The sequence below is a fragment of the Protopterus annectens genome, chromosome 3.part1, assembly GCF_019279795.1.
Source record: "Protopterus annectens isolate FY-2018-M chromosome 3.part1, PAN1.0, whole genome shotgun sequence".
Lineage (NCBI taxonomy): Eukaryota > Metazoa > Chordata > Ceratodontiformes > Protopteridae > Protopterus > Protopterus annectens.
The window spans coordinates 1,836,941,784-1,837,175,940 of NC_056732.1; the positions used below are offsets into that span (position 1 = coordinate 1,836,941,784).

General features: G+C 39.2%; 1 protein-coding gene across 1 annotated transcript; it reads right to left on the reverse strand.

The window, feature by feature from the left end:
* Nucleotides 1-62,270: 62,270 nt before the first annotated feature.
* On the reverse strand, nucleotides 62,271-205,959 carry LOC122797901 (zinc finger protein 595-like). The gene is made up of 6 exons (XM_044066419.1): nucleotides 205,840-205,959; nucleotides 194,947-195,057; nucleotides 194,237-194,350; nucleotides 177,625-177,751; nucleotides 151,240-151,359; nucleotides 62,271-64,990 (listed from the first exon to the last, which is right to left on the reverse strand). The coding sequence occupies exons 1-6, from the start codon at nucleotides 205,957-205,959 to the stop codon at nucleotides 62,772-62,774; spliced, it is 2,811 nt and encodes a 936-aa protein (XP_043922354.1). The 3' UTR covers nucleotides 62,271-62,771.
* Nucleotides 205,960-234,157: the final 28,198 nt, after the last annotated feature.

Consider the following 234,157-nt stretch of genomic DNA (forward strand, 5'->3'; position numbering starts at 1 on the left):
CATATATTACGTATTAATGTTTATAGATATATATATATATATATATATATATATATATATATATATATATATATATATATGCATCTCCATACGCATATACATTTATATCTATGTACAACACATGTCTAATGTTAACAAACTTTTCCCTACTGTTGAATGACTGTGCTGCATGATATGTTTGAAAAAACACCAGACATATCTACTACTCAGATGGCTTAGTGGTAAATTACTGGTGCTATGGTGTGCAGGGTCCTGGGTTCAAGACTTGCAAGGGCTGATTATTTTGTTGCTGGGCAGAACAAGGGCTGTTGGATACATATTTATTAAGGCACTTTTAAGCATTCGTAAGCAGGTTTGGGTGGTGGTAAGCAATGCTAACTTCCGGTTAACTATGCTGACAGACAGCCTTAAAAGTGCTTAATCTGTGTAGGCATCACTTAGCACTGCGCAAACTGGTTTAGTCACACTTACTGCTGCTTACCCTCGTGCTAATTTCTTTAAAAAAAAAGAAAAAAGAGGTGATAAGAAAGTGGTGGAAAAGGGGGCATGAAGAGGGTAAAACAATACAAAAGGGAGCAAGGGATGTGTAGGATGGGTGTAGGAAAGGTCCATAGCTTTCCATTTCTTCTACAGCAATAGCTGTGCATATATACTGAATTCAGAGGTAAATTTGGACATTCAAACCCCTAAGAGAGAGGGGTGAGGACAACAATGTGTTGTGAAGCCAATTAGACAGGATTACATGTGTCCAGTTGAGACATGTGCAAAATGGACAGCTATGTATGGGGTGACTTTTTTGGGAACAGATTGCCCTTTTTTAAGGTGAGAGTGGGAAGTTGGGAAAAGATAGTAGGTATATTTGGGGAGGTAGGTTGGGTAGGAAGACAGACAAGACATCATACAGGGGTGGTATATGACACGTGGGGGATATACACCTTGGACGGGGAGGGGTGTTTGGTAATCGGAAGCCTATGAGCCCCCAAATGGATACAGTGGGACCAATGTCCCCACCCATGGGTAGCCACCACTGCACCTTCACAGCCCAAAAGGTGGCTGTGCTGGGGTCTGAGCAGGAGGGGCAGGCTGGCCCTCTAATTGTGCTATGCGGCATGTAGAACACAGCTGGGGATATTGTCAGGCCCCATAGAAGCTGTATTTTTGGCCTTGGACAGTGGTGTTTTAACCTGTGCAGCAGTAATACTGGGTGCCTGGCAGTGTACTGGTATTGTGATCGGTCCTTTGAGGGGGGAGAGAGGGATAAAGTTTGCACTCGATATGTCAGCCAGTATATTGGCAATATTTGTTGGCTCAGTCTAGGAGGTACCATTGTCTAGTAGCTCAGAACAAATCTTGGAATTGCCATGGAGATTCTTTGCATAACTGTATGAGGCCTTGTGGTTGTCTTTACGATGTGCTCCAATTCTGTTTTCACAGTTAAGTTTGTAGTATTTGATGAGGGATGTCAACTTTTAATTAAGGCTGATAAGGGTTTTTATCCAGTCTTGGGACTTCATTTTATTCCATATTGGTCCCCTCCTTCTGTTGTACAATTTGTTTATGGCTGGGACCATCAAATTGGCTTCCTTTTCTCAGAGGTGAGGGTCCTGGTTCTATTGGGTATGGTGGTATCCATGCATTTGTGTACATGTTCATAGTGCATTGTTGTTTGATTCAGCAGTCATGCAACTAGTCTCCATTTGCATAGCTGCCATGTGGTTAGCCACCTCTGTTGTTATGAGGCCATAGTTAGCTTTGGACAGGCTTTTCATGGTGCCTACCTGTGGATGGGGTGGGGAGGGCTGTGGATTTCCAAAGGTGATTAATTTGTGTTAAGATATGACAAGGGAGGAGTTGACTATTGGTGTAGAGCAACAGTCGACCATGTAAGCAAGGATCAGGTTGATGTAATGGGCATGTGCACTGGTACATGAGTAGCTTTCCCAGGTAATGGTGGGGTAGTTGGAGTCAACCAATATGGGAGTGTTAGGTTGGACACTAATATTCTCCAGGATGTTTAGGGACATGGAGTGTGAGTCTTGGGACATGTTTGCAGACCTATAGCAGGCTACAACCTGAACCAAAGTTTTACCCAATGTTAGCTACACCTGCAGGATTTGTAATGCATAATGTTGTTCTACCACTCTGGAGGTGTGTGCATCCTTAATGAATCTGGAAATACCACCACCATTGACACTTCTGTCCATGTTCTGCAGCCAACAGTTGTGGAATGAGTTATAGGCTGGTGTACATATATATATATATATATATATATATATATATATATATATATATATATATATATATATATATATATAGATGTACACACACATACATATATATATGTGTGTGTGTGTGTGTGTGTATGTATATATATATATATATATATATATATATATATATATACACACACACACACACACATATCATCATCATCATCATCCCCTTTTTCCCATTTACATGGGGTCGGGGTATCGTATTAACGGTCGCCAACTCTCTCGATTCAGTGCCACTCTCCTGCCTTCTTCAACACTCATGCCTGACTGTCGCAGATCTTCTTTCACACAATCCATCCACCTCTTTGCTAGACGCCCTCACTTCCTCTTACCTTCTTCCTGTCTGTCCCAAATCTCCCTCACCAGATTGTCTTTTGCTTTTCTACACATGTGCCCATACCATCGTAATCTGTTTTCTTTGATCTTTTCTGCAATTGGAGCTACTTTGGCTTCTGCTCTTATGTCCTCATTTCTTCGCCTGTCCCGCAGTGTGCATCCTACTACCTTTCTCAGGCACTTCATTTCCATCACCTCTAGCTTCTTCAACTGTTCTGCCTTTACTGCCCAGGTTTCTGTACCATACAGTAGTACTGGTCGCACCACTGTCTTGTACACCTTACTTTTCAGCTTCTTTGGCATTCTTCTGTCATATACTACACCTGATACTCTATGCCAGTTGGCTGCAGCCCCTCTGATTCTAGCTTTGACCTCTTCATTTAGACTATCCTTCTCCTCAACCACCCCTCCCAGATACTTGAAGCTGTTTACCTGTTCCACTATCTTCCCATCTATCTCTATTCTCAGCTTCTTCTGATTTCCCAATCTGCTGCCATTACCACTGTCTTATCTGTGCTTAGTTTCATCCCATGTGCCTTCAGATTTGCATTCCATTCTCCTATCCTTTGCTGAACTTCTATATCAGAGTCTGCCTGTACTGCCACATCGTCTGCATACAGCAGCTTTGTTGCTCTGACCCCTCCAACCTGTTTGCTGATGTAGTCCATTATCATTATGAACAGCAGTGGGCTCAGAGCTGAACCCTGGTGTACACCCACTCCCACTGGGAACCCCTCAGTGAGGCCAGACACTGTTCGTACTTGAGTCACTGGGTCCTTGTACATAGCCTGTACTAATTCTACCAATGTTTCTGGGACTTCAAACTACTGCAGTACTGCCCAGATCAGCTTTCTTGGGACCTTGTCATATGCTTTCTCCAAGTCTAGGAAAGCCCAGTTTGACTCTCTCCTCTTCTCTAGTTTCTTCTCAAGTATCTGTCTCAATGCAAACATCAGGTCAAATGTGCTGCATCCTGATCTGAATCCGAACTGTTCATCTCCCATCTTACATTCTACTATTCTGCGTATCCATTTATCAATCACCCTCTCCAGAACTTTCATGCAATGTGGTAGGAGTTTGATGCCTCTGTACTGTCCACAGTTGTGGATGTCCCCTTTGTTCTTGAACACTGGGACGAGTATGCTTATTCTCCAGTCATCTGGAATATGCCTTTCTCTCCACATTGCAATTAGTACCCTCAGGAGCCATTTCTCCCCTAGCTCACCCAGCATCTTTATCATATCTGCTGTGACCTCATCTGAGCCTGCTGCTTTCCCTGACTTCATTTTACTTAGTGCTGCTCTTACTTCTTCTAAGCTGGGCTCCTCTACTACTCTCATTGTAGGCTGTTTCTGGGGCAGTACCGCTTCTGTGGGGTTTTCTTCATTCAGAAGCTGCTGGAAATACTCCTTCCATCTGCCTTTGATGCCCTGTGGACTGGTGAGCAGGTTGTTGCTGGAATCCCTTATGAAGGGTGTCTGACTATCTTCTTTATCTTTCTGTCTTTACCTTGCAACCTGGTATAGTTTCTTTGTTCCCCTTACTGAGTCACTTTCCAGAAGCTGATAGAGTGCCTCTGATGCCCTATTCTTTGCTATTGCAACTTCTTTCTTAGTTTCTTTGTTAGCCAACCAGTAGTCCTTCCTAGCTTGGTCAGTCTTTTCAATCTCCCATTTCTTCCTGCACTACTTACTTCTTTTGATTACTTCCTGCACTTCTGCATTCCACCACCAGCTTTCCTTATGTACCTTATTTCCATACCTGGCTCGGCCACATATCTTTTCTGTAGTCCTAACACATGCTGTTTTTAGGCGCTACCACTCTTCTTCAACTCCACCTATTTCTTCCTCTTCTTGGGGTGCTAGAGTCCTGAATAATTCTTTGAACTGCTGTACTTTCGCTCCAGTCAACTTCCAGGTCTTCAGCCTGGTCTCTGTTGACCTTAGAGCATTCTCTGACCACTGCTTGCAGCTGATTGTGGCAACTACTGGTTTATGCTGTGAACCAACTGTTTCACTGGGGATGACTTTGCAATCATGGATTCTACCCCAGTGCCTTTTCCTTACTAGGAGGAAGTCTACCTGAGTTGCATGTTGGCTACTCTTGTATGTGATCTTGTGACTGTCTCTCTTTCTGAACCATGTGTTGGCTACTATCAAGCCATTTGAAAGACAGAAGTCTAGAATGGCTTCTCCTTCTTTATTCCTATTGCTCCACCCAGGTGGACCCAGGCAGTCCTCATATCCTGTTCTGTCTGTCCCGATATGTGCATTTAAGTCACCCATTATCAACACCAATTCATGTTGTCCTCCTTTATCTAGTAGGTCCTGCAACTGCTGTCTGAATGCACTCTTTTCCTCACTATCACAACCCTGCTGTGGGGCATAGGCTGAGATTATGAATACTGTCCATTCATTACACCGGAGTCTGACTGCCATGAGTCTGTCATTAATTCTGATGATATCCCTCACTGACTTCTGAAGCCTCTATCTCACCACAATTCCTACACCATTTCTAGCCTGTCCACCACCTGAGTAGTAGAGTCTGGATCCCAAGCCAAGTGGCTTTGTTGCACTGCCCTTCCATCTCGTCTCTTGGATACATAGGATGTCTAGCCTCCCACACACACACACACACATATATATATATATATATATATATATATATATATATATATATATATACACACACACACACACACACACAAACATATATATATATATATATATGTATATATATATTCAGATATATGTGTATATGTATATGTATATATATATATATATATATATATATATATGTATATATATATCTATATATGCACAAATGAAAGAACAAGAAGGTGCACCATGTACTGCAAAACATAAGCAAAAACTCTCTCCTTCAAGTAGTAAAAACCACGTTTATTGTATAACAATAAAAGGATCGACTGCAGTGTTAGCGCTTTCGCGTTATAGCAAACGCTTCATCAGACATAGAAATAATCAAAGTGCCTCCCCTTAAATACATACCTTGATGTCACTTCCCAATTAAAAACAGCAAATCAGAATGCTAGTATTCAACATGTGTACATATACAAATAAAAATACAAAAAATAGTAATAAACATAAAAACACAATAGAAGAAACTGACAATATTAGCTAAGAGTACATAAACTAGTGTCGAAGTGGTCTATTAGCTAAAAATGGCTTCAAAGTCACTCTATCATTTAGCCCAAACTTGTGTGCTTGCAGTTTGAGTATCCATTTGGCTTCCCTTTCTTCTGTAATATTCCTTACATTACCCAATCGGCTAGTAGTGGATACCAGTTCTAAAACTTGGAATTTGAAGCTGTGGGAGCATCCTTCATCTAAAACATGCTTAGCTAGGGCGTTGGTAGTATTGCCCTTGCTGATGGCATATATATGCTCCCTCATCCGTTCCCGCAATGATCTTGTTGTCATGCCAACGTAGAAACCATTACAGGTCTGACAAACAGCAATGTAGACTAAATTTGTAGATCTACAATCCGCATATTGTCTAAAATTGTAAGAGCGTCGTGTTATGGGATGTATAAACTTATCAGAGCAAGAAATATATTTACAATGATTACAAGAATTACAGCTAAATGTACCTGTTCTTCGTGAGGTCCTAGTATTCTGGTGAGCCTTGTCATAGCAAAGTAGTCTATTGAGAGACAACATATTTCTATAAGCTACTCGAGGTCTCTCATCAACCAAGCTCTTAATACGTTCATCAACCATCAGCAATCTCCAATTCCTATTAAGAACATCCAATACATGATGATTCCTGTTGGTGAAAGGGATAACTATCCTATTCATGGTAGCTGGATTGCTGGTTGTCTTAATAAAGCCATGAGGATATGGTCTATTGATCAGAGGTGCCCCTATGCCCTCCCTACAACGACCACCTCTGGCAATGTCTGCATGCACCTGTGTCTGGTTGTGGCCTCTAGATACGAAATTCCTAGCTAGTATTGATTTATGGTGGTCAAAAACACTGTCTTGAGATGTCAGCTTGGATACCCTTATTGTTTGATTTCTCACTAGGTTCTGGTGTACATGCCTAGGATGCATACTGGCTCGGTGTAACAAATTGTTCCTCCAACAGGGTTTCCTAAAAAGCTCCGTATCAAAGCCAATGGATCCCTTTATTACCTTAACATCCAAAAACTCAATAGCATCAATAGAATAGCAACATTCAAAGCATAAAAAATCAGTTGTTTCATTCAAGTAACTCACAAAAGCTAACAGTTGATCAATAGTGCCATTCCAAAGTAAAAAAACATCGTCCACAAACCTATTGTAATATCTAAGATGTTTCATGTGATCAGAACCTGTGTTTAAAACATATAGATCTTCCCAGTGTGCCAACACCAAGTTGGCATATGCATTGGCACACGGGGTGCCCATCGCAACTCCTTTCGTTTGTAAATAGTACTTGTCATCATAACAAAGAACATTGTTCTCAAGAACAATCTCAAGAAGTGACATACACTTACTAATAGTACTATTTGATATTTTTTTCCTAGTTAATAATGTCAGGATATATTCCATGCCAACGTCATTGGGTATTGATGTAAACAACGACTTCACGTCAAGTGTAACTAACACATTACGGATGTTAAAAAGGGAGGACTTACTATAAGTGGCTAAATTCTCTAAGAAGTGGGGCGTATCTCTTAAAACATATTCCACTTCTGAAACAACAGGTTTGAGCAGCTTGTCTAGATAAATAGATAAGGGTTCTGTTAGCCATCCATGACTAGACACAATGGGTCTTAAAGAAGGGTTCTTCACATCTTTGTGGATCTTGGGGAGGCCCCTGAAAGAGGGAACTAGGGGCTTATCAACCAGTAAATATAAATATAGGTCATTGTCAATGACCATGGTTAACAATAGATCATATAAACTAGCATGTACTTTTCTGATTAAATCATTCAAAATACAATTAGAGATGGGGAGATAAGTCTCCCTGTCAGCTAACATGAAATACATTTTGTCAGAGTAATCAGATTTGTCAAGGATAACTATGGCTCCACCTTTATCCGCTTGTCTGATTACTATTTGATCGTTACACTTCAAATCAGCTAGGGCTGCTTTCTCACCAAAAGTCATGTTGTAAAAATCCGGCTTAGCATGTTTATCATTATAAAGTTCAAATAAATCAGACTCACAGGCCTGTTCAAATACCTCTAGTAAAGGGTGCTGTGGAGGCATAAAATTGGATGGTTTCCTAAAGGGTCTATAAGCAGCATTGCTAACACTAGCATCTTGGCCAAACATTAACTTAAGACCCAAGTTCCTGGTAAAAAGCTTAATATCAACAATGATATCAGTTAGATCATTGCATCCAGAGGGTATAAAACCCAACCCTTTATTTAAAACTGAAAGCTCATTGCTGTTCAAAATATGTTTGGAAAGATTCACAACTAAGTTTTGGATCTCGGTACCTTTTTCATGTTCTGAAAAATCTCCTCTGTATTCTTCCTTTTCGCCGCTCTCCCTTGGGGCGACCAAGTCCTCCTTTCGTGTGGTTTGTAAGGGAGTGGAAAAGAAGGCAGGCCATCGCCCAAGCCGAAGACTTCATCCTCTGTTGATATGATGAAAGGATCCATCGATAATTGTTTCCTCCGGACGTCATTGATCTTATGGCCAGCGGTAGTATCCAAGGTAGATGGTAAATCCACGATGGCATCATTATCGGCATGTATTTCAGCTTGAACAACTACTCGGCGTTGCAATGGGATATCCGTGGTAACATGCAAGGCTCCAGATGCATTCTGTGAGGACGAAACCGGTGGACGGGCTTCTGTTGATGAGGTCATCAAGAAGGAAGAACTCTGTGTTGTTTCGGTCGTAGAAATCACCGGATTTAAAGGTATAGACACAGGTTTACGCACTGGTTGATGTGCTGGTGGATGAGGAAAACCACTTTTGGAAGGAAACTTATCACGGGGCCAAGAAAAGACCTGGCCATTGTGAAAATCTAAGAAATCCCTCTCTAACTTTCTCTTTTTATCCAATAAGGATCTGGAATCAAGAGATGACAGAGTGCGCTTGAGATCATCAGAAAATAAAAGTAATTCATCATTGCCCAATAACTTGGCTAATTCGTTGTTAGCAGCTTTAATTTCGCCCATTAACTGTTCTATTAAAGTTCCATAGTGCTCAATTAGAATCCTAATATACGAAAAGCCCGTTTCGAGATTGAGCTTCTGCCATTTCGAAAGAAGCTCCGGATTAGAATTCCCAAACGTGGGCATTTTTAGTACCCTTAGCCCTCTTGGAATCAGTTTGAACTTAAGGCAGGCTTCCATGTGCAAGCTCTGCCATTGAACAGTACGTAGTTTATGGAGTTTAGTTTCAAGTTTCCGGGTTGTGAGTATAATGTCCATATTGTTTCTGAAATTGTTACTTGTATTGTCCGGCTTATTCAAGTCAGTAGCTGTCAGTTTTAATAACGGATTGACGTCCATTCGGACATATTCCTCCAAAATAAAAGGTGAATCTATTCCAGTAACGCAATTGGGCTGTTCGGAAGTAGCAGCCATGTTCCAGCAGGAAGAAAAACAGCAAAAATCACAAATAACGAATAATTCCTGCTAGATGAAGCACCTTCAATGAAATACATGCCGATAATGATGCCATCGTGGATTTACCATCTACCTTGGATACTACTGCTGGCCATAAGATCAATGACGTCCGGAGGAAACAGTTATCGATGGATCCTTTCATCATATCGACAGAGGATGAAGTCTTCGGTTTGGGCGATGGCCTGCCTTCTTTTCCACTCCCTTACAAACCACACGAAAGGAGGACTTGGTCGCCCCAAGGGAGAGCGGCGAAAAGGAAGAATACAGAGGAGATTTTTCAGAACATGAAAAAGGTACCGAGATCCAAAACTTAGTTGTGAATCTTTCCAAACATATTTTGAACAGCAATGAGCTTTCAGTTTTAAATAAAGGGTTGGGTTTTATACCCTCTGGATGCAATGATCTAACTGATATCATTGTTGATATTAAGCTTTTTACCAGGAACTTGGGTCTTAAGTTAATGTTTGGCCAAGATGCTAGTGTTAGCAATGCTGCTTATAGACCCTTTAGGAAACCATCCACTTTTAAGCCTCCACAGCACCCTTTACTAGAGGCATTTGAACAGGCCTGTGAGTCTGATTTATTTGAACTTTATAATGATAAACATGCTAAGCCGGATTTCTACAACATGACTTTTGGTGAGAAAGCAGCTCTAGCTGAATTGAAGTGCAACGATCTAATAGTAATCAGACAAGCGGATAAAGGTGGAGCTATAGTTATCCTTGACAAATCTGATTACTCTGATAAAATGTATTTCATGTTAGCTGACAGGGAGACATATCTCCCCATTTCTAATAGTGTTTTGAATGATTTAATCAGAAAAGTACATGCCAGTCTATATGATCTATTGTTAACTATGGTCATTGACAATGACCTATATTTATATTTACTGGTAGACAAGCCCCTAGTTCCCTCCTTTAGGGGCCTCCCCAAAATCCACAAAGATGTGACAAACCCTTCTTTAAGACCTATTGTGTCTAGTCGTGGATGGCTAACAGAACCCCTATCTATTTACCTAGACAAGTTGCTCAAACCTATTGTTTCAGAAGTGGAATATGTTTTAAGAGATACACCCCCCTTTTCGTAGAGAATTTAGCCACTTATAGTAAGTCCTCCCTTTTTAACATCCATAATGTGTTAGTTACACTTGACGTGAAGTCGTTGTTTACATCAATACCCAATGACGTTGGCATGGAATATATCCTGACATTATTAACTAGGAAAAAAGTACCAAATAGTACCATTAGTAAGTGCATGTCACTCCTTGAGATTGTCCTTGAGAACAATGTTCTTTGTTATGATGACAAGTACTATTTACAAATGAAAGGGGTTGCGATGGGCACCCCGTGTGCCAACGCATATGCCAACTTGGTGTTGGCACAATGGGAAAATCTATATGTTTTAAACACAGGTCTTGACCACATGAAACATCTTAGATATTACAATAGGTTTGTGGACGATGTTTTTTTTACTTTGGGATGGCACTATTGATCAACTGTTAGCTTTTGTGAGTTACTTGAATGAGACAACTGATTTTTTATGTTTTGAATGTTGTTATTCTATTGATGCTATTGAGTTTTTGGATGTTAAGGTAATAAAGGGATCCATTGGCTTTGATACGGAGCTTTTTAGGAAACCCTGTTGGAGGAACAATTTGTTGCACCGGGCCAGTATGCATCCTAGGCATGTGCACCAGAACTTAGTGAGAAATCAAACAATAAGGGTATCCAAGTTGACATCTCAAGATAGTGTTTTTGATCACCATAAATCAGTATTAGCCAGGAATTTTATATCTAGAGGCCATAATCAGACACAGGTGCATGCAGACATTGCCAGAGGTGATCGCTGTAGGGAGAATATAGGGGCACCTCTGATCAATAGATCGTATCCCCATGATTTTATTAAAACAACCAGCAATCCAGCCACTATGAACAGGATAGTTATCCCTTTCACCAACAGGAATCACCATGTATTGGATGTTCTTAATAAAAATTGGAGATTGTTGATGGTTGATGAACGGATTAAGAGCTTGGTTGATGAGAGACCCCGAGTAGCCTACAGAAATATGCTGTCTCTCAACAGACTACTTTGCTATGACAGGGCTTACCAGAACAGTAGAACCCCACGAAGAACAGGCACATTTAGTTGTAATTCCTGTAATCAATGTAAATATGTATCCTGCTCTGATAATTTTATACATCCCATAACACGACGTTCTTGCAATTTTAGACAATATGCGGATTGTAGATCCACCAACTTAGTTTATATTGCTGTTTGTCAGACCTGTAACATTTTTTACGTTGGCATGACAACAAGATCCCTACGGGAACGAATGAGGGAGCATCTATATGCTATTAGTAAGGGCAACACTACCAATGCCCTAGCTAAGCATGTTTTAGATGAAGGATGCTCCCATAGCTTTAAATTCCAAGTTTTAGAACTGGTGTCTACTACTAGCCGATTGGGTAATGTAAGGAACACTACAGAAGAAAGGGAAGCTAAATGGATACTTAAATTGCAAGCACACAAGTTTGGGCTAAATGATAGAGTGACTTTGAAGCCATTTTTAGCTAACAGACCACTTCGACACTAGTTTATGTACTCTTAGCTAATATTGTCAGTTTCTTCTATTATGTTTTTATGTTTATTACTATTTTTTGTATTTTTATTTGTATATGTATACATGTTGAATACTAGCATTCTGATTTGTTGTTTTTAAGTGGGAAGTGACATCATGACATGTATTTAAGGGGAGATACTTTGATTATTTTTATGTCTGATGAAGCGTTTGCCATAACGCGAAAGCGCTAACACTGCAGTTGATCCTTTTATTGTTACACAATAAACGTGGTTTTACTACTTGAAGGAGAGAATTTTTGCCTACGTTTTGCAGTACATGGTGCACCTTCTTGTTCTTTCATTTGTGTAGCTATTTTTTCATTGAAGGTGCTTCATCCAGCAGGAATTATTCGTTATTTGTGATATATCTATATATATTCATATATATGTATATATATATATACATATATTTATACATAAACATATATATATATATATATATATATATATATATATACACACACACATATATATAGATATATGAGTCTACTTCATTTGATCGACAGACCATTTGATCGAAATCCATTTGACCGAAATTTCATTTGGTCGAAAACCAGTATTCAAGGCATAAAACTGGGATTTGTCCCCCTCCCCAATGTCGTGCGATCCTGGAGCTGGTATATATAGTTAGGCGGATGTGGGGGGTGAAGCCCCCCCACCTAGTTTCCTTTAAAAGCAGAAAATAAAACAAAAAGTACACATTTTAAACACCCACCCTAACTATATATACCAAATCCAGGGGTCGCACAACATTGGGAAGGGGGGACAAATCCCAGTTTTATGCCTTGAATACTGATTTTCAACCAAATGAAATTTCGGTCAAATGGATTTCGATCAAATGGTTGTTGCTGGGCAGAACAAGGGCTGTCGGATACATATTAATTAAGGCACTTTTAAGCATTTGTAAGCAGGTTTGGGTGGTGGTAAGCAATGCCAACTTCCGGTTAACTATGCTGACAGACAGCCTTAAAATTGCTTAATCTGTGTAGGCATCGCTTAGCACTGCGCAAACAGGTTTAGTCACACTTACTACTGCTTACTCTCACTTACCCTTGTGCTAATTTTTTTAGAAGAAAAGAAAAAAGGGGTGATAAGAAAGTGGTGGAAAAGGGGGTATGAAGAGGGTAAAACAATACGAAAGGGAGCTAGGGATGTGTAGGATGGGTGTAGGAAAGGTCTATAGCTGTCCATTTGTTCTACAACAACAGCTGTGCATATATACTGAATTCAGAGGTAAATTTGAACATTCAAACCCTGAATCAAAAGAAATGTCACTACCAAATCCAACAACGAAAACCACGACTCGGCCAATAAGTGTACAACTCCACTTAGACTCTTTAAAAATGGAACATATTTATTACGATGAATAAAACAAAATAAAATACGAAGTTAATGTACAACTGGATGTTAAGCGCTTTCACACATTACGTAGAGCTTCTTCAGAACATCCTTTCACTAACAGATGCATTGTTTAAATGCAAAAATTGGCGCCAAACTGTTGCTCCTTTCTTATAGAAATACTACTTCATAATTCTTATTACTTTTGAATTGATATTATACCTTTAGGTAAATAAATAAATAAATAAATATACATTAAAATGAAAATAAATGTTAATACGTATTACTATGCCAAAAATATACACAATGCATCTATATAAACCTTAAACATCTGCGTAGTGTAAAATGTTTGGATACATTTGTAAACATTTAAAAAAAGTTAAAAACAATTAAAAACAATTAAATACATTCGAAAGTACTTGTTGGGCTGCTGAGATGAAAATTAAAAATTGAAATTTGTAGCGTGAAACAGTTGAATGACTCTACATACAAAATAAATGAACATGAAAAAATAATAAAAATATATTTGATACTACACTATGTGTACGTAAACAACCCTTAGTGTGTATGAGTGGGTGTAAATATTATATGGAATGCATATGTATATATGCACATAAATAAAATTTGATAAATTAAACTTATAATGAATTATTGTATATAATATAATAAAATAAAATAAAATACAATGAAAATTGTATTATGCACTAAAAATAATTGTAATTTAATGTGAACATTTGTCATCTATCTAGAATCCACTTCAAGAATAGGTTTGCATGAAATGGATTCATTTAAACCTGGCAAAATTGCGGCATTGAGATAAAGTTGCCACCAAACTTCCTTAAAACTTAATAATTTTTTCAAATCTCTTCCTTTGGCGTTGTTGTGAATGATATCCAAAATACCAAATTTGAACTCGTGTCCTGCCCCCATTTTTTCCACGTGTGTTGATAGGACATTAGTGCTGTCTTTTCTAGATATACTATAATTGTGATCGTAAATTCTCTTCTTAAAATTTCTTTCCGTTTTTCCAATATAGTAGCTGGGGCATGCTCCACATTTGGCAATATAAATCACCATTCTAGTGTTGCAATTTCCCTTTTTCAACTTTATAACTGTTTGGTAATTGTTGAAAATCTTTAGTTTATGTGTTTCCAAAATGTAGCTACACTGATTGCATGTACCACACTTCCTTGTTCCTCCAAATTTAGAATTTCTATTTTCTTGATTGCTATTTGACTGGTGTTCAAGTAATTTCTTAATATTATCTCCCATTTTGTATACCACACCTGGTTTCTTGCCTACTATTTTCTCCAAGTTAGGTTCAGAGTCTAATAAAAACCAAAACTTGTTAATAATTTCTACGATTTTGTCAGATTTAGGACAATATGTCAAAATAAAAGATTTCTGATGTATCATTCTCTCGTTATCACTCCTGTTTTTCCCAAAAACTGTTTCATTATTGGTGATATCTCCCATTCCTAGAAGGGGTTTATATCTCAAACACCATTCATTTGTCACATAAGTCCCTATGTTGTACAACATTAAGGGAGAATAACCTCTATCCCTGAACATTTCAGTAATAAAATTGATCTCTTCCTTCATAGTTGACTGATCCGAAGTCATGCGAGCAGCACGGATACATTGTCCTTTGAATATATTTTGTTTTAATTTGGTAGGATGAAAACTATTGTATGCTAGGTAATCATTGGAAAATTTTTTTTTTTCTATATATCCTGGATCTTAAAACATCATTGTGTGCATAAATGTAAGTGTCCAAATAAGCTATTCCCACTTTGCTCTTGTTGTGTGTGAATTTCAAAAAATTGCTACTATTGTTTATATATTCAATGAACACATTCAATTCATTGTCAGTGCCACTCCATAATATATACATATCATCCAGAAATCTCGAGTAGTGGAGAATCTTACTAAAGTGGTTGCTGGGGAACAGGTGTGTTTCTTCCCAGTCCACCATGACTAAATTGGCAAAGATGGGAGCACATGCCGCTCCCATCGCTACACCTCGTATCTACTTAAAGTATTCACCTTCGAAGTGTATAAAGTTGTTGTCCAAAACCATAGTCATGAGTTCCATAATTAAACAAATCTCATCCCATGTCATACTTGTATACTTTCTTATACTATTACAAAATGCTTCCAGTCCTTCATTCTTAGGAATACTGGAAAATAAATCAACAACATCAATGGTGACAAAATGATATTCCTTTTTCCAATTATTAACAGGGTATTTACTTAAAAATTCCCAAGAATCTTTCACCATATAAGGTATGTTGTCGTATACTGTCTTAAGTTTAGCATCAATATATTTCCCTATAAGATATGTTTTTGAAACTTTGCCGGATACAATAGGCCTGAATGGGGGGTCTGTGGTACTTTTCTGTATTTTTGGTATTCCTACAAAACTGGCCAAAGTAGGAAACTTGACCTTTAAATAATCATACACTACATTAGTTATTCTTCCATCTATCAACAATTCTTCTAAATAAGAATCAATTCTCTGATGAGAAATGTTGACTTCATTCATAGAGATTGATTCATAGTTACCTGAATCATAGAGTATATCATACAGTTTCATAGTATATTGAATCTTATCATATATGACCACCCCTCCCCCTTTATCAGGTTTCATGACTCTGATCTGAGAATTTGTCATTAAAGTTCTTAATGTTTCTCTTTCCTGGTTAGTTAAATTATTACCTTCTTCCAACATAGTTGTGTCATGATGTACAGTATATATTTCCTTAGCTACAATTTTCTCGAAAACCTCAACTCTAGGATGTTACGGAGGAATAAATGTACTTTTACTTTTCAATTCAATGTCATTGACCTGCTTATCACACTCCTCTCTGTGAATAAACCCCTTGGAGACAGGTTTATTATTGAAAAATATACTTAGATTCATTTTCCTTGTGAATTTTTTGAGTTCACATAAACAATCAACTAATTTGAAACTAGGTGTAGGTACAAATTTCATACCTTTAGCTAGCACTTGGAAATGACTACTGTTGATTTCAAGATTAGTAAAATTGTATATTTTAAAGTTGTCGTAGGTGTATATATTGTTTTCCACTACAATACCCTTATTGTCATTATTGTTCTTCACTTCAACTGGATTGGGGCTTGGCAATATTACTAGTTTTGACGACTTCGATACCAATTCCTTTTCCCCTTCCAGTTTCCCTTGTACTTTCCCCCGTAACTTCCCTGCTGTTTCCTTACTGTATTCTGGTATGGTTGACCCTGTATATTCTGTTCTACGTGAAAATGGGATCCTTCTGAACCATGTGTCCTGTAATGTGCACTGTTGGTTTCATAGTATTTGTCCCTTTCCTGTATCCCTTCTTTATCACGTCCCAACCAAATATATGCTTCTCCCTTCTTATATTGCTGTATATCTCTAGTCAATTTTTTCCTTTTTTTTTTTTTTCTCCTTAATATTGGTTATCCATTTCTCAGCTAATGTAAATTGTTTTAAATATAACTGCTCCCACTCATTAAACAACAAATCATTTGTAATATTCATATCCAATGCCTCAGCTTCCTGAATCAATTTACTCAATTTCGCGTCATTAAATTCCATAAGAATATTCATATATTTAAACCCACATTCATCAAAAAATGTATTGAATCTAGTACTAGAATTTTCATCAATAATAATACCCATAGGTTTTTTAAAAAACCTTAAACCTTGTGGGACAATTTCCATTTCAATACATTTTTGCAAATATACATTATCCATTTTAAGTGCATTAATTTGTTTTAATATTTTCCCTAAAGCATAAATCATTTCTTTCAAACTTCCCAACTGTTTAATGGACGAAACGTTCTTGGAATTAATAACATTGTCCGTATCCATATTAAAACATGTATTCAAAAATTTGTTTATGCAAAGTCCCTGATTGTTTGTGGTTTCACCACTCCTGTCCTTCTTATTGAATTCAATTCCTTTGTTCTGTACAGGATCAACCGTCACAGATGAATATGTTTTTACTGGAGGCACCCGTTTGGGTTTGGTCCCAGTACGGAAAGCCTCTTCATCAATGTCATAAATAGAAAAGTCGAAAGTTAAGTCAGGTAAATGAATTTTACTGTAGTTATAAGATTCCAAAATGTTTAAGTCTTTACCCTTTTCATTGCTGTTACCTCGCAGCCCAAAACCTTGTCCATTGGGGATGTTAAAACGTTCTTCATATAAAACATGTCCCTTAGAGTCATGTAATTTATTTACTTCCTCATTATTACCACTTAAAAAAACTAGAATTGCTGTTACACAAACCTGTAACTACTCCTTGTATGTCCTTAGTCAGTTTAGTTTTGTCGACTATAAATGCCATTTCACTAGCTGTTGGACTGTTGAACGCTTGGCGCTCTTGATGTATAATAACATTCGATTTAGGTTCCGCAGCCTGTAGCCCATTGTAAATCCCATCTTTGCTTTTGCAAGCCAACGTAGAAGTACTTCGGAAGGAGTCTTTGAATAAGGCAAACAGTTCACGGATTTCTTCCTTTAAAGTAGCTATTTCACCTCTTAGTTCTGCCAGTTCCGTTTTCCCATCTGGGCTGTTAGATGGTGGAATAACACCGGTCTCGTCCATGGTTGTCCGACAACAACTGAATCAAAAGAAAAGACACTACCAAATCCAACAATGAAAACCACAACTCGGCCAATAAGTGTACAACTCCACTTAGACTCTTTAAAAACGGAACATATTTATTGCGATAAATAAAACAAAATGAAATACGAAGTTAATGTACAACTGGATGTTAAGCGCTTTCACTCATTACGTAGAGCTTCTTCAGAACATCCTTTCTCTAACAGATACATTGTTTAAATGCAAAAATTGGCACCAAACGGTTGCTCCTTCCTTAAAGAAATACTACTTCATAATTCTTATTACTTTTGAATTGATATTATACCTATCTGTATCTGTTAGTGAAAGGATGTTCTGAAGAAGCCCTACGTAATGAGTGAAAGCGCTTAACATCCAGTTGTACATTAACTTCGTATTTTATTTTGTTTTATTCATCGTAATAAATATGTTCCGTTTTTAAAGAGTCTAAGTGGAGTTGTACACTTATTGGCCAAGTCGTGGTTTTCGTTGTAACATTCAAACCCCTAAGAGAGAGAGGGGTGAGGACAACAATAATGTGTTGTGAAGCCAGTTAGACAGGATTACATGTGTCCAGTTGACACATGTGCAAAATGGACAGCTACGTATGGGGTGACATTTTTTTTTGTGACCAGATTGTCCCTTTTCTTTAAAGTGAGAGTGGGATGTTGGTGAAGGATAGTAGGTATATTTGGGGAGGTAGGTTGGATAGGAAGACAGACAAGACAGCATACAGGGGTGGTATGTGACACATGTGGGGGGTATACACCTTGGACAGGAAGGGGTGCTTGGTAATCGGAAGCCTATGAGCTCCCAAATGGATACACTGGGACCGAGGTCCCTCCCCCATGGGCAGCCACCACTGCACCTTCACAGCCCCAAAGGTGGCTGTGCTGGGGTCTGAGCAGGAGGGGCAGGCTGACCCTCTAATTGTGCTATGCGACCCTCAAGCTGGTGTAGCAGATCTCCCAATTCCTTGCAGAGCTTGCTACGCACCAGTCCCCGGACTTGGCTTTGGGTGACAGGATCCTGTCTGTGCCCACACCCGGGGGTGATGATCTCCATCCCCTGAGGTGGTTCCACTCAAAGGTTGTGCAGAACCAGTGGACGAGGAAGTCCCAGGGTGGGTCCCAGATGTACTGGGGCCCAGTGCCACAGCCAGATGAGGAGGGAGAGGTGGTTCCGCTGGGATCGGCCTTCACAGAAGTGCTATGGTGTTGCAGTTTTAGAACATATGTTGGTTAGTAATGGTAAACACATTCCAGGAGTAGTTATAACAGCATGCGTGAGTATTCCCATTGACCCAAAACAACAGATTTGGAACATTTGCAAAGCAAACAGAACACATGCATATATGGAACCACAGTGGGCATTACACCGGCATGCAGGTTACATTGATAGCAACAGGCCACCAATGATAATATTTGAACAGGGAACATTAATTGGAATACATTACAACATTTGTAGAACAACAGGACACATGTTCCAATAGTAGGTTTGGTGGAAAACAAATCCATTAGTTTATGTGTTTAGATTATTGGTGAAGATAAGTTGGGGAAAGAGAGAGATGTCAGTTAACAGATGTAGATTCTTGCAGTGGTCACAGCTTTAATGATCATTGCTCTACTCATTACTCTACAGGTGTTATTATAATAACTATGTCCTTGGGTTGGGCAGTGGTATGTTTGTACACAGTATAATTACAGCCATCTTATAGCTACGTTGAACTTTCTGTTACCTGGTAGACCTGCGGAGGGAATGTTTGTTAATACAACATGACTGTTTCTACCCATATTCCCATAGTTAGGGTTACATATGTGCACTCATACTGTATGTGTGTATGTGTGTGTGTGTACTCATACTGTGAGTGTGTGTGTGTGTGTGTGTGTGTGCTACTGACATACTCTGCCTTGATTTCTATCTGTCACCCTGGTTGTTAGTAGCAGGGACCAGTAACTGTGACAGCATGACACTTTTGAACATTTCTTGGGGGAGACCACTTGGTGTATGTACTTATCTTGCTGTCATCTGCAGCCTTGGGTTTGGACTGTGGAAGCTGGACACAGAATTACTACAGGCCTCTTATAGCTACTTTATACCTTCTTTCACCTGGAAGATCTGCGGAGGGAATTTATGTTGACACTACCTGATTGTTTCTACACATATTCACAAAATCCTACTTAAAATTATGCAAACAGGTTACTAGCACTCCCAGATTCGTACAGTGGCTGTTTCTGCTAAAAATGCAACAAGTTTGTGTTTCATCAGAATGGGCTGTTGAGAAACTGCTGTCACTTCCTTGAATGTTTTCTTTCTAATTCTCCCTTGGTTATACAATCTGCCCTTGTGATTACAACATTCTTATATATATATATATATATATATATACGTATTCCCTTTTAACATAGCAGAGTGTGGAAAACAGTGGTTAACACAACATTACTATTCTGATATCTGATCTTGATGCATGAAACATTTCAAGTCATACAGTACTAGAGTAAACACAACCAGTCTGGGGATTTCACTTTTATTGACAAGTACTTACACTTTTATTAATATCTAACCTGTATTTCACTATTACTTTCCTACTGCCCATGTTTAAATACTGCAGGGTGACATTCTACTACTTTTTATTTATTTGCCCTACATAATACCAGCTGGATTGTTACTCACCAGCCTCATGATGCAGCCTTTGCAGCCTGCTGGCGTGGGCTTCCAAGTTCATAGCCCTCTCATCTGCAGCTGTACAAGATCTAAGAGAAAACATATATGCATATCTATCCATCCCATACACAGGGTGGAATTTGGAGAACACTTATTTTGACTAATACTTACACACGGCTGGAGCATTCCCCGCTCGGGAATTTTGGACCCACTGGTCCTAAAGGTCCCTCTTTCTCTGCTTCAAGTTAGAAAAATGGTGCCAGACCTGCTCATCAGTCCGAGGGATGTCAGTCGCAGTGGTGAGATCTTGGCAAGTTGGTCCCAGGCCTCCGCTTTGTATTGGGAGCCCTGGTACTGGTCCTCCAGCAGTCACCCTTCATGGTCTTTAATGAGGAGTCCGACCATGACCCTGGACTCCTGAATGCCCCAGCACTGTGCCCAAAAGCGCACACCTTCACTTACACCAGCAATAGTGCCTACAGTGGGGAGCTACAACTGGATATGAGCTGTATTCCCAGCTGTGTGGTTTAAATAGGGCTAATTTCCTGCCCTTTACCGTGATTGGACAGTTTTAAAACTGCTGAGCTAAGCTAAGCACTGGGCAAACCTGCTTAGCTAAGATAACTATTGCTTAAAGGGGTAGTTGCTTAGCCATGCTTACCAGTGTGCAAATCCACTTAGTTTTGCTAAATCTTGCTTAAAATTTAAATTTCAATGACACCTCACATTTGGGGCTGCTACACTACCCTGGTTAGCATAAACATAATATTCACTACCTATTTATGAAAAATACATTTTAGTTGTGTTTTACATATGAAAATGTATAGACTGCTGTGGGGCTTGAACTGTGACTGACTGCATGCTAGGTGAATACTCTAACCACTACGCTCATCCACTTTTGCTATTAGTAGTGTATATATTTCTATTTAGCTTCTTTTGATGTTTAAACTCTGCTAGGCGTATCTGCGTGATGGGCACACCCGCTCAGCTACATTTAAACTTTATTGCATACAGGAAACAAAAAAATTAAGGAATGTATTTTAAATATTGCTACTAGACACTTAGAATATTGATAGAATGACTGGCTTTGCATTAGCATGTATTTTGCAAGGGGTATGCAGTGTGTCACAGTGCAGTTTTAATGGATTGCACTCCTTTTCTGGTGCATGGTGCTCACATATATATGTGTGTTTTTCTGAGGTAGACTGTCTGTTATTTTCTCCACAGACACTAAACTGTCCGTGGAGACTTTCAATCATTTTGAATTGCCGAACGGCAATTCTTGAGTGCAGGGGGTGTGAGAGCACTGGTCTCAGACATGTGTCCTGCACTCACATACAGAAGCGTGTCCATTTTAGAGCATGGCAGCGTGCCTTCATACATACGCATAGTGTACTGCTGTGCTGCATGGGAACTGTACCTTCTTGGCAGGAATAAGCTATTCCTGCACGGAAGTTTGCTGAATCCTGTGGGAGTGTGCTGTAACAGTGGGTATATTGTGCTGAATGGGGTAAATCATTTGGTGATTTGGGGAATATTTTTTTAATCAAGAGTTTTCTATGGGCATTCAGATTTTTTTGGATCATGGAGTTGTGAAGTTTTAATATCTCTAAAGTAGGTTGCTATAGCCTCACTGCAAGGTGTTATAGTGGAACATATAAGGGTATGGCAATTCTGATATATGTCTGAATTGCTGAATTGATTTTTGACTCAGTGTAGTTCTTATTTCATTTTCTAAGTTCTGCCCTTACATTAGCAAAAAACATGATAAATGATTTCCTTTAATCATCCATTTGGTTGAGTGAAACAGCCTTCCTTAGATAGCTATTAAAATATTGTAAAAGTTAGATAAGGCATAAATAGGGCTGATACAATTGCAAAACTCAGACCAGTTACTAAGATGAAACTCTTGAAGGAACAGGAATTCAACATTTAGGGAGTGAGTGGCATAATACGGGTTTAAGCAGAAGATAAATTGTTTAAAAAAGGTACTATAAGATAGGGGAGAGGTCTCATTGAGTAAAATAAACAGGGTTTTATATTTTCCTGGAATATTAGTTATGATTACATCAATGACCAAAGAGTTTGATTTAGGATATGGATAGGTACCTTCATTTAGAAGTTGCACCAAACTAAACGAGTGCATTAATATAGGCAGATTGCTTTATAAAGAAGAGGCAGCTTCAAGGAGTGCAACCTAATATTTGAGATCAACGGGTTAAATACAACAAATAATAAAAAAAAAATAAATAAATAAAAAACTCAATCTCAACACCAGAAATAAAAAAAGTCAAGAAATAGTAATAGTAATGTTTTATATACACTGAAGAAAGGATTATTCCTGAATGCTCTGCTATTTGTATTTGGATTAAAATAAGTGAGTTTTTTATTTCTGGTGTTGAGATCCAGTTTTTATTGTTTTTATAAAGAAGAGTTCCACTTAAGGTTTAACTCATCAGAAATGATTAACTTGTTATGGTAAGATTATTTTGTAAAACATTTAATAGGATGTGAAAAGTGGCAGAGGAGGAATGTAAAATGTGGCAATAAAAATCAATTTTGTAAGACTTTAATTTTGAGCAAAAGTTATGGCAATGGGTTAGACATTTTTTATTCAGTAAAGTTTAAAGTGCAACCCCTTGCTAGTAACTTGAGATATTATTAGTGAAAATTGCATAACTGGAAGTAAAATAAGTTTCAATGTATGAATTTGGGTTTCAACCATGGTACTAGGTTATTGGCCCTAGGGCCTATACAAGCCTAGCCAAAACAATTCCCTGGCTATTTCTTCCCACACTATTTACTTCCCTGATGATTCAGTGATTGCTCTAATTTTATAGTTATAATGGCTTGCCCATTCTTTTAATTGGGCGTATCTTCTCATTTCTACAACCTGGATTAAGATGTGAGATAGACAGTAATTTAAGATTATTTATAAGAGGGAATGGTGTGGGGTTTACATCAATGTCTCCTGACAGCAGGATTAAAGATAAAGTGGGAAATGCTGTGAGCATTTGTGTTTTTGTATAATTTTAACAGGATTGTTTTTTTTTACAAAGCATGTTATGTTAATGTAATGTTTTCTTGTAATAGTGAATGGTATATGTTTACAATCAAAAAGTAATCATGAGATTCAGCTGTTGAGGTTTGCCACTGTTTGACTTTAAATGTGAGATTGTAGTTGCCTTTCTCCTTGTTTATCTATCAGGAAAAGGTTTTGCTCAACAGATATGTTCAGTAGCTATAGTTAGGTCTAAAAGCGGGGACTAAAGTATATGATCAATGAAGGTACGTTTCTTTAATTGAGCAAAAGTTATGCAGAAAAGGTGGAGAACAAGAGGATATGCAGGTGGCTGGGAACTGGGTTGGGAAGAAAGTGAATTGGGCTAGATCTACCTATCAGTGAGAGACAATCAGCCTGTCTGTGCATGTGCAATGCTGCAATCAACAATGCAGTCACCAAACAAGTGGGTGTTCCAGTTACTATGTAAAGTAAAACAGAGAAACAAGCAATGACTAATAAATCGGATGGAAAATACAAAATAACCAGGGCTAGTCAAACACTGTCTAGGTACAGACTATTTTAAGAATTACCCTCATTGTAGTACACGAACAAAGAAATTAAAAATGGGGCATCCCTTCAGAATGCCAGCTTGCAAACAATACCAATTCTGATCAACTGTTCAAGTCCTTGAAAAGCAGGCCAGCACATCATGCCATATGTAACACACAAACAGTAAGGAAAAAGGGAAAAAACATATTGTATATGGCTACATATGAGCAGGTCTTCAGTAACTGTAAATAGGCACACATAATAACAAAATTAACTAAAACCCTGATGCAATAATACAATCCAATAAATTTTAAAAATCTAAAAAATAAGGCCTGTGGTACTTTCAGTGGTAAAATAGGTCTTTATTCATTTTCAATGACATCAAAAGGCTTTCATTTTTTTTTTATTTTTTGAAAAAAAGGATGCTTAATAAATAATAGCCCTCATTGCTTACAGCAACTGCATCTTCAATTATCACCAAATCACGTACTGACAAATAAAATAATCTTTCAATGCTAGAAGTCTAAATCTCAAAATGCACTCGCTCAAAGCACTCCTTAAAATGGAGAACATCAATATTTGTGTTTTAACAGAGACCTATTTCAAGGCAGCAGAAAGCACCCCTGCACTACCAGGCTAAAACTCATTCCACACCTTTCAGCCCCAGAACTTGGACTGAAGCTCCAAAGGTGGTGGTGTTTCCATGTTTATAAAGCATGTGCACACCTCCAGACTGGTAGCCCAACATAACGCATCAGACTACAGATCCCCAACCATCTCCAAAGACTCACACCCAACATTCCTAAGCACCCTGGAGAATATTAGAGTCCAACCTAACACTCTCATACTGGGATACTTCAACTACCCCTCCATTAACTGGGAAAACTACTCATGTACCAATACACTTCCCCAGTGTTTCCTGGAATTCATTAATTCCAATGCCCTGGACCTGAGCGTTCTTATCCTCACTAGAGGTAGCAACATTCTTGACCTGGTCATTACTAACATGGGTGACCATTGCTCCACACCAATAGTCAACTCCTTCTTGGTTAGATCCGACCACAAACTAATCACTTTGCAAATCCACATCCCTCCCATCCGCCCCGCAAAGGTAACCATGATTAAAAACTTTGGGCTCCTAAAAACAGAGGGGGGCTAACTTTTTGGTACCCATGCAAATGGAGAATAGTTGCATGACCGCTGAATCATGCATCAATGCACTGTATGAACACGTACACAAATGCATGGATCTCACCATACCCAATAGAACCAAGATGCTCTCCTCCAAAAAAAGGAAGCTAATCTGGTGGTCCCCTGCCATAAACAAACTCTACAACAGATGGAGGAAACTGATGCAGAATAATGTGAAGTCCCAAGACTGGGAAAACTCCCTTATCAGCCTCAACAAAAAGTTGAGATCCCTCATCAAATCCTCTAAAGCTAGCTATGAAAACAGAATTGTAGCAGATAGTAAAGACAGCCACAAGGCCTTCTATAGTTATGTAAAGAATCTCCATGGCAATACCCAGATTTGCTCTGAGCTACTGCACAATGGTACCTCCTATACTGAGCCAACAGATATTGCCAATATACTGGCTGACAGATTCATTGCCAACTTTACCACTCTCTCCCCGACCAAAGGACCAATCACAATACCAGTAGATTGCCAGGCACCCAGCATTATTGCTACACAGGTTAAAGAAGCACTGTCCAAGGCCAAGGATACAGTTTCTATAGGACCTGACAATATCCTTGGCTGTATTCTACATGAATTACAGAGTGAACTAGCACCTCACCTGTATGTCCTGTTCAAGCACAGCCTCACCTCAGGCTTTGTCCCTTCTGAATGGTGCACTGCTAGAGTCATCCCTCTCCACAAAGGAGGAGTGACTACAGACCCTGGGAACTATCACCCCATTAGCTTGAAGAGTCTGATATGCAAAGCTTAGAATGCATCACCTAATAAACAAGGATATAAGGGATTTCCAAACTCTAGATCCCACACAGTTTGGTTTTATGAAGGGTAGATCATGCCTGCTCAACTTGGTTGACTTCTTTGAGTCAGTCACCAGAGCTGTGGATGAGACAAGGTGGTTCATACAGCCTACCTTGATCTGGCCAAGGCCTTTGATACCATTCCCCACTCAAGAATCATAGAAAAACTCACTAAGCTAGGCATCAACCCCTATATCACTAGGTGGGTTGCAAACTGGCTCACAGATAGAACCCACAGTGTGAAAGTAACTGACTCCAAGTCAGACTGCTGACCAGTCACAAGTGCAGTCCCACAGGGTTCAGTCCTGGATCCTCTCCTGTTTGGTATCTACGTCTCTGAAGTCCAAGCCAACATGAAGGGACTCTGGCTGACAAAGTTTGCAAACAATTGCAAGTTGGGAGCTATTATTAACTCCCCAAGTGATGTTTACATCCTACAGAAAGGCCTCACTGAGACCAACGACTGGTGGCAGAACCATGGCCTTAAGCTCAATGCCAAAAAAATGTGTTATTATCCCTTTGGGAAAAACCCAGTTCCCATGAATTACCACATCAATGGCAGTCTACTGAACACAGAAGGCATTATAAGGGATTTGGGAACATGGGTTGACAGCAACCTCTCATTTGACCACCACATTACCACTGTTGTCAGAAAGTCATTCTATGTGGCATATCTCATTACTAACGGTTTTGCATCCAGGAAGAAAGAGGTCATTATCTCTCACTACTCTTTCCTCATTAGGCCAGTCATTGAGTACAATGCCCCATTTGACATGTACCTCACTAGACACCTGCAACAACTGGAGAGGCTGCAAAAGTACCTCACAAAGAGGATCCTAGGGCTTGAACACTTGTCCTATATGAACAGACTCAAAAAACTCCATCTATTCACTGTGTCATATCTCCTACCTAGAGGTGAACTCTGCTTGACTTACAAATCCATGTCTGACCCAGCTCTGTTAGAAATGCTACATCTAATGAAATCCTAATCTTGCCACATCACACGCTCCAGAGACGTCAACCTCATTACCACAATCAACAGAATGTGCTGGAGGGACAGGTTTATAACCCAGAGACCGCCCATGCTATGGAATAGATTTCCTATACATGTCAAACAGAGCACCTCACTGGCCCTCTTCAAGAGAAATCTTGATGAGTGGATGGGAAATAGAAAATTCACCCCAGGGATCACTCCAGTGGCTCTACTTGACAGAGCCACTGGGAACTAAGGTCGGGTGGCACGATTCCAGGGTAATCCTATGAGCGAGGCTTGTAAAGGCTCCAGGGCCATTAGCCTAGTGCACACCTATGAACCTATGAACACGTGAATGAATCCCCTTCATTACTGTTGATAATATCTGCCATTTTGTTTTTCATGTTTGTGTGCTTATCTACGTGATGCTGCTTTCTTCTACAAAAATGAAACATATCTTCCATTACATCATTCAAACTGTCAGTCATTTCTGGAATGAATTTTACTCTCAAAAAGAAAGTTGCTCCAAATCAGATTAATTCACAATAATTAAATTATTTAAGAGTCCTGTTGATCTTTTGACACTGTTAGCATTTGCATTATTTTGGGCTAATTGTTTAGTAGGAAGGTCAACACTTAAAACAGATGAAGCATTTCTACCATCTTCAAAATATCCTTCATCAGAGGATGGTATGACTATCAACATGATGCTTGCCTTCCACAGCTGATAATGAAAAGGTTCTAGCACTTCTGGTCTGCTGTTTCATCCCTAGCTGATGTTGTCTTCCTTCTCAAGATTTGGGGATTTGACACAAGATTAATAACCTCTTCTTAGAGTTGCATTTGTAACTCATGTTTATTTATTTTTTTATTTAACCACTTCTTTTCCACATCTATCAATCATTTCATACACCCTACTCATAATTTCAAAATATCTGCCTTTACTTTCTGGCTAATGTTTGTTTGCAATGTATTAATTTGTTTCATATATGCAGCATGTTTTCTGGCATTTCATTCTACAAGTAACTACAGCCAGTCATGTGTGCAACTCAGATGAACCTTTTTCCATTTCTAAAGCAAATCTATTCATCATCTAAGTTTATTCTGTGACACAGAAAGCCACGTATAGGCTGGTTTACAGAATATACAAAATAGTAGAAAAAATGTAGGTTCTGTAATGCAAAACTACAAACAATGATGTATCTTGCTGCTGGTTGTGATATACTGATGGCTGATGTTCTGTACACTGAAAGACACGCCAATGAAGCCTAGACATTTACACTGGTGATTATGTAAACACAGGGAACATGAACAACAAAGAATTGTTGAAATGAAGTTCTGATTGCATAGGGCCACTCAATATCAATAGTCAAGAAAGTGGAAGCAAGAAAACCAGATATTGGAACTGAAGAAAAATAAAATTAATTATTGAAATAGCTACACCTAGAAATGATAGTATTCTGCGTACTGAATGATTTGTTTGTGTCTTTTGGCTTTTCCCGGTTAGGGGTCGCCACAGCGGAACTCCGGTCCGCTGATGATTGGCAGTAGATTTTTACGTGCTGGCTTGCCGGGCCTAATGCACAACCTTCAACGAAGGAATGCCCATTCATGCATGTCGACACACAGAAGACTCTCTAACTGAGAATCGAATGGGCGATGTCTAACTGTGAGGTAAACTATCAAGACATGCAATCTAAAACTAGAGCAATATGGAATAAAGATACTCAGATAAGTTCAATAATAGTGCTAGCAGCAGGGGGGTCTAGGAGTCTAGGATACAGAAATATTTTCCTGCACTTGTATAAACTGCTGCAGCAGAAGGGGCAGGTTACACAAACATGGAAAATTTGATTTAGAAACATGTTTAGCCATATTAAGTAAATACTTCATTATTAATTAATTTGCAGGCCTCTGAACGGTATTATGTTGTTACTAGCACTAATCAGTATCTTCTTGTGGTACGCACCACTGGTGGCAGGTCCCTGAATGTTGTTACTAGCACTAATCAGCACCTTTTTGTGGTATGCACCACTGGTGGCAGGTCTCTGAATGGTATCATGTTGTTACTAGCACTAATCATCACCTTTTTGTGGTACACACCACTGGTGGCAGGTCCCTGAATGGTATCATGTTGTTACTAGCACTAATAAGCACCTTTTTGTAGTATGCACCACTGGGAGCAGGTCTCTGAATGGTATCATGTTGCTACTAAAACTAATCAGCACCTTTTTGTGGTACACACCACTGCTGGCAGGTCTCTGAATGGTATCATGTTGTTACTAGCACTAATCAGCACCTTTTTGTAGTATGCACCACTGGGAGCATATGCATCATATTGGCACAGGTATGTTTGCTCTCCCTCGCACATACACACATTCAAACTCGTGCACACAGATATCCCCATACTCTAACACACACCCCTCCTGCGCTTGAGGGAACTCATGATCACATGCAGCCATTCACCCACACACATACACTCTTACACACACACACATACATCCACCCACCCACCCACCCAGCCCTGCTATAACGATTCCCTTACTTAGCCCCCTACTATAACCACCTACATTCACATACAGAGTCACCAGAGCCCACCCAAACCCCTGTAAACACATATTCCCACACGCAAACACACACACAGAGACACTCACACATCCTCACTACTAAACTTACCTGTAAAAGAGTCTCTCACATTGGGAGCAATGGAACATTTTTTAGCAAGAATCACTTTTATTAAGAATACAGCCATAAAAGCTCCAAAATTTGATATCACCAGTTAACAGAGTGTGATTTTCATATAACAAATGAAGTAAATAACTTAAGAAAAAATTAGCTCTTGAAGCATTCTAGTAACCAACAATGAGAATTGTATCATGTTTGCAAGAAAAATAATATAAAGTAATTAAATCTTTTTTTTGTATTCTCTTCTTTACAAGAAAAATAAAACAGATACATATATAGGACATTTTAAGGTCTCAGTAATTGCAAACACCAGTGCAGTTATTAATTCAATGATGTTCCTTAATGCAGTGAAATAAAGCAATAGTCAATTGACAAACTATAGTTTATACAACAGAAATACACCAGTGTTCATTCCATTTATCCATATTCAGATGATTGCCTGACTATATATTCAGATTATAACTTAATCAGAGCAGGCTTTTTATCCAGTCATTTGGAAGAGTTTTCCAATGTTGAAGGAAAAAGAGGGCCTCTAATAGTCCGAATCCATGAGCCCTTTCTTTTATCCAGTGACTGAACCCTGGAAGAAATACTAAACACCGATATTTCCAGTAGATATCATTTGGGAGGGAAGCTCTTAAAGCCCATTTCAGTGCCCTAATGGTAAAGTTTCACCAAATTTGAGCTCTTAAGCCACTCCAAATCAAGTGAATATAATTACCACAACCTCTCGGCAATGTCAGCATTTAGCCTTCTTTGTGCATCCCTTCTCTGCAGCTGAAACAGGTAACTTGCCATCTATACAAGACTTTAGCCACAAAAATAAGACAGCAGCAATCTATATTTGCATTTTAATTGCCTAAAATGGTAAGACCACTCCTCCCATGAAAGAGGATCCTTTAAATATCTCATTCCAACTACTCACAACTCCTCTAGTTGAAAACTGGAGTCCCTAACAAATCAAGAATACAGTATTCCTTAGTTTCAACTTATTTAACGTATTATCTGTTAATTGTCTATATTTATTTAAAGCCATCACTTCAGCATGGTTTTCCAGTATCTTTTTGATTAGAGATCTATGCCAGACAAACCTTAATTGTAAATATTACTACTAATGGGATTTTCAATCAGGAGATGAATACTTAATGTTTTCAAATGGCAGCACTTGAAAGTTGACTCTATCTCATATATCCTTAATGTACAAGATACCGTCAGTTATCCAATTTTTCTAAAAGGATGATTACCATCGACCATCACAGGAGGATGTTTCCTTAGGAAAGTTATTGGGGAGAGCTTTGTATTCTAAACACTGTTCTTTCCAAGTTCCCACTCAAACCAAAAGTCTATTCCACTTGGATGCCAAACCTTCAATGAAGGAATGAACTTGTGCACCTGCTTCCTCATGATCCAGAGAAGTCTCCAATTCAAGCCATATAGGTTTGTTCTTGTCTTGCCCTGGTATGGACCCAACCCATTGTAGCCATTCCATAACTGTGTAGGCCCAGGACCACCAAACCCTCTACTTTTGCTTCCATAAGTCATTTCCTTCTACTGATATGAGACAGTTTACTATTCCAAAGGAATGTAAAACACATTTTTGTAATTTATGAAGTGAGGGTGAAAACCTGATCTGAAGAAGATTTCTTAAGAACAATACACCTCTAGCAGAATGTACATTTTAACAAACGGTTATGTAAGGGAGTGTAAGCTTTTTTCATTTCCATATGTTGCCACTTACAGTTTCATGGAGTGGCATCAGATTCTCATTAAAAAGTTTTCCGTCAAATCATGCAAAGTTATTCTCAAATTTCTAACCCAGGGATTTATCTGGCAGGGAAAGTCCTTATTACGAGTCAAAAATTCTAATCCCTCTGCAGATAAAGAGTAGTGGTTTATTTTGTCTTACTCTTAGCCTTGTATATTCTGATAAATAGTCTAAAACTTTACATGGGTGAGACCTGCCATAATGCATCAGTGAGTCATACTATGCAGATATCTACAAACTATGTGGTCAGTTGTAGGAAATGGATGCTGATTTCTATCCTAAACTCTTGCCACTTTTCAATTACAGACTCTGATAATACAAATAGCTAGATTTGCAGTCAATCAGTCATACGATTCCCACCACTGCTCCACACTCAGATATTTAAACTGGCTTGAGTTATCTCACTACCTCAAGTTCACCTAACTCCTCCTTGCTCATAAAATGGTAATAAATCCTCAAACCAGCACCATTCTTAACCATCACCTCCCTAATCACCCTCTTTGCTTATCTGAGAAACACCTCCTTGAAATCCATAAACCAAAAAAACTATCAGTCACTTGACTAGGTTCCTACTCAGTAGCCAAGGTCTGGAACAGTATTTCTGCAGATATTAGAGTGATGCCATGTAGTCACATATTCAAATAATCTCTGAAGAGACTTCTCCTTAACCCTTGGCTCTGTACATGTCATACACCAGGCTGACACTATCCATTATTCCTTTCTCTCCCCTTTCTTCCTTTATTCTTCTCTTTCTCTTGCTCTTCTTTCCCCCTTTTTTTTCCTCCCTTCTCTTACTATAACCAAAGTACCTGTTGCTTCTCATATAGCTCCCTATTTTAACTCCATTTCCTAATCTCCCCCCAACTGCAAAATCTCTTTCCTTTTCTCTTAGTCTTTTGTCCATATTGAAAATGCTTAACATCTGTACCATTTGTTATCACTATTGATTGTACTTTACTAGGTGATCAATATCCTACGACTGTTGTTCATTATTCACTGTATGATGTTTGATCTGACCTTCATTTATCCTGTATGTCAATTTTACTATTTGTTATTGCACATCATGTGATAATATTATGTAGTTTATTAATTGAGCTATGTACGTTGGAGATTTTCTCCCCAGGCCTCCACTAAAATGGGATTCATGCCCAGTCGGACTCTCCCGGTAAACAAATAAATAAATAATTAAAAATAACGCAGACTTACTTTCTTTTCAAGAACAGTTTTTTTTTTACATTAAGCTGTTAAAAATGTGGAAAGGTTAAGAGGAAAGTGGGATTAACATAAAAAAGATAAATACTTACAAAATTAAAGTCGCAGTTTACTGAGCTGATTATACTTTGTAAGGGCTTAATGAAAATAATAAGAAACATCTGCTTTTCTGACTTCAGTTGATCAGTTGCTTTAGGGTAAATGTCATCACACCAATATCACCTATCTGTTTTGAATAATTCTTTGTAGTTCATGTGTCCCAAGTCCTATTTGTACATTCTACAGGGAATCAGGCTTACTATATTATTGTAGCTTTCACTGTATAAACCTTGCAGTAGTACATTATAAACAACCACAAGATACACAACATTATCTAACTCTATGTTACAGAATATGCATTTCTCTGCCTTGCCTACTTAAAGAAAAAAGTGAGACATTTTGTACACACCTCACTACCTTCAGCTGCCGTGACCAGCTTTTCATCTTTTCCATATTTCGTGTTCCAGGTCTTGATCAGAATGGCTATGAAAATAATTTCCTAGGCATTTCCCACCCTAGACGGATGCTTTCATTTGGCTCTTTTCTTCTGATCTTGATGCTTATGTTTTCTGCTTTATTTTGCTTCCTGTTTCTTATCCAGTTCTCACTTAATTTCCATGTCTCCTTTCTTCCAAAATGCTTTTGCTGAGCTATGAGTGCACACCATCTTACTTCTAGCTTCTTCAAGATTTCTAAAGTTCACTGTGTTTGGAAAAGGGAATGTTGAACAATGCATATGCAGCCGCTTCTATGTTCAGCCATCGAATGCAACTTGCATCAAATGGCTAATCCCTTAACGTTACTTATACGTAGCAGGTATATCTCTGAAAATAAAATCACTGAATGGTTACAGTTTGCCAACATAACAGAAACAAAATGTACTACTTACTTACCAGTAACTAAACTCTAAGAAAACCTGCCCAATTTTGTGCAACCTCAGAGTTGGTATATATAATTAGCCGAGGGTGTGGAGGTGCAGCCCCCCCCACATTAGGAGGATTCATTGAACAGCAGACACTACTTATGTGGGGGGGGTAACATCCCCACACCCCCAGCTAATTATATATACCAATTCTGAGGTCACACTAAATTGGGGAAAAGGCAGGTTTTCTTATAGTTAAGTTACTGATAAGTAAGTAGTACATTTCAGTTCCGTTAAGTTTGCTAACTATGGTCATTGGATGATTTTATTTTCAGAGATATGCCTGTATAGCAAAAGTAACATTTGATATTTAATGTTCAGGAATAGGCATTCAAGACTAAATTTTTTAAATGTTTTGGATTTGGTGAAGTCAACAAATATGCACTCAGTTCCACAACTGCTGATTACGTATAGTTAATTTCAAGGATGCCTGTAGATCAGAGTGTAAAGAGTATGTGCTTGTATCTTTAAGAAGCATGTGAGGCTGTATGTGCATGCATATAACTGCATATGTGCCCAACCTTAGTGCCATTTTGTAGAAGCAGTTAAGGAGTAAACATGCATGATCATAGTCATTAATTGTATATGTTACTTAAGTTACATTCAATAGTCAACAGTAGTAATGTGTTTGTATGTAATAAAGCTGCTTAAACAGAACACACAAAGATTTGTTAATTTGTGTACCAACACGAAAGCGACATGGTGTCAGAACCAGGATGGAAGAGAGAAGAATATTCCAAGCCATGAGATGTAAAGATGACAGTGAAGGTAAAACTGAGAGACAAGTGCACAAACATAGCCATAAGGAAACAAAAGTAATGAGAAATAACATGAACTGTTTACTTGATGCAAAAGAAAATAAAGGGACATTACAAGGGCACAGACCACATTGTCAGGCAAGCAGAAAGCAAGAAAAGTTTGTTAACTAAAGAAAATGTTTAAGATAAAAGTATTTAATGAAACAATTAACTATAAAGCAAAATGAGCATATGTAAAGCAGAAAATGAGTGTGTTTAAGGCAAAACGAGTGTGTATGAGTCAAAGTGAGGCATGTTTAGAGTAAAACGAGCAAAGACAAGTGTACTGAGTGTAAAAAGGGCTTAAACAAGGAAAACAATTACAATAAGGCTAACAAAGGGCACATTAAGTGAAATAAAGCAGGGCGACTGCACGTGTTTTAGCAAAGTGCTATATTTGAGCATAACTACGACTACCAAAGGCATAACTAAAGTTATTCAAAGTATCTCAGAGTGTGTAAAAGTGCTTACAGTGTGTGCTTACTACTATGCATGTATTTCAAAGAGTTTGGTGTGCAAAGTGCAACCGTTTCATGTAATTCAGTCAAAGTACAGTTATTTCAAAAAGTTTACTGTGCTGGGTGTGTCCATTTGCAAAAAATGCCATTGCAGAGTGCTTCTTGCACTGTAGGGAGTTGCCTAGTAAGGTACCGCCATTTTGGGGACATTTCAGTGTGCTGTATGCAATTGTTCACATTGTGCAGTTACTTGGCATGTTTCTTACACAGATGAGAGGTGTTTTCTTACAAAAGATGACATTACAAATGTATAACAGTGCTCATAAATTACTGAGACACATTGTAAAGTTCTTGAATGTTTCTTAAAGTGACGACTTTAACAAGTGAAGGTGAATGACTGTAGCATGCCTGCCTTCATTGATAAAGTTCCAAGAAGTACAGCAGATGATGGTTAATTACTTTGTCATTTTTGCCTTTACAGATAAATTCTGAAAGTATCAAAAAGCCAGAGAAGTTTATTTCACAAAGTCCAGTTATTCAAAAGTACTACGAGATTGTCTATTCGCATGATTCCGAAAAGTTTATTGAAAAGTACAATTTCAGAGTACAAAGGCATTGAACAGTTATTGGCATTGATTCTGGCATATGTGCATGTGTGTATATTTATACTTATTTACAACTCCCTTCATTGGCATGTGTTAATATGGCAGACGCATTTCAAAAACCCCTACCACTTATGTTTGATCAGAATATTGCAGAGAACTGGAGAATATTTCAGCAAGAGTATGATATTTTCATACAAGCAGCTAATGCAGATAGAGATGTATGCACAAGGACATTAATTTTGGTAAACTTGGCTGGGTCAGAAGCCATTGAAAGGGAGCGTTCATTTGTGTATGAACCAGCAGTATATGAAGGAGAAGGTGCAGACCATATTGTTGTACAAGTTGAATCAAGAGAAGACCTCGAGTTTTTGAAGTGCAAGTTCAGAGAAATGTATAACCCCCAGATGAATTTTACATTAGAGAGGCATTTGTTTTACACAAGAGATCAGAAGCCAAGGGAGACATTTGCAGCTTACATAACTGACTTGAGAAACAGAGCTAAAATGTGTCAGTTTGGTGATCTAAAAGATGAGCTGATAAAGGGCACGCTTGTATGTGGTATTACCAGTGTTGCTATGAGAAAGATTTTGCTGAATGACAGTGATTTAACATTGAGTAGAGCCATAGAGATTTGTCAGCTCCATTAGGTGACAGAAAAACGCACGTGTGCTTGCAAGTGATAAGAGCATGGTTTCAGTTGGTTCCAGAGTGCATGTAGATAGTATGCAACATGTGGCAAACAAGAACAAGCCTAAGTACATGGCAGCTACAGGATTTCCAAAGAAATGTGCAGCTTTCCAGAAAGTTCTAAGAAAGGTGACAGCTCCAGTGCCAGCTGAGTGCAACAGAGGCAAGTTTCAGTAAAATCCAAATTGAGCTTTACTGTCAACTATCGCAATTGTGGTGCAAATCATGAGTCTAAAAGAGAGAAGTGCTTAGCATATGGTCAGCAGTGTCACAAGTTTAAAAAATGGAATAATTTCCAGAAGTTTTGCAGATCAAGCAAACCTCACACAGTTGTAAAGAAAGGTCAAACAAAAAAGCAAGTTGATCAAGTAGAGTCAAAACAGCCAGAGTTCTATGTGGATGGTGTATCAGTGCTTGGTGAAAGAGCTGATGTACTGAACTTGTTAAAGAGTGAAGTATTTTGTACTGTCCGGATTAATGGAAAATCCACACAACTCAAGTTAGACACTAGCTCAAAGTGTAAGGTTATATCAGCCGACGACACATTTGCAAGAGTGAGAACTAAAGAGCAACTCAATGTAACCAGTAGTGCAAGACTTGCTTACGGAAGTGAAGAAAATCAAACTGAAGGTTCAGTGATACTTTCATGTTATTTGGCTGAGAGCTGTTACAATTTGTTATTCTATGTAGTCTGAAGACTGGTGCAATCTTTATTGGGTTTCAAATATAGTTTAAGAATGAATCTACTTTCTTTTGCCAAAGAGGTTCATCATGTGAGTGCAGTTCCGAGTTCCAGTTTTTCAGAAGCCATTTTTTCAGAGTATGCTGATGTTTTCAATGACAAATTAAGAAAATTTCCAGTTGTGTATTCCAAGAAGTTAGACCTAGAGGTCACTCTAGTAGTCAGACTAACAAGAAGTGTTCCAATATCGATGCAAGATAAAGTTAAAGCTCAGCTGGATAAACTGGTACAGCAAGGTGTGGTTTGTCCAGTCACAGAATCAACAGAATGGGAGATGTTCATGGTAGCCACTCACAAAAAAGGTCAGATGAAATCAGAATATGCATTGACTCGAGAGATCTGAACAAAGCATTAAAAAGACCATTTCTTCTTATGTGCACAGTCGAAGAGTTTGCACGTCTAATACCGAATGCCACTGTATTTTATGTTTTGGATGCAAAGAGTTCATTTTGGCAAGTGATGCTGGATCGCACATCCTCATTTCTAACTACTTTTGGTACTCTGTTTGGCAGACACAGATTCCAAAGCATGCCATTTGGAATAAATTCTGCAAGTGAAGTTTTTCAGCATGCAATGGAGCAATTGTTTTCAGGTTATCCATGTGCCATCATAGTAGATCTGTTGCTTGGAGGCAATAGTGAAGCACAACATCAAAGAAGCCTAAAAAAAAGTTCTAGACAAAGCATGTGAAGTCAACTTAAAGCTCAATCCTCTGAAGTGCAAATTCAGACTTCCAGAAGTTACATACATAGGTCATTTGTGAGAGCTCACACAAAGATGTTGCACGGTTATGGTTAGAACATCATCAGAAGGCATTTGAAGACCTTAAGCAGAAAACTGCCACCCCCCATGTTAAGATATTATGATGTGAACAAACCAGTTATTTTTTCTCATGATGCTTCAAAATTTGGTTTAGGTGCAGTTATACTTCAAGAGGGCAGACCAGTAGCCTATGCATCTAGGACACTAATGCAAACTGAGATGCAGTATGCTCAAACTGAGAAAAACTATTGGCTATAGTATTTGCATGTTCCAGGTTTCATGATTATATTTACGGTTGAGCTATTCAAATAGAAACTGATCATCAACCTTTAGTTATTATTCTAAAGAAGCCTATGCATTCTGCTCCAGCGAGATTAGCAAGACTGATGCTCAAATTGCGAAAGTACAATTTCAAATTGGTCTGCACTAAAGGTAAATTGCTTTATTTGGCTGATGGAGATCTCCAAGACTTACAACAGAACAGCTTGATGCAGAAACTTTTGACTTTGATGTGCTGTCAGTGTGTAATTTTTCCACCACTAGACTTGGTGAGTTAAGAGATCACACTCAGACTGATCCAATTTCACATAAGCTCAATCATTATATTAATGTTGGATAGCTGTCAAAGCAACCTAGTGTATCACCTGAAGTGCAAGCGTATTTTCCCTACAGAGATGAATTGTTGATGGAAGAGGTCATTATTTTCAAAGGTCCTAAAATTGTTGTTCCTGTTTCCTTACAACAAGAATACATCCAGATTTTACACTGTGGTCATCCAGGAACTACATCTACTAACAGAAGGGCATGGGAATTAGTATTCTGGGCTTCATTATCAAAAGAGATTGATAGAATTATTTCTAATTGTTCAGTATGCAATAGTACCAGATTACATTTGCAAAGAGAACTGCTTCAGCTAAGTCCAATTCCTGAACTACCTTGGTCTATTGTAGCAACTATCTTAGGGTGGCACAATCAACACTACTTAGTTTTGGGAGAATCATACTCAAATTGGTTCAAAACTGATCTACTACCAAACCGAACCTCAACAGCTGTTATGACTAAGTTGTAATGTCATTTCTCAGTTCATGGTAGTCCACACAAACATTTTTCTAACAATAGTACTCATAGCCAGTTGTTTCAGAAATTTGCAAGAGAGTGGGACTTTGTGCATGTCACTAGTAGTCCTGAATATCCTCAATCCAATGGTCTAGCTGAAAGAGCAGTACAAAGAGCAAAGCAATTACTTGAAAGGTTAAAGCATGACAATACAGATATATTCTTCAATTTGCTTAATCTCAGAAATATACCTTGTGATGATATTCTTGATTCACCTGCTCAAAGGTTACTTTCAAGACAAACTAGAACTACGCTACCTATTTCTCCCAGTCTGTTGCAGCCTAAGTTGAAGAACACTAAAACTATCAAGGCTCAATTGTTTAAAAAGCATAATATCCGGAAATCTAGTTATGGCCAATTAAGCGAACTATTTCATCCATTGAGGGAAGGAGAGATGGTACAAATTCAGATAACAAAAGGTTTTGATCAAATAGGACATATTAGAGGCATTTGTGCTGAGCTGAGATCTTACTTGTTAAATTCTGAAGCAATGGAATATAGGAGTCATCGCATACATCTTCTTCCTATACCAGAACCATCACCATCATTACAGTCACAACATTGTATCTGTGATGCAAATTCTCAAAGACCGAGTCAGACACTGTTTCCATACCAGAATGTGTTCAACAGTCTGATTCTGTTCAAGAAAGTGATTTAAACATTCCACAGGTCAACCATTTTTGCATAAACTATCCCTGTTGCTAAATCAAATTCTCAATTTTATGTCAGACGATATGGATGGATATCTAAACCAAGTGTGAAATATGCAGCAATGTGGACTTGATTGTGCATACCAAAATGTTTAGTATTGTATAATGCATGTCTATGGATTACCTGTGATTTCTGCATGCTAAAACAGTCTCATAACAATTGTATGGTTTATTTCTCAGAGGGAGGCTGCAGATCAGAGTGGAGAGAGTGTGTGCTTGCATCTTTAAGAAGCATACGAGGCTGTATGTGCATGTATACAACTGCACACATCCACAACCTTAGTGCCATTTTGTAGAAGCAGTTAAGGAGTAAGCATGCATGATCATAGTCATTAATTGTATATAAGTTACTCAAGTTACAGTCAATAGTCAACATTAGTAATGTGTTTGTATGTAATAAAGCTGCTTAAACAGAACTCATGAAGATTCGTTTATTCGTGTACCAACACAAAAGTGACAATGCCCATGCCTCTTTCAGATCGAGGGATATATAATCCTGCCAGAAACTGGTTTCTCCATCATTTGTCAGGCATGATGCAATTTTCTTAAGTTCTTACCCAACTGATCCAACACTTTTGGATCCCAGTAAATTTTGTCAAAGCTGTCAGTTACACCAGGGACAACAAGTTGAGTTATAGCTTGAACTTTATTCCTAGATGTTAAATCAGTGTTCTGTATTAGTATTCATCTGTTAAAGTATTTCTTCATATGCATCTTTCTCATTTGAACATGCTGTATTGATTTCCCATCATCTCTTCATAAATATTTTCACTCCCTCTTGTTCCACTTCTTTTGTACATCATTCATCTACTAGATTGATAACTTCCTTCAGTTTTCCTGCTATAATGTTAGTCTTGCACATTTGTGGAGCCCAACTGTTACTGTTCATAGGTTCATAGATTAGTACTAAGCTAGTTGCCCTTGTAGGCCACTTTAAGCCTAGCCAATTACACCATACGAGAATCAAATACTGCCCCTTGTGTCTGTAAGGTAAACACCTTAACCATTATGCCAACCACACATATTGTCATAATGTTAACTAATTTTAGTTGTACTTTTAATGGTCTGGTAGATGAGCTACACAGTTTTATATTTCCAATAAAAAGGAGGTAAGATGTCATTCAGCTAGATGTTTTTCTTATAGTCAAACTATTACTAATATAGTCTGTTAAATAAACAGCTTAATGAACTGATGGAAAAATAAAACAGGAAGGATGCCACAGAATCATTCTTGAATATTCCTCTCTGGTTTCTTAAACTTAGGATAGTAATTTGCTGCTTATTTGTGGCTCAGCTGTAAGGTGGTTTATGAAGTTTACATAACTGCAATATGATTTATCAGTGTGTAGCAAATCTTACACATCCATAAGCATTCTACAATCCAGGAGTGAGATCTACAATCCAGGAGTGAGAAATGTCAAATTCCTTCTTGTAACCTATCGCCACCATGCTGAGGTATGGCCCTTTTTACAGGTTTTGACTATTTGCCACTATACTTATGGCTTTTCCAGTGCTCATTCATCTAATCAATTTCCTTATATTCATTCTTTTGTTTTTGGCACATTCAGTTGCTGTCTGATTTCTGTCTACTTTGGTATGATTTCCTTTCCCATTTAATACTGAAATGTTTCTGCTAATCTAAGCAAACTATATTATCTTAGACTTCTCATATTTTAAACCTGTCATTATTTTGGATCTGATGAGATCAGCAGATACAAATACAATCTAATGACTGCAGATCTATACATGCAATCAATTCTGAGAAGGTTTTCTTGGAGTCAACCAGTAACCATACCATAATCTGGTAAGAAAAAAGCTTAATGGGTTAAGGACAAGGAGAAAACAGTGATGACAAAAAAGAAAATACCATGGAAAATCCTCCCTTTAAATTTTTATCCCTGGGATAATAATCTTTCCTTTGACAGAACTCAACTGCAAAGTAGTTTGCCACTGTTTCCTCATCAATGTAATATAATTGATCAATGCACAGTATATCATATACCTTTCAAAAATCTTAGGTTTTTTTCTTTTCTTTTTTTTGCACTTCCTCTGTTGCTTAGTTTCCTCAGGCAGCCTACAATTTCTTTATCTAAAATGCCTTTCATAATATGTTGTATTAATATGTTGTATTGGATTAATTTGACAGTTGTTCATGTGCATGCGTTCATGTGCATGTGTTTTTATTTCCACTTTCTATATACCCTTTGTTTGAAAATTCTTTCTTATCCTCAACAGTCCACCTTGTCATCCCTATGCCTCTTTTTTGACTTGTCAGTTTTTGTGCTTTTTGTGGACTACTTCCTTTTTCTGCAGGTGGCTATCCTCCTACTGAGCCTGGCCTAACAGTGTGTTAGGAATTTCTCATTAACTCATGATTATACACGGCTTTTTTCCAGTCTTGGTATCAGTGTGAACATCAAGAGTGAACTCTTTTTTTTTATCCAGGACTTGTGCACCCTGTCTTTTTTATTTTTTTAAAATACCTTTCTCCATGATATATTTCATATAAAATACAGTTAATATACTGCGCCATCATGGTGACAGTTTGTAATCAAATTTAGCATCAAGTTAGTCTTACATGTAGACTCTTTGTCAAATGAAGTGCATGCATGTTTCTTCTCTAGGTATGTCTCCAAGTATTTTGAGTTTCAAATACCATGATTGGAATGGACTCAATTTCTTATTTAAGGTACAACTGAGTTTTTGAAATTTGTAGTTTTCAGTCTTTGATGTTAGCTAAGAGTGTTCCTCTCAGCACCCATAATATGCCCAGAAATGCCCACCTTTGTAATTCATAAAGGATTACATTTATATAAGTATTTAGCTTTATTCAATTTTTTTCATGTTGTATTGCTAATTCTTTATCTATTCCCAAAAATTATACTCTATATAACATACCTGTCCCAGTAGATATTTTCTTAGTGCTGCAACTTTCCCACTTTAAATGTTACTTTTGCACATTTATCAAGATATATACCATCTAAGAAAGTTTTAACTGTTTGTACTTGTACTTGTACTTTCAACTCCTCATCTGATGGACTGTTTTAAGTCATCCACAAAAAGCAGATGAGAATCCTCCAACAAGGTTGATTTCTGAGAGCTAAATTTGAGTTAAACAGCTTAATGGGCTAAGGGCAAGACAAAACAAAAACAGTGACAAAGAATCACCTTGGGATATCCCCATTTTAATTTTTATCCCTGGAATAATAATGTTCCCTTTGTCATAACTCAACTGCAAAATGGTCTCCCTCTGTTTCATGATCACTGTAATGAAATGATGACTATAAAGTATAGCTTATACATCTGTAAGCATTCCTATATCCATGGATGTGGGATGCTGTCAAATTCTTTTTTGTAATCTCTTCATGCCATACGTAAATTCTTCTCCTTTTCACAATTGTGAACAGTCTCATGTGCTTCCATATTAGTCTTATGTGTAAAACACTTCTCACATGTGGTACACTTAGTGTGGATAACCTCATGTTGTAACAAATAGTTCTTCCAGGCAAAACCCTTGCTGCATGTTGGACAATTCTCCAAGTCTTTTGGGTTTCTAATACCATCACAGGAATGAACCCCATTCTTAAATCAGGGTATGATTAGAGTTCATGAAGTTAGTACAGTTTCAGTCATTGATGTTCGCCAACATACTCTTCTCAGCACCTGCAATGTGTCCAGAATTCCCTCCTGTTCTAATTGACATGAGATTTCATGTTTTTTTAGCATATCTAAGTACAACTGTATTTTTTATAGATTTCTTGCTCCTATTACTGTTGGAACTGTTAGGATATCTTTCTTCCACACTGCTCTCATTTCTGCATTCATATCCTGATATTTTATGACATTGTGTTTCTCTATACATAAGACACTTTAATCACTGGGTGTAGCAATTTCAATGATCAATGCTACTTTTGTCTTTTTCTATGGACTACTATTGATAGGATTACATAAAGTAAAACTGGTTTCCCTCATAGTAATAACAAGTATTTGATAGAAAATAAAAAAATATATATAATTTGGAAGAACTGTTTTTCTTTCACAGTAACAGAGGTTTGGCAAAACTGCTTTCTATCACAGTAACAGTGTGATAGTTTTCGAAACAGTGTGTAACACAGCAAATACAGAAAAGAAATATGCAGTAAACAAGTATGATTAGCATGATTAGCTTAACAGAATGTGCTTGTGTGGACAAAAAAGTATTACACTTCTGAATGTTTTTGTAGAAAATAGCATTGGCATTAGAGGCTTGTTGAAATATCATAAACAGTTGACTGTATATGGATATTCAAGTGAATAAACCTGCTAAAGGGAAAAGGCTAACACAGCAGAAAAAGTTACAGACTAACCTATCAATGAAAGAACATTTTGGCCTACTGAGGAACTGGTTTTCTTTGGATGAGTTAAGGATGCAGACAAAGAATGCTTCAATACAAGAAAATAACATTTTATCAAAGATGAAGTTTGAAACTAGATAAAAGTGACTGTAAAGAACTGTCTGGTAGACATTTTGTAATTTGAGTCATCTAAGGAAATGCAGTATATCTGACAGAATTCTGTGTTATAAAGAAAATGTAAAAATCTTGGACAGCTTGTTTCAATAAACATTTCAGTAAATACAAATACACAGTTGTACAGTATCTTAGTCTCTGTAACCTGTTGTTAATTCAATTTAACAGTGGCATGCCAGACTTAATTTGGACCCTTTTAAATATTCATAAAATTTCTACAACAAGCATTAGTTAATATTTTGTTGGAGCCAACCACCAGTCAGTCGGTGTTGAATAGCCCAGCAGTATCAGGTTCTTCGAAGTGGTTGAAACCAAGATTTTGTCTTTGCATCTTCTCAGAGATGTTCACCAGCATTTTCAACAGAGAGGAGTTTCCAGTTTGCAGTTTTGGTCTACAGCCTGATCACCTGTTAGCCATTTCTGAAAACAGTATGCCTATTTCTGAAATAACATGGATAACATCAAGAACACAAGTGCTAGATGCACACATTCTGTGGTGATAGACAAACTAGACTCCTGATAAAGTTTGGACATTATTACATCAGTGGTATGAGCAAGCTAGTAATGATGTTAAATGTAATAAAGCAGTGAGAAAGTTTATGTGTGTAAATGGATTCATTGTTCTGATCAGTATGTACAAAAGTCAAGTTGAATGCCTTAACTGTGGAGACAGACATCCTTGTTTTTGTTTAACATATCATAAAACAGTGTTACAGAAATTGTCAGTAAAGACTATGCAGGAAAAGCCAAAATTGTCAGATGAAGTCAAAAGTCATTTTATAATGCCAGTTTCTACATTTTATAGAGAATTCCAGTCATTTTTAGATCATGCTAAAAGCTTATAGGTTGTAGAGTGGCATGCTTTTAACAAAGACAAGGAATTATCAGACAAATAGCTGGATGATAAGTTGACAGAGCTTAATGAAAAACACATGCAAATGTTAAAGAAACATGACATAGATGTTAAAAAGTATATACAAAATTTTTTACACATTTTGAATAGGGATGATGTTGCTATACATACTGTTATGGATTCACAGGATAATATGCATGGGGACCTTTACACATGAGTTACAGGATGCACCACAGAAACTTTGTCATGATAAAAGAAGCAGAATTACACATTAAGATGGGGGAATTACAGAAACAACTACAGGAATATACAGTTGCAAATGTAGATTTACAGAGACACGTGTCAGAACATGTTAGTTCAGATAACATTAATGCTCCAAATGTGCAGGTAGTGACAGCTTCTCCAGCTGATCTCTACCAACAGTCTCATTTGTTACAAATCATTCCTCACTGGAATGACAAGAAAGGTATTTTTTACAATATGTTGACATTTGAAAATTGGCTTTCAAATACAGTTGGCAAAGCATGGAATGATTCACTGCAAAGATATTGTTTGGTATTTATTCTGAACTGTTATAAGACTTTCATTGTTTCTAATGAATGAAGGCTTGATTCTAAGTTACACAGAATGAGAGCTATACTCTTGGCATATTCCCAGGGTCAAACTTTGACTATGAAGTTGTTTTGACTATGAAGTTGTTAGAGTATTTTAAAATTACAGTTTCTGACAGAATGCTAGAACAGGCAGAGCATTTTCAATTGGCTTTTCAAATCTTTTGCAGAATAGATGACAGGGAAATGACTGACCCAGAAATGCAAAATATGCTAATACGTACATTATTGGAATTAATACATGCATTTTGGAACAAATAAAAGGAGCACCAGGTGACATTAAGTATATTTATGAGGAAACTGCTGACACATTAGAGCAATGTGTTCATAAGCTAATGAGAGGGAGAGTAATGAGTGACAACAGAGATATTTTTCAGAATAACATTTTTTTCTCTTGGTACTGATGAACATGGGTTTGAAATAATAGGTGCAGTAGGATGAGGTCGAGGTAGAGAAAGGTGGGAGGATGAGAATAGGGACATACTGAGAGCGGCATTAGCCCCTCTGGCTACAGGAAGCCCCGATGATAGAAAAATTGCATGTTTTTTTTTTTTTTTTTTTTTTTGAAGAAAACTGGGACATATCAAACAGAACTGTGTATACTACAGAAAATGGAAAAAAAAAGGTAGCTATAGAAAGGGTATTTGCAAGGGACTCGGAAGAAAAAGAAGTCATGAAGGAGAACCAAAAGCAAAAGTTGCAGGTTGATAATATAGAGGGCAAAATGTTTCATAATATGGCAACAGGGAATACTAAATTGCTGCAACATGACGGTGAAGGCAATGTATATCAAATAGGAGCTAGGGAAGATCCATCCTGTAGCTCAGAATGTAAAAGGTAGCAGTCTGTATTTCAGGAATTGCTTCATCCTGCATACACAATAGATGAGGATGATGATTCCCAGGAGCAAGAACACAATATTTGTGTTGTCAGAGAAGTTTCCAGGCATCTGGATAATGATAGTGATTCACAATAGGGGTGTGCCCCCTACTCAGTTCAGTTAGCATTTTTTAAATGAGGAAATGACTTTGACATCTGGGTGGAGGGGTTGCTATGGAAAAATGTCTTAATAGACACAGGAGCAGCAGTTTCTGTTGCAAACAGAAAGCGTAAGACAGTTCCAAGAAAGAAAACTTTGATATCAGGTTTTAATGGTAGTGCATGTGTCACAGTGGGCAGTGAGCCTGTAGAAATTAAGTTTACTCAGGATGAAACTCTGGTAATGGGAACACTTTTGATGCATCCTAGTTGTGGAATGACCATAATAGGAATTGATATTTTAAACAGACTAGGGATAGTAATTGATTTTTCCAACTGTATTTTGTGGAAAACAAGAGATGAAAGTGAACTGAGTGTTAACCAAAGGTGCATGACAATATGAGTTAGCTTAATAGAGAGCAATGGAAACAGGGCAGTGCCCCTGACAGGTGTACAAAGAGATATTTGGAATACCACAGAGAAAGAATTTCAGACTTTATGGAGAGAAACAAAAACAGAATGTGGGAAGTTAGAAGTTCTGATTACCATGGGAGGTGCAAGGGATTACATTCATCCTTTCCAAAAACAGCATCCAATTCCATCTGAGGCAGCAGATGACATGAGGAAATGCATTTTAGACTGGGAACAGGCAGGCATAATTCAGAATGGACATAGTCCAACAAACTCACCTATTTGGCCAGTTATAAAGAAGGATGGGAGTTATCATTTCATAATAGACCCCCATAAGGTTAATAAGTACACACAGCCGAGACCACATTTGATAACAGGAATTCCAGAAATAGCAGCTCGCATAAAACCACAAATTAATTGGTTTACAGTGATAGATTTAGCAAATGGATTTTTTGCAGTACCACTTCAGAAAAAGGAATGGCAACGGTTTGCTCTTACCTTTGAAAATCAACAGTATGTCATGACTAGATTACCTCAGGGTTTTCAGAACAGTCCTGTCATTTTTCATCAAATAGTTGGGACACTCTTACAGAATATGAGTAAAGATGACAAGGTTATTCATTATATCAATGACATTCTGATACAGTCAGAGACTGCGGAAGAACACATATCACAACTGAGAAAAGTAATGAGGCAGTTGCAAGAGGCAGGGTTAAAGTAAAACAAAGACAAAATGCTATGTGGTTTACCTTTGAATGCTTGAAACTGCAATGGTCGAAAGTACATTGCTTGGAAGTAAGCTTTCAAGATTACGGATGACTGAATAGAAATGCAATGAATGTGCAATGAGCGAATGCACAATGAAATTCGCTATTTGCAGATTTGGCATTTTGGGTGCGGAGTGCACTATAGTAGGGATCGGGAAGTGGACCCTTTCCCCACTGTAGTGCAACCACAGAGTCACAATAATATAGTAGGGGGTGTGTTGGGGTGCAGGGGGGCTTGCCCCTTTGCATTATGCTATGTATTTAAAATTGTAGTTCAAAAAATCAGCAAATCTGGTTTTCGATTTGCTGATTTTTCAAACTTCGGTGCATATCGGAATGATGATATTCGTCATTCCGGTTCACACATAGGGCCATTCGGTAGGTTAATTTTCAACCTTTCAAAGGTAAACCATGCTATGTAGAAGGATTTCCTGACTACAGTGGCGATGTAATTTCAAAGAAGAGACTACTGTCCACCTGTGTCCCATGGTCTTTTATCATACTTTCGGTGTTTAGTAGGCTACCACCTATGTGGTAGTTCATGGGTACAGAGTTTTTCCCAAAGGGAATGACAATGTAATTCTTGGCATTGATCTTGAGGACAAGACTTTGACACCAAGCATCTTTCTCAGTGAGTCCCCTTTGTAGAATGTCCAAATCATTAGGCAATTCTATTATGGCTCCTAGTTTGCAGTGGTCTGTCAAGTTCATTAGCCAAGGACCTCCTGTGTTAGCCTGAGCTTCAGAGAAGTAGATGCCAAACAGGAGAGGACTCAGGAGTGAACCCTGTGGTACTCCACTTGTCACTGGTCTGAAGTTGGATTTGGAATCGGCTACTTTCACTGTGTGGGTTCTGTCATTGAGCCAGTTGGCAACTCATCTTGTGATATAGGGATTTATGCCCAGTTTAGTGAGTTTATCTATAATTCCAGAGTGGAGGATGATGTCAAAAGCCTTAGTGAGGTGTGGGTAGGCTGTGTTAACCATCTTACCCTCGTCCACAACTCTGGTGACTGCTTCAAAGAAGTCAGTCAGATTTAGGCGGCATGACCTACTTTTTATAAATCCAAACTGAGTGGGGTCCAGAGTTTGGAGGTTACCTATGTCTTTGTTTATAAGCTCCACAAAAGGATAAAATGGTGCTAAAATAAACTTATAACCAAGTAGAAAGCACCACAGTCGAGCTGGATATAGGCAACAGTTTATTCAGTTCCAAACACCGAACACAAAGTGAAAAGACCCACACTTAACGCTGTAAAAGTACAAGTAACGTTTTCGTCATCAACTTCATCAGATAAATTTCACAATCCCATAATTCCCTTTATATAGACACCCTAATTACAATTAAACCAAATAAATCAATCAATTAATGTAAACAACAGGATGTCATTAAAAACTGTCCTTATATGGTCATGTCAGTGTTATTTTAAAATCCATTTTACTTTAAGTTGATAAAATTCACTTTCATATATTAAAAAGCACATCATATTCTTAAAATTAATTTTGAAAACATTTTTTTAAATTGTCATAAATAACTTACATTTAAATAAAATTTATTTAAACTATAAAATTCATTTAAAAATACAAAAGGTATATACAGAATAAATTTATGTTGTTGTCTTTGGCTCCCTCATGTGGCCCAAATCAGACATAACATCACAAGTCAAATAAAACTTTTTATAATTTATGTTCTTAATGATAGCAGTTTTTTCTATAAATTTAAAGCTTGGCTGATCTCAATTTTAAAACTGGAGCTAAAGATATCATGTCATTAAGACCCGGAGGTCTATTGGCTTCTAGTGATAGCTGCCAGTATAGTTCCCTATATTCTACTAGTGTCTCCCACATACCTCCCCTGGGATCCACATGAACTACTTCCAGCACAAAACATTGAAATACTGCTGTTTTACATACCATGCTATGTTTGTAAAGTGCATTATTTTCACTTTTATTTCTGATATCATACATATGTTCATATATTCTTTGTTTTAATTTTCTTTCACTTTTACCCACATAGAATGCATTCTTTGCACATAGCTAGGTATATTATGCCTTTTGTATTACAGTTAACATAAATATCCAAACTTAATTTCCTTTTCCTTGCTTGTAAAAAAATGGAATCTCCAGTTTTTAAATATGAACAATAGTTACAACAACCACATTTATATAGACCTTTTCTAGTTCTTATTGTTTTGTCATAGTTAATATTATGGGTGCCTTTATCCAGCATGTTCTTGATAGTGTTCCCTCGACGATATATGTACGTTAATGGTTGTTCAAAAATACGTTTTAAATCTGATATCTTAGAAAAATGATTCCATTCTCTATCCATAACCTTTCTTACTACACTTGACTGTCCGTCATAATTCATAACAAATCCCATATTATAATCCTTATTAGAATTATATACTGCTCCTATTATAGGAAAAACATCTCCTTTTATGGAAACAGGTGACACTCCAGTAGATAATTCTAATAAGGATTATAATATGGGATTTGTTATGAATTATGACGGACAGTCAAGTGTAGTAAGAAAGGTTATGGATAGAGAATGGAATAATTTTTCTAAGATATCAGATTTAAAACGTATTTTTGAACAACCATTAACATACATATATCGTAGAGGGAACACTATCAAGAACATGCTGGATAAAGGCACCCATAATATTAACTATGACAAAACAATAAGAACTAGAAAAGGTCTATATAAATGTTGTTGTAACTATTGTTCATATTTAAAACTGGAGATTCCATTTTACAAGCAAGGAAAAGGAAATTAAGTTTGATATGTTAACTGTAATACAAAAGGCATAATATACCTATATGCAAAGAATGCTATCTGGTAAAAGTGAAAGAAAAAAAAATATATGAACATATGTATGATATCAGAAATAAATGTGAAAATAATGCACTTTACAAACATAGCATGTATGTAAAACATCAGTATTTCAATTTTTGTGTTGAAGTAGTTCATGTGGGAGACAGTGAATATAGGGAACTATACTGGCAGCTATCACAGACCGGTCTTAATGACATGATATCTTTAGCTCCAGTTTTAAAATTGAGATCAGCCAAGCAAATTTATAGAAAAACTGCTATCATTAAGAACATAAATTATAAAAGTTTTATTTGACTTGTGATGTTATGTCTGATTAGCCAAAGACAACAACATAAATTTATTCTGTATATACCTTTGTATTTTTAATGAATTTTATAGTTTAAATAAATTTTATTTAAATGTAAGTTATTTATGACAATTTAAAAATGTTTTAAATCAATTTTAAGAATATGATGTGTTTTAATATATGAAAGTGATTTTGTCAACTTAAAGTAAAATGGATTTTAAAATAACACTGACATGACCATATAGACAGTTTTAATGACATCCTGTTGTTTACATTAATTGATTAATTGATTTATTTGGTTTAATTGTAATTAGTGTGTCTATATAAAGGAATTATGGGATGAAATTATCTGATGAAGTTGATGATGAACGTTACTTTTACAGCGTTAAGTGGGTCTTTCACTTTGTGTTCGGTGTTTGGAACTGAATAAACTGTTGCCTATATCCAGCTCGACTGTGGTGCTTTCTACTTGGTTATTTGTTTATAAGCTCCAAGATGATGTATTCCATGGCCTTGCAGACCAGGATCGTCAGGCTAATGGGGCGGTAGTTCCTGGGGTCCATGGTGGCAACCCCTTTGTGGAGTGGGATAAGCATCACTGTGTGCCAATCAGTAAGCACAAAGCCTGAAGTGAGGTTGTGATTGAACATGGTACTTAGGTGGGATGCCAGTTCGTTCTATAGTTGGTGCAGAAAGCATCCTGGAATGCTGTCTGGTCCCATGGATGCTGTGTTCTTGGCTTTGGAGAGTGCAGTCTTTACTTGTTCATCTGTGATTACAGGGGCTTTGCATTCTTCAGATGTTGAGATGGGCCCTTTGGGGGATGAGAGGGGGGTAAAGTTAGCACTAAACCTATCTGCCAGGATGTTGGCAATATCAGTTGGTTCTGCATATATAGTGCCATTTGTGCTGTAGCTCAGAGCAGATCTGAGTGTTGCCATTGAGATTTTTGACATAACTGTAGAATGCCTTGTGGTTGTCTTTATAATCAGTGCTGATTTTATTTTCATAACTAGCTTTGGAGGATTTTATGAGGGATCTCAGCTTCTTACTGAGGCTGACAAGGGAGTTCCTCCAATCATGGCATTTTACTCTTTTCTGCAACAGCTTCTTCCTTCTGTTGTAGAGTTTGTTTATGGCAGGGGACCACCAGATTGGCTTCTTTTTTTGGAGGATAGCATCTTAGTTCTGTTGGGGGATGGCATGATCCATGCACTTGTGTATGTGCTTATACAGTGCATTTGTATAACATTCCGCAGTCATACCTCTACTTTCCGTCTGCATGGGTACCGTGATGTTTGCCATTTCTGTCTTAAGTAGCATGAAGTTGGCTTTGGAGAAGTTTTTTATGGTGGTTTCCTTGATGGGGGGGGGGGGGTGGGGGGCAGGATATGGATGTCTAGGGTGATTAGCTTGTGGTTGGATTTGACCAGCGAGGAGTTTACCACTGGCATGGAACACCAGTTTCCCATATTGGTAATAACCAGGTCCAGGATGTTGCTGCCCCTGGTGGGGGTATGGACAAGCTGATCCAAGGCACTGGAATTTATGAATTCCAGAAAACATTGAGCAAATGAGTTTGTACATTAGTAGTTTTCCCAGTTGATGGTGGGGCAGTTGAAATTGCCCATTATTAGGGTATTGGGTTTTACCTTAATATTTTCCAGTGTATCAAGAAACGAGGAGTGGGAATCCTGGGGCATGGTGGGGGATCTGTAACAAGCTACAACCAAGACTGCAGTCTTGTCCAGTGTTAGTTACACTTGGATAATTTCAGATGCATTATGTTGAGCAACTAGCCTGGAGGTGTGGATATCCTTAATGAATATGGACATGCATCCTCCTTTAGTGTTATGGTCCATGTTAGGTGGCCAAAAGGTGTGGTATGAATTATTATAGCCTGGTAATGCAGGGGTGCTTTCTGGACCCTTGAACCAGGTCTCAGTCACTGCACAGATGTCAATGTTCTCCATTTTAAGGAGTGCCTTGAGTGAGTGCATTTTGAGGTTTAGACTTCTAGCATTGAGTAGCATTACCCACAGATTTTGCTTGCTTGTACCTGTTACAGCGGTGAATTTGTCATATGAACCTTGACTAAAAAAGGCACTATAGGGGTGGCAAGAGCCTTAGCCAGTATCCGGAATCTCAGGGGCAACAGGTGCAGGCCATCTCTGGCAAAGCATCATGGTCTGTCAATCATGTCGTCCCAGGCAGACAGATACTGGTTCCCCTTAGAATGACACCAGAAGTTTAGCCAATTGTTGAAGTCAATCATTTTTTCCTTGTACTGTGGTATGGGTGGGCATTCAAAAGACATGCGTAAATGGGCATACCTTCACTGAAGGTTGAACGTCGAGCTGGCACCTCGGCGTTCATGAAAATCTACTGCCAATCATTAGCGGACCGGAATTCCGCTGTTGTGACCCCTAACTGGGAAAAGCTGAAAGACAAACAACAACATTAACAACTGTAGCATCATTCTGGGTGATGGCAGGATGCTACTTAGGGCTAGGGTCATACCTGCCTGGGCTACAAGATCCGAGAGCTCCTCCATGGCTCTTTTCCTGTAGTCCAGGGAGGTACATCTCAGGTCATTCACACCAACATGGACAATGACAAAGTCATATTTGTACTTGTTTTGGAGTGACCTGAGTGTGTGCATTATGTGGCGGATCCTGGCACCCGACAGGCAGCTGACAGTAACTTTCTCCTTGTTTAGCCTGGTGAGTGAGACATCAGTGTTCCCAACTACAGCATCTCCTATGACTAGTGTGTTGGTAAGCTGTTTTGCCTTATAGGCTGAGGTTGAGTGGCTCGCTGATTTTGAGGGCTATGTTTCATTTAGGTAGTGTTGGGGGATGGTGGTTGCTTGCGTTTCAGCTTTGGAGGTCTCTGTTGCTTGAGCAGATTTTTATTGAGAGCATCCACGAATGTAGGTGTGTGTTTTGTGTTTCTATGTGTGGGTTTTGAAGGACTATGTGTTGAGTGTGGTATGGTGCAGGTGTTTACCTTCTCCTCTTGTCTGTCAAGTCCAGTCTTGGCTGGAGAGAGCTTGGCTTCCAGTTTGGCTATATAAGTGCATCTCTTGCAGGTTGTAGTGTTGCATGGTAGGAGGAAAGGGTTGTCAGTGTACATGAGGCAATTGCTACATTGCCTCAAGATGCCCAGATTCATCAGGTGGACAGGAGAAAACACTGGGAGCTGGCCCTCAGATATGCCTGGATAGGAGCTTATTAACTTGAGTAATAAAAACTGTTTTCCTCTTGACAAGTGTGGAAAGTTGAGTGCTGTAGTAATTTGTAGGTTATTTAGTGCGTATAATGAGTTCTGAAAAGTGCTGCACACAAAGACACAGTTTTGAGTGCTGAAACTAGAAAAGTGGCTAGTACTAAGGGAAAATTTGAACAGCAGACTTACTGGCACCAGGAATAGTTTAACCCTAGCTAGGCGGCACTGTGCAATGTGTAAACCCATGCAAAAACGGGTTTTTACGCCAGAAAGTTGACAGGGATAGAAAGCAGCCCCAAACGGCCAATGAGTTACAATTCCTGAGCTGGAAACGACTCCTCTAGTAACAGATAGGCAGCTCAATGCTTACCACTCCCACTGATAAGCAGAAAGACTTCCCTCTACCACAGCAAGGTCTGGACAACTCAGAAACACAAAACTAAAGTCCTGAGACCAGCAAATCTGGGATCCGGACTATTCTAGTATAGAAAAAAGGTGGGAAATGAGCAAACAGAATTTTTTTGTTTTTTTGGTTAAATTCAGCAGAAAAATGTAATTAAACAGTAAATAAGCACAGAAAAGGATATCACACGAGTGTGAAGCCTACAACAGTAAATGCAGTTTAAACTTTGAATTTAAGCAGAACTCAAGTGCACAACAGTAAAATGAGTTAAAATGCAGTAGAAATAGTAGCAAAAATGGCTTAGAGAAGTGTGGTTAACAAAAACAGTCAAAAAAAGCCAAAAGGGTACTTTTAATCAGCAAAAAGTCTCTCTTCCTCAATTTTGGTGCTGTAGTAGTCTTCAGAACACCTAAACAGGATGTGCCTAGCTAAAACAAGCCCAAACCCATGTAAACACGTTTAAATAAATACCTAGAAAAGGAGTTAGAAGACAGGGCAGAAGTGAGAACGTTTTTAGAGTAACAAAAATTGGGAAAGGCAATGGAAATAATGAATTCGATATTCAATTGGACAGACTGGAGGAAAGGTCCCTCAGAAAATATCAGGAAAGATGTAGCATAATTTGTACATTACAGAATTTTGGAGGATACAAATGATAAGGGCATACACAAGCAGTGTTAATTCAAGACTACACAAGGGCCCAATAGGTACATTATGTGAGGGTGAATACTACATTTGCAGTAAAAAAAAAACATATAAATGACTTCCTATGGAATTGGAAGGAACCTGTTATGTAGGGTGTGTGATACCACCAATGAGATTAATTAAAGAATTACCTGAAGGTAAAATAAGGGAAGTCAGGAGAAAGAGAAAATTAGAAAACAATATTGGTACATTTGATCAATCAGGATCTACAGTCATGGTATAAATGGAGCAGAAGTAAAAGGGTTAAAGAGTATGGATTTAGAAAATAGAGTAATAGCTGGAGCAGGAATTTTTCCAGCAGATGGAGCTGTAAAGAGTATATGAGAACTGAAAAAGCTAATTATTAGAAGTATTGATTAATGCTATATTTGGAGCAATTGCAGGCATAATAGTGGAAATGGCAGCCATTAGGACAATGGTACTACAGAATAGGATGGGGGTATGTTCTCTGATCCATAAAGCAACAGTTAAGTAGAATGCAGCTATTAACTGAAAAAGCTACAAAGACATGGAACAGAGATGGGAGTGATTGTTTAAATGGGTCATTTTTGGAATGGTGGGAAATCATTATCAAAATTTTAATTGCTATAGTATCCATTTGTTTGTCAATCATAATAATATTCATGTGTGTTAAACTTTGTATTAAAAAGACTGTCAATCAGGTATCTACTGTAACTAATCTAATGTAGGTAGTAAAGAAAGTAACATAACCAATGGAGACATGATTTTTCTGTAAAATTCAAAGCTGGATTTAAATTTCAATTGAATTTTTTTTGGTTTTCAAAATAAAAAGGGGGAAGTGATAGAATTATATAAAGTAAAACTGGTTTCCCTCAGTAATAACATGCATTTGATAGAAAAAATATATATAATTTGGTAGAACTGTTTTTCTTTCACAGTAACAGAGGTTTGGTAAAACTGCTTTCTATAACAGTAATGGTGTGATATTTTTAGAAATAGCATGTAACACAGCATTTGGAAGTACAGGAAAAAATATGCAGTAAACAAGCATGGTTAGCTTAACAGAATGTGCCTGTGTGGAAAAAAAAGCATTAAACTTCTGAATGTTTTTGTAAAAAATGGCATTAACACTACAGGCTTGTTGAAATATAATAAACAGGTTAATGTATACAGACATTCAAGTGAATAAACCTGTTAAGGGGAAATAGTTAACACAGCAGAAAAAGTTAAAGACTATTCTATCAATGAAAGAAAGAACATTTTCGTCTGCTGAGAAACCAGTTTTCTCTGGATGGATGAGATAAGGATGTAGACAAAGAATGCTTCAATACAGGAAAAGAATGTTTCATCAAGGACAAAGTTTGAAACTAGATAAAAGTGACTGTAAAGGAACTATCTGGTGGACATTTTGTAATCTGAGTCATCTGAGGAAGTGCAGTGTATCTGTGTTATAAAGAAAATGTAAAAATCTTGATGGTATTGCTTGGGTGGCTTGTTTCAATAAACCTTTCAGTAAATATGAATATACAGTTGTACAGTATCTTAGTTTGTATAATCTGTTGTTAATTCAGTTTAACAACTATATCTGGTTTTCTCACATGTATTTATTAAACTGCTGGAACAAGTGATGCCATGTGATATAAAATCCATCCTCTATAATGATTTGTGGTTCATTTTATCTGTGCTTCTCAACTGCTTTTATATTGTAGTGTTCGCAAAATCCCCAGTGCAATATTCTTGCCAAATTATTGGGCCTTTCAGTACACAGGCACTCTGCAATGGGTATACTACACTTAGCAACGAGGAGTGTAATTGCTGCAAGTTCTGTTTTACAGAACCTGCATTTGTCTGTTTCTCCCACCTTTTCAATGGGCTTTGTAAAGCGATGTTTATGCAGTCTACTGTACTCGGCCACCGTTATTAGCCTTTCATCTTTTGGCTTTGATTCACCTCTCACTATTTCTGCATCATTGTTCCAGGAAATCGATGTAATTGCCACTATATTTGGGAATTTCCAACTTTCTTTCCTTTTAATATGCCCTTTTTCCATATTTTATTTGGTGTATTCAGTTGCTATACGACTCTTATCTGCTACTTGTTTGGTTATCATTCCTGCTCGATACTGAAATGCTTCTGTTAAACAAAGCAAAATCATCTTAGCCATTTTCTCCTCATGTTTTAAAACTTTCACTCTGGATTTGATAAGGTCGTCAGAAATATATGCTGTCCTATGTTTGCAGATCCAAACATGTGATTAATTTTGAGGAAGACCATACCTCCTTAAGAGTTTGGAATATATAATCTTGGCATACACTGTTTTTATATATAATTTGATAAGTATGAAACATATCTCTTGTTTTCTTGTCCAACTGATCCAAAACCTTTTGGGGACAGTCAATCCCCCCCAAAACTCTATGTTAGAACATGAAGAATATATGGATTTACAGCTGGGACTTTATGTCAAATTAGTTTTCAGTATCAGTATTAGTCTTCTGAAGCTTTCCTTACTGAGCTATATTCTCATCTCTTCATGTTTTATTTCTAATCCTTCTTCTATTCCCATAAATGTATACACTCCTTCTAGTTCTTTTCTATCACATTTCTATCCTAGACTGATACTTTCTTGGTGCTGCAGCTTTCCTGTTTTAAATGTTTCTTTTGCACATTTATCAGTGTAAGAAACTTCTTTGTGTGGAAGATTTTCGATCCATATATCTCTAGTTAATCACTGTATATTAATCAGATCAGACAACAGTAGTAGAAGTAGTGAACTTAAACTTGTCTTAAGTAAAGAAATAATGATAATAATAATAATAATAATATATATAATTGTATAGCATTACTAAGTATTCAAAAGTAATCCAAGCAAGGCAGGCAGGCAGTCTGTTTCCAGTCGAAAATCCTTTATTAAGTACACAGACAAGTGATCCAATTAAAACAAAAATAGAGTAATAATTTCCACACAAGCTTTCTAAATATATATATACTTTTTATTGGGCATGGGAGTGGTTTATTGTGCTGTACTACTATTTTCTGATCTGATTAATATACAGTGATTAACTAGAGATATATGGACTGAAAATCTTCCACACAGAGAAGTTTCTTACACTGTTTTGTTTTTGGACCCATTACACTTGTTTAGTGGGTTGTTGTGAGACTTCGGGGATACCACGGAGATTACTTGTTTTTTGCACATTTATCAAGACCAAATGTCATTCTTAAATCATTTGAGAACATTTTAACCATTTGTAGTTGTGCTTTCAACTTCTCATCTAATAAACTACCCATTTTAAGTAATCTACAAAAAGTGGATAGAAAGTCTTTAACGAAGGATGTTTTTAGGAGTCAAATTATAACTAAAGCCTGTTCTGTTAACTAAACAGCTTAATGAGTTCAGGGCAAGACAAAATAGCAGAGATCATACAAAAATCATGCTGCAATATCCATATTTGAATTATTATCCCTGGGATAATAATTTGCTCTTTCTCATGGCTCTGTTTCAAAGTTTTTTGACACTGTCTGATATTCACTGTAATACAAATGATCAATGAAAAGTGTATCTTATACAACTGTAGACATTCCTTTATCCATAAATGTGTAAGTGCTTTTTTGTATAATCAATCCATGCCATGCGCTTTATTTTTATAATTGTCTGTTATGGCTTTATTTAGCAGCAAATATTCCTTGGTTCCACGTGACTTTCTTTTGTTACCTTGTTGTTCAAGTGCCACAAATTATTTTTTTGTATAACTATAAACCATCTGTATCAATCCCAGTACATAATTTGTACATTGTCAGAAGATTAGTTATTGGTCTATACATTTTAGGATGGCTTGCCAGTTCACTCTTAAGGAGTAATATAATTTTTCCTGTTGTTAACCAGGTTAGTGTCTGATCAAGATGTGTATACAAGTAATTCTATCTCAGGACTAACTCTGTTTAAAGATAATAACTTTATCCAGAAGTTAGATAATGCAATCTGGGCCTCAGATTTTATAGTTAGGAGCTTCTCTTAATTTTGTCCCAGTTTCTCTGGCTGTGACTTTATCCCATCACATTAGAACTCCTTATTCTCTGCTGTATGAACAATTCAATAAAGTAGCATACTGTGCTTCTTTACAACCCCCCTGTCACATGTCGTACTTTTATATACCTTCTGTTGATTTAATTTCTCCAAGTCTTTTGGGTTTTTAATACCATGATGGGAACGGATCCCAATCCTATGAGGGCTAACTGTTTGTGTAAGTAAGTCAAATTATAATTAAAGTTCATGAAATTAGTATAATTTCAATCTTTGTTAGCTAAAAGTGCTCTTCTTAGCACCGGCAATGTGCCCAGGTTTGACTCCTTCTGAAATTCATACGGAGTTACATGTATCGGTAGCATATCTAAATAAGACAGTACATTCTTTTTCACGAGACTGACTGCTTCTACTACTATTAGAACTGTCGGAGTATCCTTCTTCCACAATGCACTCATTTATGTCTCCAAATCCTAGTATTTTATGACTATCTGTCTCTCTGTACATAAGACACTGTAATCACTGTGTGTAGCAATTTCAATGATCAATGCTACTCATCTTCTTTTCATGGACTACTATATATGTTTTTCTCATGTCTGTTTTCTGAATTGTTGGTAACAGATGATCCCATGTGATATAAACTTCATCATTCTCTGTTATGCTTGGTGACTATTTTTTTTCAATGCTACTCAGCTACTTTAATAGTATAATGTTTGCACAATCCCAGGTGCAACAGTTTTGCCACATTATTATACCTTTCAGTACACAGTCCCTCTACCATTCATGCATCACACCCAACAACAAGATGTTGGCTGTTTCCAGTTCTGTTTTACAGAACCCGCATTTGTCTGTTTCTCTCACATGTTCAATGGACTTTGTAAACCAAAGTGTATGTAGTCCACTACCCTGGGCCATAAATATTAACCTTTTGTCTTTTGGGATTGAATTCACCAATTCTTAATCATTCCTGCATCAAATGTTGATCAACAAGAGGTTCCAGGAATTTTCTATATTTACCACAATATTTATGCCTTTCCACATCTCCTGCTTTCTCATCTGGTCCTTCTCCTTATATTCTTTCTTTTGTTTTTTGGCACATTCATTTGCTGTCTGATTTTTGACCACTTCTAGTTCGATTTCCATTCCTACTTGACACAGATATGCTTCTGCTAAAGTAAGCAGGGAAGTCATCTTGGACATGTTCTCCTCATCTTTTAAAACTTTCACTGTTTGGCTCTTGTGTGGTCAGCAGATATGTATACAGCCTCATGAATGCAGAGCTATATATGTAATCCATTTTGAGGAAGCCCATATCACCATCAGAATGAGGAATATATAATGTTGGTATACATTGATTTTTATATATCATTTGATAAGCATGAAGCATTTTTCTTATTTTCCTGTCCAACTGTTCAAATACCTTCTGGGGCCAAACAATCACCCTAAAGAACAGAAAGGGCAAACTGGTTTATAGCTTGGACTTTGTTCCCAGATGTCAGTACTGTTTTCAATACTAGTTTTAATCTTCTAAAATACTCCTTATTGAGTTTTGTTTGCATTTGTTCATGTTTTATTGTTGATCATTCAATTCACAAACCTTTATACACTACCTCCTGCTCAAGTTCCGTTATATCACATTCATGTCCCAGACCAATATTTTCTTAGTGCTGCAGCTTTCCTGCATTATATGTTGCTTTTGCACATTTATCAAGACCAAATGACATACTTGTATCATCTAAGAAAGCTTTAACCACTTGCAGATGTGTTTTCAGCTCCTTATCTCATGAACTATATATGGTTTCTGGGAGCCAAACTGTAACCATAACCTAATCTGTTAAGTAGACAGTTTAATGGGTAAAGGACAAGACAAAACAGCAGCAGTGAACAAAGAGTCACCCTGAAATATCCCCTTAGAATTTTTATGCCTGAGATAATAATTTGTCCTTTATCATGGCTTAGCTGCAAAGTGGTTTGCCACTGTTTCATGGTCACTGTAATGTAACTGATCGACATAAGGTGTACCTTATACATCTGTAAGCACTCCTTTACCCATGGATGTGGGATGCTATCAAATGTTTTTGGTAATCTATCCATGCCATACTTAGAGTCTTCCCCTTTTTAAAGTTCTCCATTATTATTTAACTACAAATGATCCCTTGTTCCATATGACTTTCTTTTGTTACCCTTCTGTTCTACTGCCATGATTTTCTTCTAAATGACTATAAATTCTGTTGGCATCAATTCCAGTATATAGTTTATACGTTGTCTGAAGGCAAATTATTGCTCTATAGTTTTTAGGATAGTTTTCAGGTTTACTCTTTAGGAGGATTATTGTTTTTTTTGTTAACCAGGTTTGTGTCTATTCGGGATGTGCTTATAAGAAGTTCTTACTCATGGCTAAACCTTCATGTAAAGAAGTTAATACTTTAAGCCAGACATCAGGTACTGCAGCCGGGCCTGGAGTTTTCCAATTAGGAGCTTTTCTTAATTTTGTTTCAAATTTTCTGGCCGTTAACTTCATCCCATTTCATATCCTGTACATTTGAAGTTCTTACTGCTTATTTTACTTTTCTCTGCTTTCAGCATCTTTATGTTCCGCAGGATCTTCATAGATATTTCTCCAAAAATGTGTCTATTTCTTCTTTTTGGTGGTGTTTCTATTCCATTTGCTTTGTTTCCCAGTTTTCTATAAAACATTTTTGGGTCATGAATGAGTTGCTTATTTTGTAGTTTTCCCTTATATTTATCTGCATATGTGTTAAGTGTTTCTATCTGTGCTGACATCATTAGTTTATTATTTGGAATAGTGTAAGACAGATCCTGGTCTGTTCTAACACCGCATGCTGCTTTTATCGTCTCTACTTTTCTAAGTATTTTTGTTGATCTATTCCCTACTCTATACTCTTCCAACAAAGATACCTCATCTTAATTTCATTATAGTTTTCTCTGTTCAATACTTCCATGATGGTAGTTGATTTCTTCCCTTCATTTCCCATATTGCCCTGTGTTTTTATGTTAAGACTGTATGTCATTAATTTAGCTACACAGTGACATATACTATTTAATTCTGTTATATCATATGAACTTCTGTTAATAGTCTTAACTACTATGTTCATTTTTTATCAGACTTCTAACATTTTAGGTCTTACTGACTTTCTGAAATCTATTTCTTTCATTGATCTTAATATGTCTAACCATCTCTATTAAATCAAGTAACTCCTCCCTTTCCTTCTGAACTGAGGCACATTCTTTGTTCTCAGTTTCCTGTAAGCATTCTACAAAATGTTCCAGAACATCTTCTTGTGACATAGTCTCTTCACCTGCATCCTGAGTCATCCATTGCTCCTTCATATGGGAACTTTCTGGCCTATCACCCTACAGCATTGATTATGTCAGAGTTGCCACTGTTTCCCGTTCCTTCACTTGCTATGCAACTTCAGCTGAATGTTTGTACTGGTTTCCTACTGAAGCCTCCAATGTATCCTCATGTGGCAGGTGATGAGATGCTTCCCATTACACCTTTTTCTCCTTAATTTGTGGACTCATTGTTCCATCATGCTGTGATGTTACCGGACATGGATTTTCTACACTAAATCCTTCACTTGGCAGGTAATCCATGACTTCAATGTACAAAATGCAGTTTGTATATCAGTGTTGTCTTTTGTTGAAATTTTGTGACAACAGGGTCCACCATGTGAAGGTGCTCACCAAGACATGAGGATGAATTTAGTTCCAGCAAGAATATTTTCCTTTTCTTGCTGATTTTTTCCTCTCTCCATTCAGGCCATTCTGTCCAGTGTGGACACTCTCATGCACTTCCATACTAGTCTTGTACCTAAATCTCTTGCCACATGTGATACATTTATATGGGCTTCTGTCCACTATGGATATTCTCATGCGCTTCCAGTCTACTCTTTCGTGTAAAACCCTTGTTACATGGGTACATTTATATGGCTTCTGCTTGGTGTGAGTATTTTGATGTTCTGTTAAGCTACTCTTATATGTAAATCCCTTGTCACATGTACTACATTTATATGGCTTCAGTCCAGTGTGGACCCTCTCATGCGCTTCCAATCTGCTCTTGCATATAAAATCCTTGTCACATGTGGTACATTTATAACGCATCTGCTTAACATGAGCATTCTGATGATATCTCAAGCCACTCTTACATGAAAATCCTTTGTCACATATGGTACATTTATATGGCTTCTGCTTCATATGAGTATTTTGATGCTGAGTCAGTCTACTCTTATATGTAAATCCTTTGTTACATGTAGAACACTTGTATGGTCTGTCACCAGTGTGGACACTCTCATGAGCTTCCATACTTCTCTTATCTCTTAAACCTTTGTCACACGTGGTACATTTATATAACTCCTGGTTAATATGAGTCTTTTGATGCTGTCTCAAGTACCTCCTATGTGGAAATCCTTTGTCACACATAGTACACTTATATGGTTTCTGACCAGTGTGGACACTCTCGTGCACTTCCAAGCTGCTCTTATATCTAAATTCCTTGTCACATTTGGTACATTTATATGGATTGTATCCAGTGTGGACACTTTCATGCACTTCCAGACTTCTCTTGCGTGTAAATCCCTTGTTGCATGTAGCACATTTGTATGGCTTCTGACCAGTGTGGACACTCTCGTGAGCTTCCATACTACTCTTATATCTAAATTCCTTGTCACACGTGGTACATTTATATGGCTTCTGTTCCATGTGGACACCTTCATGTGCTGCCAAGCTTCTCTTATTTCTAAACCCTTTGTCACATTTTGTACATTTATACAGCTCCTGCTTTATATGAGTATTTTTATGCTGCCTCAAATTACTCTTGTATGTAAATCCCTTGCCACACATGGTGCATTTATATGGCTTTTGTCCAGTGTGGACACTCTCATGCACTTCCATGCTAGTCTTGCATCTAAATCTCTTGTCACATGTGATACATTTATATGGCTTCTGTCCAGTGTGGATATTCTCATGCATTTCCAATCTACTCTTACATATAAAACCCTTGCCACATGTGGTACATGTATATGGCTTCTGCTTAATATGAATATGTTGATGTTGTTTCAGGCTACTCTTATATGTAAATCCTTTGTTGCATGTAGAGCATTTGTACGGCTTCAATCCAGTGTGGACCCTCTCATGTGCTTCCAATCTACTCTTACATATAAAACCCTTTTCACATGTAGTACATTTATAACGCATGTGCTTAATATGAGAATTTTGATGATATGTCAAGCCACTCTTACACGAAAATCCCTTGCCACATGTGGTACATATATATGGTTTCTGCTTAATATGAGTATTTTGATGCTCTGTCAAGCAACTCTTACGTGTAAATCCCTTGCCACATGTAGTACATTTGTATGGCCTGTGGCCAGTATGGACACTCTGGTGCACTACTAAATTACTCCTGGATTTAAACCTTTTGTTACATGTGGCACACTGAAAGGGTTTTAGATTAGTGTGTACTAGCTGTTGCATTAATATGCTACACTTCTGTGTGTATTTCTGTCCAGCATGAGTAATCTGATGATCTGTTAAACTGTTTTGTTTAATAGAACCACTGCCTTGTACAGCAGACTCAAAACTGGATATCTGGTCATGCTTTGTAAACGCATTCTTTAGTGTTTTCTTTTTGTAAATTAAATGATCAGTTGAGCTCTTGTTATAAAATATAAATCCATTGCTGCAGTTAAACCAACTGCTGGGTCCATCCCCTTCATGAATTCCCAGAGGAACGTCTGATTCAGTCTTTGTGTCACAACCATTGTTAAACTCTGTATGATTAAACTGCTTGCTTTCAGTCTCTGGCAGGTCATATCCTGTGAGTGGTATCTCATCTGGCAAAGCCTTGTTACATTCAGAATTAAGGTATTGCCCACGTGATGATTGCGGACTCTGAATCTCACTTAAAGCGGCATTCCTTCGGACTTAAAAGAAAAATAAAGGTGTTAGAATATAATGATCCATAATGAGCATTCATTTTCTTACCTAGATGAGACCGACTTTACCTTATTATATCCCTCTACATGCCTTTTTAATCTGTGCATTCAAGAAGTAATGAACTGCTGTTGCACAAAATTTCAATAAAAATGCGTCACCAAATAATTTTCTTTCTTCCTAGTGTGTCTTAATGCTGCCTCTGTAATCACATTCATCAAATTTAATTGGTAAACTGTTTAAATTTTTCAATTATTGTAGGTATTCCAATACTTTTTAGTACATTTACTGTTTCCATGGTACTTACAAAATGTAAATTTTTCATATTCCACTAGCCCTCTTTTCACTTAACACAACTCACATTGGTTTCAGGAATTTAAAATTAACTCTCATAGTTCACTTACATGGAGCATTCATTACATTAAAATTAAAGGTCTTAGTATGAATTTCAAATGAAACCATTCTTCCCTGCATTGTGATTTCTGCAGAACTGGTTATATACATATAAATACATTCAACATCGTAGAGACAAAATGCACCTTTCTCTGTAAAGATGTGGTTATATGACTCAAAATTAAAAACGTTCAACTATTAAATATTTTTAAAAGCTGGACTGTATACTTTAAATTAACGGACATTATGTGGTAGTCCCTTGACCATCGATGTAGTAGTGTGGTGTGTCACAGCATTATATTTAACCAAGCAAAATAACAAAAGGTTAATGGCAAGGTTCCTAAAAGGTTTGGGAAATGCATCCAGTTATAAAGTATAGAATTCTCAAATGATAATGACAGCTGTGAACACTGAAATTAACAAAAAGAAACATGCGGGAAATGTTTTGAAATGCACCTAGATGTAAGAAAGTAAATATATTACAGTAACTATCTGCAATAAAATTTACATGTGCCCCTAAGCTTCGTCATAGCACAATAACATGTGTTTTCTTTCAGTAGATCGTGATATGTTTTGCTACATCCTGGATTCTGTTTGCCACAGATACTGCTCCACACCACATAAAATCAGCATCACAGATCACCCAATTCATTTTTTCATGAAATAAAATAATTTGCTGTGGTTTAAACCCCCTCACTGCCCTTCAGGATTTTAGCTCCAGATTTCAGTATATAAAACTTTGTCTCAGTTTCTAGTGACCTTGCTGTGTGATCTACACCCCCCGATCACCCTACTGCCTTTGTCATGTGAAGAAGAAGTAATTTGTGGTTATACTTAAACTATACATAACCCATCTCTCCTAATCATGTCACTGCCTGTTACGTAAAATGGTAATAACCCCTATCACTGACTGTTATTCCAACTTTGTAATCACTTGCACTGTGCAAATAGGCTGTTTAGTGGGAAAATAGCAGACCAAATGCCATTTACATCTAGTTTTTAAACTGAAATTTCCAATTACTCCAATTTCTTGTGAGATATTCCAAAAGAGGGTGCTGTGTATTTCTTTTTTTAGATGACAATTTGTACACATGTATTATTACTTTAAACCATATCCATCTTTCTTTTTTATTGTTTTAATGCAATGCTACTTCAAATATATTTTCCTAGAGTTTAAAAAGGCTTTAGGATGGAAAGCAATCAATCCACATACTTCTTTCTGTGAGGCCAAAGACATCATCTGCATCTCAACTGTTGAAAGAATTTGGGAACTACCACATTTACAGAAGGTAAGAAAAATTAATCATTTTCTTGTCAAATCTGCCAGAAAAGACTTTAGGTGTCTTGATCTTTAGTTTGCACAATTACATTACATTTTTTGTTGCACTTTACTGCAACATTATTTTAATCCAATTATCTTTTTCCTGAAATTTTAAAAGTCTAGGTAAGGACAGAAAGCAAACATTTTGTTTATTTATGTGAGGCTAAAGGGATTGAACTGTGGGACTAACTGAAAAAAAAATATTTAAGGTTAAAGGTCAATGTTTTCTTGTGAGAGTTTCCAGAAAAATGTGTTTTAGGTGTTTTGCTCTACAATGTGTACATTTAAAGATTTCTTCTGTTTGCTGTCGTTTTATTGTAGCATTACTTCAATATAAATATTGTTGTTACAGGTTTAAAATGTTTAGATTAGATTCAGAAAACAAACCTTGTGTTTCTTTCTATGAAGCTAAATGTATTAATTACTTCTGAATGTGGAAGGAGTTGGAAAAATTAGACTATTTTTACAGAAAAGAAAATTTACTAAGGTTTTCTTGTAAGATGTATCAGAAAAGACTGATATTTGAATTTTACTTTTTTAATGTTTTATATATTTACACTGTTTTTGTTACTTTTTATTGCAGTGCTGTGTTAATTTCAAAGTTTACATTAAAGCAGAAACCAAACCTTGCATTTCTTTCTGTGAGGCCAAAAGGATAACTGCTTATGATCTGGGTCAGCAGTAACAACAGCATTTTTTATTTATGAAAAGGGAAAAGTTCAATTTTTCTTGGAATCTGTCAGAAAAGGTGGCTGCGTACTTCACATGTTTTAGTTTATAGCTTGCATACTTCCACTGTTTTCTTCTTTTTTACTATTTTACTGCAGTGCTATTTTAGTTTGCAATTTTGTCTTCTAAGAGTTTTGTGAGGATCGGGGAAATAACATTGTTATTTAAGGTAAAGAAAACAAGTATATTTTTCCATAAGAGCTGTCAGAAAAGAATGCTGCCCACGTCTTTATACCTAGACCATTTTCTTCTTTTATGCTTATTTTTGCTGTGCTGATGCTTAACCGTAAAGATTAATTCTTACAGTGGTAAAAGTAATACACCATGTAGAAAGTAAACACTGTTGTTTCTAGCTGTGAAGACCAAAAAATGGTAGAATTAGAGGACAGAGCATGTCAAGAAAATGTAAGATTTTCTGCTATACCAGAGAAACTAGTAGTATTACTTTTATGAAGGCACAAATAAATAACTGGACTGGTATTCCATAGCAGGTTCTGTTTATTGAAAATGGCACATGATGTGTATGCCCCAAACTTGGCCATACGAAAGCAGCCAATACCTGTATTAGAAAAAAGGCAATCCTACCAGTAGAAAGAGTTGATACTGACAAAACTGTGGTAAAAGGGCAAAGTATTAAAGGTTGGAGATAGCTGAGTGTTTGTGGAAAATGATTATTGACTGCACACCAAGCAGAAGAGAAACAAATGTATTACTGCAGTCAGAAAATGTCGAGAGGCAGGTGTGAGATTCAAGCTGCTGTTTCCAGCTGTCTTCAGAATATTTTTCCTTAAGGAACAACATCAGTTTTTGATGCAGGACAGGCTAAGGAGGGATTACAAAAGTTTGTCCGACAAAAAGTGAGCCATCAAGCAGAAGGGGGCTCTGCTTCTCATTTTTCTGATAACAAAGCCCATGGAGAGATGTTTCCAGTGAATCCTTTTCCAACGTTCTAAAAGAAAATGCTTAAGAGACTAACAAAAGCCCAGGAATATGACTAGTAGAATAGGGAATACCTTAGAACTGAACCAGAGTCTGGAGTTGGGAGATGGAGATGAACAGGAAGAATAACAGCAACACAGTAATTAGTGAATAAATGTATGATTACAAACCATCAATCACATTTGTGAAACATGGCTGTACAAAAGTGGAAAGAATGGACTTATGTTAACTTTGTTAAACTTGTGGGGAACTGAAAAGCATTGACCTCACTTCATGTCATTAATGTCTGAAAGGACATTAAAGGGAATGGAAGAAGAAAAAGGGTAACTGTAAATAAAATAATTTTTTCTTAACAATATTTTACTTTTCATGACATAAATTGCATGTTTTATAGTAAAACATTTTTGGTTATTGTTACACATGATACAGACACTAAAGTAAACATATGCCTTTCTTTTTTTTTAGTATTATGTAATGTAGGCATTACTATGCAAAAAGAGAAAAATGTTGGACAAAAGCATGTTTAAGTAAGTAGGCTGTAATCTTATGCTGCTGATGTGGGGGATGGGGTGTAAAATTACACAGGTCATAATATATGTAGAGCTGATATGTGTTTTCTTACTTTTGTATAGATGACTGTCTGGAATAAGACCCTCAGATTAATCTAATAAAAACTTTTATGTGGAAAGAAGTAAATAAGGGAACAGTGAATATAGTGAAAAGTTTTCCTTTAGCAATAAATGTTTCAGATTGTTTTAGAAGCCTGCAGCTGAGGGCTATATTTCTTTTTCCTTACATTTCTAAGTAGATAAGCTGATTATAGGGCAATAAAAAAAGCTAAAAGTACTGGTTTCTTCAAGGCTAACTGTTAACATTTTCAGAGAGCATGCAAGATATTTTTCACATCTGGGAGGGGGGATAAAGATAAAAGGACCATTTACTGTAAGTAGGAACACAGGCGGTAGCATACATCTTAGCATGGATAACCTCAACTTTAAATTAGTCAAAGCCTGTGTTTGCAGCAGTCTATTTGGGACAACTGTTCCTCTTAGGAGGGTTAAACGTCATTATATGAAGATGTATGTAGTTTTGTGTGTTTGTCTTATGCTAACACATTATGGAGGTGCTCTGGGGTGTGTTTTTTGAGGGTTTTCATTGAAACAAAAAGTCTTGTAAAATGTGACATAGGTTCAAATGGAGATGATAAGAAAAAGACATATAAAGGATCAACTCGCCAAATGTTAGTGGGGGAATGTATCACAAAAGCTGGAAATAGATATTCAAAAAAGCTGCCATATATAATAGGTGGAATAATGACAGAAGGGAATTAATACTTAATTATGTCAAGAATTGTAGAGTGCAAATAGCAATGCTACAGGAGACACAATTGGAAAGAAGTGAGCATGTAAATTTGATAAAGAAAGGACTTCAGAGTGGATATTCAGCAGAATATCAAGGACAAAGGAAAAGAAGAATATTTATATTAATTGCTAGAGGAGCTCTACTAATGACAGAAGAGGGGAAAAAGATAATAATGGTAGATTTGTGGTAGTAAGGTGCTACTGGCAAGGAATGAAAATTATGCTGGCATATATTTGTATTCCACCTAAAACTGCTGTTATTGAACTTAAGAAAAATTATGGAGAAATAATCAGCTTTCAGCAGGGAATATTACTTATAGGTTGAGACTAGAATTTGAATTGCAACAATGAGTATGTATCTGGGAGGCATAGAAGAGAAAATTTTACATATGAGCTTTGATTTCTGAAAAAATGTATGAAAATATTTGGTATGAAAGAGATGAATTCAGTATTAGGAACTCAGAGAAAATTTACATATTATTCCCCAAAGTACAATAGCTCAGTTAGATTAGACAATAATAATAATATTTCTCAGGAACATGTGGATCTAACAGTGAGCATTGGCACACCTCCAATACCTGTTTCAGAAAATGTGTCAATAATAACTAAAATAACAATGTAGGGTAATGAAGTAAAAATGAGACATTAGTGCTTCCCCACCTACCTGTTAAAAAGTGAAGAACTTAAGGAATGAGCAGTGTAAATTATTTGGGAGTTATAAAAGAAAATAGGAAGTACTCCAGACGTTATAGGTAATGAGTGGGATAAAATGAACGTGGAGCTTATAAATAGGGTAGAAATAAAAGAAAACGAGATATGGTTAAAAAGTAATGAAGTATTTGGAAGGGCTGACAAAGGTTAAAGTATTACAGAATAAGGGAAATCTCAAAATGAGAAGAGACACCATTGCAGAGTGTTAAAGAGAAAATAAGGGAGTACATGGATAATATGCATGAGTTTAGAGAGATTGCTGTTAAGCACCTATTTTTGGATAATGATGCAGAGCACAAAAGCTTTTAGCATAGCAAAGTAGCCAACAGAAAGTAAAGAGGGTTGTTGTAAAACTTAGGGAGCCTATAACAAGAAAAATAACCAGAGATCCTGTAGAGATATTAGAGATATTTTGAAAATGTTATACAATTTATATAAAGCAGAGAAACGGGGAAATCAAGAAAAAGCACAAATGGAATTATTTATGAAAGACTTAAATATACCATGGTTAGATATAGATGAGACTCAAAAATTAACAGTCAAAACAGGAGGAAAAGAGATAAAATGGTTATGTATAACCAATCGGCAGGAAAGTCTCCAGGAATAGATGGTTTTCAGGTGGAAGTTTAGAAGGTAGGAGGGAAGAAAGTGATACAGATCTAGAAGGTTTTGTTTAACAGTATTTTAAAAAGAGGGGAAGAACCAACATTCTGGGAAAAAGCTGTGGTGGCTGTAATATCAAAAGACAATAAACACCTATCTGCTCCAGCTTCATATAGGCCCATTTCAATTTTAAACCATAATTATAAAGTTTTTATATCTATAATGAGTGAAAGAATGTGAAAAGAGTTGCCAAAACTGATAGATACAGACCAATGTGGTTTTGTAGATAGGGGGGCATTTGACCACATTAATAGAGCAATGATGATCCAGAGAGAAGCAGAATGTAAGAAAATACCGCTGTTTTTGGTGGGACTTAATGTAAAGAAAGCATTCAACAGAGTTAAATGGGATTATATGAGTAAGACAATTGAAGCATATGCAATTCCTGATGCAATAAAAAGGTTAATTAGGAGTATATATGAGGGCTCAGAGACAAAAATCAAAGTAGTAGAGCCCCTCTCTGATAAGTTGGGTCTGAACACAGGAACCAGACAGGGGTATCCTCTTTCCCTTTTTGTTATTTACATTATATTTAGAAACACTGGCAAATAATATAAGGGACTCAGAAATTTAAGGATATAACTGGTATGGCAATCAAGAAAAGTTGGCTTTACTTGTAGATGATATTATTTTGTACCTGATAAAACCAAAAAAGACATCTCAGTGTTGTGGAACATTCTGAGGCAGTTCCATTTTTTTCAGGATATAAAATTAATGAATATAAAACAAAGGCTATAGTTGCAAACTATGTACCCACACATGAATCGGTTCAGCAATACCCGTATTTATGGGGAGTTGATAAAAAGAAGTAGAAGTATGGTTTAAAAAAATTATGTTATGTCAGCTAAGGCTATATGGGAAGAGACTAAACAAAAGATAATACAAAAACTGAGACACTAGAAATTCTTGCCTATGGATATGGATAGCAAGATACAAGCAGTAAAAATTTGAAGGGATACTTAAGAGCACAATTATGGCTCTTATACATAACATAAGCAAAGTGCTACAATTCAAAGTGGAAAGGGGTGATGATGAAACAGGGAGAAACTTCAAAAAATAAGGAGAGAGTGTGATTTTTGATGTGGATCCTTAAAAAGAAAACCAGTCACAGAGAATATCATATTCATTAAGTAGCAGAAGTATACTAAGATCTAAGCCAACACAGGAATGGAGAAAGGAGAGTTTGCTAATAGGGATGACTTCAATTAGGGATTCAGAGAATAGGCAAAGGAACAAAGGCACTGGGAAAGAACAGTTGTGCAAAATCTTACCATAATCATAGATGTTTTTCTCTTCCATTTTGCAGTATTCCAACCCCTTGGGTTATCCTCTGCTATGCTACTCAAACTTCCGGCCAGAATACAAAACCTTGTAGTCACTGCCATGTATGTGGGACATCTGACGTGGGCCTAGGGAGCTTGGGCTGCATTCTATTATTCCCTACACCTAAATACAAATGGTTGTTTAGAGATATTTAATATAAGCAAAATTATAGAATTTAAAGAAACAAATTTAATATTCTGGCATCAAATTTTAAATGGGAATAAAGTATGTACTACAGATCTTGTTCTTGTGAAATATTGCTTAGACAAAAATACTTGGTGAAATATTCAGTGTTGCAAAACATTTCTAAGTGATAAAATTAAAATCTCCATGGATTATCGGGAAAAACATATTCATAAAATTCTGGAATTTCCTTTCAGCATTAATAGTAATTCTTATAGAAATAAATTGTACTCATCAATAATATAAAATCTTAAGTGTAGAGTTCACAACTTTAGGTTCATCCTTTTGGAATTATCCTTTACAAATAAATGGGACTGAATTCTCTATTAGTGACAAAACTTTAATTCTAAAATCTAGTTGAAAGACTACATCTTCCCCTTACTGGAAAATGTATCCTTGGAAATTTCTTCATAGAGATTTTTTAACCCCTAATAAATTTCAAGTAATTTATAAAGCTGGAAAAATTAATTGCGGGAGATGTAGTAATGATTCTGTCGCAGACTGGATTCATATGACACTGGAATACAAAATAATTTTATAATTCTGGACTGAGTTTAGAGATTTTTCTCAAGCATCATGGACTGATAAATATACTACAAATAACTCATTAATTTTGTTTAATGCTCCAATTCAAGATTCTATTCTTAAATCACAAGTACCTCTCCTTTGGTCCATCTTAGCCATAGCAAGGAAAGTAGCTACAAAAAACTGGAAATGCAAAAAGTACAGTTTTGTACCTACCATAAATGTAGATGTTCAAGTGTTCACCCTGCTGCAGTCATCATACTTGGGTTATCCTGCCATCAGGCGGTCCTGCAGTCGGCCTGAGTTCCATAGTGGTTGCTGTCACTTCTTCCATCCGCCATTTTCTTCAGTTTTTCTTGTCCCAGATGTCAGGTGCCCCAATAGGTATATATATATATATATATATATATATATATATATATATATATATATATATATAGCTATATAAAAAAAACAATACCTTCAGGCACAAGCAAATACACACAGAGGTTGTATAGGATAGAGTGGTATAGATGAGTTCAGCTAGTTCAGAGTGGACTACATTTATGGTAGGTACAAAACTGTACTATGTTCATCGTGTTACCCTGCTGCAGTCATCACACTTGGGTTGAATCCCAAAGCCAAGGATGGGTGGTGGAGTTAAACAGGGTTAGAAGAAGCTAGTAGGCCCTGCAAAACTGCAGTGGCAAATCCAGCTCTAGTCTTAGAATATAGAGGTAAGTGATAGTGTGTGCACTGAACTCCAAGTTGCAGCTTCAGAAAATCCTTGGTTGGCACTCCCTGAGAAAGGCTGCTGATGTAGCTGTAGCCCTGGTGGAGTGGGACCTAATGTTAGCAGGTACGGTTTCCCATGATCGTTTTGAGAGAGCTTTTCCTTGTGATCCTGCAGCATAGGCTACAAAGAGCTGTTCAGATTTTCTGAAAGCCTTTGTTTTATCCAAGTAGTAACGTAATCGCCTGTGAATGTCCAAAGAGTGCAGGAGTCTTTGGGAAAAAGGTGGGCAAATGAATGGTTTGGTTTAGGGCCACACTGGATACCACCTTTGGCATAAAGGAAGGGTTAAGAGAGACTCTGTCTTGATGAAAAATGAGGAAAGGCTCCACTGCCATTAGTGCCTGTAGCTCTGAGACTCTTCTAGCTGAGGTTATTGCTAGTAGCAGGGCAATTTTCCATGAAAGGAATTTTAAATCCGCTGAAAAGCTGGGAGTTTTTCATCTTATGTTCTTAGTCCCTCTGAGGTACTGTCTTAGGAGTGGATCTGAGAATAAAGGAGGATCCGTGTTGTAATGAGCTGAAATTGCTGAGTGGATCTTAATAGATGATCCTTTGTGCAACATCTCAGTTAATATATTGTAGAATCTAAGGAATGTTTGGATCAAGGATTTTGGCCTTTAGCCTGGTTCCATTTTCCATTTGTCTGAATAGGTTTTCCTGGTGCTGGGCCTCTTGGCCTCCAGAATGACATCCATAACAGCTTTGGATAGAGGTGTTGGCTGGTTGTTTAGGTAATTTTCCATGCAGCCAGGTTTAAAGTCTTGAGCTGGCTGTGTAGAATCTGATTGTCTCGCTGGGTGAGCAGGTGAGGAATTTGTGGTAAAATCCATGGGGACATGTTCCTTAGAATTGGATACCAATGCTGGTGTGGCCAGTCTGGTGCAATGAGTATCACCTCCCTCTCTTCTGGCCAACTTTCAGCAGTACCTTTGCTAGAGGCAGTGGAGGAAAGGCATACACTACACTGTTTTTTCCAACTGAATGATGAGGCGTCTACTTTCCAAGCTTGTGGATGGAATGTCCTTGTGCAAAATTTTTGAAGTGGTAGTTTTGGGGGCTGGCAAACAGATCTATCTCTAAGCGTCCCCATTTTGAGCTATCATTGCAAATACTTGTGGATCTCCCTTTCGTGTGATCCATGATGTTTATCATGCAAATACTTTGTGGATCTAGTTTCACTCGTGTGGATCCATGATGTTTCTGCTTAGGTCGTCTGCCAATGTCTTTTTCTTTCCTGGCAGGAATTGTGCTTGTATAATTGAACCTGGTAAGACAGTGTTGTGTTCCACAAGGTCATTGCTTGCCTGCATAGTGGGTAGGAATGTGTGCTTTATGTACCACATTACTGTGGTATTGTCCATCTTTATTATTAGTTGTCCTGGGTGTAAGAGTCCTTGAAAGCTGTTAGGGCATTCTGTACTGCTAGCATTTCTTTTTGATTGATATGCAGATGCCTTTGTTGATCTGTAGTCCATTTGCCCTGAATGCACTCCTGCCCCGTGTGCCCCAGGCATAGTCATCTGTCCTGTTGTCATAGTTTGCCTGGCTGTGGGTAAGGTGAAAGGCTGTTCCTTGTTGATTTGACATGCCTGCCTGTGCCTGTGTCACCATGTGAAACTCCTGTTGAAGGGAGGTAGTGGAGTAGTATCATTGTAGCTGTGGCTGTGTGCTGAGTCCATATGCTTGCTTTTCAGGTACCAATAATTTCCTATATGCAGTTTTTGCAAATGGTATTTAGTAGTGCAAGATGCCATGAATCCCCAAGGCCTGCAGAATTTTTCTTGCAGATTATTTTGAAATATTGAGTCAGCTGTTGTTGCTTGTCGTGGCGTGATAATAGCCATCTGCTGTTGTATTCAAACTGGCACCCAGGAATATTATGTTTTGTGAGGGCACTAGTTTTGATTTCTTTTCATTTACTGGATACCTAGGCAACTTAGAAGGTGTTTGACAAATGCCAGATGTTTTGTCCTTGCTTTTTGCTTGAATAGGCAGTCGTCCAGGTATATGGGTATATTTGAATTCCTCTTTGTCTGCAGTATGCAATTACTGGTGCCAGGCATTTTATCTTCTGCAATTTTGTCTGATAGGGACATGCAGGTATGCCTCCTTGAGGTCCGAAGCTGCTGTAGTGTTAGCATCTTGAATTTTGGGACTAGAAAGAGTCTTGAGTAAAAAGTAACTACTGCTTCCAATGAATCAAAAATCCACATTGTAGTATGTTTGCCCTACTCAACCAGCTGCATGCAACAGTTCCTGCATTCCTTGAATTCCAGACTGTTCCAGTATTGTGTTCATTTTGTTTTAATTGAGACATTAGGAATTGCTGATATTTCAGCATGTGAAACTGACAGTTGCTGGTGTATATTCATCTATCTGGGGCTGGGGGTGGGAGAGTCCTTCACAGGATTTGGGATTTCTAGCCATGAAGCTTTAGCCCCCCCTGGGGAAATGTTTTCTTGTCAGTTCTCAGCCAGGGGGCTTAAAGGGAGGGCTTATGTGTGAGGTACTCTGTAGTATGGTAGTATGGTTTGGGTTGAGCAGGAGGTAGAGAGTCTGGATTTAGACTAGACTAGAAGTAATAAATATCATTCACATATATCTAACTGGGAGGATAGCAAGTGGTCTGTGCTGGGGTAGTAAATCAAGTAGTCCTGGCCTTCCCCAGTGGAAATGTTCCCTCATGGTATGTAAAGTTTCCCCAAAGGAGTAGTCTTCAAGGGAGATGGAGGGAATAAGTCTTCAACATAGAGTCTTCCATCTGGAGGATGGGAACCCCTGGTACATGTAATCTTTAGCCATCTTATTGTAAGCATTTCTTATCTAGTTTAGGGGCCTTGGTAGACAGACTTACAGACTTTTTGGTTTAGTTTTAGCGAGTAAGATTTAGCATAGATTTAATGGTGAAGTGTGAGTGTCTGAAGACACCTTCTACAGCGAAAGTTGTTTTCACTGCACTCCTTCCTCTTCTGTATGGAAGGGGCCTAATGAAGATGGCTAGCTGCATCAGCCTAGTACCTGAAAAGACCAGCAGCAGGCCCAGCAGAGGCCTCGGGTCACAGCTTGTTCCTAGAGCTGCCACTGTCCTTATCCTTCGTTTTTTTATGCATGCGGTCCGCTTTACCTTTTACTGATTTCATCTATTTGGCTAAAGATGTTTGTGAGAAGGAACTGTTAACATTAAAAATGAAAACATCTAATTTCAGCATTCCTGTGTGTCTTTATTGAACTTAAAAAAATGAAAATTTAAAACAGTGAAACGGCATATAACTGATTTCTTTCCCTGTGAAAGAAATCACTTGGCCCAATAAAAAAACAATCACTACAAACAAAACAAAGTGGGGGGCTTCACAGGGAAAGAAATCGCTTATATGCCCTTTCGCTGTTTTAAATTTTCATTCTTTTAAATTTGATAAAGACACATTCCAAAGTTTGTGTCTTTGAAGATATAAAAGTGCACTTTGGTAAATAGTTTTCTTTTGTTAATTTTATGGTTATTTGAATTTGTACACTTTTGAATTTTAAAATTTAATAAAACTTTACTAAAAAAGAATTTGAGATGATCTGTAAGCATAATTTGCTTTTCCTTCCTTAGTTTCACTTGTTGGTCCTAAGAGAGCACTACTGCCACCACTTAGTTTGGAGAGCACACAAACTGACACTAGGAGCCTTTTTGGAGTATTAACTACAATATTAAATTTTTCTGTCCTACTTAGTTTCTTTCCTTCATTTCTTTGAATTCCTAAGCACTATTCATGTGACCTTTTATCTATTTTGACAGTCCCACAAATGCTCAATGATCAGTGTCTACTAATGCATAAGTATCTTTTATACTGTTTATCTTTATTTCATATGCATGTAATCTCATTTGTAAATGAATGTGTAACTGTTAATGTATATTACTTAATGTCTATCCATATATACTACTGAATGTCTGTTTAAAAATGTTTTTTAATAGGAGCTTCACCAAAAAGGGGGTTTTGATAAACCCAGTCGGACAAACCCAGAAAACAAAAGTAAAACAAATAAAATAAATAACCAAATTTTCCACATAACTACCACCATATTACACTTATTGTCTAGCTTTTTATTTCCTTTGTCACTCCAAAGGCTATGTTGTTTTATGTCATTGTATGCAGAAGGCTGATCTTTAATTTTACTTCCATAAATATCCAAAACTGTCCACTCCTTTGAAAAATGAAAATACATGATTTTATGTCTCTTCATTACTGCTAAACCCTTTCACCAAGCACATTCGTTGCACTTTAACCATTTAGTTCCTTGTCAGGTAATCTTTATAGCCTGAGCGCCATCCACTATTTACTGTCTTTATTTGTGTCTTCTCTGTTTAATAGCTCTCTGCATTTTTAAGTCAGAAGCTCTACCATCCAAATCCTAAGCAGAAAGCCTCTATGATTTCTTTGTGCCACTCCTTTGTATTACCTTTTCTAAACTCTGACACACTGTTTCTAATCCTAAATATATTTAACTTTTCATGTTTCCTATTTATCCCATAATCCACTGCACTTTTCACCCCCCCCCCCTTCCCATTAACCATTTGTTCTCATTTGGGACTTCTTTTTCCCCAAGACTCTTCTTTAGTAACTAAAATAAAATGAGTAACTCACATCTGACCATCTCTCAATTTTATTTTTCTATATTACTTCCTTTTGTGAGGTCTAGTCGGAAATATCATATTACTGAAATAAAACATATTTTTGTAGAGTAAATGTAGTCACAGCAAGGGACTAAGGTTTTGAGTTGTTAAAGTGCTGCTTCCTCTAGTCTGAGGGTTTGATTATTTCAGCCTGTATTTGCCTACTGTGTGACTGTGATCAATTACCAAATAGTGCTCTGGGGCAATTAGGAAAATTGGGCTAGGCTTCTCAGTGGTCTCCTCGACTGTATGCCACTAGTAGGTAAGTATGAAACTATTTATTACCAATTCTTCTGGTATAAAATATGCTTCTTTTATACATGTACCTACCTCTATCAACACAAATGTAATCAGATGCATTTTCTTTTTCTTAGGGATAATATGTCTCTCCCAAAAGTTTGCTACATGTTTCATCTTCTTTAACACTTTGCCCCAACTTTGATCCTGCACCATTGAATTCCATATTCCATCCTAACATCACTAACTTAATTTCACTGAATCCCATTGACTCTGTTTTACTCTGCATTTCAAACCTCTCAGTGAACTCCTTAACCATACTTAATCCAAATACCACCAAACACTATTGCAAAGCCTTTATAACTCAAATTATTTTCTGCTTCCATTTCATCATTATCACTTCTATGTCTTGTGCGTACCAGGTTTTCAGGGAAACTAACTTCCTCAACCACTCTTAACCGAGAGCTCATTTACAGCCCTAGTCCATTCCATTTGGCTTTAGCTGAGACCATCCTGTTAAATGTTAGGGAATAATTGACCTTTCCACAGCTCAGTGGCATATAGACAAAGTCCAGATTATGACCCAGACGACCTGAGCTCAGATGGTGGCTCAAGGTCTGGAAGAGCAGGCTAAGGGGAATGGGAGTGAGTTGCTTACATAAACATCTTGGTCAACCAACCTATCTCCACTAGAGGAATCTTGCAGGCGGCTGGTGACCATAGAACGCATGGATGTGCATTTGGTGATCCTAAGCCAAAACAGTAGCCCACATGGATTTTGTGTGTGTGTGTGTGTGTGTGTGTGTGTGTGTGTGTGTGTGTGTGTGTGTGTGTGTCTGTGTGTCTGTGTGTCTTGGAATATCATGGGGAGGGCAAAGGACAATCCCATAGTCATGCAAGTGCCTATGCCAGTCACCGAAGCAGGTTTAGGGCAAAACAATCCCCCCAATGGCTGCCTATATGATGGCCACACCATGATTATTCTTGGCTTGCTGATGGAGAATGAATGGGCAGTGATAACACAATGGATGGCAGGCACAGCATCTAGGAAAAGGGCACAAAAGAAAAAAATGGGTTCAAAGGGATGTTTAGCCTTTTCCTTATAATTCCACCAGAAAGTAAAGTTGAGAACATTAAGTTTCCTCAAAAAGCAACGTTCAGAATTTGCAGTCATGTAAGAACATACCATAACAGTAGATATTCTACTGATCACTGTTGCAGTATTCTAAATTGTTGGATTATCTTGTGAAATGAAGGAGATGTTCAGCTCAAGTACCAAAGCAGAAACCTCCCACAAAGCCCTACATCTGATGTATGACCTAAGCTTATGGACGTAAAGGTACACAAGTGGATGTATGAATCCTCAGACTATCTCTACTCTAGTAAGCCAGCAGATACCTGAGACAAAAAATAAGGTTGTCAACTAAGAATGCAGAGGCAAAAAAGGGTAAATGTCCTCCTTAGTTCATAAGGAAAGTGAAGGAAGAAAATAAGAAGGGGGAAGGTAGGGTAAGAAGGTCTACTGTTAACAGTGGCCAGTATGACATCTAATGTTACAGTCAATTTTTTAAACAACTGTATTATGTCCTTCCTTAGATCACTGTTGCAGTATTCCAAACCTTTGGGTGATTCCCAAAGCTTTTGAAGAGTAAAGCCGGTTAGGATAAGATATTGGGAAGATGTCCAGTAGGCCACAGAGGACTGATCTGATGAAAGCAGCCTTGGATTTAGAGAAGACATCCATTCTTTAGTGTTTGGTAAAGGTGTGTACTGAAGACCAAGTACCTGTTTCTAAAATAGTTCTAGAGTTACTCCACTTGCAGGAGGCATCAGATGAGGCTCCTGCTTTAGCAGATTGTGCCTTTGCTTGAAATGGTAAGGATTTGCCATGTTGAGTGCAGCAAAAGGTAATGGATTTGGAAATCCTGTTAGCAAAGGCTTGTTTAGAAACTGGGATGCCTAGTTTTGAATCCTGGAAGGAACTAAACAGTTGGTCTGACTTGCAGATATCTTTACTCTTAATGGGTAACATTTGAGTTGCACATCAATGGAGCAGAGAGTTCTTTCTCCCCTCTTTTATCAGCTAGGGAAGAAGGCGGGCAGGTTTACAGCCTCACTGAGAAACAGTTCATTTACCATGCTGGGCATGAACAACAGATTGGCTCTCAATGATACTCTATCCTTGTGTAAATAAGAAGACAAGAGTAGCCACAAGGGCTTGTGGTTTGGAAACTCCTCTAGCAAAAGTGACAGCTATCAAAAGGATAATTTTCCAAGTACAGAATTTGAGAGGTGCCAAAGCTGTTGGCTTGAAAGGCAGAAGTGTGAGTTTTATCATTATAAAGTTAAGGTCCCAAGGTGGAGGGATAGCTTTCCTTTGAGGTTTCAGGTGTTAAGAACTTTTACCTTTGGTCTTACCAAAAGAAGGGGATGTGAAGGTAAACAAGCAGATACTGCTGAAGTGTGTGCCTTACCTGATGAGTATGCTAAGCCACATTTCAACAGTTCACATACATAAAAGAGGACCACTGGGGTGTTCACCTTAACTGAGTCCTCTTCTCTAGAGAGACAACATATTGAAAATCATTTCCATTCTGCTCTGTATGATTTACTGTTAAGAGGCTTTCTTGCCTCCTGGAGAACCTTAACCACACCCTCTGAGAATTGGTATCAGATACGGATCAGAATCCTTTCATTCAAAATGTTAGGTTGAGGGATGACAGATTGGGATGAAGAAGCAAGCCTTCCTATTGTGTGAGCAAGTCCACTCTGGAAGGTTTCTGGTGAAGGCCATTGGCTAGATGGAAGACAAAGGGGAGCCAATGCTGCCTTGGCCAAAAGGGGGGTCACCAGCAGGATCTTTGGATGCTCCCTTTCTACCTTTATTAAGACCTTGGGGAGAAGAAGTGGAGAGAAGGCATACAGGAACCTCCCTTTAAAAGGGAAGGACACTGTCCAATTTCCAACCTTGAGGACAGGAAATCCTGGTGCAAAATCATGGAAGTTATTTGCTGTCAGTGGAGACAAACAGACTTCTCTGAGGCAGCCCCAAATTTGTAAACTATGTATAGGAATATTTCCCTGCTTGGTATCCATTTCTGGGGGCCGTCCTTGATCTGCTTAGGACATCTGCCAGGGCATTAGTCTGAGAAAGAATGCAGACTGATTGAAGAGAGAGCTTTAACTTTATGGCCAGTTCCCAGGCCAGAGGAGTCAGTCAGCACAGTACTACATGACAGTGTTCTCTATGACCACTTTAAAAGGACCTGGTTTCCAGAAATGGTTGAATATTCATAGGCCCTATATTAGTGCCCTCATCACCTTCAGACTGATGTGCTCTGATCTCAGATTTGTTGGCTAGTCCATACCACTCAACCTCTTAGAGCCATACATTATGTGGGGACAAAGGCCCAAAATAGGGATACTTTTTAAATACTGCTCTTACAAACTTAGAAAGCTGATAGAATAACAGGTTTTGCATTAGCATGAATTTTCTGAAGGGTATGAAATCTGAAACTCAAATGTCTGTCATTATTTTCTGAAATCAGCCCTCAATGATTTGCCAGAAAACCACAATGTTATGAGAAACAGACCAAAAATATGAAGCACAAATCTGGACATTCTGTAAAAATCTGTACAGTTAAGAGTATGTTGGCCACTGCCCCAGGGCTTTCAGGTTGCCCATCCAGGCACCCCTTGCATTGTCTGATGTGTCTGTGTGCAGCTCTTGCCCTGGAGTTTGCAGTTGGAAAGGTAAACTCAGGTTGAGCTTTACTTGCAATACGTGTGTTAGCCTTTTCTGTGTTTATTTACTGTATTATTGCATTGTTTAGCCTGTTTTAACCAAAAAAAAAAAAAAAAACAAAAAATACTATCTTGTTTGCTTGTTTCCCACCTTTCCTAGCTAGTATAGTCCAGATCCCAAACTTTCCTGGCTTCAGAACTTTATTTTCTATGTTCCGAGCTATCCAGACCTTGCTGTGGTAGAGGGAAGTCCTACCAGTGGGAGTGGTGAGCATTGTACTGCCTATCTAACACTAGAGGAGTGGTTTCCAGCTCTGAAATTGTAATTTTATTAGCCATTTTGGGCTGATTTCTATCCCTTTCAACTTTCTGGCTTAAAAATGTGTGTGTTCGTGCATTTGTCGCATCGTGCAGCACCGCTGGGCTACGGTTAAACTATTCCAGGTACCAGAAAGTCTGCTCTTCAAAATTTTCCTTAGAACTAGCTGGTTTCTCAGTAGTAGCATTAGAATCTGAACCCCTGTGACTAGCACTTGCTCTAGAACCTGCTGGAAAGCACTAGGGAGCCTTAAACTGATACAAGCACTCAAATCTCCTTGTTAATAAGGAGAAATTAATCGTAGGCACTAAACAGCCTATAATTGCAAAGTACCTTGCAAAGGTAAGGGAAAACAGCTCTTGTACTTTACAAAAGAAGCACCTAAACAGGCACGTCCAGGGGTCAGCTTCCGGTGATTTTTCTGTCCACCTGGTGAATCTGGGCATACTGGGGCAATGCAGCAACTGCCTCAAGTACACAGACAACCCTCTCCTCCTACCACCCAACACTACAACCTGTGAGAGATGCACTTACATGGCCAAACTGGAAGCAAAGCTCTCTCCGGCCAAGATTCTGCTAAACAGTCAAGAGGAGAAGGTTAACACCTGCAGTACATCTCAAGCACACATAGCCCTCCAAAACCCACACCATCAACACTAAACCCACATATGGGGAGGCCCTTAACATTAATCTGCCCAAGCAACAAGGACCTCCGAAGCTGAAACACAAATAAACATCAGTCACAACCAAAGTGACACATAGCTCAAAACACCAGTGTGCCACCCAACAACAGCCCCTAAGGCAAGACAACGTACCTAACACTTTAGTCATAGGTGACTCTATAGTCAGGCACACTGATGTCCCACTCACTAAGCTGAGCAAGGAGAAAATTACAGTCAGGAGCCTGTCGGATGCCAGGATCCACCATGTAACGCATGCACTCAAGTCACTCCATAACAAGTACAAATACGACTCTGTCATTGTCCAAGTTGGAGTGAATGACTTGAGACGTACCTCCCTGGACTACATGAAAAGAGACATGGAAGAGCTCTCAGATCATGTGGCCCAGGCAGGTATGTCCCTAGCCCTGAGTAGCATCCTGCCTTTGCCCAGAATGATACCACAGTATAAGGACAAAATGATTGACTTCAACAACTGGCTAAGCTTCTGGTGTCATTCAAAGGGGATCCAGTATCTGTCTGCCTGGGATGACATGATCGACAAACCACGATGCTTTGCCAGAGATGGTCTGCACCTTTCACCCCATGGGATTCAGGTTACTGGCTAAAGCTCTTGCCACCCCTATAGTGCCTGTTTTAGGCAAGGTTCAAAGGACAAAACCACCACCGTAACAGATACAAGCATGGAAAATCTGAAGGTAATGCTACTCAATTCTAGAAGTCTAAACCTCAAAATGCACTCTCTCGAGTCACTCCTAAAAATGGAGAACATCGATATCTGTGCATTAACTTACACCTGGTTCAAGACGCCACAGAGCAGCCCTGCAATACCAGGCTACAACTCTTACCACACTTTTCGGCCACCAAACCAAGACCGAAACACAAAAGATGGAGGAGTGTCCATATTCACCAAGGATATTCACACCTCCAGGCTAGTTCCAACACAATGCAACTGAAATTCTCCAGGTGCAACTAACACTAGGTAAGACTGCAATCCAAATTGTAGCTTGCTACAGATCCCCCACCATGCCCCAAGATTCTCACTACACCTTTCTAAACATACTGGAAAATATTAAGATACAACCAAACACCATAATACTGGGTGATTTCAACTACCCTGCCATTAACTGGGAAAACTACTCGGGTACCAACACCTTTCCTCAACGGCTCTTGGAATTCATAAATTCCAACGCCCTGGATCAACTAATCCATTGTCCCACCAGGGCTCCAATCTCCTAGACCTGGTCATTACCAACATGGGAGATAGATGCTCCACACCAGTGGTCAACCCCTCATTGGTCAGGTCTGACCATAAGCAAATCACCCTTGATATCCACATCTCACCCCTACCCCCCAGTAAGGAAACCTCCGTAAAAAACTTCTCCAAAGCCAACTTCATGCTACTCAAGTCAGAAGGGACAAACTTCATGCACCCATGCAGAAGGGAGCTGAAAGTCTGACTGCTGAATCCTACACTAAGGCACTGTATGAGCACATCCACTCGTGCATGAATTGTGCCATCCCAAATAGAACCAAGATGCTCTCCTTCAAAAAAAGGAAGCTAATCTGGTGGTCCCTTGCCATAAACAAACCATACAACAGAAGGAAGAAACTGTTGCAGAAAAGTGGAAAATCCCAGGATGCAAAAAACTTCCTTACCAGCCTCAGTAAGAAGCTGAGATCCCTCATAAAATCCTCCAAAACTAGTTACAAAAATAAAATTGCCAAAGATTCCAAAGACAACCACAAGGCATTCTATAGTTATGTCAAGAATGTAAATGGCAATGCTCAGATCTGCTCTGAGCTACAACAGAATGGCATTAAATATACTGATCTCAAGGATATTGCCAATATCCTGGCAGATCGATTTAGTGCCAACTTCACCCCCCTCTCACCCCCAAAAGGGCCCATCTCAATACCAAAAGATTGCCAAATTCCGGTAATCATGGCCACACAGGTAAAAACCGCACTCTCCAAAGTAAATACAGCATCCATAGGACCAGATGACATCCTGGGCTGTGTACTACATGAACTACAAAATGAACTGGCACCTCACCTAAGTGTCATGTTTAATCATAGCCTCACCTCAGTCTTCATGGCCACTGAGTGGTGCACAGCTACAGTTATCCCACTCCACAAGGGGGGATCCACCTTGGATCCCGGGAACTACCATCCCATCAGTCTGACGAGCTTGATCTGCAAGGGCATGGAATGCATTCTCATGGAACTTATAAACAAAGACATTGGCAACCTTCAAACACTGGACCCCATCCAGTTTGGGTTCGTAAAGGTCCGGTTTTGCCTCCTGAACCTGATTGAATTCTTTGAATCAGTCTCCAGAGCTGTGGACGAGGGTAAGGCAGTCCACACAGCCTATCTGGACTGCGCCAAGGCCTTCAACACCATCCTTACTCTGGAATCATAGATAAACTTACTAAGCTGGGTATAAATCCTTACATCACTCGATGGGTTGCCAACTGGCTTACTGACAGAACCCAGACTGTAAAAGTAGCTGACTCCAAATCCAGCTCCAGACAAGTGACAAGTGGAGTATCTCAGGGTTCCGTCCTGGGACCGCTCTTGTTTGGCATCTACTTCTCTGAAGTACAAGTCAACACTAAGGGACTCTGGCTAACAAAGTTCTCAGATGACTGCAAACTGGGAGCCATTATTGAATCCCCAAATGATGTGGATATTCTACAAAAGGGCCTTACAGAAACAGATGCTTGGTGCCAGAGTCATGGGCTCAAGCTTAATGCCAAGAAATGTGCCGTTATCCCCTTTGGGAAAAAACATGTACCCATGAATTACCACATAGGTGGCAGTACACTAAACCCTGAAAGTGTGATGAGAAACTTAGGGACACACGTGGACAGTGGTCTCACCTTCAATAACCACATTGCCACAACAGTCTGGAAATCCTTCTATGCAGCACACCTCATCACTAAGGGCTTTTCATCCAGAAAATAGGAAGGCATTGTTCCACTGTATTCATCCCACATTAGACCCATTATACAGTACAATGCCCCATTTGGTATGTACCTCACAAGATATCTGCAACAGCTGGAAAGGCCACAGAAATACCTCACTACAAGAATCACAGGCCTAAAGCAGATGCCCTATGCTGACCATCTAAAAAAACTCTAGATATACTTTGTGGCATATCTTCTACTCAGAGGTGATCTCTGCTCAACATACAAGGCCATGTCAAACCCTGAGCTGTTGGACATGCTCCACTTAAAGAAATCCCAATCCCTCAGAGCCACACACTCCAGGGATCTAAACCTTGTCATCACAATGAACAAAACATGCTGGAGAGATAGGTTCCTGACCCAGAGACTCCCCATACTCTAGAATAGACTGCCCATACTTGTCAAGCAGAGCGCCTCCTAGGCCGTCTTCAAAAGGAACCTTGATGACTGGTGTAACTGATGGGGAACCACAGGCCCTGAGGAATAGACCAGTTATAGCAGAGATGTGAAATGAACACCTGCTGAGAAGGAGCATATATTAACAGGGCAAATAAATAAGGGAATATTTGGATTTCCTGAGTCCTGCAGAAGGCTTTGATGGGAGCTAGATATTTTGTGAAGAGTCTGGGGGCTGCAGAAACTCCACAGGACAAAATAGAGAATGAAAAATGTGATGAGTCAGCAGAAAACCTCAGAAATTTCCTGTAAGCTGGTGGATAGGGATGTGAAGATAAGCATCTTGTAGGTCCAGATACACCATGAAGTCTTACGCAGAATGAGAGGCAACAGAGTCTGTAGTGACAACATTTTGAAAGCTGGACCTGGAGGAAAGTGTTGAGACTGGAGAGATTCAGAATCTGTCTCCAGTCTCTCTTTTTTCTTGGTATAAGGAACAGTATGGAGTAGAAGCCATTTCTTACACATTGTGAGGGTACTGACTCTACTGTGCCCCTTCTGAGCAGAGTTTGTAAGATGGGAAAAAACAACTCTATCCGATTATGAGTAGGAGGAGGCGAGATGCCATTGAAGGGAGGAACTTCTTTCCATGTTGTTCTGTACCCATTCTGAATGATACAGTTGTTTGTGGTGATAATCCAGTTTGCTAGGGAAAAGATAGCCTTTTGGAAAGGGGTAGGGATGTACAGAGGGGTGTGGAGGGCAAAGGGTAGTCATGCAGACTTGTCTTTGTAGGGAGGCCTCCCAGATCTATAATCCCTTCAGGTTTGTCCTGGAATCATATCCTAAGCATTTTCTTGGCTTTATGAAAAGGCCTAGTGTTTCTACAAGCAAGGGAAGTGGGCTTGGCAGGATAATTTCTCTGATATCTTGGCAATGAAGTAAAATTATGAAGGACTATAGACAATTTTTTATTATCTTGTTTCTGTAGATGTTTGACAAGGCTAGCAGTAAATGCCTGTTTAAAGGGGAATCAAACAATGTTGCCTTAATATAGGTTCATAGAAGATTACTAGGCTAATGGCTTAAGGATCTTACAAGCCTAGCAGATGTAACCCAATTTTACTCATTATGTGGCCTTTAGGGGCAACTGGATTGCATGGATTTTTGCCTGTGCATTGAGTATGTGCATTCAGTATCTTAGAGACTGCCTCCTGTCCATAAGGGACATAGGCATTACTCCAGGTGTGAATTTGCGATTCCCCATCCATTGATCCACACTGTTTCAAAAGGGCCGGGGAAGGGCTGTGCTAAATGTGAATAGAAACCTTATTCCAAAGAAGCTGCAATCTCTGAGACACATATCTGTTTCTCTAGCATGTCCTGTTTCAGTCACTAAGTTCAGATCCTTAGACTGTCTGACCCTCCCGCTGTTTGACTTGCGGATGTGTAGCAGCTCCATCAGGGCTGGATTTGTGAGTGACCTGTAGGTCAGGCATAGGTCACCTCCTTAATATTTAGTAGAAGATGAGAGTAAAGGTATAGGGCTTTTAGTTTATCCACATAGTTCATGTTGTTTACTATCTGTATTTTCTTTGTGAGGAACCTCTAAGGTCACTCTAGTTGCTGTAACTTCCTAGTCAAGCACATGCCAAATGGCGTATTGTACCTGATTATTGGACTAATGAGGGCTGAGTACAGCGGGTCTACAATTTACTTGGATCCGGATGCCATACCTTTACTTATAAGTTCTGTCACATTTCACATTTAAGTGCTAATTGGAGGAAGAATTTAATTATATGTATATTAAGAAAAATTAGTTAGCTAAACTTTTGTGAGTTATATTACAATAACATCTCTCATGACTTAATAACATATTAATGAAAAGAAAAGTAAATAATAGCATTTTGCTGTTAATCACAATATCAAATTTCAAAGTATGCTATTGTGTTAGAGTAAAATTACAATATGTCAAGGAGACAAGGAAGAGGAAAGGAGAAATGGTAAAAGGGAAGAATGAGCAAAAAAGGCAAGGAAAAAGTAAAAATTGGAAATTTGAATAGGTGTCGAAAAAAAGGCAAGGAAAAAGTAAAAATTGGAAATTTGAATAGGCGGAGAGAAAAAATGTACACTGAAAGAATGGCAAGTTGATTATTTATATATTTATTTATTTATTTGACATTTGTTAACCGGGATGGTCCAACTGGGCAAAACCCTTTTTCAGTAGAGGCCCCGGGGAGAAAATCTCCACACACAAAAAAAAATAACAGTAAGTATACAATGAGAAATGCAAATATTTGTAAATTCAGCAATACAATATCAGTAGTAATAATAATATATAATCAGCAGTAATAACAGTACAATATTACTATAAGTAAGGAGTAAAAAGATAGAGAAATAATAGAGAATAAAAAGAAAGGCAGCAGGAAGGAAGCAGAGTTAAGAGTATGGGAGGAGTTCAAGTTGGATGATTACAGAGACAAGACCAGGTACTGTTAAGATGCAGTTTCAGTGTTTTCTTAAATTCATGAACATTGGAGATACCTCTCAAGGGTAGAGGAAGTTTGTTCCAATGAGAGGCCAGAGAAGAGCTGAAGAGATACTGTCCAATAGATTTATTAGGTTTGTAAATTTGAAGTAGATGTTGATTAGAACTTCTGAGAGATCGAGGGGGGAGGTGTAAAGAGAGATAAGTGCGGAGAGACTAGGGCAATTGTGGGGTCTATTTAGAATGGAATGAATAACTTGAAGTTGAGAAAACAAGAGTTGGTTAGGAAACTCTAACCAGTTAAGTAATTTCATAGCCAGGCAATGAAGAGATTTGAAAGGCAGACTGGCAGCAAATCTGGCTACTTTATTATAGGTCGATTCTAATTTGGAAAGAAGAGAAGACTGTAGCTTAGTTAGGATCTGTGAGCCATAAAATAGGTTAGGTAGAAGGAAGGCATTGGCAAGTGAGATTCCAGCGTCAAGGGTGAGAAACCTTTTATTTCTATACAATAAGCCAAGCTTTTGGTGAATTTTCTTAATACAGTGATGCACATGTAAGTCAAATTTGAGCTGATCATCTATGGTCACACCAATGAGCTTAGTATGGGTATCAGGGGAAAGGAAAGTATTATTTAATGAGGAGATGGTAAAAGATGATTTCAGATGGTAGAGGGATTTTCGGAGGAAGAGGAGGAGTTTTGTTTTTTTAGGGTTAAGAATGAGTTGATTGTTAGATAGCCAGGAGTCAGTAAGGTTAAATGATTTTTGTGTGATAGTAGATCAGTAGGGTTCTCTGAAACAGAGACAATAGTGGAGTCATCAGCAAACTGAATGAGGGAGGACAAGGGACAAGATATAGAAAAGAGAAAGAATAACACAGAAGGAAAGGGGATTGAAAATGAAAAATGGAGAGAAAAAAATGAATGATGGGGAGGTATAGAAACAAGATAATGGAGCGAATGGAAAACAAGTGAAGGAAAAAAAAATATATATATTTAAAGGAGAAAAGAAGGGACATGGAAAATGGGAAGGAACAAAAAGGGAGGAAGTAATAAAACATGAAAAGAAAATAACAAGGAAATACAGAGAGGAATAAGAGGAAACAGTAAAGATAACACAGCAGAAAGAATTTTGACTAAGAAGTAAAAAGAACTTATGTACTCACCATAGCATTCCATCTATGTTGTCTATTTTCATTCTTCCTCAACAATTGGGTTCAGATCTTACCCTCAGATCAGACTTGGATGCTTTTTACAGCTCGTGGATACTGGAAACTCTTGAGATCCTCTCTTACCCACAATGCTCTAGTCCCCTACCATACCTCAGATCTTGTTTGCTGGCCTTATAGCTTTATAGAAAAATAGCAACAACATTAAGACGAGAAACAATACCTAGAGCTCAAAGTCAGGAACATTAATTCCTTTATTATCTTCTCATTCTTCCAGAAGTCACAAACCAAATGGTAGGTGGTTGGAAAGAGGGCTGTTGAGGAAGAAGGAAAACTGACAAATCATGTGGAATGTTATGATGAGTACAAAACTTCTTTATCTGATGTCAATTTTCATTCATTCTTCTGCACTTTTTTCAAATAATACAGCATTTAAATTGATTTATTTGTGTTGCGTTGAATACTATCTAGCTGGAAGTTGTGGCTCTGTTTTTTCAGTTAGTTCCCCACCCACCCTCCCTGCTTTTGTTTTGGTGTTAATCTTGGTGGCATATTTGAACTGTTTCTTACAGAAATTGGTGCGCCTTGTTTGCTGTAGCGTAGACAAGATCCAGGCCTGCTGAATCTAGCTTTGTTTGCATAACTTGAGCACTAATCCAGGCCTTCTTAAAAGTATTCAATTGTATTTATTACTGCTTGGTAGTAACCTGATTAAAGTGTAGCTATCATTCTAAGCCTTTTGGTATAAGCACTTGGGCTTCAGACCAGTTGTTTTACATTAAGAAGGTTTGTGGTCTGCACTGTTGTGGCAGGATAGGTAGCTTACATCCTTCTAAGTTGGGAACTGCTGATTGAGGGCTCAGTGTCTGTTATTCTAAAAGTGTATTAATTCTGGTTTAAGCACTTGGGCTTCAGGACAGTTATTTTACATTAAGAAGGTTTGTGGTCTGCACTCTTGTGGCAGGACAGGTAGCTTACATCCTTCTAAGTTGGGAACTGCTGATTGCGGGCTCAGTGTGTTATTCTAAAAGTGTATTAATTCTGGTTTAAGCACTTGGGCTTCAGGCCAGTTATTTTACATTAAGAAGGTTCGTGGTCTGCACTCTTGTGGGAGGAGAGGCTGGACTCTGCCCTTTTGAGCTGGGAATTTCTGGTTAAAGGCTTATAGTGCCTGCATATTTAAACTGTTTCTTACTGAAATTGGTGCACCTTGTTTGCTGTAGCATAGACTAGATCCAGACCTGCTGAATCTAGCTTTGTTTGTATAACTTGAGCACTAATCCAGGCCTTCTTTTTTGGAGAAGGTTCCCCTGCACCCCAGTGGCAGGAGTGTGCAGTTAGAACTTGCCTGATTGAAGACTACAGGAACAGGGATCAGTTTTGACATTTTTTATTGGTTAATTGGGTAATTTGTTTAAAAGCCTTTTCTGATTGCTTGTAGTCATCTAAAGCTGTTTAAAATGTATTTTTTACTGTTTGCAGTAATTTAAAACTGTTTTAAGTGTATTTTTTACTGTTTTTGCCTTATCTTTTAAAAAAAATGTTTTCCTTGTTTCCCACCTTTCTAAGCTAGTATAGTCCAGTTTTCAGGCTAGTGCTGAATTCAGGGCTGTGTTACAATTTTCTGAGTTGCCCATACCTTACTTGGATAGAGGGAGGTTTCTCTGTTCACCTGTGAGAGAGGGAGCTTTGAGCAGCCATCTGTCCCTGGATGAGTGTTTCCAGCCCAGAAGTTAGTAGTTTATAGGCCATTTGGGCTAATTTCTACCTCTTTCATTTCCCTGCTGTAAAAACCGCTTTTGCACAGTTTTTCATGTCCGGGCAGCGCCGGTTAGCTAGGGCTAAATTTATCCCGGCTCCACCAAGTCTCCTCTTCAGTTTTTCACTTGAAAGTAGTCTAACTCTCAACCTAAGCACTTAAAAAACATCCTACAGTCCAGCACTTGCTCAGACCTAATAGCAAGCACTAATATACCCCAACACTTGATTGCCCAGCAGGGCAAGGCTCATTATTCACCCCTCACCAACCAAGTGACTAAGCAGCTCACCCTACTATTCAGGCATGACCAAAGGGCAATTTCAGGTATACTCTCCAGTCTAGCTGGTGAACCTGGGTATCCTGAAGCAATGTTACAACTGCCTCATGTACACAGACAACCCTCTCCTCCTACCACAAAACATAAACATATGCGAGGGATGCAATTATATAGCTAAATTGGAGGCTAAGCTCTCTCCACCCAAGACTGGAACAGGCAGCCATGAGGAGAAGGTTAACACTTGCACCACACCTCCAGCCTCACACAGACATACTAAACCAGCACTGGCAAAAAATACACATGAATACATGAAATCATACTCATAGGCTCTAAACAAAAACCTGCAAAAGCAAAACAGACCTCCAAAGCAGACACCCAGAAAACCTGCACCTCCCGTCACAAACCAGAGAACACATAAAACACAAAATCAGTGTGCCGCACAATCACAGCCCTTAAGGCAAAATAACATACATAACACACTAGTAATAGGTGACTCTATAGTCAGGCACACTGACGTCCCACTCACTAGGCTAGACAAGGAGAAGGTTACTGTTAGCTGCCGGTCAGGAGCCAGAATCTGCCACATAACACAAGCACTAAGGTCACTCCAGAACAAGTACAAATATGACTCTGTCATTGTTCATGTTGGTGTGAATGACCTGAGATGTACCTCCCTGGACTACATGAAAAGAGACATGGAAGAGCACTCTGATCATGTAGCCCAGGCGGGTATGACCCTGACCCTGAGTAGCATCCTGCCCTCACCAAGAATGATACCACAGTATAAAGAAAAAATGATCAATTTCAACAATTGGCTAAGCTTCTGGTGTCATTCAAAGGGGATCCAGTGTCTGCCAGCCTGGGACGACATGCTCGACAGGCCTCGTTGCTTTGCAAGAGACAGCTTGCACCTGTCACCCCTAGGCTTTCGAATACTAGCCAAGGCTCTTGCTGCCCCCATAGTGCCTTTTTTTAGGTAAGGCTCAAAAGTCAAACCCACCTCCGTAAACAGCACAAATAAAAAAATGAGGGTTATGCTACTCAACGCCAGGAGTTTAAATCTCAAAATGCACTAGCTCGAAGCACTCCTCAATATGGAGAACGTCGACATCTGTGCAGTAACTGAAACCTAGTTCAAGGCTCCACACAGCACCCCAGCACTACCGGGCTACAACTCATACCACACATTTTGGCCACAGAACATGGACCGAAACACAAAAGGAGGTGGTGTATCCATATTCATCAAGGATACCTACACCTCCAGGTTATTGGCACAGCATGATACCTCCAAGATCATCCATGTGCAACTAACATCAGGCAAATCTGCAATGCAAATTGTGGCCTGCTACAGATCACCCTTCATGACCCAGGACCACCACTCTGTCTTTCTGGAGACACTGGAAAACATGAAGGTCCTACCGAACACCCTGATATTGGGTGATTTCAATTACCCTACCGTTAACTGGGAAAACTCCTCAAGTACAAACTCCCAGGTCCAGCGCTTCCTAGAATTTATCAGCTCAAATGCCCTGGATCAGCTGGTAAACTCCCCTACCAGAGGTGAAAACATATTGGACCTGGTCATCACCAACATGGGCGACAGGTGTTCCACACCAGAGGTCAACCCGTCACTGGCTAGATCAGACCATAAACTAATCACTCTGGATGTCCACATCACACCACCATCTCCAACCAAGGAAACTACAGTGAAAAACTTTTCTATAGCAAAGTTCACCTTGCTTAAAACAGAGGTGGTAAGTTTCACAGCCCCCACGCTAAAGGATAACAGTGTCCAAGATGCAGGAACCTTTACAAATGCACTCTATGAGCACCTACAAGGATGCATGGATCGTGCCATCCCTAGCAAAACCAAGACTCACTCCCCTAAGAGAAGGAAACCAGTCTGGTGGACACCTGCCATAAACAGGCTATACAATAGAAGGAGGAAACTAGTTCAGAAAAAAAGCAAATCCCAAGAAAGAAAGACATCTCTGATCAGTATCAGTAAGAGACTAAGGTCCCTCATAAAATCCTTCAAGGTTAACTAAGAAAAAAATAGCCTAGGATTCGAAAGACAACCACAAAGACTTCTTTAGCTATGTCAAGAATCTAAGTGACAACTCGCAGATATGCTCTGAGCTAGTGCAAAATAGCACAAAATATACTGAACCCACTGATATTGCCAACATCCTGGCAGATAGACTCAGTGCAAACTTCACCCCCCTCTCACCCCCAAAAGGGCCCACAACAATACTGGAAAAGTGTAGTGTTCTGGAGATCACAGACGCACAGGTGAAAACAGCCCTTTCAAAAGCCAAAAGCACAGCATCAGTGGGGCCAGATGGTGCCCCAGGCTGCGTCTTGCATGAACTACAGAATGAACTAACTCCCCCACCTAAACACACTGTTCAACCTTGGCCTCTCCACAGGCTACGTGCCCATAGAATGAGGCACAGCAACGGTTATTCCGCTTCGCAAAGGCCACAAATGACCCTGGTAACTATCGCCCCATAAGCCTGACTAGCCTGGTCTGCAAGGCTATGGAGCGCATCATCATGGAACTCATTAACAAAGACATTGGGAACCTCCAAACGACCCGACCCAGTTCAGCTTTGTTAAGGGCAGATCATGCCTACTAAACCTGGTTGACTTCTTCGAGACAGTCACCAAGGCTATAGATGAGGGGAAGATAGTTCACACAGCCTACCTTGACCTCGCCAAGGCTTTTGACACCATTCCCCACTCGGAAGTTATAGAAAAACTCACCAGCCTGAACATAAACCCCTACGTCACAAGATGGGTTGCCAACTGGCTTACAGACAGAACTCACACGGTAAGAATAGTGGGCTCCAGGTCCGACTCTAAACCAGTCACAAGTGGTGTCCCACAAGGCTCTGTCCTGGGACCCCTACTGTTCAGCATATACTTCTCAGAAGTACAGGCAAACACAGGAGGACTATGGCTAACCAAGTTCGCCAATGACTGCAAACTGGGAGCCATAATTGACTCTCCAGCTGACACGGACATTCTCCAAAAGGGCCTTACTGAGACAGATACCTGGTGTCAAAGTCATGGTCTCAAGCTAAATGCCAAAAAATGCATAATCATCCCATTTGGGAAAAACAAAACACCCATGAATTACCACATAGGTGGCAGCCCCCTTAATACAGAAGAGGTAATAAGAGATCTGGGGACCCAGGTAGATAGTAATCTCTCCTTTGACAATCATATTGCCAAAGTAGTTTGGAAATCCTTCTATGTAGCCCATCTAATTACTAAAGGGTTCACATCTAGAAATAAAGAGGTTATAGTGCCCCTCTACTCATCACTCATCAGACCCATCATAGAGTACAATGCCCTGTTTGGGATGTACCTCACAAGACACTTCCAACAGCTGGAAAGACCACAAAAGTACCTCACCAAGAGGATTACTGGTCTCAAACATATGTCCTATGCAGCCCAACTGGAAAAACTCCAGCTGTACTCAGTGGCATATCGTTTACTCAGAGGTGATCTCTGCCTGACTTACAAAGCCATGTCCGACTCAGAATTGATGGACATGCTCCACCTAAAGAAATCCAAGGCACTGCGAGCCACTCACTCTAGTGAGCTAAACCTCGCCACAACAATAAATAGAACATGCTGGAGGGATAGATTCTGGTCACAATTCCTAACTACATTAGGAAGAGCCCCTCACTAACACTCTTCAAGAGAAACCTTGACGAGTGGATGGGTAACAGAAAATACACCCCTGGGATCACTTCATTGGCTCTTCTTGACAGAGGTTTGGTTAATTAATCAATGAGGCATCAAAAGCTGACACACTCTGGCTAGGCTTATAAATGCCCTCGGGCAGATAGCCTAGTACCTACCTATGAACCTATGAACAATTGGGAGACAGTCCCCAGCTACCTGAATCCCAGAAAGACTCTAAGGAATGATATTCCTGAGCACTTTTCCTCGAGACCAGATCCAATTTGTAATGCATAATAAAGGTATGAGGATTAGCCCAAGTTGCAGCCACACAGATATCATCTATTGAAGACCTGGATAAAAATACTGACAATGATGAAGTTGTCGTGGACCTGGTTGAATTGGCTCACAAAGGTTTAGGCAAAGACAAACCCAATTTGTTATAGACAAAGGAAATGCAATCAGTTAACCATTTGACTAAGGTTGCTTTTGTAACTGGCTTGCCCAATTTCGAGTCCGCAAAAGAAACAAATATTGATCTGTTTCTGAACTTCTTTGTTCCATGCAAATAGAAATGTAACTGTCTGTCAACATCCAACAAATGTAACATGTATTTTCCTTTGTTTGTGAAATTTGGAAAGAAAAATCGAAGATTAATAGATTGACTGATGTTGGATTCTGAAACCACCTTAGGAAGAAAGGAGGGGTTGTTTCGTAATGCTACCCTATCTGCATGGAAAATTAAATAAGGAGACTTAGAAGGCAAGGCTTGAAGTTCAGAGACTTTCTGAGCAGAGGTTATAGCTACCAAAAAGAGTTTTCCAGGTTAAAAATTTTAGTTCACACTTTGCTGATGCTTCAAGTAGAGACCGAGTCAAAGCTTGTAAAACTAAATTCAAATCCCATGGCAGAGTTGGACCTTTAAAAGGAGGTCTCAGAAGAAAAGTACCTCGTATAAAGGCCTTACAAAGTTTTGAAGAAGCTAAGGTAGAATTGTTAACTCTTATATATGAAAATTAGAAATGGCAGCTAGTTTTACTATAACAGTCGAGGAGCTAGCTCCTTCATTAAAAATTGTAGTCAAAAACTCGAGAACTTTATGTACTGATGATGAGAAAGGCTCAATATCTTTCTGTTACACTCAAAAAATATCTTTTCCATTTACTTATGTAAATCTTTAAACTGGAAGCTTTATGGCAGACAAAAGAATGTGACAGACAGGAAAGGAAAGCCTGGGTTGTCTAGCTATTAATGGAAATGGAGAAACCATGTGACCAGCTTTAGGCCTAAAATGTCTGGGTGAATCATGTCTGCTGGGTGAGACAGGAGGTCTGGAATTGGATCCAGAATCCATGGAGGTTAAACTAGATGAGTCTAAAGGAAGAGGAACCAAATCTGACAAGGCCAAAAAGGGGCAATGAGGATGACTTTGCTCTTCAATCAAGATGTTTTCTGGAGAAACTTGGAGATTAGAGGGGCTGGGGGGTAATCATAAAAGAGACCGGGGGGCCAATTGTGAAGGACAGCGTCTCTCAGTGATTCACCTGGTGGAATATCAGGGCAAAAAACCTGCTGCACTTGTTGACGGGTGATGCAAAGAGGTTGCAGCACGGTTGACCCCATTGACAGAATATCTTTTCCACAAATGCCTTCTTGAGAGACCACTTGTGAGGCAATAAAATGGACCTGCTTAACTTTTCTGCTACCATGTTGGATTTCCCCAGAATGTGTGATGCTATCAGAAATTGAATGGATGAGATTGCCCATTTCCACACTCTAAGAACTTCTCAACACAAGGGGTGAGATATGGTTCCTCCTTGTTTGCTGATGTACCATACTTCTGACATAATGCTCATCTGCATTCCAATATTCCTGGAAGGGAGAGATTCTTGAAAAGCCTGCAATGCTAGGCTAGGAGTACTGTCTCATTTCCAGGACATTGATATCAGTGTTGGCTTCTTCAGGAGACCATGTGCCTTGGACCATCTTTCCCAAGAAGTGCCCCCCACACCCAATTGGTCACTATGGGTTTGGGCTGAGGAAGAATGAAGGGACATATTTGTAATATCTGATCTGAATAAATCCACCACAACAGGTACTTTTTGCATGCTTGAGTTATTCTGATCTGCATGGAAATAGGTTGGTGTAACATGGACCACTAAGTTAGTAGGGTCCATTGAAGAATTCTGATATGGTATCTTGTTAATAGAACCAGAACTATTGCAGCAGACATTGACTCCAAGGCTTGTAAAATGAATTCAGCTGATAGTGATGAATTCTGAATTATCTTTTTGTCTTGGTAAGGGAAGACAGGCTGTCACTGATACTGTATTGAACAAGGACCCTATAAACGCTAATGTCTGAGATGGATCTAGCTGAGATTTGTTAGGATTGATGGTAATTTCAAGATGACAGCAAAGCTGGAGTACATACTCTCATGCCTTTATCAGAAGATGCCTGGTCAGAGCAGTTATGAGCCATCTAAGTATGGAAGTATCATGTGAGCTGCTACTACTGACATGTATTTGACGAACACTCTGGGTTTGAATTCATAATAACTGGATCTCAGCCAGAAGCATAGGTATTTCCTGGATTGTCTGTTCATTCTTATGTGATAGTATGCATCCTGAAGATTTATTAAGCACACTCAGTTGTCCTTGTGCAGGAAAGGCAAATGGACTGAACTGTAATCATTTGGAACTTTGTATACTGAGCTGCTTTGTTCAGATTGCTGAGATCCAAAATTGGTCTCCAGTCCCCTGTTTTCTTTGACATTAAAAAGAATCTTGAGTAGGTTCTGGACTCTTTCTGGTGTGTGTGGGGGTACCTTTTTGATGACTCTTTTTTCTAGCAGCTTTTTTATTTCTAGAGCTGTTGCTATCCTCTGACTGGGTGGAACATCAAGAATTTTGTTTACTGTTAAGGGGGTAAAGAAAAGGGAATTATATAACCCCTGGAAATAATCCTCTGCACCCATATATCTTTTGTAATGTTTAGCCAGGCTCTCTGGTGCAGGGAAAGACTACCCCAGACTGCCTCCAGAGGTGGACAATCGGGCCTTCTTTCAAGAGCACTGATAGGGTCGGTCAGAGAAGATATCTCTGGATCCCCTGGTTCTGTGGGTCTCCTCTGCCACACAGGCAGTGTCTTCCATTAGAGATCCCCCCGCTGCCTCTGGGGAACTATCTCCATGTGGATCATGGAAAGGGCCCTAGGAGTTTCTGAGCAACATTTTTCAACCTATATACTGATTCCTACAGATGGTTCTTTGAGGAGTCAAAAAACGTATGCCCACTGCAGACAGGGTCTTGCCATCTTGCTCACACCTGGAGAGTGCGTCTTTCACTTTAGGACCAAACAAAGAAATTCCTTCAAAAGGAACACTGATGAATGAGGACTTGAAAGGCTCTGCAAATCACACAAGTGCATCCAGACATGTCTTCTAATGGAAATGCCTGAACCCTCCTCCCTTGAGGTACCTTCAGCTGCATGTCAAATGAGCCTCAAAGACAAAATCTGATAGTCAACTGTAAGGCAACAGAGCTTTGTGCCTCAGAAGTAATAGTCCCAGAGAAGAATTTGGAAGGTTCTTGTAAATTGTGCCAAATAATTCAGTGACATGAGTGCAAAGATCACTAAAGTATACACATACTTTCCAAATCTTTCCAGTGTCATGGACTTCCTGCTAAGGGGATGGACAGATGAACTCTGTTCCGCAAGTTCCTTCTTTGTGACTGCCGCTATGACCATGGCATCTATTGGTACTCCTTTGCTCCACAATTCTCTTCCTTTTGGTGGTGCCAGGATCCTGTAGAGTCTCTTGGGGACTGGCTGAACAGTGTCAGGTTCCTTCCACAACTGCCTAGAGATTAAATCAATGAGTTCATCAGTGGGCAGACTCATTCAAGAAGTAGACGGGCCAGACAAAAAGACTTCCAGGGATACAGATTTCTGTCAGGAAGGATTATTGGTAGACCGACCACCCCTTTGCTTGAGGATCTCCAGGATATCTCCAAAGGAGACATCATCAGGTGGTGATCTTGAGGACCCTTCCCTATCATCAAAATTGGTATCTTCTGCAACCGACTCTTGAGAAGAGTCTAAGTGCCTCCTCTTGCACTTTCTCTTTCTAGGGACTTCTTCAGTGGGATGTTCCGGAGAAGTATCAGAAGATACAAGTATACCCTGCTGGGTAACCTGGAGACTTTGGGTTGGCTGTCCCTGTGGAGTAGAGTACTGAGGCACAAGGCACAAAGACATGTGGGATTCAGAAGGAAGATCCAAGTGGGGGGTGTAATTGTTTGTCTTCTAGAAGTGGAAATCACTCACTCCACCATGTCAAATGCAGAATGCTCCGGGGAGAAGGAGGCCAACAGAGCCAAGAAAACATGCTTCTTGGACCATCCATTCCATCTTTCCCAAAGGCAGACCATCCAATCCAGAGGTCGGAGCTCAGATGTCCAATGCGGATACTCCAAGGGGTGGCGATGACTATGACAACTTCAGAGTCAACTCTAGCACCTTGAATCTAACAATGATCCTAAGGCTCCAATAGTCATCCTGAACTGACACACTCAGAGGTGGTGCACTCAGACAATGTATTGGAGCTGAAGATGCAGCAATCTTCAGATCCAGTACAGATGGTCCCAGAAGACTCGGATTCAAGGGCTTCAAAGCAAAGGGTCAGATCAGAGAAGAAGCCAAGATGGGTGGAGTACCACTGGTGAAGGTCTTCAGACCCAAAGGGGTAGGACCCAGGAGAACTCCCATTGGAATCTGTGCCAAGAGAAACTTCCCCAGCATTCTATCCATATCTGCTTCTGTCAGGCTCCTGGAAGAACGTAAAGAACCCACTGAAGGAGACCTAGAATGGTGGAGTCTCTCTAAAAAAGGTGATGGCAGCCTGGAGGGAACAGTGATGCATACTGGGTCTGAGGGAGTGGCTTCAGGTCCAAAGGTATTGATCTGAGGAAACAGATTGGCCATCTGAGGCAGATGAATCCAAAGATGTAATATTCAGATCTGACCATTTTGATACTTTATAGGCTGGCTCAGTTGTAAGATCAGAAGATGGAATGGAGGATCCAGAAGGGTCTGGCAGCCCTTTCCTGGGCTCCTTTTTGTCTAATTTGGAAGTTTGAGCTCTAGATAATGATTCCAAGAAGGTCATAGGCAGAAGACCTTTTGGAATAAGTTTCTTCTTACAGTCTGCTAAGACCTGTGAATTAAAAGCTTTACAAATGTCACATGATACCTTTAAATAAGCTGGGCCTAAACAGTATAGACACAAATTGTGTGCATCAGAAAGAGGAATCTTATGCCCACAATCCTTACACTTTTTGAAACCTGAAGGTTTTTCAGCCATCCTGAGACTATATAGCACCACAAATAACAAAAACAAACATTTTCTTTTGAAAAATCACAAGAAAGGGAAGAAAAAATGACCAATGATGGTAATTAGAGATGTTACCACAAGGGTATCTTAAAAGGAAAAAGAAATTACCAACAATGGTAAGCTAAACTTACATTGAAAAAGTGTAGGATAAGGAAAGAATATATAAGGTATACTGAAAAAAAGGCAAGGAGAGACATATAAAGATAATTAGTTTAGTTAACTGACAAGAAACCACACTAAAGCTCAACAGCTAGCAACGACCACATCCATACGCAAAGGTGGCAAATGAGATCTGAGGTATGGCAGGGGACTATAGCATTATGGGTAAGGGAGGAGCTTCCAGTATCCACAAGCAGTAAAAAGCAACCGAGTCGGATCTAAAGCCAACTGGTGAGGATTAAATGAAAACTGACAACATCAGATCAAAATTTTCAATTATTCTTACATGTAAATATCGATAAGTTAGAATAGTTAAATTAGGTATCTACAGGGTAAGATAAATAAGTATTTTTGCTCAATACTAGGGCTCAGAATTTTATTGATTCTGAAGAGCATAATAATTTCTTGGATTCATAAGTAAGTAGAGGATAGTTTAATTGTAAATTCCTAAGGGAATTAGGAATAAATTTATTCCAGAATGTTATAAAGATATGTTTATAGATCTCACCAAACACAGAAGCATATTCAATTTATACAAGCTCATCATATCTGATTTAAAGATTGAAATGTACAAAATCTACTTAAGCTTAAAAATGTTAAACATATCAAAGAGGTGACCACAGGAAAATTTATAAATAAAATGTAAGGTGATTTAAAATATTACATAAAATACTATTAAATGTATTAATGGACTCAAATAGAAATTTAAAAATATAAATTATGCATTACTACAGATTAACGTAGTAGGAGATAAATGGGTCAATAGACAAAGAATTTGAGAACATATACAAAAATGATACCTGAAACACTAAATAAAACAAAGAAATTCCCATAATTTTGGAATATTTTATGAAAGTTCATCTAATAATAAAACAAAAATATCTATATGGATTCACTACATAATCTCGAAATCTTGAAATACTGACTATATAGCCGAAACTGGAAAACGAGAAAAGCCCTGCAAGTAGGATCCAAGTGCAAGGCAAAACAAACTATCAGTAACTGAAAAAATGCCAGCACAAAACTCAGTATATATCAGCAACAAAACTATAGCAACACTAAGGTAAAACATAAGTGTTTTAATACATATCGAACAATTCAATAATCCAGACCGGTTTCAGCCTAACATGGCTTTCCTCAGTGGAGCAAGAAATGTACAAACAGGAAATTATGCACAAATGCAGGTTTAAATAAGGTCCATAGACCAATGAGGTGCTTCCAAAGGATTTTAGGCATGCCCATAATACTGCCTGAAAGAAAAACTGGAAGGAAAAATACAAACTAGAAAATAAAAAATAACAAGTAAAAAATAGATGATCCAAATAGCAAATATGGTAATAAAAAATAAGTATAATAATACATTCAATATTGGATATATTAATTGGTTATAAATGATGATTTAAACCAGGAGAAAATAGTGCCCTTAGCTTGATAATCTAGTATTTCTCTTTTTGGTTGAGAATGGAATGCCATCCCTATTTGTTGGATCTGTCACCCAAAATTCTATCTACAATACAAAATTGAAATCTAGCAGTATAATGTTGTGTGTGGTGCCTGAACAGAGCGTTGGTTTCTCTTTTGGTTCGAATGTCACTACGATGTTCCGACATGCGTAATCTCAACGCCCGTGATGTCTGACCCACATAAAATGAACCACATGTGCAAGTCGCAAGATATACCACCCAATCACTATTACAGTTGCCAAAAAATTTCATGTTAAAAATCCTCTCAGTGTTTTTACTGGAAAATTGTTTAGATGTGAATATAAATGGACATGATGAACAATGGCCGCATTGATAAGTGCCCCAAAGTTTGTCACCAGTCATCGTAAGTTGTTGATGTATAATGCCACCTGAACCCATCCTCTTATAATGTGAAAAAAATGAACTTAGTGTTCTCCCTCTACGGTAACCATATTTACAAGTGTTACCGACTAAGGAGGCAATATCCTCATTGACAGTGAGGATGTTCCAATGTTTATTACTACCTATGGGCGTAACATCAATTTGATTAGAAATACCATGATGCTTCGTACAATAATAGGGTCAACTTCCTCATTTACATTCAAGTGAGGGAATAATTTGAAGAATCTTCTTGAAACTAATAATATTAGATCTGTAAGAAACCCAGGTATGGCTAAATGCGAATCTTGTAACTATTGTAAATTTGTGGACATTGGGTATATGTTTCATATAAGAGATCAACGCTACACTACGATCTCTGGTAGATTTAATTGTAACTCTACCTATGTGGTCTACTTTGCTAAATGCCAACTTTGTCCTGTTTTTTACATCGGGAAAACTGACCAAAAGTTACATGAGCGGGTAAATGAGCATTTATATTAGATCAAAAAGGAGAAAAATGAAAATGCATTAGCTAACCACATAAAGTGGAATCCTACACATAGTTTCAGATTTAGAATCATTTATCACATTCCAAAAGATTTAAGGGGTGGAACAAGATCTTTACTATTAGAGAGAATGGAATTAATGTGGCAAATCCGGTTGAATGCTTGCCACTATCCGGGTATTAATGATACTTGTTCTATACAGTGCCTTTTGAGACTTATGAATTTGAATAGATAATTTTGAGGAAGTATATTATTTGTCCTGGTTCTGTAATGTTGTAGTAATGATTACTACCAGTAAAGTCATGTAGGTAGTTTATTTTAACTAGGTAATCAATACTGGGGGATGTTAGTAGATTCTAGAAGACTGAATATATATCTAATTGTGTATAGTATTTTGGTTAATTATTATTAACCATCTTAAATGACGTGCATGGTTATATGTGTATATATTTTTTCATTTTTTATTAGTCATTTTTAATTTTATCATTATTATTTTTTATTTACTTCAACTTTTAAGAGTAATTTGAAAAGTGAAAGGTTATATAATGAAATAATTAATATTTAGCACTCATTATCCAATTAAGTCAGAAGGAGGGAGGGGGACATGTATTTAAGAAGAACCTGAGTTAACCATATGAAGAAGTCTAGTTATTATACTAGATGAAAAGTGCTTTATCTGATTTGTCATCAGTGCTCTTTGGTTTGATATTCTGTTCATATCTAATAAAAAGCTGGGGAGCTGTCTGTTCCTGCTTTGGTTTTTGTTCAGTATTACAGTTTGTCGTGCCATTTAGTATTATTAACAGAGACTAGACTGAAGACATGGAAGATAACTGGAGTGAAAGCACAAGAGATGCAAGACATACTCATTTCAATCACCTTATGAAGAAGAGGAAATAGGTGGAGTTGAATTAAATGGCAGCTTCTCAAAATAACATGTGTGGGGACTATAGATGAGATTCACGGCTGAGCCATGCATGGAAATAAAGCATGGAAAGAAGGCTGGTAGTGGAATGTAGAAGTCCAAGGAGCTATCAAAATAAAGAAGAAATGCAGGATAAAGTGGGAAATAGGACAGATGGATCAGTCTAAGTACAAATACTGGCTGGCTAACAAAGACCAAGACAGCAGTTACAACAGTAAAGAACAAGGCATCATTCCAACTTATGGAATGTGATTTAGGAGGTGCAGAAAGAAAATCTATCAGGTGACAAGACAAAAAGATAAAGAATGCAGTCATCTGATACCATTCATAAGTGATGTGAGCAGAAAATAATGTAGTCATCTGATACCATTCATAAGTGATGTGAGCAGAAAATAATGTAGTCATCAGATACCATTCATAAGTGATGTGAGCAAAAATAATGCAGTCATCTGATACCATTCATAAGTGATGCGAGCAGAAAATAATGTAGTCATCTGATACCATTAATAAGTGATGTGAGCAGAAAATAATGTAGTCATCAGATACCATTCATAAGTGATGTGAGCAAAAATAACGTAGTCATCTGATACCATTCATAAGTGATGCGAGCAAAAATAATGTAGTCATCTGATACCATTCATAAGTGATGTGAGCAAAAATAATGTAGTCATCTGATACCATTCATAAGTGATGCGAGCAAAAATAATGTAGTCATCTGATACCATTCATAAGTGATGTGAGCAAAAATAACGTAGTCATCTGATACCATTCATAAGTGATGCGAGCAAAAATAATGTAGTCATCTGATACCATTCATAAGTGATGTGAGGAAAAATAACATAGTCATCTGATACCATTCATAAGTGATCCGAGCAAAAATAATGTAGTCATCTGATACCATTCATAAGTGATGCGAGCAGAAAATAACGTAGTCATCTGATGCCATTCAAAAGTGATGTGAGCAGAAATAATGTAGTCATCTGATACCATTCATAAGTGATGCGAGCAAAAATAATGTAGTCATCTGATACCATTCATAAGTGATGCGAGCAAGAATAATGTAGTTATCTGATACCATTCATAAGTGATGTGAGCAAAAATAATGTAGTCATCTGATACCATTCATAAGTGATGCGAGCAAAAATAATGTAGTCATCTGATACCATTCATAAGTGATGCGAGCAAAAATAATGTAGTCATCTGATACCATTCATAAGTGATGCGAGCAAAAATAACGTAGTCATCTTATACCATTCATAAGTGATGTGAGCAAAAATAACACAGTCATCTGATACCATTCATAAGTGATGCGAGCAGAAAATAACGTAGTCATCTGATACCATTCATAAGTGATGTGAGCAAAAATAATGTAGTCATCTGATACCATTCATAAGTGATGTGAGCAAAAATAATGTAGTCATCTGATACCATTCATAAGTGATATGAGCAAAAATAACGTAGTCATCTGATACCATTCATAAGTGATGCGAGCAGAAAATAACGTAGTCATCTGATACCATTCATAAGTGATATGAGCAAAAATAACGTAGTCATCTGATACCATTCATAAGTGATGTGAGCAAAAATAACGTAGTCATCTGATACCATTCATAAGTGATGCGAGCAGAAAATAACGTAGTCATCTGATACCATTCATAAGTGATGGGAGCAGAAAATAATGTAGTCATCTGATACCATTCATAAGTGATGCGAGCAAAAATAACGTAGTCATCTGATACCATTCATAAGTGATGTGAGCAAAAATAACGTAGTCATCTGATACCATTCATAAGTGATGTGAGCAAAAATAATGTAGTCATCTGATACCATTCATAAGTGATGTGAGCAAAAATAATGTAGTCATCTGATACCATTCATAAGTGATGTGAGCAAAAATAACGTAGTCATCTGATACCATTCATAAGTGATGCGAGCAGAAAATAATGTAGTCATCTGATACCATTCATAAGTGATGTGAGCAAAAATAACGTAGTCATCTGATACCATTCATAAGTGATGTGAGCAAAAATAATGTAGTCATCTGATACCATTCATAAGTGATATGAGCAAAAATAACGTAGTCATCTGATACCATTCATAAGTGATGTGAGCAAAAATAACGTAGTCATCTGATACCATTCATAAGTGATATGAGCAAAAATAACATAGTCATCTGATACCATTCATAAGTGATGCGAGCAGAAAATAATGTAGTCATCTGATACCATTCATAAGTGATGTGAGCAAAAATAACGTAGTCATCTGATACCATTCATAAGTGATGTGAGCAAAAATAACGTAGTCATCTGATACCATTCATAAGTGATGTCAGCAGAAAATAATGTAGTCATCTTATACCATTCATAAGTGATGTGAGCAAAAATAACGTAGTCATCTGATACCATTCATAAGTGATGTGAGCAAAAATAATGTAGTCATCTGATACCATTCATAAGTGATGTGAGCAAAAATAATGTAGTCATCTGATACCATTCATAAGTGATGTGAGCAAAAATAACGTAGTCATCTGATACCATTCATAAGTGATGCGAGCAAAAATAATGTAGTCATCTGATACCATTCATAAGTGATGTGAACAAAAATAACGTAGTCATCTGATACCATTCATAAGTGATGTGAGCAAAAATAACGTAGTCATCTGATACCATTCATAAGTGATGTGAGCAAAAATAATGTAGTCATCTGATACCATTCATAAGTGATGTGAGCAAAAATAACGTAGTCATCTGATACCATTCATAAGTGATGTGAGCAAAAATAACGTAGTCATCTGATACCATTCATAAGTGATGTGAGCAAAAATAACGCAGTCATCTGATACCATTCATAAGTGATGTGAGCAAAAATAACGTAGTCATCTGATACCATTCATAAGTGATGTGAGCAAAAATAATGTAGTCATCTGATACGATACATAAGTGATGTGAGCAAAAATAATGTAGTCATCTGATACCATTCATAAGTGATGTGAGCAAAAATAATGTAGTCATCTGATACCATTCATAAGTGATGTGAGCAAAAATAACGTAGTCATCTGATACCATTCATAAGTGATGTGAGCAAAAATAACGTAGTCATCTGATACCATTCATAAGTGATGCGAGCAGAAAATAACGTAGTCATCTGATACCATTCATAAGTGATGTGAGCAAAAATAATGTAGTCATCTGATACCATTCATAAGTGATGCGAGCAAAAATAATGTAGTTATCTGATACCATTCATAAGTGATGTGAGCAAAAATAATGTAGTCATCTGATACCATTCATAAGTGATGCGAGCAAAAATAATGTAGTCATCTGATACTATTCATAAGTGATGCGAGCAAAAATAATGTAGTCATCTGATACCATTCATAAGTGATGTGAGGAAAAATAATGTAGTCATCTGATACCATTCATAAGTGATGTGAGCAAAAATAATGTAGTCATCTGATACCATTCATAAGTGATGTGAGCAAAAATAATGTAGTCATCTGATACCATTCATAAGTGATGTGAGCAAAAATAACGTAGTCATCTGATACCATTCATAAGTGATGTGAGCAAAAATAATGTAGTCATCTGATACCATTCATAAGTGATGCAAGCAAAAATAACGTAGTCATCTGATACCATTCATAAGTGATGCGAGCAAAAATAATGTAGTCATCTGATACCATTCATAAGTGATGTGAGCAAAAATAATGTAGTCATCTGATACCATTCATAAGTGATGTGAGCAAAAATAATGTAGTCATCTGATACCATTCATAAGTGATGTGAGCAAAAATAACGTAGTCATCTGATACCATTCATAAGTGATGTGAGCAAAAATAATGTAGTCATCTGATACCATTCATAAGTGATGCGAGCAAAAATAACGTAGTCATCTGATACCATTCGTAAGTGAGTGCGAGTAGAAAACTGTTACAAGTCTACAGAACATCAAAGGCAATGGAAAGAGAATTTCCATCAGATTATAAATGTAATAACACCCACAGAAGCTGACTGCCCTGAAAGAGGAAGACGAGCCCATCCCAGAAGAAATACAAACAGCAAAGGGAAAATAAAGTCAGAAATAGAATGGTGAGATCAGACCGTAAATTAATCTCACTGGAAATCTACATCCCACCCCCACCCCCCTGCACAGAAGACCACAGTGAAGAATTTCTCAAAAGTCGACTTCACACTTCTTAAGACTGAAGTGGTATCTTTCAAGGCCCCTGGGCTAGTGGAAACCACAACCCACACCGCTGAATCCTTTATAAATGCCTTCTATGGACACCTTCAAGAATGCATGGATCATGCAATCCCTAATAAAACCAAGACCCATTCCCACAAAAGCAGGCATCCTGTCTGGTGGACCCCAGCCATTAACAAACTTTACAACAGAAGGAGGAAGCTACTACATGACAGAGCAAAATTCCCAAAAGGGAAGGCATCTCTGATCAGTACTAGCAAAAAACTTCGATCACTCATAAAATCATCCAAGGCCAACTTTGAGAGAAAAATCGCAAAAGACAATCACAAGGCCTTTTTTAGCTATGTTAGAAACCTGGGTGGAAACTCCCAGATATGCTCAGAATTAGTCCAAAATGACACAAAATACACTGAACCCACAGATATTGCCAACATTCTGGCAGACAGGTTCAGGGCAAATTTCTCCGTCCCCTCCCCCCCAAAAGGAGAAATATCTATCCTAGCAGAGTGTAGCCTCCCTAACATCTCAGATGCCTAGGTGAGAACCGCCCTCTCCAAAGCTAAAAACACAGCATCAATGGGACCGGACGGTGTCCTGGGCTGCATGCTACATGAACTCCAAGAGGAACTAAACCCACACATAAGGCTGCTGTTTAATCTTAGCCTTACTACAGGATACGTACCCAAAGAGTGGCGTACAGCAACAGTGGTCCCCCTCCACAAAGGAGGTGCTTCTATGGACCCTGGAAATTACCGCCCCATAAGCTTGACGAGCCTGGTCTGCAAAGCTATGGAAAGGATCATTATGGAACTCATAAACAAAGACATTGGGGACCTACAGACATTGGATCCTACCCAATCCGGCTTTGTCAAAGGCAGATCCTGCCTTTTGAACCTAGTCGACTTTTTTGAAACAGTCACTAAGGCCATTGATGAGGGTAAGGCAGTTCACACAGCCTACCTTGACCTTGCAAAAGCCTTTGACACAATACCCCACTTGGGCATCATTGACAAACTCACCAGCTTAAATGTAAACCCATATGTCACAAGATGGGTTGCAAACTTGCTCAAGGACAGAACCCACAAGGTCAGAATTGCTGGAGCCATGTCAGACTCTAAGCCAGTCACAACCGGTGTCCCACAGGGCTCAGTCCTGGGACCCCTCTTGTTCGGCATTTATTTTTCCGAGGTGCAAGCAAACATAGGAGGATTGTGGCTGACAAAGTTCGCAGATGACTGCAAACTGGGCACCATAATTGATACTCCAGCAGACACAAGCATCCTTCAGAAAGGCCTCATAGAAATGGATAATTGGTGCCAGAGCCATGGCCTTAAACTGAACGCCAAAAAATGTATAGTCATACCCTTTGGGAAAAACAAGGTACCCACAAATTACCACATAGGTGGTAATCCATTAAGTACGGAAGAGGTAATCAGGGACCTAGGGACCCAAGTCGACAGTAACCTCTCATTTGACACTCACATTGCCAAGGTGGTTAGGAAGATCTTCTATATTGCCCACCTTATCATGAAGGGATTCACATCTAGATCAAGAGAGGTCATTGTGCCCCTGTACTCTTCTCTTATCAGGCCCATGATTGAGTACAATGCCCCATTTGGGATGCATCTTACCCGACACCTGCAGCAGTTAGAAAGACCCCAAAAGTTCCTCACCAAGAGGATAAAGGGTCTCAAACATATGTCATATGCTGCCCGGCTGAAGAAACTCCAGCTCTATTCAGTCGCATACCGCCTACTCAGAGGTGATCTATGCCTGACGTACAAGGCCATGTCCAATCCGGAATTAATGGACATGCTCCACCTCAGAAAATCCAAATCCATCAGAGCCACGAGAGCAAGAGATTTGAACCTCAACACAGAAATAAATAGGACGTGCTAGAGGGACAGATTCATAACCCAGAGGCTCCCTACACTCTGGAACAGAATCCCAGTCCATGTTAGGCAGAGCCCCTCACTAACTCTCTTCAAGAGAAATCTAGACGAGTGGATGGGAGATCATAGGTTTACCCCGGGGGTCATCTCTGTGTCACTACTAGACAGAGACACAGTAAACTAAAGCCTAAATGGGCGTAGTATTCTCATCCCAAGGGGTTGCGAAAGCCACACAGACTCTGGCTAGGCTTATAAATGCCCTAGGGCAGATAGCTTAGTATGAACCTATGAACCTATAAGAAGCAGGAGCAGATTAGGTCACAGCAAATGTAATCATGATGTCTGGTGAATTAGAGGAGAAATGGCTGCAAAGGATACTCGTAGCAGCATGACAAAAGGTGTATCCCAGATAACTGGAGAAACAGCATTTTAGAAACTGCGTACAAGATAAAAAAGGAGTACAGGGGTATCAAGCTATAAGATAAAAAAGGAGTGCAGGGGTATCCAGCTTCTCTCATACTGCATGAAAGTACTGCAGAGGGTGACCAATAAATGAATATGCACAACAGTAAAAAGTAAAATGGGAGATGAGCAGTTTGGATGCAGACCAGGATGCTGCTGAACTGATGTTTGAAATTTGACAGACAACTGAAAAAAAAACTAAAGATGAGGAAGGGGTACAGCTGGGCATTCCTACACTTGGAGAAAGTATATGACAATCTCCCAAGAAAGACCTTTTTTTTTTGCGGGCAGTCCTGCAATAGTTTGGCATTCCAGAAACAATGGTAGAAGTAGTACTGGTTATGAAGAAGGACCCAATGAATTAGGTACATACAGTGTTTAGAATCTCAGAGGAGTTTCTTTTGGGAGTAGGTGTACCTCACAGTTCGGCTCTGGGACCACTGCTGCTCATACTGGTGATGGACTACATTAACAAACAAGTTGGAGAAGACAGATCAAGAAAGCTGCTGTATGCAGATCACATGGCATTACAGGCAGACTCTGAACAAGAACTTCCACAAATTATTGGGGACTGGAATGCATAACTGAAGGCACATATGATAAAACTCACTACAGGCAAGACAGTTATCATGTCAGTAAATGGGGTAATCAGAAGATGCTGAAAATTAAGATAGAATGGAAACAGTGGAAGAGGTGAACAGTTTCATGCGTTTGGGTGGGGTGGTTGAGGAGAATGGAAGTCTGAATGAGGAGGTCAAAGCTAGAATCAGTGGGGCTGCAGCCAATTGCACAGAGTGACAGAAAAATGTCAACAAAAAAAGTAAGGTGTGCAAAACAGTGGTGCGACCAGTACTATTTTATGGTACAGAAATCTGGGCAGTAATGACAGAGCAATCGAGGAAGCCTGAGGTGATGGAGATGAAGTGTCTGAAATAGGTGGTAGGATGCACACTGTGGGACACACAAAGAAATGAGGATATCAGAGCAGAAGTCAAAGTAGCACCAGTTGCAAAGTAGGTCAAAGAGAACAGATACCGTGGTTCAGGCTCATGTGCAGGAAAGCAGATGACAGTCTGGTGAAGAGGGAGAGACAGGAAGAGGGCAAGAGGAAACAAGTGCATCCAACAAAGAGATGGAGTGTGTGAGAAAAGAGCTGTGACAGTCAGGCATGATCATCAAAGATGGTGGTGAGTTTCCTTGAATCAAGAAAGATGACAACAGCTGACGTACATCCAGACCACACAGAAAGGGGGAGAAAGGGGGGTGATGATGATATGATAATGATGAGTTAATGATTGTTATTGGAGGTATATTTTTCAGAAAGTGGATTATAACATATCTGAGAAGGATAAAAACTATTTTGAATCCATAAATACAACTACATAGGCTCCCATTTGGAAAACATTTTAGTGGAAATGTATCCATCGAGTGTTTCTCATATCAGGCAGAATTTCTGAGACAAAACTAAAAAAATTATTGTTGGAGATGTGATGTAGAAATAAAAAGCAGATTGGAATCACAACGTGCAAATGTAAAGCTTTGAAGATTTACTGGGAAAAATGTCAACCGTTTTGGCCAAGCTCTATGGTCATATAAATTTGAAATGTATAAGGAATTAGTATATTACTTATTTATTTATTGACATTTGTTTATTGGGAAAGTCCAGGTGGGTAATAAATATCCAATTTCTGTGGAGGTCCATGGAGAAAAGTTCCAGAGAGTAAAACAACATCAAATAAAGCACTAGTACAAATGTAATTAAAAAAGCATAAAGCAACAGGAGATACCAGTGATATAATAATAAAAATAAATAAAAAATGACAAAATATATCAATCAGAATATACAAAACTATTAGAAGTATAGTCTACTATGCTAGGAAATAAAAACAAAAAGAAGTTTACCCTAAGACTGGGGAGAGGGCTCATGTTGAAAGGTATAGATAGCATGCTGAGAGGTTAGAATAGTAACAATGTAATGTATTTGTTAATATAGATCATACAGGTGAGGTGCCTGGGCATAGCCATGAGTTAGTGAGAGGTTAGTAACAATGTAACATATTTGTTAATATAGATCATACAGGTGAGGTGCCTGGGCATAGCCATGAGTTAGTGAGAGGTTAGTAATAATATAACATATTTGTTAATATAGATCATACAGTTGAGGTGCCTGGGCATAGCCATGAGTTAGTGAGAGGTTAGTAACAATGTAATGTATTTGTTAATATAGATCATACAGGTGAGGTGCCTGGGCATAGCCATGAATTAGTGAGAGGTTAGTAATAATATAACATATTTGTTAATATAGATCATACAGTTGAGGTGCCTGGGCATAGCCAGGAGTTAGTGAGAGGTTAGTAACAATGTAACATATTTGTTAATGTAGATCATTCATGTGAGATGCATGGACATAGCCATGAGTTAGTGAGAGGTTAGTAACAATGTAACATATTTGTTAATACAGATCAGACAGTTGAGGTGCCTGGGCATAGCCAGGAGTTAGTGAGATATTAGTAACAATGTAAGATATTTGTTAATATAGATCATACAGGTGAGGTGCCCGGGCATAGCCATGAGTTAGTGAGAGGTTAGTAACAATGTAATGCATTTGTTAATATTGATCATACAGGTAAGGTTGCGTGGCACAGCCATGAGTTATTGAGAGGTTAGTAACAATGTAACGTATTTGTTAATATAGATCATACAGGTGAGGTGCCTGGGCATAGCCATGAGTTAGTGAAAGGTTAGTAACAATGTAATGTATTTGTTAATATAGATCATACAGTTGAGGTGCCTGGGCATAGCCATGAGTTAGTGAGAGGTTAGTAACAATGTAACGTATTTGTTAATATAGATCATAGAGGTGAAGTGCCTGGGCAAAGACATGAGTTAGTGAGAGGTTAGTAACAATGTAACGTATTCATTAATATAGCTCATACAAGTGAGGTGCCTGGCTATAGCATTGAGTTAGTGAGAGGCTAGTAACACTGCGATGTATTTGTTAATATACCTAACACAGGTGAGGTGCATGGGCATAGCCATTAACTAGTGAGAAATTCTTGGAGAGAGGATTAAAATACATGGAGGCTAGACATAGTTCTGACTGAATTTGGGATAAAGTTCCATAGTTTTATGCAGTGTGAGTACAAACGTTGTCCCATACTTTTTTTTTTTTGGTGTATGGATTTTAAGCAGGTGTTTATAATAAGAGTGCAGAGTATGATTTGGGATATGGTGATGAAGTACTGAGGAGAGGGAAGTGCAGGTAGAGGGGTTGTATATTATTTTATGGGTTAGAAGAAGTTGCATATAAGCTAGTTGTTGAGTGAGCTTTAACCAGTTGTGATCATGTAATACAGAGCAATGATGAACTTTGTGTGACAGGTTTGCTGCAAATCTAGCTGTATCATTACACCACTGCTCTAGTTGTGATTTAAGAGAGATCTGGCTGCTAGTTGTAACAGGTGAGCCTTATAAAAGAGAGGGTAAACAATAACTGTTAGCTAGGGTGATTCTACTAAAAGGAGTAATGAACTGTTTTGCTCTATATAGTAGACTCAGCTTTTGATGAGTTATTTTTATACAGTTTTGTATGTGAAGAGCAAACTTTAAGTTGTCATCTATGGTGACTCCAAGTAATTTGGTATGGGTAACTACTTCAATAGCTGTATTGTTTAATGAGGTAATGTGGAAGTTACTTTTATCCTTGGCATGTGACTTTGGAAAAAAAAGTAGCAGTTTAGTCTTTTGGGGATTAAGTAAAAGTTGGGTTTAATGTGGGCACAGTTGAACTAAGCTGAAGGCATTTTCTGTCATGGATTGTAGCTGTAGTTGGCTATCAGGTGAGCAGATGAGAGGTGAATCACCTGCATAATGAATAAGGCAAGCTTGCTGAGACAAGGTATATAGGTTGTTGTTGACAATGTTAAAGAGCAGTGGACCAAGGGACACCTGTTTTAACTAGGAGAAAAAATAGAGCAAGAAGGGAGTCATTCAGCAGACTGGTATCTTTCAGACAGTTATAGAATCATAGAAGAGTTGGTTTGGAAAGGCCCGGAGAGAACAATTGAGTCAAAACTTTGTCATATAACACTGTGTTAAATGCCTCTGACAGATCTAGAAATAGAAAAGAAATAAACTTCCCTTGGTCTTTAGCCTGATTAATGGTGTCAGAAAAGTTGAGGAGAGCTATAGTGGTAGTATGGCCTGGTCAGAATCCATGTCGTGTTGGGTTTAGATCATTTTGAGGTTGAGTATGATTGAGGAGAGCTGGAGGTAAGAGGCTATGATGTCAAAGAAGAAAGAGTTAAATTGGTAGTTGTTTCTGAAGGGATAATTCCAGATAGGGATTTAGTGAGGAAGGAAAGCTAGGCTGATTTTTTAAACTGAGCTCCAAAATTTCTTTGGATTTTTTTATGAGTATATGGTGGGTCACAGTAATATTTGTTTGTCTAGGTGAATTTGCTTCTTGTTGAGGTTGTGCAACTCCTTGTACAGGTGTAAGGTGTGAGGGTTTTTTTTTTCTTTGTGTTTTTGCATGAGATTTCTTGTAGAATGAGAAAAAAAACCCTCACACCTTACACCTGAGCTAGGGAGGTTGATTACTTAAGCAATAACCCACGTTTGGGTGTGGATAATGCTGGATTTACCCACAGTTGATGTCCATTATTGCTTTTATACAATGGCATTATTTAAGAAAAAATACTTACTTTTCTTAAATAATGTCTTTGTTCAATGCCTCTGTGCTGCCCTTCTGTGTTTTTCGGTATTTTGGGGCTTTTTCTGATGTACTGCGCATGCGTATTGGACTTGCATTCCAACGCTTACCCTGTACATCAGTGCTTTGTAAAGGAAGCAACAGAGAAAAGAAGATCTCCGTTGCTCCTTTTTTCTTGTTTTTTTAATTAAAAAGGTTTCCAGCAGTTCAGGAATAGGAGAGAGGCAGAATGGAGAAAATACAAAGAAAATCGGGTACGTGTCTTTAGTTACCTGATTTTCGAACTATTTTCTCCATGCTGCCTTTCTCGTACGTCCGCAGTCATGATTACAGATTTTTTAAAAATTTTTGTTAAAATAAATAAATAAATAAATAAAACATTCAGAATATAACGATGGAAAAAAGTCTGGGCAACCGGATCTTTTTCTGTTGGTGTATTCTCGGATTTATAACGGCACGCTGGTTGGGCTGGCCAATCAGAGTGCTCATTTTAGAATATTAATGGCCAGTCATTGTACAATTTTCACTGTTTTAGTTTTAGCAGGGGCTATGGTATTTAAAATATTCATGAATCTATTGTTGAATTTGTTAGCATCTTCATCTGGGGGTAAGGTTTTTAGTGGAGATCAGTTGACGGAGTTTAGTAGATTATTGATGTATCAGGATGAAAGTTAAACAGATTTCAGACAGTTCTGTGTTGATACTTTTAGCTGGTGGATGATTTCTCTATTGGCAAATATAGGATGATGGTCACTAAGGGAATCATATAGTACTGAGATAGCAGGGTTCCTATCAAGTAGTCGAACTTTAACAAGTTCGAACCACATATGGTCGAGACCATATGTTCGAATTTGTAAAAGTTCGAGCGTGTGAATGGAAATTTTCATAAGCAAAGGTTTCCATTCACTTCAATGTAGAGCGATCTCGGAGTTGGTATATTTAAGTAGCGGGGGATGCAGGGGGACTTGCCCCCCCCCTGCATACAACAATTTTTTTTTTGTTTGTTGCATTTTTATTTTTTTATCGGTAGTCAAAGTTCTGTAACTTCAAATGTAATGGTTTGACCATTAGGTGTTCGGAGTTACAGAACTTTGACTATATGATATAGACCCAAGATTGCATACTTGCTGGGATCAGAGGCAAGTATCCAGTCAAGGATAGAATTTTTATGACTCGCTTTGTTGAGTTGAGTAGTAGCAGTAGATCAGCTTGAACCAATACAAGTTAAGGCCAGTAGCTGGAGTGTTAAAGGTCACAGATAACCAGTCAGTGTTAACATCATCTAAGATGATGGTTTCAAAAGAAATATTTGTAGTCATACAGCAAATGATTTCTTCTAATTTAATCTAGGTTGATAGCAACTTGACTTTTGATAACCATGTTGCCTCCATTGTATTTCATCCAGGAACAAGGAGGTCATAACATCCCTGTACTCCTCCCTTTGAAAGTGTTTAATATTATTCTGAACGTTAATTTTTAGTCTATGATTACACTGAAAATTAATATAGATTGCTAATTTGAAAATTTAAAATAAATAAAGATGATAAAAATCATAAAAAATAAATAATATTTAAATACATTTCAACAACTGAGATAATGTTCCTTTATGTCTCAAGTTGTTCCTTTTGCCTCAACTTTTTCTGGTTCATCCAGTATTCTTGGGACTCAAGATCTTAATTTTTACGGCTAAAGCAAATGTTTGGTGAAATGTACAGTGGATGGGAAAACATACAGCTGTTAATGTTAATACTGTATAAAAGAAATACTGTTGATGCTGGACATGTATTAATTTCATCACCAATGGTAAACATAACTTCCCCATCTCCCTAACCTGCTTCTGTTAACTGGTGTGGTCTCAGCATGGGACAGTGGTGGACAGACTGTCCTAGTCACCACCTGCTTCTTCACATTTATTCCAATACCAAAGTGAAAGCCAGCATCTTTAGAAATTCTTTTGGATGACTAACCAATGAATTTTGTTGGAGCATTGTCCCATTACTTATGCTTGTATTCTTAAGGTGTGTATGGAATGATTGTCATCTGCCGACCACTACCAGCATTAAAGAAAGTACAGTTGTGTAAAATCATACCATAACAGCAGATGTCCTTCTCTTCACTGTTGCAGTATTCCTTGTGTACGTGATCTCCTGCCAAGGATAGCCCAATGTCTAGCTAGTATACCAAAGCCTTTAGTAGTTATAGGGGTCATACATCATAAATAAAGATTCTATATGGATGGAAACACCTCAGGACTAAAAATTCCTTGGAGGAATACTAGGAATATGTTCATCCAGAAGGAGAAAAATGAGAAGAACCCTGGCCAGGACGTCAAGGAGAATGGGTTAGAGCAGAGGGAGTAGGAGGGAGGGCGCGAATGCTGCAGCAGTTAAGAAAAGGACATCTACTATTATGGTACAGTTTTACACAAATGTACTATGTCCTTCCAGATCACTGTTGCAGTATTCCTCATGTAAAGGAGAGTATAAGAGCTCAAGAGGTAACCTGGGAGGAGAATGGCACTGAGAAGCCCCTAAGAAACCCATGTAGGATATCCCTGGCAAAGCCATCTCTAGCCCTAGAAACAACAACAACTGGAAAGGCCGCAGAAATACCTCACTAAAAGAATCACAGATGCCCTATGCTGACCGCCTTAAAAAACTCCAGCTATACTCTGTTGCATATCGTCTACTCAGAGGCAATCTCTGCTTAACATACAAGGCCATGTCAAACCCAGAGCTGCTGGACATGCTACACTTAAAGAAATCCCAATCCCTCAGAGCCACACGCTCCAGGGATCTAAACTTTGTTATCACAATAAACAAAACATGCTGGAGGGATAGGTTCCTGACCCAGAGACTCCCCAGACTCTGGAATAGACTGCCCATACATGTCAAGCAGAGCACCTCCTTGGCCCTCTTTAAAAGGAACCTTGACGATTGGATGGGAGAAAGGAAATTCACTCCAGAGATCACATCAGTCACCCTGCTAGACAGGGGTCCAGGGAAGTAAATAGTGTGGGAAGAAATAGCCAGGGAATTGTTATGGCCAGGCTTGTACAGACCCTAGGGCCAATAGCCTAGTACCAACCTATGAACCTATGAAAATCTAACTTATAATGCTTAGTGAATGTACGGATAGAAGACAAAGTAGCAGCCTCAGAGATGAAACGGATATCCAGCCCTTTAAAAGAAAGCAGCAGAGGAAGCAATGGCTGTAGTAGAATGAGTCTTTACAGAAGAGGAAAGACATTTCCCATGAAAGGAATAATAAAATGAAATGGCTTTAGAAATCCAGGAAGAAATGGTCTGCTTAGAAACGGATAAACCCAAAGACATGGGATGAAAAGAAACAAAAAGGTGCTCACATTTGCAAATAACTTTAGTTTTATCCAAATAGTATCTGAGCTGTCTATGCAAGTCCAAGGTGTGAAGAACCTTCTCAATGGCAGACTGAAGAGAAGAAAAAAGGAAGGCAAATGAATAGACTGTTTAAGAGACAACTCATTGACCACCTTGGGCATAAAAGGATTAGTACAAAGATGCCGTGTCCCTGTGGAAAACTAACAAAGCTGGGACAGCCATGAGAGTCTGAAGTTCAGAAACCTTGTTGGTCAAAATGAGAGCCAAAAGAAGAATAGTCTCCCAAGGACAATGTTGCAAGGAAGTTGAAGCAGCAGGCTCAAAAGGACCTGAGTCAATTTTTGAAGAACAAAATTAATGTCCCAGGAAGGCGTGATATGAAGGATGCCTTTAAGAAACTGTTTGTCCTCAAATCTAGAGGACAGAAGAAGATTCAATGGAGACAAGCTGAAATTGGTGAGTTTAACTGAATAGACAGAGGTAGTTTATAAATGAATGGCCCTCGATGTCATAGTTGAGTACAGGACATCATTATTCTTTTCGAAAACTTGGCTAGATTTAGAAAGGACCCCTGGGTCACTAGCCGAGTAAAAATCTATGAATCTATGAGAAGGAAGGGGGAGCCAATGCTGTTGGGCCAAAAGGTAGTCCCCAACAAGATTTTCAGGGAGTGCTGCCTGATCTTGTGCAAGACTTTCAGAAGCAGGGGAAGGGGAGGAAAGGCATACAGAAACATCCCCATTCCAAGGAAAAGACAGGGTGTTTATTTATTTATTTTCAATTTGATTACCGGGGAAGTCCACTAGGCCGAATTGAGGCCCGGGGAGAAAATCTCCAAGATGCATTATACAATTTAGATACAAATTATAATTAATATTAAAGATCTTATGTAGAATAGTTACTCATAAATGCATTCAATATCATGCATAGTTAACAAATTCATTAAGCTTGAAGGTAGGGATCACACAGTTTCATTTAAGGAAAACAGAAATGGCTTTCCAAGCCAGAGGACTTTGGACCTAGAACAGAAAAAAGGAAGTTGTCTGTGCAGAGGGAAGGCAAAAAAGATCTACTTGAGGAGTACCCCACTGATGGACAATGTCCAGGAACACATTTCTGTGAAGCATTCATTCATGGTATAGCTAGGCTTGTAAAGGCCCTAGGGCCGATAGCCTAGTGCCAACCTACGAACCTATAAGTTTATGTGCTGGACCTGCTCAAAGAGTCTGCCACTTGATTGTGCTCTGAGGGAATGCAGACAACCTGAACATTCACTTGATACTGAACAGCCAGATCCCAGACCTGAAGAGCTAGCCTGCAAAGGAGGTGGGACCTTTGTTGACATACCACATCATGGTGGAATTGTCTGTAAAAAACTTTGAGGGGCCTGGGATGAAAGTGGGTATGAAAAGCCTGAAGAATGAGAAGAAGAGCCCTCATCTCATTGATGTTGATGTAGTCCAACCTCTGAGGAAGAGGTCAGAGACCCTGAACCTTGAGACAGCTGAAGGAAGCTATGCAACCCCTGTCTGAGGCATCTGTGAAGAGCTCTTGAATTGGGACTGGAGACCGTAAAGGAAGTCTTGGGTTAAGAGAAAGGTGGAAGAATCCACCACTAATGCTCAAGCTTAAGATAAGGAAGGTAGGGAACTATGTAGTCCAGTGGGTGACAATGTTGGAGCCACACTGACTTGAGATATTACTGAAGCCTTCTTATATGTAGCCTTGCCTGAGGCCATAAACCCAAAGACCCTGAGAAAGTTCCTGGCCATGACTGAATCCAGACGAAAAAAGAAACTGGAAACACAATTCAAAGACAGGCCCTTTGGAGCAGGCAGAGATGTCAGCATGGGGATGGTCTGGAATCTGCAACCAAAGAAGACATGATCCTAAGAAGGAGTCAAGACAGATTTTTGAATGTTTATGGTGAACCCCAGACTCTGCATCAGAGAAATATTAAACTGGAGATCCTGAAGCAGAGCCTTGCAGGATGATACCTGAATGAATGGATCATCCAAACAAGGAAAGATCTGAACTCCTCTCATCCTGCAGAAAGCAATGATAGGATTGAGGCATTTGATGACTACCCTTGAGGTAGCAGAAAGGCCAAAGGACAAAGCAGACGACTGAAAATGCAAAGAAGAAACAGAGATGCACAATATCCTGAAAAGTGGATGGAAGGGGATATGAAGGTAGGCATCCTTGAGATCCAGAGGGACCAGAAAGGCCTGGGGAAAAAGAAGAAGAAATAAAGTTTGAAGAGACAACATCCAAAAGGAGGGGACCTTGAGAAAGTTGATGATCTGAGAAAGGTCCAGAACTTTTCTACAGGTGCCCTCCTTCCTGGGAACCAGAAATATTCTAGAATAACCCCCCCCTCCCTGCCTGGGCTGGGGGCACTGCCTGAATGGTGCTCTGGATCAAAAGAGAACAAAGCATCATAGAAGAAAGGAAGCTGTTCTTGAAGAGGTTGAAGGATGCTCAGAAAAGGAGGAAGAGATGTCCAAACCATGAAATATCCCTGGCAGATAATAGAAAGAACTCAACAGTCTGTTGTGATTCTTTACCAATTTGGAAGGGACAAGGGAACCTGTCTGAGGGAAAAAGGAAGCAAATTGTCAAATGGAACCTAGCTTGTTCTGAAAAGGAGGTTTCTGAAAAATAGGGGTATGTGTAGATTTGGCAGGAGGTACATGTCTAGAGCTCTTTTTGTCTGCAAACAAAAGCAGATTTAGAAGGATAATTCCTCTGAAACTTTGAAATAGGAGAAACAAAAATATGTTTCATCTTCTGCAATGCTTTGCCATTATCCCAGAGAGATTCAAAAAGTCCAGCAGCAGCAGCACCAAAAAGATTTTTATTATCTAAAAGAGCATCCAATAATTTGTCTTAATGTCATCAGGTAAAGCCTGAAGACAAAACCAAGAGTAACACCTCATAACAAAACCAAATGCAGAAACCCTGGAAAAGGCATCAGCTGCATCATAATAGCACGTAATACAGTGGCGGGCAACATGAGATGTTGAACTCAACAAGGAAAGGGCTGAAGCCTTCCCCTCAGTATCAGGAAGGTCAGAAATCACCTGAGACACCTGAGAAAGGATGGCTACAACATACCTGGTCATATGAGTCTGGTAATTAATAGCTCTAAAAGACAGGGTGGCAGCAGTATAAACCTTTTGGCCCAGCCTCTCCATGGCCCTAGTATCCTTGCCTGAAGGAAACTGTATGTTAGATGGCAGCAGCTTAGAAGGTTTGTCAGAAGATACGGAGACACTACAGAAGGATTAGTACAAGGACATGTCTACAGAAATTTACAATCATCTGGCACCTTATAAAATATGCCAGGTTTCTTAGGGGCTGGAGGCTGAGAATCAAGGGCTACAGAAGCTGGTGAAAATGTATCCAGGAGGGAAGCCAGAACTGAAGGGACAGCAGAGTTGCTTAGGAAACTCCATCGGAAGGAGTTCACAATACCTCTTCTGGATATCAGAAACCTGAGAACAATCCCACGTAAAGAATTCCATCATACAGGAAATAGTCTGCCCAAAGGAGTGTTCCTGTAAAGGGGAATCTGGACTTAGAAAATCCTTTCCTCTGAACAATAGTCCATGGGGAAGAAATCTGAGACAAGTAGACTAACAGCTCTTCCCCCAAATCCTGATCCTCATCAGAGGAATCTTGCTCCCTAGGTCTTTTAACAGGAGTGGAAGACCAGGGAGGGGCAGGCACAGACACCCCTTGAGGAGGCTTTAAGGCGATTAAAGCATTAAACAACTCCTTAGTAAAATCCTGTCATTCTCATTGGGGATCCTTAACTGCAGGGGGAAATATGCTTGGTTTCTTTTTCTGTGGGATGTCTGCACAAAAAATATGGAAGGGTTGGTATCCTGTCAACACTCAATAAGTGTGGTAGTTATCTCCTCCTTCACTAAGATCTGCAGAATCCCTTCTGGTCCCTCGGATATAATCAGCCAAGGTTCCCCCATAATATCTGGAGAAGACGTTTGGAAAGCCTCCATGGACGTGTGAGACGTTGGATCCAGCCAGCCTCCAATTGGGTTGTAGCAGAGGAATCCTAGGCAATGACTGTATGGTCCTCTGGGTTTCACTAGCATCAAGAGAGATGTCTGGAGGAGGTTGGAGAGCAGCTATATCAGACCTGAATTTTCTGCCTTTTTCTTGGCTAATGGCTAACTCTCAGGATGGGAAGACTCTGCCAGAGCACCCTGAGCCAACAGTTTAAGAAGTTGTTCTTAGAGTTAAATAGACAAGGAGGACAGACAACTCACAAATGCTTCACAGACAGAACATTGCATATGGCCGTAGGAAGCACACAGACAGAAGCAACACTGGTCATAATGATCTTTAAAGAGAGTCTGCCTCCCACACTGACATTATCCATTTTTGGATGATAAGAAACCAACAACACTTAAAATAAAATTGAAAGATAAAGAAAAACCCCAATGGCACACTTACCTGAAAAACATCTTGATGACCAACACAGAAGAAAGGCATTCAGACTGATGTTCGATGATGGTGTTCAGAGTGGTAGCAAAGAAGTTCTGAGGTGCATGCATCCTTATGTCACCTTTATGACTTACGCCTTGTGCAGGGAGCACATGTGTGATGTTTGGCACCTGTAACTACGAAAGGCTTCAGTATACTGGTCAGACAATGGGCTATTCTTGACAGGAGATCCCTTATGTGAGGAATTCTGCAACAATAATATGGAGGGACATCATCCATTATGTTAGATGTTTCAGAAGGATAACTGTTGCAGTAGTTACAGCTGAGGACTTCTGCTGCACAAGGCATTATGTCAAGCCTGATATCTAACCTCTGCTTTGCATCCTTCCCACTCCCATTCAGGCAGACGTCAGCTTTCCCATGATGTGAGCAGCTTCCATTATAAAGTCCCTGCCAGTGATGGGTGTCATAAGAACTAGTGACAGACTTTTGGCAATCAGACTCCAGTATAAAGTTAGGCTGAGATTATGAATACTGCTCTATGTCCCACAGCAGGGCTGTAATTGTTAGGAAAATAGTGCATTCATACAGCAGTTGCAGGACGTACTAGATAAAGCAGGGCAACATGAGTTAGTGTTGGTAATGGTCAACCTGAATGCTCATATTGGGAGAGACAGAACAGGATATGAGGACTGTCTGGTCCTCATCGATGGGACAACAGGAATAAAGAAGGAGAGGACAGTCTACACTTCTCACTGGTAAATGGCTTTATGGTGGCCAGCACATGGTTCAGCAAGAATGACAGTCACAACATCACACACAAGAGTGACAATGTACAACTCAGGTAGACTTCCTCATAATAAAGAAAGGGTACTGGGGTAGTGTCAGAGATTGCAAAGTCATCCTCAGTGAAACAGTGGACCACAGCATAAACCACATTCACCTGCAAACAGTGGCCAGAGAAGACTCTAAAGCCAACAGAGGTAGTGTCAATTGCATTGCAAAAGACCTGGAAGTTGGCTGGTGTAAAAGCACAAGAGTTCAATGAATTACTCAGAACTCTAGCACCTCAAGAAAAGGAGATAGGTGGAACTGAAGAACAATGGCAGTGTCTCAAAACGTGTGAGGAAAACAGAACAGATATGTCTGTGCCAGGTATGGAAATAAGGTACGTAATGAAAGCTGGTGGTGGAATGCAGACGTCTAGGAAGTTATTAAGGCAAAGAAAGAGTAAAAAAAAGTGTGAGGTAGAAAAGATGGCCCATGCTAAGAAGGAAGACTGGCTGGCTAACAAACAGGCTAACACAGCAGGGTCAATTGCATTGCAAAGAACAAGACATCAGTAGCACTCTTACCAGTTTCTGGAAAAATGACTTAGCACATAGTACAAAAAAATCTATCAAGTTTCAAAGGAAAGACAGAAAGATAAAGAAGACAGTTATCAGACACTCTTCATAAAGGATGCCAGCAACGACCTGCTCAACAGTCCAAAAGACATCAAAAGCAGACGGAAGGGGATCCTGGCCAAGATGGTGAACAGCTTGCAACATAAAGTTTTTGCTCTGCTTCCTTTTAGTTTTCTGACAGGATTTTATTATTCAAACTTAACTTATCTACAACTATATTTTGAGTCTTCTAAACAACTTTGAACAGTTTTTGAAAGAAAAATCAACTTTGTTTGATTTTTCTTTAACTTTTTCCTGTCAGATGTTTATTGGTTGTTTTGATAAAATGAATTTCAAGACAATACAATGAAGAAGGAGTTACAATCTATTTTGAGTAGTATCCAGGATCTTTCAGTTAAAATAAACTTGAGATTAAAACAGACAATATAAAAAAAAAGAATGCAAAAAAATGGATATGTTAAATGAAGTTATAAAGCAACAATCTGCACAGATGTCAACAACAGAGGAAGCAGTAAAAAACGTACCTGGTAGAATGGCAGAAAATGAAAACCATACAGAATTTGTTTTAAAACAGAATATGTTGCTTTTGGGGAAAATAGATCTAGCGAGTAGATATAGAAGAAATAATATTGGGATATATGGAATTCCAGAGATGGAGGAATGTGATAATCTGATACAATTTTTAAATAACTGGTTACCTAAAGCTTTCAACTTGCTGGAAAGCTCTCTGTTTTTGTATTGAGAGGGCTCATAGATTTCTTTTGACTTCTTCACTGAAAAATAACCCTCCTGTTTCCAGGTGAATTATTGTTAAATTCCACTCCAGCCAAGATAAAGATTTGGTGCTGAAGTCTGCTAGGGCAAATTCTCCAATAAAAATAAAAAAAACATTGTCGGGTTTGATATTGATTATACTTTTCCTGTTATGACCAAAAGGAAAGGATGTATCCCATTTATAAAAAGTTTAAAGAAACTGAACATTAAATCTCAAATAATCTTTCCAGCCAGAATTAAGATTTTCTTGCTTGATGGTCAAAAGTATAAAATAAAATAAATAAAATAAAAATAAAAAAAACTTTTAACATGCCTGAAGACAGCTTGAAGTTTTCTCAAAGGAAGAAATTATTAGACAAAACTGAAGAAATAGACTGAGCTCTTACTAGTTTAAAGAGACAGGCAACAAGAAATGGTTAGACATCTAAAGATAAAAATAGTAAAAAACGTAAAGAAAAGTGATGTTACTGTCAATTTTGTTATTGTGTTGAAATGGTTTACCCTTGTGTGCATAATTTTGCCATCTTTAAAGGTTCATCAAGTTTAAGTAAAGCCTTTTTCTTCTATTAAAATATTTATTTTCCTGTTATTAGTAATGTATTATTACTCAAGTGTTTTTTTTATTTATTTTTCTAACACTGAGGGTAACGTTTTAATAGAATAGTGAGATAGGTCATAGTAGATATTTGCTTTAGTTCTAGTCCTTAATATCTTTATCATTTTATAGAAATTGAAATTTTGGATAGCTTGTATTAAGTAACAGCTGTTCTTTTAAATGCTATCTTTTAGCTAACAATATTGAAGTATTTTATTTATCTGTCTTCTGCTGGGCTTATGTTGGGGAATCTGGCGATGCTTTTGTTTCATCTGTAGGATACAAAAGGAGATTGTAAAATCCATTTATTACAAAAACTAAGCTTGTTTACTTTAGAAACGGCTTAATGGTCCTTCTACTTAATTTGCGACTTGCCAAGCACAATCACAAGCATTTTTTAAATACAACAACTTTTTTATTACCTTTTCCCACTCAGAACAAGTCTTTTAACAAAGCAGTTTTTAACAGCTTAAGCTTGTCTTGACTTTTTGCTTGGACTTTTTTTTTTGTTAGTAATTTTTTTCCTGCAGAAAGAAGTGCATCCTGAACTTTGACTCATCTTTCAACATGAAGTGATTGATTAGAATGTTTGGATGAGAAGCAAAAGAGAGTAAACAAGAAAAATGATGCCCTGCAAGTGTGAAGTAGTCGACAAGGTAGAGGCAATGCTCAAACATGTTCATGGGAGTTTTGGAGCCCAACAAGCTTATGGTAAAAGGTCTGATGATCTTTCCTGATTTTATAACAGTACAATTATAGCCAATAATGTGTTTTCTACAGCCTACACTATCAGCAATTGTTTAACTGGTGATGGAAGCAACCCATTTTTAGATTTGGAAGTTAATGAATCATTTGTAGAAAAGGTACATTGCTAGGCTTCCTGATTTCAAGACTGTTTTAAATGATTTAGAGAAAAAGGTTCTCAAGTTTAAGTCCTTGGAACTTGAGAAACATTACTTGAACAGGTGTACTGAACTTACTATTGTACAGTTTGGACTTAGAGTTTACACATTTTCAAACTGAATTAATTATTCAGACAAAATATATTCGGACGTATGTGCAGTTTTTAATAAAGCTGGTCTTGATGTTTTAACTCTTTTGATACAATGGAATAAAGAGAAAATTGCTTATCTTACAGATGATATTAAGAACTTGGATATTCAAATTCTAAAAACATCTTTCATTTAGACTATTTCAGTTTCATTATGATGAATGTCAACTAAAATAGAGAGACATGTTAAAACTATAGTTCACAGGAAAAAGAAAAAAAAAATTATTAGAGACATTTCCATATATAAGAATAGGCAAGCCTTTTTATTACATAAAGGCAAAGTGAAAGATAGTGCTTATTCAGTCAGCCTATTTTGGGCACTCTACAGCATGGGGGCCAACTTGATCAACTGGATTCTTTTTCTGATGATGGAGGCCCTGGAACAACTTCTAGTGGGACCTGCGCCACTATGGATGGAAGACTAATAGAGCAGAATGGAATAATTCTTCTGTTAACTCTCAGGTTATTCCCAGTGTCTCTAGTGAGTTTAGCCATTCTAGTGGTTCACCAGCTGGTCCTCTTTTTTTTCTCCACAGAGATTAATGGGAGTGAATCCTTCATCGACCAAGGGGGATTTACCAGTGGTCAAGAAGAAAGCAGGGTGGAGTAAGGGGCCGTTGATTTCAGAATGGCCTGCATTCAACCTCACTAAGACAGTTTATTTGGAACATGAACTTAAAATATTAGCTAGGGGGCTTTCCTTTATTCCTTCTGGGACAGCTGGAATCACTGAAACTATTTTTGATTTCAAATTATTTGTTAGAAAGTTTAATTTAAGATATATTTTTGACAAAGTAGGGGATTCTGGCAAAGAAGTGAGACACAAAAATTCTAGTAATGTTAACCCTCCATTAGTCAATACTCTTAATGTCTTTTCCACTATATGTGAGACAGAATTGTATAAGGCATTAAGGGAATGTACTAATAATTGTAGATTTAATAGGAACAAATTTAATTTGAGTAAAGAAGAGTTTCAAGCATTAACACAGTTAACAGGATATCATGATCTTAGATTTATGAAAGCTGATAAAGGCAATGGGTTAGTGATAATGGAGGTTACTGAGTATAATAAAACTATGAATCTTTTGCTCCCAGATAATTTGAGTTATTGTAAAGTAACAAAAGATGTAATAAGGAACAGTTATCAGGATATTGATTTGGCACTTTTAGCATTATTATATCAAGGGTATTTTTCATTACATCTTTTTGAATTTTTAACGATTGATCAGCCACAATTAGGCACTTTGCTTGGTATACCAAAAATTTACAAGGATCCTGTGAAACCTCCATTTAGGCCGGTAGTCTCTAATCCACACAGTAAAACTGTTAACATTTCTAATTTTTTAGACACCATTCTTAATCTACTTGTTTAAGCAAGTAATTTTTATTTGAAAGATTAATGGATATTTTTAGATCATTTGAAAAATTATACATTCACTAATGAGGAGACTGTAATGTGCACCACTGACATATGTTCATTATACACTAATATAGAACAAGAAGAAGGTGTGGAATTTGTTAGACAGTATATAAATAAATGTGTTCAAATTTTGGTTTTGATTTAGACACTGTTTGTTTGTTACTGAATCTGGTTCTTAGTAACAATTTTTTCACTTTTGTTAGCATCACATATCAACAAGTTAATGGGGTAGCAATGGAAGCTGAAGTTACACCCGCTTTTGCTAATTTTGTATTTTGCTGGTGGGAGGAGGAATACCTTATAAAATTATCATATTTTAATTGTTAGTTTTTGATGACCTCTTTTTTATTTGAACTGGGGACCTGCACTCTTTTAAAGAATTTTTGTTGGAGATGAACAACATAGTACAATGGTTGAAATTCATTGAATGCAATAAAAGCATCACAGTCAATTTTTTTAGATCTTCAGATCACAATGGTCAAGGAACTTAAACATTAAACAATATTTACAGGAAAGAGACTTTCACAAATTATTTACATTTTCATAGTTAACATCCTATTTTCGTGAAATCGAATGTCTTTAGGGGGCAGGTCAGCAGACTAAGTCGTCTTCTTAGTGATAGATGCATTTTTTAGAGGAAATAGAAAAATTAAAGAACTATTTCAAACTGAGAAGTTATCTTAGTGACAAATTAAGAAGTCATTTTAGTAATACCATTCATGTCAGGGGTATTAAGTTTCCTCCAATTTGGAAAGCAGGTTTCAGTTCGAACCAATTAGTTGAAGGTAACTCACAGAAAGTTTCTTGTGAACATAGCTGTTCCTTTCCCATTCTGATGAGTGTTGATGGTCCTGTAATCTGTAGCATCATTTCTGAAAAGTGGAAGATCATTTTACATAACCCAGAATTAACACAAATCATGGGTAATTCTCCGAATTTTATTTTTAGGAAAACCAGGAATTTAAAACAAATGTTAGAGAAAACTACAGAGCAAAATATTACAGAAGGTGTTAAATCTAGAAGTACTTTTGCCTATCACAACTTGTAGATTAGTTTACAGTGTGGGAGTTTTCATTTTAAACACATTATTACATTTTAACAGCAAGGAACAGATATAACTGTAACAGTGATGGGTTAGTGTAAATGGCGTACTGTTCCAACTGTGACAGTTTTTATACTCGTCAAACCGTACATAGGTTAGTCAACACAATTAGAGAACATGTTTTAGCAATTAAAAAGAAAGATACTAGAAATGTGTTAGCTAGACATTCTTTGGACAGCAATGATTTTAGAAAGTTTATGTTTTTAGTGGTTGAACAGGTAGACAAAACAAAATTCCTGGGACAGTTTAATGTTTTTCTCAAATATTTAGAGTTAAAGTGGTAAGTTTTTTGTGGGCAGACATGCCGCCAAGGCTCAGTGATCATATTTCTGTAGAAAATTTGTTGAAATACAAATGTATTTAACTATGGAGTGAATATCATATTCAATGTGTATAACAGCACTTTAAGAAGTCTTTGTTTTGCTTGTTATTTAATTAGTATGGGTATTTCATTGGTTGCATTTTTATGACATCAGATAAGATCTGTTTTTAAATGAGATTTGCCCTATGTCTTTTTTATTCTGATGAAGTCCTTTATAGTAAAAGGAATGAAAGTGCTTAAAAAATAATTTTGTGTCACTGTTTATTTTGGTTGGTTCATGGTTGAGTACGTTTTTGAGAATGTTTTTGTTATTACATGCTTGTTACTTTATGCCTTACTGTCTATTCTTTTTTTGACTCTGTACATTTCATATAAATTATATGAAGTAATATCCAAAAATCAGCTTGTGAGTTACAGTCATATTACCTATTAGGCATTAGTACAGTCTATATATTATATGTACTTAATCTTAAAAGAACATTAACGTTCCAGTTTCCTTAACATAACAACAAACATATGTACATGTTTTGCAATTTTTTTAACTTAAAAATGAAAAAGTGCCAATTTGGTTGTACTTTTAAACCTTTATTAACTCCTGATTGCTTTTGTTTTACAACCTTATATGCATTTCAGGCAATTTTATCTATTCTTTAGTGTGCTGATGCTTTTCTTTCTCTGATTGCTTATCTAGATCAAAAACACCAAAATATCAGGAGAAAAACAGGTCTTTTAGCGTAAAATGATTTAATTCGCTATTTGTCAAAGGCGACAATCAGAAATACAATTCACTACTACAAAAGCACACATAAAATACTGTCAGCAAGTGAACAATTAATTATATAGCAAGCTGCTCAGCTCATAAAACAATTATTCAATTAAAGTGAACCATCAATTAACTTAGTCCCACAGACTAATGTTTGCAGTAAAAAATGCATCTAAGTAAAAACTTTATTTTCTAATATTAACTTTTCTGTTTTTAAAACACATTTTATATTGACTGTGTCATTCAGCTCAAGATGTATGTAAGAAACCAATCTCAGTTGCCATACTGCTTCATTCTGTTCTACTTTGTTCCTATAATCACCTCCCCTAATGTCCTTGTTCACTGACTCAAGAACCAAGAAGATGAACTTTTTCCAATTGATGCACGTAGTGGAATGTTTGTACAAGGCGGTGTTGACATTTTTTGTTCTTATAGCATACAAATGTTCAAGAATAACGTGTCCTCAAACTTCTAATGGACATTCCCACATAGAACGCCGGACATCCACTACACATAGCCAAATAGGCAATACCTTCACTACCACAATCTAGTCTACCTGGAATGGTGATGTTGAAATCAAGGTGTTGCAAAAAATATAAAAATTACTGTGGATGTACCTACATACATTTCATCCCATACACTTATGCATACCTCTGTTGTTTACTCTTAAACAACGGAAAGCATGTCCCCTCTCCAAAATATCCTTGATGTTACAATTTTTCTTATACACAACACCAGGCACCTCACCCAATACATTTACCATGTCACCATTACCTAAAATTAGTTTTCAGTTCTCATTAATAATTTTACGAATCTGGTTGTTATCCAAACTCATGTCCAAGCCAAACCTAGGTTTGCTCGGACCTACACCATCTGTGTACATTCTTTTTGTGAAACCGTTTACCAAAATGGGAGGAAAATCATTCTCCCTTCTAGATATAATTGCATTGGCAGCTTTGTCCAGTAAATCTCCAGGATAGCCCCTATCCAAAAATAACCTTTTAATGAACTGAATCTCCTCAAAAAAGGTGGTGTCATCCATGAAGCTTGGATGAACTAGCTACGGGGAATGTTCTTTTTAGTAAAGGTGAGGTGATTACTTTTATAATGTACATAGTTGTTACAAAAAGTATTTTTTGATGAATACTACTGTAAACCTCATTCATAGTAGCTTCCCACCCAATAACCACATCCAGGAATGAAACTTCACAACCAAAACCACTTAAGGTGAATGTTAAAAATTCAGTAGTATCACTTAAGGCATACACAAAACCATATACACTAAAACCTTCCTTTTTAACAATTAAAAAAGGTCACCTACAAACTTTTTGTAAAAGACGACTTTGTCATATAAATCCACACTAGGCAAAATTTCTATCTCTCACCACCCAAGAACTAAACTTGCATAAGTGGGACCCACAGTGGCACCCATCGATACTCCTGAAAATTGTTTATAGAAATTACCATTGAACATAAAATAACTATGCTCCAAAAGTAACTCTAACAACAAGGTGTAAGTGATCACACTGTGGTTACTTAAATTGGTGACTTAACCAAAGCCACCTAATAAAATCAACACCTGCTTCCTGGGGAATACAAGTGAACAGTGAAGTCACGTCAACTTTGAGCATCAAAATCTATTCACTATCATTAATCAAACTGGAAAAAACATTCTTAAATTTTCCAAGAAGTCCCAGGAATCGGCAATGTATGATGGTAACTGCTTCACATATGACTTCAAAACGTAATCGAAGTATAAAGAGATGCAATATGTACAACTTCTTGAGGCAGAAATGATAGGCCTGAAAGGGGGATTTGTAATGCTCTTATGGAACTTAGGTATTCCAAAAACCTATTTTGGTATCCTCTTAATGTAGATAAATTGTTTATTTCTATTTTTGCAACAAGATTAAATCTTATTATGCCAAGATTAATAAATATTGACCAGACTGGTTTTATTTTACATGGAAAGGTTCAGGATAATATAATTAGACTTAATACTTTAATTGATATACTTAATAAAAACAAAAAAGAATTACTGATAAGTTTATATTTAGATAAAGTTTTTAATTCTGTTAGTTGGCTTTATCTGTTTAAAGGGATCTAAGTCACTAGATCGAGTTTTTAGAAACTTGAAATTCATATCAATGAGACAATATGACTGAATTTCTAAAAACTGGAACACCCCCCCACACTCCCTGAAAATTAAATATACCAACTCTGAGATTGCACTACAGTGAGGAAAACTGCAAATTTCCTGATCCTCACTGTACTGTGATCTCCATTCAAAAGCTTTGAGTTTTCAGAAATTTGATCATATTGTCTCATCTATATGAATTTTGAGTTTCTGAAAACTGGATCAACCTATAGAGATCTGTTTAAAGTACTTGAAAAAACATAAATTTTCCACAGAATTTATTAGTCTTATAACAAATCTTTATAGTATCTCATTCTCTTTTGTTAAAATAGTCTCTTTTCTATCTAGCTCCTTTAAAATGTTAAAAGGAACAAAACAGGGATGCCCATTGTTCCCTCTGTTATTTACGTTAGCTATAGAACTTTTTTCTAATTACATAAGATCTAATGATAAAATTAACAGATTTTTAATTGATAAAAATTATAGTTGTAAAATTCAGTTATTTGCAGATGATATCTTGATAACTAGTGGTGATACTGAATCTTTTCTGGGTCATATAACTAACTCCATAGGTTATTTTGTAAAAGTTTCAGTTTTGATGTTCAATCATTGCAAAACAAAAACGTTGCTTATAAATAAGATTAATAACTATTAAAATAACTATACGATTTTTAATTGGGATAATTCACAAATTAATTACCTTAGTGTCACTATTAAGTCTACTGTTAAAGATTTGGTATTAACAAACTACAATAACTTAATAGATATAGTTACCAAGTTAATTACAAACTGGAATAAGTCTATTTTTACAATGGAAGACTGACTCACTTTGATAAAAATGGTAATTCTGCCAAAAATCTTATTTTCTACGCAGTCATTAATTATTGTTCCCTCTAAAAAATTTTAAGAACCTAAACTCTATTCTTAATTTTCTATGGTTCCCTAATAAACCAAGCATATCTTTTAATTGGCATATAAAAAGTTGGCAGGAATTTGGTATAGGTTACTCATTTAGTGAATTATATGTCAAATCTACAATTCTTAACATAATAATATCATTACGGTTGAATTCTTCATATCAATCAAATTGGAAAATATAATTTACTAATAATAGATGTGTTATGGATTCTCATTCACAATTTGGAATTAATATATTTTATTGGATTTTAAAAGATTTGTGCATGAATGATACTTACTTTTAAAAGATTTATGGATTCTAATTATATAGTTAAGAAATTACTATTCTCTATACCTAATAGTACTGAATGTTTAGAGACATGTAATATAAGTAAAATGTCAGATCTTAAAGATACTGATTTATCCTTTTGGTATCACTTCCTAAACAGTAATAAAATACATGCTATGGAAGATCTTCATGCAAGACACTGTTTCAAGAAGAAGAATTTGTTGACTGCACTTCTTCTTTCGGCTTTTCCCAGTTAGGGGTCGCCACAGTGGATCACCTGTCCGCTTATGATTGGCAGTAGAGTCTTTACGGTGTTGAGTTGCCAGCCCGGCACCCAACCTTCCAAAGAAGGCACACACACACACACACACACACACACACACACGCATGCACGCACACGCACGCACACACACACACACACACACACACACACACACTCATATTTAGGGCCAATTTAGAATGTCCAATCAACCTACAGCATGTCTTTGGGATATGGGAGGAAATCGGAGCAGCCGGAGAAAACCCACGTGACCACAGGGATGACATGCAGACTCCAATTTGTTGACTACACAAAATCTGTAAATAAATTGTTAGTGATAAAATTAACATTTCCGTGTATTTTCAAACATATTCCAAAGATTCTAGTTTTTTTTCTTTAAAATCAATAGTAATTTAAGTAATAATAAATCATATTTATCTGTAATATATAGAATTATAAGAATAGAGTTCACTTCCTCACATTCATAATTTTGGAATTGCTCATTAAAAAGTAATAATGATTTTTTTTTCAGATAAAGATATCTGCAGAAAAATCTACATCTTCACTTTTTTAGAAAATTCATACTTTGAAATATCTACAAAGAGTTTTTTTAACTCCGCATAAAGTGCACTAATATACAAATCTGAAAAAAATTAACTGTTGTAGATGTACTAAAGTTTCTGATGGAGACTAGCTTCATATGACAATAGAGTGTAAAATGATAACACCATTCTGGATTGAATTTAGAAATTTTTTTCAAGCATTATGGTCAGACAATTATAACTATTTATTTGATCTTATTAAATGCTCCAGTCCCAAATTCTATCCCTACATTGCAAGTGCCTCTTCTTTGGTTCATATTATTCATAGCAAGGAAGGCAGTTACAAAAAAATTGGAAATGTGAAACTACTCTATCTTTTACTGGATTTATTTGGATAAAAATATTTGTAAAAAAGAACTGTTAACCATAAAAATGAAATCACCTAATGTCACACATCATTATATGTCTCGGCTAAAATTAAGTGATTTACTAGATAGGTTTTAATGGTTTAGTTTAATATATTGAATATTTGTTATGGACCTCTGTAAATAGTTATGATTTTGTTATGTTTCTTTTATATGGGTTTGTTCATGTTTGTTATTTTAAAATTTAATTAAAAAAAGCTTTAAAAAATAAAAAAAAATGATTACAGTAAAAGCAGATGGAAGGAGTACTTCTGGCAGCTTCTGAATGAAGAAAACCCCCCAGAGTCTGCAATGATCCAACACAGCCTACAATGAAAGAGTAAGAAAAGCCCCCCCTAGAAGATGTGAGAACAGCACTAAGGAAAATGAAGTCAGGGAAAACAACATGGTCATGGCAGATATGATCAAAATGGCAGGTGAGCTGGGGGAGAAATGACTCCATAGGGTACCCGTAGAGACATGGAGAGAGAGGTATATCCCAGACAGCTGGAAAATAAGCATTCTAGTGTCAGTGTATAAGAACATAGGGGGCATTCACAACTGTGGGCAGTAGAGAAGTATCAACCTGTCACAATGCATAAAGATGCTAGAGGGGGTGAATGATAAATGAATTTGCAGAGTAGTAAAAAGTAATACGAGAGATGTGCAGTTCAGATTCAGAGTAGGATACAACTCAACAGACCCGATATCTGCAGTGAGATAGGTAGCTGAAAAGAAACTAGAGATGAGTACAGAGTCAAGTTGGGCATTCCTAGACTTGGAGAAAGCATATGGCAAGGTCTCAAGAAAGCTAATTTGGGCAATCTTTCAATAGTATGGAGTCCCATAAACAGTGGTAGAATTAGTACAGTACATTAATATATACAAGGACCCAATGACACAAGTATGAACTATTTTTGGACTCTCAATGGTTGTGCATCAAGGTTCAGCTCTGAGCTCACTGTTGTTCATACTGCTGATGAACTACATTAGCAAACCAGTTGGAGGTAGCACATCAACAAAGTTGCTGTATGCAGGTGATGTGAAATTACAAGCAAACTCTGAACAAGAACTTCAGCAAATGACAAGGGAATGGAAACTAAAAGTGAAGGAATATCAGATTAAAGTGAGTATGGACAAGATAGTTGTCAGTCATGGCAGCAAATGGGAGAATTAAACGAAGCCAGAAATATTGAGACTAAATGGAAAATAATGGAGCAGTTTAACAGCTTCAAGTATCTGGCAGGAGTGGCTGAAAAGAATGGAAATTCTGAATAAGTAGGTCAAATTTAGAATCAGAGGGGCTTTAGCCAGCCGGTACAGAGCATTTGGGTAGTGTGTGATAGGAGAATGCCAAAGAAGGTGAAAAGTAAGGTGTACAAAACAGCGGTGCAACCAGTACTACTGTATGATACAGAAACCTGGGCAGTGAAGGCAGAGCAGTTGAGGAAGCTAGAAGTGATGGAGATGAAGTGCCTGAGATGGGCGGTAGGATGCATGTTGTGGGACAGATGAAGATATGAGGAGATTAGAGCTAAAACTAAGGTAGCCAAGAGGTCAACAAAAACAGATGACAGTGGTTCAGACACATGTACATGAAAGCAGAAAATGAGCTGGTGAAGAAGATTTGTGAGAGACAGGAAGACAGCATGAGGAAATGAAAGCATCCAGCAAAGAGATGGATGGATTATGTGAGAGATGACCTGAAACAGTTAGGCATGACCATCAAAAAAGGTAGGAGTTTGGCATTGAATCAAGAAAGACAGTGAAAGTTGACTTAATACCCTGATCCCATTTAGAAAAAATGGGTTGATTAATGATGATTATGACCTGTCCATGCAATCTTAAGTTCTTTTTGTAAAAAGAGTGCAAGGCAGAATTTCCTAGGCTGTCCATTGAGCTGGGTCTCAAGGGTACAGGAGGTTGTGCCACAACCCACGTCTTCTGCTTCTTGCCAGAAAAAGGGAGACATTTTCCAAATACTGGCTGCTATGGAGATAGACAAGAAAAAAACTAGATAACTTATCCAAGTTGAAGTTGCTTATGTGGAGAGTAGTGTGGTCCTCACCACAGCCATAGAATGCTCATATGAAAAAAAACAGGAGTTGGTGGATGGCAAGTAGTACTGCAACAGTGATCCTACCTGTTAACTTACAGTTGTGGTAAGTTTCATATATAACTTTAGTACATTCTGTGTATGGATCACTGTTGCACTAGTCATAACCTGGAAGATTCCTAGAATCTTTTAATTGCAGGGTGGTTGGCTGATGTCCAGGTGCAGGGTGAATAAGCTCCTGCAAAATGGCTATGACAAATTCTGCATTCAAGGCATCTGTGGTCAATATTTGATTCTCAGCTGTGTATTTGAATGAAACACTCAGAATATTTTTGAACCTGTTGTAATCACCATGAGAGTTCTTGCCTTCTACATAGCAGTACAGAAGTGTCTTTTCTACAGACTGGTTATGCTGACACCAGATCTCTTGGATATACCACTGCAGTTTCCTCAGATGCAACCTTAACAAAACCAAGGCTCATGTACTGTACACAGAACCTTCAAAGCCCAGATAGGTGTTATTAATCCACAGAATGCCAGACGTTGATGAAAAATCTTTAATATTCACAACACTCAGTCCATACATAAAAAAATTATTAAAAACACAATAATATTAATATAAATGTAAATTCGAGAGGGACAAAAGCACTAAACTGTATTGTATATTATTGTATTTTTTAATAATTATTTTGATGTACAGACTGAGCATTGTTATTATTAAAGATTTTTCATCAATGTCTGTCATTCCATGTATTAATAACATTGATTTGGGTTCTGGAGGTCCCAAGTCCATTATGTAAGCCTTGGTTTTTGTTATGGGTCTAGATTAGATTATTGAAAGTTTTATTCAGCGAACGATCACATGAGCGAAAACTCTGGAAATCGAAAGGGTGTTTGTGAGGTCGTGGTAGAGTGAGGAGTGGGATATTTGCCCTTTCCTCACTGTAGTGTTATCTCGACGTTGGAATATATAGTTAGCGGGGGCTGTAATAACAAGTTTGATTTCCAGCGTTTTCCCTCATGTGAGCGTTCGCTGAATAAAACTTTTGATAATTTAATATAGACCCTTTGTTATTGGTTAGTTATGGCTGCATGGACACACGTTTTGTGGTTCAGCTGCAGCCTTGCAAAATGGGTAGGAATGCCTCCTGTCTGGTAAAGTCCAGCACTGCCCCAAGAAGACTATCAACATAGAAGGAATCAAGTTGGACTAGGGAAGACAGTGAGACAGAAGACCTAGTTTTGAAAACAGCTCAGAATGTGACTGAATTCTCTCCAAGCACTTCTTGGGATTCGGCCTAAATTAGGCAGTCATCCAAGAATAGAAAGGAATGTCCTTGGTCCTGCAATAAGCAATGACTGCAGGAAGGAACTTGGCGAGGACCCCAAGAGACGCAGAGGAAATGAGCAATGGCACCTGCTTCCATATTTCCATTCACAGGAATCACATATACAGTTTCAGGTTTGAAGCAAGGTGATGAAAACTAAACATTTACTTGAAAAGAAGAAAAATTCAAAATGTGCTTTGAGGGCCAGTCCTTGCTTGACACCACAAACAATCTTTCTATTACTTCTTGGTGAAGTAAGGCTTCTGAATAGTGGTTGCACCAAATGCCTTTGATATCTCAACAATGAAGAGATTCCCTGGAAATTTGTTCTTGACAGGAATTATGGTCTGTATCTTTGATAGACCACCTATAGAAGCCATTTGCATCCTATGTTTTCTGCTGATTTGTAAAACAGGGCAGCAGGCCCCCTATTTACTTGTACTTTTGAAAAAGGGGACATTAACTAGTAGGGTAGGATTTCGGTAGAGGAACAGGAGGGGGAGGAGTATGTAGTAGTCATGGTTGCTATCTGCTGACCCCTTAGCCCTGACGGCCATCAGACTTACATTTTTGTCTCTTCACCAGTTTTGTTTTGAAAAACTTTCTTACCCCTCACCCGCTTACCTCTTCTTCTGGCAACAGTAGTAGGGACATTGTTTGGTAAAGTAATTCCTGTCATACTTAGATACTGGGGGATAGAACAGTTGTTTAACTGACTGTATTGTTTTCCATTTCTTCTCCAGCATTATGAAAAATTTTATGAGCAAGGAGTCCGAAAGGAAGAGGACTTGCATTTTGACATCCCCTGGCAGGGTCCACATCCTCAGCCAGTTACGCCTCTTTATACCTGATGCAACTGTAGCAGACCTGGATGCTGCATCATAGCCACACTTAATGGCATGCTTACTTACCTGTGAAATGGACTAGGCAGATTAGAACAATTATATTTCAGAGAATTATCAGAGAGGTCCCCAGGTTACTCCTTTATTTTCTTAAGAAACTCATTCTGCTATCTAATATTTGAGGTGTGTAAAACATTTTCAAACTTGGTAAAAGATTCTCTTCTCCCAGTCACTGTGACATGTGTTACGAGTTGAAACTGGTTTTAAACCCTTTCTTTCAGCATCCAGGGGAAAACACTGCTGAATCTGCTAAGGGGTTTTTATTGAAACTTGAAGGGAGCCTTGATCCTGTAAAATGGGGCTGGCTTCCTAGCAGCAGGAAGTTAAGTGCCAAGTTCCGGGATGCTTCCAGGAAGGCATTCTTCACAGCCTTTAAAACTGCAGGAATGGCCAAAGACTTCAGAGTAGCCATGCCTAGAACATCAATATATCAACATAAGATATATCTCTTTTGGGCATCTTAGACCTCTCACATTTGAAGCAATCCTTTAAAGGAGAGCAAGTATCTCAAAATGAGGTGCACTCAGATGGAGATGGAGTGGACAGGGTGTTCTCAATATCACTGTCATGTCTAATGAGAATACATTCTGGGATCTGTATGCTAGAACTCTCATCTATAATTCAGAGGATTCTGATTTCCCATGGTGAGGAGTGTTTCCACTTTTTCTTCTACGGAGATATCCTTGACATAGAAAACTGGTCAGAACTGGTATGTAGGCTTTTGATTATGGGCAATTATTAATGGTGATAAAGTCGAGTGACAACTTAAACAGTTCTGAATGGGAGCCCGAGGTGACTCACTTGGTATAGAAATTGCAGACAGTGGCAAAGAATCTGAAGAGGTAGGTGTCGGTTCCGTATTAGAAGACCGAAGACGCATTCTTTCGAATGTGTTTTAGTCGAACTCAAAAGCCTTTGCTTGGCCACTTCGTTACTTTGCCGTTTTCGGCACTGTAGTGCGGTCTCGGAGTTGGTATATTTAAGTAGGGGGGTGTGTGGGGGGTGCAGCCTCCCACATCGGACTTAATGTAATGTTTGAAGTATTTTATTTTATTTCTTTTTTGTTGGAACAGTGATTTTTTTTCCCTAAGAAAAAAATCGCTGTTCTGACAGTTCGAAATTGTAAGCTTTCGCTTATACAGGGTTGATTAATCACCATTCGCTTTTTTAAGCATTCTGTGATCTAATATAGACCCTAGGTGTCTACAGCCTGAGTGGCTTCCATTGAGGCCAGAGTATGCATGTGGGAGTCCTGGACCTCCATGTTATAATTATGGACATGTTAGTGTGCTAAAACCTGGCAAGTACCCCCTATCTAAGGCTACCACTATGAAATGTCAAACACAGATGCTTGGAGCACTGTGTCTGAAATGATCATAGAAACACAGTGTAAGTCCAAGAGTCTCTCTAAGTACTGAAGGCATGGTGGTAACTGGAGGGTCATCTTCAGAGGCTTTGAATGTTCCAGATGTCAAAGCCAGTTATTGTGAGACTGTCTGTTTCATTATGAGACTGTCACTCTAAGGGAAACCCACCTCAGCTAAAGACACATCCCTGGTCTTCCACCTTTCCTTATCAAAGGGCCACGTCTCCGCACAGAGAGTGAATTCTGCAAGTCACAACACATGGTGGCCCACTGGGACATGGCCATCAGTGTTTCTTGTCAAGCAAGAACTGGATAACTAACTCTCTGCTCCAGGTTTTCATGCTAAAACTGGTGGAAATGCCACAGGGAGTGAGACTGAGACAATATCCCAGACAGCAGACATACCATATGTGGAAATCAATGGAAAGAATCTGTCTCACATGTGCATTTGTTAGGTTTTCTTTTTCATGTGGACAGCCCAACAGAGCAAACAACATCTAACCCTAATCTATAATACAAACAATGCAAAACATAGTAAAATATAGGGAAAAAAGTGTTCCACAATGGTGTACATATCTGTCAGATCTAAAGGCTACAGGCTGAACCACAAGACTAGCAATGCAGACATATAAACTGTGAACCTTAATGTAGCAAAAAAGAACTTAAGGTGGCATAGGCAAAAGTAACCTTCACAATGGGAGCATACTGACATTCCGCAGAAACTGACACCTGCCTGACTGAGACAGGCACACAGCAAAACTCTGGAAGTTGGGGCAGAATTTGGATCTCCTGTGACAGAAGTCCTCAGTTGTTATGACTACTGCACCAGTGAACCATACAAACAATTTCTGATTTACTTCATTTTGCTAACTGGAGTAGAAACTGATGTCAATGAAACATTCACATACTTTGCCCGGGAGTAAAACAAAAACTGAAATTACCCACAAAATAATAAATATACACTCAAATATGTGCAGAGGATTACAGAAAAAATGATGTAGATTTGACAGCAGTAAAATATGTACAGAGAATTACAGAAAAGGTAAAGTGCATAGTTATTTATATATACAGTGATGCATTACTGTGAAGCATTACGCATTATACTGATACCAAGTAAGATGGAGAAATGTTGAATTAGTCAGTAGACATGCACATATGTATGGGATACACAGAATGTGTTAAGGCAAAATGGAGGGGCAAAATATATAGGGTTTATAGGATTTATGTTTTGTACATTTTCCTGGTGTTACAAAAAAAAGGTGGACGTTGGTTATGTGTACAGGTGGAGGTGAATCGTTGGTTTATGTCAGGTAACTGATCCAGTTTTGAAGCTGCAGCACAAAGTTCTTTTGAAAAGGGACTGTTTTAATTATTCCTAAATATTTAAAGCTGGAATGTTATGCCATTTTTTTGTTGGTCTCCAAGGCTTCAATACCCCAGCACATACTGCTGCACTGCTTTTCCTCAGCCACATCATGTACTGAGTAATGCCAACACTGGCATTAGTACCACATCAGGTTTTGAGCAATATTCACACCAGCATTAGTGCTACATCACATTCTGAGTAATGCTCACACCAGCATTAGTACCACATCATGTTCTGAGTAATACTTACACTGGCATTAGTACATCATGTTCTGAGTAATACTAACACCAGCATTAGTACCACATCATGTTCTGAGTAATACTTACACTGGCATTAGTACCACATCATGTACTGAGTAATGCTAACACTGGCATTAGTACCATATCATGTTCTGTGTAACGCTAACACCGGCATTAGTACCACATCATGTTCTGAGTAATACTTAAACCAGCATTAGTACTACATCACATTCTGAGAATGCTCACACCAGCATTATACCACATCATGTTCTGAGTAATGCTGATAATGGCTTTAGTACCTCTGAATGCTCTGCAGAAGAGAACTGTTCGATGCCAGCCTTTAGTACAAACCATGTATTGTAGTACTGCTCACGCCAGCCTTCTGTAAAACATCCTGCTCTGCAGTACTACTTACCCCAGCCCTGAATACATCATCATGTTCTCAATTATAGCTTACCACCAGCCATCAGTACCAAACCATGTTTTGTAGTACTGTTCCCCTCAGCCTTCAATACTACAGCATGCTCTGCAGTACTGCTCACTCCCAGCCTTCAGTAGCACACCATGTTCTGTAGTACTGCTCACACCCAGCCTTCAGTACCACACTATGTTCTGCAGTACTGCTCAGCCCCAGGCTTCAGTACCTAAATATGTTCTGCAATAGTGATCACCCCTAGCTTTCAGTACTATACCATGTTCTACAATTCTGCTCAGCCCAGCCTTCAGTACCACACCATGTTCTGTAGTACTGCTCGCCCCCAGCCTTCAGTACCACACCATGTTCTGTAGTACTTTTCACCCCCAGCCTTCAGTACCACACCACGTTCTGCAATACTGCTCAGCCCCAGCCTTCAGTACCACACCATGTTCTTCAGTATTGCTCACCCCCAGCCTTCATCACCACACCATGTCCTGCAATACTGCTTAACCACAGCCTTCAGTACCACACCATGTTCTGTAGTACTTCTCACCCCCAGCCTTCAGTACCATACCATGTTCTGCAGTACTGCTCACCCCCAGCCTTCAGTACCACACCATGTTCTATAGTACTGCTCATCCCAGCCTTCAGTAACACACCATGTTCTGCAGTACTGCTCCCCCCTGCCTTCAGTACCACACCATGTTCTGCAGTACTACTCACCCCATCCTTCAGTATCACACCATGTCTTGTAGTACTGCTTGCTGCTTCACCTCAGTACATCATGCTTTGTAGTAGTGTTGAACCCCCAGCACCCCGCTATGTTCTGCAGTGCCATCCCTATAACCTTCAATATGTTCTGCAATATCGCTCACTCACTAGCCTTCAGTACCAGATCATGTTCTGCAGTACTGCTCACTCCAGCCTTCAATGCCACACCATGTTCAAAAGTACTGCTCACCCCAGCCTTCAGTATCACATCATGTTCTGCAGTACTACACCATGTTCTGTAGTACTGCTCACCCCCAGCTTTCAGTACCACATCATGTTCTGCAGTACTGCTCACCCACAATCTTCAGTACCACACCATGTTCTGCAGTACTGCTCACCCACAATCTTCAATACCACACCATGTTCTGCAGTACTGCTCACTCACAATCTTCAGTATCACATCATGTTCTGTAGTACTGCTCACCCCTAGCCTTCAGTACCACACCATGTTCTGCAGTACTGCTCACCCACAATCTTCAGTACCACACCATGCTCTGTAGTACTGCTCAACCCCAGCCACAATCTTCAGTACCACACCATGTTCTGCAGTACTGCTCACACCCAGCCTTCAGTACCACACAATGTACTGCAGTACTGCTCACCCCCAGCTTTCAGTACCACAACATGTTCTGCAGTACTGCTCATCCCCAGCCTTCAGTACCACACCATGTTCTGTAGTACTGCTCAGACGCAGCCTTCAGTACCACACAATGTACTGCAGCACTGCTCACCCTCAGGCTTCAGTACCACACCATGTTCTGTAGTCCTGCTCACACCCAGCCTTCAGTAGCATGCCATGTTCTGTAGTACTACTCATCCCCAGCCTTCAGAACCACACCATGTTCTGTAGTACTGCACACCCCCTGCCCTCAGTACCACACCATGTTCTGTAGTACTGCTCACCCCCAGCTTTCAGTACCATAACATGTTCTGCTCCTCAGTACCCAAAAATGTCTTGCAGTACTACTCACCCCATCCTTTCCTCAGTCACACACCATGTCTAGTACTGCTTGTTGCTTCACCTCAGTACGTTCTGCAGTACTGCTCACCCACAATCTTCAGTATCCATGTTCTGTAGTACTGCTCACCCCCAGCTTTCAGTACCATAACATGTTCTGCAGTACTGCTCATGACAGCCTTTAGTATACCATGTTCTGTAGTACTGATGCCATGTTTACTACTCATCCCCAGCCTTCAGAACCACACCATGTTCTGCAGTACTGCTCACCCCAGCCTTCAGTTCCACACCATGTTCTGCAATACTGCTCACCCCAGCCTTCAGTATCACACCATATTATGTATTACTGATCACCCCAGCCTTAAGTATCACACCATGTTCTGCAGATGTGCTCACCCCCCAGCCATCAATACCATACCATATTCTACATTACTGCTCAGCCTCAGCTGTCAGTATCACACCATGTTCTGCAGTACTGTTCATGCTCAGCTTTCAGTACCACACCATGGTCTTCAGTAATGCTCACCACCAGCCATCAGTACCACACCATGGTCTGTAGTACTGTTAACCCTCAGCCTTCAGTACCACACCATGTTCTATAGTACTGATAACCCTCAGCCTTAAGTACTACACCATGTTCTGCAGTACTGCAAACCCCCAACCTTCAGTATCACACTATATTCTACATCACTGCTTGGCCTCAGCTATCAGTACCACACCATGTTATGTAGTACTGCTAACCCTCAGCCTTCAGTACTACACCATGTTCTGTAGTACTGCTCATCCCCAGCCTTCAGTATCACACTACATTCTACATCACTGCTTGGCCTCAGCTATCAGTACCACACCATGTTCTGTAGTACTGCTAACCCTCAACCTTCGGAACCACACCATGTTCTGCAGTACTGATCACACCCAGCCTTCAGTACCACACCATGGTCTGTAGTACTTCTCACTCCAGCCATCAGTACCGCACCATGTTCTGTAGTACTGCTAACCCTCAGCCTTCAGTACAACACCATGTTCTGTAGTACTGCTAACCTTCAGCCATCAGTACCACACCATGTTCTGTAGTACTGCTCACCCCCAGCCTTCAGTACCACACCATATTCTGTAGTACAGCTCACCCCAGCCTTCAGTATCACACCATGTTCTGCAGTACTGTTCACCCCCAGCCTTCAGTATCACACCATGTTCTGTAATACTGCTAACCCTCAGCCTTCAGTACCACACCATGTTCTGTAGTACTGCTAACCCTCAGCCTTCAGTACTACACCATGTTCTGTAGTACTGCTAACCCTCAGCCTTCAGTACTACACCATGTTCTGTAGTACTGCTAACCCTCAGTCCTTCAGTACCACACCATGTTCTGTAGTACTGCTCACCCCTGCTCACCCCAGCCTTCAGTATCACACTATATTCTACATCACTGCTTGGCCTCATCTGTCCGTACCACACCATGTTCTGTAGTACTGCTCACCCACAGCCTTCAGTATCACACTATATTCTACATCACTGCTTGGCCTCATCTGTCAGTACCACACCATGTTCTGTAGTACTGCTCACCCCCAGCCTTCAGTATCACACTATATTCTACATCACTGCTTGGCCTCATCTGTCAGTACCACACCATGTTCTGCAGTACTACTCACCCCATTCTTCAGTATCACAACATGGCTTGTAGTACTGCTTGCTGCTTCACCTCAGTACATCATGCTTTGCAATAGTGTTGAACCCCCACCACCCCGCTATGTTCTGCATTGCCATCCCTATAACCTTCACTAGCCTTCAGTACCAGATCATGTTCTGCAGTACTGCTCACTCCAACCTTCAATGCCACACCATGTTCAAAAGTACTGCTCACCCCAGCCTTCAGTATCACATCATGTTCTGCAGTACTACACCATGTTCTGTAGTACTGCTCACCCCCAGCTTTCAGTACCACATCATGTTTTGCAGTACTGCTCACCCACAATCTTCAGTACCACACCATGTTCTGCAGTACTGCTCACCCACAATCTTCAATACCACACCATGTTCTGCAGTACTGCTCACCCACAATCTTCAGTATCACATCATGTTCTGTAGTACTGCTCACCCCTAGCCTTCAGTACCACACCATGTTCTGCAGTACTGCTCACCCACAATCTTCAGTACCACACCATGTTCGGTAGTACTGCTTACCCCCAGCCACAATCTTCAGTACCACACCATGTTCTGCAGTACTGCTCACACCCAGCCTTCAGTACCACACAATGTACTGCAGTACTGCTCACCCCCAGCTTTCAGTACCACAACATGTTCTACAGTACTGCTCATCCCCAGCCTTTAGTACCACACCATGTTCTGTAGTACTGCTCAGACGCAGCCTTCAGTACCACACAATGTACTGCAGTACTGCTCACCCTCAGGCTTCAGTACCACACCATGTTCTGTAGTCCTGCTCACACCCAGCCTTCAGTAGCATGCCATGTTCTGTAGTACTACTCATCCCCAGCCTTCAGAACCACACCATGTTCTGTAGTACTGCACACCCCCTGCCCTCAGTACCACACCATGTTCTGTAGTTCTTCTCACCCCCAGCCTTCAGTACCATACCATGTTCTGCAGTATTGCTCACCCCCAGCCTTCAGTACCACACCATGTTCTGCAGTACTACTCACCCCATCCTTCAGTATCACACCATGTCTTGTAGTACTGCTTGCTGCCTCAGTAGTATCACATCATGTTCTGTCAGTACCACACCATGTTCTGTAGTACTGCTCAACCCTAGCTTCCAGTACCACATCATGTTCTGCAGTACTGCTCACCCACAATCTTCAGTACCACACCATGTTCTGCAGTACTGCTCACCCACAATCTTCAATACCACACCATGTTCTGCAGTACTGCTCACCCACAATCTTCAGTATCACATCATGTTCTGTAGTACTGCTCACCCCTAGCCTTCAGTACCACACCATGTTCTGCAGTACTGCTCACCCACAATCTTCAGTACCACACCATGTTCTGTAGTACTGCTCACCCCCAGCCACAATCTTCAGTACCACACCATGTTCTGCAGTACTGCTCACACCCAGCCTTCAGCAGCACACAATGTACTGCAGTACTGCTCACCCCCAGCTTTCAGTACCACAACATGTTCTGCAGTACTGCTCATCCCCAGCCTTTAGTACCACACCATGTTCTGTAGTACTGCTCAGATGCAGCCTTCAGTACCAAACAATGTACTGCAGCACTGCTCACCCTCAGGCTTCAGTACCACACCATGTTCTGTAGTCCTGCTCACACCCAGCCTTCAGTAGCATGCCATGTTCTGTAGTACTACTCATCCCCAGCCTTCAGAACCACACCATGTTCTGTAGTACTGCACATTCCCTGCCCTCAGTACCACACCATGTTCTGTAGTACTGCTCACCCCCAGCTTTCAGTACCACAACATGTTCTGCAGTACTGCTCATGACCAGCCTTTAGTACCACACCATGTTCTGTAGTACTGGCATGCCATGTTCTGTAGTACTACTCATCCCCAGCCTTCAGAACCACACCATGTTCTGTAGTATTGCTCACCCCAGCCTTCAGTTCCACACCATGTTCTACAATACTGCTCACCCCAGCCTACAGTATCACACCATATTATGTATTACTGATCACCTCAGCCTTAAGTATCACACCATGTTCTGCAGATGTGCTCACCCCCAGCCATCAATACCATACCATATTCTACATTACTGCTCAGCCTTAGCTGTCAGTATCACACCATGTTCTGCAGTACTGTTCATGCTCAGCTTTCAGTACCACACCATGGTCTTCAGTAATGCTCACCACCAGCCATCAGTACCACACCATGTTCTGTAGTATTGCTAACCCTCAGCCTTCAGTACCACACCATGTTCTGTAGTACTGATAACCCTCAGCCTTCAGTACTACACCATGTTCTGCAGTACTGCAACCCCCCAACCTTCAGTATCACACTATATTCTACATCACTGCTTGGCCTCAGCTATCAGTACCACACCATGTTCTGTAGTACTGCTAACCCTCAGCCTTCAGTCCTACACCATGTTCTGCAGTACTCCTCATCCCCAGCCTTCAGTATCACACTACATTCTACATCACTGCTTGGCCTCAGCTATCAGTACCACACCATGTTCTGTAGTAAGGCTAACCCTCAGCCTTCAGAACCACACCATGTTCTGCAGTACTTCTCACTCCAGCCTTCAGTACCACACCATGGTCTGTAGTACTGCTAACCCTCAGCCTTCAGTACAACACCATGTTCTGTAGTACTGCTAACCTTCAGCCTTCAGTACCACATCATGTTCTGTAGTACTGCTAACCCTCAGCCTTCAGTACCACACCATGTTCTGTAGTACTGCTAACCCTCAGCCTTCAGTACCACACCATGTTCTGTAGTACTGCTAACCCTCAGCCTTCAGTACCACACCATGTTCTGTAGTACTGCTAACCCTCAGCCTTCAGTACCACACCATGTTCTGTAGTACTGCTAACCCTCAGCCTTCAGTACCACACCATGTTCTGTAGTACTGCTAACCCTCAGCCTTCAGTACCACACCATGTTCTGCAGAACTGCTCACCCCCAGCCTTCAGTACCACACCATGTTCTGCAGTACTGCTCACCAACAGCCATCAGTACCACACCATGTTCTGTAGTACTGCTCACCCCCAGCCTTCATTGCCACACCATGTTCTGTAGTACTTCTCACCTGCAGACTTCAGTATCACACCATGTTCTGCAGTACTGTTCACTCCCAAACTTCAGTACTACACCATGTTCTGTAATACTTCTTACCCACATCCCTCAGTATCACATCATATTCTGTGGTACCGCTAGCCCCCAACGTTCAGTACCACACCATGTTCTGTAGTACTGATAACCCTCAGCCTTCAGTACTACACCATGTTCTGCAGTACTGTTCACCCTCAGCCTTCAGTACCACACCATGTTCTGTAGTACTGCTAACCCTCAGTCCTTCAGTACCACACCATGTTCTGTAGTACTGCTCACCCCAGTCTTCAGTATCACACTATATTCTACATCACTGCTTGGCCTCATCTGTCAGTACCACACCATGTTCTGTAGTACTGCTCACCCGCAGCCTTCAGTATCACACTATATTCTACATCACTGCTTGGCCTCATCTGTCAGTACCACACCATGTTCTGTAGTACTGCTCACCCCCAGCCTTCAGTATCACAGTATATTCTACATCACTGCTTGGCCTCAGCTATCAGTATCAAACCATGTTCTGCAGCTTTCAGAATCATTTTGCTCCTTCTACTCTACCTTAGATGTCTTCTGCTGCTCACCCCTGTCCAGCTATCAGACTGCACCAGCATCGCTTTCCCATTATACTTCTATCTTCAGAATATACAAGTTTCAAAACAGGTTTACAGAAACATACAGTCACTAGCCTCACTCTAGCTGCAAGTCTCAGCATATTTGAAGAAACATTCCTTACCATTCTGGGTTTAATGGGCTGAATCAAGTTGTGCTGCATTCTGATCTTCGTAAACTGGTATCCCTGACTTCTTATCTACCTCTTCTAAATCCTTAAATTTCTTTTAGCCACAAATGGGAAAAACCCAGAGAAATATCAGCTACTTACTGTCATACAAGCTGTTAGAGATGTCCCTTTGCACCATCCTGCCTCTTTTTGTAGTACCAGGTGGAATCGCCTCATCTTTTTCAATAAGTAAACAAAGTCGTTCCACTGGGATGTTGTACCCTGTAAAACAAAAATCAGTAGAAACTGGTCAGATAAAACAACATGAGTCTACTAATAATGTCTGGACTATATGCACATTTGTTTATTGATATACAATTGGTAACTAGTGATAAAAACTTCAGAAAGAAAAATGTTTTTTAAAGAAATGTGGACAAAGACTCACTTTCTCTCTAAAGCAAAATGGCTACCATCCATGTTATTGTTATGTCTCTCTGATTTGGTTTCACATGGAGAATCATATACAACTGTTAAAAAGTTTCCACATTTTTAGTCTGCTTCTGCTATGGGGATAACATTTCTGCATCAGTTGCTTTTCTGACAATGAATTCTGAAACACTAAGTTTTGCCATACCGAACGAATAAATTTGTTTGTTTCACAAAGCCACAACAGAGGAGGACATTTGAACAGAAATGCTTTGGGTGCTCTGTACTGTTGGAATGTCCATGTCTGACAGCTTACCATTGTACTGGTAAAGTGTTTTCTATTTTCAAATAAGGAGTTCAGTTATTTAGGGATAATGTTCTTAAGCCTCTCTGGAAGTGACTAGGCCATGATGCTGGAAAACAAAAATCTTTCAATAGGTAGGCCTCTGAACCGGAAGAAATATTGCACATTCTGCCCTGCCCACAGAGCAGTGTCCCACAGGTTCACAGGTAAGTACTAGGCTTGTTACCCTTGTGGGCCATTTTAAGACTAGCCACTTTCCCTCTTGGTGCTTGAACTAATCTATCCCATCCGGTGTTAGATTAGCCTTACCCAGCCTATGGTAAATAACTATCATCATCGTCATCAACCCCCTTTATTTTCAACATGGGGTCAGTGTATTGTGTTAACTGTCACCATCTCTCTTATTTTTATTTTATTTACTTATTTATTTGTTTTACATTTGTTTATTGGGAAAGTCCAACTGGGCAAGCAGTGCTCATTTACAGAGGAGGCCCAGGGAGAAAAGCTCCACATGCTACATATCAATACAAGAAAAATATTCAAACAGTCCATACAAAATGCATTCAACATAGTCATTCAAAATACATAATCATAATGGACAGAAAGTAAGATACAGGAGGTTACAGTGACATACTTAAACATATTTAGTTGTCGGGCATTGTGTATATGTGGAACTTCGTGGAGTAGATCATTTATACCTAGTTATGAGAAAGGACTAGGTATTTATTAAGTAAGTTAGTCTGGGTCTTGACAGTTACATATCCAGGAATTAGTAAGACTTTAGTAGATTTTTAAAGTTAGATTTGTTATTTTCCATTCTGACTTCGGGTGGGGTCCAGATTTTGGTGACTGCACTTGAGTAAAGGAAGTCACCTGATTTATATTTACTTTTAGATATTTCTATGAGTACTTTGTTTGTGGATCCTTTGTTTGTGGATCTTAATTGAAGTTTGTTGTACAGGTTGATTAGGCCTATAAGAGCTGGTGTTTTATTGGAATTGTAAACTATTTGGTGTGCCACCATAAGCTGGTTAAAGTTTAACAATTTGGGTAGTTCTAGCTAGCCTAATTGCTTAAGGACTTGACACTGGTGGGATCAACAGGAGGAAGCGGTAGCGAATTTTGCTATTTTGTTATAGTAAGTGGTTAATTTGTTTAAGCCACCCTTATTTAGGTTGGTTAGAACAGGGGATGAATATAGTAAAGTGGAGAGTAGGTGAGTTCTAGCTATGATGGCTTTACTGTCAGTGGTCAGTTAGTTTTTGCATCAATAACGGGTGCCTAGTTTTTGTGAACTTTAGTTATGGTCAGGGCTATAAGTATATCCAATTTCAGATTTTGGTCAATGATTGTCCCTAATAGTTTGGTTTGTGGCACTATAGGGTGTTATCTGCTGAGGGTATTTTAAAAGGGGGAATGGTGTCAGTAACTTTGGAGGGATAGAAGAGCATGAGGTGTTTTTTTGGGGATTTACAGTAAGTTGAGAGTTTGACAGCCAGGTTTCTGTGGCAGTAAAGCATTCCTGTTTATATTTTTTTTCTTGAAGAATTTGAAGAGAGGGAGTTGAGCAGATTAGTGTGGGATCATCAGCATATTGGACCAGATTTGCTTGATGGATGGCTATGTGTAGGTTGTCTGTGAAAATTGTGAAAAGCAGGGGTCCAAGTACCCTGTGGTACAACTGGGGTATAGGGAAGGAGGGGAGATAGGGAGTCTATCCATTTGACAGCATGCTGGTGGTTGAGGAGATGGTCTTTGAACCAGAGCAGGGTGGAATTACCTAGGGTGAGTTCAGAGAAGACAGTTAGGAGTTTGTTGTGAGAGACCGTTTCAAATGCTTTAGACAGGTCTAGAAAGACAGTGGAGACTAGATTACTGAGGTTCTGTTGTTGATTGACAGCACTGGTAAAACTAATGAGGGCAGTGGTACTGCTGTGGCATGGGTGGGACCTGTGCTGTGTTTTGGCAAGGAGGTTGTTGGATAGGAGATAGTTTAGTAGTTGTGAGTGGATACATTTCTCCAATATTTTTGACAATGGGGATAGTATGGCTATTGGATGGCAGTTGGATAATTCTGTTGAGGTGCCACCTTTATGTATATGAATTATGTGAGAGATTTTCCAGAGGGAAGGTACCATTTGCTCAGCTATATGTCTCTTAATTAATATGGAAACAGAGTATGTGATGGCTCTGGCTGCAATCCGGAGGTATTTCTCTGGGAGATAGTCTGCTGCAAGGGTAGTAGGTTTTAGTTTGGACCGGTGTTTACAGACCTGATAAGTTGGGACTGGTTTGAGTGAAAAGAGATCTTGGTTATTTGGGGAATTTGGGAGAGTGGTGGGGGAAGAGGGGGTAATCAGTTTCAGAATCGTATTGGTGAAGTAGTCATTAAATTGGGTAGCTATGTTGATTGTGGTACCATTTATGTTTGGGGGTGGGGTACTAGTTTTACCTGGTTTTAGAATTTTGTCAATAGCCATCCAGAATTTTTACGGGTTGGAGTTGTGTTTAGTTTGGATGTCAGAACAGTGGATTTTTTTTATCGTTTATTTGCCTTTTAGCTTTATTTCTTAGTTCAAGAAATAACTGTCTGTTTGAGTTAGTTTTATTAGTATGCCAGATGTTCCAGGCCTTGCTTAGGCCCTATTTGAGTTAGTTTTATTAGTATGCCAGATGTTCCAGGCCTTGCTTAGGCTCTATTTGAGTTAGTTTTATTAGTATGCCAGATGTTCCAGGCCTTGCTTAGGCTCTATTTGAGTTAGTTTTATTAGTATGCCACATGTTCCAGGCCTTGCTTAGGCTCTATTTGAGTTAGTATTATTAGTATGCCAGATGTTCCAGGCCTTGCTTAGGCTCTATTTGAGTTAGTTTTATTAGTATGCCAGATGTTCCAGGCCTTGCTTAGGCTCTGTATCCCTTTAGTAAGGAATCGCTTTTATCATTCAAGTTGTTGCATGTGTCTGGACAGATACATGTCAAAGTGGCAATATACTCAATGCATACCTCTCAACCTCTTAGAGGAAGAAATCTGGACAAAGCCATGAAAAAAAAGTGGGACAAAGGCCCAAAAATAGGGACAATTTTTAAGTATTGCTCTTACAAACGTAGAAAGTTGATAGAATAACAGGCTTTGAATTAGCACAAATTTTCTGAAGAGTATGAAGTCTAAAACTCAAATGTCTGTCATTATTTTCTAACGTCATTCTTTAATGATTTGCCACTAATTTGCCACAAAAATCACAATTTTATGAAAAACAGACCAAAAATATGAGGCAAAAACCTGGACATACTGCGAAACTCTGTACATTTGAGAGGTATACCAATGTCTGGCCTAATGAGAGCTGAGTAAAGGGGGACAATGACATCCCCCCTAGATTTAGTGACAATCCCTTTCTTCATAAGCTGTTCAATAAAGAAACACTTTCTCACAACAATGGACACGTCAGAAAGTTAGGCCACTGTCCACATAAGTTCCCAAATCCCAAATAAGTGGATCAACTCTTAGGAGTGTATTGTCAATGTGGTAGTTCTCTATAGCACATGACATTCTAAAGAATACAAGAATGCATTTTTTTGCACTTAGTTTCAGTCCATAATTTTGGAACCAGTTATTTATTTGGGATAAATCTTCCTGCAGGATGGCCAAGTTATTTGCAGATTCAATGACTGCTCCTAGCTTAATCATCTGCAAACTTTGTCAGCCAGAGCCCTTTGGTATTCAGATTTACTTCGGAGAAGTTGATACCAAACAGGAGAGGTCCCATCACAGACACTGGGAAAATCTACTGGTAAGTTGTTGTGGAAGTAACTTTTCCTATTTTGGTTTCCTCCATCCTATCTGTGAGCCAACTGGCAAGCCACTAGATGACATAGGGGATTTATTCCCACTTTATTTAGCTTTTCTACTATGCTTGAGTGAGGGACTGTGTCAAAAGCTTTGTCCAGGTTTGAGATATGCTACCATTTTACTTTCACCTATTGCTTTGGTGACTTTAAAAAAACAGCCACCAGGTTAAGTAAGCATGACACCCCCTTGGCAAATCCAAATTGAGATGGGTCCAGTGTTTGGATGTTCCCTATGTCCTTCTTGATTAGTTCCATGATAAGTATTTCTATAGCTTTCCATATGAGGCTGATCAGACTTATAGGTCAATGAAGTCAGGGAAAGCAGCAGGCTCAGATGAGGTCAGAACAGAAATGATAAAGATGTTGGGTAATACAGGGGATAAATAGCTCCTGAGGGTACTCATAGTAGTGTGGAATGAAAGGTGTATCCTAGATAACTGGGGAATAAGCATGCTCATGCCACTGTACATGAACAAAGGGAAAATTCACAACCATGGGCAGTACAAAGGTATCAAACTCCTGTCACACTGCATAAAAATTCTGGAGAGAGTAATTAATAAATTGTACGCAGAATAGTAGAAAGTAAGACGGGAGATGAGCATTTCAGATTCAGATCAGGATGCAGCACAAATGACTTGATGTTTGCAGTGAAACAGATAGTTGAGAAGAAGCTAGAGATGAGGAAAGAGATCAACTGGGCTTTCCTAGACTTGAGACAGAAGGGAAGATAGTGGAATATGTTAATAGAGTTTAAGCTGTACTGCAGTGGTTTGAAGTCCCAGAAACATTGGTAGAATTAGTGCAGGCTACGTACAAGGACATAATGACTCAAGTATAAACAGTGTTCGGTCTCATAGAGGGGCTCCCAGTGGAAGTGAGTGTACACCAGAGTTCAGCTCTGAGCCCACTGCTGTTCATACTAGTGATGGAATACATTAGGAAAAAGGTTGGAGGGGACAGATTAACAAAGCTGCTGTATGCAGATGGTGTGTTATTACAAGCAGACTCTGAACAAGAACTTCAGAAAGGATAGGAAAATGGAATGCAAAACAGAAGGCACATGGGGTGAAACCAAGAACAGATAAGACTGTGATAATGGCAGCAGATTGGGGAAATCAGAAGTAGCTCAGAAGTGAGACAGAAGGGAAGATAGTGGAATATGTTAATAGCTTCAACTATCTGGGAGGGGTGGTTGAGGAGAAGAGAAGTCTGAATGAAGAGGTCAAAGCTAGAATCAGAGGGGCTGCAGCCAACTGGCATAGAGTGTCAGCTGTAATGTATCACAGTAGAATGCCAAAGAAATTAAAAAGTAAGGTGCAGAAAACAGTGGTGCGACCAATACTACTGTATGGTACAGTAACTTGAGCAGTAAAGGCAGAGTAGATGAGGAAGCTAGAGGTGATGGAAATGAAGTTCCTGTTAAGAGTCATAGGATGCACACAGTGGGAAAGATGAAGAAATAAGGACATAAGAGCAACAGCCAAAGTATCTCCAGTTTCTGAAAAGACCAAAGAGAACAGATTACAGTGGGTTGGACACATGTACAGAAAAGCAGAAGACAATCTGCTGAAGAAGGTTTGGGACAGGTGGACATGAAGGTAAACAGAAACGAGGGCATCCAGCAAAGATTTGGATCGATTGTGTGAGAGAAGATCTGCAACAATCAGGCATGAGTGATGAAGAAGGCAGGAGTGGAGCATTTAATCAAGAGAGATAGCAACAGTTAAAACAGCACCCTGATCCCTTGTCCGTGGAAGGTCTTTCCTCATTCAGAGGAATTACTGTAGCTATTCTCCATTTGGTACAAAACCTATATGGAGGCTGAGGTTAAACAATGTTGTTGGGGGTGTCTAAATCATGCTTAATGGCATTTAAGACACATCCAGGGATACTGTCAAGACACATCGATGCAGTATTTTTTTAAGACTCGGTCATGTGTGATGGTTGGAGACGAGACACTTTCACATAGATCTTGAGGGACCAATGGAGGAGAGAGACAGAGGTAAAGTTACTTACCAGGCAGTTGGTTGGCTATATCTTCAGCCTCAGTGTAGGTAGCATCTCAAAAGTGTAGGTCTCAACTGTTTGTTTTAACACACACTCTGAGGAATCATGCAAGTTTGTTACATTTTTCTACATGTTTTGTGTTCCTGGAGAAGGATCCTATATGAACTGTTCTAACACTTCTGTTTCACCTTCTAGACCTGTTAGATGTTTTTCCTCAACTTTGTCTGGTTATCAAGTCATTTTTTTCCTCTGTAAGCTTGCCCAACCAGGACTGTTTCTTATAGACTCCTAGACTGTTACTAGACTAGTGACCTGAAGGGCCTTTCTAAGCCTAGCCAAGTTTTCCAAAAAGAATAAAGATGTCCTGTATCCAAATTGGACATTAAGGGCCAAGCATTTATAAGCTACCTCTTTCCATAACTTGTCCATGTCTTTGCCAACTTATGATCATAATTACCACTCCACTGGGCGAATATCCACTTACAACCATTTATTTTGCTTTAGTTCAGAATTTATGCTCTGGTGGGTGCAAGAAAAACATGACTTGCTGGCAAATATAGACAAGACAAATACAATATCCATTCATAAAGCACTTTCAAGAGTATGATATATTCGCGGTGGTGGTGCTGCGGTAGCATTATCGCCTCACAGTAAGAAGCTGTCCGGTTCGATTCTCAGCTAGAGCGTCTTCTGCGTGGAGACATGCATGAATGGGTGTACCTTCGTTGAAGGTTGTGCGTCAGAGCTGGTAACTCGGCACGTAAAAATCAACTACCAATCATTAGCGGACCGGAGTTCCGCTGTGGCGACCCCTAACCGGGAAAAGCAGAAAGACACAAACAAACAAACTTTCAAGAGTATGGTATGTTTTTAATGGCAGTTTCAAGTCATAGCAGATGGCAGAAAAGTACTACAGAGGATAACATGGTGAAAGCATTCAAACCGGTTAAAGAAGTTTAGGATCAATGACATTACCCACTAAAAAGGGAAATACACACACACTTCCACTTGTCCAACAAGTATCATAAAACTCAGCACTTAAATTTCCATACATGTTTCTATTGTTAAATGTCCCTCTCTCTGTTACCAGGCAGTTTTCAGCACAAAGTTGTTCTTTCAGCATAGGCTGTTCTTTCTGTCATGATTTTTGTAAACTCAGCTGACATCTGCATTCTTTATGATAAACTGTCTTGCACAGCACTTTGAGTTACACTCTCAAGGATTCTATTCAACTGCAGCCCATTTCCTGGTTCATATCAGCTCATCTATTTACAAAGAAAGCAGCACTGTATGGATCACATGCTCCTTCACTATGCATGGTACTACAGCAGTCATACAATGCAAATGGAAGCATAATAGCAGGTAGAAATATGATTTAGTAATACATTAGCAACCAGAGCAGAATGATGGTGACCTGGGGTCCCCCCGCAGCCATACCAATATCCCATTACTTGGCTAGCTTTCCCCAATTTCCATTAAATATTCTTCAAACCAGTCATTGCACATGTTTTCTTTTTCATTTCTACAATGATCATGGAGATTTGGATTTAATTTAAAATGGTTATTAAAAATTATACAGCAAAAACTCAGTCAGTAATTTGCTAAGTAAAACAGTCTCATACTAAAACTGACTTAGCATGAGCAACACTAAATATCTCTTCCCTTGAAACTCACATTTGTTGAGAACACATCTGGCAACCCATTCAACTACAAAATAAATCTGATATGTATTTACAAACAGCTTGAGGCAGCCCACTGGATACAAATGTCCTTTTTTTAAGGGGAGCCCAGGAGCACTAGTGAATTGACTAGGTCAGAGTTAAATGGTAATCAAACACTGCACCACAGAAGCAACTCTTAGCCTTACTTATCTACACTTAGATGCAGACGGACCGTTGTAGCACAACACAGTGCATTTCACACCAGAGTGTCTGCAAAAAAGCAAGATTAATTAAAAATGTATTCACAGTTAAAATATTACCAGTAAACCTGTAGACTTCACACTGTCCTATCTAATCATGACCAGATAATAAAGACATTATAAGTAGTTAATAAAACAAAGGAAATCAAAGATCATACCCCAAAAAACATGGCTCATATAAGGATGCCCCTGTTTACTACAATCAGTTCTTTCCTTTACAACATAAGTACTTTGCTCTGCAAGAACCAAGTATTTATTTATAAATGTACACACACACAAAAACATCAGTTACAGGCACTTGTAAGGCTATAAACTTCAGATGATATCTGTGAACAAGCAATTTAATACATTTATAAATAATGGGCCAGAAATGTATCTCGGCTTCCTGCTGAAAGACCATACATTGGAACCCATTCTATACCTCCTCAACTTTTTAACTCAAGAAACAAATACAAAGACTAAAAACAATAGCAACAGATTTTAACTGTTTGTATTATATATTTACAAAGTTGCTAGAATAAAAAAGCCTTGCATTAGCAAGCATTTTACGTAGGATCAAAAGTCTAACACTCACATGCTTGTTTTTTTAATGACTGTAATCCACAATTTGCCAGAAAGCCACCAATTTTACAAGAAAAGGACATTTATACTTACTGACTTCTTTGCTCAAGAATTCTAGGCAAAGCTAAAAATACTGAAAGGGCAAAGGCCAACATTTTAATTAACTACAAATCAGTATACTGTAAAAAATGCGCCTTTCAGGTTGTACCCAGGAGTACTGTCTGAATGACTTACTACAAAGCAAACAGTCAACAGATGAAGACAGATTCAGATCCTGTACTTTAGTCAGTAGGAAGCAGTTTCTTGAAAGCTGACATCTCTAACCTGAATTAACTTTTCATAATAATAATAATAATAATAATAACTATGAACCAACTTTATTGACTGTTTAACCTCAGTGATATCTGAGCAAGTGATACCTGGTTTGGCAGTTTAATTGGGTTCAGTATGATCTCCACTGTTCATATGGTTTGATGGCAAAGTGGTGTGTGATCTTGGTAGCAATGTAAAAGAATATACACACACTTCTCTACTTATAATTTGGCAGCAAAACCATCCATATCACAGCAGGTGCAGTCTCTCTCTTAGCCCTCTCCTCCTTATATGGCAGCAACAGCAGTAGTGATTTCCCTATCAGTAAAGACCATGATGTCTCTCTCTGACAGACAGTGGCCCTCCCTCACAATATGACAGCCATAGCCAGTGTTAGCATTTTGGGAGCCCGTAGTAGATGTTGGAGGCTCCCTGGATATTTGCAGTATAAATATCATCTCATCACTGCTGCCTTCCTATGGAGGCCTTTAGCTCATGCTGGATATTCTTAGGAGTAGTACACATGGACTGAACTGTAGTTACAATGGTATTAGGTTATGTTAGTCTTGTGTATTGTACCAAGTTTAATCATCCAACAAAAGGAGGATTCACAGTGACTGGCAATCAGTGATAGTGATGGTACATTACAATAACTCTATGCAAAGGGCTGGCCTTAGGTGAAATGGTGCCCTAAGTAAAGGGTTCCATGACACACACTACTATCCACTGCTTCCCCCTGCACACCTACACCAGTGGTCCCCCTGTTTTACCCCCATCCTGACCTCCCTATACCATTAAAATTACTTTTTCTTCCTTCTCTCATACTTTGCCTTACTTTTACAATTTGTTCCAAATGCCATGGCTGTCTATATGCTTTAATGACCCTTTTCATCTGATGATGGACTGAAGAAAAAATCACAACTAAGGAGAAATTCAGTGTAATTGTTTGATTTTAATTTTCCATGCATCCTTTCAACATATCCTAAGTGGTCAAACTGTACAGCAGTAAATGTGTCGGTAATAACCAAATTAAGTTGGGGAGCTATGAAGTTACAGATGCTCTGTCCTGCATATTAAAGTATTTTCAATCCTTTTGATTAATTGATGTTGGGTCTGAACAAAAGTCATGACAAAAGAAAGAATTTCAGTCTTATTTTTTTCTTTCAAAGAAGAAATAAGTTGTGCCCAAAGCTTTATGTTCAATGCTGACAAAATAGTAGCTCACAATGAGAAGAGAAATGTTTTTGAAGATACATGAATTTTTTTTCTGAGAATGCTGTCTGCCCCCCCCCCCCCCCAAAAAAAAAAAGAAGATAGTGCATCACTCTGGTGTCAGACTGGGATGAAAGCAAAGGTGCAAATGGCAACAAACATACTATACACCAGGCCCCCTCAGCCCTACCACAAAAGGCAGTCACCTTCTGTGTACAGCCCCCTTCCACCGATGCTGGGCTTGACAAAACTAAAAATAACAAATAGAACATGGTAACACATTTCAAACTACTGCTATTATAACTATATACAGACTGCTTTCTTACCCCAAACTGCAAAATACAGCCACCTGTATACATGTCAATTGTGATGAAAGTGAAAAAATAATGATCACATTACTGTATTTCAACTTGTTGTTACCATAAAGTATACTGTCTCTACACAAGCAATATATCTGTCTTTGCACACCTCTGAGTTCTATGAGAAATGTAAAAGAAATAATGACCACACTATCTAAGTTCCCAACACAAGCTTAAGTGACCTTTTGTGCAAACCTCTGTGGTTGGTGAGTAAAGTTAAAAAATAATTACCACAATATCTCCAACCACCCACATACATGTTATTGCAACCTTCTGTGCACACTTCTTTGATTGATTGTGAGGAGAATTAAAGCAGTAATTATCACACCTTTCCCTGCCTCCATACAACCTACAGCAACCTTCACTGCACACCTCTGAGCAGGTCCAGTATTAGAATAGGTGTGGTTGAGGGTAAAGGCTACCATTAATTCTTGGGTGTGGGGCTGTGATGCCCGTACCCTGGCCCAGCAATCAAGCAGCCTCAATCCTCACCACTAACACCAGTGAGGGGCGTCTCATATAGGAGAAAGGATAATAAATACACACAGTAAAGTGCAATTTCCCGTAAGAGTACACAGAGATCACATTCAGTCCAGGGTTGGTCACTTCCTTGCTGTCCAGGTCCCCAATAAGACTCCCCACTAGCACAGCTATAGGGTCCAGATCTCAGCCTAGTTAGTGGACAAGCTAAAACCTCTAGCACCCTCCCTGTCCAACCAGTGCTTCGTGTCCCTGCTCAAGTAGCTGACACACACACACTCACACACTTTGAGAAGAGTTTATACACCCACACAGACACTCCTGGGAAAGGCTGGAACAGGTTCTCCAGCTCTGCCCCTTTTCCCAGACTATACGGTAGTACCCTGCCACCACCTGCTAATAATCAGCTACTCAAAGGCCCTTAATAGGATGTCAAATTATTATTGTGCAATATTATCCAATTGGTAGTATAACTAAACAGTCAAGGCTTATTAGAGTGACTTGGTAGAGTGATCACTATAAATATGCAATGTACTCTAGAGCTTAAATTATCTCTACACAAAACAGCCACAGTTGAAAGGTTTTAAAATATTTAATAATAAATAATAAAAACACAAGATAATACTTCTTACTACACAGTGCTAGTCAAGAGTTCAGAGATACAGAGAAATACTTAAAATAATTCAGTAGTACAGTTCTGACATGACAGAAAAACACTTAGTCTAATCTTTCTAGTTCCTAGCTATTTCTAAAAGAAAACACAAGTCTAAGATAAACTTGCATAAGAAAACAGGCAGAGTGCTGATGAGTTGGATGGTCAAGACAAAAATGCTTAATAATCTCTGGTTCTCACTGTTTAAATTGAAATTGCAGTTCTGGTTCACATTACATCATTCTTCACACTTTCCTGGGGTTTCCAGGCTACACATTACATAATTCTTCGCACTGTTGTCACATTTTTCCCAGTTCCACATGTAACACTATTTCTTTACATTTAAGGCAATACACCTGTAGTTTACATTCATATTTACAAATGACAGAATTATCTGCAAAATTCTATCTGGCTATGCTGGTAGACTTCACAGGGGCTATCAGTTCTCTAGAAGCTTCAATAGTCTAGATGTACACTGATGCATTCTATGCCGTATTTTTGAAAGATAATGATTTATTAACTGCAATTATTATTGGTATCCAGTTATGTATGTGCCCAGTTTATAGTGAGTGTACACAAATAAAAATCAGTGATATATGCACAAATCTACTATCACAAAATGCACACAAACACACACACATGCTGCATGTTCACCTTCAGGGAAATTAGAGGAATGTCAATTCAACTACAGCATATCTTTGGGGTCTGGAGGAAATCAGAGGACATGTGTAAACCCATACAGAGATAGGGAGGCAATACAGACTCCACAAAGAAAGGCCACAGCCAGAAATTCATCCAGACTGTGAAATGGCAATGCAAGTCGCTGCTCCATTGTGCCAATGACAGTTGCAGTCACACATATCCTTATCTTGTCAAACTACCAAAGATAGCCGCCTTTCATTTGCAAGGCTGATGTGCATAATGGTAAGTGAAAAGAAATCATGGCCAATTTGTTACTCTTAGATGGAATGAATCAATCCCCCAAATGCACAAGCATAATAGTAACGCTGTTTTCCATGATGGAAAATTAAAGAAATTAAGGCCAATGCATTATACTTGAATGCATTGCAATCCCCAATACACACATAAGCCATAGCAATACTAGTTTTGCACTGACTTCAGCAAATACAATACATTACTACAACCACACCAGATCATTCACTGTTTAACAGTGAACAAACAGCAGCAGTGGTTAAATCACTTTTATTTACAGAGCCTTTTGCACCCATTAATTACACCCATTTTAGTGGCTTTGTCAACCTCAGATGTCTGATTGCAGTAATATAATAACAGTAATAAAAGTCACAATAAAGTATTTCATATTACTTCACGCAACTATACACTTATCCTGCAAAGCCAGATTACTAACTATTCAAACTAAACAAATTACAACAGGTCAGTTACTTTCATCTACAGAGAGCCCCTATCCCCAACCAGCAGTTACAGCTACTACTCTGTATGCTTCAGATACTGAATGATGATAAAAACTGTATCAATTTAATGCATTTCAGCTAAGACTCACAAAATCCATGGTTTAAAATGTTTCAAGCTGCTTCACACAAATTACATTAATCCTGGTAAAGCTAGGATAATAAGTAAATAGTAGCAGTTAGCTGTTTTCATCCACAGGCAGCCTCAGTAAATCTCCAATGTTGACTCTTAAGAAGAAAAAAAGTAAATTCCAAAAGGTATTGCGCTCAAATACCTGTCACCCCAAATGCCCTCCAAAATGTGAAAAACTGCTGGTTACAATGAAGAAAAAACAGCCAAAATATAGCAGTTACTCTCAGCTTCACTTAGGAAGTTTACAAATGGTTAATAAGGTTTCTTGCTTCATACAAATAGTTATTTTTTATGAATTAACATGATTTAGTAGATCGGTTACCATGGATATTTGTATGAAAAATCTTAAAAATAAATGTAGCTTGGATGTTTTAGGACTCAAAATAGGACCACTATTCCACAGCACTCAGCTTACTTGTTGAAGAATTCTAGACAATGCCAAAATAATGATGGGACAAAGCCAGAGATTCTACCATAACTAAAGGTCTTCCGACAACATCAACAAAAAAAAAAAAACACAACGCAAAAGTAAGGAGGAACGGCCAGCCTAGCTAAAATGACAAGTGTTATTTATTAAATACAAAAGTAACTACAAATTAAAATCCACACAGTGCTCAATGAGGTAAAATTCAGCAAACAACAGAAGAAACCAAGTCAGTCAGTTAGCAGCACAGCAAACACCTTTTAATCCACAGAGATAAAAATCCACAAGTGACGGTTAAGCACTTTCATCTGATATAACAGACATCTTCAGAACCAAGTTACTCAATCAGATTAACATTTAAATAGAAGAGCAATGCATTTTACATTGGAAAAAACTATTAATTCACTGAAGCAAAGAATTTATCAGCATGTGTACCGTATAAAGAAAAAGGACAGTAAAAGTGCGCTAGCTAGACACTCTGTATATTGTACTGTTTTTTAAAATGTAATTTTTTTATTTTGGAACAACTCTCAATGGAAGATATCACTGGGGACTGGGAAAATAGATTGCTGCATAAAGAAATGAAATGGCAACTTCAATTTGATGCTACCTATCTGCCAGGACTAATTGAGAGCATTTCAATTGTTAGTGAGTTAAAAAGAAGGGCACAACAAGTTTAATGTTTCGTTTTTAGCAACAATATGTTTTCATCTATTTTAGGAACATTTTAAATACATTTTAGATGTGTTGTAAAAGTGCTTTAAGACCAGCATGCTGAAAGCAAATGTACTGGCTTACAGGAAGCACTAGCTTTGCTATTTAATTGTTAATTTGATTGAGTAACTTGGTTCTGAAGATCTCTGTTATGGCAGACGAAAGCACTTAACCGTTACTTGTGAATTTTATCTCTGTGGATTAAAAGGTGTTTGTTGTGCTGCTGACTATTAAATACAAATGTAAGCACTTTCATGCACAATCACTTCTTCAGACTAAATTCAGACAAGCAGAGGAACAACTTAAATCATCATCATCATCATCTTTCGGCTTTTTCCGTTAGGAGTTGCCACAGCGGATCATCTCTTTCCATTTCTTCCTATCCTCTGCATCTTGCTCTGTCACACCAACCGCCTGCATGTCCTCTCTCACCACATCCATAAACCTTATCTTAGGCCTTCCTCTTTTCCTCTTACCTGGCAGCTTCATCCTTAGCATCCTTTTCCCAATATACCCATCATCCCTCCTCAGCACATGTCCAAACCAAAGCAATCTCTGCTCTCTTGCTTTGTCTCCAAACTGTCCAACATGAGCTGACCCTCTAATATACTGATTCCTAATCCTATCCATCCTAGTCACACCGAGTGCAAATCTTAACATCTTTAACTCTGCCACATCCAACTCTGACTCCTGCCTTTTTGTCAATGCCACTGTCTCCAACCCATATAACATAGCTGGTCTCACTACTGTCTTGTAGACCTTCCCTTTCACTCTTACTGGTACCCATCTGTCACAAATTACTCCTGACACTGTTCTCCACCCATTCTACCCTGCCTGTACTCTCTTCTTCACCTCTCTTCCACATTTACCATTACTCTGAACTGTTGATCCCAAGTACTTAAACTCATCCACCTTTACCAACTCTACTCCCTGCATCCTCACCATTCCTCTACCCTCCCTCTCATTTACACACATATATTCTGTCTTAGCCCTGCTGACCTAAATTCCTCTGCTCCCTAGAGTATATCTCCACCTCTCCAGAGTCTTTTCAACTTGATTCCTACTCTCACTACAGATCACAATGTAATCTGCAAACATCATAGTCCACGGGCTTCCTGTCTGATCTCATCTGTCAACCTGTCCATCACCACTGCAAATAAGAAAGGACTCAGAGCTGATCCTTGATGTAATCCCTCCTCCACCTTAAACGGATCTGTCACTCACACTGCAGTCCTCACCACTGTCACACTACCCTTGTACATATCCTGTACCACTCTTACATACTTCTCTGCCACTCCCGACTTCCTCATACAATACCACAACTCTTCTCTAGGCACCCTGTCATATGCTTTCTCCAAGTCTACAAAGACGCAATGCAACTCCTTCTAACCTTCTCTGTATTTCTCCAATAACACTCTCAGAGCAAACATCGTGATCTGTAGTGCTCTTTCCTGGCATGAAACCATACTGCTGATCAGTAATCATCACCTCCCTTCTTAACGTAGCTTCTACTACTTTCCCATAAACCCAAGCTGTGACTGATCAATTTTATTCCTCTGTAGTTACTGCAGCTCTGCACATCACCCTTATTCTTAAAGATAGGTACCAAAACACTTTTTCTCCACTCCTCAGGCATCCTCTGACTTTCCAAAATTTCATTAAACAATCTAGTTAAAATTCCACTGCCATTTCTCCTAAGCACCTCCATGCTTCCATTGGGATGTCATCTGGGCCAACAGCCTTTCCATTCTTCATCCTCTTCATAGCTGTCCTTACTTCCTCCTTGCTAATCTGTTTCACTTCCTGATTCACTATCCCCACATCATCCAACCTTCTCTCTCTCATTCTCTTCATTCATCAGCCTCTGAAAATACTCTTTCCATCTGCTCAACACACTCTCCTCTCTTGTGAGTACCTTTCCCTCAAGCCGAGAAACAACTTAAATACAATTTAAAAATGAAAACATCCAATCAGAATTCACAATAAAAACAGTTGACATAAAGTCCTATTAAATATTATGGTATCAAATCAGTGTTTAATCTTGCATCCTTTTAAATAAGGTCCTAGTGAGGTGTTTTCATTCAAACCATAATTCCTGTCTGCTTGCAAAGTTAGAATCCACTTAAGTTCATTAACCCCAGTTTTATTAAGGAGGTCCCCACCTCTAGTATTTTTAGTAGTTAACTAAATCACTTTAAAGAGAAAGCTATGGTCAGAATGGAAAATATGCTTATATAAAGCATTCAAACTAACTTTCCTCCTAATATCTCAATTAATTACTAAACCAATCAAAACCATAAATTAATCAAATACTTCCAATTAAGTTTAATATTTAACCCCATTGGACTCAGTGTATTATATTTTAAAATAAATATGGTTTCTTTATATAAAAGTTTATCTTTAACAGAAACCAATTCTCCCATAGAGACATTAACTTTTTCAAAAATGCATCCCTTAAGGAGTTTAAAATTACCCGAAAGGTAATCTCTAAAATGTACTGCAATATGATTATCACAATTATTGTTTTTTATGTCTCTAATATGTTCCTGAAACCTCACTTTAAACATTCTTTCGCTTTCACCTATATAAAATGTCTCACACGGGCACTTTAACACATAGATAACCCCCACAGTATTACATGAAAAAAACGGTTAGGACTAAGCTTAACATTATTAATTCTAAAAAAAACTATTTACAATAAAAGAACAAACAGAACAATTACCACATGGAAAAAGTACCTACATTAGAAAAGGACAGTTTAATAACCTCAATATCAGGCATTTGAAATCTACTATGTACCACTATATGATCTTTACTATGTCCTACTTTAAAGGAAACCAAAGGTTTCCTGGCCAATTTCCTATCCTTAAATAACATAGGCCAAAAGAAAAACTAAGAGTTTGACAATTTTCTCACTAAGAACATTAAAAACAGTAACAAAATAAGCACCCCTTGCTTTGCTGTTAAATTCAGTAAAATGTTCCCTATTATTACATTCAAAAAAAGGAAAATCATTAATATCATCATTATTTGGAATCAATGCCCTCTGCTTCTTCTCTCACCAGGAGTAAAATATGAGCACAAATTCCAAAAGCAGTTATTAGGCTTTCTGATGACCAGCAGTCTCCTGGAAATAATATCCCTGTACTGCTTCGCTCACCAGGAGAAAACAGATACACTAATCCCAAGATGACTACTTACAGGCAGAATACAGTGGATGTCAGTTTATTATCTCAAAATATTAAACTAGTGCAGCGCAGTGCAAAAAAATCCATTAATGGACTACTGAACATTCAGCCATATAATTATGAATATGCCTATATTATATCATGCATTGCTACCCATAAGCATCCACTTACTTGTTTACAATACCATGCACTTTTTTGCAGTGTAAAAACAGTGTTGCATTACAATGCTACTCACAGAGTGCTCTTCTCCTCCCCTCTTCACCACCTCATACCCCTTTGCCCACCCCCACAAAAGCAATAAAACACAAGGATAAGTTGGTGGCAGTCTGACTGTCAGACAGAAAGCAACTTGTAAGTGCAGAGAACAGGAAACACAACAAATAAAGATTGCCCCTGTCAGAGTTGTCAAAATCATTAATACTTTATTTGATCTTTTTATTTATTGAAAAATAGTATTAAAGTTTTACTTAAGTCTACTGTAACACTAAAACTGTCCGTTTATTTCTGGACCAAGAGCTTTATGTGATAATGAGCAGTGGATGGTATGCTGCATTCAGTATTTTTCATTATTACCCAAAGCTCTTATTTTTCAAATAGTGCATGCTAATATAAATCCTTTTATTCTCTCAGAGTTTAAGTGGATATTGTCAACGGGGGTCCTTATGTTAGTCAAAAATGGGTTTAGTTGACAGCTTTCTTGTCTACAAGAAAGCTGAGAACTCAGCAATGGGAAATATGCTCTTTATCCAGTTTACAGCTTCTCATTGCTCTTTAAAACTGTTTTTTCAAATTTAAATGCATTTCCACCCAAATTTTCCCAAAAAACATTCCCAAAAAAATTGGTTTAATTTTCAAAGCTTGCTTCCACCAAACAAATTTTAAAAAACATTTTAATCCCTGGGAAAAATTTTTTGGAAAATTAAAAGGTAAATGGGGAAAAAAAAGGCAGTTAGCTGTTTTCATCCACAGGCAGCCTCAGTAAATCTCCAATGTTGACTCTTAAGAAGAAAAAGTATTAAATTCCAAAAGGTATTAGCGGCTCAAATGCCTGTCACCCCAAATGCCCTCAAAATGTGAAAAACTGCTGGTTACAATATAGAAGAAAAAAACAGCCAAAAATATAGCAGTTACTATCAGCTTCACTTGAGGAAGTTTACAAATGGTTAATAAGGTTTCTTGCTTCATACAAATAGTTATTTTTTATGAATTAACATGATTTAGTAGATCAGTTACCATGAATATTTGTATGAAAAATCTTAAAAATAAATGTAGCTTGGATGTTTTAGGACTCAAAATAGGACCACTATTCCACAGCACTCAGCTTACTTGTTGAAGAATTCTAGACAATGCCAAAATAATGATGGGACAAAGCCAGAAATTCTACCATAACTAAAGGTCTTCCGACAACATCAACAAAAAAAAAAAAACACAACGCAAAAGTAAGGAGGGCAGCCAGCCTAGCTAAAATGACAAGTGTTATTTATTAAATACAAAAGTAACTACAAATTAAAATCCACACAGTGCTCAATGAGGTAAAATTCAGCAAACAACAGAAGAAACCAAGTCAGTCAGTTAGCAGCACAGCAAACACCTTTTAATCCACAGAGATAAAAATCCACAAGTGACGGTTAAGCACTTTCATCTGACATAACAGACATCTTCAGAACCAAGTTACTCAATCAGATTAACATTTAAATAGGTTCATAGGTTCATAGGTTCATAGGTTTATACTAGGCTATCTGCCCTAAGGCATTTATAAGCCTAGCCCAAATTAATGCAACTATACGCCATACCCACTTATATGAAAAATACTGTGCCCATTAGTTTGTTGTGCCTCTGTCAGCAGTGACCCAGAGATGATTCAGCGGGGTAAAGCCTCACGATCTCCCATCCACAGGTCTAGATTTCTCTTGAACAAGAGTCAGCGGTGCTCTGCCTCACATGGACGGGTTTATTTATTCCACAGCATAGGAGTCTCTGAGTGATAAATCTATCCCTCCAGCACGTCCTATTTATATCCATTATGCTAAGGTTTAAGTAAAGCTTGCTCTAGCAAGTGGTTTTGGTGGATTTGGATTTTTGAGGTGGAGCATGTCCATGAATTCCGGGTTGGACATGGCCTTGTATGTCAGGCACATATCACCTCTGAGCAGACGGTATCTGCGACTGAATAGAGCTGGAGTTTCTTCAATCTGGCAACATATGACAGATTTTGGAGTCCTTTATCCTTTTGGTGAGGAACTTTGGGGTCTCTCCAATTGCTGCAGATGTCGGGTGAGATACATCCCGAATGGGGCAGTATTATGCTCGATCATTGGTCTGATAGAGTGAAGAGTACAGGGAACAATGACCTCACTAGATCTGGATGTGAATCCCTTCATGATCAGGTGGAGCAATGTAGAAGGTCTTTCTAACCCACTTTAGCAATGTGATGGTGTCAAAGAACACTGTCAACGCCTGGGTCCCAGGTCCCTGATAACCTCTTCTGTGCTTAGTGGATTGCACCACCTATATGGTAGCTTAGGGTTTACCTTGTTTTTTTCAGAAGGAGTATGACTATACATTTTTTGGCGTTTAGCTTTAGGCCATGGCTCTGGCACCAGCTATCTGTTTCCGTGAGTCCCTTCTGAAGGGATATCAGTGTCCGATGCACTTTCCACTATGAAGCCCTGTTTGCAGTCATCTGCAAACTTTGTCAATAAAGTCCTCCCATGTTGGCCTGTACTTCTGACGAAGTAGATGCCAAACAATAGGGGAGCCAAGGACGAGCCCTGTGGGACACCACTTGTGACCCGGCTTGACAGAGTCCTGACTTGCAAGCGCCAGCAACTCTAACCCCTGTGGGTTCTGTCAACCGTAAGCCAGTTTGCAACCCATCTTGTGACATATGGGTTTACATTTAAGCTTCCAGGTAAGTTTTCTACAATACCCGAGGTAGGGGTGTTATTGTGTCCGCCTTCTGCAAGGTCCAGGTAGGCTGTATGGACTGCCTTTCCCTCATCAATGGCCTTGGTGACTATTTCGAAGAAGTCGACCAAGTTCAAAAGGCATGATCTTCCCTTGACAAAGCCAAACTGGGTCGGGTCCAATGTCTGCAAGTCCCCTATATCTTTGTTTATGAGCTCCATTATGATCCTCTCCATAGCTTTGCAGACTAGACTTGTTAAGCTTATGGGGCGGTAATTACCAGGGTCCGTAGATAGAAGAGCAATGCATTTTACATTGGAAAAAACTATTAATTCATTGAAGCAAAGAATTTATCAGCATGTGTACCGTATAAAGAAAAAGGACAGTAAAAGTGCGCTAGCTAGACACTGTATATTGTACTGTTTTTTAAAATGTAATTTTTTGATTTTGGAACAACTCTCAATGGAAGATATCACTGGGGACTGGGAAAATAGATTGCTGCATAAAGAAATGAAATGGCAACTTAAATTTGATGCTACCTATCTGCCAGGACTAAATGAGTGTATTTCAATTGTTAGTGAGTTAAAAAGAAGGGCACAACAAGTTTAATGTTTTGTTTTTAGCAACAATATGTTTTCATCTATTTTAGGAACATTTTAAATACATTTTAAATGTGTTGTAAAAGTGCTTTAAGACCAGCATGCTGAAAGCAAATGTACTGGCTTACAGGAAGCACTAGCTTTGCTATTTAATTGTTAATTTGATTGAGTAACTTGGTTCTGAAGATCTCTGTTATGGCAGATGAAAGCACTTAACCGTTACTTGTGAATTTTATCTCTGTGGATTAAAAGGTGTCTGTTGTGCTGCTAACTGACTATTAAATACAAATGTAAGCACTTTCATGCATAATCACTTCTTCAGACTAAATTCAGACAAGCAGAGGAACAACTTAAATCATCATCATCATCATCTTTCGGCTTTTCCCGTTAGGAGTTGCCACAGCGGATCATCTCTTTCCATTTCTTCCTATCCTCTGCATCTTGCTCTGTCACACCAACCGCCTGCATGTCCTCTCTCACCACATCCATAAACCTTATCTTAGGCCTTCCTCTTTTCCTCTTACCTGGCAGCTTCATCCTTAGCATCCTTTTCCCAATATACCCATCATCCCTCCTCAGCACATGTCCAAACCAACGCAATCTCATCTCTCTTGCTTTGTCTCCAAACTGTCCAACATGAGCTGACCCTCTAATATACTGATTCCTAATCCTATCCATCCTAGTCACACCAAGTGCAAATCTTAACATCTTTAACTCTGCCACATCCAACTCTGACTCCTGCCTTTTTGTCAATGCCACTGTCTCCAACCCATATAACATAGCTGGTCTCACTACTGTCTTGTAGACCTTCCCTTTCACTCTTACTGGTACCCATCTGTCACAAATTACTCCTGACACTGTTCTCCACCCATTCTACCCTACCTGTACTCTCTTCTTCACCTCTCTTCCACATTTACCATTACTCTGAACTGTTGATCCCAAGTACTTAAACTCATCCACCTTTACCAACTCTACTCCCTGCATCCTCACCATTCCTCTACCCTCCCTCTCATTTACACACATATATTCTGTCTTAGCCCTGCTGACCTAAATTCCTCTGCTCTCTAGAGTATATCTCCAGCTCTCCAGAGTCTTCTCAACTTGATTCCTACTCTCACTACAGATCACAATGTAATCTGCAAACATCATAGTCCACGGGGCTTCCTGTCTGATCTCATCTGTCAACCTGTCCATCACCACTGCAAATAAGAAAGGACTCAGAGCTGATCCTTGATGTAATCCCTCCTCCACCTTAAACGGATCTGTCACTCACACTGCAGTCCTCACCACTGTCACACTACCCTTGTACATATCCTGTACCACTCTTACATACTTCTCTGCCACTCCCGACTTCCTCATACAATACCACAACTCTTCTCTAGGCACCCTGTCATATGCTTTCTCCAAGTCTACAAAGACGCAATGCAACTCCTTCTAACCTTCTCTGTATTTCTCCAATAACACTCTCAGAGCAAACATCGCATCTGTAGTGCTCTTTCCTGGCATGAAACCATACTGCTGATCACTAATCATCACCTCCCTTCTTAACCTAGCTTCTACTACTCTCTCCCATAACGTCAAGCTGTGACTGATCAATTTTATTCCTCTGTAGTTACTGCAGCTCTGCACATCACCCTTATTCTTAAAGATAGGTACCAAAACACTTTTTCTCCACTCCTCAGGCATCCTCTGACTTTCCAAAATTTCATTAAACAATCTAGTTAAAAATTCCACTGCCATTTCTCCTAAGCACCTCCATGCTTCCATTGGGATGTCATCTGGGCCAACAGCCTTTCCATTCTTCATCCTCTTCATAGCTGTCCTTACTTCCTCCTTGCTAATCTGTTTCACTTCCTGATTCACTATCCCCACATCATCCAACCTTCTCTCTCTCTCATTCTCTTCATTCATCAGCCTCTCAAAATACTCTTTCCATCTGCTCAACACACTCTCCTCTCTTGTGAGTACCTTTCCTCAAGCCGAGAAACAACTTAAATACAATTTAAAAATGAAAACATCCAATCAGAATTCACAATAAAAACAGTTGACATAAAGTCCTATTAAATATTATGGTATCAAATCAGTGCTTAATCTTGCATCCTTTTAAATAAGGTCCTAGTGAGGTGTTTTCATTCAAACCATAATTCCTGTCTGCTTGCAAAGTTAGAATCCACTTAAGTTCATTAACCCCAGTTTTATTAAGGAGGTCCCCACCTCAAGTATTTTTAGTAGTTAACTAAATCACTTTAAAGAGAAAGCTATGGTCAGAATGGAAAATATGCTTATATAAACCATTCAAACTAACTTTCCTCCTGATATCTCAATTAATTACTAAACCAATCAAAACCATAAATTAATTAAATACTTCCAATTAAGTTTAATATTTAACCCCATTGGACTCAGTGTATTATATTTTAAAATAAATATGGTTTCTTTATATAAAAGTTTATTTTTAACAGAAACCAATTCTCCCATAGAGACATTAACTTTTTCAAAAATGCATCCCTTAAGGAGTTTAAAATTACCCGAAAGGTAATCTCTAAAATGTACTGCAATATGATTATCACAATTATTGTTTTTTATGTCTCTAATATGTTCCTGAAACCTCACTTTAAACATTCTTTCGCTTTCACCTATATAATATGTCTCACACGGGCACTTTAACACATAGATAACCCCCACAGTATTACATGAAAAAAACGGTTAGGACTAAGCTTAACATTATTAATTCTAAAAAAAACTATTTACAATAAAAGAACAAACAGAACAATTACCACATGGAAAAGTACCTACATTAGAAAAGGACAGTTTAATAACCTCAATATCAGGCATTTGAAATCTACTATGTACCACTATATGATCTTTACTATGTCCTACTTTAAAGGAAACCAAAGGTTTCCTGGCCAATTTCCTATCCTTAAATAACATAGGCCAAAAGAAAAACTAAGAGTTTGACAATTTTCTCACTAAGAACATTAAAAACAGTAACAAAATAAGCACCCTTTGCTTTGCTGTTAAATTCAGTAAAATGTTCCCTATTATTACATTCAAAAAAAGAAAAATCATTAATATCATCATTATTTGGAATCAATGCCCTCTGCTTCTTCTCTCACCAGGAGTAAAATATGAGCACAAATTCCAAAAGCAGTTATTAGGCTTTCTGATGACCAGCAGTCTCCAGGAAATAATATCCCTGTACTGCTTCGCTCACCAGGAGAAAACAGATACACTAATCCCAAGATGACTACTTACAGGCAGAATACAGTGGATGCCAGTTTATTATCTCAAAATATTAAACTAGTGCAGCACAGTGCAAAAAAATCCATTAATGGACTACTGAACATTCAGCCATATAATTATGAATATGCCTATATTATATCATGCATTGTTACCCATAAGCATCCACTTACTTGTTTACAATACCATGCACTTTTTTGCAGTGTAAAAACAGTGTTGCATTACAATGCTACTCACAGAGTGCTCTTCTCCTCCCCTCTTCACCACCTCATACCCCTTTGCCCACCCCACAAAAAAGCAATAAAACACAAGGATAAGTTGGTGGCAGTCTGACTGTCAGACAGAAAGCAACTTGTAAGTGCAGAGAACAGGAAACACAACAAATAAAGAATGCCCCTGTCAGAGTTGTCAAAATCATTAATACTTTATTTGATCTTTTTATTTATTGAAAAATAGTATTAAAGTTTTACTTAAGTCTACTGTAACACTAAAACTGTCAGTTTATTTCTGGACCAAGAGCTTTATGTGATAATGAGCAGTGGATGGTATGCTGCATTCAGTATTTTTCATTATTACCCAAAGCTCTTATTTTTCAAATAGTGCATGTTAATATAAATCCTTTTATTCCCTCAGAGTTTAAGTGGATATTGTCCATGGGGGTCCTTATGTTAGTCAAAAATGGGTTTAGTTGACAGCTTTCTTGTCTACAAGAAGGCTGAGAACTCAGCAATGGGAAATATGCTCTTTATCCAGTTTGGCACAATCTCAGTTGGTATATATGATTAGCAGGTGGGCTTTGACCCCCTTCCCCTGGAAAAAAACATGTTTTTGTTATTTACATGCTCCAAGATTATGCCTGACAGCATGTGCATTTCAGTGTCGATGTTTTATTTTTTTATTAACTTGTATCAACTTTTTCAATGTTAACCAGCTGTAATTTTGATAAATTTTACTACACCCATTTTCAATATTTTACAAAGTATCCCTGATCTGGGGTCTTTGTTCCTTATTTTGGTTTTGTCTTGAATTTCAGAGAAATAATTTAAGAGCTATGGTCGAGAGGGTATGTGAAATGAAAGTGCCATGTAACAAACTATATATTTTTAGTGTTTTCTTCATTTTGAGACAGTAGGCATTGATGTCTGATTTTGTCAGAAGTTACAGACTGATGAACACACTACCCCTACTGAAATTATTGATATCACTTGCTGCACTTTGACGTCCTGACAAGAAAATCTTAAAGACAGTTTCATGATATGTTGTGTAGCACGTATGCATGTTTCTGTATTGTATATTCAGTGTTAAGTGACTCAGGATTCAATGATCTGATACTGCAAAGTAATCATAAAAAGTCTTTCCAAAATCAAGGTAAAAAACTACTGAAAAAAACATATTTTAGCTTTAGGATGGAATTCCTCACCTCTTCTAGCAAAAGATAGTGTCACACAAACATCTACTGAGCAGTAAAGTACATGATTTCACACAGATATGTATTTTACTCTCAGAATCTCTGATTGCAAAATGACTGACTGTGGACACATTAGTTAACCAGGCTAAAGCACTTAATTCACTTATGAAAAAGACAGTTGTGAACAATGAAGTTATATATTTACAAAGTGAAAAAATAGATAAATTAAAGAAAATACACAAGATAAATGTAGTTAACAGCCCTTTAATTTGCATAAGGTAGCACATTTTTAGAATAGAATTTCCTAAAACATGTATAATTGCATTTCACACAACAGCATTTTAGCTTTACAAGGAAGAGCAAACTGTGTGTATATACACAGGTGTACCCACAAATAACAATGGTGCTTCTGAGATTGTTCTCTTACCCAGTGAAACCATGTTCTCAAAGTTCTCTACCATCACTTCTTTGTACAACACTTTCTCCTCTTTACTCAGCATCCTCCATTCTTCACTTGAGAACTCAATGGCAACATCTTCAAATCTTTCTGGCACCTGAAAATACACATACTTTGTTAGCTTTAACTTGATGTGACTGCACATACAGCTGAAACTAAAATATTTCAAAAACAATTGAATGGATTATGCTAAACCTAGTTACTGGTGAGTAATTTGCCAAAATCATCTCTCCATTTCTTCCTAGAAAGTAATAGGTAAGTGACGACTCAACAATTTCATGAGTAGCTTATCAGTTGGAATAGTCCCCTTATGTTCTTTTCTTCTATTAACCAGTGAATTATTACTCAAAGTAGGGCTGGCAACAGAATCATCGTCATCATCATCATCACCATCCTCGTCGTCATCATCACCATCATCCACTTTTCCCCATTTTCTACATGGGGTCAGGGTGTCATGTCAACTGTCACCATCTCACTTTAATGCCTCTTTCCTACCTTCGTCATCACTCATGCCTGACCATCGCAGGTCTTCTCTCACACAATCCATCTACCTCTCTGCTGGATGCCCTCGTTTCCTCTTGCCTTATTGCTGTCTGTCCCTTCTTCACCATACTGTTTTCTGCATTTCTACACATGCTTGAACCACAATAATCTGTCCTCTTTGACCTTTTCTACAATTGGAGCTACTTTGTATTCTGCTCTTATGTCCTTATTAATTCATCTGTTTCACAGTGTGTATCCTACCCATTTCAGGCACTTTATCTCCATCACCTCTAGTTTCCTCAACTGCTCTGTCTTTACTGCTCAGGTTTCTGTTTTATATACATTGCTTTTCAACTTCTTTGGCATTCTTCTCTCATACACTGCACCTGACATTCTGTTCCATTTGGCTGCAACTCCTCTGATTCTAGCTTTGACCTCCTCATTCAGACTTCCCTTCTTTGCACCTCCCAGAAACTAGAAGCTGTTAACCTGTTCCCTTTTATTTCATTGTCAGTTTCTTCTGATTCCCACCATTTATTTGCTGCCATTACAACTGTCTTATCTGTACTCAGTTTCACCCACATGCCTTCAGTTTTGCATTCCATTCCCCTATTCTGACTATGATGCCACATCATCTGCATACAGCAGCTTTGTTGATCTGCCCTCCAACCTGTTTGCTAATGTAGTCCATCATCATATATGTCCTCTCTGACCAGTTTGGCAATGTAGTCCATCACCAATATGAACAGTAGTGGGTTCAGAGCGCAGCCTTAAGGTCTGTGAAACTGAACACTGTACTTGAGTCACTGGGTCTTTGTTTTGTAGCTTGCACTAATTCTAGCAATGTTTCTGGGACTTCGAACTCTGCAGAACTTCCCAAATCAGCTTTTGCTGGAGCTTATTGTATGCTTTCTCTAAGTCTAGGCCAGGTGGACTCTTTTCTATTTTTTTCTCAAGTATCTGTCCACTGCAAATATTGGGTCAGTTGTGCTGCATCCTGACCTGAATCCAAACTGCTCATCTCCCATCTTAATTTCTACTCCTCTACATATTTATTTATCAATCACCCTCTCCAGAACTTTCATGCAATGTGACAGGAGTTTCATACCTCTGAAGTGTCCATTGTTGTGAATGTCCCATTTGTTCTTGAACACTGGCACCTGTATGCTTATTCTCCAGTCATCTGGGATACGCATCTCTCGCCATAGTACTATGAGTACCCTCAGGAGCCATTTCTCTTCTATCTCACCCAATATCTTTATCATATCTGCTGTGACCTTATCTGAGCCTGCTGCTTTCTCTGGCTACATTTCCTTAGTTCTGTTCTTAATTCGTCTATGGTGGGCTCCTTCTATTCTCTCATTATAGGCTGTGTCTGGGAAAGTACAGCTTGAATACACTCAGTAATACATGAAGAAAAAAATTAATTATGTCTTTAAAAAATGAGGAAACGGCTTAAGATTGTTAAAGTACCAAATAAGTTTCACATGACACATTTCAGCACAGAACAAATAATTTTTTATTATAAAGAAAGGAACATAGAGAAGGAAATCAAGGTCCTCGTGTCCTCAAACAGGAGAATCATACATTTTTTAATACCTTTTCTGATTAAAATTAACATTACTGTAACAATCACAGAACAACAACTGACCAATTAAAATGAACCATACAGAATTAAATGTGCTAAGATCTTTTGACTCTATGTTTATGATTTTCCATATTAGGCACAAGTTCCAAATTCCACAGAAGGACTTTCTACACTTTGCCATGCTAGCATTTTTAATATCTGTCAGGAAGTAAATCAACAGAAGCAGACTGAGAAACGCTCAGGAATCTATCTTGAGATATAAAAGCATATTTAAAATAAAATACACACTCAATATTTTTCCTTTTCTGTATGCCTCACCCCAGCTGATGATGGAAAGCATTATTTATATCATGTATTTCTTTATGACTGGACAATGACTATAGGTTTTCAGATGAGCGGACACTTTTTTCACTTGATGTCAGACACTCTTCTCATGCAATTTCCTTCTGTCCCTGACACAAACAATTTCTATATAGTAATCTCAAAAACATAGTCTTACTAGCAATAGAAACACACACACACATATATATATATATATATATATATATATATATATATATATATATATATATATATATATAAAACAAACCCAAAAGTGATCATGCGGTCCAATGTAGGTGCGGAAAAGAAAACACATTCCCAAAACCATTTAGCACTGAACACAGGAGACATAGGCACTATGTCTCCTGTGTTCGAGTGCTAAATGTTTGGGAATATATATATATATATATATATATATATATATATATCTATATATATATATATATATATATATATATATATATATATATATATATATATATATATATATATATATATATATACATACACACACACATATACATATGAAATCCATACTCTAATCGAACAGACGTTTCAACGAAAGTGAAACAGCCGAGCACACTTTCGCGAAAGTGCTTTTCACCGAAAAAGTACTTTTGCAAAAGTGTGCTTAAATAAGGATAAAAATGTGGGGAGATGGCTGTTGTTGAGATCGTAGCACAGTGAGGATAAGGGAATATTCCTTTTTCCTCACTGTACTGCGATCTTGGAGTGAGAATTGTCCCCCTGCGTAAACGTGAGTACTATGTGTTTTTTTTTTTTTTTGTTGTTTTCTAGTTTTTTTAACACACTTTAGCGAAAATGCTTTTTTCAGTGAAAAGCACTTTTACTAAAGGGTGTTCGGCCGATGTGGTTTCGGTTGTTTGAGCTTTCGCTCAATAGTATGAGATCCATATATATATATATATATATATATATATATATATATATATATATATATATATATATACATATATATATTATCATACAATCTATTAAAATCTTGCATCACTTTATTTTCACCCCCTAATGCACTATGATTTTTATCTGATGTAGTCAGTGGCACCAATTTAACCTAATATATTTGTAAGTTGACACTCCTTCTGGATTCTAATAACTTTAAAATACAAGCTTTTAACATAAATAGTATAAGATCTAATAACAAAATTGTAACAGCTACAAGCATAAAAACTTCAAAATACCTCCTTCTCATCCAAAAAAAAGATTAGTTAACCATGCCTACTGGGAACTATCAGCTTCTTCAGCATGTGAAAGTTCAGTAACTTGCATTGTATGTACACAGACAACCCTCTCTTCTTACCACCCAACACTATAACCTGTGAGAGGTCCACTTATTTAGCCAAACTGGAAGCAAAGCTCTCTTCACCCAAGACTGGACTAGACAGTCAAGAGGAGAGGGTAAACACTTGCACCACACCACACTCATCACATAGTCCCTCAAAACCTACACCATCAAGACACACACATAGAAACACAAAACACACAACTACATTCGTAGATGCTCTCAAAAAAAATCTACCCAAGCAACAGGGACCTCCAAAGCAGAAACGCAAGCAACCTCCACCCCCCAACTCAACCCAAATGACACATAGCCCACAGTGTGCCACTCAACCACAGCCCATAAGGCATAACAACGTACCCAACACTCTAGTCATAGGTGACTCTATAGTCAGGCACACTGATGTTCCACTCACCAGGCTAAACAAGGAGAAAGTTACTGTCAGCTGCCTGTCGGGTGCCAGGATCCGCCACATAATGCACACACTCAGGTCACTCCACAACAAGTACAAATATGACACTGTCATTGTCCATGTTGGTGTGAATGACCTGAGGTGTACCTCCCTGGACTACATGAAAAGAGACATGGAGGAGCTCTCCAATCTTGTAGCCCAGGCAGGTATGACCCTAGTCCTGAGTAGCATCCTGCCATCACCCAGAATGACACCACAGTACAAGGACAAAATGATTGACTTCAATAATTGGCTAAGCTACTGGTGTCACTCTAGGAGGATCCAGTATCTGTCTGCCTGGGATGACATGATTGACAGACCACAATGCTTTGCCAGAGAGGGCCTGCACCTGCTGCCCTTGGGATTCTGGATACTGGCTAAGGCTCTTGCCACCCCATATAGTGCCTTTTTAGGCAAGGTTCAAATGCCACACTCACCACCATAACAGGTACAAGGAAGCAAACTCTGAGTGTAATGCTACTCAATGCTAGAAGTCTAAACCTTAAAATGCACTCACTAGAGGCACTCCTTAAAATGGAGAACATCGGCATCTGTGCATCTGAGACCTGGTTCAAGGCTCCAGAAAGCACCCCTGCATTACCAGGCTATAATTCATACCAACCTTTCAGCCACCTAACCTGGATCAAAATACTAAAGGCAGAGGCGTGTCCATATTCATTAAGGATATCTACACCTCCAGGCTAGTTGCTCAGCATAATGCATCCGAGATTATCCAAGTGCAACTAACTCTGGGCAAGACCACAATCCAAATTGTAGCTTGCTACAGATCCCCACCATGCTCCAGGATTCCCACTCCTCATTTCTTGATACACTGGAAAATATTAGGGTACAATCTAATACCCTAATAATGGGTGATTTCAACTACCCCACCATTAACTGGGAAAACTACTCATGTACCAACTCTTTTGCTCAGCGTTTTCTGGAATTCATAAATTCCACCGCCTTGGATCAACTTATCCACACCCCCCACCAGGGGCAGCAATATCCTAGACCTGGTCATTACCAACATGGGCAACTGGTGTTCCATACCAGAGGTCAATTCCTCGTTGGTCAGATCCGACCACAAGCTAATCATCCTAGACATCCACATTCCGTCCACACCCCCCATTGGTGAAATCACCATAAAAAATTTCTCCAAAGCCAACTTCACGCTTCTTAAGACAGAAGTGGTAAACTTCACAACACCCATGCAGATGGACAATAGAGGTACAACTGCTGAACCCTACACAAATGCACTTTATAAGCACTTACACGAGTGCATGGATCATGCTATACCTAACAGAACCAAGATGCTATCCTCCAAAAAAAGGAATCCAATCTGGTGGTCCCCTGCCATAAACAAACTCTACAACAGAAAAAAGAAACTGTTGCAAAACAGAGTAAAATCCCATGATTGGAGGAACTCCCTGGTCAGCCTCAGTAAAAAGCTGAGATCTCTCATAAAATCCTCCAAAGCTAGTTATGAAAACAAAATCGCCACTGATTCTAAAGACAACCACAAAGCATTCTATAGCTATGTCAATGGCAACACTCAGATCTGCTCTGAGTTACAGCACAATGGCACTAAATATACAGAACCAACTGATGTTGCCAACATCCTGGCAGATAGGTTCAGTGCTAACTTTACCCCCTCTCACCCACTAAAGAGCCAATCTCTATACCGGAAGAATGCAAAGTTCCTGTAATCATGGCTGCACAGGTAAAAAACACACTCTCCAAAGTCAAGAACACAGCATCCATGTGACCTGACAACATCCCAGGCTGCATTCTACATGAACTACAGAATGAACTGGCACCCCACCTAAGTACCATATTCAATCATAGCCTCACCTCAGGCTTTGTGCCCATTGAATGGCACACAGCGATAGTCATCCCACTCCAGAAAGGGGGAGCCACCACGGACCCTGGGAACTACCACCCCATTAGCCTGACGAGTCTGGTTTGCAAGGCCATGGAATGTATCATCATGGAACTTATAAACAATGACATTGGTAATCTCCAAACTCTGGACCCCAACCAGTTTGGGTTTGTAAAATGCAGATCATGTCTCCTAAACCTGATAGACTTCTTGAAGCGGTCACCAAAGACATAGATGAGTGTAAAGTCATTCACACATCCCATCTAGATCTTGCCAAGGCTTTCAACACCATCCCCCACCCTGAAATTACAGATAAACTCACTAAACTAGATATAAACATCTATGTCACAAGATGGGTTGCCAACTGGCCCACTGACAGAACCCACACTGTGAAAGTAGCAGACTCCAAATCCGACTTCAGACCAGTGACAAGTGGAATACCACAAGGTTCAGTCCTGGGTCATCTCCTGTTTGGTATCTACTTCTCTGAAGTACAGGCTAACACAGAAGGTCTTTGGCTAACAAAGTTTGTAGATGACTGCAAACTAGGAGCCATAATCGAAACTCCTAACTATGTGGACATCCTACAAAAGGGCCTCATTTTAACAGATGCCTGGTGTCAATGCCATGGCCTCAAGCTCAATGCCAAAAGTGCACTGTCATCCCTTTTGGTAAAAACTCTGTACCCATGAACTACCACATAGGTGCATAGGTGGTAGTCTACTTAATACCGAAAGTGTGATAAGAAACCTTGGGACACAGGTGGACTGTAGTCTCTCCTTTGATAATCACATTGCTACAGTAGTCATAAAATCCTTCTACGTGGCACACCTCATCACAAAAGGTTTCTCATCCAGGAAAAAAGAGGTCATTGTTCCCCTCTACTCGTTACTCATTAGACCCATTTTAGAGTACAACTCCCCTTTTGGTATGTACCTCACAAGACATCTACAACAACTGGAAATGCCACAGAAATATCTCACAAAGAGGATTATTGGCCTCAAACAGATGCCCTACGCAGACTGTCTCACAAAACTCCAGCTTTACTCCATCGCACATCTCCAACTCAGAGGCGATCTCTGCCTAACATACACAGCTATGTTAAACCCAGAACTGTTGGACATGCTCCACTTAAAGAAATCCCAATCCCTCCAAGCTACACACTCTAGAAACCTAAACCTTGTCACCACAATAAACAGAACATGCTGCAGGGATAGATTCCTATCCTAGAGACTTCCCATACTCTGGAACAAGCTACCTATCTGTATTAAACAAAGCTCCTCATTAGCACTCTTCAAGAAAAATCTTGATGATTGGATGGGAGATAGGAAATTCACCCCGGGGATCACTTCTGTGGCTCTGCTCGACAGGGGCACAGGAAAATAATTTTCTTGGGTGGCAAAAGCCAGGGTACCCTTTTGGTTAGGCTTATATAGTCCCTAGGGCCAATAGCCTAGTACTTGCTGAAAATTTTACTTTATTGCGCCAAAGTGCTATGCTGTTACTCTGATGCTTACAGTGATGGATTTGAAGTCTTCTTAAGACACTCAGTCTTGCTGGCTGGATTCTGCTGGAATCAAAGTCTGGTTATAGTTACATTCACAGTCTGTTGCATACAGAAACTTGCAGAATATACACTGATGAGAGAATATACTTTGCAGCACCTGTCTTTAAGAGCAGTAACCAATAACTTTTATAATAAACCACACATACTTCTGTTACAGCTTCAGAAAATGTTCTACTTTACTTCTCATATAGTACAGATGATGTGAGAGATATAACATTTACCTCAGGACAAAATGTGTCCCTACCATTACCCCTAACATAACTAGATTTAATACAGACTTTATATATATTTTTAGTCAAACACACACCCTCTTGGTTTTGGAAAGATACTGCCTTGATGACGCAAATGCTGACCCATCTGTTCTTGTGCAAATGCTGATAAGTAAACTGTCTTCAAGGAAATGCCTTGTGGATTAGAAAAGCATATTTTTAAACTTTCTTAGAAAAACATGTCCTGTTGTCAGTTCTTTAAAGAAAGCAAATTACATTCTTGTCATGTCTGTAAGAAGTCAGCTTTCTTGATGTGTGTGTAATACACTCATAAGCAAGTTCCTTATTTTTTTAAGCCACAGTCATTTAGTATGGATGCTACATATTACTAAACTCTGTTTCTGCATTTAAGCAAGCTTTATCTTATTCCTTATTTAGGTTGCAAATTTATAGAAAAGTTACTTTCAACCTTAGTATATTGTTGAGCATAATCTTACACTTACTTATGAACCTATAAAAGAACAGCGCTCTGTTTTCATGAGTGTGCACATACCCCTATTTTAATAGTGAAGGTGAGATTAAGTGCCATCCGATTCTGTAACACCACACCACCCATGACAGTCATTTCTTGAGTAGTCAAATTAATGGATTCAAAAGTTAGAATTATTTAAAATTTCTAAGAGCTATGACTGTTTCCTCTTCACTGCCCTATAAGCTGGCATAATTCTTGCTTTAGAAATTACCCTAGCACCAAGGTCCATGTGAGCAAGTTCTTTAAAAGCAGCCTTTTGAACAGTATTATGATAAACCCAGGAGGCACACATTTTCCAACTTTGTTTGGAGTGTCTTTGTATCTCTTCTGTGATGAGCATTATGGATCCTACCTTCAGGTAAAACAGCCGTATGTCATATATCTGGCATAACATGACCTATATAACCACAACCAGACCAGTCTGTAGGTTACCAGAGATAAACTTGCTCTCCATAAATATAATAATACTCATGCAATGCTGCCACACCCTGCCCTTCAGCACTATCATAAATTCTCCAAGTGAAATTGCAAGCACTGTTTCCAACAAAAAGGGCTTCCATTTTTACAGTAGCAAGCATGCCCTTTACCAGTCATTGATAGATGAAAAGGGGGTAGGAGCATGTTTAACCTTTCAACTTTTAGTGAGAAAAATACTACAAAATGCAGTCTAAAGTGCTGTATCATTTACTGGTATAGGCTTGATGGAATATCCCCATCATGTGCAATAGGTAAACGCACAAAACTCCAACAGTCATTGCTATTGAGAGTCCTGCATAGGTGTACAAAGCAGTAGAAAAGTATTAATCAAGGTTGCCGTTCAGGTGTTCTTGATTCAATTTTAACTAAATGCCTGCCTCTGTTTTTAGTAATGCCTGTATGCCTGTTAAGAAACGGGTCAGTACTTATGGTTGCAGATGATGATGTCTTCATGGTTCTGGATGGCCAAAGCAAATAAACTAAAATAACGATGAAGATGATGGTAGCTGTCCCAATAACAGGTCCGTAAGAAAAATTAGCATGTTGGGGCAGGAAAGGGTTTTGGAGAAAATGCAAACATGGGTATTGAGTTGTTTGTTCATAGTCAATACAAAATCAATCACCAAATAATCTCTGATGAAAAGCTTTGAGTGCAAATGACTTCACAAATAAATTTGGTTTGGATAATACATTGTTTATGTCACTGTCCAAAAGGCATGATGAATCATTGGTGTTGGATTCCAAAGTAAGAAAAAAACACAGCAGATGTTAAAGAAGAAGGATCACATGCTTTTACTTCCAGGTCTGGTACAAAGGGTTACTCAACTGCATTCACTTCCAGATTCAATACAAATGGCAAATATGGAATCCAGTATGGAAGGCAAATAATTCATATTATGTTCTTGACTTGTCCTGGAGGCAAAACATCATTAGCTGTCACTCCAGATGTAATTGTATCCTGTTTTTTCATCTTGTTCTGCTTGCAATAGTTTGTGTTGGTTCATGTAGAATGATTTAAATGAGGGCTTGACTGCACCAATCATGAGGGAGGGTCTTCTCGACGTACAACACATGGATCCATATGGGGAGGTCATCACAACAGATGGCAGTAGCAGAGGTGAACAAAACCAAGTAGGGCTCCTTACATCTGGGGCTGTGTGCCTCTCTGGGAGTGTACTTTAACACAGACAAAAATCCTTGGGCTGCAACACATGACCTTCTCATTCTGTAGGTCACTGTAATGCCTGAAAGCAGAGTTATGGTAATTTTGCAAGACAGAACAGACAGTAATTTGCAATACAAGAAAACTGATTCTTTAATATCTTGTAATTCCAGATTCTTGGGAAGGGGTGTAGCAGGCATTCTCATAGGCCCACTCACAAGAATTTCATGAGGGTGAAAGGGGCTGAGTATGTTTCTCTGGGAGTGTACCTTCTTCTTCTTTCGGCTGCTCCCGTTAGGGGTCGCCACAGCAGATCAACGGTTTCCATTTCTTCCTGTCATCTGCATCTTTCTCTGTCACACCAACCGCCTGCATGTCCTCTCTCACCACATCCATAAACCTTATCTTAGGCCTTCCTCTTTTCCTGTTACCTGGCAGCTTCATCCTTAGCATCTTTTTCCCAATATACTCTGCATCCCTCCTCAGCACATGTCCAAACCAACATAATCTTGCCTCTCTGGCTTTGTCTCCAAACCTTCCAACCTGGGCTGACCCTCTAATATACTTATTCCTAATCCTGTCCATCCTCATCACACCCAGTGCAAATCTTAACATCTTCAACTCTGCCACATCAAGCTCTGCAATTCATAACCTAAAAAACAAAAGAACCACTGCCACAGATCACAAAGAAAACACTTTAATAATACAATAAAAACTCTGGTGCCTCAGCTCAAAAGCCTTCAAAGGAGTAAACACTCAGTAAAACACAACAAATATATATGCACAATTCAAGAAAACAATTATAGGTTCATAGGTAGGTACTAGGCTATCTGCCCGAAGGCATTTATAAGCCTAGCCAGAATGTGTTGGCCCCTGCGCCTCTGTCTAGCAGAGCCACTGAAGTGATCCCCGAGGTAAACTTTCTGTTTCCCATCCACTCGTCAAGATTTCTTTTGAAGACTGTTAGCAAGGAGCTCTGCCTGATGTAGATTGGGATCTTGTTCCAAAGCATGGGAAGTCTCTGGGACAGGAATCTATCCCTCCAGCACATCCTATTTATTGTTGTGGTGAGGTTTAGATCCCTAGAGCGTGTGGCTCACGGGGATAAGGTTTTCTTTAGGTGGAGCATGTCCATCAAGTCTGGGTTGGACATGGCTTTGTATGTCAGGCAGAGATCACCTCTGAGTAGGTGGTATGCAACCGAGTACAGCTGTAATTTCTTCAGTCGAGCTGCATAGGGCATCTGTTTGAGGCCAGTGATCCTCTTGGTGAGGTACTTCTGTGGTCTTTCCAGCTGTTGCCAAATGGGGCGTTGTATTCTATGACGGGTCTGATGAGTGATGAGTAGAGGGGTACAATGACCTCTTTTGATCCGGATGCGAACCCTTTTGTAATTAGGTGGGCCACATAAAAGTATTTTCTAACCACTTTGGCAATGTGATTATCAAAGTTGAGATTACTATCTACTTGGGTCCCCAGATCCCTTATTACGTCTTCCGTATTTAGGGGACTACCACCTATGTGGTAGTTTGTGGGTACTTTGTTTTTTCCAAAGGGGATGACTATGCACTTTTGGCATTTAGCTTAAGGCCATGATTTTGACACCAGGTATCCGTCTCAGTGAGACCCTTTTGGAGGATGTCTGTGTCAGTCGAAGAGTCAATTATAGCCCCTAGTTTGCAGTCGTCTGCGAACTTGGTCAGCCATAGTCCTCCTGTGCTTGCCTGTACCTCTGAAAAGTTTATGCCGAACAGGAGGGGTCCTAGGACTGAGCCCTGGGGAACTCCACTTGTAACCGATTTATCGTCGGACCTAGCTCCCGCAACTTTCACCATGTGGGTTCTGTCCATGAGCCAGTTGGCAGCCCATCTTGTGATGTAGGAGTTTATGTTCAGGCTGGTGAGCTTGTCTATAATACCAGAATGGGGAATGGTGTTGAAGGCCTTTGCGAGGTCTAGGTAGGCTGTGTGTACCACCTTTCCCTCATCTATAGCCTTGGTAACTGTCTCAAAGAAGTCCACCAGGTTCAGGAGGCATTATCTGCTCTTAACAAAGCCAAACTGGGTAGGGTCCAGTGTTTGGAGGTTCCCATTGTCTCTGTTAATGAGTTCCATGATGATGCGCTCCATAGCCTTGCAGACCAAGCTAGTCAGGCTTATAGGGCGATAGTTCCCGGGGTCTGTTGTGGCTCCACCTTTGTGGAGCAGAATAACCACTGCTGTGTGCCACTCTATGGGTACGTAGCCTGTGGAGAGGCTGAGTTTGAACAGTGTGTTTAGGTGAGGGGTTAGTTCGTTTTTGAGCTTGTGTAGGACGCAGCCTGGGACACTGTCCGGTCCCATTGATGCTGTGTTTTTGGCTTTGGAGAGGGCGGTTACATAACAATACATCAATTAATCAAATACTTCCAATCAAGATCCCTGTTTAACCCCATAGGGTCTAAAGTATTATATTTCAGGATGTAAATAGTTTCTTTATATAACAATGTATGTTTCAAACTGATCTTCTCCCCAACCTGCACATTAACTTGTTGCAAAATGGACCCTCTTAATAATAAAGCATCCCCTGCATGAAAATCTTTAAAATGTGCAGCCAGTGAGCTTTCTAAATGCATATTTCTAGCATCCCTAACATGTTCCTGAAAACGAACCCTAAATTTACACTGACTTTCCCCAGTACAAAACAACTTACAGGGACACTTTAAAACATAAAGAAAAATAATTAAGCACAAGATGGCAAATGGAACATTTCCCACACTTATAAGTGCCAACATTAATCTTTATACAAGGTTCTATACTAGGTAAAGGAAAAACAAATCATTTATATACTACAAAATTAGCTCTACTTCTACCATTATTGTAAGAAATAAGTGCAAATGTATTAATTCTATTAACTAATTGTCTATCTCAGAGCAACATAGGCCAATAACAGGTTCATAGGTAGGTACTAGGCTATTAGCCCTAGGGCCTATATAAGCCTAGCCAAACGGTACCCTGGCTTTTGCCACCCAAGAAAATTATTTTCCTGTGAAATAATTAGCCCTGTCAAGTCTTGAACCCAGGACTCTGTACACCATAGTCAGAGCTATGTACCACTACACCATCTGAGCTGTGTCATAATATTGTCATAAAATAATGTACCATGTTCAATCATAGCCTCACCTCAGGCTATGTGCCCACTGAATGGTGCTAACCGACAGTTATCCCACTCCACAAAGGGGGAGCCACCACAGACCCCGGAAACTACCGCCCCATTAGCCTAATGAGCCTGATCTGTAAGGCTATGGAACGTATCATCATGGAACTTATAAACAATGACATTGATAATCTCCAAACTCAGGACCCCACCCAGTTCGGGTTTGTAAAAGGCAGATCATGTCTCCTAAACCTGATAGACTTCTTTGAAGCATTCACCAAAGCCGTAGATGAGGGTAAGCTGGTTCACACAGCCTATCTAGATCTCGCCAAGGCTTTCAACACCATTCCCCACTCTGGAATTATAGATAAACTCACTACACTAGGTATAAATCCCTATGTCACAAAATGGGTTGCCATTTGGCTCAGTGACAGAACCCACACTGTGAAAGTAGCAGACTCCAAATCCAACTTCAGACCAGTGACAAGTGGAGCACCATAGGGTTCAGTCTGGGTCTTCTCCTGTTTCTTATCTACTTCTCTGAAGTACAGGCCAACACAGAAGGTCTTTGGCTAATGAAGTTCGCAGATGACTGCAAACTAGGAGCCGTAATCAAAACTCCAAAAGATGTGGACATCCTACAAATGGGCTTTGCTGAGACAGATGCCTGGTGTCAAAGCCATGGCCTCAAGCTCAATGCCAAAAAGTGTATAATCATCCCTTTTGGTAAAAACTCTGTACCCATGAACTACCACATAGGCGGTAGTCTACTTAACACCAAAAGTGTGATAAGAGACCTTGTGACACAGGTGGACAGTAGTCTCTCCTTTGATAATCACATCGCCACAGTAGTCAGGAAATCCTTCTATGTGGCACACCTCATCACAAAAGGTTTCTCATCCAGGAAAAAAGAGGTCATTGTTTCCCTCTACTCATCACTCATTAGACACATTATAGAGTACAATGCCCCTTTTGGTATGTACCTCACAAGACATCTACAACTACTGGAAAGGCCACAGAAATACCTCACAAAGAGGATTACTGGCCTCAAACAGATGCCCTACGCAGACCGTCTCAAAAAACTGTAGCTTTACTCCATCGCATATCGCCTACTCAGAGGCGATGTCTGCCTAACACACAAAGCTATGTCAAACCCAGAGCTTTTAGACATGCTCCACTTAAAGAAATCCCAATCCCTACGAGCTACATGCTCTAGGGACCTAAACCTTGTCACCACAATAAACAGAACATGCTGGAGGGATAGATTCCTGTCCCAGAGACTTCCCATACTCTGGAACAAACTAACTATCTATATCAAACAAAGCTCCTCATTAGCACTCTTCAAGAAAAAACTTGATGATTGGATGGGAGATAGGAAATTCACCCTAGGGATCACTTATGTGGCTCTGCTCGACAGGGGCACAGGAAAATAATTTTCTTGGGTGGTGAAAGCCAGGGTACCTTTGGCTAGGCTTATATAGGCCCTAGGGCCAATAGCCTAGTACCTACCTATGAACCTATAAAATAATGTCATAAAATGTCCGCTATTTGTAAATTCAATACATTATACATAGTAACAAAATAAATATTTCTCACTGCCGGCTCTCCTCATTTTTAGTAATATTATTATTATTACCATAATACATAGCCATCGTTTTCTTATTACTTAAAGTACTCTTAGTCTTATTTGGGGGCAGCCACTGTGGTGCAGCGGTTAGCATTACCACCTCACAGCAAGAGGTTCTCCAGTTCGATTCTTGGCTGGGGTGCCTTCTGTGAGGAGTCTGCATGTCCTCCCTGTGGTTGTGTGGGTTTCCTCCGGGTGCTCCGGTTTCCTCCCACATCCCAAAGACAAGCTGTAGGTGGACTGGACATTCCAAACTGGCCCTAGGCGTGAGTGTGTGCATGTGTGTGCCTTCTGTAGAAGGTTGGGCGCTGGGCTGGCAACTCAACATCGTAAAACTCCACTGCCAATCATGAGAGGACAGATGATCCGCTGTGGCCACCCCTAACCGGGAAAAGCCGAAAGAAGAAGAACTCTTAGCCTTATTTGATATATCATCCCTAACTTCATTAACATCCTGTTGTCTTTCAAACCAAACTTTACGTAAATTTTCTCTACTTCATTTATGTTATACCCTCTCCTAGTAAACTTTCATTAGTATCATTAGCGTCCTTTAAAAATCAACATTCTGACTACACAATCTACTTAATCTAAGCATGGTAATGCCTCCATTAAATGTACAGGGTGACAACCAGACCCATGTAAAAATACATTGCTCCCTATAGACTTCCTATAAATAGAGGTAACAATTTTTACTACTAGCCTTACCAATCAAAACTAAATCTGAAAAATTAACTTCAGTTCTTATCTGTTGCCCCTCAAAATGCAGTAAAAACCTAACCTATTATTTTGTAAATCTTCCACAAACTGATCAAATGTGTACTCTCTCTACATAAAAAATGAAATCATCAATAAAACAAAAATACTTCACAACATATTTATTAAAAAAACTCATGCCTATACAAATATTCCAGCTCAAATTTAGCCATCACTATATTTGCAGAACATGAGGGCAAAAGATGCCCCCATCGATGTATCCTGTTTCTGATGTTAAATCTCACCATTAAAAGTAAAAAAAAATGTTAGACAAAATATAATAAAATCTATAAAAAATTAGACTTGGGTGAATCACCCAAAAAATTATTCAAAGACTCTACCCTGTCTATATTGTATATTAGTGTACAAGCTGACCACATCAAGGGTCAACCAGTACATATCACTCTCCCATGATATAAAGGAGACCTTACCCAAAAAATCTTGAGAGTCTCTTACGTAAGAAGGAAAATTTTGTACCACAGGGAACAAATGACTATGCAAAAAATACCTACATTGTGCAAAAAGTACTTGTGAGCAGCTACAATAGGACAACCTTTCAACTTATCCTAAACTTTGTGTACTTTAAGAATACAATAAAAGGTGACCAAATTACAATTATCCACATTAAACTTTCTTTTGACATAATTTTAGTAAAATCTCCTAACCTGCAACCTTTCTGTAACAATAATTGATATGCACAGATGGCAATATTATACATTTCTACACTTGTTGTTTGTGTTTCGGCTTTTCTCGGTTAGGGGTCGCCACAGCGGAACTCCGGTCCGCTAATGATTGGCAGTAGATTTTCACGAATGCCGAGGTGCCAGCTCGACATCCAACCTTCAACAAAGGCACGCCCATTTATGCATGTCTTTCAAACGCCACCCAACCACGGGGAGGACATGCAGGCTCCACACAGAAGGCACTCCCCGCACTCCAGCCGAGAATCGAACGGGAGATGCTGCACCACTGCGGCTATACATATCTACACTACTTTTCATAAATACTTGCATTGTCAAGATGTTCATAACACATTTTTGCATATTATGTACAACTCATCACCACAATTTTGCCACCTTTATCTGCAGGTTTAATTACCAAATTCTTATTTCTCCTCAAATCCAACAAAGTTTCTTTCTTAGTCATATTATAACTGCTAGTACTACTGCAGTTCATCACCTTCCCATTCTGTAAAGCAGACTTGTGATAAATCTGCAAGACAGAACAGACAGAGATCTGCAATACTAGAAAACTGATTCTTTAATATCTTGTAATTCCTGATTCTTGTGAAGGGGTGTAGCAGGCATTCTCATAGGCCCACTCACAATAATTTCATGAGGGTGAAAGGGGATGTGTCTCTCTGGGAGTGTGCCTTAATGTACCCAAAATTTCTGGGCTGCACTTCATGACCTTCTCATTCTGTAGGTCATTGTACTGCAGGTAAAGCAGACGGGGTCCTATCAGAAGACCAAAGATGCATTCTGTCGAATGCATCTTGGTCAAACTGCAAATGTCGAAAACGCAAAATGACGAAGCGGCTTTTAAGTGAATTCTTTCCCTGGGAAAGAAGTCACTTGGCTGTTTCCATCACTTTGCCATTTTCGGCATTGTAGTGTGATCTCGGAGTTGGTATATTTAAGTAGGGGGGGCAAGGGCACAGTTCCCAACATGGGGGTGTGGTGGGCTAAGCCCCCCCACTTAAAATAGTGTTTAGTGTGTGTTTGTTTGTTTTTTTTGGGGGGGGGGCAGTGATTTTTTTTTTTTTTCCCTGGGAAAAAAATCGCTGTTCTGGTAGTTTGCTCATTTACGTGCTTGCTGTTTTGGGTTCGATATAACAGCGTCCGATCTTTTGATCGTTCGCTGTTATAACATAGACCCAAGCACACTTGTGATAATTCTGCAACGCAGAACACTGAGATCTGCAATACAACAAAACTGATTTGTCAATGTCTTGTAATTCCAGATTCTTGGGAAAGGGTGTAGCAGGCATTTTCACAGGCCCGCTCACAAGAATTTCATAAGGATACAGTTTTCTAGTAATAGTAACTGCACTTCTCATGCTTAATAAAACTAAAGGTAAAGCTTCTGGCCACCTAAGACCAGTCTCCTCACAGATTTTGGCTAAATGGGTTTTGATTGACTGATTAGCCTGTTCCACAATTCCTGAAGCTTGTGGTCCATATGGACAATGTAACTACAACTTAGCATTAAGAATTTTTCAAACCTGCTGTCTTACTTGACTAGTAAAATGAGTGCCCTGATCCGACTGACTACAACAAGGAATCCCAAATCTTGGAATCGGTTCTGTTAATAGTTTATTAGCTACAGCCTTTGCATCATTTTTCACACAGGGATACACCTCTACCAATCCAGAAAAAGTGTCAACAACTACTAATGCATATTTAGAGTTCAGTACTTGAAGAAGTTCAATAAAGTGTTATTATGTGGAAATGAACAGCCCCCAAGGCTTTTTCAGTGTTTGAATACAAAATTAGACACACTGTTTTTTTAAGCAAACAACACAAGTATTTAAAAAATGTTGAGCAACTTCTGAAAAATGGTGGGGGGGCATACCAATCATTGGAAATCTGTTTTATTAATGCATTTTTGCCCAAATGAAAAGGTAAATGGTAGGGTTTAATCAATTGAGTTAAGAAATGTCATGGGATTGTGAGTCGTTCATCCAGGTATTGCCACAAAAGGGCTGGAGACCAACTGCAGCCATCACTTATGCACCTCAGTCTTTCAAAGTCCTCTTTCTAATTCTGAAGAGGTAACAGCTCCTACAAAAAATAGTGTTAGTGTTGTTTAACTGCTGCAAAAATAAAGCCTGAACAGGATAAGTCAATCCAGCTGGTCTTACTGTGACGTCTGCAAAACTATTTCCCTTAGTTATAAAGGAATTGTCACTTCTATATGCGGCACATTTAACAGTAATTTTCTTTGATAATAGTAACACATATAACAAATCATTAACAGAAACAAAATTTTTAATAACAGCTCCTGCTGAAGTCAAATAAGCTTGTTTTTTCCAAAGTATACAAAAATCTTGAACTGCTCCATAAGTATCACCAAGTCTGTAAAAATGGTTACTGATTGATCTTTGCCCTTCTTACAGGCTTCACTGATGGCTACAAGTTCATCTATTTGAGAAGACACATTTCTATTTAATTGCCTAGTTAGCAAAATTCTGTCTTGTGTACAAATAGAAAAGGCTGATATAAGTTTACCATCATCTCTTTGAACACAGGAGGCATCCACAACAAGAATTAGATCTGGATTATGCAATGGAATGTCTTTTAAATCTAACCTAGGAGGAACATAGCATTACAAAATCTACACAGTTGTGAAGTTGTCCTTCATCAGCTGTAGGATTAAAGAAGCAGGGTTAAGTTGTGGACATTGAACAATCTGTGAAAAAGGGTTATTAAGTAAAGACAATTCATACTTAGACAATCATGCTGCAGACAAGCATTGTGTTTCAGTCTTTAATAATAATGCCTTTATGGAATGCAGAACTGCCACATAAGTCTAATGCCCAAAAGTTAGAACAGCCACCATTTCCACTAAGCCCACCACCATGGCCACTGCCCCAAGGCAGTGGAGGAAGCTGCTGCTATAGGATCAAGATTCATATTGAAGTACGCAATCGGTCTATAACCATCATTTCCATGTTGTGCTGATAATCCTAAGGCTGCTTTACTCCTTTCACTGCAGAACAAGAAAAATATTTTACAATATTCTGGTAACCCAAGTGCAGAAGGGTTTAAGAGTAATGTTCTCATTTGTACAAAAGCTTGTTCATGACACTCTTGCTAGGGTAAAGGTTTAGGGGTAACCTTCTTTATTAACTCTGATAAAGGTTTCATGACTTCTGCATAATTAGAAATCCATTGTCAATAGTAACCTGTTAGTCCCAAGAAGGCTTGGAACTATTTTAATGTAGTAGGGTGTGGTGCAGTTTCAATCACAGCAATGTGTGAGAGCAAAATCTGTCTAGCATCTTCTGAAATAAGATGTCCCAAGTCCGAAGCTGCAATTTCCATAACTGCAGTTTGTCTTTATTGACCTTAAATCCTTTGTCAGAAGGAAAATAGTACCCTGTTTGCAGTCACTTGGGATTTTTGAAGTTAAAAATAAGTCATCTACATAATGAATTAGAGTAGAACTGCAAGGAAATTTAACCTTGGGTAGAAAAAGGATAGGTGATTCTACATATCCCGGTGGTTGTCAGTTCTAGGTGTACTATTGCCCGCTACATGTAAATGCATGATATTGGCTATCTAGACATATAGGGATAGAAAAGAATGCAGAGAAAATAGCTGTCTGGAGCTTAACTAAACAATCCTATCTTTGTTTGTGATTTACTGTGGAGTGGTATTTTACATTTTATTTTTTTACACTTTTTTTTACTGTTTGTAGGAGGGAATGGATAGCTTAATGACAATAAGATTTACTTTGGTTTATATTTTGTTTTACCTTTAATTTTCACTGTTGGTTGTTAGAAAGTGGATAGGTTTTAGACAGGCAAGCTCTGGCCATCCCAAGGGGCCTAGTCAGTTATAAATTCACACAGACCACAGAGAGGACAATCCAGAACTTATCTAAACAATCCTGTCTTGGTTTGTGATTTATTGATCTTTACTGTTAAAAAGAAGTGCACCTGCTAGCAAGATTGAGAGGAGCTTCTTGGTGCGATGTAAAGGAATTACAGCTTTTGTCGGACTTTCAGAACTTGTACGGTCAGAACAAAACTTTACTGTACTTACGTTAGTATTTAATTGTATATTGCTTGTGTGATTTTTCTTATATAAGTTGATTTAAGTTCTCTTTGAATTCTGTTGTTACTGATTTTGATTTTTTTTCTTTTATAATGTTTTATTCAACTGAAGCTGAATACGGATTCCTTAAATGAGTAGGCCATTAATGATTTGCAAAAGCACAGCTATCTTGTACAGTGTAATAAATTCTATGCATATTTCAAGGTAACAGCTGATAACAGTGGTGATCTGTGTTCCTTATATCAAAAGCTGGATGATTTGCTTACCGTTATTAGAAGTAAATCTAGACTTACTGATGACAATTGCACTTGTGCAACTGGCACGGCGTGGATAACTGTTGTTACACATATTAATGACTGGACTTCTTCTTCTTTCAGCTTTTCCCAGTTAGGGGTCACCACAGCGGATCACCTCTCCGCTCATGACTGGCAGTGGAGGTTTTTACAGTGTTGAGTTGCCAGCCCGGCGCCCAACCTTCCATAGAAGGCACACACACGCACGCACTCACACCTAAGGCCAATTTAGAATATCCAATCCACCTACAGCATGTCGTTGGGATGTGGGAGGAAATCGGAGCACTCAGGGGAAACCTACGCGTCCACAGGGAGGACATGCAGACTCCGCACAGAAGGCACCCCAGCTGAGGATCGAACTGGAGAACCTCTTGCTGTGAGGTGGCAACGCTAACCGTTGCACCACAGAGGCTGCCCTGACTGGACTGGTGAGATAAATAATGTTAGGCAAAGGGCAAATAATGCACATTTATGAAATGATGTGTCTGTTGTCTTTAACGATCATTCAACCCTTGTGAAACAAGATGATGCCCCAGACAAATTTGGAATTCTTGATGCAAATATTCAGCAATCTGAGGATTCAGTGTGTTTAGAAAGAAACAGAAAAGAAAGAAAGGAAAAAGTTCACAACAAATAACCACAAAGAAAAAGAAACTGATAAATGTCTGTAAAATAAAGAGAATGCATACTAAAAAGGACACTGCTTTGTTATGTGATGCACAGATTACATGGAATCATAATACTTTTCTACCAGAAAACCTTCAGTCTATAGAAAAAAAGCATAATTTTTCCAAAAGAGAAGGTAGAAAAAAAGAGGCAAGGGGCAGGTGAAAAGGAAAAAATCAAAATTGAACATGGAAGGATTGAAGAACATTGTAAGAAGAAAAAGAGAAAGACAGATGTTAACTATATGGCTCAAGCTATGGATATACAAACCATCTGGATGAGAATTGTATGCTTGCAAATTTAATATGCAATCAAAATGGTTGTATTAATACGACTAATGGGATGAAGATCATTACTTTGTAACAACTGACTGAGCAGATATAACTGTATCAGAAGTTCAAGATTCTTAAGATCTGGTCAAAAAAGATATTCTTGTAATTGGAGGTTCAATTATTAGAGGACCCGATACATACAATTGCAGAGAAGATAATGAACATCAAATAGTGTTATGCTTGCCAGGAGCAAAAATAGAAGATGTAAGAAAAGCCACGGAACTCCTTAATGTAAGCTAGTATGGATCTGTTTTTATTCATGTGATCAACCAAATGATCTCATCCGCAAGGACTCTCTGACTGTTAGTAGGCTGCTTGGCAGCCCTCTTGCATAGTATAGCTTGTACTGCTGTTAGGATGAATTTTTCACAAATCACACATAGAAAGGGTAGTCAGGTCACCGTGAATGAAAAGATTTTTTGGGGTAAATATCTACAAGAAGAAAATGCCTTGTTTTAAAAAATGGAAATTTGTAGAACATCCAAGCCTAGTTTAGGCACACATGTTCAGACAGGATGGTGTGCATTTGTCAAGGTGAGGGAAGAGAATTTTAGCAGCAGATATTTTGCAATATTTAACAAACACTTGGCAGTCCTTCCGCGGTGGTGCAGCGGTAGCACTGTTGCCTCATAGCAAGAGGTTCTCCCATTCGATTCTCAGCTTTGGGTTGGGAGTGCCTTCTGTGTGGAGTCTGCATGTCCTCCCCGTGGTCGAGTGTGCATTTGAAAGACATGCGTTGAATGGGCATGCCTTCTTTGAAAGTGGGGCGTCGGGCTGGCAACTCGATGCCATAAAACAACTAACTGCCAATTATTAGCGGACCGGAGTTCCGCTGTGGTGACCCCTAACCGGGAAAAGCCAAAAGACCACCAACAACAACAACAACAAACACTTGGCAGGATTTGTGCCAGGTCAAACATTTTAGTTCACAAATAGCAACATTTTTATGCATCTCTGATGGTTGTTAATGCTAGAAGCATTGATAATTAAGTTTTTTATTGGAAAATTTGCTATGTTTGCACAAGATTGATGTTGTCTTTGATTGTAAAACATGTTTAAAGAGCAATGACTGGAAACCCGTTCTGTTAGGGTATAAATGTTTTTACTGTAACAGACATTCTAACAAAAAACAGGTGCAGGTGTTTTGATAGGGATTAAATATAAACCACACAAAAAGAAACAGACGGCCTGGAAGCTCCCAAAAGGAATCCTAGAAACGAACCAAAATACAATGCAGCAAGTCTGTCAGCCAGATAATAATCCAAATAGTCGAAGTCAAATAAAAGTCTCTGTAAAAAGCCACCAATTTATTTAAGCCTTAAAAATATAGCTCAGTCCCAAGACCAACTTCTTCAGAAATAGTTAAATGTATCTACACCAAGTTACAAAATGGCCACCTTGACCTTTAAACTCTTACATCCATGACATCACTTCCCTTAATTCACCTTTAAAGGGATACAACATCACTACATATAATGAACATTATCCTGTCTCTTTCCTTACTTTAATGATATCACACTAAAATATAAATGAACATTGCAATAAACCATGATTACATTGATAAAAAACATTTTCTAAAAAAAGGGAAAAAAAGTCACTACTGAAATAACATTGATAAAAAAACAATCATACTTTAACCTACAATTGACTACAATTTCTAAAATAAATATAGTGACATAAAATGCATGGATATGCACAAAATTTCACATAAGCGACATTTTAGACTATAATAAGGGGTGTCGGACAGTCAATGAGACTACCTCTCCAGGCTCTTTAACTTTAATATACATGCTATTGACAGCATGCCATTTAGACCCGGAGATACAAATGCTCTGAGTCTCAGCTGCCAAAGCAATTCCTTCCTTTCTAACAAAAGTGAATCCATCCCCCTTCCATGCTTAAGGTTAATTGCCATGAAATTAAAACCATGCTCAGGGTGCTCGTGAATATATTTAGCCAGGGCATTTTCTTCCTTATTCTTCTTTATGGCATAAGAATGTTCATATATACATTGGCATAATTTCCTGTCCGTTTTCCCCACAAAAAAACTCGGACAGGAATTACATACTGCTACATATATAACATGGGAACTTTTACAATTGTATCTTCCTTTAACTGTATAAATGCTATTACGTATAGGGAGTTTGAGCCCCGTTTTGACAAATCTGCAATATCTACATGAATTACATGTGAACATTCCAGATCTTGTGTTTGATACTCCCGAATAACCTTCTAAGATATTCTTTAAGCCTGGGCCTTTTCTATAGGTAAATTTTACCTGTTGACCTAACTGCTGTAATCCATCAAACTCACTGATTGCAACAGCCCAAAATCTTTTAATGAAGGAACTTATTCCTGGAGCATCCAAACTATAGGTCATTACAAACCTCATGGACTGATTGATAAACTGAGAATTATTTTCTGACTCATTATGTACATTCAATACCCCCTGATATGACTCCAAGAGCGGTTGGTAAACACCAGATCTTCTCTTATGTTTTACCTCCATTACCAGCTCTACCAACATGGGGGTCGGGTAGCCTCTATTGAAAAACAATTCTTTAATTCTTTCCATTTCCAACATAAAATCAGCATACAAGGTAACCATCCTAGCCGCTCGGACTAATTGTCCTTTTTTTAGAAAATGTTTTTTATCAATGTAATCATGGTTTATTGCAATGTTTATTTATATTTTAGTGTGATATCATTAAAGTAAGGAAAGAGACAGGATAATGTTCATTATATGTAGTGATGTTGTATCCCTTTAAAGGTGAATTAAGGGAAGTGATGTCATGGATGTAAGAGTTTAAAGGTCAAGGTGGCCATTTTGTAACTTGGTGTAGATACATTTAACTATTTCTGAAGAAGTTGGTATTGGGACTGACAGCTATATTTTAAGGCTTAAATAAATTGGTGGCTTTTTACAGAGACTTTTATTTGACTTCGACTATTTGGATTATTATCTGGCTGACAGACTTGCTGCATTGTATTTTGGTTCGTTTCTAGGATTCCTTTTGGGAGCTTCCAGGCCATCTGTTTCTTTTTGTGTGGTTTAGAAGTTTGTTTGAGTTTCCATTTTCCTTGAGTTTGAGAGGGATTAAATATAGTTTTGAGATTATTGCATGTTCGATGATAACACCAATACTACAGACTGTGTAATGATGACAACAAAGACAACCCTGGAACATATAACAACTGTTGGAGTGTACAGACCACCAAAGTCAAGTGCTGATGACCTAGAGGAATTCACACATTTCTTGCATGAAACACAGGAGGGAAGAATAATATTAGCTGGGGACTTAAATTTACCAGAAACAGACTGGAATAATATTGATTCAACAACATTAGTACGGAAATTATTCACAATGTATGTTCTGGAAAAACAACTGCTTCAGATTGTAAAAACACCTAACCAGTGAATGGAACATACTAGACACTGTTTGTATTCCCAAAGAAGTTATGGTTACTTCACGTTTTATCATTGTTGATGTGCAGTGATCATGGGGTTATAAAGGTTAATTTGTTGCCATATAATTCTGCCAAACTGAAATCTAAACCAATGCACAGAAGATTAATTACAGATAATATGGAAGCAAAACAGTCACTATGTAAAATTAACTGGAGTGAGGTGTTCAGTGGAAAAACTGCAGATGGAATGTGAAAAACTTTGAAAGAGAAATTAAGTGCAAAAAATAAAAAAAAATGTTTTAACATCAGGATCTAGGCATACAATGTCGTGGATACTCTTCCATAAGAACAAAATACCTCATTGAGGTGAAAGACAAAATTAAAGAAATAGAAGACAGGTCAAACTACAACACTGAAAAATGAAATAAACCAAGCTGGACACACAAATTAAGCATAGTGTAAGACAAGATCAAGAAAAATTTGAAGAAAATTTACATAAAGATATTGATCATCATAGGAAGCTTTTTTATAGATACATAAGATGTGGAAGGAGTAAAGACATACAAATTGATAAACTGTGTGTAGATTCTAAACTTTATTCTCAGTCACAACAGATTATAGATATATTTACAAAAACTTATGCAAAACAGTGTGGCTCCACAAAGGTGGTGATAAGCCATCCTAGTGACACTCAGGTAACCCCAGATACTGGAATCAAATTAGATTATATTGAAAAAGAACTGTGCAAACTGGATCCAAACAAAGCACAGGGAGAAGACGGAATTAGTAACAATGACCTGAGAACACGTCACCAAGAACTTATGGTACCATTATATTTATTATTCACTAGGTCATATAAATATGGGGGAGATTCTCAACATTGGAGACATGCACTTATTAAACTTGTATTTAAGAGAAAGGGGAGTAGGACAAACCCTTAAGTTTACTTTTATGTTGTAGAAAAATAATGGAGAAGGTAATATTGGATAAGTTATTGTCAGAATTGGATAGTTTGGGACTTGAAACCATATATCAGAATGTATATGTTGAAAATAGATCTATTACCACTGGTAACATGATGTTCTATAACAATATAGTAACAGCTTTGAATGAAAAATTATGCTGTGATGTAATTTATATAGATTTAACTTCAGCATTTGACACGGTCATACACAAAATGCGGATCAATAAATTAAAACAAATAGGTATCAATATGCTCTTGATAAGATGGATAGCTGCATGGCTTACAAATAGGACATGCAAGTATCATACAGAAACTGGAGAGGTGAAGCTCTTGGTTTGAGTTACAGTGTCCCACAGGGCTCTGTCCTAGGCCACTACTTGTTTAGTATCATTCAGACCTAACTTTTTCATCTGAAGTGCTCTACAATGTATATGCAAATGATCTGAAATTGGGTAAACTGATTACAAGTGTTACCGATAAGGCGTGTCTGCAAAAGAACTTGAATAAATTGATGATTTGGGCACAGGATAATAATACGCTGATAAATACATCAAAAACTAAGCATATGAGATTTGAGAGATATAAACTGAAAGGTGAATATTTAATACAGAACCCAGTGATTGAAACTGTATATTCATTTAAGGACATGGGTATATGGATAGATCCAGCTTTGAGTTTTTCTAATCTTATCAACTAATTGCTTAATGATAATTATAGAACTATAGGTTGTATAAAAAGATTTATAAAGTCTAGTCATTCAGAAATTATGAAGTCATTGTTTGTTAGTTACATCAGAGCCACACTTGAGTATGGAATAACAATATGGAACCCTTATAAGAAAACAAGCATGAGTAAAATGGAAAGAGCACAGCCGAAAAATACCAAGAACATCCATGAATGCGAAAATTTAAGTTAGTAGGAAACACTAAAATATCTGAACTTGTACAGCATCTTTTATACATATCTAAGATGAGATCTTATTTAGGTATGTACAACATTTAGAGATAACTACCTCTGGGAATGTTTGGGGTCATCAAAACGTAGTAGAGAATCATTAGACAACTTATGTAGAAGATGTTATAGGAATGAGAAGTGTACTAATTGGAACAGACTACCAAATTACTTAAAGCAAGTACTAGTTTAGATATTTTTAAGGCTAGCCTGGACACTTATTATTGGAACAAGTGTTCTGGTATATTGGTAGGCTAAAAAGGCATTAATGCCCATGCTTGAAATATCTGTATGTATACATATATGTAGTACAGTGAAGGTTGTTGTGTCTGATGGAACAGAGCTCAGTACTGCTGCAGGATTAGGGATTACTGGAAATGTTATGCTACTACTGTGTTCGCTTCTCATAAATCTTGTACAAATCTATTTGTATTTTTCCCTGGTTTCTTAACTGGTAAAATAGGATTGTTACACAACCCTGAGTCAGGACAATAATACCTTATTGTAAAATGGCAGAAATAGCAGGTCTGACTCCTTTTCCATTTCTACAGACAAATAAACCAAAAAGTAAAAAGGTCACACAGACAAACTAATTATTAAAAACTACAAAAAAATCTAGCCAAGCTATGGCCAAGTAGGTATATGGATGAGATCATACAAAGGCCAAAACCTGCATGTCCACAGCCAGTGGTGTTTGGCTTTGTTGGCTTGAATCTGTCCATAAAGACTTAAAAAGCAAAAAATCAGGGACATTGAGAAGCCATACAGCTGAAACACGTGATGGTCTTAATGGGTCATTTGGATACTGCATATCCCATGGGCCTCTATTACAGGAGGTTTAAGGTATCACGTAGTGAAAACTCTAGCTTGGCTAGGTTGTTTTGTAGTTTTTACTGAGTGGCTTGTCTGTGTGACCTTTTTACTTTTTGGTTTAGTTGATAGTTGAGATATTTTGTACACACCTTAATGGTTATGAACATCAGATGGGTTTAAAGACCCTGTGTTTCTAGAGTATAGCCAAATAGTCCACTTATGCTGTGCTGATGAGATCATAAAAAGGTGAAATGTGCATATCCACAGCTAGTGGTATTTGGCTTTGTTGGCCTGAATCTATCCATACAGACTTAAAAAATAAAAAGTCATAGATATTCAGAAGTCATGTAGCTGGAACACTTGATGTCATTAAGGGGTCCTTTGTATATATCCCATGGGCCTCTATTACAAGAGGTTTAAGGTATCACACACTCAAAACTCTTAGCTTGGCTAGATTTTTTTAAGTTTCTTCTGAAAAAGGATACTGAACTACCGTAGGCAGGTGCTCACAGGCTTTCAATGTTATACGCACAGGTTCTGCATCTTTCAAAAGTCCTATATCATGTTCATGGGTAGTACAGAGCTGTAGAGGGATTACTTTTAATTTCTCCATATCGGAATTTTCTGCACCTTGTTCTGATGTTAGATGAGAGAAAAGGGCATCTTCATCTCTACAGAGGGCATCTTCATCTCTACAGATGTTATTTGAATATAACCCTAAAGGTTCAGAGGAAATATCTACAAATACACCATCTGGTGTACAATAAATGGCACATTGTAATATACATAATAAATCTCTATCAAACAGATTTAAAGGGACAGAATGTCCTACAACACAATCATGGTGTTTTTTTTTAGTAGGCCGATTTTAAAGTTTACAGGTTTTGTTTCTGGATAATCTAAAGGGACTCCTGCACACTGAATTAGTGGAAAGTGTTCAGCATTTGCTGAAGTAATCATAGATCTACTAGCTTTAGTATCAATGAGAAATGAGAAGGATGGGTTTTGTACTGTAATACTGACAAAAGGACCATTTTGGTCCACTGGTACCAAGGGAAGTAACCGTGGATCCTGTTCTATGGCCGTCCCAATGATTTTGTTGCCACACTAGTGGCGTGTGTATGGGACTTAAGTTTCCATGCTTGCTCTATACAGGAGGCTTTCTTTCAGTCTACTGTGGTTCTTGAACATTTGGCAAATTTTCTGCTCTACAGATAGTGGGCACTCATTTCGCTAATGTCCAGAATGACCACAATTAAAGCAGGTACTTAAATTTGGTGATTGTGGTGTTGCAGGGTGATAATAATTTTGCTGATACTGTCCTGGGGGTTGTGTTTGGAAAAATCTGAATTTTCCTCTTTCCCCAGGACTACTTCCTATTCCTCATCCCAGAGAGTAGATATCAAACTGTTGGAGCTGAATGTCAACTAACTTTTTATTTTATTCATTTTCATCACCAAGTGTATTATCTGTTACATGTTGTGCTTGATTCACAATTTCATGAACGCCTAAATTTGGCCAGTTTAAACAAAACTTTTAAATTTGTTCTTGTTATTCCTACATACTTTACAAAACCCTCTACAAAAGATGCTGACAGCCTGCTGGCTGACATACCTTCCATAGGTTCTCAATGTCTAGAAATAGCTTCAAAGGTTCTGAATGTTTAGAAATGGCTTCAAATGCATCTACCAAGTGCTACAAATAAGCACCAGAGATTCATTTTCTTTTTGCCAACAGCTTTCATTCTTACCCATTTAGGAGTTGGGGGGCATGCTCTGGAAACAGCTGTTAATAAGTTATTACTGGAAGACGGAAATCCATAATCTGCATATGTTGTGATGCTTTTGTCGCTTGTCCAGTCAGGGTAAAACAGATGAACAGTTGTGGGTTCAGTTCAAACAGCTTTATTATATACAAACACATCAGGACTGAGGCTTAGTTAATTAAACTTAAATAAACTTATAAACAGATTGACTACTGCACTCATACATGTTAACACTTTGTATATTCTCTCAAAATGGCACTGCTGCCTGCACATGCTCTCTATTTATATAAACTTGCCCTCACTTTGAAATGCTTCTTAAAGTTACAACACACACTCTTCTACAGTTTTCACCTATATTACTTTTTCCTATATTTTTCTAAAAATATCAGGGGTGTGGAGGCTTTCAATGCTGGTTTTAAGTCTTCAGTTTTTGGATTTTGTAACTCTACATGTCCTTCTAAGATCTTTGCATATTTAGCTGAATGTGTCCAAATATGCAGGAGAGAATCTAGAATTGTTTGAAAAGCCACTGCAGTCCATGGAAGTACTACTCTTACTGTAGGTTCAGCCTTGCTATCTCTAGCTGCTGCTGGGTTTGGTACTTCTCACAGTGTGTGCATTTGTACAGGAGGTATACCAGAATCACTGGAAGAAACAGAGCCTGTTTCTTCCTCTGTATTTTATAGGTTCATAGGTGTGTACTAGGCTAATGGCCCTGGAGCCTTTACAAGCCTAGCCCATATGATTACCATGGCATTGTGCACCTGACCTTAGTTCCCAAGTGCATCTGTTGAGTAGAGCCACTGTAGTAATCCACGGGATGAATTTTCTATTTCTCATCCACTCATCAAGGTTTCTCTTGAAGAGGGCCAGTGAGGTGCTCTATTTGACATGTATGGGAAGTCTATTTCATAGCATGGGCAGTCTCTGGGTTATGAAACTGTCCCTCCAGCACGTTCTGTTGATTGTGGTAATGAGGTTGAGGTCTCTGAAGCATGTGATGTAGAGGGATTGGGATTTCTTTAGATGTAGTATTTCTAACAGAGCTGGGTCAGACATGGCTTTGTGAGTCAAGCACAGATCGCCCCTAAGTAGGTGATATGAGACAGAGAATGGCTGGAGTTTTTTGAGTCTGTCCACATAGGGCAAGTGTTTAAGGCCTAGGATCCTCTTTGTGAGGTACTTTTGTGGCCTTTCCAGTTGTTGCAGGTGTCCAGTGAGGTACATGCCAAATGGGGCATTGTACTCAATGACTGGCCAAATGAGGGAAAAGTAGAGGGAGACAATGACCTCTTTTTTTCCTGGATGCAAAACCCTTAGTAATGAGATGTGCCACATAGAAGGACTTTCTGACCACAGTGGCAATGTGGTGGTCAAAAGAGAGGATCTCTTTAATGTGGAATTATTTAGATGACTTTTACTTCTTCAGAGATTGTGCATATTTACTGATACTGGTGGACTGTAGAAGTTTGAGTAGACTTTCATGATGGAAATGTTCTGAATTGGGCAGTTTTGTCATTATTGGTGCATGCATTTTGTTTCATTGTTTACTGGAAAAATGTTCAAAACAATAAATGTAAAACTCCCTCTAACAATTGTACTGTAATGTACAAGGAATATGATTTAATACAGTCAGGAAGGTGTATCAAGGAGCACATGTATGTTTCACATGCAAGAGGCCTATGATTTGAAAACAACAAAAAGGTAATCTTTATCTGCCACTGGCAAGATGTATTTTCTTTGACTGTAGGTTTCAAAGCGGTTTCTATGAATGTGAGTTTCAAGGGCAGAGAAGTTTTAATGCTAAGTCTGTTTTCATTGTGAGACTGCATTGCTTTGTTTAGCAGATATTTATTAGTGTTTGTGCTGTAAAATGCAAAATAAAACTTTCAAATGAAATCCAAATCATTGCAGAAGTAAAGTAGTATGCACATTACAGTATTTATGGTAAATGGGGAAATAACCAAGGAATGGGACATTGGAATAACTGCAAGGGGGTGGCTCCATTCGACCATGATTTTGTGAGGGGGGGGCAGCAAACTCAGACAGCCTCGGCTGAACTATACCTCTCAACTGTCAAGATTTTTGCAGAATGAATAGATTTTTGCTTCTTATTTTTGGTTTGTTCCTCATAAAATTTGTGGTTTTCTGGCAAATTATTTAGGAATGAAGTCACTAAATAATGACAGACATTGAGTTTCAGACATCATAACCTTCAGAAAAATGCATGCTAAACAAGACCTGTTATTCTATCAACTACCTTAAGTTTATACAAGAGCAATGTTTAGTACTGTTTGTATGTTCCTCCAATATATTTGGCCTTGTCCAGATTTCCTGCATTAACAGGTTGAGAGGTATGTGCAAATAAATCGCTTTATAGAATTAGGAATATCCAAACCTCTCAAATGTCCCCAATTTTGGCTCAAAATGTTGCTCTCCCCCTAATAATCCCTCTGCAAAATGGCAATTTTGGAAGAAAACGTGGAGGGTTTACAATTACAAATAAATGCAATGATCAGAGTTATAGATTACTTTTATTTCAGAAATGCATGTTGATTCTCTTTATTTTTGTCAGCTGCTCAAGTTAACAGTACTAATATGAAAAATATGTCCCTTCTTTGACAGGTTGCCAGCTGTATTGTGTGGGAATTTTATATTTTTGCATCACGTTTGGTCCGTTTTTCATAAAATTGTGGTTTTCTGGCAAATTAGTGGCAAATCATTAAAGATTGAAGTTAGAAAATAATGGCAGACATTTGAGTTTCAGACTTCATACCCTTCAGAAAATTCATACTAATGCAAGACCTACTACTATTCTATTATCTTTCTAAGTTTATAAGAGCAATATTTTAAGATTGTCCTTATTTTTGGGCCTGTGTCCTACTTCTGTGTATGACTTTGTCCAGATTTCTTGCTCTGAGATTGAGAGGTATGAGTGTCAGAGCCATCACTGTCAGCCAGAGACATTTCAAATTGTGACATACTTGTTGCACCCCACTCCCCCATGTAGTAACTCTGGATGTGTCCAAGCAAGGCAAGGAGCAGTTATGCAGCGTAAGTGTGCAGGGTGTTCCCCCATCCAAGGTAGACACAAGTACGACAGTGGCTTTTCATCTGTCCTTGAGTTTGCAGAATGTTCTGGTTTTCTGTCATATTTTTATACTGTTGATTTATGCTTATTATTATTCAGGAAATGCATGCTGTTGCAGTGCCCTGTTGCTCTGTTTAAGTAGCAATGATTTAATGACCATCAGGTAAGCTTGTCGGAGATTGTAAGATGCAATTAAGCTTTAATAAGCATACTGTTAAATAATTACCAACATTGAAAGCCTTTTTGTTGTTGCCATGTAGAGCATATTTACATATTTACAGATAATGTATAAGCCTTAGGTATTGAAATGCATATGACAGTATTTGTAATAAAGGACAGGATTACAGTATTTTCAGAAGCTCATTATATTTGTTACCCGTAAACTAAACTGCCATCTATCATGTGTGGTCCATAACTTGTGCAGGAATCCTTTAAGCAATTTATCTTGAGCTAGTTTCTTGTTTGCTGTTCATTTTTTACTTTGATCATGTCTTCCCCACGAAACAAGTAGATAGTTGTCAGGCAGCAGGTCTTTTTTGGATAAGAAACATTTTTACAAGTGGGAGTATCACACAGATTGCTACTTTCAGCATGTTACTTGGTAATTTTATAAAGCTGAATATAAATTATAATTAGAACTGCACTGCAAGGAGAAGTGGTTTGAGTTGAGTGCTGCTTGTTTTTTTTATACTTGATTTTGACTGGCATTCCAGTAATGTATTTAAAAAGTAATTTATTTTTTCATGCCTCACAACCTTTGTGTTTGTGTTTCCATCTAGATATTAAATAAGCTGTCATGTAGCCAATGCACTGAAATATTTTTTCTTCTACACTTCATTTTGTCTTGATTGGACTCTCATAATGACGGTTTGGCACCCAGGGCAGCGTATTTAAAGTTCCAGTTGTTGTGGTTTTGAGTATAGCCCCACCCCTTTCTAGTTGGCTACACCTCTTCCCATTGGCCCCACCTATTCAGCTGCCTCTTGCAGCCCCCCCTTTAATTTGAAGTCACCAGCCGCCACTGGAAGTAGATAACAAACAGGAGCGAACCCAGGACCTAACTCTGTGGGACTCCACTCGTGACTGGTCAGCAGTCTGACTTGGAGTCAGAGCTGCTTTCGCACTGTGGGTTCTATTTGTCAGCCAGTTTGCAACCCACCTAGTGATATAGGGGTTGATGCCTAGCTTACTGAGTTTTTCTATGATTCCTGAGTGGGGAATGGTATCAAATGCCTTGAACAGATCAAGGTAGGCTGTATGAACCACCTTGCCTTCATCCACAGCTCTGGTGACCGACTCAAACAAGTTGACCAAGTTGAACAGGCATGATATACCCTTCACAAAATGAAACTGTGTAGGATCCAGAGTTTTGGAGATTCCCTATATCCTTGTTTATTAGGTCCATGATGATGCGTTCCATAGCTGTGCATATCAGATTCATCAGGCTAATGGGGCAATAGTTCCCAGAGTCTGTAGTTGCTCCTCCTTTGTGGAGAGGGATGACTGTAGCAGTGTGCCATTCGGTAGGGACAAAGCCTGAGGTGAGGCTGTGATTGAACTGGGCACACAGGTGAGCTGCCACTCTGCAGTTCATATAGAACACAGCCAGGGATATTGTCAGGTCCCATAGAAGCTGTATTCTTGGCCTTAGTGTTGTTTTAACCTGTGCAGCAGTAATACTGGGTGCCTGGCAATCTACTTGTATTGTGATTGGTCCCTTGGGGGGAGAGGGGTAAAGTTGGCACTGAATCTGTCGGCCTATATATTAGCAATATCTGCTGGCTCAGTATGGGAGGTACCATTGTACAGTAACTCAGAGCAAATCTTGGTATTGTCATGGAGATACTTTACATAACTATAGAAGGCCTTCTGGTTGTCTTTACTATCTGCTGCAATTCTGTTTTCATAGCTAGCTTTAGAGAATTTGATGAGGAATCTCAACATTTTGTTGAGGCTGATAAGGGAGTTTTTCCAGTCTTGGGACTTCACCTTATTCCACATCAGTTTCCTCCTTCTGTTGTAGAGTTTGTTTATGGAAGGGGACCACCAGATTGGCTTCCTTTTTTGGAGGAGAGCATCTTGGTTCTATTGTGTATGGTGAGATCTGGTGTATGGTTCGGCAACTATTCTCCATTTGCAAGGTGCCTTGAAGTTAGCCACCTCTGTTTTTAGGAGCCCAAAGTTAGCTTTGGAGATGTTTTTCATGGTGGTTACCTTTGCTGGGGGCGGGGTGGGGTGGGAGAGATGTGGATTTTCAAGGTGATTAGTTTGTGGTCGGATCTAACCAGGGAAGAGTTGATTACTGGTGTAGAGCAATGGTCGCCCATGTTAGTAATGACCAGGTCAAGGATGTTGCTACCTCTAGTGGGGGTAAGAATAAGCTGGTTCAGGGCATTGGAATTAATGAATTCCAGGAAATTTTGGGCACGTGTATTGGTACATGAGTAGTTTTCCTAGTTAATGGAGGGATAGTTGTAGTCACCCAGTATGAGGATGTTAGGTTGGACCCTAATATTCCCCAGGGTGCTTAGGAACGTGGAGTGTGAGTCTTGGGACATGGTTGGGGACCTATAGCAGGCTACGACCTGAATTGCTGTCTTACCAAATGTTAGCTGTAGCTGAAGTATCTCTGATGCGCTATGCTGGGCTACCAGTCTGGAAGTGTGTGCATCCTTTATGAATATGGAAACACCACCACCTTTGCTGCTTCGGTCCATGTTCTGGGGCTGAAAGGTGTGGAGTGAGTTATAGTCTGGTAGTGGAGGGGTGCTTTCTGCTGCCTTGAACCAGGTCTCTGTTACAGCACAAATGTCAATGTTCTCCATTTTAAGGAGTGCTTCGAGCGAGTGCATTTTGAGATTTAGACTTCAAGCGTTGAGCAGCATGACCTTCAGATTGCATTTGTTTGTAGCTGTTACAGTGATAATTTGGTCTTTGGAACACTGTCTAAAAAGGCACTATAGGGGTGGCAAGAGCCTTGGCCAGTATCCGGATGCCCAGGTGTGACAGATGCAGGCCATCTCTGGCAAAGCATTAAGGTCTGTCAATAATGTCATCCCAGACAGACAGATACTGGATCCCCTTAGAATAACACCAGAAATTTAGCCAATTGTTGAACTACATAATTTTCTACTTATACTGTGCTATCATTCTGGGTGATGTTAGGATGCTGCTCAGGGCTAGGGTCATACCTGCCTGGGCTACATAATCCGAGAGCTCCTCCATGTCTCTTTTCATGCAGTCCAGGGAGGTACGCCTCAGGTCATTCACACCCACATGTACAATAATAGAGTCATATTTTTACCTGTTGTTGAGGGACCTGAGTGGGTGCGTTATGTGGTGGATCCTGGCACCTGACAGACAGCTGACTTACTTTCTCCTTATTCAACCTAGTGAGTGGGACATCAGTGTGCCTCACTATCGAGTCACCTATGACTAATGTGTTGGGCATGCTGTTTTGCCTTAGGGCTTTGGTTGAGTGGCACACTGTTTAGGAGAGTTATGTGTCTCTTGATTAGTGTTGTGTTCTGGTGGTTGAGTGCATTTCTGCTTTGGAGGTCTCTGCTGTTTGGGTAGATTTTTATTGAGAGCCACTGAAAAGGTGGGTGTGGTTTGTGTTTTTATGTGAAGGCAGTGCCGGTGTGTCTTTTGGAGGTTGATGTGTTCCATGTGGTGTGGAGCAAGTGTTGACCTTCTCCTCTTGATCAGCTATTCCAGTCTTGGCTGGAGAGTGCATGGATTCAAATTTGGATATATAAGTGCATCTCTCGCAAGTCTGAGTGTTGGGAAGTAAGAGGAAAGGGTTGTCGGAATACATGAGGCAGTTGCTACATTGCCTCAGGATGCCCAAGTTTACCAGGTTAATAGGAGAAAGTGCAGGGAACTGACCTTTAGATATCCCTGGAGGGGTGGGCATTAATAGTAAGTACTGGAGCTGTTTCCTTGTCGACCATTTAGTGCTGGTAGCACTTTTGTATGCCACAATTGCTACAAGAAGTCTGGTAAAGTGCTAAACTAATAAGCTAGTAAAAGTGCAGGAGAGGAGAGAACTAGCAGATCTAAGGGAAAAATTGAACAGCAGACTTTGGCACCACTCAGAAGCTTACAAACAGTCCTGGATACAGCAAGTCTGTATCTGGACTAGACTAGTTACAGGAAAGGTGGGAAACAAGTGCAAACACAGGCTTTTAAACCAGAAAGTTGAAAGAGATGGAAAAACTGCCCAAACGGCCAATAAACTAAAATTTCTGGGCCAGAAACCACTCCTCTTGTTTGGCAGGTGGTGTCCACTGACATTCCTCCCCATCTATGACAATCGGAAACTGGGTAATGATTTGCCTAATCTTTTTCAAACTTTTAACTTTTAGTGAAGAACTTTTACTAGAGAATCTTTTCAATTTTCCCAACATACTTAGCACGAGTACTACATTTACATTTGTGATGCATTTGTTTTCCTTTATTAGCTAGTGACATTAACATTTTATCGATGGTGTTACAATAGATAGTGAATTTCACTACTGACAGAATCTAGCGTTAGAAACTGACTCAGAGGGATAATTAGAAGTGCTGGAAGTAACTTGGGTTGTATATGGGGGAGACACATTTACCTCTATACGCCCTCTCTGACAGGAAAAGCTAGCAGCTTCTTGAGGCACAGGCAGGTCATAATTTGGAGGTGGATGCACAAGACACTGGAAGCCAGTCATTGTGTGATGATTCTGACTGTGTGTAACTGCTAACATTTCTAATTGTCTCAATCGATACACACCCCAGGAATGGGTCTTCTCATCTGCACATTTCTGTAATGTATTTACTGCTCTATTAGCTGCCTGTAATCTAGCGGAGTTATATTTTAGACTTCTAACTACAGACTCCTTTTCCTTATTTTTAACTTCTTCTTCCTAGTCATTAAATGTTGACCAACAAAAGGCTGGTAACTTTTATATTTTTGTTTCAGTTTACTTGTTAGATTTTCTAAAATGTTCTTACCAAAAGTTCCCATATCTGGAAAGAGTAAAGCACTATCATTTTAGCTAGCTCAGGTTATGTTACCAAGTAACTACAGCTGTCTCTTCAATACTTATTAAAAATATAGCCACCTGGAGTCCCATACACAGGTTCTTTTAAATCACTTGTACAGACGCACATTATAAAAACCTACTTTCATACCAAAAGGGCTAGATATGTGTTCTTAATGAAGGAACCCTCTCTGTTCCTTTTCTTTGTTTTTGATTAGAACCCGTTCTCGTACTTGAGAAGCACGCTCTGTACTACTCATGTTAAGTATGGAGGAAAAATTGAAACAATGTTACTGATTAGAGCCCACTAGCACACAATGAAATAAAGTTTCTGCTGTTCATAGGTTGTTACTAGGCTAACAATGACTGGGACTCTTACAAGCCTAGCAGCGTACCCCAGATCATTTAGGTCCCGAGTACCATGGGTGTCTATACGAAGGGGCATGTTAGCAAGAAGGTAAATAAGGAACTGTAGGGAGGTGCTAGTTAAAATAATACTTTTCGTATTGACGGCATCTGCCCATAGGGGATATGAGGGCCAAGCCCAGGGAAAATTTATGATTTCCCAGTAAACTGCCAAGGTTTTGTTTAAATAGGGTCAGGGACTGATCATACATGCATATAGCTTCCCAGATGCATATAATTTACTCTGTACCATACAATCAAGTCTAATGGAGAGTTTATTAGTAAAGCTTACTTGTACAGACTTTAAACTCTGATGATAGTTAAAGAAAGAAATTATGTATTGATACACCAGAAATTTGCCTGACAGTAAACCTGTCACATTGGGCCCACTGGAAATTTGTAATGCAGCAACATACAAAAGGCTCAGAATCAAGTGTATGGCATCAAACTATTAAGGTACCAAATATCTTACACACAACATAGTTCAGCAGACAATAATCTCCTTTATTACAAAAAAGGTACATACGTGGAAGAGTAAGAAATGAAGGTCTTGTCTCCTCAAACAGGAGAATCATACACTTTTTTAAACCTTTGTAACAATCATGGAACCATTGATCAATTAAAAATTAACGTTACAACATTAATGCTGCTAACATTGCCTGACTGGCTGTTTATGAATTTTCATATTAGGCACGTCTTCAGAATTCCATAAAAGAACTTTCTATATTTTGCCACGCTATCATTTTTTAATACTTGGCAGGAAGTAAATCATCAGAAGAAGCCTGAAAATCACTCAGGAGTCCATCTTGAGATGAAAGCATATGTAAAATAAAATACACACTCGTTTAACATTTTTCCTTCTCTGTATGCATCATCCTTCACACTGTATTCAGAACTGTATGCAATCTTCATAACCTAGTGGTAAAAATGATACTATGAGCCTAAATTGCTTTCAAAATCTACATATCAGAGGTAGTTCAGAATAACTTGCTAACTGATTAGTCTTGGGCAGTACAGGGTACAATTCCACCAAACAGGAGAATCAGTTCCACGTAGAGGCATGGGCCTATCAAACGGAATGTTCTTGATCATGTCAATTCCTTCTGACATCTCTACTGGAAGATCTAGAAAGAGTAAAGGGTCTTCATCAGGAAAGGGTTATCACCTCAAGTGTGGGGGACTTCCAAGGCTGGGACTTTGGAAGCATCTATCATGGACATGCATGTCTGAATCAACATCTTTCTCTGCCACCTTAATCAAGTCCTCCTTAAGCTCACATTCAGAAAGGTCTCCAAGCATTTTTAAAACTTGGTGTAAAAGGGATGTTTGGAATATGAGCAAGTTATAAGAGTAATGGGGGGGGGGGCAAAGACTAAAACAGCATACTCTTTTTCTACACTTGTCCAAAGCTTTTGATTATTTATCTGGCAGTAAAAATTCTGTTATCTTTGAGACTTATGCTGAACCAATAAGATGGCAATCAAGTTAGCATAAAGATATCTGTAGATTGTTGTGCTGTACTAACCTGGAAACTTGTAGAGGGCATTCATTTTCTTTGTAGCCCCAGAAGCAAATTCAGTGTACTGTTAAGTTACCAGAAAGATTCTGCTTATCACTGGCTCCACAGGCTGGATGACCAATGGTTCCTGTTCCTCCATCATGGTACACACACACAGGTGTTCATCAAGAGCAAACAGGGACCTGAGGCCATTCTGCAGACTGCCTCAAAGTGTCTTCAATATAGGTCAACTAAGGGAAAGCTAAAGGCAAGAAAGCCTGTATTTACCCAAGTCAGAGATGATGGCTACCAACAGGAACCTGACAGAGAGAGAGAGAGAGAGGGAGTGTTCCTCAACAACTATTAGCTCTAAATGCGACAGTGCACATTATGTCTCTCAATAGCAAGCATGTGATAGTACCTCACAGGGTGTTAGCTGACCAGGTGGCAACACCTTGGGGACCAGCTTGCCAAGAGTAGGATACAGTAAACAGGCTTGTACTGAGCTTGGTAATGGTATCAGGCCATATTTCCTAAGGTTATGGTCTTGCACCTGTGACACATGTTCCATCAGACATCAAGTATCTGTGGGCTGCAGCAGTATGAAACAGCTGAATGTAGAGGTTCTCCCTCAGTCTGGACCAACAATACTTGCTGGGACTGTACAGAAACCTGGGCATGGGGCACCTCAGTCCAGAGTACCCATGACTTGCGCCAGATGACACCACAGACTACTCATTACAATAAGATCAGTTGGCCTCAAACTTCAACCAACCACTTGGTGGTGCCTACTGTGACAGTGCCAGCCCAGCTATCTGGAATTCTGTAAATAATTCTATGTCATTTGTGAATATTGATATGATTTATACAGAACTGTATGTTATACACTGAGCTTCAAGAATGTAACCACAGCATATCCTGCTGAAACATTGAAGATTAACTTACAAAACATCAAGAAAATAAGTTGAAATGAAGTGCTTTACAATGTACTATAATAATTAGTTTCATTGCAACAAGAAGAGAGGATGTCTAGAGCTAGACGTTTTTTTCTATTGTCTTGGAGAGAAGTATTTACTATGTTTGAAATATAAAGGGTTTTATTGCTCTATGACTTCCTAGCAGTTGCACTTCTGAGAGACATGTATTTCTCACACAGTAATGTTAAAACTCTGTTAGTATCTAATAGCCTGTGAACTGAAGGCAGGTGACGAGTGATGTCATCCAAACTGACCCAGCAGTAATGTTTGATAGTAATTTAAGAACTCTCTCAGAGAGAAACTGTGTGCATTTTGTATCTTGTCTTGGACCTAGCAAGAACATCCACTCATCTGCATTTGCCTTGCTCTGTAAGTAAGTTATTTAGGGAATAATATCTTTTAGATATAGATAGGAATATAGTAAAGACTAGTTTAGATGTGTTCTGTATTTATTTGAGATTGTCCTGCAATGTTATTTTAAAATATTTCCTGTAAATCTGAATTCTGCAGTTACTGTGTTGTTTGAGTATTGTCTTGTTAATTTATTAATCATTGACTATATTTAAACCTATCTTTGCGGCTGATATTTGTGAGACATATTTAAGATCTTAGAGTACTTGCATATGTATTTAGTGACACTGTACAAGCCACTCCTAAATAGCCTTGGTCTTGGTCACACTTACCATTTGTATAACAGTAACATTGCACAGTAAGATTGGTCACCCTTTGTAATGGCCTTCTAGTAGCTGATAAGGAGGGGTTGGTGGCAGTGATAACTACCTTGTAGTCTGGGCAGAAGGGGGCATAGCTAGTAAATCTGTGCCAGCCTTCCCCAGGTGTGTGTGTGTGTTAGCTACTTGTGCATGGACACGAAACACTGGTTGGACAGATGGGGTGCTGGAAGTCTTGGCTTGATCCCTCAACTGAGATCTTAACCCTATAGCTCTGTCAGTGGGGAGTCTTATTTGGGGATCTGGAGAAAGAGGGAAAAACCAGTCCCAGACTGACTGTGATCTCTGTGTGCTCTTAAGGGAAATTGCACTTTACTGTGTGTGTACTTGCCACCCTCCCAATATCTACATCCCTCACTGGTGCTAGTGATGAGGACTGAGGCTCCTTGATTACTGGGCCAGTGCAGGGGCATCAGATATTAACTGGTTAGCAGTGGTGGGATATCCACATCACATATTAATTGATTGACTGTAGTGGGATAGCCACATCACATATTAATTGGTTGATAGTGGTGAGTTAGCCACATCACATATTAATTGGAGTGTAGTGGTGTGGACATTGATTTCCTATAGCCTGTGTACAGTGGTCACTGAACGTGTTTGTACTCATAATCAGCCATGCAGTGAACATTCAGAGTTCATATCACAATTGTTTTATTTTTTTGTTAGTTTAATTAGGGAGAGCAGGCAAGCAGGTCAGCAGAGGAGTATGGCAAGGTAACAAGGAGCCAGTTGGCTGAGATGTGCCAGGCTAAATGACTGGTGCATGCCAACCTGACTAAAGCAGACACGATTGCAGCTTTAGTCACAGCTGCATTGCAGAATAGCAACCAGGAGGACAATCAGACTGGCCTTGGAGATGTACAATTCTCAGAGAATGACAGCTCAACCTTTCCACAGAGCATTAAAAAATCCATCTGGAGTTAAAGAGACTTGAACTGGAGGCAAAGCATTTGCAAATAGAAGCAGCAGAAAGACTGAGACATGTAGAGACTGAGGAAAATGAGAAACTGCAACATCTGAAGGCTGAGGAAAATGAGAAACTGTGACACCTGGAAGCTGAGGCAAAGGAGAGGCAGAGGCAACATGAAAAGGAGATGCTGACTCTTTACCAGAGTCATGGAAGTAATGGGGAAGGTAGTAACCAAACCCCAGAAGCAACAAAGATCAGTACATTTCTTCCAGAATTTATAGAGGGAATAATTTGATAGTTTCATTCATATGTTTAAGAGGATATGTAAACAGTATAATGTTGACCAAGGCCTCTGGGTACAGTTCCTGACCCCCCTTACTCCATGGTAAAGCTGTAACTGTAATTTCTAAATGTCTAATACTGACTGTTTAAATTGGTACATTGTAAAGAACTGTTGTTTAGAATATTTTAAGTTAACACCTACAGCTTCCTGGAAAAAGCTTCATTACCATAGACGTAAGGCAGATGAAAGTGTGTGTGAATATGTTGCTGAACTAAGCACTTATTTTCATAGGTGGGTGAGTAGATGTCAGGTCACCACTTCTGCAGGGCTGGCAGACCTTTTGGTGAGGGAACAAGCCCTTAGGCTTTGCCTGAGGACATGAGAATCTGGTTAACTGACAGACAATGCACTACTGCAGATGAGTTGGGGAAGAAGGGAGACCTATTCCTAGCAAGCAAGGCATCACTGCACAGGAAAGGGACACCCAGTGCTGCTCATGGGTCTATGGGAACCCATAGTTGGCAGCCCAGACTGATCCAACAGAGTTCACTAGTAGCAGGGGAAGCCACTAGTCCAGGTACACCTCCAGGACCAAGGGTTAAATGTTTTAAATGGAGCCAGTAGGGCCATGTACCATATGGATGTCCACGGTGGCAAGGTGGAGGAACAGAAGGTGGGATGCCAGTAAGTGGAAATGACAATGCACTACTGTAGATGAGTTGGGGAAGACGGGAGACCTATTCCTAGCAGGCAGGGCATGACTGCACAGGAAAGGGACACCCAGTGCCGATCATGGGTCTAAGGGAACCCATAGTTGGCAGCCCAGACTGACCCAACAGAGTCCACTAGTAGCAGGGGAAGCCACTAGTCCGGTACACCTCCATGACCAATGGTTAAATGTTTTAAATGCAGCCAGTGGGGCCATGCAGCATACAGATGTCCACTGAGGCAAGGTGGGGAACAGAAGGTGGGAGAGCCAGTAAGTGGAAATGACAAAATGCCACCAATAGGTTGTCTCGAGACAACTAGGGTACCAAACAACCAGAAGAGGTTATATCCTATCTTAGTGAATGGGAGTGAGGCCCTGGTTAAGACAGACACAGTCTCTGACCTAACCATTGTGAAGCCTGGAATGGTTACAGAGGAGCACTACTTGCTTGGGCAGTCTACTCCAGTTAGGGCTTTAGGATGGACCCTATTCCAAATATCTTTGGCTAGGGTTCATCTTGACTGAGAGGGTGGAAAAGGAAGCCAGCAAGTTTGTGTGTTTGAGGATATCCCTGCAGATGTCCTGATAGGGAATGATTTTGATAATAAGTACCATGTCTTCATGCAGTTACACGCAGTCAGGCTCAGAGAGAAGCATGTCAGTCTGGTAGCCTGGGGGAGACCCAGACCCACCACACACTTGCAACCAGGACTGGCGAGGTGGTTACTTCAGGGAGGGGAGCTTCCCTGTCGCAGTGAGACTGAAGGTGAGCCACAGCTGCCTGTGGGTACTGATGTTCCCTTGGACATAGTGACTGCAACGGCAGCAGTGAGTAGTAGTAGTACCCAGGTTGACAGTGAGGCACCGCTATCAGAGGATGCCAGACTTCTTGTGAAAGGGGAGCTGGGAAGAGTTACAAAAAGAGTTGAGACAGGGTCAGCTCTCAAACCATACATTACAAGGTATGAGGGAGGTAGCTAGTGAGGCACCTGATTCTAAAGGGAAGGGGGAATCTGTATAGTGAGACAAAGGGTTACTGTATAGACAGTGGACCTCTGATGGAGGGCTAGAGGGTGAAAGAATACAGCAGTTGGTAGTGCCCAGAGCCTACCATCTGTCATTTCCAGCCACAGCCCATGATATTCCCTTTGCAGGTTATATGGGCATAAAGTGTACAAAGAGACGTATTATGCATAACTTCTATTGGCCTGGGATTTCCAGAGATGTAACAGGGTACTGCAGGACCTGTGACCAGTGCCAAAAGGTAGGCAAGGCAGGAGACAAGGTGAAAGCTCCTCTGATGCCTTTGCCTGTGATTGAGGAGCCAATTCAGAGGGCAGCTATAGATATTGTGGGGCCTCTGAGTACCCCAAGTTCCACAAGGAAAAAATATACCCTAGTGGTGGTAGATTATGCTACCAGATACCCTTAGGCCGTGACTCTGTCCTTCATTGAGCCAGAAAAGGTGGCAAATGCTTTGTTAGAGATTTTCAGCAGGGTAGGTTTTCCAAAAGAAATTCTAACTGACAGAAATGCCAATTTCATGTCAGACCTGCTGGCTTGTCTGTGGAAGTACTATGGGGTGAAGCAACTAAAGACCACCCCCTGCCATCCCCAGACTAATGGTCTTGTTGAAAGGCTAAACTCTACACTCAAGATGATGCTATGAGCATTTGCAGACTAGTGTAATAGGGAGTGGGACAAATATTTGCCCCATCCGTTGTTTGCTTACAGAGAGGTGCCCGAGGAATCCACAGGTTTTTTACCCTTTGAGTTGTATGTGTATAGGGTGAGGGGACCCCTAGATTTGATTTGAAATGAGTGGGAGAGTAAGTGTGAATCCCACAAGGAGTCTGTTGTGGCATATGACATAAACCTCAGAACAAGGCTCAGGGAACTCATGAGCTTGGCCCAGGAGAACCTGGCAGAAGCCCAACAGCAGAAGAAGGTCTGGTATGAAAGGAATGCTCAAGCTACAGACTATGCTGTAGGGCAGAAGGTAATGGTTCTCATTCCTGTCAGATACAACAAGCTGCAGGTAGCTTGGGAGGGACCCTACAATGTGGTAAGGACGGTCAGTGATGTTAACTACCTGGTAGAACTAGTAGGCAGGAGGCAGGGGCACAAATTGCGCCATATTAACATGATGAAACATTACCATGATAGGGATGCCCTTGTGCTGAGTATCTGCAGTGGATGTCAGAAAGAGACTGAGGCGGATATGGAGACTGATCTCTGTAGTGAGGCTCAGACTGACACTTCAGTGGAAGGGGTAGCAATGTCCCAGCAGCTATCACCTACCCAGTTCGAGAAATCCACGCAGTGTTACAAGAGTTTGGGGACATGTTCACCGGGAAACCAGGGTGCACCCACCTGGTGCAGCACCATGTGGATACAGAACCCCAAAGGCCGATTAAGCAAGCCCCTTATAGGGTGCCTGAGAGAGTCAAACAGACTCTGAAGAAGGAAATACAGGAAATGTTGGAACTAGGGGTAATTCAGGAGACCAGCAGTCCCAGAGTCTCCCCAGTGGTGCTGGTACCAAAGAAGGATGACAGCACCAGGTTCTGTGTGGACTACAGGAAATTAAATAGTCACACAGAGTCAGATGCTTACCCCATGCCTAGGACAGATGAAGCCCTAGAGCAGCTGGGTGGGGCTAAGTATCTTACCACAACTGATCTTACCAAGGATTACTAGCAGGTGCCTTTGACTCACAGTACTAGACAGGGGTCAGCCTTTGTGACTCCTTTTGGCTTGTATGAGTTCACGAAGATGCCCTTTGGGATGAAAAATGCCCCAGTGACTTTCCAGAGGCTGGCAGATCATATCCTAGCAGGAGCAAGAGATTTTGCCCTTGCTTACCTAGATGATATTGCCATCTACAGCCATTCCTGGCAAGAGCACCTTCAGCATGCCAAGAAGGAGCTGGGCAGACTACAGAGGGTAAGGTTGACCTTTAAGCCCTGCAAATGTCAGGTGCAAATGGCAGAATTCTCCTACCTGGGACACAGAGTGGGGAGTGGTAAGATCAGGCCAGAACCTGCCAAAGTGGAAGCCATTCAGGTATGGTCTGCCCCTGTTACCAAAAAGCAGGTGAGGGCATTCTTAGGGACAGCAGGTTACTACAGAAACTGGTCCCCAGGTATAGTATATATCTGCTCACCTCACAGACCTGACAAGGAAAAACAGGCCAGATAAGGTAGTGTGGACCCCAGCATGTGAGCAGGCATTCCATATGCTTAAAGGAGCTATTGGAGGACCCCCTGTGTTAGCCAGTCCAGATTACAGAAACACATTTGTTGTGCAGGTGGATGCTTCAAACCATGGGATGAGGGCTGTATTTAGCCAGGTTTAGAGCACCCAGTGGTATATCTCAGTCATAGGCTCCAACCCAGGGAATAATGCTATGCAGCTGTAGAAAAAGAATGCGTAGCCATAGTGTGGGCACTGCAGAAACTTCTGCCTTATCTGCATGGAAGGAAATTCACTGTAGTTACAGACCACAGCCCCTAAACATGGATACATCAAGCCAGCCAGCAAAATGTCAAGTTACTAAGGTGGAGCCTAGGGTTGCAAGTATATGATATGACAGTGCAGCACTGCAGTGGGATTAGCAATGCCAATGCAGATGGGCTGTCAAGACAGGGAATGAGTTAAAGTATTCCCAGACAGGCTCAACCTTCTCAAGCAATGTTTTTCAAGGGTAACTTGAACAACTAGCTTGAGTTTTCGGGGAGGGGAGAAATGTGACACTGCCAGCCCAGCTATCTGGAATTTTGTAAACAAATCTATGTCATTTGTGACAATTTATATAATTTATACAGAACTGTATGTTATGTACTGAGCTTCAAGAATGTAACCACAGCATACCCTGCTGGATCATAGAAGATTAACTTACAAAACTTCAAGAAAATAAGTTGAAATTAAGTGCTTTAAGATGTGCTATAAAGGTTATTTTCATTGTAGCAAGAAGACAGGATGTCTAGAGCTACAAGTTTTTTCTATTGTCTTGGAGAGAAGTATTTACTATGTTTAAAATGTAAAGTGTTTTAGCGCTCTATGACTTCCTAGCAGCTGCACTTCTGAGAGACATGTACTTCTCACACAGAGATGTTAAAATTCTATTAGTATCTGTTAGTCTGGGAACTGAAAACAGGTGAGAAAGAGTGATGTCATCCAAACTAACCCAGAAGTAAGATTTGAAAGTAATTTAAGAACCCTCTCCGAGAGAGGCTGTGTGCATTTTGTATCTTGTCTTGAACCTAGCAAGAACATCCACTCATCTGCATTTGCCTTGCTCTGTAAGTAAGTTATTTAGGGCATATTATCTTTTGGCTATAGATAGGAACATAGTGAAGATTAGTTTAGAAGTTTTCTGTACTTATTTGAGACTGTCCTGCAATGTTACTTTAAAATATTTCCTGTGATTCTGAACTGTACTGTTACTGTGTTATTTGAGTACTGTCTTGTTATTTTATTATTTATTATTAAATATATTTAAACCTATCTTTCTGGCTGAATACCTCACTAAAAGAATCACAGGCCTAAAGCAGATACCCTACGCTGACCACCTTAAAAAACTCCAGCTATACTCTGCCACATATCGTCTACTCAGAGGCGATCTCTGCTTAACATACAAGGCCATGTCAAACCCAGAGCTGTCGGACATGCTGCACTTAAAGAAATCCCAATCCCTCAGAGCCACAGGCTCCAGGGATCTAAACCTTGTCATCACAATAAACAAAACATGCTGGAGGGATAGGTTCCTAACCCAGAGACTCCCCAGACTCTGGAATAGATTGCCCATACATGTCAAGCAGAGTGCCTCTTTGGCCCTCTTCAAAAGGAACCTTGACGATTGGATGGGAGAAAGGAAATTCACCCCAGAGATCACGTCAGTCACCCTGCTAGACAGGGGTCCAGGGAAGTAAATAGTGTGGGAAGAAATAGCCAAGGAATTGTTATGGCTAGGCTTGTATAGGTCCTAGGGCCGATAGCCTAGTACCAACCTATGAACCTGATATTTGTGAGACATATTTAAGCTCTTAGCATACTTGCATATGTATTTGGTGACACTGTACAGGCCACTCCTAAATAGCCTTGCTCTTGGTCACTCTTACCATTTGGATAATAGTAACATAACACAGTAGGATTGGTCACCCTTTTTAAGGGCCTTCTAGTAGCTGATAAAGAGTGGTTGGTGGCAGTGATAACTACCTTATAGTCTGGGCAGAAGGGGACATAGCTAGCAAACCTGTGCCAAACTTCCCCAGGTGTGTGTGTGTGTGTGTGTGTGTGTGTGTGTGTGTGTGTGTGTGTGTGTGTGTGTGTTTGTGTTTGTGTTTGTGTCAGCTACTTGGGCAGGGATACAAAGCACTGGTTGGACAGAGAGGGTGCTGGAGGTCTTGGCTTGACCCCTCAGCTGATATCTTAACTCTACAGCTGTGCCAGTGGGGAGTCTTACTGGGGATCTGGAGAAAGACAGAGAAACCAGCCCCAGACTAACTGTGATCTCTGTGTGCTCTTAAGGGAAATTGCATTTTACTGTGTTTGTGTACTTGTCATCCTCCCAATGTGTACATCTCTCACTGGTGCTAGGAGTGAAGATTGAGGCTCCTTGATTACTGGGCCAATGCAGGGGCATCATACCTACAACCAAAAACCCAAAATCCTAGGGATGGAGTCATGGTTTATGCCTCCCCAGGCCCCTCATTAGCCACAGAAGCAGCAATCTTCAGCCCAAGCTTGTGCAGGATCAATACCTGCAGGACCATTAAGGAAACTTTTCCAACTGACGTTCCTCTAGAAGGGTCAGTTCAGGCATACCCTATAAGCTTTGCTCCTAATAGCACTTGCCCAGCCTCTCACTATTTGTCATGAGAGTAACTTTCAATGACTGCACCCGCCACGGAGGTAGGCCATGAACCATGAATCCTGACTATATATATATATATATATATATATATATTTATTTATATATATATTTATTTATTTATATGTGTGATAAGGTTAAGCGGCTGGTATTTATGACAGTGCTTTCTGTCATGCTACCCCCAAAAACTATAAAAAGGGAAGGCAGGTACAAGCCTTTAATGATATTCTGAATGCCATACATATGACATATAACCATATGTGTTGCCATCAAATGTGCAAATGTTTTAACTGTTGAGTCAGAATCAAAGTCAGAGCTGTCAGAGCAGAACAAAAAAACTTGCAGATGAAGGGGTAGACACATGTATGAAGACAGTTTATGATGTCACAGCATGCAGATATATCAACAGCACATCCCTTGAGCATGGGATCTTTTTAGAAAAGTAAAGGGCCATCAAATAGGGTCCTAACTGTTAGAGCCACAGATCCTGTGCATGTTTATTACATATCAGATCTTAAGCAATTTCTTATAATGAATGCTGTTTTATAAAGATAAACCTAAAATGAGACAATGTCACTTGAAGTGTATGAAAGGATAAAAAGGATGGCCTGCAGAAAACTTTTTGCTTCAGCACGCATGGATGGAAACATCTGTGAAGCAGCAACTGCCCTGAGCACTCAGACCCAACATACTGTGTTTTAAGGTGAAACATGCTGTGTAAAACAAAGAATCTGTGCACAATGGTAAAGCTGTAATATAAATAACAGAATCGATGCATAAAGGTAAAGCTGTAATATGCCATGTACAACACAGAATCTGTGCAGACAGGTAAAGCTGTAATACGCTGTGTAAAACACAGCATGCGTCAGACAGGTAAAGCTGTAATACACTGTAAAACACAAAATGTGTGCATTCAGGTAAAGCTGTAATATGCTGTATAAAACACAGAATCTCAGCATACAGATAAACCTGTAATGCGCTGTGTAAAACACAGACTCTGTGCATACAGGTAAAGCTGTAATACGCTGTGTAAAACACAGAAACTGTGCATACAAGCAAAGCTGTAATACACTGTGTAAAACACAGAATTTGTACATGAAGGTAAAGCTGTAATATGCTGTGTAAAACACAGACTCTGTGCAGGTAAAGCTGTAATACAATGAGGAAAACACAGAATCTGTACAAATAGGTAAAGCTGTAATACGCTGTGTAAAACAGAATCTGTGCATACAGGTAAAGCTGTAATACTGTGTAAAACACAGAATCTGTGCATACAGGTAAAGCTGTAATATGCTGTGTAAAACACAGAATCTGTGCATAAAGGTAAAGCTGTAATATGCTGTGTAAAACACAGAATCTGGCATACAGGTAAATCTGTAATAAAGTGTGTAAAACACAGAATCTGTACATACAGGTAAAGCTGTAATACGCTGTGTAAAACACAGAATCTGTGCATACAGGTAAAGCTGTAATACGCTGTGTAAAACACAGAATCTGTGCATAAAGGTAAAGCTGTAATATGCTGTGTAAAACAGAATCTGTGCATACAGGTAAAGCTGTAATACACTGTGTAAAACACAGAATCTGTGCATACAGGTAAAGCTGTAATACACTGTGTAAAACACAGAATCTGTGCATACAGGTAAAGCTGTAATACGCTGTGTAAAACACAGAATCTGTGCATACAGGTAAAGCTGTAATATGCTGTGTAAAACACAGAATCTGCATACCAGTAAAAATGTAATACGCTATGTAAAACACAGAATCTGTGCATAGGTAAAGCTGTAATACGCTATGTAAAATGCAGAATCTATCCAAACAGGTAAACCTGTAATACGCTGTGTAAAACACAGAATCTGTGCATACAGGTAAAGCTGTAATACGCTGTGTAAAACACAGAATCTGTGCATAAAGGTAAAGCTGTAGTGCATACAGGTAAAGCTGTAATATGCTGTGTAAAACACAGAATCTGTGCATACAGGTAAAGCTGTAATATGCTGTGTAAAACACAGAATCTGTGCATACAGGTAAAGCTGTAATACACTGTGTAAAACACAGAATCTGTGCATACAGGTAAAGCTGTAATACACGCCCCGGGATTCATGAAGCTCGGCGCAAGGCCGGTGTAAGGCTTGCGCCGGCAGTGCAGTGAATAATCGGCGTAGCAGCGCTATATGCATAGTAATGAGTGCGCGCCGCAACCACAGACACATGCGGAGGGCATGTGAGCGAGCCCAAGTAGGATGCGTCCGGAGGCTGCCGCAGGCGATGAGCAACCTAAAGTGCTGACTTCCACAGTCCGCCTGCAATAGTAACCGCACCAGCCAGGGCCCGTGGATAATGAAACGTACGCAGACTATGCAACATAGTACCCGTTCACACAAAGCGGAGAACCAAACATTAACCCACGAAGACCTAAGTGTACCCGTCCAAGGAACAAAGGATCAGCGTAATACCGGTCCGTCCCGCAATGCACTGTCAGTGGGCATACCCAGTGAAGGTGTACCACAGCATGTCAGCGCGCGCCGACATAGAAGTAGCGACATGGGCATGGTCACCAGCAGTAGTGAGAGTACACAGCCGGTTAGCCGTGGTTCGATATAACAACAAGAAGGAAACAAGATACCCTAAACACAGGCAAACATGTGCATAGCAACATGTACAACACCCAGCAACGTGCTCGTCGATACACATAGGACGCGTGTATGCCTAAGCGTAATATCCAGAAGCAGAACTCATGCATGCAAATGTAATACACAACAGCCCGTCATAGCATGTAACCGCGACCATGCGAATGCACCCAGCCCAGCTAGCAGCCTTGCGCAGCTACACACCTACACACAATGGCATTCCTGAAATGTAGTAAGAAGTATTGTCCTAGGCAGTGCCACGGGCAAATATGTACCCCACATGTTAACATCCCACCTCAGGTACAGATATCCAAATGGCTGCATGTGAATGTGTCGGCAGAATGTGTACATCCCGCATGTGGTATGGACCTGTCGAAACCCCATAGGCGTGCACACGCCACGGTGCCCATAACTGTACACATCTGGACAAGGCGGTATGTTCAGCCACCGTGCGATGATTAGCTATGCAGACATGTCAAACACAACACATATGGCGGAACATCTGCCCACCAAGCAGGACTTCAACAGGGTGCCACAGGCACAGAAGGAAGGTGGGACATCACACGTTGAGAGTAGCATTGCCGGACGCCAAACACCCAGCCAACGAAAGGACGAATAACATGTATATGCCTGGATGGATGGGTATGTCATAGCATGGGAATAGGCCAAGCTATCCACCATAATAGCCATGTGTACCAGATACAAACAGCCAGTAACACGCAGTAGTAATGCAGGAAGGCATACACGACTGTGGGAATAGCACAGGACATATGGCACGTGCCAAGTGTTGATGCATGACACTCAAGACTGGTGGCAACGCAAGATGCATCGGAGACCATCCAGGTGCAATTAACCATAGGCAAGACTGCTCTGCAAATTGTAGCATGTTACAGGCCACCCTCACAAACTCAGGAACCTCACATGGCCTTCCTGAAAACACTAGAGGAGATAAATGTATCACCAAACACCATCATACTAGGTGACTTCAATTACCCTAATATAGACTGGGAACACTACTCAAGCCCAAACACCTTAGCCCAAAAGTTCCTGGAATTCATAAACTCAAATGCCATGGAACAACTAGTCACCATCCCCACAAGAGGAGAAAACATACTTGATCTCATCATCACGAACATGGGAGCACAATGTTCAACACCGAAGTATACCCTCACTGGTGAGATCAGATCACAAACTAATCTTGCTGGAGGTCCTGATACCACCGACACGTGAAATAAAAAAGAGCAGAGTAAAGAAGTTCTCGGCCGACTTCACACTTCTAAAGACTAGTGTGGTCTCCTTTAAGGCCCCGAGCCGGAAAACAGTACTCAAGCTGAATCACTTACAAATGCCTTCTACCAGCACCTGCAGGACTGCATGGATAAGGCAATCCCAAGCAAAACAAAGACTCTTTGTACCAAAGGCAAGCATCCACTCTGGTGGACCCCAGCCATAAACAAACTCTACAACAAAAGGAGGAAGCTACTACAAGATAGAGCAAAATCCTTAAAAGGTAAGACACCCTTGATCACTATAAGTAAAAACTAAGAGCTCTCATAAAATCATCCAAAGCAAATTTTGAGAGAAAATAGCTAAAGACTCAAAAGACAATCATAAGGCCTTCTTTAGCTATGTTAGAAACCTGGGAGGAAACTCCCAGATATGCTCAGAACTAGTTCAAAATGATGTGAACATTACTGATCCTACAGACATTGCCAACATACTGGCTGACAGGTTCAGTGCAAACTTCTCCCCTCCCAAAAGGAGAGATATCTATACCAGCGATTGCAGCCCCCAAACATCTCCAAGGCCCAAGTAAGTACTGCTCTCTCCAAAGCAAAAACACAGCATCCATGGGACCTGATGGTGTCCCGACTGTGTGCTCCACGAACTCAATGAGGAATTAAACCCACAGCTAGGACAGCTGTTTAATCATAGTCTTACCTCTGGATACATACCCAGGAGTGGCGCACTGCAACTGTGGTCCCACTTCACAAAGGCGGTGCCTCCACCGAATTCTGGAAATTACCGCCCATTAGCTTGACAAGCCTTATCTGCAAAGCCATGGAGAGGATCATAATGGACCTCATAAATAAAGACATAGGGAATTTGCAGACTTTGGATCCATCCCAGTTTGGCTTTGTCAAAGGCAGATCATGCCTTCTAAACTTGGTTGACTTTTTCAAACAGTCACCAAAGCCATTGATGAGGAAAGGCAGTCCATACAGCCTACCTCGATCTGGCGAAGGCCTTTGATACAATACCCCACTGTGGTATCATTGAAAAACTCATCAGCTTAAATGTTAACCCATACATCACAAGATGGGTTGCAAACTGGCTGAGTGACAGAACCCACAGGGTCAGAGTTGCTGGTGCCATGTCAGACTCAAAGCCTGTCACAAGTGGTGTACCACAGGGCTCAGTCCTGGGCCCACTCTTGTTTGGCATCTACTTTTCCGAGTACAAGCAAACACAGGAGGGTTATGGCTGACAAAGTTTGCAGATGACTGCAAACTGGGCTCCATAGTAGAAAACACATCTGACACAGATATCCTTCAGAAGGGTCTCACAGAAACGGATAACTGGTGCCAGAGCCATGGCCTAAAGTTAAATGCCAAAATGCATAGTCATACCCTTCGGGAAAAACAAGGTTACCCCTAGCTACCAAATAGGTGGCAATCCACTGAGTACAGAAGAAGTTATCAGGGACCTGGGGACCCAGGTTGATAGTAGTCTGTCATTCGACACCCATGTAGCTAAAGTAGTTAGGAAGACCTTCTACATTGCCCACCTTATCATGAAGGGATTCTCATCTAGATCAAGGGAGGTCATAGTCTCCCTATACTCATCACTCATCAGACCAATGATTGAGTACAATGCCCCATTAGGAATGTATCTGACCAGACACTTGCAGCAGCTGGAGAGGCCACAAAAGTTCCTCACCAAAAGGATAAAGGGTCTCAAACATCTGTCCTATGCTGACCGACTGAAAGAACTCCAGCTCTATTCAGTCGCCACCGCTTTGCTCAGAGGTGACCTTTGCCTAACATACAAGGCCATGTCAAACCCAGATTTGATGAATATGCTTCACCTCAAAAAATCTAGATCCGTCAGAGCCACAAGGGCGAGAGACTTAAACCTCGACACGACTATTAATAGGATGTGCTGGAGGGATAGATTCATCACCCAAAGACTCCCTATGCTGTGGAATAAAATCCCGGTATATGTGAGGCAGAGCACCTCGCTGGCCTTGTTCAAGAGAAATCTTGACCAATGGATGGGAGATCGCAGATATACCCCAGGGATTACCTCAGTGTCACTGCTCAACAGAGGCACAGCAAAATAATGGGTATAGTTCCCCATACTAAAGGGGTGGCGTAAGCCACAAAACTATGGGCTAGGCTTGTAAATGCCCTCGGGCAGATAGCCTAGTATGAACCTATGAACCTAAATGTCCAGGATGGGGCCCCCTGCAAAGAGGAACATGTGCCAACCCCACCTCCCACAGATGTACCGGCAGTGAAAACACATGCCAAACACACACCAACACTACCGTCCATCCCACGACAGCAACGGAGGCTGGTCAAAGACCACCATGATGCATGCACAAACAGGGACACGTGTAACCGTTGCCTTAACACCCCCCCTCAGGCCAAAGAATAATAGAATGGACATATGCATGTAATGCTGTGAAGGATGTGTGGCAGTCCTCAGTATCACAGAGGTAGGTACACAGATACACTGTAATCAACCGTGACATATGTGCACTGTAGACAGCATACCTGCAGGTACTACATAGTTCAATCACGTGCCACAGAAATATACACATAAGAATGAGGATAGGGGATAGACAAGTGTGAATGGGACAAACTATGAACATAGGTTCATAGGTCCATAGGTACAGAGTAGGCTATCTACCCAAGGGCAGCCATAACCCTAGGCCATAGTTAGGTTTCCTTTGCCAACCCTCCAGTCTGGAGATAAAATGCCTATTATATTGCTGTACCTCTGTCAAGCAGTGACAATGATGTAATCCCTGGGGTATATCTGCAATCCCCATCCAATGGACAAGATCCCCTCGAACAAGGCTAGCAAGGTTCTCTGCCTCACATGTACTGTGATGTTGTTCCACAGCACAGTGAGTGTCTGGGTGATGTATGTGTCACTCCAACACATGCTATTAATGACCGTGTCAAGGTTCACGCCACCTGCCCTTGTGGTTCTGAGGGATGTAGATACAGTAGGTGAAGCATAGTCATCAAATATGGGTGCTATCTGGCCTCGTATGTCAGGCACAGGTCACCACTGAACAAGTGGTATGTGACTGAATGGAGCATGAGTCCCACAGTGGGGCAGCATAACACAAATCCCTGACACCTGCATCTGTCTGACGATGAACCTATGGGGCCTTCCCAGCTGCTGTAGGTGTCGGGTCAGATACCTTCCGGGCAATGTACTCAATCATAGGTGTAATGAGTAATGAGTACAAGGAGACGATGACCTACCCTGATCTAGATGTGAATCCCTGCACGATCAGGTGGGCAATGTAGAAGTTCTACCGAACCACGATAGCAACGTGTGTGTCGAATGAATGGTGACTGACAACCTGGGTCCCCAGATCCCTGGTAATTCCCCCCGTGCTCAGTGGACTGCCACCCATATGGCGGACAGGGGTGCCCTTGTTCTTCCGATGGGCATGACTATGCATTACCCGGCATTTAGCTGTAGGCCATGTCCCTGACAGCAGATATCCATATCTGTGAGGCCCCTTTGAAGGATATCTGTGTCAGATGTCCGTCCCACTATGGCACCCGGTTCGCAGTCATCTACAAACAATGTCAGCCATAACACCCCTGTGTGTCTGTAAAAGAAAAAAAAAAAAGGGGGGGGGGAAGGGAAAAAGTTGACCCCAGGGCAAG

What these genes read in the sequence shown, in the direction of transcription:
- LOC122797901 (XM_044066419.1), bottom strand. Translation starts at nt 205,959, where the DNA reads ATGGAGAAATTAAAAGTAATCCCTCTACAGCTCTGTACTACCCATGAA. An exon ending in GAACCCAAAACAGCAAGCAC is followed by an intron (nt 194,351 to 194,946) that starts GTAAATGAGCAA and finishes TCTGTCTTGCAG; the next exon opens with ATTTATCACAAGTCTGCTTT. An exon ending in TGAGAACATGGTTTCACTGG is followed by an intron (nt 151,360 to 177,624) that starts GTAAGAGAACAA and finishes TTTGTTTTACAG; the next exon opens with GGTACAACATCCCAGTGGAA.